This window comes from Manis javanica, chromosome 2, assembly GCF_040802235.1.
Source record: "Manis javanica isolate MJ-LG chromosome 2, MJ_LKY, whole genome shotgun sequence".
Lineage (NCBI taxonomy): Eukaryota > Metazoa > Chordata > Mammalia > Pholidota > Manidae > Manis > Manis javanica.
The window spans coordinates 178,937,725-179,226,082 of NC_133157.1; the positions used below are offsets into that span (position 1 = coordinate 178,937,725).

At 41.7% G+C, this 288,358-nt stretch overlaps 2 protein-coding genes, 2 long non-coding RNA genes and 1 pseudogene across 10 annotated transcripts in view; 2 read left to right on the forward strand and 3 right to left on the reverse strand.

Moving 5' to 3' along the window:
* The first annotated feature begins 16,804 nt into the window (after window positions 1–16,804).
* On the forward strand, window positions 16,805–29,967 carry LOC140847959 (uncharacterized). The gene is made up of 3 exons (XR_012128317.1): window positions 16,805–18,461; window positions 20,350–20,512; window positions 29,812–29,967. It is a non-coding gene; the product is annotated as an uncharacterized lncRNA (long non-coding RNA).
* Window positions 29,968–117,583: 87,616 nt separating this feature from the next.
* On the reverse strand, window positions 117,584–220,311 carry CDH17 (cadherin 17). 5 transcript variants are annotated; one of them, XM_017648912.3, is made up of 18 exons: window positions 216,786–220,311; window positions 176,425–176,495; window positions 171,379–171,477; window positions 163,347–163,481; window positions 162,299–162,437; window positions 160,190–160,348; window positions 159,888–160,087; window positions 157,384–157,515; window positions 156,905–157,055; window positions 152,744–152,959; window positions 150,792–150,868; window positions 148,426–148,617; window positions 135,919–136,163; window positions 132,856–132,986; window positions 130,341–130,580; window positions 126,066–126,182; window positions 125,830–125,943; window positions 117,584–118,499 (listed from the first exon to the last, which is right to left on the reverse strand). In XM_017648912.3, the coding sequence occupies exons 2-18, from the start codon at window positions 176,467–176,469 to the stop codon at window positions 118,399–118,401; spliced, it is 2,493 nt and encodes an 830-aa protein (XP_017504401.2). In that variant the 5' UTR covers window positions 176,470–176,495; window positions 216,786–220,311; the 3' UTR covers window positions 117,584–118,398. The 5 variants fall into 5 exon arrangements, with proteins under 5 accessions (XP_017504401.2, XP_017504400.2, XP_036851402.1 ...); XM_017648911.3 differs by lacking the exon at window positions 216,786–220,311 and adding an exon at window positions 186,663–186,802; XM_036995507.2 differs by lacking the exon at window positions 216,786–220,311 and adding an exon at window positions 185,742–185,972.
* A 143-nt stretch (window positions 220,312–220,454) lies between these two features.
* GEM (GTP binding protein overexpressed in skeletal muscle) lies at window positions 220,455–231,992 on the reverse strand. 3 transcript variants are annotated; one of them, XM_017648910.3, is made up of 5 exons: window positions 231,839–231,992; window positions 230,173–230,512; window positions 223,925–224,001; window positions 222,943–223,147; window positions 220,455–221,839 (listed from the first exon to the last, which is right to left on the reverse strand). In XM_017648910.3, the coding sequence occupies exons 2-5, from the start codon at window positions 230,501–230,503 to the stop codon at window positions 221,562–221,564; spliced, it is 891 nt and encodes a 296-aa protein (XP_017504399.1). In that variant the 5' UTR covers window positions 230,504–230,512; window positions 231,839–231,992; the 3' UTR covers window positions 220,455–221,561. The 3 variants fall into 3 exon arrangements, with proteins under 3 accessions (XP_017504399.1, XP_017504398.1, XP_036851403.1); XM_017648909.3 differs by having other exon boundaries at window positions 231,683–231,975; XM_036995508.2 differs by lacking the exon at window positions 231,839–231,992 and adding an exon at window positions 230,739–231,275.
* On the forward strand, window positions 230,897–241,559 carry LOC108390174 (protein maelstrom homolog; annotated as a pseudogene).
* A 31,929-nt stretch (window positions 241,560–273,488) lies between these two features.
* The window catches only part of LOC140845383 (uncharacterized), a 19,845-nt gene continuing 4,975 nt past the window's right edge, over window positions 273,489–288,358 (reverse strand). The window contains exons 2-4 of the long non-coding RNA XR_012124187.1: window positions 275,215–275,268; window positions 274,428–274,564; window positions 273,489–273,590 (exon numbers count right to left, since the gene is read on the reverse strand). This is a non-coding gene — a long non-coding RNA (uncharacterized lncRNA). The remainder of the gene's footprint in view (window positions 273,591–274,427; window positions 274,565–275,214; window positions 275,269–288,358) is intronic.

The window sequence follows — 288,358 nt, forward strand, 5'->3', positions numbered from 1 at the left end:
CTACAATATGGATGAACTTTGAAGACATTGTGCTAAATTAAAGAAGCCAGGTACAAAAGGCCACATCGTGTATGGTTCTATTTATATGAAATGTCTGGAACAGAGAAATATATATAGAGAGAAAGTAGATTAATGGTTGACTGTGTCTAGGAAGAGGGTTAAAGGGAACTGAGGTGTGGCTGCTACTGGTATGGGGTTTTCTTTGGGTGGGGGTGGGGTATGAAAATGATGGTGTACAACACTGAATATACCAAAAAATATTGAATTGTACACTTTAAATGGGTAAATCATATGGTATAGGAATCATATCTTAATAAATGTGTTGCATTAAAAATAAAAGACCAGTCTTGTAGAAAGAATATAGGTAATGGATACTCTTTGGACGTGGAAAGCACAGAATTGAAAATTTAACTCCCCCACCACCTCTTCCTTCAAACCACCTGGTTCTATTTCCTTCCAGTCTGAAACACATAATGAAATATTTAGAAAATGAATTTTCATTTTGTTTATATGGTTGATTTCTTTCTTCTCATGACCTACCTTATGAATTTGATGTTTTTCTCCACACTACTGATATGAGAGGAAGTACAGGTTGATTCCTTTCTCTGAGCTCCCCTCTGTGAGCACTAGAAAACTCACCTATTCCGGGAAACCCTTCCAACCAACCCTTTGCTATATTGAAACAGCCTCCTGGAGACAGATTACATGATCCACTTTTGTGGTTTGAAACTGTGTCATAGTGAATTTGAGGATATTTATGTCTGCATATCAACTGCAGCCAGCCTGTTAAAGAGATTGTACTCATGCTTGTCTGCTTTATTTGCTATGTGGTCGCTCTTGCTTTCGACTGCTACTTTTTAAACCCTTTTGTAATTCAGCTCTTAGAGGAGGGCTTTATATTCACTATGATTATATTCTTGGAAACCTGCCTTGTATAAAAATCCATATTTTGAGTTGATTAATAAGAAGTAGGATTATTCTTCAGTCATAATCTGTAGAGCATGGAAAAGTGGGCAAATGATTGGTCTGGGAATGGCAAAGAAAGTACTTGAAATCGTCAGAGACTAACTCCATTTTCCTCCATTTAACCTGCTCACAAAAGGACAATAAGACAGCCACGTAATCTGGGTTGGAGAATACTTACAGAGTCACACCCATACAGTAGGGTCTCAAAAGGGATTCATGGCTGTAGAAGGGCTTCTCAAACAGGCATTTCAGTTTTACTTACATCTCTAAAAACTTAAAATAGAAATCTAAGTCATAATTCAAGGTTAACCTTTAAACCCTGTGCCTCAACTCTTCTCCAGCTCGCAGTAAATCCTGGGGGCCCTCACACTCCTCCCAGCTCATCCTGGCCCCCAGTGGCCCTCCTCTCTGGTGAGTCTGATCCAACCCCTCTCCCCTCCCTGCTCCCCATCCATGCAATTGGCCATGGAGGCAAAGGGGGAGGGCGATGGGAGCCCACCCAGGTGATTGTGTCCAGTTGGGTTTCAGTCACATTAAGCTTCTGGGATTTTTTATTTTACCTTAGAGTGTTTTTATTGGTGTATTTTTAAAAAATTAAGGTGTGTAAAAGAAATCTTTTAAAATTATGGGATTGTCCTTTAGCAAGTTATCTTCTCTGTGAACAATGGCTGTGTCCTCCTCAGGAATGTCACCCTACTCTGTCCCTCATCTGCAGGCGAATTCCGTCATCACTGCAACCACCTTTCCTCTGGGACATTCACTTGTATCTCTTTCCTTTCTGAGGAATGGGCCTGCCCCGCACACCCCACTTCCAGCTCCCCGACTGGGCGGCAGGCAGAGCAGACAGACTGTGGCAGTCAAGAGCACTTAGGGGGATGAGGGACAGCCGCTTCCCGGCTTTGTGGCAACCCCTCCAGGGCTTGAGCCTGTTGAGAGGTTATTGATTCTGGGAGCTGCATGCGGGCCTTTGCGTCCCACACATAGTAGGAGCTCTGCATTTGTAGCTCAGAGACTGGTGCCCTCTTTGTTGCAGTAACAGCCATCTTACAATGGCAGGGAGGGTAATGTAGGTGAACGCTGGCTATCATCACAAAAGTTGGGTACAAAGTTCATATTTGGTCACTTTGCTAGACAGTTCAAACTAAGTTCATTGGATCTGGCATGTCAGTACTAAATCGCCGTTCAAGTTCACCTTCATCCATGTCCTCAAAGAGGAAGTCATTCCCTGTTGTGGCCCACTTAAATTCCTTCAGTTACCAGAGAAGTTTACTTTCTGCAGGAAAAAAAAAAAAAGATTTCCTTCATCTCATGGTAAACTGAGCTTCAACTACCTTTGCGACCAAGAAATTGAGCTCCATGTTCAGGAGACAAGGCGGCTAAGCCTGGGAGGCTACTGCCAGATTCTGCCCCCTGCCTTCTTTATGATTAGATCGCTGTCTAAAATCCTGTAGGAGAGAAAGGGCACTTCCCACTGTCCACAGAAGATGCTGCTTTGCCTCATTAGCGCTCGTGGATGCCAAACTCAGAAACGCAGCCACCCATCCTGATGCTCTCAGGAAGTCCAGGGTAGGCAAGACAGTGGAGAGCAATTCAGCACAGCATGCGATTTAAAAATATGGTGCTCTCAAAAGTAAATATAGACACTGAAGGAAAAAGGCACTAGGTTTAAAGTGTGGTATAAAAATACATGTTATATAAGATTCTGACATTATGCTCAACCCTTTTCTCTCAGGATACCTTTTCCTGGTTCTTTTTGACTTAAAAGAAGGTATGTTTTAGGAAGGAGAAAGGTATGCCCTCAGAAGAGAGAAGAAATCTCAGCAGCAGACATGCAAGTGCTAGAGGCCTTCACAGGTGGGGTCCAGGTGGCTTCTTCATGAGTTAAGGGGCTCTTCTCTTGACAAATTTTTCTTCTAAACAATGGCTTTTGTTACAACTACAAAACAATTCCTTATATTCATCCAATCACTCAATGTTTATTAAATGCCTGCTATGTAGCAGAGACAGAATTTAATTCTCAAATAAGTTTAAAACATGTGACTAAAACTTTAGCTCTTGCACAACTTGCCAGATGTTATCTTATTTATGGATTGGACTGTATTTACTCTGAGAGGACAGGCTTTATACATAATGTTTGATCTTTTTCCTCCCTATCCCCCAGCCTCCCTGGTGGGACTAGAAAGAGGGAGAGAGGAAGAGGATGCCAGTTTGGAGCCAGACTGTGTATGAGGCTCAAGCATATCCTTTGCTCAGCATCATGTAAGTCCTTGGGCAGTCCCCAAACCCATTCCTTAGAGCAACTTGCTTGATTTCCTACTTCTTAGCCAACAAATATATCTGTTTCTATACCTCCTTCCTCACTGGTTTTAAAGCTCCTCCGTTCCCCAGTCTTGTTGACTGGATCCCCTTTCAGTTTCTCTAAAGTGGAATCATATCTTAAGGTGGAGATCAGATTCTTAAGTCAGCACATAGGCAAGAGTCCACATAGTGAAAATTACTCTATAGATTGCTTAAATCACCTATAACTCTAAGTCAAATGTGGTTTGGGGAATATAATCCTGTAAAATAATATATAGGTATGAGTATATCAAGCAATAATAATATAAAGAGGTAAGGCACAGATACTGCATAAGGTGTACACTATATAAGGTATACAGTAATATATTGCATGAAATTCTGAAGAGGGATTACATTAAGAAATTTAATTCAGTAGGATTTTTGGAACACTTGAGCAAATTATGAATAATCTGACTTCCTATTTGATATCACCATCCTAAGTTTTGTGGGTAAGTTTCCCAGTTACTCTGTAAGTTCTTCAGTTTCTTCTTCAAGGTTTCAGTAAAGCCATCACTATCCACTAGTTCGAACAATGTGTTTCACGATCTGTGTGTGGTTTGGAAACCCCTAAATCATCCATACCTGCTTTGGTAGGTTTCACTAAGAAGCTTCCCTGCCTGAAGGCAACTTCACTGAGCAATGGGCCACTGGATGTCTGCCTCCTGCGACACATAAGAGAAGTCCAAAATAGCAGTGGCTTCGGTAAGAAGTCTCTCTCCCCCTCTCTCTCGCCCTCTCTCACAAAAGAAACCCAGAAGTAGGTGGTGCAGGGCTGTTGTCATGGTCCATAGTCACCAAGGACCCAACTCCTCCCTTTCTGCCCTGCCACTTTAGTTCACAGCTTCCATCCTCAGGCTGCTGCAGCCCTAGCCACTGCATCCACATTCCAGGGAGCAGGCACAGAGAACGTGGTGTTTAGAAAAATTATCCAAAACTTAGAAATAAAGCAAAAGGACAACTGTGTGTCCTATCAATGTCATACTAGAACATTGTTAAGTATCCCCAAGGGTCATCTTACTTGGAGAAAGAAACACTCTTTAGTTACTGTTGGTTAGGGTTCAGACTCTCAAATGAGATGCTAATTTGTAAAAACTGGTAAGGTGCAAATGACTTTTTCTCAGGAGAGATGGTTTTATTACCTTGCAGAACATTTGCCCCTTTGGTATCTAACTTAGCACTCTAATTTCAGGATTTCTTTTTCCCTTACTGAGCCAGCTTTGTCATGGCTGGCTCTCCTCACTAATGAATCAACTACACTTTGGCATGCACTCAGATCATGTATGGAATTACATTTTAAACATTTAAGTGTTTCAACAGTAGGAAGGACAAAAGGGCCTTCTTCCAGCAGAGTCAGCAGTCTTAAATGTCCCACCTAAAATTTCTTCTTATATCTCATTGGCCAGGCTGTAGTCATGACGCCACATCTAGCTGAAAGGTTGGCTGGAGAATGTAACTTTCAGCTAAGTGCACTGGTACCTTGGTTAAAACCAGGGTTCCCTTACTAAGATAGGCAGAGACTGGATAGCAGAGAGAAACCAATAGTCTTTGCACACAGAAAATAGACACACTGATTATACCCTCTTTAACCTGTAATTTTGCCTCTCCCTCTGTCTTGCCTTCTTTCCAGTAGTGTAGAAGCATACCCAAATTTCTCCAGTACTTTAGCCTCTAGGCCCTGAATACTTCTCCAGCTATCCTGATAACATTCTCCTTTCCCCCCCATCAAACAAGCCCCTTCCTTCTTCACCCACTTTCATAGCTTTTGTTCTCTCACCTGACGGAGCCTGTTCTCACAGGCTGCTGCTGATCCTCTGAACACCAGACTCAAATCAACTGCATCTTGCCCAGAGCAAATATTTAATAAAGTGGTTACTGAATTATTCAGTTTGTTTGCTGCTTTCTTAGAAGAGTATTATTTTCTATTCTTCCTCATTGCAAAAATAACATTTTAGTTTCATGATGTGCTAAATGGGTTCTTTTGACCTGTTCATGAAAACCTAATTCCCAGACATCACTATGGTTCTGTGCAAAAATGCCTTCTGACTTCCAAAGAATTAGCCTAAGAGCACTTTTGGAAATGCCTAGGACTGTTTATTCAGTTGTTTCCTCCATTGAATAGAAAAAAAAATGGAATGTTGTTGCTCATAAAAGCACATTTCACTTACATAGTTTCCAAAACCCAGCAGAGCCAGTGAAATATGTTTACCTGGCTAACTCACAAAGGAAAACTATGCATTTTGAAAGCCCCAAGGAAAGAATACCAGTAAGATCCTTGATGAAGCATTTTTCTCTGTTCTTGAACCTCCCTCTGGATCCTTTCTCAAAACATGGATCTAGCTATTTTCAAGTTCAATTTTGTCCAAACCAGAGGTCATAGTGTCCCAGATGTGCTTGTCGTCCGTAAGCCTCTCCCTCTGTGCGCTTCATCCACGGTGTAGGGCTCCTCTCCAGGGATCTGGGGCTTGTGCCCTAGAACCCCGGGTGGCTAGGGATGGCTGTCAGGGTTAGTCACCCTGCCCCAATGTGGCAGACTCTCTTCTATTGCAAATGCTGCCTCATTTTTCCTCTCAGGCTTCTGAGAGAAACTAACCCACTAATGAGGAAGAATTTCTGTGAACATTACAGAATATTAAGGAGTGGTGATGAGCTTAAGGGAGAGCCAAGTCTTTTCTTTCACCCCACCCTCCCAGGTTTTGGGGAGCATATGTGATGGTAAGAATAAAAGCTTAGAACTTTGTTTAGTAAGTGACCCTCATCTGCCGTATCTGAAGGGCATCCCAGCAGGGAGAGGGTATAGCAGGCAGAAGTTGGTCAGTTTTTAATCAGCTTGCCTTTGTCTGACCCTGCCAAACTCTAAACCGACCTTGCAAATTTGGGACCAATGAGTGAAATCTGGCCCTGTATTTGACTGATACAATGTTTTATTGTTGTGTTTGGATTTAATTCTTAAAAAGCAGCATTTAAAAGGAAGGTTTCATATAAAAGTCCAGGCTTCTGGCTTCTTGATACTGTATTCCTGAGTTGCAGCAGTGAGTTGGAACAGAATAGCTGCTCTTACCTTTCAATGGAGTTTGCTCTCTGCATTTTGCCACAGTCCTCACTTCTTCCTATTCTACACCCAGCTGCTTCCCTCATTTATAGTACCTGCTGTCCTCCTGTAGGCATTTGAGTTTAGGATCCCTTCTGTAAGCAACCAGAGATGGGGAAGGAGGCAGCAGTATAAGGAAAGACTTCACAGAGGAAGAGAACAAAAGCTGGTCCTTGAAATTTTATTGGTAAAGTAGCAAGGTAAGGGCACTCCAGGTAGAACAGACAGGTAGAGAAAGGATCAAATAGAACCTTAAGAAAGGCCAGAGTAATCTTTTGGCATAACCTTGGATTTCCGCAGACTTCAGTTCCAGCCTAGGCTCTACTATATACTGTCCAAATGACCTTGTGAAAACTTAATTTTTCTGAGCCTCAACTTATTAATCAGTATAGTGGACAGAATAGTAGCTCTACCATAGGGTTGTAACAATGGAATAAGATCACATAGATTTTTATTGTAAAAAAATAGTTACTGAAGTATACTGTACATATGCAAAAGTGTACCTATCACAAATATGTAGTCAGTAGATTTCAACAAACTGAATATGTCCATGTAACCAGCACCCATATCAAGAGACAGAAGATTCCTGCACTCCAGGGGTCCCCTCATGCTCCTGCCCAGTCTCTGGCTGCCCTCCAGGGTCACCTCTATCCTGACTTCTAACACCATAGATTACTTGTATCAGCATTTGTACTTTACATAAATGGAATCATATAGTAGGTATGATTTTTGCCCAGCTACTTCTGTGCGACATCATACTGATGAGATGCCCCATGTTGTTGCATGTAGCTATAAAATAGGTCACTTGTTTTTGTGGCCATATAAGATTCCATTGTGCAGATACCCCACCACTTATTTATTCATTCTTAGTTAATGGACATTGTGGGGATTTTCTGGTTTTGCTCTTAAGAATAATATGGTTTATGAAAATTCTAGTACATGTATTTTGGTGTGCTTGTATTTCTGTTGAGGATATACTTAGGAGTGGAATTAGAGGTCACAGGCTATGTATATGTGAAGTTTTAGTAGTTATAGCCAAATAGTTTCAAAGTGGTTGGAAACAATTTATATATCAAACAATAGTCTACAAAAGTTCTGATTGCTCCAGATCCTCTCTAATACTTGGTATTTTCATTTTTGCCATTTTGATGGGTATATAGTGGTATCTCATAGCAATACTTTTCCTTCATGACCAAGGAAAGCAAGCACCTTCTGTTTATGAAGCTTCTGGATATTCTTCTCTGTGAAATGTCTGATAAAATCTTTTGTCCACTTTGTTATTGGCTCATTAGTATTTTTGTATTGATTTGTATGATTATGTATTTGGATGTAAGTGCTTGTTGGATATATGCACTGAAAATATCGTGTCCTACCCCACGATTGTTTTCTCACTATTAATGGTGTCGTTATGAACAGAGTTCTTACTTTTAACACAGTACAATTCTTCAGTTTTTTCCTTTATGGTGAGTGCCTTTTGTATCTTCTTAATGAAATCATTGCCCACTCTAAGGTCATAAAGGTACTTTATGTTATCTTCTCAAAGCTTTATTGTTTTACCTTTCACATTTACACCTGTGATTCATCTGAAGTTCATTTTTTCTATCATATGAGGTAGGTGTCAAGATACATTTTTTCCCATTAGATATCCAGTTGACCCAGCAACATTTATCAAAAAGATCATCCTTTCCCCTCTGAAAAGGGTGTTGCCCTGTCTGTCCCCTTTGTCATCAGTTAGGTTTCTGTTCATATACAAGTCTGTATTCTGCTTCATCAGTCTGTCTATTCTTGTGGAATTGCTTAATTGCTTTGTCTTGATTGCTATAGCTTTATAACAGGTCTTGGTATCTGGGGGTTTAAGTCTTCAGACTTGTTCGTCTGCTTTAAGATTGCCTTCACTCTTCTTCACCTTTGCATCGCTGTGTGAATTTGAGAGCCAGTATGTTGGTTTCCTATATCCCTGACGTACTAGAACTTCGTGCCCTTGAAATGTATCATATTGACATATGGGAGTCCAAAAGAACAGGGCTTCTGTGAGTTCCCAGATCAGATAATGTCCAGTGGTAACCACCCAGTGTCTTCCCACTTTTCTTTTTTTTTAATTTTCACTTTGGTATCATTAATGTATAATTACATGTGCAACATTATGGTTACTAGACTCCCCCCATTATCAAGTCCCCACCCCATGACTATCATATACCCCATTATAGTCACTGTCCATCAGCATAGTAAGATGCTATAGAATCAATGCTTGTCTTCCCTGTGCTATACTGCCTTCCCCATGTCCCCCCACATACATTATGCATGCTAATCATAATACCTCTTTTCCCTCTTATCCCTTCCTTCCCACCCATCCTCCCCAGTCCCTTTCCTTTTGGTAACTGTTAGTCCATTATTGGGTTCTGTGAGTCTAATGCTGTTTTGTTTCTTCAGTTTTTTTCTTTGTTCTTACACTCCACAGATGAGTGAAATCATTTGACACTTGTCTTTTTCTGCCTGGCTTATTTCACTGAGCATAATGCCCTCTAGCTCCATCCATGTTGTTGCAAATGGTAGGATTTGTTTTCTTCTTATGGCTGAATAATATTCCATTGTGTATATGCACCACCTCTTCTTTATCCATTCATCTACTGATGGACACTTAGGTTGCTTCCATTTCTTGGCTATTGTAAACAGTGCTGCAATAAACATAGGGGTGCATCTGTCTTTTTCAAACTGGGCTCCTGCATTCTTAGGGTAAATTCCTATGGAGATGATCGTGTGGTTTTTGTCCTTTTTGTTGATGTGGTGCATGATGTTGATGGATTTTCAAATGTTGTACCATCCTTGCATCCCTGGGATGAATCCCACTTGGTCATGGTGTATGGTCCTCTTGATGTATTTTTGAATTAGTTTGCTAATATTTTGTTGAGTACTTTTGCATCTATGTTCATCAGGGATATTGGTCTGTAATTTTCTTTTTTGTGGTGTCTTTGCCTGGTTTTTGTATTAGAGTGATGCTGGCTTCATAGAATGAGTTTGGGAGTACTTCCTGCTTTTCTTCTCTGGTTCTGCAGTACCCCAGTCTGCAGTCCTCAAAAGTCACTTAGGGACAACCCCTCCTGCTCACAATAATGGCAATGTTCATAACCAGTTTACACCTATACATGTTCCAAACGTTTCCGTTTCTTGGTGGGCACCGGAGCAATGCTGGGTGCCATGAAGGAGAAGACAATAGCGTCCTGCCCGGTTATTGCCACTTTGTTACCCAAGCTGTGAAATAACTCAGACTGTGCCTAGCGCCTCAAAAGTTTCTCTGTTTCTTCATCTCTGGGTGTAATCCTTTCTCATGAGCCCACCGACTCTCTCAAAACATACAGTTCAATTTCTGGCCTTAAACTCTGTTCAAGGAGTCAAAAAACCCTCTCTTCAACCCATGCCTCTTTCAGCCACAGTTACGCAGATAAAGCACCAGGCTATGAGAGAGCACAGAGACCCTGGGACCTGAGGATGGGGAGGTTTGCTTTATTCACAGTGTCTGAGTCCCAGCTTGCAAGTCAAAAATGCCCAACACCCACTGAAGGTGCACAAAACAATTCTTGGCTTATGAAATATATTTAACAAATAATCCCTGAAGAGCAACTTCTCTTACTGAGTCAGCCCTCCAACCATGGAATAGCATTTAGAGTTTGGTGTTTATGACAATCAGAGCCAACGATTTCTTTCCTTTTCTTGTTTTTTTCCCCTTCCTTTACCATCTATCCTTCTTTCTCCCCATCATTGTCCTCTCTTCTTTTTCTTTCTCCTGATTTTTTTTGACTAACTTCTGTTAATTATAATAGCTTAAATTAATTCTCTTGAGTTTTGCAGATGGAAAATAGTATAATCTGAAAATAATGATACATTCATCTCTTTCCCAATAACTCTTCATTTCTTTTTGTATTACACTGGCCTTCCCTTTCTGATTACACTTCCTTTCAATAGTGTCACATAAGAGGAGTGATATTGAATAGCTCTGTTTTATTCCTTATTTCAGAGGAAATGAAACTGGGTTCATTGAATGTGATCTCAGCTCATGGTTTGATGTATTTATTGACTATATATACTATATACTACACTTTCTATACTCTATTTGGTAAATATTCTTCTTCTTCTATTTCACCAAGACACTTTTTAAGCCAGCATTAAGTTTCGAACATAACCAAATGCCATTTTGACTTACATTTAACTGATCTCTTTTTGAATGTATTATATATAGCACAGCTTTTTAAAAATAAATATAGCCTTTAAATTATATAGTTGGATTTAATTAGCTAGTATTTTATTTAGGATTTTTATACCTTTATTCATACATAAATTGGAACAAATACATGTTTTTACGTGTTTAAAATATGCATTTATATGCTTATATAATTTTATATACATATATAATATACTATTCTAATGATATATACTAATATAATATTTTTTAATTTATATATTATATATGTTTGTATATATCGATAATTTTGGGGGGGTTGTCAGATCTTGGCTTTAGGGTAATGCTGGCCTCTCAAAATGGTTTGAGAAGTTTTTTAACCTCTTTCTACTTTCTGAGGTAACTCCCCTAACATAGAATTGGTAACATCTACCTGACTCTGAACTCTTTTTTTTTGCAGTAAAGTCTTTGAAAAAGTTTCTAATTTCTTATGTGATGGTGTGTTCAACTTTCAACATCGTGGGTAAATATTGACAATTGACATTTTCCCAGAAAATAGTCATTTCTATCAAAATTGTTACATTTATCTGTTCTCAAATTCCCCTCCTTTTAATGTTTTGTGTGTATTTTGCTTTCCTTTCTTTCACTAACTAGATTATTAGAGAGTTTTTTTGTCACTGCGTTGTTGCTATTTTTTCCAGCAAAAAGACAGGCTTTAAACCAATTTCTAGTTTCTCTGTTTTCTAATTCACTAACCTTGACCTCTTTTGGGTTTTCCTAGCTTAGGTTTCTGATTTCTAAGGTTGAATACTTAATTGATTTCAGTTTATTTTGTCTTGCTTAATAATGAAAACATCTAAGGCTATTTACTTGCCTCTGAGTATAGTTTTGATATTCCATAAATTTTGAGTTAAAGTGTCCATAAACTGTACCTTAGCTCTTTTTTTTTTTTGGTCCCCCAAAGTTAAGGTAGTTGTTTAGGGAAGTTGAGGGGTTTTTTTTTTTCTAAATATCCAATATTTTTTCTCCTAAGTTCGTGTTCTTTGTAGTTAGGGTGGCCTTTGTACCTCTTTTTTCTCTTTTAGCAGAAAGTCTTTGGATTTGACCTTGGGGAATAGACACTCATTGCCAAAGAATGGAAGCTATTTCTCCACCCTCACCCCACTGAGGGTAGAAAGGCTTTCCAGTGTTTTTCTAAAGTTTGACACTTTGTCATAGACAATCAAACCCTATTGTTAAAGAAAGGAGCATGATGAAACGTTTGACTTTGGGGGTAGTGATGGTGGATAAGAAAATAAAGCACTAAACTTTTTACAATACCCAAGATATGGAAGCAACCTAAGTGTCCATCAGTAGATGAATAGATAAAGAAGAGGTGGTACATACACACAATAGAATACTATTCAGCCATAAGAAAGAAACAAATCCTACCATTTGCAACAACGTGGATGGAGCTGGAGTACATTATGCTCAGTGAAATAAGCCAGACAGAGCATGACTGATTTCCCTCATTTGTGGAGTATAACAACGAAGCGAAACTGAAGGAACAAAATAGCAGCAGACTCAGAGACTCCAGGAAGGAACTAGTGGTTACCAAAGGGAAGGGTGGGTGGAGAGGGAGGGAGAAGGGGATTGAGGGGTATTATGTTTAGTACACATGGTGTGGGGGATCACGGGAAAAACAGTGTAGCCCAGAGAAGGCAAATAGTGAATCTGTGGCAAGTTAACTACACTGATGAACAGTGCCTGCATTGGGGTATGGGTGGGGACTTGATAATATGGGTAAATGTAGTAACCACATTGTTTTTTCATGTGAAACCTTCATAAGAGTGTATATCAATAATACCTTAATAAAATTTTAGAAAAAAGAAAAGAAAGCACTGAAGACAGCCCTCGGTACAGTCTACAGGCCCGAGAATAGAGGCTGGTCTTAAGAAGAGAGGATGACAGAACCCCATTTTCCAAAACATCTCCAGAGTGGTAGGGCCTTGCAGAAAAGCAGTGTGGGTGACTCCAAAGGCTATGCAATACCGACGTCCAGGTGAGGGCACTGAACTGCGTGTGTAAGAGATGGGTTTGCTCGCAGTGCTGCTTGTGAAAACACATGACTGTTGAGGCAGGAACTTGGGACACAGGGACCAGCAGTGTGGGACAGTGAGAGGAAGACCTAGGCTGACAGAAAAGCCTTGTGAAGCAAGGAGCAACTATATCAAAGGTGGCAGCAGCCTTAAAGAAACTAAGATCCTTCCCTGCTTGAGGATAAAAGCCTGCTAGTTTCCCTTTTTGAACTGCCCTAAAATGAATTCCTTGGATGATTGCAAGCGACCCAATGGTGGATAAGGTGAAGGCCATTACTTCCCACTAGTCTGGAAGGTGGGAACTCAAACTGGTGCTAATTAATTTGAGTAATAAATAAATAAAATGTGAAAATTACTTGCATCCTCTCTAGGTGGAGTCATTTATACATAACACAGTATTTTTAAATCTTATTATATAGTGGTGAAAGTACATGTCTTGCATTTCTATTTTTGGGACATATTCCTTGTGTTCTTTTTAGATTTTGTAGCTATTTTCATAAACTTACCATTTTCACTGATTTGTTCTTAATTACAGAGGTAATCCATGTTAATTATAGAAAAATTTAAAAGGTAAAAGCATAAAAAAGAAAACGAGTCATTTATAATATCATCTTTAATACCTCTAAATATTATTTGTGTACATTTATTTGATTGATCCCCAGTGGTAGACACTTTGGTTGTTTTCAACATTTTCTTCTTAAAATTAATATTGGGATTACCTGCACATTCTTGTGTATTTAGGATCAGTATTGAATCAAAGGTTATATTCATTTTTAGGCTTTTATTACTTATACCTAAATTGCTTTCCCAAAAGTTGTATCAATTAACAATCTCAACAGCAGCATTTGAGAATGCCTGTTTCTAGCACTCTTGCCAACATTAGGTATTGCTATTTCTTAATGTCATTACCGAAAGCAGGTCACCTTTAGCTCTCCTCTGGATGACTTACAACGGGCTCTTAATGGTCCTCAGCCATCTCTCTCCCCATTCCAATTCTCCATACTCCACCCCGAGTGAGTCTTCCAGCACATACATCTGATCATCCACTTCCTTCTTAAAATCCCTTAGTAACTTTCAGAGCCCACTGAATGAGACCTGAATGTCCTTATGGCTCATGAGGCTCTTCCTGTCCTCATTTCACCTATTCCTTTGGGGTCTTTTCTATCATCTTGTCATCTGCCTCTGCGCCCCAGACATACTGAACTCCGTTCTGTTTTTAGAAAACAGGGTGGCTATGTTCAGGCTTTGGTACCCTCTGAACAGGCCCCCATTCATCTTTTTTCTCACTTTCCGTCTCTGTCTCTTCCCCTCTCTCTGCCTTCCAGTCTCTGCCTATGCAGCCTGCTCAGGTTGGAGTTCTTTCCCCTCTTAGCCTAGCTAACTGCCCCTCTTCCGCCAGTGTGGACTGGGCTTTTTCAGATCTGAGATGCTCATACTGGTGTTTAGCATTAGACAACACCGCCCCCTAGAGGACCTCTGCGTGCTTTGAGCCAACCAGGCTGCTAACTCTAGGAATGTTCTGGGAACTTAACTCTGATGGAATAGTCGGGGCTCTTGATATCAGCCATATCTCAGTTATTTATTCAAATAATATTGCGTGTGCCTCATTCTTTCCACCCTCTTCTTCTGGAACTTCGGAGAAAAAAAAACCCGTCAGAACCTCTCACTGGAACCTAAGAGTCTTATTCTCCCCTTTGCATTTTCCATCTGTTTCTCTGTGCTGCACTCTAATAGTTTCTCTCGTGTCTTCCAGTTTGCCAACTCTCTCTTCAGCTACTATAACTTACTGTTAAACACTTTTACTGAGACATCAATTCTGTTTATTGCATTGTTTAATTACAGAGTCTTTATGTGGTAATTTTTCAGTTCTTACAGGTCCCTGCTAGAACTCCCAGAATGCACTTCGATTAGGGTTTTCTGCTCACTAGCCCTGCCGACAGCACCACACTTGAAGAACACATTTCCCAACATGCAATGTGACTCTGCCAGCCCCCACCCCCAATCTCACTTCTTTTCTAATTGTGTTCTGACAATCGGTGACCAAATGTAGAATGAGGTGGGACAAGGGGATAGGAAAGGATGCAAAGTGCTCTAGCTGCCCATTTTTCTGATTGGTCCAAACCTTGCGTTTCTCACCCAGGGTTAGGCAGATTCAGGGTAGTTTTCCTGAGGCAGGTATGCTCTGTTTCTGGCATCATGTCTTGGTGATATTGTAGACTAAATAATGGCCCTAACAAGATGTCATTGACCTAATCTCTGGAACCTGTGACTCTGTCACCATATAAGGGAAAAGGGACTTGCTGTATAACTTGAAATCTGGGACAGACTTGCAGGTGTGTCTCTGAGGCTCAAACATTGCCCACCTCTTCATGCTATTGCTTTGATTTCTCCCTTCTTATACTAAGTAGGTGGATTCAAGTTCACAGTCACAAAGTCTGATGTTCCCAAATGTAACTTTATTTTCTTGTATTGAACTTAGCTTAGTTCTCAAACAACCCCTTCTCAGGCTGTGGTAGAAAAGCTAATCTTGCCAATTCCAGGTAATTCCGTCATTTCTGGCTTAGACCATAAAGTGTCTCTGGGTTCAATACTCAGAAAACCTCTGCTTTCCTCTTTCCCTTCTTCTCTCCTGCCAGCAAGAATCCAAGCTCTGAGGAGTTTGTGTATCATCAGACATATGATGGTGTCAGGGAAGAGGCATTGGTCCTCCATGGGCTCTTCTCCCTGGGCACCAACAATGGATGTCACTTGTCCATTGTCTTGCTCCAAACAAGGGTGAGTTCCAGTCTGTGCTGTCCACCTCTTGGCTCTGCTCTGGAGTCTGCTCACCTTGCTCCTCGTCTTCCTCTTTGCCAGTCCAGGACTCTCCAGAGCCCCCTTCTACACTTTTAGTTGGTGTGTGGAAACTTCAGATTTCCTTTTCGCCCATGGGGGCTGAAGAAGACCTGGACTTGTGATTTCTTTTCTTCATGAGAAGAATGTATTCATGTATTACTTGTATACTTAAAAATTAGTTTAAAAAAATGAGTCATACCAAAGGGCTTTCTCTACTACATCCCCCAGTTAATGAATTTTTCTGTTAAAGGATTTGGAAATTAGCACTGATGTTCTTCTTATTGCCTATGCAAAAAAGAAGCAAGAAAACAACCAAAATATCTTGGCCCCAATTGTTAAAAATGCTTATTATTACACTCAGTACTGCAACTAATTGAATTGAAGAGATGGACTGTGGCAAGTGAAGTGTGACAATGACTAAAGTACTTAATTTGTTGGTTTCTTTCAATTTATGACTCTTTGTCATAGACAATTTGTCTTTGGTGCTCCTTCTCTTTTTCTGTTTATTTCTAGTCCTAAAGCATCTGGTCTGAATACTTAGGGGAGGCAGAAAAAATATAATTAGCCAAACATCCAGGAAGTAGATGACAAATCTTCATGACAGAAATGTAGCCACAGACCTTTATGCCTTTCTTCAATAAAGACCTCATTCACTCCTGCGGGATGGTGGAAATGCTCCACTCCCTGAAGACACTCCTGTATGCCTCCCTCTAGTGGTTGATCTGTTTAAAAACCCACTTGCACAGGGTTGCTGCTTCACCCTCTATTCCCCTTTCTGAGTCTGCATGCATGTATAAAATTCTACACTTACTGGCTTAAGAGTGTCCCTAGAGGATGTGTATGAGCATGGCTTAAGGTCAAGTTCAAAAGTAAATGCTCCTTGGACCATTAAGAAGAAGAATACCAAAAAAAAAGCTCAAGGCAACAACAGTGGCACCATCTAAATAACCACAAAACCCCAACAAGTATACACCATACCATCCTCCAGAAAAGGCAGGGTGGCTATGTTCAGGCTTTGGTACCCTCTGGACAGGCCTCATGACTGGATGAGACTGCTGAGTATCCATACTTGGGACAGACTGATTGTATGTTATGGGACATGATTGGTGGTGTCATTATGGGTTATAATAGAGAAAGGCCCTTGTAGACACAAGATGTGGACAGTTTCACATGTAAGGACATATGTGGAGCCTTAAGAGTGAAGTGTTTCTAAGTAATTCTGTTTAAACTACTCCTTGGATGCTTTTTGTCAAGTGGAGAATAAGGCTGGTCTGAAACAACAAAACACAAACCAAATGCCCTCAGCCTGACTGTGGCTGACAGTGATCTATAGCTGCAAATGAGACCCCTGTAGCTCAATAACCCATATTTTATTGCCCCATTTGCCGAGTAAAATACTGGTAAGGCACAGTTGTCTGGGCTCAGAGCTGAAACATGGCTCTCCCTTGCATGTAAGCTCAGGCAAGTTTCTTCATCTCTCTGTTCTGGTTTACTCACTTGTGCAGTGTGGTAGTGCCTAAGGTGTAAGGTGGTGGCTAGGATTAAATGCATTAGCGCTAGTAAGAGTTAAGGATGAGCTATGCACATGCAGGTTGAGGAACTAAAAACTTTTACTATTCATTTTTACCACACTAGCTCACTCATCCTTCACCCCCATAGGTCCCTAGGTTGTGTCTCACATTAGCTCACAAACAAATAACATCTGCCATGATCTCTTGGCCCTCCCATGGCCCTGCCCACAAAATTCGGTGACAGCATCTCATCACCACCTCCAAGGCCACCATCACACTGCACTGGACATCCCTTGGGATAACTGTTTGACTCACCATCACCCTCTCTTCTCTGGCCTCCATGGTCCTAGCTGACCTATGTCACCCTGGCCCTTCCCATGCTGGGTAATTTAGGTCTTATCCACTGGTCTGTGTTGTGCCATTTGTCCTCTGTGAATATGAAACCTGGAAGAAACAGGCTCAGACATTGTCTGTTACTGGATCTGAGGCATGCTAATAAGAATGTTCTAGAGAGAAGGTTTCATGAGTTTATGCAATGGCCATACCCCCAACCATACCAGAGTTGGAGGGCAGATGCTTACCCCATTCAGAGCACCTCCCATATCTACCCCTGGTTCTCAGTGAGGATTTGTGCCTCAAAGCACAAAGTTCTCTACCACTGCCTTTGAGTGGCAGGCTGCAAGCAGCCTGTCTGATGATTGCCCCCTGGGTGAAAATGTTTTACTTGGGGTGAAAGCTGGAGCAGGCAGAAGAGTTATTGTCTGGAGAAAACATTTGTAAAATGAGCATATCTCCTGTTTTCCATGGCGTCGGGCATTAAAAAAATGTCACAGATGGCTTCACTCAAGGATTACAGACAATGTGCAGAGACCTGAACATGTCTAGTCTATTTGCCTCTTCTCTGAAGTGCCACATTGTGGGACCAAACAGGGCTATAAGAAGAACAGTATAAAGAAAATAGTATAAAGTAAAGAACTCTGGCTTTGCAAGTCCAGAATACTCACATCCAAAAGCCTGTGCCCCAATATGTGTTCTTGTGAAACCTGACCCAGCCCCGCGGCTCTCCTCTGCGCCCTCTCTTCCTTTCCACGTCTGCCGCCGTGGTCTGTTCCCTCACAGGCTCCTGAGCAGGAGCAAGCGCTGATCTTGTCACTGCGCTGCTTCACAATAGCAGCGGCTCCCTTCCCAGGTGAGGGAGACGCTCGACAGCTTGGCATTCTAGGACTGAAGGTAGTGGGTCAGAACCCTCTGCTGCAGGGCAAACAAATTGGAAAAAGACAAAAACAAAACAAAACAAAAACAAAAGCCTGTGAAGACCAATGTAAGAAAACGAGAGGAGTGGGGCTGACTCATTGCAGGTTGCTAGGCAACCGCGCAGCGCTGAAAGGAACCTGCGCTGGGCAGATGATGCACGAAGCCAGTGAAAACGCCTGCGTTCTTTGAACTATGTCTTGGGTGGAAAGACTTATCAGGTTAGGGTGCTACTTGACGGAATTTTGTGAAGGCACTTGCCTCTGATACTTAATATGTTGAGAAATTTTTCCCTTTTGGTGGTGAAAAAAACCCCACAAACTATGGGTTTTATTGCAGAATGTGTGGGGGCAGTTGGTGGGTATAGAGTGGGAGAGATTTTCTAAGTAGCAAAAAGAAGAAAATGAAAGACATTATTCTGCTTTTCAGAACTAGTTGCCTTTACTTCATGATGGTTGCCTAGAGACATTGTTTACATGTGTTTACAAAGAAATAAATGCTGACCTCAGGCCTAGAAATCCAAACGAAAAACATGCCATTCTCAGCTCTGAGCTGCTAAGTGGTCTGTGAGGCCAAGAGACCATGTTTGCCTGAATTCTTCTATTTCCACACTATCCTTTTAATCTGCTGAAAGAGAAAAATATGTATATATATATATATATATATACACACATATATATACATATACACATATACATATATAAAATAAATATGTTTACACACACATACATACATATACATACACACAAACAAGAATTTGAAGCAGCTCAGTGTTATTCCTTACTAAGATGTCTTTTTAAAAAAATCACAATTAACAATTATTGCCAACTCATTCATTGACTCTTAGAAATGCTTGCAAACACTCCTGACACCTCTCATTTTTAATATAGAGAGAGCCTGGGAGACATAATGCAGGAAGGCTGATAATCCAGTTTCTGCTTGTCATCCCTCTTGGCTCAGCTCAGCTGCTCAGGCAGATGAAGGCCCAGGAGACAGGCAGCAACCAGCAAGGCTCCAGAGTCTGGCATCTGTGCATCAAATGACTCATAGGTCAAAACCAGATTTTTCAAGTGCTGCCCTGGCTGAAAAAGTTCCATTTTCCCTGTGCCTCACACTCTGTTCAAAAGAAATACACATTGATCAATTTCCTTGGCTTATTCTTTTTTCCCCTCTGGTTCTAGGAAGTTTCACTTTTTCCCTCTCATAAACCTGTAGCTAATTCAGCATTTGAAATGTGAGTTTCTAAAACAAACTCCCATGAATGCCACATAGCCATTTACGGCTTTGCTGTTCTCTCGAAATCTCCTTCTGCTTTTGTTAATATTAAAAACAAAAAAGACAGAGGGGGACAGGAGGAAGGGATTTTCCAATGTGTTTCCAAAACAGCCAGTTTTAGACAAGCACTAACAAGGCAAGATCTTCTAATATTGCAGTACCAGTTTTCCAGGCACCAGAAAACAACTCATGTTACAATAACTTTACAAAAGACTGCTGCCAACATGATCATTGCCTTTTCCTCCTAGAGAATTCTGAATATTCTAAGCACTCTTCAGAACTGTAAATTTTTTGTGTGTCTTTAGAGATTGTCAAATTTCAATCCTCATGAGATGCATTTCAAAATTTTCCAAAGGGGAGAAGTGCCACATGACTTTAAAAGTCAAGCTTATCATCACCAAGAAAGGCAAACTACATTAATGACATGCATGAAAGCTGCTGTGTATTATGTGCCTGGACTATTGTTTGCTCACCCACTTATTCATTCATTCATTCATTCATTCACTATATTTGTAATTAGCAATGAACATGTCAGATAGGACTCCCATCAAGGGCTCTTGGTTTTCACAGAGGTGGTGGTGGTGCTCTGTATAATAGAACTGAACTAGTGTGGGAGGGTAGAAGATTGCTGCAATGACTCGGCCAGCTTTTCTTTCCAAGCCTTGGGAAGTAAGCCCTGTCACTCCAGGAGATGGAATCTATTTTCCCTCCTTTTGATTTTGGTTGGCCCTGCAATCCAATCTGATCAGTAGAATGTGGCAGAGAGGACACCACAGGACTTCCTAGCATAGTCCTTCAGGTACTTTCTTGCAGCTTCTATTTTCACCCTCTTAGAAGCCAACCAGTGTGTAAAGAAATCCTGCTGGAGAAACCTTGTGGAGAAAAAGTGGGATCCAGGTTCTCTCATCCCAGCTGAGTGCCAGACATATGAATGAAGCCATCTTGGATCCTCCAGCTTGAGCCAAACTGGTCCAGCCAATGCCACTTGGAACAGAAGGTAAGCTGTCCCCACAAAGCCCAACTCCATTGCAGATTTGTGAGCAAATGAATGCTGGTAGTTTTAAGCCACTACATTTTGTTATGCAGCAACAGACAACTGAAACAGAGGGTCAAGAAGGCTTTCTGGAGGAAGTTCTACTTAAGGTTCTCCAGGTTGAGACTTAGATAGTAGGTAGAATTCAACTCCTCAGGAAGTGACTGGTGTTCCAAGTAAATAGAGCAGCATGTGAAGGCCCCATGGATGGAGAAGCATGTGCTGCTGAGAAATAGAAGCAACCTGGTATGGCCAGAATGTAGGGTGCCTAAGGGAGAGAGGTGAGCATGGAGGCTGGAGGGGTAGACAAGGGCCAGAAGATAACAAGCTTGTAAGTAAGAAAACAATATACATCACCCTTCCCTTCATCCTACATGGTGAGCTTAGCAAAAATGAAAGTCAGATCTTTGCCCAGAGGGGAAAATTCCATTCCATGGACCTTGCTAGCTATCACACAAAGACATATTGCTGATTAAAAGTAACATCTGATGAGAAAGAGAAGATTCATTGATTCAAGACTGTTGGAGTACAAGTTACATTAATTATGGGAAAAGGAACCCACAGTGCATGCCTGCTAAACATGAGTCAGTAACATGCACATAAAATGCCACATTCAGAGGTCCACACATACAGGCACCCTCAATCCAGAGGAGGCTTAGTGTCAGGCAAGCCTGTGTCATCTCAGAACTAAGTCACCTAATCTGAGCTTCATCTGTAATATTGGAATAATGAAACAACCCTCCATAAGATTATGGGGAGTCTTAACTGAGAAAATGTATGTAAAATACCTAATGCAATCTTTGATAGGTGCTCAAAAAGTGATAGAAAATTAAAAGAGAAAATATGGTATAGATACAGTACAGAGCAAGGCAAGACATATTCAGGTACACAGCAGAAGTGGAGTTCAATCATTTAAGACAACATAGAAGTGCCATTCTTTTGCTGTCTTTATTATATTTATTAGGAAATCTATTTCTGCCAATGGATGTGGACTATCCTGAAAAAAAATTACATTTAACTGTTGTTAGCAAAGCCTTCTGCTGAATCCTTTCCTATTCTCAGTAACATGCTAGGTAATCAATAAGACATCTTTTGAGTCTGTTCAATACAGTGAAGTTCAAATGTGCAATGAGGAATATAAATGAATGGTACTTGGTGCTTATTATGTGCCGGGCACTTTATATACATAAGGCCATTTGACTTCCCCAGCAGTCTCCAGTGAGAGGTACTAATTTTCTAATTTTGTTGATAAGGAAGGTAAGGGTCAGAGAAGCTAGTGACTTCCCTGACACTATGTCCCACAACCAGAAAGTGCTATACTCTGAACTCAAACCCAGGTGTGCCTGACTCCAAGGCCTGCACATGTCCAGGCCAAGCATCCTCTCTTTCAGCAGATCTGTGCTTAGATGTGCTGTCACTTCTGAAGGAAGTTATCTCACCTGAAAAGTTCCAGGATCTCACAAGAGTTCTGCAGAGTCTTTTTAAGCATCACTCTAAGTTGGTCGTTATGTTTTGAAAGCAACAAATATATCAAAGCAGATGAACCCAAAAGTGGATCATTTCTGGGAAGAAATAGCACAATGAGTCAATATAGTCAGCTTGGTGGAGAGAGTGCTGAAGAAAAAGCCATGATGGCATCTTCCAGCATTGACCACCATCTCATTGTCTGCTTATACTTAGATTTACTAACCTATTTAAAGCCTGTCCAATGGCCTGAGTCAGTAGAGACTACCTCCAAGGGCTGTTTTAGCTCCAAGATCCTACTGTCTCACAAATTCTGCCATGCCGGGTTGTCAGAACTGTTCTTCGGAAAGGTGGAAATGTCTAGTCTCAGAGCTGACTTGGCCAATCTTGGGCACAGGCTCATGCATATCTAAGATTGGAGACTCTCTAAGACTCTCTGAGAAGTCCAGGCTGAATGACTTCTTCCAAGGAAGAAAGGAAATAAACATAGATTAAAATTTGTTTTGTGCCAGGAAATAGGCTAAGAATTCCCCTTTACGTTATGAAACCTCAATCTGGCAGACCCGTCTGTCAAGGCTAAGTGTCACCTGAAACCACCCGCAGTAAAACGCCATCTTCATCGCGTGTTCCTGTTGTGGAACAGCAGTATTTTATGTGGGTGGCTATCCATTCCTCCGTGCATCAAAATACATGATTCGTCTGAGATGTGCTGTGCAGAGAAAAAACCGGGAGAATTATCAGAAAGAGCTGAGTGAACAACAGAATATTTCAGTGCTGTGGTGAGACAGGCCAACCCCAGAAAAGGAGGAAATAGCCAGCCACAGTAAATTGAGGGGTGTACGGGCTTTGCTGGGACACCGGAAAGGTGGGTGAGCCAGAAGGTCGGAAAAGACCTTACAAGAAGCAGCCAGGAGAGGTAACCAAGCAATAGACACGATGATCGCAGCTTTCCTGTCTGGAGCCTGAGAACTACGCTAATACCCGTCCACCTAACTGATGTGAATAGGAAATAATGGCACCCGTAGTTTCCTTTCTGAATGCCAGGGAGAAATACGAAATGACACTGTCTGCAATGCAGGGGTTAGCCTTACATAATTTAGTCCTAAACTTAATCCTGAAGTCAAGAAGCTAACAGGAAGCGAACAGATCAAGCCTCTGGGACCCGGAACCAGGGCTCTTGGACAGGAGAAGACAGTTGCCTGAAATAGTCAACAGATGGTGCTGGGGGGCTGCAGCCCCTTGGACGTCAGCCGCGAGCGGGACGTCTGCGCAGAGGGAGGGCTTCCTGCGGCGGCAGAATCGCTGCCGTCAGCTCCCCGCGAACCCGGACCTGCGCGCACGCCGCATCCGACCCTGTTGCGCGGTCGCGGAGATGCGACTGCGGCCCGAGTGAGGCGGGCCGGTGACGTCGCCGGGATGTGCGCGGATCCTGCGGAGGCTCTGCCCGGCTTCCACCCTCAGTCCCCGAGGCCGCCCGCCTTGAAAAACACCGGAAATCTGTCCCTTTTATTTTTTCAGTTTACTTCTATTCCTCTCATTTATAATTGATCTCTTCTATCCGGAATCGGCATTTCCTCTAACAAAGAAAATGGTTCTGTCCATAAGGGGAGAGAAAAATCAGCTAGAAATGTCCCCACTGTGCTGCCTGATGTAAGCGGAATGAACCGGGCACCATGGAGACCCAGCCTGAACTGGCGGCAGGACTGTAGCGCCCAGGGAAAGGAGGGGCAGCGGCTCTGCCCTGGTGAGGAGTCCCCGAGGCCCTGCCACAGGGCTCAGGCCCCTGAAGACAAGAACCAGCTCTGCCTCATTGGACTCATTTGACTCATTGCTGTGTCCACTCTACTTCTGGCAGAGCCCAGCACACAGTCGGTGCTCAACACTTAACTGTTCACTGAACGAATGAACAAATGAATGGCTTAACACCATTGTCGCCTTGGAAGCCAAATAGGAAGGCATTGAGCCAAACACATCTACATTTAAATCCGGGCTCTTAAATCTGGTCAGTGACAATATACTGGGCACTTTTGACCTCCTCTTGGCCATTAGTTCTTAACAATAATGTGCCTGTATTCATCACCATATTCTAGGTGTCTGAAAAACAATATGTGCTCAATAAATATTTTGTGTGAATGAGATTTGATGTCTCACTTTACTCATCTGTAAAAGAGGTATTTTAATATCTTTCTAATAGGATTAACTATTATGAAAATTAAATGAGATAATGTATTTAAAGTTCCTGGCACGTAAGGAGAGTTGGATAAATATATTGTGTCTCTTATTTTTCTTGGCAAACATCCCTACTGCCCTCTGTTATGGTACTCCAGGTGAACCTGGGGCCTAACACCATGGACCTCTCCAAGGACTTCGGAGTGGCTGTGTTTTGCCTGCCTTCCCCTATTCACCTTCTAAGCATCTCAGTGTGCACTCAGAACCATTCAAGTCGTGTCTTCATTGGAGAGGCCCCGATCAGAGATCGTTATCCATGTTAACCCAAGACTGGAGATCTGACTCTTAGCAACACACCTTGTAAGAAGGCACCTGGCTTGCTAAGAGCCACGCTTCCATCTCCTTTGCCCAGTGTGGGGCCCAGAAAGAGAACACTGCAGTATAAGCAAATCCCTCAGAAAGGAGCCACAGACCAAACTCCAGGTTTCAGAAGCTTTCCTGGTTTGAAAAATACTCCTGGGACTATTCTGGCACTGGTTTCCTTGGATTTTACTTTGGAAGAGATACCAGTGAGGATTTTCCACCTCAAGATTGGAGAACTATACACTCAAATTTGCAGGGCCTATGTAATTCTAGAAGCTTCATCGGAGTTCAGAAACTGCAGGATCATCTAAAAGCTTCCAAGAGGCCGACATCGGCAAATCTAGAGCTTTGTAAGATGAGCAAAGAATCTTCTTTACACCGTGCTTAAGGACAGCCTTGTCTGGAGGATTATTGAAAAGCCACTCGATTCTGTGTTTTGATAAGGTGATGAATCAGAGAAAACCCAACAGGAGCATCACTGCTTGAAGGTCATTTTTCTGTCTGGATGGGGATGGATTAGAAGCATCTTTCAAGAGGCAATGGCAGTTACACTGCATTTGTGTGGTGCTTTGACATTGCTCATCAATTCTAAACTTATATTACCTGCTTTGATCTTTAAAACAATTCTGTAAATTAGGTAGACCAGGCACTTTTAATCCCATAACCCAGAGGGAAAAACTGATATTTAGAAGGTCCAGTTGATTATCCAGACTTGTATTTAACTAGGGGCAGTCTTAAAATTTGTTTCCACCTACAACACTTTTTAATGGTTTGTCTAGTCTCCCAGGTCCCAGCTCAATTTGGACTAAATGGAAGAAGCTGTCAATCAGTACAGATGCCAGCCTCCACTAACAGAAATACATAGATTGTTGTAGTTCAAATCTTCCTTCTTAGGGAATGCCTCTTCCCAGCATTTCCATAAAAAGACTAAAAAATTCTTTCCTAAAGAAGTTAAGTTTGAATCTCTTTTCAGCTTCCAATAATTAATTTCAAATCTGTGACCTCTATTTCCCATGAATTTGTGTTCTGAAATATATATAAAGGAATGTCACTTTAGGAAAGTAATTTTCTCTAAAAAGTATATGAAAAGTTGTCTCCGATAATTTGAAAGAATTTGGCCCATGATTGACTCTTGTGATGGGTGAGGGACACTTCCTTCTCAAAATGTTTTTCTTTTTAATTTCATACATATTTACTTGCTTGTGAGCTCTGACATACATGTTATGAATTTAACTTTGACTTGTTTGACTGATTTATCAGCTGAGTAATTTGTGAAGTGCAGTTATAATCACACGCTTTTATTCAGAAGCAACACTTCTTCACTCTTGTTTCTGAAGAGATTTTTGAAGAAATGGGCAACAGGACAATCTCTTCTGTTGGGCTAAAGGAGCATGAGAGGTAGCAGTGTGTATTGGAAGGCTTACGCACTTTGGAATTGGATCTGATTTTGATGCCAAATTTCATCAGTTCATTCATTCATTTCATTCATCTGAAAAGTCATCCTATCCTATATATGCAAGCGTTGCTATCTAGGCATCGATGATGATGAATGAAATTCCTGACTCCTGCCCTTGTGGAACTTGCAGACTACAGGCTCTAGTCACTGTCTGTCCTTAGGCAAGTTACAGTACTTCCCTGAGCTCCATCTTAAACTGTAAGTTGTATGAAAATAGACCCTTAAATACTAAAATGAGTGAAGACATCTTCCCAGGACTGTGGTGAAAAATAATTTAAATAGCATAAAGCACCTGGTTCTAGGGCTGGGCTCCAGTAAACACTGGTGTTTGCCCTGTTGAATTAAATCAAGTTCAGCAGCAGAGGGCAGTCAAATATCTGGTGAGCTCTATAGTCTTAAGAAAATCCCTGCAGTGTGGCCGTTACCCTCAAAACTTTTACCCTGAAACTGCTTCTCAGACCTCCCGCGAACCTACAGTATAATGGGGCTCACATGTCATCCTCTTCCAGCCCTTGGCAAAGCACTTTAAGTCACCGTTTGCACCTCATCCTTGAGCCCCATCCTCCCCTGGCTTCCCTGGTCCTGTGTTCCTCCTACTTGCTGGCTCCTTTCTCTCCTCCCTCGGAGACCTTCTCAGTGCTCATGGCACCCACCTCTCCTTCAGAGACCGTGACCTTCCTTCTGTGTTCTAGTCCCACTTGTCCAACCTCTGAACTGGACTGCAGCTAAACAATTCCAGGACTGATTCTGCCATCTTCTCAAAAGGGCCTCCTACCCTTACCTTTCTATCCTATTCATGAAGTCACCTAAACTTGGCATTGTTTTGGACCTGACCCTGCCCTGGTCCTTCAATTCCCACATACGCACAATGATCAAATGTTGATTTGGTCAAGTCTCCTGAATCTGTTTTCTCCTCCTCTTTCCCCACCACCTTTGTGCAACTTCTCATACCTCTCAGTCAAGGTACAGCCCCAGCCTCCTAAATGCACCCCTGCTCTTTCTCCAGCCCAGTTATCGCTACTAGCCTCGACTCTGTTCCTAACACACACCTCTGATCACCTTGTTTCCCTTGCTCAAAGACCATTAATGACTCCCCAAAGCATACAAAGTAAAGTCCAACTTCCTCAGTCTGGCACCTCTGCGGCTCTTAACAACCTGACTTCAGCTGACATTTCTGTCTTACCTCTATGGGGACCAATAACTGCCTCCCCACACTCCTGCACTTTATGGTCCAGAGGGGAAGGTCAGACCAATCAGCCATCACAGGAATGCACATGCATAAGTTATGATAAGATCTACAATGGCAAAAGATCTTAAAACCTAGAGCCCTGTTTGACACATTCAAGGAGCTGACAAAAAGTTGGAGAGATGTGAACAGAGGGTATAGTGTGTGGGACGTGTGTGGGGACGAGGCAGGACATCCACTCAGGACTTTAGGGTGGCACTAGGGTCAATTTGGTCCTTTGTCCTAAGAGCAATGGAAAACCATTGATTGGATGGTTTTAATGTTAGGGGCAGGATCTGAGTTTCATTTTTAAGAGCTGATCCTGTGGCACGTGAATTCCTTAAGAAGGGAAATTCTGCCTTTAGCTTTGGTATCCCTCGAAGTGCCCAGAATTGGGTCTTCTAAGACAAGTGCTCCGTGAGGAGCTGTTAAATGAATACTTGGACAAAAGGAATGAAAGCAGCCATCCAGGAGGAAGGGGAGATGGGAGAAGGCAAGGAGGTAAGGGAGGGCCTGTTGACTCGACTGCAGAGAGCTGAAAGGCATTTGCCATTCAAGGTGTATGTATAAAATCATGAGAAACGTTCACACATATATTCTAAGTGTGGGCTGCCGTCTCAGAGCAGTTATCAGTTGGCAGAAACCAAAAGAGTCTAGCTTTGGATTTGCCTTCAGAAGCTGTTCATCGGTTGTACACCTCCAATCTCACTCTTTTACTATCAAACTGGGTACAAACTTTGTCTTTTTTTCTTTTTCATGTTTCTCCCCACACCTCCATGTTCTTTTAATATGCCTCTTTATATTGTTTATTTGGATTATGAACTCCTAGAAGTCAGAGACCAGACTTTTAACATAAAGTTTGATGGGAAAGGCAGCTGTTAAGGAGCCAGTGCCCTCTGGGGCTGCTCCCGTGTACTGGGCAGGGTTGGGGGGAATGAGGGTTGATGAGTTGAAAGGGGGACCGGTATCAGGGCAGGGGAGGGAGGCTTCTGCCTTTCTTCTTTCTCCTTTGTCTAGTACATAGGTTGTTGAGCTACTTGAAAAATAAATACTAATGGAGCTTATGGTGTGGTTCAAGAGTGGGCTCTGGCATCAGAATGCCTGGGTTTAAATTCAGACAGCATCACTTATTACCTGAGAGACCTGGGGAAAGTGACTTACCTCTCTGTGCCTTGGTTTTCTTGTCTGTAAAGTGGGCTGATAACACTACTCATCTCATACGGTTGCTTCAAGATGAAATGTGGAAGGCACTCAGGGGAGGCCTGGCCCTTGGGGAGCTCTCAGTATTTCTTAATTGTCTTTCCTAGGCCTTGCTGTTCATAAGCAAGAGGGTGCCTATATTACTGCTTCTTCCCATTAGAAGATCCTTTCTTGCAAAAGACTTGAAATTGCGATTATGAAGTTTGTGCACATTTTTTGTTTATTCTTCCATAGACTTTGTTTTGATGGTCCACAGAAATGTAATTAGCATCATGCAAATATTTTGGTTAGAACTAAAAGCTGCCTTCAATGTTTAGCACAAAGAACAAAACTAAGAGTCATCACGTTTTGGAAGCTGAATGTAAATCCCCAAACAAGGAAGAGATTTTGAATAAACAGTAATTATGTAGCAAAAACCTAAGTACCAGCTGCAGGAGTATTGACACAAACAGAGCCAGGAGGTGTGGGGAAGTGAAGGATGTAACCTGGGGAAATAATTTATCACCAAGGCAACTGAAATACCAGCTCCATGCAGATCATCTGTATAGGAAAGTTAAAAGAATGAAAATACATCCATGTCATTTTGGGGCATTTATTGCCACAATGTTTACTTTTCAAAAGTAGGTGTGACGTTAGCCAGCTGTGGTTTACTGGTATGATGTGTAGTGATGGTAAAACATATGTATATTTATTTGATTCTGTCAAAATTTCCAGTCATTTCCTGACCTGAGTATGGCAGCAATTTTCCATTTCCTCATTGCTTTTATTTAACAACAATTTTCAAAAAGATCTCAGCACTTTAAGTAAATGATGAGAGAACAAAGAAACTCAAAGGGAGAAAAAAGAACAAGGAAAAAAATAGGCAGATGGATAAGAGATGGGGAAACTGCAGAGTTGAGGGCCAGGGTAAAGATTAAGTAAAAATATTGCATATGTCTCTATAGTGAATTTTAGGTGAAATCTTTCCTTATTAAAATTCATCCAAGAAGGCATCCAGATGACCTCTGGCCAGAGACTGAGTCATCTTTGCATGACATCAACATGACCCACTTGTGCAAGTCCTTGGGGAAGAAAGCAGAACCTCCCTCCCAGATCCAAGACGACAGCCGGGAAGCTTTCCACCCATGTGCATTAGGATCTTGACATGAAAAGAGATGACAGAAACTTTCTCCCTATGTAGGTTATTCTGGTTATTTGTACTGTGAGAACTGAGAGGTTCATAATCTGCCCCTTTTTAACCACTGTTTATAGAAATATATTTGTTAAGAGTCCAACAGAGCTATAGACAGTGTAAAGAACAAAGAGGGTGTCCAATGGGGAAGAGTCATGAAAATCCCCCAAATGAGGAAATTGTAAGTAAACTTGTTGAATAACTTTTTCTTTAAGAACTGCTCCATGTATGCATCCCTGCTTTGGGACAACTCCAGAGGAAATGCACCTGCTCCCCAATTCATTCACCAAGAATTCAAACAGGAAGAGATTGATGATCCACACTGTCCCAATTAGTCCTCAAGGATTGCCTTTTTATTGTTGAACTTCAAAATTAATAAATGTTTATAGCAAACTAAGTAAATGAATGAATGGCTTCATTTCCTCTACAGCTTAAGTTACGGTGGAGTAGAATGGTAAAACACATGTGAAGTGTACAGCTAAAACACTGCATTTCTTCTGAGTTAAGCAGTGTGATAGGGTTTTATTTTCCCATCATTTTAAAGAAGGGCAAAAACAAGACTCAGAAATTTAAGAGATTTCCAGAAGTGTCAGAAATGTCTTAGCCCATTGCTCTGCATTGTAAATTACCCCAAGTTGAAATTTTGACTGAAATTGCCTGATTCACAAAGAAGCCCCTTGCCCACCAGGTGTAAGAGATGAAGAAGTGGGGAGAGGGAGACAAGGGGAGGCGGAGGAGGAGAAAGAATTGCATTACCCTTCTCTGTTTTAGCGCAGTGTTCCCTGCTGAAAGCCAGAACCTGGTAGCTCAGGTAGAAGGATGTGTGGAGCCAACCCTGTACCCTCGGGGAACTCAACAAATTAACTAGGGGGTGTTTGCATTGAGCTGTCATCATGCTCCACAGGAACCATTAGCACAGACCAGTCTGGGAGGAAAGGGGGTTTGATTTACTCCCTGTTTATAGCAGCAAAAGCAAGTTGAGTGAAACTAAGACAGACTTACAGTTTGTTTGTTGGGTTCTTGGCCAGCCAGGATCATGTGCCTGTCATATTCACTCCACTCTTAGTACTGAGATTGCACCAAAGTTTAGATAGTACAGGGTGTTTTTAATTTTTTCCCCAAAGTAATAAACTCTAGACATTAATAGTTCAGTGTATTTGGAAAGCAGATTTCCAATATAAGTACAAGAGAAACACCAAACAATTGGTATTTCAATGGAAAGAAAACTGTAATTAGCATCAGATAAAACTAACCATACCTACTACTTCAAACAAAAACCCCTTTTCTTTGGCATTCTGTATTCTCATTATAACACATCTCGGGGTGAGGGGAAAGGGTTTATTGTGACTCAGTTTCTGAATGGCTGTGGCTTCATCCTCTGCAGATTCTTATCTTTCACCAATTCTCTGAAATTCTCAGCCATTATCTATTGAAATATACTCTTTCCTTCATTTTCTGTATTTTTCTTTCTGCAACTCCTATCAGTTTTATGTGGGACATCTCATTTTGCCCTCCATGTTTCTTAATGTTTTTATATTTTTATGTCTTCATCTTCCTGGGCTGATTGACTTTGGGTGATTTCCTCAGATCAATCTCCCAGTTCATTAATTCTCTTTCTTTCTGTGACTTATTTATTATTCAAAGTTCAAATTCAGTTCAAATTATTTATTACTCAATGTGCCCATTGAGTTTATGTATTTTTTCCCACAGTTTAAAAATTTTGAAATAATGTTCATTTTTGAATAAAAATACAATCACAATCAGTTGCAAAAATAGTAGAGAGAGTTCACGTAGACCCAAGTTTGGCTTCCCCCACTGGTGACCTATTAAACAACTAGAGTGCATTATTGAAGCCAAGAAATTGATCAACACAATACCATCAACTAGACTACAGTCTTTGCCTGTACTTACATTTTAATATCTTTATGTGGAACTATGACATTTCATAACAAGTGTAGATTCATATAACCACCACAATTAACAGAGAATTGTTCTATCACCACAAAGAAACACCCTCACGTTACCTCTTTTTAAAGTCACACCCTTCTTCTGCCTTCTCTTAACTCTGGACAACCTCTGATCTGTTTCCCATCTCTACAGTTTTGTCATTTTAGGAATTTTATATAATTGGGACCATACAGTTTGCACTCTTTTGAGATTGGCTTTATACTGAGATCCACTCACTATAATGCCTTTAAGATGGATCCAAATTACCCTGTGTATCAATAGTTTCTAGAGAGTTCTTTATATAGTCCAGATAACAAGTCCCTTACTGTATATGTGATATGCAAATATTTTCACCTCTAATGAGTTTAAGCTTCTTATTGCCATATTTTTCCTTTCTAAAAGTTCTATTTGCCTGATTTTATTATTTTCAAGATCTGCCTGACCCTTTTTTTTAAAGACTCTTGTGCTTTTTCCTTAATACCTTCTTTTATATGTTTAATCCTTTAAATCTTCTTTTATCACTTCTATCTGAGAATTATAGTATTTAAAGTTCTAATTCTGCTGTCTACTGTTTACTGACTCTTTTTCATAGTATTGTTTCCTCACACATTTTACAGTTTTAGATTGTGAACTTGCCTTCATTGGACTTTAATCTTCGGAAATCCCTACAGAGACCATGTGAAAGAGGTGCTCTTTAAGAGAGGATTTGCATTTGTTTTGTAAGTTACTCCAGGAGCATCACCAGCTAAACACTACTTTTTATGCTATTATTTCAACTTAAAGTCTCCTAGATCTTGCCCATGACATAAATTTGAATGCCAGGTAGTCATGTGGCTGTAAATTCTCAGGGTATCTTATTTTTCTTAAACCTCTACCCAAAGCAAATGGATCTTTTAAAAATTATTTTTAAATTTTGCATTGCTTCATCCTGGCTTCATGTTGTGGTTTCAGGTCCAACTTCCTGTCTCTACGGTTTAAGTCTTTATCCCCTGTTCCTGTACAGGAATTAGTATCCAAGCCCCTTCTCTGCAGCAGATGAAGCTTTGGTTTCATAGTGACCTCACTGGTTTTCATTTCCCTCATTACTTTTGGTGACTGGTGATTTCTCTTTATTGTGAGCCCATCTCTTCATTTCAAAAATACGTTTCATTGAAAATAGTGTATTTATAAATACTTGTTATATTTTATCCAGTATTCTTTGCATTTAGCAGTGGAAGAGTTTTCAAACTATCTAGAAGAGTAGTTCCCCCATTAGCTGTTCATAACAAATTTTATAAAACCATGAACTGACTCCTTTAGTTAAACAGTGTCAGTATTTATGATGGGGATATAAAGCTCCGCATGACCTCAGAAATAAATAGGCTTAGACAGTGCATTAGGAGGTTCTAGCTCTCACAAAATATATCCCATCTGCAGAGAAGCCTCCCTTGAACAACTCCCAGCCCTAATCACTTTCTCCCCCTTGTTCCAGTTCAGGGTCTCAGATCACTCACACTTTCTTTTTTCTTTTTATTCTGAAGGTATATTTATTACAAGTCTCCTTGCTGCTCAAATGTAAGTTCACAACTTTAATCAGAGCAGAGGACAGAGAATAAATTACCCATCTAAGGAGTCACCAAGGTGATGATGATGTGGACACATGGACTGTGACATAGCTGGCCAGGGAGGCATGAATGGAATGTGATTTCAATAAAGAAGGAAATTTGGTAAAGTGTATTGTATCCTATTTGAAAGGAGAATACTAAAAACAAAGAGTGATTGTCTTTATAGACTCTAGAAAAAATGGCTGAAGGCAAGAATTTGGCAGCATTTCTGCAACTCTGGCTAAGGTTAAGGAGATCTAGTCTGGGTCATATAGTACAAGGATTGTTTACCACCCTTCCCATAGCCTGAATGAAAATGCCATGGGGATCATCCCTTTGATCTGACTTCACAGATCAATAGCAGGCAACCATCTGATAAGAGTGTGCTTGTCCAGATGTTCTGCATGGCAGACATGGGCATTTTAATCTCTGAGAAGAACTACCCCTCCTTGTAATTAGTGAGCAGGCGTTCTGGTTTATACATAAATTTCCTGCTAATTTTGTAAGTGGATCAGTCCCAAGCAGCCCCAGGGCAGCATCAAGTTTAATGTCTGTCAGGTTGAAGATCAGACTGAAGCTTGGTTAGGGCAACAAATTAGCCTCCAAGATCTGTGCTTCCTCAAAGCTCATCCCTGGGCTAGCAGTGTCAGATGACCTGGGAAGCTTTTAGAAATACAGATTCCTGGCCTCATCCCAGCCTTTTATAAGTCAAAAAGGGTATTAAGTGGGAGAAGGAGGAGGGAATCTGTTTTCAACAAGGTCTTCGGATGATTCATACCACAGCAGATTTAGGAAACACTGTCCAAGATCATTTTCTTTTTCATCCTTCCTTAACCAAAGTGTGCATCTCTTGTTTTCTTCCCTACTCCAAAATAATGACTCTGATTGGAGAAGACTTAATTGAGTTTAATGCAGTCTCCAGTGCTGTAGGTTTAATCATCCCATGGGTAAGTGGATTTTGAAATAAGAGCTTGTTAGTGCAAATAAATCTCTGCAGCATTAGGGCCTTCTCATTTTTTGGAGCAAGGAAGAAGGTCAGGTTCAGTTCTGATGCCCTTTCACCCCATCTGCTTCCTTCTTCCACATCTGGTGTCTCTTTCCTATTCACTCAGGCTACAGAAATGTATGTTTCAAGGCACTGTATGCAGCAATTGGAAGCCAGCCACCTCTGTGTAGAATTTCAGACGACCCTTGAAGATTCCCTAAGAGACACAGAGTTTCTCTTGCATCTCATGACTCTTCCAGCCACTGTCTATAAAGGAAGCATCTATTTCTTCTTTAGAAGATGGAGAAGGAACCAGATTCAGTATGTGGGTTTTGGTGTGCTGTGGTTCAGGACTCCTGTTATTGTGGTGGTGAGGTAAGTATTAATGGGACACAGGCAGATAAGTTTCAAGGCCCCAGTAAGACGCAGAAGGGACCTAGGGTCAAGGCTTCCCAGTAAACAAGAAGCCACACCCCAGACACTTGGAAAATTCAGCCTGAAAAACAACAGAGTTTTTCTTTTGAACCCAGCTAGGCCCTAGCAACAAGCCCCTGCCAATCATCTAAATTCCTCCATTTCTGTACTTACAAACTCTAGACACTGCAGCCCTAGCATCCTCTCTTGAAGCCCCTCCCAATTAGCAGGAATCTTCTTTTCTTTACACTCCTCATTAAAAGATTTGCTGGTTGCTCCATACTCCTGTCTGCTGGCTTCATTCCTCTTCACTGTCAAGACACGATCCTGGGAAGAATAACTCCTCCACCAGTAACAGTGGGGGATAGGAAACAGGGGATTTTGAAAATGTACCTTCTACTATTATTCAACTAGGAAAGAGAAGAATTAACAGTACGGAGGGACTAAGCAAGTAATCAAATATGGCTTTCATGCAAGAAACTGAGTTGATGCTCTTTTTACAATGGCTGCTTTGGAGAATATTTTCCTCCAAATTAACCTGCTTCCTGAAATTCACATATTGATAGGGTTTAATTCTACTTTGAAATAAATAAAGTGGAAAGACTTTAAGAGAAGCCTAAATTACTGACAATCCATAGGACCCAAGTGTATGCCATAAAATCTCTCTCAAGGGACTGGTGTTAGGATTAGAAAGTACAATTCTCATCATTAAAACTCATTGTCATTTAAATTTGAGGAAGGTAGCACCGCCCCCCTCCGCCCCCCAGGCTGTAAAGAGTCCAATTCCATTCATTCAATTCTTCAACTTCAGTTTCAATATTCAACAAATATGTGTTGGTTGCCCAGTTTGTGCAAAACATTTTTGAGGATGAAAACTGCAAATTTCACAGGAATTAGGACTGGCTTGTGATTGTATCTATTCAATGTCTTTTAGGGTGCAGTATAGAAACTTACATTGAGAGCTCACCTAGAGTCACATCACCTAGACTCACAGGTACTTGATTACCAAGACATATCTCATAGGACTTACAGTGGTGCTCTGTGCCTTGTGAAAGGATCAGTAATGAGTACTATCTCTCAATGCCTCTGTAAAGTTGTGGAGGTCACAAAGCAATGAGTTGTGAAAGCATTGTACAATTTCCTCACAGAGAAGCTCACACGACCTTTGAAAGAGGGTAATGTGCATCTTAGAGAGACTTTCACCTGCCAGGCAATATATGTATAGAAGGGCCACCTTGCATTAAGTTGGTGAAAGATTTCTCAAATGTACTCTATTGAACTGCCACCTTTCAAAGCAGGACAAATACCTTCCCATTAATGTATTCAGACAGGGCACCAATTATTTTCTATTTTCAAAAAAAATTCCGAGATTGAACAGCCCATTAAAGAGGATGTGGAAACGAGCTGTCAGTGAAGAGTTAATGCTAGCATTTCTCTGTGCCTCTTAACTCCAAAACTGTCATGAATAAGGAATTCATAATGATCCATCACTTGGCATGTTATTAGATATATTATAAACATGTACACCTATATATCTATATCTATTTGGAGATAGCCTCTGAACTCTAACCTATCCCAGTCTATCAGATGTATGAAAGAAGAGTAGCTACAAAGATTTTACAAATGCAAATGACTACATAACAACATATGTAAGAGTGATAGTCAAAATTGTAACAACCATGTGACTGGTGGGTCACATACTGGTGGTGCAGGCTGAGGTATAATCCTGGACTTTATGGACATCAAATGCTGAGATATACAGAGATTTAGCTGGGAAGATGAAATGTTCTGGGTATGTTAAAGTGGTCTCCTTGGAAAAAATGGGCTTTGAATTGGGTGGTGCATAATGAAAATATGTTTTGGCAAAGTGCTGAACAAAGGTTGTTTCAAACAAGAAGTGGGTGCAGAAGTCGATTAAGCGGTGGGCAACCACAGTATCAAACTAAGAAATTACTGAATATGAGGAATTGGAAAAATTGTCCTTATTGGATCTCCACTCAGGGAGAGAACTGCCTATGTTTAGATGGATTATTTTGATAAGATACATGGGGTGGTGGGGAGAAGATTAAGGGCCTTGTAAGTATGTTCACGTTCCAGTAACAATATTTAGCCTTTGAACTTTCTGGTTCACTGCAGGACCTTTATTTTGCTTATTTGCTTCTTGGGCACTGCCTCAAGTGATCCCCTCCTTCTTCCTTATCCCTACCCCAACCCCAGAGCTCAGTCACCCTAAATAAATGTTGAACAAATGTCTAGAGAATATTGGTGTGAATATGAGAACCTGTCCAGAGTGCCACATGTCTCCATCTGGCCAAGGTGGGGATGCTCAGGCCATATGTGAGGATAGGAGGCTTTTCTTGGTAGAGAGAACTGTTCATAATGAAGAGAAAGATACAGTGGATAGCATGGCCTGCTGAAGAAAGCATAATATTTGCATTCAGAATACCTGGGGTCCAGTCCCAGCTCTGTCACTAACTACCCATAATCATGAACAATTAAAAAACATGGATGGTTTTTATTCATCCTAACATCATTGGTGGTTATAACAGTGCTGCAGGGTCTGGAGACACGGAATAAATACGTGTCTATATGAGCATATGAATGAGTAAATGAATGACTTCTAAATTTCAATTTCTTTATTAGCAAGACACAGATAAATAAAATACCTACTTGCAGTAGAGTTCCTTCCTTCCTCCTTTCATTTCCTTCTTTCTTTCATTGAAGAAGAGAATACATATATAAGTGCTTTGGAAACCATAAAGAACCCCCTAAACTCCAGTAGTTTTATAGTTAGTCTAGTTATAATGGCAGGTCAAAGGTTATAAAGAGTCTGCCCATGTTAATGTTGAACGTTTACCTAAGTTGATAGGGATTCTTAGAGTTCTACAACCCCTGCTTTGGAATCAGAGTTAAGAGGATCCCTATGGGGAGCTCTGAATCTGTATATTGGAAAACCCTGCAGTTCAGGCTATCTCCTGTGAGTCTTTCTCCTTTACAATCACACAGAACACTTCAGTTCTAACACTTCTGGTCATCCAACGTATGGGAGTTTTCTTCACACCAAGCAATTCTCCAGGACTCCAGCCGAGTGTCCTACAATTTAACTGAATTCTGACACCATCTACCTGGACATAGCCTCAGATCCCACAGATTAAGCACCCAGTCCCACAGGATTGCCCCTACCCCACTTCAGATGCCCATCACTAGTCCAGATTGTCAACCAAGCTTCTGACAATCAGCTATAAATCAGAGGTTTCCTTGACCTCCTCCTCAGGTCCAATTAATTTTCCAAAGCAGCTCAAAGAACTCAGGGAAACACTTACATTTACCAGGTTATTAGAGGATATGACAAAGGACACAGATGGCAGCCAGATGAAGAGACACAAAGGGTGAGGTCTGGAGGGCCCTGAGCACAGGAGCCTCTGCCTGCCTGGAGCTGAAACTCACGCTGCTCCCAGTGCACAGTGTGCTCGCCACCCTGGAAGTCCTCCAAACCCCACACTATTGGAATTTTTATGGAGGTGTTACCACGTAGGCATGATAAATTATTAACTCCATTTTCAACACATCATTCTTCTCAGGAAGATGGGGGAGTGGGTGGGACTGGTAATTCCAAGCTTCTAATCAGGGCTTGGTCTTTCCCATGAGCAGCCCCATCCAGGAGCCATCAGGAATCCACCCAGAGTGGCTTCATCAGAACAAGACACTCCCATCACCTGGGGAACTGCAAGAGTCCAGGAGCTCTGTGTCAGGAGCCAGGGGCAAAGGCCAAATATTAGAACAAAAGATTTGCCTAGAGCTCTTAACCACTAAGGAAATTACAAGCATTTGAGGAGCCCTGTGCCAGTAATGGGGCAGAGACCTATATATATATTTATTTTCTATCATCTTACCATCTAAAACCATAACCAATATTTTACTAGTTGATTGCAAAATGAGGAAAACAAGGGTGCTGCAATGTGTTTTTAATAAAACTACTTACAGACAAATTTGATGACTATCCTTTTTTCCTAAGTTATGTTCTTCCTTATTTTGGTATCAAAATATTCTTTTAAAAAATGAAATAATCGCAGTGGTATTTTGTCCTAGCAAATAAGATGGAAATCGAGTATCAGTCCCTGAATATTTGTCTGAAATTTTATCTATCCAAAAAGCCCCCAAGTTCAGCAAATGCTACCCCAAGGTAGTTCTAGATAGACACACACAAATTGTGGGCCCCTTGCCCAGAGCCATTATCTGGTTCTTAAACCCACTCAAGTTTGGCAGTCATAGAAAGAGTTAGAATTCTATAGGTAAAAATAAACATGTGAAGCCTTTCTGGAATGCTGTTCTAATGAAATGGATACAAAATAACTTTCTGACTTTCTGTTGTGATTTGACATCTTATATTAACAAAGTAAATGACTATGAAGTCCACACATAAAATAGAAGCAGCAGTTAAAACATGATAGAAAAAATTATTTATGACAATTCCAGAGCTGGTTTAATTGACTGGGCCAAATGAGATGCCTGCTTTCTCTTGGCTGCTTTGGCATATCCCACCTATCTGCCTTTAAAGACTGGTTTTGACCAGATTAAGTTTGGGTAGGTTTTTACCAGATTGGTTTCAAATTACATTTTGATTTTGATATCTGAGTCAGTCTGTAAATCAAGATTGAAGTATAAAAAAGGCCAGTAAGAATGTACAGAATGGAGCTACCTTTTATTGTGCTTAACAGTTTCCAATTAAATTTTGCATGTGGGTAGAAGTTATAGAAGTATTTGTTTGCATTGTCCCCAAATCACTTGTCCTCAAATTGTCCTCAAATCATTTTCAGACCATTCTATTATTTTCAGCTCTGTGCTTCCTAATTCTCTTTTATGGTAGTTTGTCTCTCCACGTGGTTTGCAATCTTTGATTATGAGCTCATCTCTAGAAAAGTTTTTCTTTCCTCCTCAGAAGGTTCCGTGAACTCAGGAATGTGAACTGTCTCTACAGAGCAGTTTGACCTTTGTGTAAGATAAATTCTAGCCAAAATAAGCAGGCAAAGAGAGGCAACAAAGGGCCAGGTAGTTTATCTGAACACAATTCCCAGGTGAGGTTTCCCAGTCTACAGAAATGGAGGCTGGGGAAGTCGCGCCCAGCAGGGCAGGCAGCAAGTTGTTAAAGAAGGCAGGGGGAAGGAGAGCAAAGGTATACAGTGGTGCGAGGATTGGCTCGCCTAGGGTACGTGGGGGTCTCTTATTGGCTTTTAGCCAGGTACTGGACAGTTACCACTATTCTTCTAGCCTGGGGAGGGCTCTAGTTAGGAATGTTATCTGATCAGTCTCTGGAATGTTGTCAGACTGGAACCTGTTGGTCTCTTCACCTTGTTTGGTGAGGCCTGAGCTTGTCCAGCAGGCTCACCCCTTCCCCTGGTGCCTCCAGCCTTACACTTTGCATCTACTGAAACCATAGGGTTTCAATCAATGTTCCTCTACTACTTTTTATTTTAATTTCTCATTTTTGGGTTCTGGTGCCACACAGATATTGTAGATTTGGATTCTGATGTTCATGTATGCAGACCTGGATTTTCAATTTTCCTTGACTTTTGCCTACTTGAAACCCAGAAAGACAGCAAGCTCAAAGTTTACCTAGGCTGTCCTGTGATTTTTTTTTCCCTTGCTATTTTTATATGACTTTTGTCAACAATGAGCTACCATTTATTGAGTGCATATCCCTTGACAGGTCATTTGCAGACACCATTCTATGAGCTCCCTATCCACTGGATAAATATCAGTGGGCTCTTCCCATTTACTGCACCTCTCTTTGTCAATATTTGAAGGGCATGTTAACTTTAGGCCATTATAAGCATAAAAAAACAATTCACTGAGACTAGATGAAACTGCATTTTGGAATTAATATATGCAGCATAATAGCTTACTTATTTATAGATGCCCTACAGTGTGACTAAAATTTTCTACTAGGATTAGGGTAAACCCATAGTCCAGAGTCACTGGAATGGTGTGCCATACTGTTTGAGTTCAGAATGTCCCTCCATTCTCCTTCCTTCCTTCCCTCCTTCTTTCCTTCCCTCCTTCCTCTCTCTCTCTTTCTTTCCCTTTCTTTCTGTGCTAGTCTACCTCTGGCCCTGTTCCTGTATTCCGTGCTGCTTCACCTAGATCCACTTCAGATGGATTATTTTACATCAGAGATTAGCATTAGCATGTGTGTAATTTATAGAGGGTTTTTAACTTTTCTCACTGCAATTGTTCAACTTAGGCACTAGAGCACATTAAATGACTTGCCATTTTCCAAACTTACCGTTTCTCTCCTCAGTCTTTACCCTTTATATGTGGAATGCCTGTGCCTAGTATCCCACCTTAACCTTTCTATCTGACAATCTTGTAAATAAATGCCTTTCCAGACCTAGTTCAAATGCAGCCGCATAATGCCCACCCTTAGCCTCCCAGCTAATCCGTTCTTCCTCCCTGTTCCTAAAGCACCTTCTACATAATCACAGCTGGATTTGCAGCTTTATTTACTTCTCCCATTAAATGTAGGCCCCCTTGAAAGAAGAGAATGTTTATCATTTATGTATCTTAAGCAAGCTAGAATTCCTGGCACTTAGCAGGTGATCAAGAAATGATTGGGGAGTGAATGAATAAACATTAAAGGCCTTTATTTAATCAACTGTATGTCTATTCTCAAGTTATTTCCATGCTTTCCACTATTATACAAATTAATATAATGTAGGAAATACCAGGGTTGTATCTATTCTACCATGTCAATGCTAATGACTTTTGCAAAATGTCTGTGAATAACTTCTACAAAACTACCTCCTGAAATAATGGTGGAGAGAGTTTTAAACAATTTATCAATCTGGATAAAGGTCTCAATTTGGCTGTTTTAACAGTCTCATGATCATGCCTTGTACATAAACTCATAAGAACTCATGCGACCCCAGCCAACGGCAGGAGCAGCTGTACTCTGAGCCTCTCGGTTATACACATCATTCCTGGAAGCACTGGACCTCAGCTGCACTTCCAGCTTGTAAATACCTCATCACATTGAAAATGTTTAGTTCTAAGACCAAGCCACTGCACACAGCTCCCTGGCTTTCCAGTACACAGGGCACAGCTGAACAGTTGTCAAAACAGCAGAACAATTACTTGGAATTCTGTCATCCAGAGGCTGGGGGCATGCAGACAGACTCACAGAAATAGATGACTTGATTTTAATTTTTTCTTTACAAGTCCAGAAAATTGGGCACAGCAGCGAAGTTGGGTTCTATCTGGTTCACTCCAGCCAACCAGGGTTTTGTGGTTCTGTGTTGCTTTAAGTGGCTCTATTTCTTTTCCAAGACAATCTCATCTTGGAGATGGGCTTTCATCCTGATCAAATAAAGGGATAGATGCTAACTTGGCAGCACAATTCTTGCCTGCAAGAGCATGAATCAGGGCTCCATGTTTTCCTTACATTTATCTTGGTTTTGGATTATATTATTAATGCTGTATCTACACCTTAACCACTCATCCCTCCTTTTCATTTTGCTAATATGACAGTGAAATGTAGACAAGCCATGAGTTATGTTGTTAGTAGCATAGGCCATTCTCTGTTGTTTTCCGTCTCCTTTTACAGTTTGATCTTATCTTCCCAGTCATTAGGCAGAATTATAAACTGTTAGTTTGAAGGGGCTTACACAACTTTGCCCTCACTTGTCTTCCCACCCCTGATGGAATGCTTCCTGCAAGGGCCACAAACTACCAAGAAGGGCAACACAGCCTAGGAGATGTGCTGGTTTGGGGGGCAGGAGATCTAGAGTTGAGTCTTGACACTGTGATTCACTGTTCTATGTTCTTGACCTGTCTGAACCTAACTTATCTAATTTATGAAATAGAGCTCATACAGCATGGAATTCAGGCTGGAGGTAGGCTAAAATAGCACTGCCACCATGTCAGCAAGGATCAGGGTGTAGCTGGGACTCTGCTAAGGGCCATCATCCCTGAAGTGGCTTAGCAAAGAAGACAGGTCCCATTAGGGCATCCCAGCTTGTGCCTGAGGAGCACAGAAGACATCAAGGCTGAGATTTCCCATCAGGGGCAGAGAGATCCTTTCTTCAATGGCTACTTAGGAGGCAGGAGGCAATAGGTGCTGAGATGGTGGTTCAAATTTTAGACTTGACATTTACTATTTGTGTGACTGTAGGCAAGTTTTTTTTTAATGTTTTAAACTTCATTTTCTTCATCTGTGAATCGAAACAATAAAGTCTGTTTGTGGAGTTGCTGGGAAGCTTAAAGTAATAAAGTTTAAGCTTGACAAGCATTTAGTAAAAGGCTCAATATGTAGCAGATGCTTAACAACGGTAACTTAAAGCAAACAAGTAGCTGGAAGGCAGCATAGTTCAGGGAAACCTGTGCACACCTAGAAGAGTCCCTGTCCATAAGAGGAAGGATGAGATGGGGGCCACCTCTGCATTTGCAGTGAGTTTTGATAACCATGGCACGTAAGTGCAAGCTAAGGCTCTGCTTTTAAGGTGGCCATGTTGTTGAATAAATTAGGAAATGGCTATGAGGCTTCATTAGGGAATCTTGGGAGACCTCTGGCCCTCATCTTATGTGAGAGGCTGCCCAAGACTTTGCAAGGGAGTCTATCATCGCAGTTGGCCTGTCAGAGTCTTCTATTGTGCATTCCCACCAGCTCTCAGGGTGAGCTTCATATTTAAGCCTGCAGGGGGTGCTACTGCTTAATGTCGTTTACAAGAACTGATTCAGAGTTTGGGGGAACCAGGAGGCAGCTGACACTTCCCCTAGTTGCCCACAGCTTGTGTTGACTGAAAAATACTGCCCAAGCTCCTTAACACCAACTATAAAGCTCTCCATGACTTGGCCACTCACTTCTTCACACTAAGCTTTAACAGCGTTCCCATTTATACCTACTAACTTAACACCTCTGTATCTTTGCAGTTTCCAGACCTTCAGCCTGGAATGCTTTTCCTTCATTTCTTAATCTGGACAACTTAATCAACACTCTTCAAGGCTCAGCTGAGGAATCACCCTCTCAAGGATGCCTTCCCTGAGTCCATGGAATAAAAAATAGCAACCATTTATTGAGCGCTTAACTGAGTACCAGGCAAATGTAGTCCACATGCTATACTTGGTGTCACACAATACTTGAACAGCTTTAAGGAAACAGCCTCAAAAAGGTTGAGTGGCTTGTTCATCATCTACTTTAGTAGCAAAGATATGTTGGAGCCTGGATTTTAAACTACATTGGCCTAAACCCAAAACCGATGGTCTCTAATTACTATGATATGCTGCCTCCCTGCCATGTGCCTTCTTCTGTATTCCGCAAACCTCATTGCAATTTCTCTTTAATCAAATGAAATAAAAAATATTTCCTTCTATGTTAGCTTTCACCAAGAGAAGAAAATTTCTCCTGGACAAAAGTTCTCTGTATCCAGCTCTTAGCTTCATGCCTGATGCAGAGTGTTCATGCAGTAATTTAAATCTACATAAAATGAATCAAAATGTACAACATATTTTTACAGAGTGATGGAGAGATGTGGGTTGGGGGAAGCTTCTCATCTAGCAGGGAATAGGAAGTTATTAACAAGTAGTTAAAATTCAATGAAGGAATAAAAAGTCTTTAAGAGAAATAGTACTAGAAAACTGGATAAATGTATGGAAAAAAAACCCTTAACCTTTACCTCATACCATACAGAGCAGTTAATTCAGCATGGATCATTGATCACTCTGAACATAAAAGCTGAAAATACAAAGCTTCTAAAAGATTACCTTTATAATTGTGTTAGGCAAAGATTTCTCAGGACAAAAAAATACAAAAGAAATTATATTGGACTTAATAACAATTAGCCATTTCTTCTTATCAAAACATACCACTAAGAAAATAAAAAGATAAGCCACATACTGGGAGAAATATTCACAACACATATATGTGATAAAGGACTTGAATACAGATAATATGAATAATTCATATAATTCAATAATAAAAAGACAAGTAACCCAATAAGAAATAGGCATAATATTTGACCAGGTACTTTATAAAAGAAGATATATGAAAGGCTAGTAAGTACATGAGAGATGATCAAGTTTATTGAATGTATTAAAATTAAAACCACAATGACTACTTCACATTCATGAGAATGGTTAAAATGGAGAACAAAAACTGCTAAAACTAAATGTTGGGAAGAATGTGGAGAGAGGAACTGGAACTCATACTTTGCTGGTGCAGTCATTTTGGAAAATTATTTGTCAATTTTCTGTATATTTAAATACTATGCCAAGATGTAGAAATTCCACTCCTGCGTATTTACCCAAGATAAATAAAAACAAAACTCTATAAAACTACTTGTTTATAGAAGCTTTATTCATTACAGCCTCAAACTGAAAACAACCTAAATGACCAAACTGTGGCATATCCATTCAATGGAATACTACTCAGGCTATAGAAAGGCACAAACTACTGATAAATGCAACAACCTGAATGAATCTAAAAAAGAATGTGACTGAAAGAAGCCAGTCATGAAAGAGTACATTCTATATGATTCTACTTGTATGAGATTCTGGTATAGGCAAAACTAACCTACAGTGATAGATATCTGAATAATGGTTGCTATTGGTGACAGGTTTGGGCTGCGTAAGGGCACGAGGACACTTTCTGGAGTGATGAAACTGTTCTATATCTTGACTGAGCTGGTAGCTACACAGGTGTATTTTATTTGTCAAAACTCAGAACTGCACTCTTAAAATCTATTTTTAAAAAGAGAATTAGTTCAAAAGAAGCAATAGAACCACTATGCTTTGTTCAGACCATACTTGAAATACTGTGTTCAGTTTTGAATACACCTTAAAAATAAATCAAATTTTGTTTGGATCAGAGTTGCCAGGATGAAGAAGAGTCTGGACACCGTGACACAGTAAGACAGAGAAGGGAACAGGGAGCTGCAGGCTGGAGGGAAGACAAGGAAGGAGTGTTGTCCCATTCAGTCACTGGGAGGGCAGTGGGTGGCAGAATGCCTACATTTAGCCATTGAATTTCTAGAAGGCATAACCGGGACCACCGATTGAAAATTTCAAAGAGGAAGATTTTTCTAGACACCAGAAGATGAGGCTGTGGAGCAAAACAAAACTTGGACAGTCATCAGGAGGCTGCCAGCAGAGCCAGGGCAACAGGTGGGGAAGGCCTGGACCCACGTGCTGTGGGGATGGAAAGGACTTGAGGGAGAGCAAATTTGAGAAACAGGAGGAAGTGGAGTTGACAGGCGGTGTGTGTGTGTGTGTGTGTGTGTGTGTGTGTGCATGCGTGCGTGTGTGTGTGTGTGTGTGTATTTGGGATGTATAAGGGAGAATTAAGAATGACTTTTACATTTTGCCTGTGAAGAACCCGTTGATATTAGTATGTGTCATAGGATCTTATTAATCAGGAAATACTTTTAAAATGTTAGACCTTAAAATTGTACAATTGTGTCTAAGCAATTGAAATTGATTGTAAAGAAATGTGACTGAGTCCCAGAGCTATTGGAGACAGGAACCAGAAACCAGCCACCTGTCTAACCTTTCAAGGTAGCAAGATAAGCTATGGTCATTCAGTTCCCATCACACCATGCTATTTCAGTTTCCTGCACTTAGCCCCAGCTCATATTTTTCTGATTTATTTATTTTGTATTTTATATTGTCTATTTTTGTCTACTAGAATATAAGCTTTTTAAGAGCAAAGAAGCTGTGGTCTTGTTCACTGCTATGTGCCCCAGTTCCTAGAATACTGCCAGCCGCAAGACAGTGCTCAATCAGTCACTGGAGGTTGAATGGAAGCTTAAGTCGGAGCTTATTTGGTGATGGCTTACTGTTTGGTGGGTATGAAGAGGGACTGCAGAAACACATACCAGGATACATCAGCCATTCTCAGAAGCTGTGGTGAGCATTTCAGATGTGTGCTTCTTTAAGCCTTACACTTGTAACACTCTTGTGGACCATACACCTTGTGCCAGCGCAGGTCCCCTTAGCCTCAGTTCCTGCTACAGCTGCTGTTGCTCACACAGATTCCAGGCAGGGTTCCGTGCAGACTGCTGCAGCAAGCACACTTCTCCTCTCCTTCCTGGGGCTCCTCTGGTGCCAGCGTGTGATGCCCACAGGAACCTGCTGGGCATTCATGCAAGTGCGACTCAGAAACATGAGCACTTAACAGGAACACCCTCCATCGAAGGGGCACGGCAGTCAGTGGACAAATGTTTCCCCCTTTTTTAATGAGGACCAGAAGTTCTGAGAAGATGCCTTGTTTGAGGCACAGCAAAGTTCAGGCACAGCCAAGCACCAGCCACCCCGTAGCAGCACCAACTTGGTAAAGCGCCCTTAGGCTGGCCTTCCTCTCCCTGGTTCCTAGTTCCACTCTGCCATTCTTCACTTTGCCCGGGATCATTTCCCAAATAAACTACCTGCATGTCTGCCTTTTTCTCAAGCTTTGCTTGCTGGGCAGCCCAAGCTAAGACATGATCTAATTTTCATTACCTTGAATCTGAAAATGCTTCCTTGTTTTAGCAAAACTCCCTGCTTATAGGTCAGAAACTTCTGGCAACAAGAAGGTAAAATTCACATACATAAAATAAACCATTTTAAAGTGTACAATTCAGTGGCATTTAGTACATTCGCATGTTGTGTAACAATCACATCTATCTAGTTCCAAAATATTTTCATTTCCCTAAAAGGAAGGCTTGTACCCATTAAGCAGTCAATCCCCATCTGCCCCCGACAACACACACACACCTTCCCAGGCCCTGGCAGCCACTAATCTGCCTCGTGTATCTGTGGGGTTACCCATTCTGGATTTTTCATATAAAAGAATCAAACAGTAAGTGACAATGTGTGTGACTTCTCTCACTAAGCATGTTTTTGAGTCCAATTCATGTTGTAACATGTATCAAAACTCATTCCTTTGTAAGGCTGAATAACATTCATATATATCTCACATTTTGTTTATTCATCAGCTGATGGATATTTGGATTGTTTCCACCTTGTAGCTATTGTGAAGAGTGCCGCTCTGATCATTCATGTTCCATTATGTGTTTGGGTCCTTGAGTTCAGGTCTTTTGGGGGTATACATACATGTGGAATCGCTACCCATCCATCTTTATGTGTGCTCCTTTTACCAATGCTCCTGTTTGAGCGCTGGTGACTCTCTATGACAACCGGCTCGCAGAAAAAAAAATCAATAACCACTTTAAACTAGAGATCTGTGAAAAGATTTAATATGACCACATGAATACATATCGTTTGACCCAAGCTGGAGAAGTCGGCTTCTGGGGATGTGCAAGGGAACTGGCCTACGTGCTTCCCTTATCTCCCTTTTCTTCACTGAGGATCTCAGCCTTACCTGAATTTATTCAAATGGCTTGGATAAATTTTGCTGTGGGTGACAACAAATGCTGGACTTAGGTACATCTTTGAAACCATTTCAAAAATACATGCCCGCAGGGCCCCTGCACACTTACTTTCTTACTCCCTTGTGGGAAGCCTTTCAGCCAGGTGACTGGTCATTTATACTGGTTACTATGCAAGCATTATCAGGAACAAATCTTTAGGAATAGAAAAACTGAGAAAAACAGAAGGCACTTGATAGTAATCAAACTTAAGTTCAATGCTCTGAATTAAAATACACTACCTGTACTGTCACAGTCCAGGAAGGAGTTGAAAGCTTTCTGTTTTCCACCATGTGAATGCCCTGTACACTGAATCTGGAAGTGTCTTACCATGGCACTTTTAAGATAGAAAGTCGTGTTGACTTTGATCAGTACTAATTCTAAGAATTGGATGCTGTTTTAAACAACAAATGTTCTGGAGTTCTCTTTCGGGAAACTCTTCTGGTTTGGAAAGTTAATCAAGTGCCTGAATATATATGTTAGTGGGGGGAGAATCAGTGGTCAACACTGAGACAAGAAATATTTATTTAAGGTAATGTGCATAGGGCCATACAATGTATTAAAAAATAAATGGGGAATCAGATGTCGTTCTCACACCTTGATCTTTTAATTCAATTCAAGAGCTGTTACTTCTGACGCATGCAAAGTGTAAGAGTGCCTCTGCTAGAGAGAAAGGTTTCTCACTCCCTTGGCTGTGGTGTCCCAGCTGCTGCAAATGCTCACAGTCCGTCACTCCCGTCCCCTCTCCCCACCCTGAGCCATCTCAGACTAAAATTTTCCATGGTGGAGGTCACTGACAATGGAGCAATTCAACAGAGGCAGAATCGCTGAAGTATTTAAGTTTTTGTCCATAAATCTTGGTGGGAACCTTGCACAGGCCCTGCTTTAATTATTTTCTTTCAGAATCCCAAGGTCAATGGGAACAACTCCCTTTGGGAGCTGGCTTGCTATTTTGCTTTTTAACTCTCCTCTTAATCAGTCTGACAGTATTTTGACTTAACTGGTGATGGTTTTCCTAAGAAGGCAAAATTTACATCTTGGGGTTTCATGCATATTTTAATAATGTACACAGAGGGAAATCTGCAAAGAGGCATGCACAATTTTAGCATCCAGAATTTAGGGAAAAATAATTAGCAAATGGTCCTAGGAAAACTCCAAGTTTTAAATTCTATGGTTCCAAACAAAACTTCACATCTCATCTCCACGAAGATAGTGTTCCACAGTACCTAATAGCTTACAAATCTCCTCCATTTACCTGGCATCATGCAGCATAACCCTCTTTCAAGCCTTATGATTAGTGTTATGGCCCCCACTTTACAGATAAAAGACAGAATTAGGAAGTACAGAGCTTGGCATTCAGCCTCTAGCGTAGCTGAGACATCATCCTTGCTTAGCCATCCAAACCTAATATGCTACTGAAGGATTTCCCGGTCCTGTGGGAATAACAGCAGAGGGTCCTGTGAGGTGGAACTCCGCTTTCCTCGGTCACAAGGATGTTCCTGATACTCTTTTATCCAAATGTCCCTGTGTTACTTTGCTTTAACATTTTCCGAAAACAGCTCAAAATTTCTCTTACTTACACACGTATGTTTATGAAGGTGAAAACATAGTTGAGTTCTGTCTGGCTTGAGTAGTATGAAATATAACATCTTCAGGACCACCAAAATGCTTAGATTTGGAAGCTTAAGTATATTCCTCCTGTGATTGCAAGTCCAGATCTCCCTTTACTACTTCATGCCTGGTGACTCGCTCTTGATTTAAATGGAGATTTGATGGAGGTTCATCAAAAAATTAAAAATGGAACTACCTTATCTTATGAGGCAATCACCCCACTTCTGGGTACATATCCAAAGGAAATGAAATCAGGATCTTGAAGGGACGTCTGCACTTTATACTCATTGCAGCATTGTTCACAACAGCCAAGATATGAAAACAAATTAAATGTCCACGTGTGGATAAATGGATAAAGAAAGTAGGCATATATATATGTGTGTGTGTATATATATAAAATGGAATGTCAGTCAGCCCTTAAAATGAGTTTGGAGGAAATGATGCTAAATGAAATGAGCCAGATGCAGAAAGATAAGTACTGCATGATCTCACTTCTGTGAGATCTGGGAAATCGAAAAAAGTCAAACCCATGGAAACAGAAACTAGAACAGGGGCTGTGGGGATGTGGGAGGGGGAGATGCTGGTCAAGGGATACAAACTTTTAGCTGCAAGATGAATCATTTCTAGAGATCTCTGGTACAACAATGTGACTATAGTTAATAATATTGTATTGTATAATCAAAATTTGCTAGGAGTAGATCCTTAAGTATTATCACTACACACACACACACAAATGTGCTATGGCTGAGGGAATTCTGAATCAGTTTAGAAATGGAGCCTTGAATATATTTTTTAAAGTTCCTTCATATGATCCCATTGCCTGGGTTAATTTGGGAATCATTTCCTACTACCAATATGGCAAAACTGATAGCCTCAGACTCCAGAGCACAAAGTCAGCACAAAATGTTTACACGTATTAAAAATCTATCTCATTAAACAATAATTAATCAACCAATCAATTAAATTACAGGAAGGAGAACAATAGGACAGTATCTAGAAGGGATGAACCTCGGGCTAGGGTTGTGGCCAGGAGCTGGCTCAGGCCTGGAGGGATGTGAGGAGGACACAGCAGGAGGCAGGGAGTGACCCCAGAGAGTCAGATGTGTCCAGTAGTGCAGAACACAGATCACTGGGGCTCAGGCAGACCCCGCCTGGGAGTAGTTTTGACACATAGAGTTTTGCCCCTTTCTGTGCCTGTTTTGTACCAGGCGGACAAGGTAATAGCGCCTGCCTGCATGGGCTAGTTTGAGCATTGGCGTGGAGAGAAGAGGTGTGTGTGCTGCACTCAATGCTGTGCCAAACCTCTGCTAAGCAGCAAGTAAGCTGGAGCTGTGGCTGTTGGCACTTGATGGACAAGGGTCCTCGGGGTGTGGAAAGGAGAGTACAGTATTGGCAGAGGGACCCTCCCCGAACAGTGGGAATTAGTTTCTCACTGAGGACAGGGCCCAGCAAAGACTGGTGCCCGCACAAGGCACGTTTGGACTTTATCAGACTGCTGTCCTCGGCCCGCTCCCTGCTGGAGCTTGTGCTCGGGCTCATTGATCTCATGATGCTGAGACTGAAAATTTTGCAGGAATTTGTCTCTTTTTACTCTTACCTGCTTTTCTCACATTGCTTCTGTTAGGCTGGAGAAAGGAAAAACAAGGACATGCAAACAGAGCAGAGATGCCATAGGGGGAGAACAGACCAGACCCCAAAGTCCGTGCCGTATATGGAAAGGGGACAGCTCTCCCTGCATTCCATCCTGATGTGCCAACTAAGACCCGGATGTCAGCCTCCTCTCTCTTGGAAAGAAAAAAGTTTCTAGTTGTCTATTATGTCACCTTTAGCCAATCATACCTCTCAACACCCCTTAGGATAGTTTGCCCACTCCTCCCCCTCCTAATCCCTTATAAGCGCCCCACCTCCCTAACCGGGCATGACTTCTCTGGCCTCTGGCAATAAGGCCACAGAACCTCACCGGGAGTATTTAAATAAATTACCTGGCCCTTTGTTGCCTCTCTTTGCCTGCTTATTCCAGCTAGCATTTATCTTACAGCTTCTATTCTTCAGAAAAATTCCAAATAAATGGCAAAAATACATATTTGAGGTTTCACATGGTTAAAAAACCAAGATTCATACCTATGCTGACTATAGCACTAGCCCAATGTTGTGCTCAAATTTAAATCATTTTGGTGGCTGATTTAGAACTTGAGCTTATTCCCAGAATGTCTAGCCTTGGCCCAGTGTGTTGTTTATCACAGAGGCACAGACTGCCTCTGACACTGTGCTTAATAAAACAGAGCAAAGGATATGTGGGGTGGCGAGTAAGGCATGGCTCAGTGTTGGGGGAATGAGGGTTTTCAGAATGTCTTGGTGGTCCAGAGATCACAAGCCCCCTATTAAAGTGCTCCTTATTCTTTATTGTCTCAGACTTCCTTCCCATGCAGGGGATATGCTGGCCACACAGCCTGCGAGGAATGGATGTGTGATCTTTGCCACCATCTGATCTCGGAGGACAGACATTCAGATACCTGCAAACACCCAATATGCTGGGCATGCTTCCAGCAGCCAGTGACTTACCTTGAAGTGCAACCAGGTACTCTAGGGTCCAAGGAAAGGGAGCTTTGAAAGCCACTGACAAAGAACAGAGGTCTAAGGATGACCAAGGCATTTGCAGCCCATCTGGCTTCACTGGTCTCACCTCCTTCTGGATAGTGTACGTGGAGGCCCTTTCAGCAAAGCACCAGGCCTGTCATATCCAAGGAAATGTGACTCCTTTGTGCATTTCCTCTGTGTCTCATTTCAGAGAATTGGATTTACCCTTTGCAGCCCTCATATTTTTCCTTATGTTGTCTGTTCTAGAGGTATCATCCACTGTCAATTTCAGAATTTAGGAGACTCTACTGGGGCTTTTATAAGGGGAGTACATCTTAGCAAGAAGTGATGTGATAGTAATACAGTAATAGGGTCCAGTTGATTGAATTACCCACGGAAATCTCCCACTGGTATCAGGAAGGGATTTATTTGTACCAAACTCTGGGTCGGGCGAGTAACTATGAGTCCTGGACTGCATAACCTCACAGATTTCCTCAGTTTGGGATCATATCTCCTTGTTAACAGGAAAAGTGTGCCTGAGTGTCTGTTTCTTTCTCAACAGAGATTATATATCCAGCATCCCAGATGAAGAAATGCAGTTGTGCTATCTATAGATGATCTAAAGTGGCACATATCTTTTTTCTTTCATTTTTTATTAAGGTATTATTGATATACACTCTTACGAAGGTTTCACATGAAAAAACAATGTGGTTACTACATTTACCCATATTATCAAGTCCCCACCCATACCCCAATGCAGTCACTGTCCATCAGTGTAGTAAGATGAAGTGGCAAATAATCTTAAAATGTATGTGTCCTCTGCTTTCTAATAGCAGTTGCCTTTTTGGGAGGGGTTGGGAATGCTTGCCCTGTCAGAGTAAAGAGCATTCAGACTGAGAAAATCCCTAGAGCAAATGCACTAACATGAGGGTGAACTGAGCAAGTACGGAAAATAATAACAGGGTCAGTATGACTTCAGTAGAGTCGGTGAGGGGGAGAATGGAAGAGGTGAGGTCCTAGAGTTGGGAAGAGCAGGGAATGATTGCAGGGGGCAAGAAGAGGAGCAGAGAGATCAGTAAGGCAATGATAAAGGGGCCTGAGTTCCAGCAGTAGGAGTGGCGATGGAGAGGGGGTGGATTTGAGGAGGGTTTTAAGGTGCTGCTTACAGGACAAGCTATGCATTAGATGCTGGTGGCAGGGGAGGCAGTGGCAAGGAAGGGAAAGGGCTTTCAAAGAAAGAAGGATCAAAGATAACTCCCAAAGGCAAGTCTGGGAAGCAGGCCTTTTTGTGGGGAGGGGTGGGCCGTATGAAGTATGAATGACCATTAGGCACCTAAGTGGTGATGCCCTTCATATGTCCTGTGAAGCTGGATACTGAATGGTGGACTTCCTGGATGAGGTCAAGGGTGGTGATAAAGATTTGGGTACCATTGCTTCCAGATGGGCCTTAAAGCCCTGAGCATAGGTGGAATCACCCCGAGGGAGAACGTAGGGAAGGACGAGCGGAGCCCAGCGCTGCGGGGTGGAGAGGTGGAGGGCAGCAGCTGGGGGGGAGCAGCAGGCGAAGTCAGCTGAGAAGGAGAGGCCACGGACCGGAGGGAGCGGCCACTGAGCTGGGCACTGCCGGGGGTCGAGGAAGGCGGTGCCAGACAAACGGCCTTGGGACGGTGCCCTGTGCAGGTAGGTCACTGGTGATCTAGACAAAGGCCAGAGCAGCCCGTGGAGTTTTGCGGACAGAAAACCAGCTGCAGAGGACTGAGAAGACACGTTGGACAAGGAAGTTGAAACAGACTACAGACAACTCTTTCCATAAGTATTACATTATCTTGTTTAATTGTCATAATCTGAATGAGGCGCTGTTCTCACCCACTAAAGATGAGGAAGTGGTGACCTGCGACCCCAAGGTCACTGAGGGTGGGAGCTGGATCAAACGCCAAGTTTGAGCTCGAACCACTGCCGTCTTCTCCCCTCTCGCTGCACTCCATTCTCTAACCCCCAGCTGCCTGCGATAAGGATTAGCCTACTTTCGTCCTGGAGGAAGAAAGAACACAAGTGAAGGGAAATTCCTCCTTGGAACGCAGTAGCCGGGGGCCATCAGAAGGGGGCGCCCCTCCTCCTCCCCGGGCGTGATGTCCCCCAGGCCAGCACAGGTGTGGACCGCAGGGCTCCTCCGGCAGCAACCCCAGGTTCAGCCTGTGTCATCTCCTTATCTGGAACAAACTGCCCCAGGATCTAATGAACAGCTACATTCCAGAGGATCAGACTTTGCCTTGTGGAATACAGGCTTTGAAACAGCCCAGCAGGGAGAATGATGGAAACGCGAAGGGTTCTGGCATTATGCATAGTCTTGAAATACTAACATTAAACCTTACCAGTGCCACATTTTCCATCTAAGCTATCCCAAAAGGAAGGAAGGGGAGCCAGGGGAAGCAAGGTCCTCAGCATGGACAAGATCAGGGTGGTGCTGGGCACTTTCCCCTTACTCTACAGGGACTGCTCCACGTTTTTTCTCTGTAGAGACCGTCACATAGGAAAAATGAGGCCATTCATCTTTTGTAAAATGTGAGCTCAAGAACCACATCCGAGAAATCCCATCTCCTTGGACTGAGTTTTCTTAAATATAAAATGAGAAGCAAAGATTTGATATCTGGTTTTGGACATTTTTATTGCCTAAGCATGGGCTCCTTTTCAGAGACCAGAATTTCGTATGAAACTCCAAGAAGTTTGTCAGTATGAAGAGCATGTGCCACTCCCACCTAAATCAAGGGGCATCTTGGGATATATTTTTACAAGTACAGAATTGAGCATCATGCCTCCTGGAATGAAGGGCCATTCCCAGTGAGTGCGGCTTCACGTACAAGGCAAGCAGCCCCAGGCAGACACCTCCCCAGCACCTAGATGGCAGGGTCTGGGCACACCGAGTGGTAAGGCCCACAGCCAGGCTCAAGGGAGAGAGGCTCTTCTGCAAGGGGCAAGGTCTTCTTACGAGGGGCAGTAGCCTCCTTTGATGCAAAGTGGCACAGTTCCCTGTACCAGCTAGTGCTGTCCTTGGCAAGGTTGTTCCCCATCTGCCCTCCCCCAAAACCCTTCCTTCTAGTAGAGGCTGACCTGGAAGAGGAGTCCTACTTCACCTAAGCCTCTCAGCCTCTAACTGCAAAGCTCAGAGAAGAACCTCAGAGGGCCCAAAGCAATCTGAGGGCGAGGAACCGGAGCCCAAGGTCAGAACTTTGTTCTCCACATTTACCTCTGTAAATAAAGAGGGGCAGGGAGCCCCAGAGTAAGGAATTGAGGAAGGTGAAGGGAGAGAAAGTGAGTTCTGGTCTTACCTTTGCAGAGGGAAGGAATTGGAAGGACCTTCTTTAGAAAGTACAGGAGAACATCTGAGCAAGAGAGACGGCAGTCCTTGTCCTGCCTCTGTCTTCCCTGAGACCCACCTGGCCTTTTAGGAAAGGATCCCTCCACAGTGGTTCTGTCTGCTTGGCCTGGAGGAGGCTGGCAGGGCAGGCTTCCCAAGGAAGGTCCAGATTTTGTACCAGTTCACTTTGGGAAGGGCCCCGAGGAGCTGATGCCGCACAAGTACTGCTCCCTCCATCCAACCCACCACATGGCGTCACTAGCAGGCTCTCCTCTCTTTTGCAGTAGCAAAGGAGCTATACACTTGGAGAGAAAGAGGGAGTGTCTTACCACTCTGGAGTGAGTTTGAAGGAACTCTGGTTGAACCAAGGGTGGGGAAGCTCTGAGCCCACCTCATGCAGCCACTTGGGCTGTCGAATGCTTGGAGGCAGTCTGCTGGGGGCATGGTGGGCACAGCTGCCAGGAGCATAGACAGTGGAGTGCTGGGCCAAGGGCCTCGGAGCCAGGCTGCAGGAATGTGAGTCCCAGGGCAGCCCCTTAGACTTCGTGACCGTCCCTGGCCTCTATGGGCTTCTTCCCTCACTAGTAAGAGGAAGTAGAGTTACTTCATAAGGTGGGCTCTGAATGAGTTCGGGTGGGTCAGGTGCTCAGCAGGGGCCCTGGCATCAGTGAGCAGGCGCTGTGTGTTGTCTGTCATCATCTTGATGCTGCAAAGCAGGTGGGATGCTAACTAGATTGGATGTCTGCAGGGGGCGAAGGTCCCCCTCAAGCCACTACTCGGCTCTACCATGGTTCTTGCCTCCCATCTTGGCCCCCACCAGACCCCTGAAAGAACCCCTGGGAATCCCAGAGCTCTGCAGACATAGTTCGGAAAGAACAATACTGGCTGGTCATCAGTGGCCCTTTCAAGTTCAAGGGCTCAGGTGCGGTCATGAATCTTCCATAAGCTGTTTACTTTGAAAGGAAAGTGTGTTCTTCGGGTCCCTCATCAAAAAAGCCACGTTCAACACCAGGCCTACTCTGAGTAGTGTTTTCCAAGCGGCCCTATTAGTCCCCATCTGACTTGTCGTGAACACTGTTCCCATGCATGAGCTCCTGAGCAGACTGCCCCAGATCTTTCCTCCTAGTTCTGCTTTCTTCTGGTGGGAGTGCCGCTCCTCTCCCAGTTTGCAGCCACACTGGGTGGGATCGATTCAAACCTTGATTAATCTCCCACCAACAGACTCCTTCACATCTCGCCCAGCATCCCTCAAATGTCACCTTCCCAATGAGGCTATATAGTCTACCCTAAAGTGTCATCCTCTGCTCCCACCCCCAGAGGAAGGTAATAGCAAGGCCAAGCCCCCATGGGGGGTGGTGGTTTACTTCAAAGTGGTAGCTTTCCTGACCTTGAAAGAGTGTGGTGATCCTCTTTGCTGCCCTAAATATTAAAATGCCCCTCCAGCCTTAACATAAGCGGATTTAGAACCTCTATTTCAAAACCCACTTAATAGTAGAAAAGACACAAAAGAAACCATTCCTGAGGTTGGCATCTGCTTAGGGAGAAAGGTCATCTATTCCAGCGGCTCTCAGTGCTGCAGCTGCATGTGAACCACCTGGGGAGCTTTGAAAACCACTGATGCCAGGCCATAGTGCTGGGGTTGGGCCAGCCTGGGCACCAGGGTTTTTTAAACTCCCCAGGCAAGCAAACGGGCAGCCAGTACTGAGAACAACAGACCTGGAGTGAGGAGAAAAGTGCTGATGTGACTTTTAGCCATTATTTGTTCTGAGGTGAGCCAAGGCCTTTTTTAAAGAGCCCCAGGAGCTTCTAAAGTGAGCCAAGGGTCAGAGAATCATTGCTTTGACCAGTGGGTCTCAAAATGGGGTTCCCTAGACTAGCAGCCCTTGGGAACTTGTTAAAAATGTAAATTCTCCAGCCTCACCCCAGGTAGAATGGATCAGACTTTAATCTGTGGTATAATACAAGTTTAGCAGGCAAAACCTACACTTATTTGCAAATTGCAACCTTTTCTTGTCTATGCTTTTTTTATAAAAAGAAAAATGGAAGGACTTGATCAAGATTACCCTTTCCTACCTTTCCAGAACAGGGACACCACTTCTTTATTTTTTATTTTCAAAAAATGGAAAACTGCCACTGAGAAAAGTGATGATAAGTTATTTGTGACAGGTAAAGGAACATTTATTTAGCAGAACACAGATCCGCTGCCTGCCACAGACAAGCGAGGGCCTGGGGAAGAACACTATGGAGTCAGGGAAAGAGCACAGGGCAGTGAATTTCAGGCTTGTACCACTTTCCAAGTCTGGAATGTTTCATGTGCCAGGCCTGTCTAAACACTGGAACACATCTGGCGTTTTAAGTTTTTAGTGTTGAACTGATTTTCTTGAAGCTCAAGCCAGACTCTTCTGGTAACTAGGTAACCATCCCAAACCACGGGTAACAAGAGTTTCAGGCCAATGTGTAAAATCCCCGTTTTTGGTCTCTCTTTTGCATTACTACCTTTTGAGACACTACAGTAAAAGCTGGGTGAGAAATGTGAGGCAAGGAGAAGATACAGAGAGTAACCATGGAAAAAATCCAGATAACGCTATAAACTCAAAGCCAAGTTGACCCGGACCCCCCTCAGTGAGAGCCCAAAGCTCTGCACACGGCCGCCTGCCTCTTCCTGGGGCGTTATGTACCCTAAGCGGACAAATCACAAGAGCGGCTTCCAGGACATGACTGACTACATTGTGTTCAGATGCATCCGTAATCTCACATTTCACAAAATCACAATTAAAGCAAAAATGGTGTTTTTTAACCCCTTTAGGGGTCTGAACATCCTCCTCGAAGAGCTGTTCAAAGTCATTTTATAAAGCAAAGCCCCTTTAAAGGAATTTTGCGCAAGGAGCTTGTGTTTTGATGACAGAACGCACCCGCAAAATAATTCTTGAGCCCCTTTAATGTGTGGGGCTCTCTGATCATCAGGGAGAAGGCTGAGCCTAGAGGAGGAGGCACAGCAGAGACCCCTGAGCCCTCCTGTCGTCAGAGGCGCGGCTGTCTCTGATGCCGGCGTTCTTGTTCGCGGAGCCGAAGAATGAGCTTCACAAAGAGTCAAGGTAGGAGAGCAAGGTACAGGCTTTTATTTAGAAATAAAGTGAGAGAATAGAGCTCCTGGCTCATGCCAGGAGGGGACATGAGAACCTGTAGTGGTGAGTTGTCTAGGGGCTTTTATAGGCAGCTGAGGATTTTTCGAGAAGATGAAAAAAACTTAGGGGTGTGGACTTGTTAAGTGGTCCCTGAATATTTAGAATTAACTTAACACAAGCAACTTCCTCTGATGATTTCTCCCTGAGATACCAGCATCTTGGTCTGGGGGCATATGAAACAAGGCCACCTGCTCAGCCCCCAAGGTGGGCTGAGGCATTGTTTGCTAAAGAGTAAGTGAAGAATTTCTAACGTCTTAACTTCTTGGGTATTAAAATGCAATCTTATCTTTAAGGTGGAATCCTTCCTGCCTTTTACTGTGTTGTTTATGCCTGGGCTTACTTGCTAAATTAATTGCCTAGTTTGCAAAATCACTTCTCAGATCTGAAGGAGGAAAGACAGTACATAGGCCTGGCCTTTTAGCGTGCTAAAGTGAACCTTACATGATTATAAATGGTTAGCATAATAAAACATGGGCTACTCTTCTTCATCTGGGGAACATTAACTGATCTCACTGAAGAATGATTCTAGAGCTCAGTGTTTAACATAGTGTTTAACATAGAGTTTTAGCAGGAGGGTTTCCTTGCATGTAGTTACATTGCTCATGTAGTTATATCCCGCCCTGCCCCGTCCGGAGGCCCTCACCCTACTCTGACTACATCCACGGTCCCTGTCTCATCTCCGCAGAGAAACCTGCATCCCCTGGTGGTGGGGACGCGTGGGTCACCTGAGGAATTTGTTAGAATGCAGGTTCCTGGGCCCCTGCCTGAGGTTCTGGTTCAGGAAGCCAAGGGTAAAACCTGAGTGTCCACATTTACTGAAACTGGGAGCGTTGTCCTGAGGGAGCAGGCCCCAGCAGCATGGCCACAGGCAGGGCCAGAGGAAGCCTCTGCGGGGAGACCTGCTTGGGAGGATTTGACACAGGAATTTAGGGAAAGTGATGCCTGATGCCCGACTTTGTTCTTTGTTCAAGGATGAAATTCCACTGTTACCAAGGCCTTCAACAAGCTTTGTGAGCATATGTTAGGAAGAAGTAGTGCGGCGTGGCCGGAGGCGGTGTGCGTAAAAAGCAGACCAGAATTTGGGTATAAGTAGGGAGAGGCCCCACCAGGATGTGTTAGCAGCCCTACCCTGGAACCACCAGCCCCATCTCGTGGCATACAGGGTATCCTCCTGCCAAGGCAGAGCGGGGGCCTGATGCCCAGGGCAAGGGCGGCCCAGTGGTCCCAGCGGATGAGGGGACACATGGTGACTCCAGGGAAAGGTGGGGGTCAGAAAGAGATTCACTCTTTGAATCACCCTCCCCCATGACTTACTGGACAAGCTTGCCTCTTCCTCTTCCGGCAGGAGTGGATCCTTTCCCAGGTGGGGCCTCAATCCCTCAGGAAGGCTAGGTCACAGTCTGCAGGCAGGCCTGGACGTGTCTAAGCCCCGGCAATGGCCCAGCCTAGGCAGAAGTAGGATGCTCACCATAGGCTTTGTTTTGTTTTTAGGATACCCTTTAAAAAAAGATTGAGGCAGAATTCACATACTATAAATTTGGCTATTTTAAAGCATACTATCCAGTAGCATTCAGTACATTTAAAATACTGTGCCACCATCACACTAATTCCAAAACTTTTTTTTTCCTTTTAAATAGATTTTATATTTTTGAGCAGTTTTGGGTTCATAGCAAGATGGAGCAGAAAGTACAGAGATTTCCCATACGCTCCCTGCCCCCATACAAGCACAGCCTCCCCAACTATCAGCATCCCCCACCAGCGTGGCACATCTGTTTCAGTCTGTGAACCTACACTGACACATCATTATTACCCAGAGTCCATAGTTTGCCTCTTCATGTCGTGCATCCTATGAGTTTTAACAAATGTATAATGACAGGTATCCACCATTATAGTACCATACAGAATGCTTACTTAGACCACCATGCCATTAGAGTCACCTCAGTCTAAGGCGCCCTCATTTAATTAACAGCCATAACTCCTGACAAGCACTGATTTTCTTTACCGTCTCCATAGATTTGCCTTTACCAGAACGTCCTATAGTTGGGATCTTGCAGTATGTAGCCTTCTCAGACTGACTTCTTTCATTTAATAACATGCATTTAAGTTTCCTCCATATCGTTTTATGGCTTGATGGTTCATATCTTTTTAGTGCAGGATAATATTCTATGGTCTAGATGTACCACAGTTTATAGACTGATAGGCTGAATATACAAATGGCTAATGGCCAGACCATATATAAAAATAGAACTTTGACTCACAGCCTACAGTAACCTACCCAGGAAATCAACTTCTTTATCTACAAAAAACAACCCAGGAGGCCAGCCTCCTGTCAGACTTGAGGAAGCCAGAGTGCTATCTCCAATGACAACCCAGGAAGCAAAACAGTAACTTCTTTAACAATCTGCCCAAAGTAGCCAGGACTTAATTAATAACTGATGACTTCCTGTCCCTGCTTCTAATTTAGAACCAGGCAGGAAAAGCTAAATATGTCCTCTAATCAATTCTACTGGATGGGCCACTTCTAGTTAGCCTGCTTATAGCTTCCCTATGGCAGTATCTTCCAGTCAGAGCATAGTGAAGCCTTCTCCTTTTTCCAATATAAAATATTCCCACTCTTCTGCTTGCTTTAGCATCTCTGCCAAAATGCAAGTGATGGTGGCCAACTCCCTTGTTAGAGAGAGTTAGGAATAAACAGCCTTTGCTTTTCTCCTTTGGTTGGTCTTCTTTTATTTCTGTACCATTCCCTTACTGAAGGACATCTTGGTTGCTTCCATCTTCTGGCAAATATGAATAAAGCTATTATAAATATCCATGTACAGATTTCTGTGTGGACATAAATGTTTGATTCCTTTGGGTAAATGCCAAAGAGCATGATTGTGGGATTGTGTGGTAAGAGTATATTTAGTTTTGTAAGAAACCATCACACTGTCTTCCAAAGTGGCTGTACCATTTTGCATTCCCTTTAGTAATAAGTGAGAATTCCTGTTGCTCCACATCCTCACCAGCATTTGTTATTATCATTGTCTTAGATTTTAGTTATTCCAAGTGTGCAGTGGTATCTCACTGTTGTTTTCATTTGCATTTCCCTAATGATAAATGATGCTGCCATTTAGAGTTACTAAAGCCATTCTTCATAACCTATTTATGTGATTCATTAAAATCAGCTGGAGGAGCCTGCAGCATTTGAGTTTACCAATGATTAAGGAAGATGTTTTCCTAAAACTTTTGAAAACTGGGTTGCAGAAACTGGGAAATTCCAGAAGATTGTCACCCAGAATTCTATAGATCTCTCAGGAAATTGGAGTATAAAATCTCAAAAGACTGAGAAAATATCCCTCACATTTTTCTCCCAAAATATATCATGCATTCAAGCAACTTGGAAAGATTTCTCATTTCCACCATTTTCTCAGAAGTAAAAACACTTTACCCTGAGCATGCATTTGAGAACTGGAGCCTATTTTGAAGTAAAAATTTCCACTTCTTAACTCATGAACTGTGAACAGTGCAACTATTGATTAAGATATTTGAAGTTCTAAAAGGAAATTAATCAAGTTGACATCTTCCACTGAAAAAGAAATACAGAAATTAAAGTATGGAAGAAATGATAGAATATAGTGTAATCACATATGTGAGATGATATTGATATTTCTATCTGTGAGTCCAGGGATGTTTTAGGATATTTCAAAGTGGAGCCTATGTTACTCCACACAAAGTTTTTCAATCTGAAACTCAGAGTACTGTTGAGCTCTCTGAAATTATGAAATTATTTTTAAAGTTTTCTTGGGTATCTGTGTGTGCATTTTTCTGAGGATAGAGGCTATCTTAGGTCAGGTACCCTTAAAGCAGGGCTCTAAAACAAGGACTTAGGTGGTGAGGGAATTATCTCAGAGAAAAGGGATTGATGAAAGCAGATAGACCATGGGAAAGAACCAAGAAAGGATATGGCCTCGGCTAAAGTTCAGCTTTGAACCTGACCCCATGAGGCACTCTGCAGGAGGAGCTGCACCACAGAGTTGGCCGTAGTGTTGTTCCCCTGTGTCAGTCAGGGCTGGTGGGGGTAGTGGGAGCTTTGCCAAACCTTCTGAGTAGGGTGGCACTCTGGAGACAGGGACAGCCCACAGTCACAGCAGCTGGGGGCTTGGTGCACTGGTCTAGTAAAGGGGATCTGGGAGGTGCATCACTATAGGCACATCGATTCCACAAGAGTCTCTGCGTCTGGACTCCCACCCCCAAAAGATGAGGAAACCTGATATATTTTTTTAAATGCCATTTCTACAGGTGAAATGCTATGGGTATAAAGTTATTTATTGTAGCACTTTTAGTAATAGCAAAAAACCAGGAACAACCTAAATATCCAGCAACACAGGATTCATTAAGCTGATTATGGTATATGCATATGATAAAATACTGTGCAACTGTAAAAAATGAGGAAGCTCTCATGTATTATTTTATAAGCGTTCCTCAAGATATATTGTTAAATGGAATGATAGAGTGAAGAACAATGCATTTGGTTTGTTACTACTCAAATAAAAACAGGGTCAAAGCTTTTTGCTTGATTATGTACAGAACGTCTCCAAAAAGATTCATAAGGAATTGGTAACTCTGGTTGGTTCTAGGGAGAGGAACTGGGTGGCTGGAGGATGGGGTCCAAGAGAGGATAGTGGCACTCTCTTTTGCGATCCTTAGGCTAGTATTTGATTTTTCCATGCCTCCCTCAGAGATCCTAGAACAGTTTATTGCTTCAGTCTTAGCAGTGATACCTGTTTTGTTTGCTGAGGGTAATGATGACAGGTGTTTTGTTTATCTCAAAATTAGAGCTACTTTTCTCCTTGCCTCTTTGAGTATTGCCTTACCACCTAGATCACCATAAAGCAACCCCACAATAATAAGCAACTCTGTCTATTTTTGCTACGTCCTTTGTTTTTCTTTCAAGAACTTCTTATCTAATCTCTTGTCAGCCTATTTCAATTGATTAATTCATTCCCTAAGCCCATGTGACATATTTGGTGCTTAATTCTGACTTAATGTTTATTTTTCTTGTTCTTATAAACAAAATGATTATGGGAAGAAGTTTTAAGAACTTGCCAGGGATAGTCATGATGTGCTTAGCGTACTGAGAGCAAGGATATGTCCATCTACAGAGAAGACTTACTTAATAACACATTAGTAGCATATGGTCAGAAGCTATTTAAAGACAATGACTGTAATAGACTCAATAATAATAGCTCACATCTTCAGAGTACTTGTATGAGAAACACACTCACTGGTCCAAACTCAATAAGTGAACATGAAAACAAAGAGAACAGAGGAAGGAGGCTTTAATGACGGTCTTGCAAGATCTGGTGTCTGGTGGGCAGGCACACCTGGGGCAGTTGGTACGGTAATTTATTCCCTAGTGCATGAGTCCCTCCCCTGGTTCCTCATTGGCTGAGTTCTACAGGGTTCACATTCTTTCCTGGACATCACTTAAGCCAGTTATATCCGTATTAGGCCTTCTCTTACATTTGTCTTAATTTCATTGGTAGGTTTAAAACTTCTTTCTCTTCTCAAACAGGTATAGCCAGGTCCTTATGAATTCCCCTCCACCCCCACTCTCAGCCTGAGCAGCTTCCTGACATATTTTCCACCATGTGGCCCTTTGTTAATACCTTACTGTTAAAATGTTTAAACGTCCTGGTGGGAATAAATCACACTTAGGTTTTATGCTCTTTCTAACACTTGGTGCCAGATGATGTGCCAAGAGTTTTCCATATTTATCTTATTTAATCCTCCCAAAAACTTCATGGGGGAAGGGAGAGGGGCTATTATTACCCCCATTTTGAACAAAGAAATGGAAAGCAAAAAGATTAATATACCCAAGTTTGCATAGCTAGTAAGTGGAGAGCTGAAATTCACACCTGATCTGCCTGATCCCCAAGCCCTGGCCCTTTACCAGTCTTTATCACTGGCTCCCTGGTTAGTTAAGAAGAAGCCATTTTCTGTTCCCTTTTGGAGCTGGCTTCACAGCCTGCAGGGTGATCAGAGATCCAGAGACCACTTATGAGCTTGGTCCCAGTGCTTGCACTTACCAACTGCTTTCCTTCTCCAGCTGTTAGGAGATAGATGGTGACTTACCTGCCTGTTGGCTCCTAAGAACATGGTGACATCAATGTATGGATTCTGTCTACGATGACAAGCTATTGAAGAGCCAGTGCATAGAGACTGAAAATGGAAGCAATAATAATTATAATAATAATGAAGCAACCTACTGCCCAGTAAGATCCATCCCTCATGAGAAACAGCAAAGACAAATGATAACATTTACCCACAGGAGCTGCGTTAGTGTCAGCCTCATTGTAGCCACCATGAGATGGCTTGCCTCATTGCCTCCTGATGACAAGAAAACATTCCCAATAAGAAATACTTCCCTGTGCCCTTTCTCTGCAGGGATCTGACCTGAAAGCAGCAGGTTTCCTGCCTCAGCAGGGCAAGCAGAGTGGGGTCTCTTAAAGAGGCTGTCTCATGTGCAAAATGAGCTATTTCCGTCAACAAAAAGTAGATCACCCCAATTTAACCAGCCCATCCTCTCCACTGTATGGTACGAAGACAGCCAGGACATACCAGGGTAAAAAGGGCCAGGTGCTTATCTAACCCAGTGCAGGCTCCCCTGTTAGAGAAAACAAAGCAAAACAAAATAAACTCCTGGTGGAATCTGAGCAGCAAGGAGAAAGGAGAATTGAGCTGTTATTTAGGAAGGAAAAAAGCAAAGAGACTAACATTTGTTAACTAATTCCTTCTCTTGTGCCAAACCCTTTACAAAATGAAGAAGTCTGAATAGAGAGCAAACAGTAAGAAAGGGTAGTTTCCATTTTTGAAAGGTTGAAGATAAAAAAAATATTTTGACCAACATGAGAATATAATCTTTTAGTAATGGAGATGAAACAAATGTCTGCCTGTCACCTTTATTCATTTTACCCTCCATGCAAATTTATTATAAATTTCTAGTAATTTAAAAACACTGCTTTTAAACATTCTCAATCTCACATTCGTGGAACAATCTTACATATACTCTTCACGTTCCCCTTGACATCACTGACTTTGTCACAACTAATGTTTTGGAAAATACTGGAAAGCCGGGACTGGATCACTGACGGAAGAACCAAGCGGCACTTGGAGGTCTTGGAGTGTTGAGGTTTTATTTCACACCGGCGGGCCCAGAGGGGAGTAATCTCCCAAGGTCACCTGAGCCCCGAGCACAAGCAAGAGGAGCAGTTTATATTATTTTGATATGTGGCATCTTGGCATGTGCAGGGCAAAAAAGGAGCCTGGAAGAGGGGAGGAGAGAGAGCTGGGAGTGCTTTACCAACTGGAGGAAAAAAGCATTTGCTGACTTTGACAGCTGTGTTGAATATTTTCCTCGTCAGTGTCACTTATTGGGCTTCTATGTTCGCAAAGCACATGACTTTACTTCCAGCCAAGTGGCTTTGAGATGCAGTGCTTCTTCAGTTCATACACTCTGCTGCTAAGGAAGGTTTACCCTGAGCCCCAGATACCCATTTTCACAACAGTTAGTGCAGTTGGGTTTTCAGTCATTCCCTAAATGCATACTTGTGATATCTATAAAATAACCCCATTACTATTTCTCTTTAAAATCATCTTTTAAAGGCCTGTTTTCAGTGATATCTAGAACTTGCGGTTGTGAAGTATCCCTAGATTTATGACTAAATATGTATTAAAATTGCCTTCTTTGAAAATTCCATTGTGTAGAGCGACCTCTAACCACCCCAACTGCACTGAGTGAACGTTGCTTGAGAACAATCTGTCTTCCTCTCGCAGTACTTTATCAAAATAAAAAAAAAAAAAATAAGGGAAGAACGTGCTGGTGCCCCAGCCGGGCTGGGCAGGGCGCAGGGGCGGCCGGCGGCGGCCCGGGGCCCAGCCAGAGGCCGAGCCGGAGGAGCCCCCGGACTCTCCGCCGTCGGATCCACACCACCGCGTGCGCCGTCTCCCTCCACGCGGCCCTCTGACCGGCGGCCTCTTGGGACCCGTGGGCAGGAGGACGACTCCACCCGCCTGCCCTAGTCTCCCAAGGGGTCACCGCCCCTCCACCTGCGGCCGCCGTTTGGACCTCACAGCAGGATGGCAGCAGGTCCAGAGAGGCGCCGGTGGGGCGGGCTCAGGGGCTGCGGGACGCGCGCACGGCCTTTCCCCAGACCCGGGGAAGGTTTCCCCCACCGTGTGAATCCCGCCGGAGTCCCGCAGCCATCGTGGCAACTGCAGCAAGTTGCCCCCGAAACAAATGAAGCTGAGAGGCTATGAAGTGGCCTCTAGGAGGCCTGATACCCCTCATAATAGGGGAACTTTATAACGACAGAGGTGTAAAGTCATTCCTTATTTTTTCTGAAGGTTGGGTTTTCAGGGGGATAAAAGCTCACTTTTTGTGTAGGCATATAGGGTGCATTGTCTCATTTACCACTCACAGCAACCCTGCCAGATAAGTTTTATTATTCCCACTTTACATATTAGCAAACCAAAACTCAGAGAGGTTAAGTCACTTGCCCAATATACCACAGCTTACAAGTGCCAGGTCCAGCTTGCTGGGACTAGAACCCAGGTCTGACTCCAGAGCCCACGCCCCTTCCACCATGGAACCCCTGATCTTGTCACTGTTAATATCAGACAAGGGAAGACAAAAGATCCAGGGTGAATGGCTTTTTTCACCATGACTTCTGAAGGAATAAAGTGGCTCCTTAGGCACCACCACCACCACCACACACACACACAGGGGTGATGCATAAGCGCTGGCCCTGGGATCTAGGCAGAATGGGTTCAAATCTCTACTTCCATTGCTGTGGGGTTTGAGCTCCTCATTGCCGCTCTCACTGGAATTGAGGGAACATGGGTGAGGGCTTCCCCCAAAGATGGAAACCAGGCCTGAGGAAGGGGCGAGCATGACGGGCATGAGCCTCCACCTCCCTCCAGTAACACTGATGCAGGCCTTGTTCACCAATTTGCCCCCTTCCTCTCAGCCCCACTGCCATGCCCATTCTGTATATCATCATTCTCCTGACTTCTCAGTGGATGACTGCCATGATTCTTGCTGGTCTCCCTACCTGCAGAATTCCCTCCTGCTGCCCTGTCCCCTGCTCCATTTGTCATCTAGACTCCAGCTCCATCCGGGTCACTCCTGCTTAAAACCCTTTATTGGCTCTCCATTGCAATACATTTGGAAAACGGCAATAAAATCCAAGTCCCTTAGCCCACCTTGACCTCCCTTCTGTGGCTTACTCCCAAGTCATCTTCAAGCTGCATCACCAGCCCACTACCTTTTGCAAACACTGTTCTTCTGCAAAACTGCTGTTCTGCACACGAATTTTGCTGTTTCCTGCTGTCACCACTCTGTTTAAGCTGTTTTTTTCCATCTGAGATATATTTCCCCATCCTGCAATCTGCAATGTCTGCTGAAATTTTCCTCATCCTTCCAGGCCCAATGCAAATGACAGCCCCTGACAGCCCCTGCCTGAAAGCTTCCCTGACCCCAGCACAACTGGCTCTGCTCCTGTGTTTTTTCTAGCTTCCTTTACCTGATGCATGTCATTCTATCTATATTCAATAACTGTGAAGAGACTACTAAACATAATGTTGCAATAATGTGTATCCCTGTGTGATTTGTGGTCCCAGAAAGAAGCAGGTGTTACATGCAGATTAGGATCATTCAAAAGAGTTTAATAAAGGGACTATTCACTAAGGAATGGACAACGTGTAGGCAGAACAGGGAATAGGCAAAGAGGCAGGGTAGCCACCAGAACCTAGGAGGCCAGGGTCATGTGGAGAAAGCCAGCTGGACTTGGAACTGGAACCTTCGCTTGAGAAATGCAACCAGCCCTCCCCTGACAGGGCCTCAAGGGGGTATATAAGTCAGTCTCACCGCACCACACTTTTAAGGGTGACGACGATTTGTTTTGATCAGGTATGCTAAGACACACAGACACAAATGACTATCATGAAGGAAGAAGTTTTATACTCAGAGTTCCTTAGAAACAGGAGATATGACATACCCCAAGGGAGGGGTCACAAGGGGAAGCACCAGGGTCAGTCAGGAGGCAGAGGGGCTGAGGAAAATGTTAGCAAGGGTCATTATTCTGGTCTGCACTAGAAGGATCAGGTGAGGCAGGGTAAGCAGGCTTAGGATTGGCTAGTTGAATAATTTTAGCAGCTCTAGTTGTTTGTTTTGAGTATGGACTCTGGATTGATTAGTTTGCATTTGAAAGGCCCCAGATGTCAAAGCATCAGGATACAGAATATAAAAACATGAATAATAGAGCCTCCTTGCCCTTGTCTCCTGCCAGTGCTGCCCATTGGCTGGACCCTTCTAGAAGCTTGAGCATAAGCTGCCTGAGGAAGAGTGACAGGTCCGCATCCTTGGACGTGGCATTAGCTGAGAAAGCAAGGAGAGGACTTTGAGGGCAGATGGAAACTGTCCTGTCTGCCTTCTGGAAGGCAGGGACTGCAGCTTGTGCATTGCAGGCCTTCAATCACTATGTATGCATTTCTTCAATGCCAAGCACCTGCGCAGGCCAGCCACTGCTCTAGGTGTGGAGATAGTGCCTTGCTCTCTGGCTCTTATATATTATGTGGGAGACAGACAATAAAGAGGCAAACTGCAAACAGGACTTTGTAGACAGTAATAAGTAATAAAAATAAGACAGGAGAGTGATGAGGAGCCTGGCACCGCTGGCCCTTGGTGGCTCTCTATACCTGCAAGTGTCTTTCTCCACCTGTTTTTTGGAGGTAACAATACCTTCCTCATGTGTTGTTGTGAAGAGTGAATGAGATAATTAATGTACACTGAGTGCCTAGTAGGGTGCTTAACAATAGCGAATTTCAAAACTTCCTAATGGTACCTTTTTTAACTCAAAAAGGTACATTATTTTTAAGACTGTTTTATAAAATTCAGACATTATTGAAATATATATAATGAAGATTAATTCTTCCTCTCACCTTAAATTCTCCAGTTCCCCTTCCCAGAGCATCAACAGGAAGCCGGTAAGCATTAAAGGCTGTAAGAGTTTGTGAGTATGTGTGTGTAGATAGACAGACCAATTGATCAATCCTCTTTTTTTATACTCATAAAGGGTATGAACACTGTTCCGTACCTTTTTTTTTTCTCATAACAACTTAGAGACCACTTCCTATTGGCACATCCTTTTTAATGGCTACCTGGCCTCCCTTGGTGTGGGGAGATCCTAATTAACTAAGTGGCCTATTAACAATGGACATTTATCTACAGTCTTCGGTTAGAATAAACCATGCTGTGATATACATCTTCACACAGGTGTCATGCTGTCTGGTGAAAGCTGACACCCTGAAGCGCGTAACACGGAACCGGTCTGGAAGGAAGTTCTTGGTGACAATTGCACATGCCGTGGGCAGTATTGCAGACTTCGTTCCCTTCTGAGAGGGTGCCCCTCTCTCCAGAGTCTCCTCCATCAGAGGACAAGCCGCCAATTCTCTGTATGCCTAGTCCTTGGAATATGTGATACCAGGACAAAACTCATACTATCTTTTTCTTTCACTATAGATGTGTTGGGACACAGATTTGGAGCACCTGCCAGATCTGAGGTACCTTTTCTTCTGTGCCTGGAAAACACCGAGGAACAAAAAGCACTGGTTTTGCCTCTGTTATCCTCAGATTTGATTGTGAACTGTCTTGGGAATTTTCTCTACTTGAAGATGGCTAGATGGTCTTGGCTTGGCTTATCTTTAAGTGCCATTGTTAAGGGACTAAGTAAAAGACCCTGAGATGCCCCAAAAGGCACTGAGTCAGGAGGAAGAACAGAAATGCTCAGGCTACAAGGTGAGTATCTTAGGAGACAAGGCTGAAAATCTGAAATGGTAGTAAAAAGGACAGAGACCTGAGTGTCCTCTGAGGACTCTGGTTTGTGTCTCTGCTTAAGCACTGAAAAAAATGCCGATCTACATTTCCTCGCCTCCCTTGAAGCTAGATGTACCTTATAACTAAGTTTCAGACAAAGGTATATAATGAAAATACCACACGTAACTTCTGATGGGGTCCCAGTAGCTGGAACACGACGGAGGAACACAGCAGTATCTGCAGCACCAGATGAAGTCCCATACTGAGGAGGGAAGAGCAATGAGATGGGAGGAGCCTGGGTCCCTGGTGTCTTCACAAAGGAACATTGTCCTTCCAGCTTGGACTTGCACATCAAAGAAAAATAAACTTCCATTTTTATAAAGCCACTGTCGATCTGTGGTTTCTTTTATACTGGTTATACTTATATCTACATAATAGCAGATCTGCCTCAAGCAAAATTATGAAAGAGACAAATTGTGAGCTGTGTTTCCTTTCACTCCGCCCTCCTCAGCATGCTCTGCTTCTTGTATCCAGGACCTACATACTGTCCCCCAGCTCCTTGCTGGTTGGCCAGTCCCTGGTGCTTCCGACCTCCTTTACCCACAACCTGTCCAAATTTTCCTATTATGTGTCTTTCATTCAGTTACAGGGGCCTCCCTCCTCCCAGACAACTGGGACTGTAATGACTCTTTAATCTAAAAATACAAAATGTCAATAGCTAATTATAGCTTCAAGTATTACCTAAGATTGGGATAGGGAATCATACTACGGCTGTGAATCTGAGTTCTGCTATTTCCCAAGTGTGTGAGCAAGAAGCCTTTGTGGTCTCAGCCTCCTCATTGGTAAAATGGCGGTAATACCACCACTTTATAGAATTGTTATAAGAATAAAATAAGATAAAACATAGTTTTAAAGCATAATTCCTGGAAGAGAGTGAGTGCCAAATTACTCATGAGTCTTCCAGAAACGTGTATTTTCATCCAAGCGAGATGGTCATTGATCCTGCCATAAAGAGCTCTGAAGAAAGGATTTCCACAGCGTCCCTTAGCATACTTGCTTAATTGTCCACCCCATTTGGAAATCTTTCCTTAGTCTGCCAAGCCCTCTCACACTGCCACTTAAGCCTTGTTAATCATCTGTGGAGGAAGACACATGGTAGGCTTCCTCCTTGAAATTCTTTGATCTCTTCCTTTCCAGGTTAAAAAGCTTTGAGTTCCTTATTATTACATCATAAAACCCATCATTTATTTCTGGGATAATTGAGTAATTTTGTCACTCTTCTTATGAGACAAAGTGAGATTTTGATGCTGTTCAGCTGACACAGCAATTTGTAAAGGAAAGCAAAATACTACTTTATCATAAGCTGGACTTATGTTCAGAACTCTAAGCTAGTGATTCTCAAAGTGGGGTCCCTGGACCAGCAGCACCATCTGGGAACTTACTGGAAATGCAGACTCTAAGGTCCAGTTCCAGACCTACTGAATCAGTCTGACTGGGACTGAGCAGTCTGTTTTAAAAGCCCTTCCAGTGATTCTGATGCTTGTTAAAATTGGAGAACCACTGCTTTATACAAAATGATAGTGTAAAGGATTGGAGAAAGTGGCTGAGACTTGAATCATGAAGGGGAGTCCTCAGTTTCCTCCTAAATTCAAACCCAAATCTCGGGAAGAGTCCCCTTTACATGGCCCCTATGGGCAAGGGGGAACTAGAGATTGCTAGGCCCTTCCTAACGTGGCTCAGGCCTCGGCTCCCTCACCACGGAGAAAAAGGAAGGTGAGCACTCCGCCAAGTCAGGCTGCTGCTTCAGCAGCGCTCCGAGGAAGAGAGAGCCACTACCTCCCAGTACCCTGTCCCAGCGGACGTGACCTCGTCAGTGTTCCAGAATCTGAACAACCAGATCAGCAACTCCCAGAAATCCAGAGGAGGGAGTGAGCGAGAAGTCCTCCCCTGCGGGGACACAAAGGAGTAAAAACTCCTACTCTGTTCCAGGGAACTACAGCTCCACCGGCTTCTCCCTCTCTCAACTCACTGTGGGAAATAAATCCCCTTTGTTGTTTTTAATTAAATTATTTATTTTGGGTAGGGTGAACTCAAGTACCCTAAATTGTTGGGGATGGGGGGATTTATGATGTGTACTGGAAATTATTAAGCAATAGATGTAAAATTTTTCCCATATCAAAAGCTTGGGCATATTTCCAAGAGCAGAACTTTCCATAGCAAAATATCATCTGTTTTCAAATTACTCTAGAGGTCAAAGGAAATTGGTGTGGAAGGCAGTTCAGGCACACCAACAAAGGACCTAAACTGGTCCCACAGGTCAGGGCTGGCCTCCCACCCAGGCTGTCACCAGGTGGTGTTGGCCCGTGTGTGTCTGTGAGTGGTCGGGAAAGTAGGTTTTAGGAAAAAGCACTAGTAGGAACACTCATTATGGTTTTTGTCTTATTTTTCATCAGTTTGAAGTTGCAATTCTGCTTTTGCCCAGATCTGGTTATTTTTTACCAATCAGTAATATTCAAAGGTAGAGATATTTAATTCTGAATAGATAGGCTCCTAAATCTCTGTGCCCTGGATGCCAGCAAAGAAAATGTATTTTAAGCACATGAGGACAAAAGTCATAAATGTAATTTTTAAAAGCCTATGAATTTTATTATGATCCTGCCTTTTTTTTTTGCAAAATTATGCCTTTTAAAATTCTGTTCACATCAGTCACAGGCCATCCACAGCCGGTCACTGGTTTCCATAGCGCTGGTGGCGAGGGAGCTGCAGGGTAATTATTTATCCTGTTTTGTCACAGGAAGTGCTCGTTCCAACACCACATTCTCTCAAACTCTACTGTAGCCTCAGTGTTCGAAAATAAATAAACTTGAGGGACTTTTGCATCAATCCGCTCTCTTCTAAATGGTGCCCTATCTTCCTGCTTGATTTTACATCTGCTCATTTGTGATGATTCTATTAAGGAAACAGAAGCACAGATGATGTGTGGGGGTTTGAATCCGATGTCCGTATTTTTTTTTTATTAAGGTATCATTGATATACATTCTTATGAAGGTTTCACAAGAAAAACAATGTGGTTATTAAATATTCACTGTTATTACCGTTTTGTTTTTGAAAATGATTCAAAAGCTCCAACCCACAGGTGAGTGAGCATCCTGGTGGGTATTGAGCCACTGTGGGGCAAAGGCCAGAGAGCGGGAGGTTACAGCTAATAGACACTGAGGACCTGAACACTATGCATTAGGCAGTGGTATTTGCACAACTTTATAACGGGCTCTGCAGGAACCACCTGAATAATACTGTGCCATCCCTGCAATTGAGAATTTGCACCAGGTCTGCAAACTGAGAAAAAGCTTGCATTCATGAAACTGCTGTGCAGGGACGCAGCACAAAGCAATGGGAGCCTGAGCCTGAGGGAGGGGGTTTTTCCCAGCACAGAGAGGAGGCCTGACCAGGCTGGGGACTAGCTCTCTATTCTCTCTCCCTTGATTTTGTTTGGAGTCCCTAAGTATCTGGGTTGATGGTGTCCCTGACTGCCATTGAATGGACCTGATAAGTCATCAAGTCCAGACCTAGCATTTTGCAGAGGAACAAACAAGCCCAGAGAGGAGGTGAATCTGCTGGTAGAGTGGATTCAGCTCATTGTTAGCTCAAAAGGAGCTTGTATTTCAGATTACTCCCTGACTGCTGTTCTTCACACACCAGGCCTCTAGACGATGGTCCATGTCATTCCCAAACTGTTTTCCCTCCAAAAGTGAAAAGCTGCCCCTGCCAAGGTACACGATCAGAGGCAGAACAAAAATTCTGAGCTCCTGCTTGGTGATGAAATGGGGACCCACACCTTTTTTCAGGCATTTCTCTTGGCAATTTAAGAAACCTGAACAAGACAAGGGGGATGTTCTGGAGCCATTTAAAATAGTTTCCAAGCAAAAGGAATGATCTTCTAAGCAACAGAGTAGGTATTCAAAGTCCTGGTGGCTGAGTGCCACCCTCCTCTAGACCCCAGGGACACTGAGGTCAGGCAGGCCCTGGCCTCAACAGCAAAGCCAGCGTGGGTGGCAGGAAAGCACACTGGGTGATGAAAATCTAGTCATGTAAAATGTAATCATAATGCGATATGAGAAGATTATAATGGAAAACACCCCATCAACATGATTTCTCCTCAGTGCTATTTTCAGGACTGCCCAGGTCACCACTCAAGAACAAGGTGAGCTCTGGAATGCTGCCCAGATCAGGGAGGAAGGTGAGACCAAAGTGATGGGATGCCACGTGGGCAGGTTTGGGGTGAGTCTTGAAGTATTGATCAGCCTGTCGGCTCTCCGCCCCGCATTGACTTCCGGCCCTTGGACGGCTGTGTCTCTAGGTCAGAACTGAGTCCATCAGAAGCTGGCCGCTGTCACCTGTGTCTGCCTTTCCTCCAGAGCAGTGGGTGCAGCCTGGACTAGAGCCAGAGGCTAGAAACAGCATCAGGGGTTGAAGAGAAAAGCCATGAACTGACCAGGCAAAAATGAACCCATCTGACAGCAAAAGCAGTTGCCCAAAACAAGAAGTGTGGAGCAGTTAAAGCAGAGCCTTGCCTGGGAATGCAGAAATCCAAGCATGTCAACATTAAGGAGAAGCACAGCAGGGCCAGCTCAGGTGTTCCCTCACTTAATCATCCCAACAACTCTGCCGCATGGACACCACTCCAATCTCATTTTATAGGTGCAGAAAATGAGGCTTAGAGAGATACAGTGATTTGCCCAGTCATACATCTGGAAGGAACTGGAGACAGGATTTAAATCTTTAGTAGTTCAGCTTTAGAGCCAGGAATTATGCTAATGATAGGGATAAAATACTCACTACTTTAACTACTTAGTTACCACTAATAAACTTGTGATTACAGACTGAGCTAAGAGGTTTGAAGAGAAGAAAGGCAGCTTGTAACTAAGATCCCTACACTGCAGGATTAGGTAAGGCTTTCCTGATGAAGGAAAACTTGAATTAAATATTGAATTATCTAGATAAAAAGCTGGAGGGAAGAGAAGAGCATTCCAGACAGAGGGAAAAACATGTGCAAAGGTCCTGTAGCAAAAGAGAGAATTCCTAATTTGAGGAAAGCCAACATAGTAAGAGCTGACTGGTCTTGGGGACAACATGAGGCAGTGACAGAACCTCTTAGAGGTTTGTGGAGATTCAGACTTGGTAACTGCCTTCACATCTAGGATTCAGGGTAGAGAAGTGCTCTGGCATGAGGGCCCCAGGCTTCCTGTGGGAGTTTAATGTGACTATGTGTATCAGCATCTAACGCTCTGCTTGCCCATGCACTGATACACGTTAGCTTTATTCCCCAGCTCTTCTCTTCTGCTACCTTCCTGATTCTGTGACTTAGACAGAAGTGAGCCACAATGCCCAGTTTGCAAAACGAACTGGGATGTGGTGGCCCCGGTTCCTACGTACTTGTTTGTAAAGAGGCCTCCCTCCCCTACCCCTCCCCGTCTAGAATGACTCACCGTAATGGAGAGGCAGGCAGCTGAAGTGCATTTGGCCAAGGCCAGTAGCACATTGTGCTGCAGAGTTTGTTGGCTTTCCCTACCCTGGGCTTTCAAAAGCAATTCAAATTAGAGATGAACCAGGTGCCAGGGTCCATTGATCTGTGTCTGTTAAAATTGAGGTGGATGTCAGCCATGTCCCCATTTGGCACTACCCTTCCCACTTGCCAGGAAGGTGCTGGAGAATGCCTACCAGACGTGAGTTGGAAAGCTGGCTGTCTGGCTTGCATTCACTTTGTTTATCTGGGTCTCTGCATCCACCACAAAATTGCCATGCTCAAAGTGTTCGACTTTGGCATTTTAACTTGTTTTTTATTTCTGTGTGAGGAAAAGATTATTAAATTAACAATCAGAAGGCAACTGGCTATTCAAGAACATCATGTAAGCATTACAGGATTCAGTACTTGACCCTTAGGAAGAAATGAAACATTTAGAGAACGGTGACAATTCTGCTTGGGAACTGCAGTGAAAAGAAGGGCATTAGTAGCATTTCTGGAGGGTCCTTCCAAAGCTCTCCACAATATGACTGGCTTTGCAGCTCTCAGGGCTGTTTCAGCAGAGCTGTCACTTCACCTGTATGGAATCCTGAATTGGGAACAGTACAGAAAATAACACTTACTGATGACCTACCATGAACCCGGCTTGTTCGGGGTCCTGGGATCCCAGAAGGAGGGGTTCCCGTTGTAATGGAGGCAGTTGTTAACCATCAGTCACCTCAGGGACACCTTCAAAGACCCTTACAGAGGTTTGCACCAAACATTATGAGAGCAGAGCAAAAACTAGTCATGTTTGCCTCAGGAGGCCAGAGAAAGCCTCAGAAGGCTCTCTGATCCTTCCACCCCTCCTCACGAGGACTCCGGAGAAGCCTTCCACTTCAGAGAGAACTTGTGTACAACGCTTTATGGTTTGGGTCCCCTTTCTCTACCTCCATAGCTGTCATCTCCACTTTGTGTCCTCACCAGAGGCTTCCGATCAGGCTCCTGGCTTAGTGGTAAGAGTTAACATTTATTGAATTCTTACCAGGAGTCAACCACTGCCCTAAATAAGTCCCATCGCATTCAGTCTTAGAATAATCCCCACCAGGCAGTCTTTACTTCCACCTCCACTTACGGATGAGAAATGAAAGACTTGGAGGTATTAAGTAGACTGCCCGAGGTCCCACAGTCAGAGGCCGGGGGCTGTAGATGGGCACTCCGATGGCAGAGGCCTTGCCCTGCATGGGGAGCCAGAGAATTCTGGCCAACCAGCTCTGGTCCACTGCTTGTTGTAGTAAATACAGTTTCATTGGAGCACAGCTTTGTCCATTTGTTTACTATTGTCCATGGCTGTTCATGTACTGAAAAAGCAGAGTTGAGTGGTGTGACAGAGACACTATGGTCCACAAAGCCTAAATATTTACTATCTGACTCTTTTCAGAAATAGTTTGCCAACCCCTATTCTTAATCACCACACTGAATAACCTCCCTTCCAATGAAATCAAAGCCTTTCAGAGGGTACAGACTGCCTTATTCATCCCTGCTATCCCCTCAGCTTCCAACCTGGGAGATCCCATTATTGATGGTTACACTTCAATGGACCCTAAAATGTTTACTTATTAAGTGGATTTAATCTACATTTAAACAATCCTAAATCTCCTTCTAAAATGTAAAAATTCAGGCAAAAATCGTATTTGCTGCAACCTTCATTAGGTGAGACAAATCCCAGAGGCCAAGACTGATGGCTCTAACAGCATAACAAGGACACCCCTAAATTCAAGTGAAAGCTACAGCTGCAACGATCTCTTTTTAAAATGTGTTATTTTGTGAGTAACTCTGCAGTAGGTTGCCCTGTAAAAAAAAAAAGACAATTTATCTTTCAGCCCTTTGAGAACTGGAAAGTACACATAAGCAATACCTCAAGGAGACAAGAATAAATAAAAGCCTACACTACAAAGTTCCCTGGCGTCTCAAAGGCAGCCCAGGAAGGAGAGGCCCACGGATGAGGGATGAAGTAGGTGTCCATTTCCAGAAGCCAGTGGGCACTCAGTCAGACCTGGAAAGGAATGCCCACCTTTGGGTGGTGCCTCTGAACCACATGTGATCACACAGCCCAGCTCCATTCAATACTTCCCATGAGGTTTGCCCAGTTCGGGGTTGTGAGGGCTGCAGCGGTATGGGAGGAAGAACACTGGACTGGTCTGAGAGTTCTGGGGTCAAGTCCTAGCTGTTCTGTCCCCTGTTGATTTCCTGGCTGTGTCACTTGGCCCAGAACCTAACACTGAGTTAGTCAATAAATGTTCACCGGGCAGAGTGAAATGAACACAAACACGGCAGCCAGATAGTTCTGTATTTAAATCCCAGCTCTGCCTTTACTTCCAATGTTTTATGAAAGTGACTTCTAATATTTGGTTTAAAACTCTTTGAAGGCAGGGACTGCATCTTATTCATCCTTGTATTCCCAGTATCTAAGAAACAATAGATTCTCAACATTGAATGAATGAATCTCTTTAAACTTCGAAGTTACTGTGAATATTAAATGAGAAAATGAATGTCCCGCCTCAGCATTTAGCAAGTGCTCAGTGACTATTTACAGTGATGGTGATGGGAATAACTGAAGTGATGTAAAATCACCTCTTTAAAATAATCAATTTCCTTGACTATAAAATGGAATAATAGCAATTGCTCTTCAGAATCACATGTGTGTAAGAAATTAAGAATAGAATGAATGAAAAAGAATGTTCTTTCTCCCACAGTTGTACCTATCTCTCTTATAGTACTAGTTATACCACATGATAATTACCTGCTTCCAATTGCTTTCTCACCTAGCACAGTAACAGGAAAAGAGTAGATGTCTAAAAGTGATTGCTAGGTTAATAGTTTTGTAATACATAAAAAGTAGCATAATCATGGAAAATGGTGCTGTATAAATATAACTTTCAATTTTGAATATAGTGAACATTCCAGTAAGGCAATAAAGAATCTTTATAAATATAAAGCAAGTGGCTTAGAGATTATGTATTTTATGCCAATACATAACTTTATTACTGTTGTCCCATACTTGACAATTTCTGGGGGTTTTCCCATGTACAGAGCCAGCATTTCAGATCAGTGTGCCTTCCAAATACTGGTTCATATATTTCCTGAAATGGAAAATAAAATTTTGGGGTTCTGTCCAGGGTTCTTCCATCTTCAATACCATTTGAACCATTCAGTTAATTTGGTTAATTTCATAAATTAGTGCAATGATCTTCCAGGTTGTAAGTGTAGCTTCCCTCGCAGAAGCTACTTAGCACCTCAAGACAGTTAAGACATTACATTAGACCAGATCAAAGTTGTTAATCTTTTTTTCCTATGTGACATGAAACAATACGCAATTCCTGTTGTGTGTTCTGAAGCTTCATCTTTTCCACCCACAGCTGGAAGCACTTCCAAATATAAGTGAGTTAGACTAAGAGCCTGGAGACCACTCCAATTTTTAAGTTAGCTATTGGCAATATTAGCATCTACTAGTTACAACTTAATAGTAATGAATTACCTATCCTGCACCTGATTGCAGTGTACCCATGATGTGTCATGACTCTTGACATAACCAGTGTGTAAGACTCTTCAAGAAATGTTGAGGTTAATGAATAGAATAGATAGGCACCAGGAATCCTCAGCCTGCTGCCAGTCCATTTCACCTTATGGGTGATATTAATTTCCCCTAGTGAACTTGTTTGTTTTAACCCAGAGTGTAGTTTAAATTAATGATTTAAAAAAATCCATCCACCTTGCATTTTTTATGCAATCCAACCACACTAGTGATTTAGTTTGCACACTTTTTGATGTGTTCTTAGAATTATCAGACAAGATATTATAACAAGTAGAGTGGAGTCACAAATTTAACTTACTCTGTAACTTGAGTTTGCACAAAAACCTAGTAATTCTTAAATCACATCAGTTAGTTACTGTTTTTTTTGTGGGTTTTTTTTTGTTTTTATTGTTTTCATTGATATACAATCACATGATCAACATTGTGGTTACTAGATTCCCCCCATTATCAAGTCCCCACCACATACCCCATTACAGTCACTGTCCATCAGCATAGTAAGATGTTATAGAATCACTACTTTTCTTCTCTGTGCTATACTTTCTTCCCCGTGCCCCCCCCCTACATTATGTGTGCTTATTATAATGCCCCTTAATCCCCTTATCCATCCCTTCCCACCCATCCTCCCCAGTCCCTTTCCCTTTGGTAACTGTTAGTCCATTCTTGGGTTCTGTGAGTCTGTTGCTGTTTTGTTCCTCCAGTTTTTGCTTTGTTGTTATACTCCACAGGAGTGAAATCATTTGGTACTTATCTTTTGCTGCCTGGCTTATTTCACTGAGCATAGTACCCTCTAGCTCCATCCATGTTGTTGCAAATAGTAGGATTTATTTTCTTCTTATGTCTGAATAATATTCCATTGTGTATATGTACCACATCTTCTTTATCCATTCATCTACTGATGGACACTTAGGTTGCTTCCATTTCTTGGCTATCATAAATAGTGCTGCAATAAACATAGGGGTGCATATGTCTTTTTCAAACTGGGTTGCTGCATTCTTAAGGTAAATTCCTAGAAGTGGAATTCCTGGGTCAAATGGTATTTCTATTTTGAGTTTTTTGAGGAACCTCCATACTGCTTTCCACAATGGTTGAACCAATTTACATTCCCACAAGCAGTGTAGGAGGGTTCCCCTTTCTCTGCACCCTCACCAGCATTTTTTGTTGTTTGTCTTTTGGATGTTGGCCATCCTACCTGGTGTGAGGTGATATCTCAATGTAGTTTTGATTTGCGTCTCCCTGATGATTACCAATGTGGAGCAACTTTTCAAGTGCCTGTTGGCCATCTGAATTTCTTCTTTGGAGAAGTGTCCGTTCAGATCCTCTGCCCATTTTTTAATCAGTTTATTTGCTTTTTGGTTGTTGAAATGCATGAGTTCTTTATATATTTTGGATGTCAACCCCTTATCTGATATGCCATTTATGAATATATTCTCCCATACTGTAGGATGCCTTTTTGTTCTGCTGATGGTGTACTTTGCTGTACAGAAGCTTTTCAGCATGATGTAATCCCATTCGTTCATTTTAGCTTTTGTTTCCCTTACCCAAGGAGATGCATTCAGGAAAAAGTTGCTCATGTTTATATTCAGGATATTTTTGCTCATGTTGTCTTCTAAGAGTTTTATAGTTTCATGATTTACATTCAGGTCTTTGATCCATTTTGAGTTTACTTTTGTGTATGGGGTTAGACAATAATCCAGTTTCATTCTCTTGCATGTAGCTGTCCTGTTTTGCCAACACCAGTTGCTGAAGAGGCTGTCATTTCCCCACTGTATATCCATGGCTCCTTTTTCATATATTAATTGACCATATATGTTTGGGTTAATGTCTGGAGTCTCTATTCTGTTCCACTGGTCTGTGGCTCTGTTCTTGTGCCAGTACCAAATTGTCTTGATTACTGTGACTTTGTAGTAGAGCTTGAAGTTGGGAAGTGAGATGCCCCCTACTTTATTCTTCTTTCTCAGGATTGCTTTGGCTATTTGGGGTCTTTTGTGGTTCCACATGAATTTTGGAACTATTTGCTCTAGTTGTTGAAGAATGCCATTGGTATTTTCATAGGGATTGCATTGAATCTGTAGATTGCTTTAGCAGGATGGCCATTTTGATTATATTAATTCTTCCTATCCATGAGCATGGGATGTATTTCTATTTATTGGTATCTTCTTTAATTTCTCTCATGAGTGTCTTACAGTTTTCAGAGTATAGGTCTTTCACTTCCTTGGTTAGGTTTATTCCTAGGTATTTTATTCTTTTTGATGCAATTGTGAATAGAACCCCCTCACTTCTTGCAGGCACTAAAGACCTCTCTGAGACCTGGCTGTGATCCACACTAGAACTTTCCTTGGGCATCTGCTCAAGGTTGAAATTCTAGGTAGTATTCTCTGAAGAGCTATCTTGACCTGACGATAGTCACTAGTCTCTCAGGTACCTCTGCATTTTGTCTATGCCCCAGCAGAACCACAAAATATGACTGTATGCTTCTAGGTTGATGTGGATGCTCCCCACATTAGGGAAGACCCATACAGGTGGGCTCTTTCCAGAATCCCTTGCAACAAGTATTCCCTGTCTTAGGCACTCCTTTCATTGTATCCTTCTTAGTACACTGGAGCTCAGAGAGAGGAAATCCAGGACACATGTTTCCCTCAGTTTCCAACTTCTTCCTACAATCCCCGGGCCTGAATTGGACAAGGCTTCTTTGTGTCATACCCTCCTTGCTCTCCAATGCCATCTCAGCCTTACTAGTGGAAAGAGCAATTCCCTCCATTCTAAAGCAAGTATATCTGCCAAGTGCTTGAGGTTGGACTTTTCTTTTATGTGCTGAAAGAATGCATACATTTGCAGATATGGAAAATTATTTTGCAAGAAAATAACATAGCATATAAGACAACAATCTTGGTGCATATTCGTACTTTGCAGCAGAAGCTAACTGTGACATTCCTTTGTTTAATCTCCATCACCCTTCTTGGAGATGGGTAGTGGACTGGAGGGGTAGACTGTAAGTGGGGTCCAGAGACCAGCAGCATCTACAACACCTGAGAAATGCAAAATTTCAGGTCCCACCCCAGACCAACTGAACCAGAATCTTTGAAGATAGGGCCCAGGAATCTGTGTTTTAAAAATTCTTCCAGCATATTTTCATGCCTTCTAAAGTTTGAGAAACTGGATTTGGGTATATGGCTTGTACTGTGCTGAAAAATGCAAATAAGAACAATGCAATAATCATTCATATTAGGAAAGGCTGGCAACTCTCATAACAGCATGACATCACTGCTCACAGTTACCCCATGATGGTAGATTGTCACTCCATTCAAATGCAAAGGAGTAACACACCAGACCCAGGATCTCAGGACCCAGCCCCTTGGTTCTGCCACTCTGACTTCAACAAGTCATGGCACCTCTCCAAATCTCGTTTCCTCACCTGGAAGATGAGTATTTAGGACAGATCACCTCTGAGGTTACTTCTGACCCTATCAGTGATTCTGATCACTAATTATAGTCTTACTAAACAATGTGACAGCTCTCTAAACGTGACTGTTCCTTTTTAGTGCCTATTACAAAACCATGAGGCTAACATTTTCTGACTGACTTCCATTCTGGTTGCAGCTTCTTGACAATACAGGAGAGCGTGAGAGTTTGTTTGACAAGGCAGAAGTATCAGGACTGCGCAATCCACCACTGCCCAGGGATGACTTGCCTGAGGGCTGACCCTGGCTGCAGCTGTAGCACTTACAAGTCAAGCTCAGAACACCAACATTTTCAAGCCTGTCAGTCCAGTGAGTGCCATAAAAATCTAAAAAGCTCTGTCCTGTACTCATCTGCTCACACTCATTGTTCCTTCATGACTGGTGTTTGGGAAATAACTGTTTTGAATTAAGTGGTCAATCTACATTCCAGTGAGGGAAAACACCTCTTTCCTCACTGGCTGACATAATTAAATGGATAATTTCCTTATTATCAGTGGGAGTCGGGACTTGTTCATTTTCACTGAGATCATAGGTAAAGCCTCATTTGAATTTTCTGCCTCAGATATTCTCATGGTCTTCTCATGGAAAACTCTGGATCCTTTGGGATGAGGAGCACTGCTGTGCTGTTTGTTAAGTGACTAGTCCACTCATAAATGTACCACTTGCTGATAATTGATCCCAAATGGCAAATGCCATAAATAAAGGATCTTTCTCTCCCTTCTGTATAATGGTCTCCCTTAGGACAAAAGCTGATTGAGGAAAAGTGGGTTGAGATAATCCAGAGGATTTCTGTTATTCCAAAAGGAGATTATGCTTCCATGATTATTCATTTGCCCTCTACTCTTCTATTTCTGTCCTTCAGAAGCATGTCTGGGGGAGAAACAACCGGTTGTGGGGTATCAGTCCTTACCCAGTGCTTACGGAGCACGCCGCTGTGTCTCAGGCCGGTGTGGTGCTTTTCAGCAAACCTAGTGGGAAATTGCTGGGCCTGCACAGGAACTGGACCCTGGTAAGTAGGTCTTGAAGAAGAGGTCCAGCTCCCCAGGAGCTAATTTGACATCCAGGTGCTGCGGTTTGGTTTGGGGCAACCAGGGGCAGCAGAGGATGGGGTGTCTAGCAGACAGCTAGAAGGTGGAGGACCCCACCAAGAGAGGGGCAGCAGGGCAAGATCAGAAATAGTGGCAATGACAAAGAGAGAGGCCAAATATGACACCGCCAAAATACAGGCAACAGTCAGGGAGAGTCACTGAAATATTCAACAGGAAATTTTAGAGTCCAGAACAAGACCCCTCAAAATCAGAGAAACCAGAATGCTAGATAAAAATGCCGAGAGAGGCTAAGACCTGTCAGCTGAGGGAGGCTAGAGCTAACTAGCTGACTCCTGCTCCCAGGACAGGCAGCGTGCTCTCACGAGAAGTCTCCGGGAAACCTAGCTGTCAGAGCATGCCCAGTCCCTCACCAGGCTTCTGCCTCTGAAGTTTATCTGTTTCTCTCCGATGGTAGGCTCTGTCCCACTGCCAGCTCATTTGTTTCACCACAGTAAGTCTAAGGACTTAGTGACACAAAGCTCTTTAGCAGATCTGAAATGGAGGTACCCACGATAGGAGGCTGCTCCATGCCAGCCAGCCCCAGGCAGAGGGGCAGGTAACAACATGGAATTTGTCTTTGGGGTCAAGATAAAGGGAGAGGCATCCAGGGAAGCTGTAGCTTTGCTGTTTGGGAGGCACTCTCCAGAAAGAAGGGGGAATTGGTAACAGCACACACTAAATGGCCTGGGAGATAAGCTCACAACATACCTCACCTGCATAGGCATGTTACCACACTGGTGGGTGGTGGGTTCTGAAGCTGTCATGGGGCATGGCCTCAGGCAACACAGCTATTCCGGGTGTCCTTAGAGGGGAGATGGTAATTCATGTGCCCAAATCACAAGCAATGCTCTTTTCTCCCACCCACTTCCCTCAATAGCCTAAGAATATTGTGGTAAGCAAGGGAACGTGTTTTTACACACTAAATAAGAAAACAAGAAAGAAAACCAAGAAAAACACCATCTCTGAATTTTACTGCCAGGAATCTCCTTACAAATGACAAACAATTATTTCAGTGACAAGATAAAGTCTGTTCAAGGAGACAGCACTGGGAAGCGCAGGAGGCTCTAAGTGACCCTCCACCTCCTGCTCACGTCCCTCCCATGCCTAATGATGTCACACAGCTGACGGATGGTCAACAAGGCCTAAGTATCCAGCCAGACCAGCCACAGCAAGGGAGAGCAAAGCAGACAGCTCTGACTGTTGGCAGGAAAGTCTACATAAATGTTTACTTAATGTTTTTGTTGAGCTTGTCAATGATATTTAGGATCTAGGCGCAGAACCTCAGAGCTACTGACCAATTAAGATAACACAGTACGAAAAAAGGCACTGGTCTCAGGTGGAAAGAAACCAAACCAATTCTTTGACACACTATTAAGAAAACAACTACTGAAATCTTTTTTAGTCCAAGTGTTTCAATGTCAGCTGTAGTATGAAGTTACCAAAACATATGGCACCGCCAAATTTACCTTGTTTTACTTAAGTACAACAAATAGAAGAAAAACAAAAACAAAAGTCAGAAATACAAAATACCCACCCAGTGGACCATGATGCTGTTATGTGACTGACAGTAGTGTTTTTACAGATGTGGGAAAAGACTTACTGGACTATTATTAAATGCAAAATGCAAATCCCAAAATAGTTTGAACTGTATGAACCCTTGGTAGGGAGAGACAGAAAGATTAAGAAGGATATGAACTTGTGTATTAATTAGGCAGGTGGGATTGTGTTTCTTGTTTTCCTCCTTCTTCTTGCTTCAAATTTTTGTAAAATGATCACATATCCTTCTGTTAAGTTAAAAAAAATAATCATCTTTCAAATAGTCACAGCATCAGGGAAAAGGCCTCTGTGGCAGAATTTTCCAGAGTCATGACATGGTTCAAGATGGCTCCACAGACCCAAGTCTCTACTATTAGCAGGCATTTAGACAGGAAAAAATTATTTCTTGAATAGCAGGAATATTTCTTGTAATAAGCCAGAAAACTCAAGGATTCCTGAGAGGCATTCGAGGAGAAAGCCTTTGGGTTTTGAGAGAACATGGATGTGAAGGATGCTCTCTGAGAAATGTCAGCAAGATGACACAAGAGGACACCTGATGCCACCACCCCTTCCTGTCTCCTGTCACTCTCTGAAACCAAGAGCCACTGGGCTCCTAGGATGTGCCCTCTGTGAGTGTCTTCATCTTTTTGCTCTGTTGCTGATTCGCTGTGGCAACTCACTCTCATTGTTCTTGACTTTTTTTACAAGACCAGGACACCAGATGTGGAGCTAGAAGGGGCCACAAAATGCCTGTAGGGACAGCAAAAGGGCCTTGGGTGGATTGAGCCTCCTCTAGGTGCAGGTCAGGCCCTGGGTCCACCTCCTCTCCTTACACATGTCACTGGGTTTTATCCCTCTGTGATCCATGTGGAGCAGGTGGCTTTCAATCCCCATTCTATACTCAAAGAACCCAGAAATTGAATTTTTAAATTGTAATGCATTAAAAAATATCTTGTAAACTGCTAAATGGAAAATCCTAGAAGTATCTCAGAGACACGATGAGTATCTACCTCACAGGGATGTTGGGAGGATTAACTATTTCACGTAAAGCATTTAGCAAAGCACCCAAAATATAAGTCATATAATAAATGCTAGCTGCTGCTAAAAATGATTAAAGAAGAACATTTAGGTGTTACAAACAAGTTTTAACACGGCACTAAATGGGCAGTCTCTGTTCCCAAGGGTGCACAGAACTGCAAAGTGGGGTGGGAAGCAGGAAGCTTTTATAAGATTAAAGAAGGAGGACCAAGGAAATAAATACAGAGCCTGGAGTTGGCTTGGCATTCAGGATTGGCTGACTGGATATACGGAGTTTCTGGTAGAGACTGGAGCATTTGCAGGTACATGAAAGCTAGCTAAGTTTCAGTGTCCTGATGTGGTACTGCAGGCCAGAGTGGCTCCATCTTTGGTCTAGAAATTTATTTCAACACTGCTAATAATTCCTAACTCAATTTCTCCTTTTTTTAAACATAAAATAAATTTGCTTATATTCCAAATTCTGTTTATTTTGAATAGTTAAAATACTAGTTTGATTCATTCTTGTCCTCTGGAGACAGAGAGAAAGAATTCTCAATCGTGAAAGAGATAGTGATGAAGCATCTCTATCATGCTTAATTTGGTTCCCCACGCACAGATTCCTTTGTGTAGCAAACTGGTTACCCTACTTGGTTTCATTCCAGGCTCAGAAGTCTGGGGAGTCCTTGCAATGCTACCTGGCTTTGCTGATCTTAAAATGGGTCTTTTGTAAGCTACGAACCAATGAGCATCAATCATAATGCTTGCTTGTATTCCTTTAAATTTCCCTTAGTGTCTTTATTCCTTTTGAGATCCTTTGTATCCCACTGGATTCTGGATGGGTTAGCTGAGGGGAGTTTGCTCCAGAAAAATAGTGTGGCAGATAAACTGCTATTTCCCAACTGCTGAATGATAAAAGAATGAAACTTCTAGAGAAAACCACAGGAAGCTATAAAAAAAAAAAGCTGAGCAATTACCAGCGGGGGCAATGCGTTCCAAAGATGACTCCAAATGGCAGCTTAGGCAAGAGATGGATAAGTTTTTTGTTTGCCAAGGTCTCTTAGGAGAAATGTCTCTCCCCATTCACAATTCTTGTGGTTCAGCCACACATGACCGGGGCCTGTCAGAGGCCTCCATGCCTCCTGTCACAGTTACTGTTGCTTAAGCTGGATAAATTAGATCCTTACACTGAACTTTTTCTGGAACTACTAACAAAAGGCTCCTTTCTTTTTTTCATTAGGATCATTAACTGTGAGAATTATGTAAGTCTAAAGCTGCTGATGCCTCTTTTTGCCTTTATGAGGAGAGGTGGGGGGAAGCTACCTGAGAACGAAGTCAACATGGATCTGAGAAATGGAAAACTAGGTTCCAAGAGCATCTATGAGCCCCTGGGTCCTGCCCTGCCAGAATCAAGCCATGTCCCAGTCTTCCCAGTTATATGAGCCCCTTAAAGTAAATCTGAGTTGGTTTCTGTTGCTTGACAGCTGAAAGAAATCCATCTACTACACAGCATATTGAGCAATATTTATTGATACCCTTCTTTGTGTCAGGCATTGTGCTGTGTTCTGTTTTCACTTTCAATCTAGTTTGAGGCAAATGAAACAGAAAGTCTTCAACAGTAGTGAGCACGTTCCTAAGGGCCCATGGAACCAGAATATTACTTGACCCAGTCCTTTGATATACAATGAATCTTGAAATACCAAGAATGTACTTCTCATCAGCACCGTCATATTATTCAGTAGAACCAAAAAAGAAAAGCAACAACTGAATCATTGCTGTTTGCAATACAGAGCTTCTACATCAGTCTGCCACAGGATGGTACTTTGAAGAATTCGTAGTTCACGCTGCTTCATTACCTAGGATATGCAGTTCTCCATAAAGCCATCTGTATTTATTTCCTAGGGCTGCCATAACAAATTAGCACACACTGGGAGACTTAAGACAAGAGAATGTGATCTCTCACAGTTCTGGAGGCCAGAAGTCTGAAATCAAGGTGTTGGGATGTCCCGACCTGCAGGACTATCAACGGGGGTCGACGACCTGGAGGAGAGAATTGAAAAATAAAAAAGAATGGGGCAAGGGACACAAAGAACCACCAGCAAGACAGGATGTCTGATCAAGCTGGCACAGTTTATTGTTTACGGGCTCAATTTATACAAGTAGCAAGTAAGGGGTGGGTCAGGAGATAATTGGACCTTAGGTGGCGCGGCAGGGAGGTGTAGAGGGGTGATTGGGTCTTGGTTGGCGCTGGCAGGAATGGAGGACCCGGAAGAGAAGCGGGGAGTTCGCCATTTTGGGGGCGGGGGAGGTGTTTCTTGCTTAACAAAGGACAGAAAAGGCACATGCTGTGAGGTAGCCTAACCACTAACTCTAACTTAGAAATGCAAATGTTGCTAGGTAAATTAACCCCTAGCTCTAACCTAGAAGTTCACTAAATGTGCTTCTTAGTAATAGGGGAAAACTTGTTTCTAACGCGTGGATGGGTTCATAGTTGCTGACTTTACAGGAAAGATTTCTAGCTGATTTTACAGGAAAGATTTTTACTCAAAACGTTGCTGTTGTCTTAAGGCTTTTGTGACCGAATCTGCTTAAAGGCCCACAGATTTGCTCCCAACATTGGGAGGGCCATGCTTCCTCTGAAGGCTATAGGGAAGAATCCTCCCTTGTCTCATTCTAGCTTCTGGTAGCTCCCAGAAATCTTTAGTGTTCCTTGGCTTGTACCTGTATCATTCTAGTCTCTGCCTCCATCTTCACATGGCCACTTTCCCCCAGGTTTTAGTGTCTGTGTTTTCACATGGACTTCTTATAAACATACCCAGCATTGGACTTGGGGCGTTTATTTTCAATGAGCCTATTTCTAAACAAGTCACATTCTGTTCCAGGTGGACATGAAGCTGGGTGGACACTCTTCAACCCAGTATACCATCCTACAAAAGATCTCAGGGGAAACAAATTTTCAGATATATTAATGGCACAAGAAAAATCCCTTCTAGTAAGATTATCTCTCTGCATGTCACAGAAATTAAAGTTAAACTTCTAATAGAAATTCTATGTTTTAGAGAGAACAACTCTTAGTGGTTGCCATAGGGGAGGACGATGGGAAGGTGAGTGAAATAGGTGAAGGGGATAAAGAGGTACAAAATCCCAATTATGATATAAATTAGCCATGGGGATGAAAGTACAGCATAAGGAATATCGTCGATAATATTGCAATATCATCATATGTTGACAGTAATAACATGTATTGGGATGAGCATTTAATTATGTAAGTAACTGTCAAATCACTATGTTATACACCTGAAACCAACATAATATTGTATATCAACTATACTTCTTGAAATAAAAAATAACTCTTACAAACAGGGCAAGCAGAACATAGGAAACATAAATTCCATTATATCTGCATTTATATTTAATCAAACTAACTTCTGCCCAACCAACATATAATTCTATTTACAGATTGTGGGAGAGAAAGCATCATCTTAAGAGAGATATTAATTCCACATAGTTACTCATCAGGGAAATGCAAATTGAAACTCCAATGAGATACCTCTACACATAGAACAAAGTGGCTAAAATAAAAAAATCCTGACAAACCCAAGTGCTAACAAGGATGCAGAGCAACCAGAACTCTCAGTCACTACTGGGGAATTATATAATGCTACAACTATTTTGAGAAACTGCTTAGCAGTACACACTAAAGTTAAACATTTGTCTACCCTCTGACCAAGCACTTCTACCCTGTGTGTATATATATATACTCCAAAGAGGTGCCGACAAAATTCAACATCCATTCATGATAAAAACTCTCAACAAAATGAGTATAGGGGGGCAAGTACCTCAACATAATAAAGGCCATATATGACAAACCCACAGCCAACATCATACTTAAAAGCAAGAAGTTGAAAACTTTTTGTTTAAGATCAGGAACAAGACAAAGATGTCCACCCTCCCCACTTTTATTCAACATAGTTCTGGAGGTCCTACCATGGCAATCAGACAATACAAAGAAATAAAAGGCATCCAGATTGGCAAGGAAGAAGTCAAACTGTCCCTGTTTGCAGATGACATGATATTGTACATAAAAAACCCTAAAGAATCCACTCCAAAACTATTATATCTAATATCTGAATTCAGCAAAGTTGCGGGATACAAAATTAATACACAGAAATCTGTTGCATTCCTGTACAGTAACGATGAACTAGCAGAAAGAGAAATCACATAAACAATTCCATTTGCAACTGCATCAAAAAGAAGAAAATACCTAGGAATAAACTTAACCAAGGAAGTAAAAGACCTATACCCTGAAAACTACAAGACACACATGAGAGAAATTAAAGAAGATACCAATAAATGGAAACACATCCTGTGCTCATGAATAGGAAGAATTAATATCATCAAAACAGCCATCCTGCCTAAAGCTATCTACAGATTCAATGCAATCCCTATCAAAATACTAACATAAGTCATGAAACCATAAAACTCTTAGAAGAAAACATAGGCAAAAATCTCTTGAATATAAATATGAGCAACTTTTTCCTGAATGCATCTCCTTGAGCAAGGGAAACAAACGCAAAAATGAAAGAATGGGATTACATCATGCTAAAAAGCTTCTGTACAGCAAAGGACACCATCAGCAGAACAAAAAGGCTTCCTACAGTATGGGAGAATATATTCATAAATGACATATCTGATAAGGGGTTGACATCCAAAATATATAAAGAACTCACATACTTCAGCAACCAAAAAGCAAATAACCTGATTAAAAAATGAGCAGAGGATCTGAACAGACACTTCTCTAAAAAAGAAATTCAGATGACCAACAGGCAATTGAAAAGATGCTCCACATCACTAGTCATCACGGAAATGCAAATTAAAACCACAGTGAAATATCACCTCACACCAGTTAGGATGGGCAACATCCAAAAGACAAACAACAAAAAATGCTGGCAAGGATATGGAGGAAGGGGAACCCTCCTACACTGCTTGTGGGAATGTAAATTGGTTCAACCATTGTGGAAAGCAGTACGGAGGTTCCCCAAAAAGCTCAAAATAGACATACCATTTGACCCAGGAATTCCACTTCTAGGAATTTACCCTAAGAATGCAGGAACCCACTTTGAAAAAGATATGTGCACACCTATGTTTATCGCAGCACTATTTCACAGCCAAGGAATGGAAGCAACCTAAATGTCCATCAGTAGATGAATGGATAAAGAAGATGTGGTACATATATACAATAGAATATCATTCAGTCATAAGAAGAGAACAAATCTTACCATTTGCAACAACATGGATGGAGCTAGAGGGTATTATGCTCAGTGAAATAAGCCAGGAGGAGAAAGACAAGTATCAAATGATTTCACTCATCTGTGGAGCATAGGAACAAAGCAAAAACTGAAGGAACAAAACAGCAGCAGAATCACAGAACCCAAGAATGGACTAACAGTTACCAAAGGGAAAGGGACTGGGGAGGATGGGTGGGAAGGGAGGGATAAGGGGAAAAAGGGGCATTATGATTAGCACACATAACGTAGGGCAGGGGGCATGGGGAAGGCAGTATAACACAGAGAAGACAAGTAGTGACTCTATAGCATCTTACTACACTGATGGACAGTGACTGTAATGGGGTATGTGGTGGGGACTTGATAATGGGGGCAATCTAGTAACCACAATGTTGCTCACGTGATTGTATATTAATGATACCAAAATAAAAATAATAATAATTTAAAAAACAGTGAATGTGTATATCGCAAAAAGACTTCCAGAAGACTGCTCATGTACAGCTTTATTCACTGTGCCTAAAACTAGAAATGACTCAAATGTTTAATATAGCACATAAATTGTGATTTATTCAGGTAATGGAACATTGTATACTAGCAGGGAAAAAAAAGTAGAGACAGAAAAATATGGATGAAACTTAAAAACATTTATATTGTGTAAAAAAGAAAATACCAGACATAAAATAGTATACATACTATATGTTTCCATTTACATGAAGTTCAAAAACAGGCAAAATTAATCTATAGTAATACAAATCAGGATATTAACTGGGAAGTGATACAACATAAAAGAACTTTCTGGAGTGGTGAAAATTGTCTATATCTTAATCTGGGTGATAGATACGTGGGTGTATATGCACATAAAAATTCATCAACCTGTGTACTCAAGATTTGCATATTTTTATATACACAAGTAATATCTCAGAAACAGTAATAGGAACAGTAAAGTACATAGCTCCTGCCCTCTTAATGTTTCCTAATGGATAGGGGAGATTAACAAATAAGGACTCAAACATATCATTAAAATTATTATCTATGTTCTGATAGAATAGAATAGTGTGCTTTGAGAAAGAGTTACAGAAGAACACAATTTGAATTGGGGAGTTTTCCCTAAATAACTCCATATGCTACTGTTTCTGTGTCAGATCTCTCCTGCAATCTCAGATGATATCAGTTATTTGGAGGCATACTAGGTAGTTGTTGAAATCCAACTCACTGCTGCTTGTTTATTGGATCACAGGGACTCTATATCTAAAATATCATTCCTAACAGTGAGTCAGCATTTCATTCTAGAAGTTTAAGAAACTTGCAAACAAAAATCTTATACCAGTCATCACTGGCCCATCACCTTTCCTCAAGCACAGGTTAAATAAGACAGAAAGGTCACTTGAGTGAGGTCTGTGATGTGGACCTTTGGAGGAAATGGGATGAAATGATTTTCATTATTCTCTTGTTAAACCTGCTCATCTATACTAGAAAAAAAGGATTTTTCCACTGAATTAATAATGGAGCAATACCTGAAGACTTAACTACTTCCAAATGTCCATATTGGAGGGGATGAAATGGTCACCAACTTACCTGACAGAAAGTTATTGATTATTAATTACATTAAGTGTTTAGGTAAATAGATGAAAGCATTACAGAATCAAAATTAAAAAGGATAACAGCTTATAAAAGGAATACAGAAAAAGAAACTAAAAAATTAGGACTTGAGGACATATCCCTGTAAAGAGTTTAGTTAGAAGAAAAAGAAACTTAAGATATCAGATAGCAAGTCCCAGCAGATAGGAAATGTTTTGGAAAATCCTGAAGGCATGAGAGCGGAAGTCTGTCTAAAAGAAAGGACCAAATCCAAAAATGCTGGTCTGATTACTAATGTCTGGAAGGGAAGCACTGTTGAACCTCAGTCAAAAGTCTACTATCTGATAGCTTTGACATCTCATACTCTCAGCAGTTCTAAGGTGCCCTCTGCCCCTTTGGATTTGGTAAGTAAATCCTGTGAATTAATTGATATAATATAGTAGATATTTGGTATTAGTCTTACAAATGGGTGGTGTGTTTTTAAAATTTTGCAGAATCCCATATATTTTTGAGAATATTGAAAAGATTGTAAAATTGGGGTATAAAATACATAATTATATTAGATTGATATTATAAATAATTATCACATAATAATTATATATTATTACAATATATTAAATTACATTAGCATAATGGTATATTAATATAAATTATTCTATGCAATATAATAGTACTATTGTTATAAATAATTATATATAATATAATAAAATACAATTATATATACATACAATTAGATAGTAACAACTGTTCATTAACTACATCTAAGTGGGCACCCCAAGGGGAAGCTAATAAATCTGTGACAGGGGCTTTTGGGATCAAGAAAGATTTGGTCTACATGCTTTTGCCTATACTACCCTGCTTTTTCTTCCTACAGGTATGAGAACTTGCTCTTGACCATGAAGTTAGATTAAGGAAGAGAATTCTTGCCTGCACATCCAATACAATTTGCTAGTATCATACAAGTCAGAACACTGATGAGGATGTGGTATCACCAAGTAGATCAGCTTCAAAGGCCAGAAGGACCTGCTCACAGGAGAACCATTGGAAGCAACATATCTTACTGGAATTTCTACTGGTTACTTCGTTGGTATGTTTTGCTACATTTCAAAAGGAAATAACAAATTTCTCAACACTTCGGTCTCTGTCACCTGATATTCCTGCACTCACTGGAATAACATCCACTCACTTAGAAAGAAACATTCAGTTAATAAGATTGGTGGCACCTCCATTTCTTTCTATTTATCACATGGAAAATTAGTATATTTTCCTTGTAGTAGATACAGATGGCAGAAGTAAACCACTATAAAATTATCATCTTCTTTCAAACATCTCCTTAAATTTGAAGTGAGACCTAAATACAATCCAAGACTATGCAGGGAAGATTTCCTGAAGATGAATTTTGATTTGTGTCTTGAAGAAAGGGTGAAAAAATAGTAGGCAAAGAGAAAGCAAAGACAGGTGGAGAGAACAGTACAGCAGAAGCAAAGACACCAAGGAAAAGAGAGAAGGAATGGAGCGTGCGTGGAGAGTAGGACCCTCATCCGGGACTTATTATGCGATGCTGTTTTCCTTTATCCTCAATTGGGGAACACGAGGAACGTGTCTTCTTAAGAGTAGGCATTTGAGCTAGACGGCCTTGTAAAAAAATAACCCATTCTATGCTCTGGAATATTCTAAAGTAGAAACCCATATTCCAAGGATAGACTGCGAAAACCGTACCTTTGTTGTTTTTAGAAGCAACCACCCTCTTTCTCTGAGTAATAAGCCTAATGCTCAGACTTTTGACTCAAGGACCATAGGCAAATGAAAACTCTATCAGATTAGTATTTTCAAAATAGTATCTCTATTGCACTCGCAGTTTTCCTCAGTATAAGTCTGCCCAAAAGGTTACTGAGGGTTCAGTTACAGGAGCGAGTCAGCACATAAAGAGGAGTCGGGGCCTTGGGGTGGTGTTGGACGCAGAGAGCGCGGGGCTGCTGAGCAAGCTCTTGTAGCTATAGAATGACCTCTGAGGACTCTTGCCAGGCCTTCTGCTCCTCACACAAGACGCCCACTGAGCTGCCTTGTGGACACCTGTGACCAATGCTGGTCCTAAGGACAGTAATGTTCAGCTGTGATTTGAAGGGTTTTCTTGTACCCACTGCTTAAAAGTCTTGTCCCCACAGTTCTGCTTGATTCCAGAAACTGCCATTTTTTGGAACGACCATATGATCACACAGCTGTATCTTGAGGCAGGATAAAGAGAGTTGGATGGGAGAAGGAAAAAGGTGAACAATAATGCTAATGGGTACCATTTGTTAAGTACTGACTATTGTGATACTGTGATATAATAAGAAGTATTTATTTGGTCTTTGTTCCCATTCCTGGAACAGGGTTCCTGAAACCCTTGAAATGTCCTAAGTGATAAATGCTGTAAAAGCTAAAGAAGCATCTTTTGTTATTCATAACAAGCTCCTTTCAATCAAGTCTGGGTTTATGTTAGTGAAGTGAGTATTGCAAAGTCTCTAAGGATGGGGGCTGGTTGCCAGGGAAACAAGCTTTGTAGTAGAGGGCTGGAACTTTCAGTGCCACACCTTGCCACTTCCTGGTAGGGGAGAAGGCTGGAGATGGAGTTCAATCACCAGTAACCAATGATTTTATCAATCATGCCTCTTTAATGAAGCCTCCATAAAAATCCCTAGAGTGCAGATTCAGAGGGCTTCCAGGCTGCTGAACACCTAGAGCTGCTGGGAGGATGCTGGTCCCTGAGAGGGTGCGGAAGTCCCACATCCCTTCCCTCAAATCTGACCCTGTGTATCTCCTCCACCTGGCTGTCCTGAGTTGTATCTTTATACAATAAACCAATAATCTAGTCAGTAGCTGTTTGCCTGAGCTAGAGCCACTCTAGCAAATTATCACTCCCAAGGAGGGGGTGATGAGAACCTCTGATTCACAGCCCATGGGTCAGAGGCACAGGTGAGAACCTGGACTTGAGGTTCACCTCTGAAGTGGGGAGGGGACAGTCTTGTGATACTGAGCCCTTGACCTGTGACATCTAATGCTTTCCAGGTAGAAAGAGTGGGAATTCAGGTTAAATTTGTAGGACACCCAGTCAGTGTCGACTGAGAGTTGGAAAATGACTGGGTTGGGGGGGAAAATCCACCCCCCACACACACACTTGGAATACAGAATTACTCAGTGAGTAGTGAGGAAAAGGAAAAATTCTTTTCATCACTTTATTTCCTGTGAAAGAGTAAAGAAAACGTCCTTTCAATGGAGTCGGGGCGCCCTGCAGGGGGCGCTCTCACGCACGTATCCCTCACTGCAGTCTGCATAACAAGCAGGAAGAAGGAACACAGTTCCTACCCTCACAAGGGAGGACGCTTGCCACGCAGGAATTTCATCTGCTTTTCAGTGAAAACAAGGAAGACCTCTCCTTGCCCCAGCAACAGACCTGCAGGCTGACCACGCCTGCTGCCAATGGGAAACCACCACAACCTCTAACTCTTGTTCTTCTCCAGTGAACTTTTGTTCAAAACAGCCCTCCTCAAATTTCCTCCTCAACCCTAATAAAAACTGGCCGTCCCTTTATCTCTTCAGACTGCCTATGCTTTGCCTTGTTTGCTTGCCCAAAATGCAATTCCTCTGCTACTCTCCAATAAATTCATTCTGCTAATAAAATAAGTGATTTATTTTTAAGGTCGATGTTCCTTTAGACCTCACAAACTCCTGATGGAGTCTTGGCAGAGGAAACTCTAGGTTACCTCCCCAGCACCCATTTGTCCCTTTTTTCCAGTGGAATCACATTTTGTTCTTCCCCAGTGCAGACTCAGGAAAACCAAAAGCGTCCCACTCCGGTGACGGGTGTTATTCATCCCCAGGTAATTTCATCCCTTTCCCAGGGTTTGGTTCAGGAATGGCCACACGTACCTCTCTCCTGGAAAGTAAACTGAGAGGAGACCGCTTCTGGAGAATTTCTTAGAAAAAACTCCTTATGACATGAGACTCAGATGGGCTGCAGCCATATAGCTAACAGTGTGGGCAGAGCCAGCCTGAGGTTGGCAGAGCCGGGAGAGGCAAAGACCAGCTTCCTTGATGGCATAATTGAGCACTGGACCAAATGGCCCTGAAGCCTGAATTCTTCTGAAGTCCTGTTATGTAAGATAATCAATGTCCTTACTGCTTAAGTCAGCTTGAGTTGGATTGTTTTGCTATTTGCAGCCAAAAGCGTCCTTACTGATACAGAGTTAGTGTTTTTCTCACTTGAAAATTGAGACTCTGACAACTAAGTAACTCATTCAAGAATTGGAGAGCAGAGTTAAGCAAGGTCCCTCTGACCCTAATTCAAAGCTCTAGCCTGCTGAGAATGGGCCATTCATGACAGGGAAATGATGAAAACAACCATCCATAGAAACAGTGTCATGGAAACAATGATCCAGACCCTTGTGAAGGGAGCTGGTGTCATTCTTCTAGTAATGTTCCTCATCAGGTGGGGGAGGGATCTGAGGCAAGGCCTGCTAAAAACGCAGGCAGGCACAGCATCCAGCCTTTGGATGGGGGGCAGAGAGCGCACATGGAAGAAGACCCTGGAGGTCCCTTTAGAAACACTAAGGCATCTCAACCAATTTCACCATATTCAAGATAACATTTTTAGAGTTCTTCCATAACCAAGGTGCTTTTCTGATACATGATTTTAGTTGATCGTTCTTTAAGCAATCTTATTGAGACATGCACTCACTTCCACTTTACAGATGAGAAAACTGAGGCTCTGTGAAGTTATAGGACTTGCTCAAAGTCTCCCAGCTAAGTGGTAGAGATGGGGCTTGATCCAAAGTTGGTCTGATTCTAAATTTATGCTCTTCCCATGTCACTGTGTTTGTCGATATCACTCTCCTTCTTGCGGGATGACATGCTTGAGGTCACATACTTTAAAAAACAAATTGGCAACATTGGGGAATGGTAGTTTGCCTGGTTGATGGAGTGACTGAGTGATGTAGAGGGAGTCTGTACTCTCAGCCTGCTAGTGGGGGAAAAATGAACCAACTGCCTTGAGAGTTCCTAAGCAAAGCTCAGCCCTGGAGCCAGGAATCCTCATTGTCTGGAAACAGCAGAAGCCCTTCAGGACAGGCTGGAAAGCCTCAAGCAAGGAGCCACATAGCCAGTCCTCCCGCAGGATTAGAATCTGCAGTGCCTCACCTTAACTGAAAAGCTCTGTGACCTCCACTAGTATCTTTAGGCTTGAAGACTTCCCAGTATCTCTTCTAGTACCTGGCAAAGGAGCTACATGAGAAAAACTGTGTCATTAATCAGTGGAGAAATTCAAGTTGTAGGTCTCCTAATGTAATTTGCTGAGGTTTCTCTTTGTTTATAAAGACAATTATACATTGGGTTTCCTCAAGCAAGCACACACCCACCCAGAACCATCCTGCTGTCCTCACCAGCAGCCTTGTGCACTGGGGGATTTCGTGCAGGACCCCTCCCTGACCATGTCATGGGGTGGTCTACTTGTGATGTTAATTTTTCAAAACTTTTATTGAGCACTGATTGCATACCAGACACTAAACAAATCTTTAATTCAGACACTCCTTGACAGCAGGTAGTATTCCCACTGAATAGATGAAGAGAACTCAGGTAGGTCCTGGCTGGCTTGCTCAAGACCCACAGCTGGAAGGTGGTAGAGAAGACATTGCTCTGGGAGCCTGCTTCCATTGCAGCTACATGCACTAACTTTGTGACCATCCCTTAGTGACCAGGGTGGCAAAAGCAGAATCCATGGCGGCTCTGGTTTATCAGCAATCGGCTGTGCATACACATTATGCTAGGACTTGGTGGGATCAGGATTGTCAAAGACCTGGTCTTCAACGAGCTTCCAGTATAGTTCAGACAGCTGTTGTGGAAGAGACAACTGGCTGAAATCCAATATTCATTCTCCCATTCTTCTGTAGAAACAGAATTTTAAAGTGGATGCATGATTACCAAGCTGAATACTGTCTTTCCCAGCCTCCCTTGCATAAGGGGTGGCCCTTTAGCAAAGTTCTGGCCAGTGGGATGTAAGAGAAGTGACCTGTGCAACTTCTCTTTTGTGCCTTTACAAAGAAGTGATGTCTTTCCCCTCTTTTTCTTCCTGCTGCTTGGCATGCAGACATGATGGCAGGAGTAGTATGTGCCATCTAGAACCATGAGGTGGAAACCACATATGAAGGATGACAGAGCAGCAACACAGGAGGGGCCAGGCGCTGATGATTATTGGACTGCCATAGCAGCCCTGGATGACCTCCTGGCCTTTTACCTGGGAAAGAAGTCAACCTGTCATTTAAATCACTATTATTTAGGTCTCTTTGTTAAAAAGGTCAACTTTACATCCCAAGGAATAGAGATATGTACACAAATACCTGTAAATCAATGTGTAATAACTTGGTAGCCCCTGTCTGTGTAACGGCAGCACCCAAGCAAGTTGCCCCTCATTTACTGCTGGCAGTCCGTGGAAAGCCACTTTGTCAATGTGCACACATGCTCTGCTTTTCCTTTTCTGCTCCTTGTCATCCGCATTGCCTTCAGTGTAGCAAGACCTGCCCCAGTCACAGCCCATCAGGAGGAGGCCATCACCCAGGCTGAAGTATTACCTCATCCACTTCCAAACTCTCCAGGCTTCTGGGTGAAAAGACGCGCAGACGGTGTCTGCAAAATAGCCAGAAGCAACTCTGGCCACGGTATGTCTCCTGAGGCATCCTGGCAACTTGGCCCAGAGCCCCTCCAGATGATGGTGTCAGTTTTGTGCTCTCCCTTTTCACTGTAGGACACGTAGGACACACTCAGCCCAAAGGGCCAGCCCTAGAGGAACAGGTACCACATCATCCCTTCCAACCACCTCCTCCTCCTCCACCTCCTCTCCCTGCCAGCAAGGCATCTCCTTCTCCACTCCACAACCAAAAGTTCACATGCAGGTAAATAAAGGCAAAGAGACCCCAAGATGCATTGAGGTTGTGTGTGTGAGGAACACTGAGAGTAGGCAGCCGAAGTTATGTATATATATATATCTATACAAAGCACACTGGTGTGTGGGTGTGTGTATGTGTGTCTGTATGTTGGGGTTGGGGTGTCCTGTGTTAGCAGGAGCAACCATGGGAGGCTTCATGGAAGAAGCAATATCTCCATATCCAACTCAGTTACAGAGAGCTCGGAGATACTGCCAATTTTCCATTCCCTCCAAATTCTTAACATTTATCCAGATGACAGGGCTGATAGAAAAGTTGGTATGTAAACTGAAGAGTCCATACTTCCTTATTCCAATTATTTTGGTTCATTGATCAAGAATTCAGAAACAAAAGTGCCCAGAGGGACTATGAAGGAAATGTCGGTGAGTGAAGTGGGAAGCTAGTGGATGCTTGGATCCTGCCGACTACTGCCATGTAGGAATAGGCACCCAGACTAGATTAAATCAGATTTATTAAAGAAAATGACTAGGACATCTAAATTTTTAATGTGAAATATCCCAAGTTTTAAATGTTGACCATTAACTCAAATTTTAAAAAATTACTAAGTGGTTTTAGAATCACCAAATTAAATTCAGTTTTGGGCCACATTCAGCTTGCACCCCAACATTTGGGACCATGTTTGTACTCAGTGTTTGCTAAATACTTGCTTTGACCAGGGCATCATATTAGCTCCAGGTTGTATGTGTGAGGAGAGGTATAAAAACAGGGTCACTGCCCTCAAGGAGTTTATGATTTGAGGACAGATACAATGTAGACACATGCAATTGCAGGAGGAGGAAGTCACATCTTATTTGGTGAATCAGAGATGGCTACCTGGAGGAAGCACCTCTTCTCGGAAGAGGAGCCAGAAGAAGGAGAAGAATTTCAGGAAGAGGGAGGTGAGTCAACTGCACCAAATGCTACCCAGAGATTCAGGAAGACAAAACCAGGGAAAAGTTATTGACTTTGAAAAATAGGAGGTCATAGGTGGCCAAGGAGAGAATATTTTTAGAGGGTGATAAGACCGAGGCAATGACAAAGCCAAGACTACAGGTGACAGAGAGCTACTGCTGCAGGAAGGACACAGAAGGCTATAGAGGGACTAGCGGCACCAGAGGGGATGGGCAGTAGTGAGACTGCAGGAAAGGGGACAGAGGGGAGGAGAGATGGAAGACGCTCAGAGAGAAGCGGGGACGAAGGGGAGGATGGAGCTCGGGGAAGGGAGCAGGGAATCTCGGTCAGAGGCAGAAAGCCTCTGTGAAGGGAAAGAATCATGTCTCTGAGGACATCACAAATCATGAGACAGTCCCCAAAGGCCCCATTCCTAAAAACCATCAGAACAGAAGGCTGTGCTGGAAAGTTGTAAAGAAGGAAAGAAACTTATAATTATTTCCATGGAAGTTCAATTAAAGAATAAATCTTTTTGATTGCAGGAAACATCCTTGAGAAAATAAGAACTCAGTAAAAAGTCTTAAAGAGAGTTGGAGGCAACACAAATAAAGATGAATTAAATTCAGCTTGGCTAATGATGAAATCAAAACTGGGGTTAGCATTCAGTATATCTTGGGGAATGGAAAACATGTTCTTCGAGTCCTTATTAATAGAGTGGGGTTATCTGTGGGGCAGAAAGATAGCCAATGACTCTAGTTATGAAACAGAAAAACAAAAGGATTAGACCAGTGTGGATTATTTTAGAAAGCATTGGGAAAGTGTCCATTGCTGGGTCACCTCCTTTACATTTCCTAACTGCCCCTGCCATGCTGAGAACTCAGCCTTTGTTCCTCTCCTAAATTTGACTTTAGTTCCACTGACACCAGCTCCAGATCTGGCTTGTGGGGCTGCTTCTTTTAATGGCTTCCTAGAAAACGCCTCTAACGTCCTCACTTTGGCTTGCTACTTACTATCCCGCTAACTTGGTTTTCAATGCTTTAAAGATTCAATGCATTTACTTGTGCTACTTTCTCCACACATGACCTCCACTAGATTTCTATTGGTGATGTCATGGGCAGGAGATGACCTAGAAGTAACAGCTACCGTGATTATGGCACACACCTACCGTGTGCCAGGCAGGGCTTCGCACACACGTTATCACATTCAGTCCTGACAGGAACCCTCTACCTCATCTCCACTGCTTACTGCTATGGAGCCTCAGGAAAGGTTCTTACTCTTTCTTCAATTTCTTCATCTTAAAATGAAACAATAATAGAGTCTATTTTATGGGGTTGTGAAGACATAAATAGGTTGAATATATTTAATGTGCTTAAAATAGTGTTCTGTATGCAGTAAGCTCTCAGATGTTTATTATTAATGTCATTGGTATTAGTATCATTATTAAGAAGAGGCAATTATCTTACTTGGAAACTGAGGCACAGCTTGTTTATTTCCTCCTGTGTCAGCACAGCCAGCAGTCAGTGGTGGAGCTGGGTGATGCCAGAGCCCTTTTTTTATGCAAGAAACCAGAACAGTGAGTTAGCAGAGCTCCATGCTTCCAGAAGGATAGGTAAGGCACCATGGCGCATGGACTCCAGTCTCACTGCCTCTCCTTTCCTAAAACTGGCAGGTGACTGGGTTTTGTTCCATTTGCTTACATGTCCAGCTGGTTTGCATGGTTTTGCCTGGGCATTAGCTATCTTGCGAAATTCTGTGAGCTCCCCTTTTTTTCCAACCAGATAGAGCACAAGCCATTTATGGGCAAGAATCTTCCCTGAACCTCAACTACAGAAATCTGCTAAACAGGGAGTTTTTCTGCAGATGCAGAGCCCTGGGGGTTTGTCTTGTAAAAAGAACACAGGTTCTGAGATTTGCAAAGTTCCAAGCCTTGAGGGATTTCACACTTTATGCCCATACAGCATAGGCTTCAGGGAAGCCCTCCACAGATTTTCATAGTTCTTTTCCTGTGTTACTACCTCTGGAACTCTGTCCCACACATTCAGCCCCTTCAGCCTCCCCAAATTCCTATCTCCATCTCTCAGTTCAGCAAGTCGGCCGTGCTCTCTGTGGCTCCCTACTCGCTGTGGCACCGACCCATAGTTGCCTTTGGGTGGAAGGTTGGGCATTCACAGGATTCTTGGGGCCCACCTGGTCTCTTCCCCTCTCTCAAGGGTCACGGTCATGTGCTACCGGATGTCCAATGTATGAAAACAAGTGTTCCATCTATTTTGTTCAGTTTTCTAGCTGTCTGAAGTTAAGTCCTGACCTCCTTACTCCATCTTCACAGACAGGTGGTCTCTCCAGAAGATTTTTGATATGGAGCCATGTTTGGGAACCACTGACATGAACAACTTTGGCATAATTCTTATCTATATTTTACGAACATTATGATGCAATTAATGAAATCACCTTCCCATGTCCAGTTTAATTATCCATTTCTGATAACAGTTCTAATACATAACATACTGTACAAGGCAGTCTGCTAAGGATTTCATTATCATTTCATTTAATCTGTACACATGCTATTATTACACCCTTTCACCAAAAGAAAAATGCAATGGTCTAAGATATTAAATAGCTTTTCCCTGGATCATACTGTGAGTTTGCCCTGTGTCATACTGCTAGAATACATGGCATTCTAACACCAGACCCTATACTCTTGGCCACTATATTATAATGTATTCCAGGGTGCCCATCGGATGGCACACAGATTATATAACTGTCATCTATCTACATTTAAATCTTGAAAACTGTATTTGCATAGAGATATATTAGTGGAAAATGCTCATTTTGAGTGAAGATAACAAAAGTCAAGAGATGCTAGCAAAAATAGTGTGTGTCCAAGTACCTGACATTTTGAAATGACCATACTGAAATCAAATTATTTAAAAATTATCCCACTAATCCTATACACTAACAATAAACTAATAGAAAGAGAAAAATCAGGAAGATAATTCCATTCACAATAGCATCTAAAGAATAAAATACCTAGGAATAAACTTAACCAAGGAAGTGAAAGACCTATACCCTGAAAACTATAAGACACTCTTAAGAGAAATTAAAGAGGTCAATAACAAATGGAAACTCATCCCATGCTCGTGCTAGGAAGAATTAATATTGTCAAAATGGCCATCCTGCCCAAAACAATATACAGATTCGATGCAATCCCTATCAAATTACCAACAGCATTCTTCAATGAACAGGAACAAATAGTTCAAAAATTCATATGGAACCACCAAAGACCCCGAATAGCCAAAGCAATCCTGAGAAAGAAGAATAAAGTGGGGGGGATCTCACTCCCCACCTTCAAGCTCTACTACAAAGCCACAGTAATCAAGACAATTTGGTACTGGCACAAGAACAGAGCCACAGACCAGTGGAACAGAATAGAGACTCCAAACATTAACCCAAACATATATGGTCAACTAATATTTGATAAAGGGGCCATGGACATACAATGGGGAAATGACAGTCTCTTCAACAGATGGTGCTGGCAAAACTGGACAGCTACATGTAAGAGAATGAAACTGGATCACTGTCTAACCCCATACACAAAAGTAAATTTGAAATGGATCAAAGACCTGAATGTAAATCATGAAACCATAAAACTATGTTGGAAAAAAACATAGGCAAAAATCTCTTGGACATAAACATGAGCGACTTCTTCATGAACCTATCTCCCTGGGCAAGGGAAACAAAAGCAAAAATGAACAAGTGGGACTATATCAAGCTGAAAAGCTTCTGTACAGCAAAGGACACCATCAATAGAACAAAAAGGTATCCTACAGTATGGGAGAACATATTCATAAATGACAGATCCAATAAAGGGTTGACATCCAAAGTATATAAAGAGCTCACATACCTCAACAAACAAGAAACAAATAATCCAATTAAAAAATGGATTATGGAGCTGAACAGACAGTTCTCCAAAGAAGAAATTCAGATGGCCAACAGACACATGAAAAGATGCTCCACATCGCTAGTCATCAGAGAAATGCAAATTAAAACCACAATGAGATATCACCTCACACCAGTAAGGATGGCTACCATCCAAAAGACAAACAACAACAAATGTTGGCGAGGTTGTGGAGAAAGGGGAACCCTCCTACACTGCTTGTGGGAATGTAAATTGGTTCAACCATTGTGGAAAGCAGTATGGAGGTTCCTCAAAATGCTCAAAATAGAAACACCGTTTGACCCAGGAATTCCACTTATAGGAATTTACCCCAAGAATGCAGGAACCCAGTTTGAAAAAGATATGTGCACACCTATGTTTATCACTGCACTATTTCACAGCCAAGGAATGGAAGCAACCTAAGTGTCCATCAGTAGATGAATGGATAAAGAAGATGTGGTACATATACACAATGGAATATCATTCAGCCATAAGAAGAAAACAAATCCTACCATTTGCAACAACACAGATGGAGCTAGTGGGTATTATGCTCAGTGAAATAAGCCAGGCAGAGAAAGACAAGTACCAAACGATTTCACTCATATGTGGAGTATAAGAACAAAGGAAAACTGAAGGAACAAAACAGCAGCAGAATCACAGAACCCAAGAATGGACTAACGGTTACCAAAGGGAAAGGGACTGGGGAGGACAGGTGGGAAGGGAGGGATAAGGGCGGGAAAAAGAAAAGGGGGCATTACGATTAACATGTATAGTGTGGGGGGGGGGTTACAGGGAGGGCTGTGCAACACAGAGAAGACAATTAGTGATTTTACAGCATCTTACTATGTTGATGGACAGTGACTGTGAAGGGGTATGTGGGGGGTACTTGGTGAAGGGGGGAACCTAGTAAACATAATGTCCTTCATGTAATTGTAGATTAATGATACCAAAAAAAAATTATCCCACTAAAATTTTACAGTTAAAAAAAATCACTCTGCAATACTTTGGAGTTTTCATCCTTACCTTATTTCAAAATTTCATCTCATCAACTCCTACCCAGAAGTTAAGATCAAAGTGGCCTAGGGTAGAGGAGGATCAGGATTGAGAGGTCCACTAGTCTGTTGGCCACATCACTTGGTGACTTAAAAAAATAAACAATAAAATTTTCATTTTGATGAAGCAATAGACACTGGGGTCAAAACAGTTGCACCAAAACATTTCCTAAATAATAATAACCATACACAAATGGCTGTCAATCAATCCTGTTTAAATGTTTTTCCCAGGTATCTTTTTTTTTTTAAAGAGTAACTGATTTTAAAACAAATCCTATTTAAAAAGACCACAATTTCTGAAATATATGTTTTGGCTCTTACTTACCCATTTTGTCTTTTTAGTCAAAAAGTTTGGAATTTTCTAAACAGACCTTGAAGTAATAGGCAAAGCCATGAATTACAAGACTGAAGAGTCAATTGAATGTAAGAAGACATGCATCATCTCAGCTCAGTTATTTAGGAGGTTTTCTGTGTCCATCCTTAAGTCCATAGGGCCACCACTCTGCTGTTAGGTGGGAAAATGGTTATTATATGATCTCCAGCAGTAATATGGCTGTACTTCTTGAAATAAATGAAAGCAATCTCTGTCTAGTAATACATATTCCTAACACAGTAAATGATTGCAAGAATGTGCTTGGGTGCGGTGCACATGGTTGCAGGCAGGCCTCAGGTCCACACTGGCTATTGGCCAGAAACATCAGTTTTTTTGTCACATGAGTATCTCCTTAAGGCAGCTCACAATGTGGCAGCCAGCTTCCTCCAGAACAAGCAAATTAGGCAGCACAGTCAGACCAAGGGAGAAGTCACAGTCTTTTTACTATCTAATATCAGAAGTGATATCTATCTGACTTCTGCAAGATTCCATGTACTAGGACTGTGTCACTAAATCCAGCCTACATGCATTGTAGGAGATTATATACACAAGGGCATGAATGCCAGCAGTTAGAGGCAATCTTAAAGGCTGCCTACTGAATTTGTCTCATATGCAGTTTGAAACTATTACCATCTAGATTACCACTTTGTTGCTGAATCAACTTGGTGCTCACCAGTCTGTTTCTGAGGCACTTTACTTTTGACCTTGTCTTTTGTTTTTATTTTGTTATCATTAATCTACAATTATATGAACAACATTATGTTTACTAGGCTCCCCCCTTCACCAAGTCCCCCCTACAAACCCCATTACAGTGACTGTCCATCAGTGTAGTAAGATGCTGTAGAATCACTACTTGTCTTCTCTGTGTTGCACAGCTCTCCCCATGCCCCCCCACATTATACATGCTAATCGTGCCCCCTTTCTTTTTCCCCACCCTTATCCCTCCCTTCCCACCCATCTTCCCCAGTCCCTTTCCCTTTGGTAACTGTTAGTCCATTCGTGGGTTCTGTGATTCTGCTGCTGTTTTGTTCCTTCAGTTTTCCTTTGTGCTTCTTTTTACAATTTTCTTTAATTTATCTACACTTTTGTCTGCAAGTTTTTGTCTCACTTTTTTTGGCCACTGTTTTTACTCTCTTTCATAGGGCCACCTTACTCTGTGAAACTTGAGGAATTTTCACCTCATTCTCATCATCAGAGGTCATTTATCCTTGTGTTTATCTATCAGTGAAATAAATGACTTAAGCATCCTGACTTTAACCACCTAATTGGCAGAACTGTTTGAATCAGTGGACCAAGGTTTCTGTTTTCACACTGTGGGCTCTGGAGACAGACACACTAGAGATTTCTTTTGTCTCCACTTCCCATGTATTTAATCTGAAATCACCCGCATAAGCCGGGGCGGTAGGGACAGACCGTGCCACTTGTTGCTTTCCATTTTGCTTTTGGGGCATATGATGTAGCTTAAAAAGCTGGTAATGCTTGTCCTGAATTTGCTCATCTGAAAGTGATTTAAGTTGAGTAATTTAATGATTGAAACATTTCAGAGCTTTTTCCAGGGCACCAAAACTCTTAACATGGTTTGTGAATTCTGCATCACTCTTTGGCTGTTCCCAGTGGCTGGGGAGCCCTTACCAAATCTTTCTGTAACTCCGTAGATCTGGTCTCAAAAAAACTTTTCATACCTTTCATTTTCTTAAAATGTTTTCCAGTTGATCTTAAGATCAGACTCTGACTGTAGTGAAAAATCAAAGACAAGAATAGTCCTCGGAGGGTAAATGTTACTGTAGACATTTTCTTAATAATCACTTGGTAGAAAAGTCCTTGAACCTGGAGTTTGAGAACATCCAGAATTCCTTCTGAAGACCTGACAGGTTTTTTTTGAGTGAGAAGACTAATGGAAAGGAAACTGCATAAACAGAGTACTGGTTGTCACTGTTATTTTCTGCCTGCTTCTTAGAAATAAAAAATAACAAATAGTAATGTATAGATAGTGACTATTGCATGACTCTGAGGAAGATGATCCTTAGCTAAATTCAGTGTTCTAATTCAGGGGGCAACTATCGCGTCAGCCTTTGGCTAGGGCTCTCGTAGAGAGAGCAGGCTTCACCACTCGCTATTAGGGTGAACACTTGCTCACTCTCGGTAAACGGTCTCTTCTCTACTTTTCTCTCCTTTCCTCACTCTGAGGGAATTTTTCCATGATTCATGTATATTCTAAACATGATTTTATAAAAAGGCTATGAGCATTACTAATGTTAAGCTGCATTAAAGAGCTGGACGTATGTCAAGAAGAAAACTATTCAGGGCAGGGCTCCAGAAAACACATACGCAAATGACTTCAATCCTACCTCCGTTGCATGGTGTTGTCCTTGGATGAAATGTGGCGATTAATAGTCCCTTGAAATTCTGAAATAGCTAGAAGCTTCTTCAAGGGTTGAGGTTTGTGGCAAAGAGCTTTGCTTAGATTTTTAAGTTGTTCCATTGTAGCAGAAAGTTATTTTGGGTTCATTCTTTGTATTCTTGTCCAATAATGTCTAATCTAGGGTGAGGAGAGGCTTCCCAAATTAAGTCACAGATCAGCTGAGGCTAAAATGAGAGTTCTGCTCTTTAATAGCCTTTAACAAGAAGGACACAGATTTTGGCTTATATGGTTAATAGGTAACAACCTTGGTCTCAGGTGAACTGAGGCAACTTGCTCTGCTAAAAAGAGCAGAGAATTGAACTTCTAGAAGATTTTGGAACTGTTCAGTTTAATTCAGCACTAACCAAGAAGATGTTTTATTGAAAATCTGTGCTAGCAGCATAGTTACTATGGTAATAAGACATGGTCCCCGGTCTTCAAGGAGCTCAGAGAGTGTGTTTTGTGGGGGTGGGGTGGGTGGATGTGAACACATGAATAAAAAGGAAGAACAAAATTTGATACTCTGTAGAGACACTGTCTTCTAGACAAATAAGGTAAATAAATGTCTATTGCACATCAATCAGGCAGAACATGTACAAAATGGTTGCAAGTCTTTACCTTCAAAATGTATGGTATGGAAGTCCATAAAATTCAAAGTTGTGCAAGTGCATAATTCAATGTGAATCAAATAATATGCTCTGTTGTATCTCTGACTGGAGGTAAAAAACAAGAACTGACTGAGGACACTAAAATTGATGAAATCTATCTCTATTTCTAAAATTCTTGAAGGGATTTGAAAAAGGCAATCTGAAGTACTTTCTGGGCACTGGGAGTTGCTTTGTCCATTATGTGTGGTAAAGTGAGAATAGCATCCATAGTGGTTTCCCCAAAACAACCTCATTCCTAGACTAGGAAGCCATCTCAGAGTTCAGTCTCCTTATCTCAGTGGTGTGTTTGGTCCCCCAAAGGAGCTCACCAAAACACTCTAGGGAGAGAAGGTTGGACAACTGGCTGTCATGGCCTTAGCCCATGTTCCATTAAGTAGAAGGAAAGCCCATGGGGTAAAGAAAGCTAAATTTCAGATACTGAAAATGAAGGTGCTTCAAACCTGCAGGGAAAAAACTAATTTTTTGTCTTCCCACAGGCTGGCATTTCTTGCCCAGTGGGTTTCTCCTCCCTGGCCATCCATCCCTAAGACTCTGAATCTGCCTATCCTGTTCAATGCTTGTTTCCTTAACAGTTTCTGCACATGTCAATCTCTCCATTCTTTGACCTGTTTAGCAGCTATTCTCTGTGTTATTGTTATACATCTTGGTTCCATAATTAGAGTCTAAGCTAAGCCATTCATCCATTCAACTATGGAGCATCTAATACACATCAGGCACTCTGTTCAGTGCTGAGACACAACAGTGAACAAAGATTTCTGCCCCTAAGGATGCAAACTAATAAAGGACATAATTACACACTATGGAAAGTGCTAGGAAGGAAATTAACAGGTACGAGGATGGAAAATAACAAGCAGGGCATCTCAGAGGAGCAACCTTTTACACTGAGACCTAAAGCAAAATAAAAGGCCAGTTGCACGAAAGGGGCTCGGGGTGGGAGGCACATATAAAGGAACAGAAGTGCAAGGAGCTTGGCTTCCTCAAGGACATGGCAGGTGGTCAGTGTGAGTAAGCAGAATGAGCAAGGGGGAGGAGGCAGGATATAAGGTCAGAGGGGGGCAGGAGCCAGATCCGGCAGGCCTGAGAAGGTCCCTAGTGGTATATACTTCATTCACTCAACACTAAGTGCTCAGCCAGGACTTTCTTTTATAGTCCCTTCATGCCCAGCACAGACCTTTGTTCAGAACAAACTTTCAGCAAATATTCAACAGCTCAAACAACAGAGAAGCCCCAGTCTTGTAATAACACTTCCAGATCCTCCCACCCATCATGCTTCTCCAAGGAAATGGAGAAGTCCAGAGGATGAGGAGCACATCTCATCACTAATTCACTTCTTTTTTTTCACCTTTATTGAGATATAATAAACAAATGGTAAGCTATTTTAAGTATATAATGTGATGATTTGATGTATATACATATATTTTATGAAAGGATTCCCCCCATCTAGTTAATGACCACATCCATCACTGCAGAGACCAGCTCTGCAAACCAGCTGAACCTGAGAGGAGTGGGTGGGAGATTGAGAAACACAGAGATAGTTACAAGAAAGACACAGAAACCCAAGCTAGGATCAGGAGGTTCACTGACCACTGGTGGCAGACAAGTGACACAGTTTTATTTCTGAGCACAGCTTATATGCACAGGGTCACAATGATGTCACTTTCGGGCTTATATCATATCCGGTGTTGTCACTTCCGGATCTGGTGATCTCATTTCCGGAAGTGATCTCACATCTGGCCCTCTACACATCATCTTACATATTTACCATTTTTTAGGGGATGGGTAACATTTAAGCTCTAATTTCTTTAAAAATTTCATTTATATAATGCAGTGTTATCAAACTATCTCCTTCTGAGAAGTGGTCCAACAGTGTGGTTACAGTCTGAGGCTTGGGAGCTGTGCTGCTGGAGATTCTTATCTCAGCTCTGTTTCCACTAGCTGTGCAGGGCAGGGTACGTCAGTTCGGCTCCTGGGCCTCAGATTCCTTTCCTGTAAAGGGGGGGACCTAACAAGAGTGTTTTCTCATAGGGTTTCTGTGAGGATTAAAAGGGCTAATGCATGAATAGCCCTGAACACAGCACCTGATACATGGTGAACAGTTAATAAGTGATTAGCTATAGTTATATTAGCATTAGCATTATCAACTGTGGCCCTTAAAATGCCCAAAATTTCCCAATTCCACTGTTCCTTTTTCTGTTTGAAGAAACCCTAAGGTCCAGCTGGATACAACTTCCTCCATTCTGGGTTCCCAGATGATCACAGCAGCATTTGCGTCTCCACTTTGGTGATACTCGATACTTACCACATTGCATGACAGTTACTTAGGTGTGTGCACCTTAAGCAATTGTGAAGTCCATGAGAACAGACACAGTGCCCCTGTGTAATAATTCAAGACTCACAGTTTTCACATGTAACATCTCTGAAACTTGCTAGGATGCATCTTACTAATAATGGCACAGCGAAGCTAATAGACAGTACTCTTTTCTATCTTTGTGTCACACAAAATAACGATGCATTTTACAAGAGATGGCAGCTTAGATCGGAGGAAATATGGTAGCTCTGGGCGTGGGCTGTAGAGTATGACTGCTGAGTCATTTATTATGTATGTGACCTTGAGCAAGTTGACATCCTTAACCTTTCTCTATCATGGTTCTGATCTCACAATAGATGTAATAATTGTACTGCCCTCATACAGCTGTAGTGATTCCATGACTTATTATATTGTAAGGCATTTAGAATAGTGCCTGGGACATTATAACCATTGTAGAATTACTAGCTACTGTTATTTGTGTTCCTACTGACCAGCTCAGTATCTGGCCATAGTGAAACTCAATAAATAGCTGACAAATAAGAGCAAAAGAGCAAAGTAAGTCTGAGAGCAGGGGAGGGCAGGCTCAGACCTTCCTTCAAGAGGCCCCGACTTCAGGAGCTAGCTGAGGGCTGCCTCAGCATTCAGGATCACACCCTCAGTCTGCCATGAGCACAGGGGGCTTCCAAAGCCAGGTGATTTCTGCCCAACAATCTTGGCACTGGGGTTCGGCATTCCCTGCCTAGATATTCTCAGAGCTGTGCATGGCCTGACACTCTTCCTACCAATCCTCTTCCCTTCCTTCTCCTCCTTAACAGTCCAACATCCCTCATGTTCTGGGGCTCCCAGCCTTCTCTCGTCCGTCCCCTTTACTCCTCCCATGCCTCACCTCTCCTATATCTCTTCCTTGTCTCATTTTGTCTCTGTGTCTGCTTCATGGAAGGCCCTCCTGCAGAACACACTAGTACCTATCTACTAAGTGGGCCCAGCAACACTTCCTCGTCTCCTGCCTGGCCAAGCATGGTGCCACCAGAGGGGAAGCAGCTGAGCTGAGAGGATGCAGAACAGCCCTGGAAGAATTCAAACCCCGTAGGAGCCTTACCCCAGTGCCAATGTTTGGCACCCACTGTGCCAGGATTTGTTTACTGAGGGAAATCCCTTTCCCTCTAGCCCCGGGAAGGCAGTCTGAGATGCCACTGCAAAATGCAAAATGCAGCAGGGGATCTAAGCCACGGCCTCTACCCCTCTGCCCCACAGTGGACTTGGGCACTTCCAGAATCTTTCTTGGTTGTGTCTGCCGCCAGCCAAGGCCATGCCCAACTTTGTGCCTGAGCAAAGCTGCAAGAAATTCTGCTTTTGGGATCTTCTCTTGGCCAAGACAAAACTAGGCAAAGAGGCCTAGTTTTATATTCTGCTACCAAAAATATATTGTTTTCTCCCAGTCCTGCACTTAATTTAAGAGAGTCACTAAAAATGCTGGGTAAACACTCATGCTATTTTTATTCCTGCCTCCCTTGTGCACACCCTCCTCCTTTTCCAAATGTAGCTTTTCAAATCTGGGACTTAAATATTAAACCAACTGTTGCAATGGGAAAAATGAAATGCTTTTTCTAAATCAGATGACCCCTTGTTTCTGTAGCTTTCCCCTTCCTCACTTGCCCTCCCTGTCTCACTGCCCTCTGAGGAACCTTGGACAAGGATCACAGGAAAAGAGGGGCTTTGGTTCCTGTCCAGAGAAGCCAATGACCATTGGATACAAATACCTCATGGAAGCTTCAAGTATGACTTGTGCTTTAGCCATTGACATTATTAGACCTGGATTTCAGGGCAGCCCTTGCCCTTTAGAATTTTCTACCATCTCAGGAGGCTACCTTCCTTGTCTTCAGGGCCCAGATGGCTTACAAATGAGTAGCACATAGTGCATACTCAAGAAATCAGTTTGAAATGTCAAATGGACCCTGTACCAAGCTAGGACGGTAGTCCCCCCTCATCTGTAGTTTAGCTTTCTAAGGTTTCAGTTACCCTTAGTCAACCATAGTCCAGAAGCAGATGATCCTCTTGACATATTGTCAGGTCAGCAGCAGCCCAATGCTACAGCGCAATGCCTACCTTCCTCTCATCTCATTCACCTCCCTTCCTCTCATCATGTAGGCATTTTACCATCTCACATTATCACAAGAAGGGTGAGTACAGTACAAGAAGATATTTTGAGAGAGAGATCACATTCGTGTAACTTTAATTACAGAATATTGTTACAATTATTTTATTATTAGTTATGTTGTTAATCTCTTACTGTGCTGAATTTATAAGTTAAACTTTACCATAGGTATGTATGTATAGGAAAAAACAGTATATGTAGGGCTCGATACTATCTGAGGTTTCAGGCATTCCCTGGTGGGTCTTGAAACATTCCCCTTGCGGGTAAGGGGGGACCACTGTATGTAAAAATGGAAAACCAATTAAATGGTAAGTAATTGTTTGTGTTTTTTAAAATATTCTTTGTTTTTGTACTATCAAAATATTTCTTTAAATAGCTAATTATCCAAGCACAAGCATAAAGAGGGTCACTTTACACAAACATGCAATTTTAGAGTAATTTTGGAGAGATGCCTCTGTGATGAAAAGTGTAACATTGCTGCTCGTTGCTCAGCTCTGGCCTACAAAGGGGGCTGCTGCTCTGCTGCAGGAAAAACCAGCTTCCTTCTTCTCAACTTCATGGCAGGAGCTTGCAGGTTCTGACATGGTAGCAGAGTGCTGGGTCTGGACCCACAGGCTGCTCCTCAATGGAGTTGAAGGATCTTTGTGGGCAGAGAATGGCTCTCCTGACAGCAGCCCCTCCTGCCTTCCTGAGCTTTGGCCACAGTTGTGGAACAGCCCTCACTCATGATTGCATCTGGGACAGGGTCTGGGCAGGACTGCTTAGGGTTAAGGTGCCCAGAAAGTTGACAGGATTAGGGAGCTGATATTCTGAAGAAGGATGCTGATTTAGACCCTAAAAAGAATCATGTTCCCACACTAGCCTGGTACTAACTTGGCCCTCTTGGGGTTATCTGGAATGAGGGTCTCAGGTGTCATTGCACATTAGACTCACTGGAGGAGATTTTAGAAATAGATTTAGAAAATACTAAAGGGTCCCCTGCCCAGAGATGCTGGTTAAGCTGGGGACAGGGCCCTGGAATGAATATTTTTGAATAACTCCTCCAGGTGGTTCTAACATGCATCCATTGAGAACCCCTGGAGCAGACAGCTGACATCCAACGCCTGACCACACCTTTTGGGACTCAGCCAGAATGAGACAAGCTTTTGTGAGAAGTTTAGGAACAATGCCAGTTTGTGTGGTGTTTGGGAAACACATGTGCATTGAGTGTATATTATATGGATATATTCACATGTGTATAAAATAAGCATGAAAGTGTATACAATATACATGACAAACATGAATGCAGGCAAAATAAAAAATAAAATTAACCTTGAGATAGTCTCCTCATGAGAGAGCTTCCAGGTTTGAACATTATTTTCTTTTTTTCTCTGTTACTATTTCAAAACATTGTTATTATGGACAAATATGTGATTCCATTTATATGAGGTATCTACAGTAGTCAAATTCATACAGACAGAAAGTTAGTGGCTTTCAGGGGCTGGGGGAGGAAGGAAATGAGGAGTTATTTTTTAATGGGTCGAGTTTCATTTAGGAAGATGAAAAAGTTCTGTAGATGAATTGTGGTGATGTCTGCACAACAATGTGAATGTGCTTAATGCAAATGAACTGTATGTTTAAAAATGGTAAAAATAATTTTTTTAAGTTGAATTGTAAGGTATTGTATATTTTCAGGAAACTTTTAAAGTTCCAAGTTTAACAAGCTCCCATAATGCAGACAGCATTGTACAGAACCTGGGAAGCGAATTGTTTCCTTCTTGCATTAGATGCTTTTCTGAGGCAACCTCAGCTTCCTGCCTGTGGTTTATCTAGACCATGGGCCAACACCCTGAGATCTCACTCCTTATTTACTGCTCCTCAGACACCCCTGAAACTTTCTACATAGCTGCTCACACAAGTTGTCACCTACACATCCCACCCTAGCCCCTGAGACCCACCCAGTCTCACTGCCATTTCTTAACCACCAGGCATTTTAGGGGCTTTGTCGCTCACAGGCCGCATTCACCATTACAGCCGCCCTAAGGATGTTTCAGTGGCTGTCAGGGTTTGTATGTAGGGAAAAGGAGAGTGGTGAAGTGGGAGTTTAAAGTATTCCTGGGTACTCTTAAAGGAACACAAAGAATGAATTAGTTCCAATTTTTCAAATGCATGGCGTTTAGACGACAGTAGTATAAGTGGCCAAAATCAGCCAGTTATTTCATTTATTCATTCTTCAAAAAATTATGGAGGAGTCACTATGAGTCAAGACTTGTTGTGGTATTGAAAAGATTCTTAGAAGTCCCAGACTAGTTGTGGAGATCAAATGGGCTCTAATTGTAGAGCGTAAGCAAGGTCCAAATATCCCCTCTTTGGTTGCAAGGGGCAGAAGGCCATACAGCTTTAGGTAAAAAGGAACGTACTGGCTCATGGGAGAGAGAAGTCCAGGGTAAAGTTGCCTTCAGACACAGCTGAATCCAGGTACTCAATATGTTCAAAATTTTCTCCTCTCATCCCTTGACTCTCTGTGTTCCTCATCCTGGGGCAGGCTCACCTCTCGTGGGGATCAAAATGCTCTAAGTTTACTTCCAACTAATTTAGCAAATTCTACTTAAAGTGAGCTATATTCTAAGAGTTTCAACTAAAATTCTGGAAGTGAGTCTCACTGCGATAAAGTGCCCATCTCTAGAGCCAGGTGGACAGAGGAGAACAGAGGGCCGGCTCTCCCCAAGCTGTATAAACTAGGTGGGGGTGGGGGAGACATCTCCAGGGGGAATGGGACTTCCCCTACCAGAAGAAGGAATGCATCCTGGCCAAAAAATTTTCCTCCCCAGTGTGGGAGTGTAAATGAAATAGTGGCCTGGTCTCCTGTAGGAAATCAGAGAAGGCTTCCCAAAGGCAACAGTACTTAAACTGATCTTGAAGACTTTCAGAATGCATACGATCTGGCTGCGGAAAGAGGGGAAGGTTAAGAGGGAGGGCCCATCTGGGGGAAAAACAGCACAGAAAGTAAAAATACTGATTGATGATTTTAGATGAGAAGGTTCTGTGTGAGCAGCCTATTATTAGGTGATACAAGCTGGTCCAGAGAGGGCAACACCAAACTGAGGCAAGGGAGACCCCCAAATCCACCTCCCCAGACCCACTTTGGGACTGCCTCAGTCTTTCAGTTACGATAATAATCAGGGCAAGCATTGCAGACCCTTCCTTATGGGCCAATTCTACGTGGGAGGAAATTTTGATAAGCAGTAGGTGACCATTGTCCTCTAGTCCTTCCCTTAATGAATACAGAGAACCAGGAAGCAGAGCCAGAGAGATCCGAGAAACAAAACCACAGCCAACGTTTATTCTTGGATTTTTGTCCCCACTTCTTTCATGCTTCCTTATTTTCCTCTACCATTAAATATACAATAACCAAAACTTTATTACTATACACACAAAGAAAACATGCGCAGCATGCAAGCACGGTAGGGAGTGAGTAAGCCCTGTCAGTGGCTGGCTTCCACACCAAGGATCATGAAGTGGGCTTCTGTGTGGTCTGTGTGGGGCTTGTGCCATTCCCAAGTGGAAAAAACTCAAAAGAAGCCCTGCATAAGCCACACTGAGCTCAAGAAGGTTAACAACACTGAAGAGTTTCTGTTCAAGATAAGGGACACGTCTCCTCTTTAATTTTTTCCTGAGGCTTTGCTTTGTTCTTTTCTCCAACAGATGTTTTAAAATTAGTGAAATGCCAAAGGAGATGTGAAGAAGGGGACACAGGATGGACCAGAAAAAGCATAAGTGGAATCCAGAAAGTTCTGTGGTGGGTGACTGATAAATCTCCGTGGTGAAGAAAATTGAACAGACTATTTCATCAGCCCATCTTTCCCTGAGGGGGAAAAACACATACATTTTTGGTTTTGGATAAATAGCTATGGCTTTTGCAGAAGGGAAGAGTGTCATGGGAAAGTGGAAAACATCTGTCATGTCTATAGCACATGAAATATCAAAGAGTAATAAAATATTAAAGGGCAAGAGGGTATATCTGTAAAAAATTACAGTGCACATGTTGGATAAAAAGTAAAGTTATGGGACTGAATGGTTGTTACTGAAATAGCACTTGGTACATAAACTCAAACATTCCTTTTTAAATTCAGTTTCTCAGAGGTTTCACTTCATATGCCTGAGCACTTTCAACATTATCTTTGCCTTTATTCTTCTTTATCCGGATAAACACCACTGCTAAAATTATACCTGAAAGAGAAAACTCAGGGTCAAATAGATGGAATCTTACAATGTACTGCCACATTCATTTATAAAGTAGCACCCTGGTTGGATAAAATGACTTATGTATCTTCCTTTGTGTTTCTCCTTGTGAATAAGGAATTCCAGGCATTATCACTTCTCTTATTGTCAGTAAGTATGTATCAAGTCCCATGTCATACCTAAGCTGGTGGCTATTGCTGGCTCTTCTCCAGGAATATAGGACATAATGCCTGCACTGCTCTGAAGGCTAAATGTGTAAGCATCTGATGTACCACATGTACCTCCCATTATGTCAAAGAGGAAGCTAGAGCATCCCTTAGGTTCCCAGTTCATGATTTCTCTGCAGAAATGAGTAAAAACAGTCTTTTATCCCTAGTAGTTACTGAACTTTGGACATAATAAATGTTGATTCCAGTCCTTCACCCCTTCCCTAGAAGAAACAGTCCAATCAGAACAAGCAGAAAGCTGTTCTCTGACCTGTCCATCAATTTAAAGCCTACTTTCAGTGTGTCTACACCAATGACACATTTTCTTTGGCACCTTCCTCATGGCTCCAGCTTGACTAGACTACCTAACCTTCCTGGTTTCTCCCATCTAGGAACTCCTAAAAAATTACATTGTGCAATTTAGCACTAAATGTGCACTGTAAGTCAGAGACTGATATGGAAAAGGGAATTGCTTTAAGGAAATTAATCTGGCAGACATTTGCATGAGGAATCATGACAGAAATTATTTTATACTCAAGAGACCCATCAAAAATCTTGCAATAATCCCAATCCTATTTTGAAAAAATTAAAGATATGAACTTATAAAGTCCTATGACTTCTAGCTCTAGATATCCCTAAATTCATTCAATCCTCAACTTGAAGCCAAATTATGGGATTAAATTGTCATGTTAGAAAAATGCCATTTGATGCATAAACTCAAAAATCCTTTCCAGATGGGAGGGCAACTAGAATAAAAAAAGGCTTAGCGGTAGAGAGAAGCATGGTAAGTGAGTGGGACCTCAAAAGACTAGCTCTACTTAGCACTAGACCACAGTTTTCAGTAAGAAAAACTGATCAGTGTGCTCTTGTTAGGATGGGTAGTGGCCATGTCACAAAGGACCTTCCATGTCATAATAATGAGGATTTCAGACAGAATGGTATAAGGAAATGAAATCCCTTTTAGAGCTGTAAATCAGAGACTGCTATGAGAGACTGGGTTATGGCAGAAAAGACCAGATGCCAGGAGAACAATTAAGAATTCTTAGAATAATCCAGCCCTACTTTTAGAAGAGAAAAGAGGAGGATCCAAGATGGTGGCATGAGTACAGCAGTGGAAATCTCCTCCCAAAACCATATATATTTTTGAAAATACAACAAATGCAAACTATTCCTAAAAGAAAGATCATAAGATACAGGACAACAGCCAGGCTATATCTATATCTGCGAGAACCCAGAGCCTCACGAAGGTAGTAAGATACAAACCACTGCCTGGGTCGTGCCCCTCACCACAGCTCCCGGCAGGAGGAGAGGAGTTGGAGCGGGGAGGGAGAGGGAGCCCAGGACTGCTAAATACCCAGCCTTAGCCATCTGCACCAGGAGCACAGACACACAGCACGTGGTGTGCTGGATACTAAGGAAACGGAACAGTAAATCCTGTGAGTGGGTCGACACAGCTGGCGCCCCTGGGACAAAGAAAAGAGAGTGCGCTTTGAAACTCTTAAAGGGACAGGGACCCCACAGCTGGATGGAAGCATCCTGGGACACAGAGCCCAGAAGCTGGGAATCCCGGGGAACTCCGAGCGCCCTAACCCCCTGTGCCACAGCACAACTCAGAGGCCCCTCGATGGCAATAAACAGCCTCCCGCCCGTTCCCCCTCTGACATGGCTCTGCCATAGCAGAGCAGCAGCCTCAGAGAGGCAACGCCCACAGCAACCATGCACAGAGCTTCCTTCACAGTGGCTGGGCAAGAATCAGAGACCCTGTCTGTGCATAGCTGCCCAGCACAAGCTGCTAGAGGTCACCATTCTCCCAGGAGAGGAAGGCCACAAACTAGCAATAAGGGATGTTCTCCCAGCTGACACACGTGCCAGCTCCCCACAACTACCTCTATCACCATGAAAAGGCAGAAGAATTTGATCCACACCAAAATCACATAGGCAACCTTTGAGAAGGAGCTTGGAGAGATAGATCTAACCAATCTTGCTGAAAAAGAATTCAAAATAAAGGTCATAACCATGCTGATGGAGCTGGAAAGAAAAATACCAGAGCTAACAGACAAAGTAGGGAGGGAGACTACAGAAATAAAACAATCTCCGGAAGGATTTAAAAGCAGAATGGATGAGATGCAAAAGGCCATTAATGGAATGGAAGCCAGAGAACAGGAATGCATAGAAGCTGACGCAGAGAGAGATAAAGGATCTCCAGGAGTGAAACAATATTAAGAGAATGGTGTGACCAACCCAAAAGGAACAATATCCGTATTATAGGGGTACCAGAAGAAAAAGAGAAAAAAAGGGATAGAAAGTGTATTTGAAGAAATAATTGCTGAAAACTTCCCCAAACTGAGGGAGGAAATAATCGTTCAGACTACGGAAGTACACAGAACTCCCAACAGAAGGGACCAAGGAGGACAACACGAAGACACATTATAATTAAAATGGCAAAGATCAAGGACAAGGACAGAGTTTTAAAGGCAGCTAGAGAGAGGAAAAAGGTCACCTACAAAGGAAAACCCATCAGGCTATCATCAGACTTCTTCTCAACAGAAACCTTACAGGCCAGAAGAGAATGGCATGATATATTTAATGCAATGAAACAGAAGGACCTTGAATCAAGAATACTGTATCCAGCATGATTATCATTTAAATATGAAGGAGGGATTAAACAACACCCAGACAAGCAAAAGTTGAGATATTCCATGTAAACAACAGGGAGAAAAAAGCAGGTGTTGCAGTACTAGTATCAGACAAAACAGACTTCAAAACAAAGAAAGTAACAAGAGATAAAGAAGGATATTAAATAATGATAAGGGGGTCAATCCAACAAGAGGATATAACCATTATAAATATATATGCACCCAACACAGGAGCACCAGCATATGTGAAACAAATACTAACAGAACTAAAGGAGGAAATAGAATGCAATGCATTCATTTTAGGAGACTTCAACACACCACTCACTCCAAAGGATAGATCCACCAGACAGAAAATAAGTAAGGACACAGAGGCACTGAACAACACACTAGAACAGGTGGACCTAATAGACATCTATAGAAATCTACATCCAAAAGCAACAGGATACACATTCTTCTCAAGCACATGGAACATTCTTCAGAATAGACCACATACTAGGCCACAAAAAGAGCCTCAGTAAATTCCGAAAGATTGAAATCCTACCAACCAACTTTTCAGACGACAAAGGAATTAAACTAGAACTAAATTGTACAAAGAAAGGAAAAGGCTCACAAACACATGGAGGCTTAACAACATGCTCCTAAATAATCAATGGATCAAAGACCAAATTAAAATAGAGATTAAGCAATATATGGAAACAAATGACAACAACACAAAGCCCCAACTTCTGTGGGACGCAGAGAAAGCAGTCTTAAGAGGAAAGTATATAGCAATCCAGGCATATTTAAAGAAGTAAGAACAATCCCAAATGAATAGTCTAATGTCACAATTATCAAAATTGGAAAAAGAAGAAGAAATGAGGCCTAAAGTCAGCAGAAGGAGGGACATAATAAAGATAAGAGAAGAAATAAATAAAATTGAGAATAAAACAATAGAAAAAATCAATGAAACCAAAAGCTGGTTCTTCAAGAAAATAAACAAAATAGATAAGCCTCTAGCCAGACATATTAAGAGAAAAAGAGAATCAACATACATCAACAGAATCAGAAATGAGAAAGGAAACATCATAATGGACCCCACAGAACTACAAAGAATTATTAGAGAATACTATGAAAACCTATATGCTAAGAAGCTGGAAAACCTAGAAGAAATGGACAACTTCCTAGAAAAATACAACCTTCCAAGATTGACAAAGGAAGAAACAGAAAATCTACACAAACCAATTACCAGCAATGAAATTGAGCAGTAATAAAAAAACTACCCAAGAACAAAATCCCTGGGCCAAATGGATTTACCTTGGAGTTTTAGCAGACATACAGGAAGACATAATACCTATTCTCCTTAAAGTTTTCCAAAAAATAGAAGAGGAGGGAATACTCCCAAACTCATTCTATGAAGCCAACATCACCCTAATACCAAAACCAGGCAAAGACCCCACCAAAAAAGAAAACTACAGACTAATATCCCTGATGAATGCAGATGCAAAAATACTCAACAAAATATTAGCAAACTGAATTCAAAAATACATCAAAAGGATCATACACCATGACCAAGTGGGATTCATCCCAGCAATGCAAGGATGGTACAACATTCGAAAAACCACCAACATCATCCACCACATCAACAAAAAGAAGGACAAAAACCATATGATCATCTCCATAGATGCTGAAAAAACACTCGACAAAATTCAACATCCATTCATGATAAAAACCCTCAACACAATGGGCATAGAGGGCAAGTACCTCAACATAATAAAGGCCATATATGATAAACCCACAGCCAACATCATACTGAACAGCAAGAAGCTGAAAGCTTTTCCTCTGATATCGGGAACAAGACAGGGATGCCCACTCTCCCCACTGTTATTCAACATAGTACTGGAGGTCCTAGCCATGGCAATTAGACAAAACAAAGAAATACAAGGAATCCAGATTGGTAAAGAAGAAGTTAAACTGTCACTATTTGCAGATGACATGAAATTGTACATAAAAAATCCTAAAGACTCCACTCCAAAACTACTAGAACTGACATCGGAATACAGCCAAGTTGCAGGATACAAAATTAACACACAGAAATGTGTGGCTTTCCTACACATTAACAATGAAATAATAGAAAGAGAAATCAGGAAAACAATTCCATTCACAATTGCATCAAAAAGAATAAAATACTTAGGAATAAACCTAACCAAAAAAGTGAAAGACCTATACCCTGAAAACTAGAAGACACTCTTAAGAGAAATTAAAGAGGACACTAACAAATGAAAACTCATCCCATGCTCTTGGCTAGGAAGAACTAATATTGTAAAAATTGCCATCCTGCCCAAAGCAATATACAGATTTGATGCAATCCCAATCAAATTACCAACAACATTCTTCAACGAACTGGAACAAATAGTTCAAAAATTCATATGGAACCACTAAAGACCCCGAATAGCCAAAGCAATCCTGAGAAGAAAGAATAAAGTGTGGGGGAATCTCACTCCCCAACTTCAAGCTCTATTACAAAGTCACAGTAATCAAGACAATTTGGTACTGGCACAAGAATAGAGCCACAGACCAATGGAACAGAATAGAGCCTCCAAACATTAATCCAAACATATATGGTCAACTAATATTTGATAAAGGGGCCTTGGACATACAATGGGGAAATGACAGTCTCTTCAACAGATGGTGCTGGCAAAACTGGACAGCTACATGTAAGAGAATGAAACTGGATCACTGTCTAACCCCATACACAAAAGTAAATTCAAAATGGATCAAAGACTTGACCATAAGTCATGAAACCATAAAACTCTTAGAAAAAAACATAGGCAAAAATCTCTTAGACATAAACATGAGTGACTTCTTCATGAACATATCTCCCTGGACAAGGGAAACAAAAGCAAAAATGAACAAGTGGGACTATATCAAGCTGAAAAGCTTCTGTACAGCAAGGATACCATCAATAGAACAAAAAGGTATCCTACAGTATGGGAGAATATATTCATAAATGACAGATCCAATAAAGGGTTGACATCCAAAATATATAAAGAGTTCACACACCTCAACAAACAAGATGCAAATAATCCAATTAAAAAATGGGCAGAGGAGCTGAACAGACAGTTCTCCAAAGAAGAAATTCAGATGGCTAACAGGCACATGAAAAGTTGTTCAACATTGCTACTCATCAGAGTGCAAATTAAAACCACAATGAGATATCACCTCACACCAGTAAGGATTGCCACCATCCAAAACACAAACAACAACAAATGTTGGTGAGGTTGTGGAGAAAGGGGAACCCTCCTACACTGCTGGTGGAAATGTAAATTAGTTCAACCATTGTGGCAAGCAGTATGGAAGTTCCTCAAAAAGCTCAAAATAGAAATGCCATTTGACCCAGGAATTCCACTTCTAGGAATTTATCCTAAGAATGCAGCAGCCCAGTTTGAAAAAGACAGATGCAGCCCTATGTTTATTGCTGCACTATTTACAATAGCCAAGAAATGGAAGCAACCTAAATGTCCATCAGTAGATGAATGGATAAAGAAGATATGGTACATGTACACAATGGAATATCATTCAGTCATAAGAAGAAAACAGATCCTACCATTTGTAACAACATGGATGGAGCTAGAGGATATTATGCTCAGTGAAATAAGCCAGGCAGAGAAAGACAAGTACCACTCATCTGTGGAGTATAAGAACAAAGAAAAACTGAAGGAACAAAACAGCAGCAGAATCACAGAACCCAAGAATGGACTAACAATTACCAAAGGGAAAGGGACTGGGAAGGATGGGTGGGTAGGGAGGGATAAGGATGGGGAAAAAGAAATGGGATATTACGATTAGCATGTATAATGTGGGGTGTGGGCACGGGGAGGGCTGTGCAACACAGAGAAGACAAGTAGTGCAGCATCTTACTATGCTGATGGACAGTGACTGTGATGGGGTTTGTGGGGGGACTTCATGAAGGGGGGAACCTAGTAAACGTAATGTTCTTCATGTAATTGTAGATGAATGATAACAAAATTTTTTTAAATTATATATAAATAAATAGATAAATAAATAAAAGAGAAAAGATGTGAAGTGGTATAAACATCTTCACTCAAGTGGATATGAATTGATGAAGTATATACTTTTAATAAGTAATTTACAAAGACGACAACAGCTGAAAGAGGGCAATTACTATGCAAGGCACTGAGATTTTCACAAAAGAGAAGGCAGCTAGACATGTGGACTCTGTCTAGACAGGCCAGGGGCCAAGGCAGAGTGAGTCCTGTTATGCAGTGAAATTATTCTGGAGTAATAAAGAATCAGGATTGCAGTCACGGAAATACACAAAGGGAAGTTCTGCAACATTTCAGGTATGTCAGCATCTGGTTCTTGCCTAGGCTGCCCTTTGAGCAGCCACCAGACCAGCACATGACGAGAGACCTTGAAGGGAGCTCATGTTTCTGAGGCCCAGGACAGGAACTCTTCAATCTGACAAATCATACTCACCAATGACTAATAAAGTGGTCAGGAGTATACCAACCGCCATGCCCACAGTGGGCATCCCAGGCATGTGACCTGCTGGCCGGAAACAACCTTCTTCCCCACATGTGCAGAAAGTAACTGAAAAGCAAAATGATACTCAGTAGGATACATTTTCAAGCCAACAGTTGCAGATTAACATATCAAAGACAAGACTTCTCTCCCAACACCCATGGTCACTGACAGCATTTCGAGGGGCTTACCAGGTAAAGAGACAGTCCCTTCCAAGGGTGGGCGGCCACCATCACTGATGCGGATTGGAATGTGGTGAACTCCCTCCTCGAAGTTTGTGTGCTTGGTAGAGAGTCTGGCATGAGTTCCTGTCAGAATAAGGAAAAATATTCGGGACATGGAAACACAACTTCAGACCGCTGGGTCAGCAGGTATAAAGCTCATCTTTGCATTGTATACTGCGGGTAACTAGGAAACGGCTACATACGAGTACGACTGAACTACTCAAAGTATCCTCACTCCACATGTACCTCCCGTTATGTCAAGAGGACGCTAGAGATCCCTTAGGTTCTCAGCTTATGATTTCTCTGCAGAAATGAATAAAAAAAAAAAAACAGTCTACTATCCCTAGTAGTTACGTTCTAGAAAATTTCTGCAAACAGTGAATTAGAAAGAGAAAATATATTTGAAGAAATAATTGCTCATTTTCCCCCCAAATTTGATGAAAACTCTAAATCTTCACATCCAAGATCAGTAAATCTCAGGAAAGAAGAAAAATGAATAGAACTACACCAAGGCATATGATCATCAAATGTTTAAAACTAAAAATAAAAAAATCTCAAAAGCATCCAGAGAAAGAAGACACATCACAATCAGGGGAACAAAAACAATGCAATCCAGAATGCAGGGGAGAAATACCTTTACAATACTGAAAGAAAAAGTATCAATAATGTAAAAGTATTCCAGTCAAATATTCTCCGGTCACTATGGAATTAAGTTAGAAATCAGTAACCAGAAAGATGTGGGGAATCCCAATATATTTGGAAACCAAATAACACACTTCTAAATAACCCATGGATCACAGCAGAAACCTAAGGTGAAATTAGAAAGTATTTGGACTGAACAAAAGTGGAAAACAAAATACATCAAACTTTGTGTACTATAGTTAACATGACACTAAGAAACAAATCTATAGCACCAAATTCCTATGTTAAGAACGAAAAAGTTCTCAAATTTATTGCCTCAGCTTCCACCTTCATAAAAATAGAACAGGAAAAACAAATTAAATATAACATAGGAAAAACAAGGAAATAATAAAGTTCTGAGCAATGAAATAGAAAACAAAAAAATAGAGAAAAATCAATGAGACCAAAAGCTGGTTCTTTGAAATATCAGTAAAATTAATAACCTCTAGCCAGTTTGACCAGGAAAAAAAAAAAGACATAATTCTCCAATATCAGAATGAGGTGGTATCACTACATATTTTGCAGATATTAAGAGAGTAATAGAATAATATTACAAATAACTTTGTGCCAATAAATTAGACTAATCAAGTGGAATAGACAATTCATTCAAAAGACACAAACAAGCTCATGGAAGATGAACTCTATACCTTGCATAGCCCTATATCTACTAAAGAAATTGAATTTGTACTTAAAACTTCCTACAAAGAAAACCCAGACACAGATGGCTTCACTGATGAATTCTATCAAACTTTAAGAAGAAATAAACAATTTTATGCAAACCCTTCTGGGTAACTGAAGAGGGAGAACACTTCCTAACTCATTCTATGAAGACAGTATTACTCTGATTCCAAAACTAGACAAAGACACTAAAAGAAGTTAAAAGCTAACACTACTACAATAAAAAATTAGAGACTAATATCCCTCTTGAATGATGGAAAAATCCTTTAAATTTTAGCAAATCAAATCAAACAATGTATACAAATGCTAATATTTCACCAGCAAGTAGGCTTTATCCCAGGAAGAGAAGGCTGGTTTAAGATCAAAAGTTGGAGGATATAATTCACCAATTAACAGACAAAGAAACAAACAAATCAACCACACAATCGTGTCAAAAAATGAAGAAAGTACTTGAAAATTTTAGCATCCATTCCTAGTTTTAAATTTAAAAACTCAAGTTTTGCAGAAACAAGTCCTCAATCTGATAAATGGCATATACAAAACACCTACAGCTAACTATATACTTAATGGTGAAAGACTGAATGTTTTCTCCTTAAGATCAGGAAGAAGCCAAGTTATTTCTGCTCTCATTATCTTATTCAACATTATAGTGAAGGTTTTAGCCAGTAATAAAGCAAGATAAAGAAATAAAAGGAATCCAAATTGGACAGGAGATGAAGCTGTTATTATTCACAGATGATTGTCTATGTAGAAAATCTATGGAATTTTTTTAAAAAAGGAAGAACTGATAAATGAGGTCAGCAATGTTATAGGCTACATGCTGAGGATGTGTAAGATCAATACACAATCAATTATGTTCCTGTATCTTGAATTACTGAAAAATTTTTTATTTTGAGTACCATTTAAAATAGCATCAAAAATATGAAATGCTTAGTGGTAATTTTTCAGGAACTATGCACTGAAAATTGAAACACCTTGCTCAGAGAAACTAAGGAAGACTTAAAAATATGGAGATGTTCATGGGTTGGAAGATTCAATTTTGTTAAGATGTCAGTTCTTTCCCAAATTTAGCTATAGATTCAACCCAATCCCAGTCATAATCTCCATAGGCTTTTTTGGTAGAAAAAGATTTGCTAAACTCTAATATTTATATAGAAATGCAAAAGACCTAGAATAGATTAAGTAATCCTGAAAAAGAACAAAGTTGGAAAAAATTATACTACTTGATTTCAAATCTTAAACAAAACAGTATAGTATTAGTACAAAGATAGAGATCAATGAAACAGAAAAGAAAGTCCAGAAATAGATCCATCTGTATGTTGTCACTTGATTTTTGACAAAGCTGCTAAGATAATTCAATAAAAAAGGATATTTCCAATACATAGTGTTAGAACAATTAGAGAACCATATTAAAAACAATGGACCTTGACCTTTACCTTGTACCATGTACAAAAATTAACTTGAAATGGATCACAGAGCTAAATGCAAATGCTAAAACTATAAAACCTTTGGGGGAGAAAAAAATTAAAGAATTTTATGGCCTTGGGTTTGGCAAAAATTCATGAACATCACACAAAAAAAGTCACAAATTATATAAGAAAAAAAATCAATAAATTGGACATCATCAAAATTTTTAAATTTGTTCTTCAAAGACACTGTTACAAAATGGAAATGTAAACCATGGCCTAGGAGAAAATATTTGTAAACATACGTCTGATAAAGAACTTGTATCTAGACTATATAAAGAATACTTATGACTCAACAAAGAAGCCAAACAGCTAAATGTTTTAAATGGGCACAATACTTGACCACTCACTCACCAGTGAAACATCTGGGTGGCAAATAAGCACATGAAAAGATACTCAACACCATTAGTCAGTAGGGAGAGATGAATTAAAACCATAATGAACTACTACTATGCTCCCACTAGGATGGTTAAAATTAGAAAGACTGAGCAAGTTTTGGGGAAAATGTTAAGGAACTAGAATTTTCACACATGGTGGGAATGTGAAATGTTACAAGCTATCTGGAAAGCATTCGACATTTTCTTAAAAAGTTAACTATAGAGCTACCATCTAACCCAGCCATTCTACTTCTAGATATTTAACCAAGAAAAATGAAAGCATCTGATCCTATAAAACTTTGTCCACAAATGTTTATAGCAGCCTTATTTGTAATAGCAGAAACTGGAAGTAACCTACGTGACCATCAGTTAACTGAGTGGATGATAAACCACATGTGATGTAGCCATATAATAGAATACTACTCTGCAGTAAAAAGGAATGAAGTACTGAGACATGTGACAATGTGGATAAATCCCAAAACGAGTGCCCTAGCCAGACCAAAACAGTACATACTGTATTACATTGAAAATTCAAACTAATCTACAGCTATAGAAAGCAGGTCAGTGGTTACCTGAGGATGGGGAATGGGCAGGGTGGAAAACGGGACTGAAATAGAGCATGAAAAACTTTTGGAGGTGTTGGAAATGTTCTTATCATGATTGTGCTGATGGCTTCAAGGTACACACATGTCAATTTTTATAAAATTGTAAACTTTATGTGCAATTTATTATATTTCAATAAAGCTGTTCTTAAAAATCATGAACTCTGTTTCTCAGCTGTCATTAATTTTGTAAATGCTCCTCAGTTGTCCAACTATCCACCTACACTAAGGGGATGCTGTGTGTTAATCTTTCCTCCCTCCAAAGCCCAGGGCTTCTCCGCTCTAGACAGCTTCCCTGGGCAGGTTTCCAAAGCATGAATTTCTCTCCTGGGGCATGGAAGAAAGAAGCTCTACGTTGAGTACGGCAAACACACAAAAGCAAATAAAAACTAATTTCATCATCCATCTGTTCTCCTCCATATACTTTTGAAAACTCACCATTGATTTTGGTCACTTCCCAGTCATTTTGTAAGCTTTCACTGCCAAGGGAAAATGTAAAATGTAGACCTCGAAATGACACTTGATCATCATCAGTGGCCTCGAAAATGAGACTTCCGGGTGCTTGGAGTGGGTAACAGAGGAACAAGCCTGTGTACTCTTTGACTAGTCGAGGGGGGTTGTCATTCACATCCGTGAGAGTCAGGTGGAAATCTGCTATGGAGCTCAAGGAGGATCCACCTAAGAAATTGAGCCATTGAAACATGCTATCAGCTCTCTCATTTTCCTCTAAATGAGAAAAGATATTTTCTTATCTTAAAAAAAAATTAATAGTTCAAGTGGTTGAGTATATGGAGGTACTAGAAATGTAACAAGCTTTTAAGAATCAGACCCTGCTTTATTTCCTGGTTAAAAAGTCTTAATGATCATAATAATCATAACTAAGATTTATGTGCTAATATTTTATTTACATTACTGCAACTCTGATGTACATTCACAGATGAGAAGACTGAGACTCAGAGAAGCTGTGTAACTTGCCAAAGGTCACACAGCAACAGAGAGCCTTCCAACCCAGGAGGTCCAACTTTAGAGTCCACATCCTCTATTGCTCAACACTGACTTAAGCATTTTATTAAGCTTTATTTCTCCAACTATATGCCTTCACAACTGCCTTTGTGAGGATCCCACATGTAGTGCTCTTAGAAAACAGTGAAGGGCTGCACAAACATTATTTACTATGATGTAATGGTGAAAAATTAAGACTCCATAGCCTGTACAGTTGGTAACTGTGTGATTGTGGGCAAACTACCTCTCAGGGCCTCAATTTCCTCATCCATAAAATATGGTCAGTAATAGTACCTTTCCCACAGTGTTGTATGAGGAGTAAGTTATTACACTGAGTGCTTAAAATGGTGCTATCAGTGCAATGCAAACACTGACTATTCTCATTCTCCCTGACATCAATCACAGATATTGTTTTACACTTTCAGATTCCAACTTGCTTCAATTCCAGTAAACCCTGTTTTCTAGCTCTTCTTTTCAACTATCTTCTATGGCCCTGACTACACTCAACCAAAGGAGGAAAAGCCATTGCGCTCTTGACTTCATTTTGTCCACTGCATCATTTCAGGGCCAACAACTGCAAAAACTGGAGCAGGGTTTTGAACCCTGGTTTTGGTTCATGAAACTTCTAAAATGCGAGAGGCCTTGAGGACACATCCACAGTGAAGGGTTGATCTCCACAGTCTGTTGTGGTGGAATGCACAGCATAATGGCTCGGCCAGAAACTTCCAGCTGATTAGTCAGGAGCTTTTAAATCAAGAGTTAAATATATACAATGTGATAGTGGAATGTGTTCAACCAGAAGCAAGGCAGAAAGCCAACCCCTGACCCTCCTCAGCAAGGCCCGTCCCTCACACACAGCCATTCTAAACACGTCTGCATTTCTACCCTCTTTGGTTTAACTTGACTGCAGTATTTTTGTTTTTCTTAATCTTTTCACATGATGGATCCATTTTAATGATTCCCACCTACTGGAATGTTCCCCATTCCAGCTGCCAACCCTGGACCTCACATTTTGAAAGTTTATTTTTCTGTCTAAAACTGTATTTATTTAGTCCTAATTTGTTCAATTCTCATTTTCTGGTAAACCAAGCAGATATATTTACTATCTAATTAGAAGTTCAGCTCAGCATAATGTCAACAGAATTCCTACTCTAAATTGGAAAATTCCATTTAAATGCAAAGAAATTCAATGTTTTAATCACCAGCCTTATTCCTAAGAGTTTATGTTTATTTTTATTTTTATTTAAAATTCCCTGGAGCCCCACATTCAGGGCCAGTGGGCAATATGTATCACCACAACCAAATTAAATGGAGTGCAGATTATATAAGGATACCTCAACATCCTTGGCTTATCCATATAGAAAATGTTTCCTATCAAAAGTTCACCCAATTTCATCAAAACACAGCTATCCAGGCCTACCCAAATGTACTGCATTAGCATCTCCAGGACTGAGCTCCTACTGTCTGTATTGAACAAGCTCCCCAGGTGATGTTGGCACAAATGAAAGCTGAGAACACTAACCTTTTCTGTTTCACAAAAGCTGAAACCTGAGTCCCTGCTGAAGGAGCAAGTAATGGTCTAAGTAGCAAGGCAGCGGTTTGACCCCACTGCCAGGAGAAACCCACACCACTTTGGAGAAGGTAGGGGCTGGCGGGTACTAGTTCAGCAGGGACACAGGAAGCTTCCAGAAGCTGTAGCCATTACAGAGTGAGCAGCATCCCTGAAGCCGAGCCAGCCTCCTTGCCGGCCTGAAGGAGCCCTGCTCCGGGCAAAGGTGGTTCTCATCCTGAGCAGAACCAGAGAGGCTGAGCACTTCCCCTGACACTTGGACCTTTGCCATACTTCCACTGTAAGATATTCTGACAATTTCCCATCTGCCCCACCTTCCCCTCATTTCTATTGATACATCCCCTAAGAATCTGTTCCGGGTTTGGGGGGGTTTCTGCTCACCTACTTCGGTTGCCACCACTTGTACCCGATACAGACTTTCAGCTTCTCTGTCCAGCGGAGCCACGGTAAAGATCTCACCAGTGACGGGGTCAATTTTAAGCCAGCTTCTCTTGTTGCCTCTCAGTGAGTAACTTCACAAAGTGAAAAGAGCAAAAGAAAGCCCAGATTACTCTGCATGACAGATGATTTATGCATCATTATGCTATTATATCAGCACTATGCCTTGCAAATTATTTATAACATATTTACAGGACTATTATCTAATATCAGTGCTTTACTTGCATACCATCTATCTTCAAAAGGAGAATTTGTCCATCATTACAAAGTGGTAGTTCTACTTGTTTTGTTAGAAATGGTATAGTCACAAATTCTGAGGGGAAAAAAGTAAAACTTTCTTGGCAATCAAAGAATTCCAATTAAAGCAACCTGGAAGAAACTTTTAAAACTGATTAGTAAACCACCCCCTCCAAGAAAACTTAAAGACCCAGGAGTAGAGACTGTGTGAATGGGTGGATACTCAAAGGCTGCTGGTGGCACAGTAATCCCCTCATTTAGCATCTGTTGAATGCTTAGCAAAACTCAAACAGTAGACCAAAAGACGACAATTCTAATAAAATGCGGTAAAACAATGAAAGGGGTCCTGTGGAATCCCAGAGGAACTCTTGGAATCAGAGAAGTCTGTCTGAAGGAGTTGATGTTAACAAGGCAAGAAAAAAGGAGGATGCTTGCAGCAGAAGGGGTTGCATGAGCTAACCCAGAGAGGTCAAGGAATAACTTAGTGGGTATGGGGGACTCAAACATTCATCAGTGGTGGAATAAAAATGGGAGAAGAGGATGGATGGCAAAAGATGATGCCAAGGAGATTAGAAAGAGCCAGAACATGTGAAGAGCTTTGGGTAGGCATGTAATGGTAAGCAGGAAAGTGGCCTAGCCATATTTGTGTTTTCAGCAGAAATCATTGGTGGGTGTGTGAGAGATGAATTTGAGAGAAAAAGGCTAGAAGCACAGGAAAACCAATTGGTATAGCCCTTTGGGAAGAAGTGCACAGCCATAAGGATGTCCATGTTTTTAAACCAAAGAATCCCACCTCTGCAAATTTTCCTGAAATAGAAAACAATTTAATAGTACTTCAAAAAGTTGTATGTATACCTATATTGAAAACATTTTATACAATAAAAAATATGAGAAACAACCCACATGTTCCAGAATAAGAGAATGACTAAAAAGTTATAATGTGTTAATTTACCAAATTAGTTTTTTCCCAATGTTAGTATATTGATATGCCAAGCACTGTTAGGCTGTATTATAGGTGATGAACAAGAAACCCTATGTATTGGGGATTTCATCCTGAGCGAGCTGGAAACCCTTTGGAGGGTTTTAGAGGAGTCGTGTGATCTGATTTACTTTTTTAAAAGACCACTCTGATTGCAGCAAATAGACTCCAGGTGGAGTGGACAAATGGCAGGATGGATCCAGAAGAGAGAAGATGGTGGCCTGGACCATGCCGGAAGTGGTGAGAAGCAGTTACATTCTGGGTGCATTTAATGAAAGAATCTATTATTTGCTGGTGGACTGGATTGGGGTCCGTTGGGTGCTGATGGATTCTAAGTTTGTGGAGCAGACAGAAAAAAAAGAATTCACTTGCTCAGGCCAAAGTTTTGGAGTGATCCGTGATTCTCAGTTTATGGGCATCAGAACCAGTGATCAGTCCTCATTCTTGAGATGCTTTCCTCATCTGTCTCCCAGGGCTTCTCTCACAGAACACTCAGCTTCTCAATCTTCTCATCTTCCTGATCTCAGCTTAATGGTACATATATTTTTTCCTTGATCCATCTGAGAAGTTTTCTCATTGTCTTTGTTTTCTCAACTCATAAACTCAGATTTTTATTCATTTGCTTTTGACCAATGATTTTTATATCATTCTCATGAAGGAAGGAGAAGCATTTGTTAAACAATAAGTGGTTGTCAAACTATAAAATTCTGTGCCCCATCATAACTTGTGACTCTGACAGTATAGCCCCACTGGTTTTTCCTCTCTTACGTTTGTTTTTACAAAACTAGAGAAGGGGGTAAAGAGTATAACAGTAGGTAGGAACTTTAATCCTTGACAATCAGAAACAGCTCTCAGAACTCATTCCAGGTGCCTACATGACAGCTCACTGGGAGGAGACACCCCTCAGATGTTTAGAGAAACCAAAGGAATTACTGTTTATAACCATATGCATTGGATTAAGTCGTGCTGAAATATGTCATGCCATAGATGGTAGAGCTAATGTTATACAATAGAAGCAAGAGATATGGGTTCTAGTCCTATCTATATGCTTAGTAATTATATGATCTTAAAGAGGATATGGATACTGATACAGATACAGAAATATACACATACATATAAATCTCGGGCAAGTTAATTATCATCAAAATATTTTAAGGCAAATCTGTGTGGGTCCTATTGCACTGAAAAAATAAAAAAGGTTGAGAATTGCTAAAAAGGAAAGATTTACACATTTTGTTTAACCACCCCAGCCTTAGCACTAGCCTCTCCAGGGGTAGACTCTGGAATGAGGCTGTGCCCCAGACCTGGAGATCTGAGGAACCTGTGCACTCTACATCTAGAAGATGCCCTTAGACCTGGCAGGTCGCTGGGTCTGTCCAGTTGGGCTTTTGCCTCATTCCCTCTGTCTAGAACTCCAGCCCGCTTTAGGGCCTAGGCTGGACCTGTCCTCCAAATCCTGGCCCCCAGGACTGGTTCAGACACAGCGCCTGGCTTTGTGTACAGGGGCACAGTCTCTGGGCCACATCTCCCGAACTCACCAGCTCTCAGTGGGGACCCGCAGTGGCCAGACTAGGATAGACCTGACGTGCTTCCCACTTACCTGAGTCTGGATTTTCATTGATGCCCTCGGGTACTGACACCTACTGGAAGCAAGACAAGTTCACCATGTACATGGGGAAAGGGCTTCAGGTTACCGGCTGCACTCTTAAGGGAGAACCCTGGAGTCTGACCAGCTTCTCTGCCCCTTCTCTTCCCCACAGCCAGGCCTGCCCAGTACTGCTCTCCTCTACCTTATGTCAAGACCTTCCGGATCTTTGGCAGTCACGTTGCCCACTTTAGTGCCTATAGCCACATCTTCACTGACTTGTGCTTGGAATACATGTTGGGTAAATTGGGGTGCTTCATTCACATCTGTTATAGTAAGTGTGAACGTGGCAAAAGAGCTGGCATTGTACTTTACACCAGGCACCAGTGGCTCAGGATTTTCCGCATGGAGCACAATGTTGTGAAGAGCTGCTTTTTCAAAATCAAGAGGCTGTATAGAGGAAAAAAAGAAGAAAATTAATTTGGGGATGATTAGCTTCCTTAAAACATTCATTCCCCATACTCTTTTTAAAAAAACTCAGTTCCAGAGTACGAGTTCCCAATTTGATGTCAGCAAAAACCTATTTCTCTAAATGTAACAGAGATGTGAAATGAAAATTCTTTGCTGCAGGGCTTATCAGAGCCTTTAGTATACTAATATGCATTATAGCTCTCCTAGAAGGAGAAATCAATGCAGCATTCTTCAAATTTAGTTAGCCCTGAGATACTTCATTCATTCCCTAGAAACATATTGATTCTCTCAAGCGTTCTCAGAAGACAGCTTGGGAAATGCTTTTACAGAGATTTCCACATTATGGAGAATGATTTCCCAGGGACCTCAATACTCAAACCCCAAAATAAAAGACTTTAAACTCATGAAGGACAGGAGAGATTAGCAGAGACAATCGAAGATAGATGATCTGCACTTGCTCCAGGCCATGCTGGACAGGAGCAGAAATGAAAAATTAAGAAACAAATTTTGGTTTAGTAAGAGTAAGAACTTAACAGTTAGGGCTACTCAAGATAGAAGGAATTGCTTCAAAACATAATAAACTCCCAACTCTAGAAGTTTTCAAGAATAGGCTTAAACAATATGTGACAGGCTTGCAGAGAAAGCCCTGAAAAATCATTTAAGCAATTTGTTTTAGGTAACTTTTAAGGTCACTCTCAAGGCAGAGCCCATGAGTCCATGGAGGAGAAAAATCCTAATCCTAGAGACCTGCTGAAAAGTAAAACAGCCCCTAAAGTCTGGCTTCTTAAGTTGGATTAAAGCACTTCCAGGGGTCTGCCAGCCCTCGAAACCAAAATCTAAATATTATATATGTGTGCATATATATATATAATTTATAATATTATAAATATTTCATATATTTATTTTTGGGAAAATATTTTTCTAGGGAGAGGATAGTAGCTTTCATCAGCATCTCAGTGCTACCCAGGACCTTGAAAAGGTGAAGGCAGCAAAGCCAAGCCCACAAGGGACATTACGATTATGGAAACTCTTCCAGGCCTGGAGGACCCAGGACCTATTGGCAAGCTGTCAGTCCTTTAACTTGATATCAATGTCTTATCAGCTAAACATAAATAGTAACAACCATTTGGGAAGAGAGGAATTCATGGCGGTTGGACACATGATTGTATTAGCTCAGCCTGCTCTTCCCTAACAGCTGAAAAAATTCTCTCCCTCATCAGAAGTTGGCTCAATGCTGTCCTCTCCAGACAGCTTCGCTATCCCCATCCTCCATCCCCAAACGGACAAGCTCCATGTCTTCTGTAATCTCCTAGTACCCGACCCAGGCTCTACCTGCTTATCTATTTGAGATCCTTACTGGCCATAAGATCTCTAAGCGGAGGAACTCTGCTATATTCACCTTTACTTCTTATTTCTTATTTCCCTGCAGCATATCAGTCAGGAAATATAAACATGAGAAGGCCTGGATCCTTCTAGAGCCTTAAGGGCTCCAGTAGAAAAGAGGTTCTGTAGAAAATCCCCACTGTCCAGAACCCCCTCTCCTCCATGCACACACAAACACACACAACATTACAATGCAACTTCTAGTTCAATAAAAAAGCACGATAGAAACATTGCTCGTATGGAAGAGAAAGAGCTATGTGTGAAGATTCAAGGTCATTTGAAGTAGAAAATAAGAAGCAATTGATTGGTTATAATATATGGGATGTAAAATTTGTAAGCCAGCTAACAGGTTGCTCCTAGAGATAAACACCCACTGTCCACAGGGCATGGCCCCACGATGACCTGACCACTACCATGTGGTCTGACGGGGCTCCTCATCTGAGGTGGCGCTGCTGCACGCTGGAGCTTCTCACTTCCAGGACCCACTCCTCATCTCAGGGGGTGACAGCAGGAGTGTCAAATGGGGAAAGCCTCACAGGTGCGCAGAAAGGCAGCAGCCCCTGAGCCAGGCTGCCGCGTGGACAAAGGACGCACTCTGTTCCTTCCTGGCTCAGCTAAGCCCAGGCCCAGGAGAGCAGCACAACTGTTTGTGTGCTCAGGCAGAGTAATCCATCCTCGCCAACAAACAGGTCCTAAGTGCCTGCCCTGGCGTTCCCATCCCCTCACTGTAGCCCCAGAGGTGAGAGGTCAGGAAACGAGAGAGTATGTCTGCAAACAGGAAGCAGCCTGTGTTGGCAGAAGAAAACGTGCGAGGTCGAGAATACAAAGGAGTGGCAGAGAAGACTATGAACATCAAGCTAAGGAGCTGGAAATTCATCCTTGAGGAGCAGAGGGAGGTGTTAAGCACAAGACTAACAAGGTTGGGTTTGTTTTAAAAAGATAACCCTGGGAGCAGCCATGTGAGGAATGGACTTATGGTGATCCAGTTAGGAGAGGGTGTCAATGCTCCTGAAACACTTTGAATGGGAGAACAAATGAGGAAAAGAGCAGCCTGCTTAATTTTTACACCAGGAAAATCACTGAACCAAATCTTCCAGAGAAAAATTAGCAATAAAAGATACTAAATGAGCAAATGATAATCAACAGAGCTTAACCAAAGACAAGCCCTGTCGAACCATGTGTGTTGTCTTTAATGACACAGGGACGTTGTGCCCTGCAAAGCCAAGTCAAGAGACCCATCCCAGCCTCTCCGGAAGGCCTCGGGTCCTATCTGGCAAGACAGATTCATCAGATAAGCTGAAAAGCATGCTCAGTGCCCTATTTGATTCCTCTTTTGCACACAACTGCTTGAAAGGCCAAACCCAGTGATTTAGATTCAGCCTGGAGGCAGAGATAAAAGTACTGAGGGAGAGAAGATGAGAATGGGAATATTTAACATTTTCACCTGTGATCAGTGATGAGAAAAGAGTGTGCGCATTAGTTTTCCAGATGACACTTGAGCTGGTTAAAAATAGGTCCCGTGCTGAGAATTCAAAGGACCAGCTACAATGGAGAGGGGGTGACATTTGGTTTTTAAAAAACTAAAGCTAAACAAAATCCTGGATTTTAAGAAAGGGGGTTCCAAGAGAGTTACCGGTGAGCCAGGCAGCGCTCAGAGAAATAGCCCCCCTGCTCCTGTGACACCTGCTTGGCCCTGAGTATCATGACCTACCCCACAACAGGCCAGAGTTTTGGATAGCAGTAAATATTGAGTAGGACAGCATTTCTAAAACTTATTTAATCCTAAGTATCACTTGGGGCATGTGAAATAATAGAAAATAGATAATGGTCTTTTCCCCCAGTTACTGGCACAGAGCTCCTAAAACCCTTGTAATTTCCTGAGTGATAATAGCACTAAGAGCATCTTCTGTTCTAGTATTTGGTCTTTGATCTTGTTCCTGAAACTGGGCTCCTAAATCCCTTGTAAGTTCCTGGATGGGGGGAGTGCTTTTTTGTCCTAATGAAGCAAGTCTGGGTGGGCACCTGGACTGCTTCAGGACGGGGCTGCTCACCGTTCCTGCAAGCTTGGAACTCTCAGTCCCACCCCCACGTCCTTGTAAAAGGAGAGAGAAGCTGGAGACTAGGTTACTGATCAATTCTGTGTATGTGATGAAGCCTCCATAAAAATCCCACAAGCATGAGGTTCAGGGAGTTTCCAGGTGGGTGAACACATTCATGTGCTGGGAGAGGGTGCACCCCAACTCCACGGACAGAAGCTCCTGCCCTCAGGACCCTCCCAGACCTCGCCCTATGTATCTTTTCATCTGACTGTCCACCTGTACCCTTTATCATATCTTTTTTTTTAATTTTTTAATTTTATTTTATTTTGTTATCATTAATCTATAATTACATGAAGAACATTATGTTTACTAGGCTCTCCCCTACCACAAGTCCCCCCCACAAACCCCATTACAGTCACTGTCCATCAGCATAGTAAGATGTTGTAGAATCACTACTTGTCTTCTCTGTGTTGCAAAGCCCTCCCCTTTCCCACATCCCCCACATTATACATGCTAATCATAATACCCCCTTTCTTCTTCCTCACCCTTAGCCCTCCCTACCCTCCCAATCTCCCCAGTCTCTTTCCCTTTGGTAACTGTTAGTCCATTCTTGGGTTCTGTGATTCTGCTGCTGTTTTGTTCCTTCAGTTTTTCTTTTGTTCTTATACTCCACAGATGAGTGAAATCATTTGGTATTTGTCTTTCTCCACTTGGCTTATTTCACTAAGCATAATACCCTCTAGCTCCATCCATGTTGTTGCAAATGGTAGGATTTGTTTTCTTCTTATGGCTGAATGATATTCCATTGTGTATATGTACCACATCTTCTTTATCCATTCATCTACTGATGGACACTTAGGTTGCTTCCATTTCTTGGCTATTGTAAATAGTGCCACGATAAACATAGGGGTGCATCTGTCTTTTTCAAACTGGAGTGCTGCGTCCTTAGGGTAAATTCCTAGAAGTGCAATTCCTGGGTAAAATGGTAAGTCCATTTTGAGCATTTTGAAGAACCTCCATATTGCTTTCCACAATGGTTGAACTAATTTACATTCCCACCAGCAGTGTAGGAGGGTTCCCCTTTCTCCACAACCTCACCAACATTTGTTGTTGTTTGTCTTTTGGATGGTAGCCATCCTTACTGGTGTGAGGTGATATCTCATTGTGGTTTTAATTTGCATCTTTTCATGTGTCTGTTGGCCATCTGAATTTCTTCTTTGGAGAACTGTCTGTTCAGTTCCTCTGCCCATTTTTTAATTGGATTATTTTCTTTTTGTTTGTTGAGGTGCGTAAGCTCATTATATATTTTGGATGTCAAGCCTTTATCGGATCTGTCATTTACGAATATATTCTCCCTACTGTAGGGTATCTTTTTGTTCTATTGATGGTGTCCTTTGCTGTATAGAAGCTTTTCAGCTTGATATAGTCCCACTTGTTCATTTTTGCTTTTGTTTTCCTTGCCCAGGGAGATATATTCATGAAGAAGTCACTCATGTTTATGTCCAAGAGATTTTTGCCTATGTTTTTTTCTAAGAGTTTTATGGTTTCATGACTTACATTCAGGTCTTTGATCCATTTCGTATTTACTTTTGTATATGGGGTTAGACAGTGATCCAGTTTCATTCTCTTACATGTAGCTGTCCAGTTCTGCCAGCACCATCTGTTGAAGAGACTATCATTTCCCCATTGTATGTCCATGGCTCCTTTATCGAATATTAATTGACCATATATGTTTGGGTTAATGTCTGGAGTCTCTAATCTGTTCCACTGGTCTGTGGCTCTGTTCTTGTGCCAGTACCAAATTGTCTTGATTACTATGGCTTTGTAGTAGAGCTTGAAGTTGGGGAGTGAGATCTCCGCCACTTTATTCTTCTTTCTCAGGATTGCTTTGGCTATTCGGGGTCTTTGGTGTTTCCATATGAATTAGTTCGTTGAAGAATGTTGTTGATAATTTGATAGGGATTGCATCAAATCTGTATATTGCTTTGGGCAGGATGGCAATTTTTACAATATTAATTCTTCCTAGCCAGGAGCATGGGATGAGTTTCCATTTGTTAGTGTCCTCTTTAATTTCTCTTAAGAGTGTCTTGTAGTTTTCAGGGTATAGGTCTTTCACTTCATTGGTTAGGTTTATTCCTAGGTATTTTATTCTTTTTGATGCTGTTGTGAATGGAATTGTTTTCCTGATTTCTCTTTCATTTAGTTCATTGTTAGTGTATAGGAAAGCCACAGATTTCTGTGTGTTAATTTTGTATCCTGCAACTTGGCTATATTCCGATGTCAGTTCTAGTAGTTTTGGAGTGGAGTCTTTAGGGTTTTTTATGTACAATATCATGTCATCTGCAAATAGTGACAGTTTAACTTCTTCTTTACCAATCTGGATTCCTTGTATTTCTTTGTCTTGTCTAATTGCTGTGACTAGGACCTCCAGTGCTATGTTAAATAACAGTGGAGAGAGTGGGCATCCCTGTCTTGTTCCCGATCTCAAAGGAAAAGCTTTCAGCTTCTCGCTGTTCAGTATGATGTTGGCTGTGGGTTTATCATATATGGCCTTTATTATGTTGAGGTACTTGCCCTCTATACCCATTGTGTTGAGGGTTTTTTATCATGAATGGATGTTGAATTTTGTCGAGTGCTTTTTCAGCATCTATGGAGATGATCATGTGATTTTTGTCTTTCTTTTTGTTTATGTGGTGGATGATGTTGATGGATTTTCGAATGTTGTACCATCCTTGCATCCCTGGGATGAATCCCACTTGGTCGTGGTGTATGATCCTTTTGATGTATTTTTGAATTTGGTTTGCTAATATTTTGTAGAGTATTTTTGCATCTGCGTTCATCGGGGATATTGGTCTGTAGTTTTCTTTTTTGGTGGTGTCTTTGCCTGGTTTTGGTATTAGGGTGATGTTGGCTTCATAGAATGAGTTTGGGAGTATTCCCTCCTCTTCTATTTTTTGGAAAACTTTAAGGAGTGGGCATTATATCTTCTCTGTATGTCTGATAAAATTCCGAGGTAAATCCATCTTTCCCGGGTGTTTTTTTCTTGTGTAGTTTTTTGATTACTGCTTCAATTTCTTTGCTGGTAATTGGTTTGTTTAGAGTTTGTGTTTCTTCCTTGGTCAGTTATGGAAGGTTGTATTTTTCTGGGAAGTTGTCCATTTCTTCTAGGTTTTCCAGCTTCTTAGCATATAGGTTTTCATAGTAGTCTCTAATAATTCTTTGTATTTCTGTTGGGTCCGTTGTGATGTTTCCTTTCTCGTTTCTGATTCTGTTGATGTGTGTTGATTCTCTTTTTCTCTTAGTAAGTCTGGCTAGAGGCTTATCTATTTTGTTTATTTTCTCAAAGAACCAGCTCTTGGTTTCATTGATTTTTTCTATTGTTTTATTCTTCTCAATTTTGTTTATTTCTTCTCTGATCTTTATTATGTCCCTCCTTCTGCTGACTTTAGGCCTCATTTCTTCTTCTTTTTCCAATTTTGATAATTATGACATTAGACTATTCATTTGGGTTTGTTCTTCCTTCTTTAAATATGCCTGGATTTCTATATACTTTCCTCTTAAGACTGCTTTTGCTGCATCCCACAGAAGTTGGGGCTTTGTGTTGTTGTTGTCATTTATTTCCATATATTGCTGGATCTCCATTTTAATTTGGTCTTTGATCCATTGACTATTTAGAAGCGTGTTGTTAAGCCTCCATGTGTTTGTGAGCCTTTTTGCTTTCTTGGTACAATTTATTTCTAGTTTTATACCTTTGTGGTCTGAAAAGTTGGTTGGTAGGATTTCAATCTTTCGGAATTTACTGAGGCTCTTTTTGTGGCCTAGTATGTGGTCTATTCTGGAGAATGTTCCATGTGCAGTTGAGAAGAATGTGTATCCTGTTGCTTTTGGGTGTAGAGTTCTATAGATGTCTATTAGGTCCATCTGTTCTAGTGTGTTGTTCAGTGCCCCTGTGTCCTTACTTATTTTCTGTCTGGTGGATCTATCCTTTGGAGTGAATGGTGTGTTGAAGTCTCCTAAAATGAATGCATTGCAGTCTATTTCCTCCTTTAGTTCTGTTAGTATTTGTTTCACATATGTTGGTGCTCCTGTGTTGGGTGCATATATATTTATAATGGTTATATCCTCGTGTTGGATTGAGCCCTTTATCATTATGTAATGTCCTTCTTTATCTCTTGTTACTTTCTTTGTTTTGAAGTCTATTTTGTCTGATACTAGTACTGCAACACCTGCTTTTCTCTCCCTATTGTTTGCATGAACTATCTTTTTCCATCCCTTGACTTTTAGTCTGTGCATGTCTTTGGGTTTGAGGTGAGTCTCTTTGTAAGCAGCATATAGATGGGTCTTGTTTTTTTATCCATTCAGTGACTCTGTGTCTTTTGATTGGTGCATTCATTCCATTTACATTTAGGGTGATTATCGATAGGTATGTACTTACTGTCATTTCAGGCTCTATATTCGTGGTTACCAAAGGTTCCTGATTACTTTCCTTACTATCTAAGAGTCTAACTTAACTCACTTAGTATGCTGTTACAAACACAATCTAAAGGTTCTTTTCTATTTCTCCTCCTTTTTCTGCCTCCTTCATTCTTTATATATTAGGTATCAAATTCTGTACTTTTTGTCTATCCCTTGATTGACTTTGGGGATAGTCAATTTAATTTTGCATTTGCCTCGCAATCAGCTGCTCCACCCTCCCTACCATGATTTTACTACCTCTGGTGACAGCTATCCAACCCTAGGAGCACTTCCATCTATAGCAGTCTCTGCAAAATCGATTGCAGTGATGGTTTGTGGGAAATAAACTCTCTCAGCTTTTGCTTATCTAGAAATTGTTTAATCCCTCCTTCAAATTTAAATGATAATCTTGCTGGATAAAGTAATCTTGGTTCCAGGCCCTCCTGCTCCATGGCATTTAATACATCATGCCACTCCCTTCTGGCCTGTAAGGTTTCTGCTGAGAAGTCTATGTTAGTCTGATGGGCTTTCCTTTGTATGTGATCTTATTTCTGCCTCTGGCTGCTTTTAACAGTCTGTCCTTATCCTTTATCCTTCCCATTTTAATTACTATGTGTCTTGCTGTTGTCTTCCTTGGGTCCCTTGTGTTGGGGGATCTGTGGATCTCCAGGGCCTGACAGACTATGTCCTTCCAAAGATTGGGGAAGTTTTCAGCAACTACCTCCTCAAAGACACTTTCTATCCCTTTCTCTCTCTTCTTCTTCTTCTGGTATCCCTATAATGTGAATATTGTTCCGCTTGGATTGGTCACACAGTTCTCTCAATATTCTTTCATTTTTAGAGATCCTTTTTTTTTCTCTCTGTGCCTCAGCTTCTTTGTATTCCTCTTCTCTAGTTTCTATTTCATTTAGAAACTGTATCCAACCTGCTTTTAATACCCTCCATCGTGTTCTTTAGCGATTGGATCTCTGACCTGAATTCATTCCTGAGTTCTTGAATGTCTTTCCGTACCTCCATTAGGATGTTGATGATTTTTATTTTGAACTCCCTTTCAGGAAGAGTCACGAGGTCCATATCATTTAAATCTTTCTCAGGAGTTGTACTAACAATTTTACTCTGGAAAGGTTGCTTTGGCATTTCATGTTTGTACATGGCACCCTCTAGTGTACAGAAGCTCTATTCTGGAGCTGCTGAGCCCCTGAAGCAATGTCGAGGGTCACAGGGGAGTGGTGCTGGTGCCTGGGGGAAGGAAGGAGCTGTTCCCCACCTCCTGGCTGCTGTGCCTGTCTCCACTGCCTGAGCCAGTGGGCCAGTCACACAGGTATAAGTTTTTGTCCCAGAGCAGCCGGATAGGGATCCCTGCTTTCCACAAGTAGCCAGAATCCCAGTGTCCCCAGGAACTCCACCTGTCCCAGCTTTCCAACCCCATAATCAGAAGAGTCTCATGAAAGCACCATGAAATGTAGGTTTGTGCTCCCAGCGCAGATCTCCGGAGCTAGGTATTCAGCAGTCCCAAGCCTTCCACTCCCTCCCTGCTCTGTTTTTCTTCCTCCCGCCCATGAGCTGGGGTGGGGGAGGGGCTCGGGTCCCACGGAGCCACAGCTCTGGTACATTACTCCATTCGCTGAGGTCTGCTCTTTTCTCCAGGTGTGTGCAGTCTGATGCCATCCTCTTTCCTGTTGCTTTCTCAGGATTAGTTGCGCCAATTAAATTTTCTAATTGTATCCAGTTTTAGGAGGAAGCCTCTGTCTCTCCTCTCACCTCGCCATCTTTAATCCAATCCCCCTTTATCATATCTTTTACTGCTTAATAAACTAGTAAATGTAAGTGTTGCTCTGAGTTCTGTGAGCTGTTCTAGCAAATGGCCAAACCCAAGGAGGGGAGACCTGGGAACCTCTGACTTACAGGCAACTGGTCAGAGGTACAGGTCACAAGCTAGGTTTTTGAAGTGGGGCAGCCTTGTGGACCTGAGTCTCGGCCTGAGGGATCTCCAGTGTCTCCAGGTAGATGGGTCAGAAATGAGTCAAATTGTAGGCCATTAGGATGGCGTCAGAGAATTGTTTGGTGTATGGAGAACCCACACATCTAGTGTCAGAAGTGAAGTGTGGTTGCACTGTGAGAGGAAAGGAGAAAAAAAGGAGTGATTTTTCCCCTTTGCGGGGCACTTGTTAAAATGACTGATTTGCAGCCTCCCCTGCAGACATTGAGTCAGCCATGCCTGGGACACCCCATTTGACTCTTGGGTTAGGCAAGTTTGGCCCCCTCGGCAAGACGGGAAATATCTGTCTGCAGGCAGAATCTGCCCTAGTTCTAATTAATCAGAATTAAGATAATGCCAGAAATTTATTAAGTTTACTATCTGCTGGGTGCAGTATAAGTTACATATGTATTTTCACTTCTAATCCTCCAACATCCTTATTGAGAAGGACCTAGCATTTCACCCATTTTTACAGATCAGAAAATTGATCTGAGAGGTTGCATCATGTGGTCAGGGTCATGGCAACAGCAGGCCTCGACAGAAATCATTTCCTGAGAAGAGCCAGAGATCTGCGTCAAGTTTCCAGCTCTGCTGCCACTGGGGACCTGACTGTGTCTTGCAGCAGGCTGGAAGTCATCTGCACAAAGGGGCTTTTCTCTGCCTCCCTCAAGTTGCTGTGAGAAGCACAGGAAAGTGAATGCAGAAGTGCTTCATACAGGGAAGCAGGCTACAGCTATAGAGTACGGGCTCCTCGCTGAACTTTCCCTGCAGCTAGCACATTTGTAATTCAGATGAATAGTAGCTGATAGAATTGTGACTGAGAAATTTAATTTCTGGATATGATACCAAAAGCACGGTCAACAAAAGCAAAAATATACCAGTGGGACTACATCAAACTAAAAAGCTTCTGCACAGCAAAGAAAATTATCAGCAATGTAAAAAGGCAACCTATGGAATGGGAGAAAATATTGGCAAACCATGTATCTGTAATGGGTTTTATGTGCAAAATACACAAGAAATAACTACAACTTGGTAGCAAAAAAACCCCAAATAACCTGATTTAAAAATGAGCAAAGGACTTGAACAGACACTTCATTTGAATAGACCACCCACTGCAAACTCTGAAAACTGCCCTTGCCTCTATCGTTTCCTTCTGGGGTTCTTTTTCTCCACGTAGACAACCATGAAGTTGCAAAGGCTCCAGTTCCAAGTGTCAGACTGATACAGAATGCCGATGGTTTGAGTCGGTCTCCACACAAACCCCTCCTAGAACCCAGTGAGGCCTGTTGTCAGAGCAGGAGTACGTGATGGCAGTGGAATCGGAACTCTTAACAGCCTGCCTCAGGACTTCTTCAGCACAGCACTTTTCTCCCTGCGTTTCTGTCCATTGTCTGTGAAATTATTCTATTTTGTCTTCATTTTTACCCTCTACTTCAGCTTTCCTTTATTCTGGTTCAAAACTTTCCTCCAGAGCCTTATTTTGTAGCCTCAGCAAACTGTACTATAAACCTTCAGCATTCAACCACATTTGCAGAGTCTCTATCGCTGTAACTCTGATCCCCTTTTAGTTCTAAACATACCGGATGACACTGAGTGCTGCTTCCTATTGAGCCACCTGGTAAACCATGTACATACTCAAAAGCATAGATAGGCAGTCACAAAGAAAAGTTCAGGATCAGGTGTACGTGATGAGGGATGGGTGTAGATTGAGGGAAGAATGGGAAGATCCTGTACAAAGAAGCAGGTACTATGGTAATTAAGACATTGACTCTAGACTGCCCAGTCCTTATAAGAGAGACAAAGCAAGGCTTAGTGGGCTTGGCAATTCCATAACAGATGAAAGTAAGGGGCGGGGAGAGGAAGGGATGAAAGGATACCTGGTTATTAAATCTTAAAAGAAGAGCTACCAATTTCCACTCATTATCAAAAAGGGTCTACAGCCTAAAGGACTCACAGGGCTCATCCAGTCTCCTACCCCACATTTGCAAAGAGGGAAGTAAAGCCCTGAGTACTCCAACTTAGAAAATAAAAATATAGAATATTTAAATTTGAATTTCAGATGAACACCAATTTTTAGTATTAAATATGTCTCAAATATTGCATAGGATATACTTGTACAAAAAATTATTTATCCTATATTTTATGTATTTTATATGGCAATCCTACCTCCCTTCATAAAGGTTACGTGGTCTGTTATGACAGACCCAGAACTAGAATCTGGACTTTTTGTCTTTCAGGGGGACAAGAATGCCTGACAGTGCTCCAGGAGCCCCTCACCATACCTGAGTGGTCATCACTAATAAACCACTTCTGTTTGTAAGTCTTTGTACTGTCATAAGTAAATTAATCTATGAAAAAGACAGATTCCATTAAAGGGGCTATTTACCTTTTTAACCATGACATATCCAGCGTTGGTTTGGGGATCTGTTTCAATCCCCAGGCATCCCTCACTGTCTCCCTCTGTAATACGGTACAGGATTTTAGAGCTTCCAGTATTTGGCTCATCAGCATCAGTGGCCTGGATGGTTAAGATGACAGACCCGACAGCCGTGTCTTCAGAGAGAGTCAAGTTTCCATACTAAGAAGAAAACAGAGAGAGGAAATATGAGAATGTCCCTTGTCATCAAGCATAATTGCCAAAGGGCAAACTTGTCTCTTTGGTTTCCCGATGGACACAAGTCATAGTCTGCATCAATACTTAGCAAGAACGTTTTTCCCACTGATGAATACGTTGCAGTTGACTTTGACATCAGCTATATTCATAGACCAATATCCATTGTACCAGGAAACACAATGTCTCAAAGAGCTACTAGTAGGATTTCAAAACAAATTCCCCTTTCCACATTCAATATGTTTAATAAGGATAATTATTATATTAGTGATAATATTAAAAAATTACTATGTATTGAGTACCTATAATGTGTCAGTACTTTACATACATTATTTGGATCAAACAGCCTGGATATGAATCCTAGGCTTGCCACTAATGAGAGGGGTGACCTGGCTTCTCTAAGTCTCCATTTCATCATCTAGCTAACTGAAATAATAATAATAGAACCTGCTTCCTGTCTGCTGTGGGGATCAAGAGAAATACTGCACTTAAAGCCCCTTAATTCCTGTCACATAGTAAGTAGAGTGGACCCTTGAATAACATGGGTTGGAACTGCACAGGTTTACTCATCCATGGTTTTTTAAAAAAATATATATTAGAAAATGTTTTAGAGATTTGTGACAATTTGAAAAAACATTTTCTTTTATCTAGCTTACTTTATTGTAAGACTATCATAAATAATACACATAACATGCAAAATAGGTGTTAATTGACTATTTATGTTATCAGTAAGGCTTCCAGTCATCTATTATCCATCTATAATCCAGTAAGCTATTAGTGGTTAAGTTATGGGAAAAGTCAAAAGTTATACTTGGAATTTTTACTGTACAGGGGGTTGATGCCTCTAAGTCCCACATTGTTCAAGGGTCAGCTGTACTTAATGAAGATAAGTGACAAAACACCTTATTAAGTGGCTGTATTATCAACTCCACTTGACAGAAGGGCAGAGAATTGGAGATATAAAATCCATGCAAGACCACACAGCTAATGAGTCACAGAATTAGGATTCAAACCCAGGTTTGTCCAGAGCCAAAGCCTCTGCTCCTAATCGCTGACCTAGGTCATCTCCCACTCTGCCACTGAAAATCCCCCGGCTCATCTCTCTGGGCATCGTGACCTTCAAAATGGCCAGAGGCAGGGACAGGAGAGGACATGACAATGAAAGAAACCAACTCACTCTCTCGATAGCCCAGTTTGCATTTCAAAGCTCTGAGACTCCTCAATCTAAAAGCCAAGGTAGGTGAAATGCAAGGAAATCACAACACAAGGAAAAGATCATGAAGGCTGAGAAGAAGTGGGCTCTCTATCTCTTGTTGCTCAGTCTCTGTGTCTGTTACACAAGATACGTTCAGTCTCTTACTGCCCAAAACCCTCTCATAAATCAATTCCCTTTCTTTGTCAAAGCCTCGTTCCTATTTTGATATATTATCATCATCATAGGGCTCTGGGCTGCCTCATAGCTGACTTCAAACATGACATAACAATCTAGTCAAATGGGCTTCTCTCTGTTCCAGAACACATAGAGACATCCTTTTAAGGGGAGCAGTGATAAAACCACCCCAAATGTAAAGCCATCAAAATAAGTAAACACTTTTTTATGTTCTCAACTAATCTTTTTTCTCCTGCTCTTTCTGTGCAATTCTCCTACTTCTTGCAAATGCCTTGAGCACATTTTTTTAAATTTAAAACAAAGATTGGTTTTTTTCTTCTCCTTTTCTCTTACTTTTATGCGAAATGAGTTTAAATTGCCAATATTCCAAATATTAAATTTTTGACTAAAAAATGCTTAAGACCTAACAGTAATCTGTTTATTGTCACAAAATATATAATGACAAATTGCAAGTAGCCATTCAACTCCTTTTCATTTGACAAAGACTGTGGTTGTAGCTTTTAAGCAGTCCTTGGAATAAATGAGCCACTGGCAGAAGTTTATAAACAGATGTTCTCAGATACTATAACAGTGAATGTTATTGTTCCCTGAAGATTTCGCTGAAGATGGTGTCTGGGTTTGTTAGCTGTGCATTAACTAAGGCTACCTGTTGCATCTGGCATTTTTTCTAACTACTCTCTGTGTCTTTCTTTGATAAGCAGGGGTCAAGCAATATGAACAAAGGAAAATACAGTGAGTGACAATTACTCACATCTGATTTTTCAAAGATCGGTATCTGATCATTGATATCGATAACGTTGATTTGCACGTGACAGCGGGTCGTGAAATCTGAAAATTAAAGTCACATAACAAAAATTTTTACTGAAAATCATGCATTAAAATCAGAAATCTGCAGGAGAAACACTGGCAAGGAGAATGACAGCCATAGCTTCAATTTTGCTACCAACAGGCAGTTTTTGTTGCGACATGACTTTGGGCTCCCCGCCCGCACCCACAACCAGGTCACTGAGGGGGGCTGCAGACAGCCTGAGAGAAGTTCCCCCAGGCTTCCCATTGCCCTCCACCTGCCCCCTCCTGGGGTAGGCTAGATCCTGAGCAAGACAGTTCCAATTCTGTGAGGCAGCCTCTCTTTTCTAACTAGTGAAACCTATGTAGCCTTCAAAGCCCAGTGCAAAACCATCCTCTCAGAAAGCTTGCCCTCTCAGCACCCCAGCTGGCTGTCTTTCCTTCTCTGAACACTTCCAACACTTACCACCCTACATCTCCTCTGCCCCTAATGGTGGGAAGGTTTGGGGTGCCTGCTCCTTCCCCTCCAAGTAAGGGAGGAAGTGGTATGATCAGTCCCCACCTGATACTTCGATACTCTGAATCATGCCTCAATCAAGGCCAACATTCAGTAGCTGTTTGCTGGAAGAATGGATGGCTAATTGTGTGCAATTGTTAATTCATCATGGACAGTGATGATTTATTATACTCACTTCTGTTGAACATCTTAACATAATGCTAGACAAATACTAGGCCCTTAATATTTGCTAAATGACTATGTTTCAAACATTCTGCATTGGGAGCCTGTTAGACCCCAGTTCTTTTCAGTATATCAACATTTGTGTAAAGGGAAAAAAATGTGAAGCATAGTGTGAAATGATACTTTTTTACTCTCCATATCTGCATAGTCTGTGTCTCCTAGCATAACAGTTACTGAACTATTTGGTGATCTAAGATATAGTGGTAATTAGCCCAAAGAAAGATTCTCAACCTAGGAGTGTACATGCCCTTAAAATAAGCCTCTTTCTGGGCACAAGTATTTTTGTGTATCTGTGCACAGATGTCTAAAAATGTGTACATTTGTCTGAGAATGCAGTTTTCATCAGGTTCTCGAAGGGTCTTGGGACCCCACAAAGATTAAGAACCACTTGCTTTGAAATTATATAAGGAGTAGGGAAGAATGTCTCCTGATATAGTCAAATGGCCAACGAGAAGCTGATAGAAGACAGCACTTCCCAAAAGATGCATTTCTTACCCACCTTCACACAGTAGAATCCTTTGAGTCCAAAAGGGAAAATTGGGAAATGCATTTAGTTTTCTTGTTCGTGATCACAGAAGCCGTGAGAACATGCCTTGTCAACCTCCAATAACAAGAATCTTAATTCAAGATGGCACTAACGCTGTGCTCTGAAATCCATCACTTTGCACCATGGACCTGCTTCCCAGTGGAAGTAAAGGTGGAGCAAGGCAGACATGCTAGGGCAGGTCTATTCCTGGGGACCAGGGGCTCCTTTGACAGCCAACTTTGGACTCCCCCATGATCTTGCCAAACCTTCCTGTGACTGCTCAGGGGTCTGTGGTACTCCCACTAGCCTTCCTTCCCTCTCTCCTTCACTCAGGGTCAGGCTTGTGTTGTGATCTGATAGCTCTCACAGACTTCTGGGGACCTCTCACCATTTTTTGCTCACAGGCACTTCCCCTAATAAAATTCTTACACATTTAATCCCCTCTTGCATCTGCTTCTCAGAGGACTGGGACCAACACAATAACATTGCCTGAGCTGTAACTCTGGCCTTTTCCATGTTGGACCAGCTGCTCCTTGCTGCGTATGTTTTACACAGGAAGCAAGAACTCTTAAATGGCATTAGCGTGGACTAACTGATCATAGCTAGAAGGAAAACAAGTATTTCCCCTCTTGATGGAAAATGTGATACTAACCTTTGTCAGACACGTTCACAACCAAGTGGTATTTTGGAGTGTCTTGCTTCCTCAAGGAATGCTTAGCTAATTGGAATATTCCCGAGTAGGTTTGGACCAGGAAGAGTCCTTCTTCAGGAAATCTTGGGGTTTGCTCTGCAATTTTGTATACTAAAATACTGTTGACAGAGTTTTCTTCATCCATGTCATGGGCTGTAAGAGTCCCAATATTGCTTCCTATGGAGAAGGAAAAAAGAAAACCCATCCATCACAGGCTCAGTGTTTCTGGAAGATAGAGGTCTGAGATCAAGGTGTCAGGAGGGCTGGTTTCTCTGAGCCCTTTCTCCTTGGTTTGTAGATAACTGTTTTGTGTCTTCACATGGTCATTCCTCTGTACATGTCTGTGTCTAGATTGTCTCTTCTTAGGACACCAGTCTTATTAGATTAAGACCCAGACTAATGACCTCATTTTAACTTAATTACCTCTTTAGAAACCTTATCTCTAAATTACAGTTCCCCTTTGAGGTTCTGGGGCTTAGAACTTCACTGTATGTATTTGAGGGTACACAATTCAGCTTGTAACAATGTCTTACAAAAATTCAGGTCCACCCAGAACTTCAAATGTGACTATTTGCAGATTTAAAAATGGTCTTGAGGTGAAATCAGCCTAGATTTAGAGTGGACCCTAAATCCAGTGATTGGTGTTCTCACAAGAAGAGAAGACACAGAGACACACACAGAGAAAGAGGCAGTGTGAAGAAGGAGGCAGAGACTGGCAGCCAGGGAATGCCATAAGCTACCAGAAGCCAAAGAGGCAGGGAAGAATTCTACCCTAGCTGGCATCTTGATTGTAGACTTCTAGCCTCCAGAATGGTGGGAGAATAAATGTGTGTCGCTGTCAGCCACCAAGCTCATGGTACTTTGCTGCTCTCAAATACTGACGCACAGGCAACCGGTGTAACTGAACAAGGGCAAGACAACGACAGGCTGCTTCCAAACAACTTCATGGAGCCATTGCAGACACTGACTCCACCCCAAAGATAAGGTGAGGCAAAGATCAGGCGCACATGCTCTCTGCCTTGCTGCAGTTTACAGCCTCATGTATTTTATTCCTGTGCATGTTTCAGTCCAGGAAGTTACAGAAGTCAGAGGCTATGATTCAGTGCTCCCCCCTGCTCTAGATGACTTCTGATAGGTTCTAGATCATCTTGCTTTGTGAAATAAGAATTATGGTTTCTCTACATGCAGCAAGAATTCCACCTTAGGGCTAAAACTTCACTATATACCTTTTGTCGACTTAGGTTTCACCCTCTCCCCCATATCCACTTACTTGTATGGAAATTTGGAGGTCTTTTGTGGGGAGGCAGGGAAGCACATGTGTTATATCTGAAGTGGAGCTGGACACATGCAGAAATGTCTCGTGGGCTGGGGAGGGGTACATGATGAGTGATAGAGTAGAAGAGAATGTGTATCTAGTGTAGAAGCAGCTGCTATATCTGAAGCCATCCCAACAAAGTCACTTTTGCCCTTTATTAGAGCAGTCATGCATCTTCCCTTACAAAAAAAAGTATCTCTGAAGACAAGTAATGACTCTATAGCATCTTACTATGCTGATGGACAGTGACTGTAATGGGGTATGTGGTACAGACTTGATAATAGGGGGAATCTAGTAACCACAATGTTGCTCAAGTGAAACCTGAGCATAAGATTGTATATCAATGATACCTTAATAAAAAAAATGTATCTCTGCATTGGAATAGAAGAGTACCCTACTAAATTCTGGGTCCCTTGGTGTCTGAGAAGCGCTGCTTTGGATCTTCCCCTCGGCAAGTGAGCATCGCACACACTACACCGCTCTTCTCTTACACCGCAGGAAACCTCCAACCATCAGAGGCACTGTGAGGACCACCGACATCAGTGATCAGAGGAATGCCAGTAGAGGGCATTGCTCAGGGGGAGCAGAGAACTTTGTGGGTGAGCCAGAAGTGAAAGGAGTGCCATGTCTCTGAGCGATAAAAACTAAGAACAAGTGACATCCCAAATTGGGGCATCTCTTGGGGCACTTGGAATATGTTAGGGAGGTGGGGCTTTTATGAGGCACTAAATTTCTCGTATGAACACCTAGGACTTGGTAGCAAGTGGGATTTCAGAATTAATGTTGGCACGCTAAGACTTGGGGACATGAGTCCCACAAGATTCTGATGATAGAAGATATCAAAGAGGAGAATATAAACATACTGAAGAATAATTTAGTGTTTTATTGACCAAGACAGTAAGTGCTCAAAGAGCAGGGGCATTGTTTTATACCTCTTTTAGGCTACGTATATAGAAGAGACTCCCTCTCTATTGATTTAGAAGAATTCCTGGTCCATTAAATCCACCATTCAAGACTTCGTGAATTATTGTTACAAAATAAATTCTCCTCTTTACAGAGGCAAATAGTACACCTAGCCCCTGAACAACTTACTCCACCACCACCCACTCCTTCACCTGTCTCAGCAAACTAGCGTTGTCCTCTTCCCAAATGAGGTAGGCAACTTTTAAAAGGGCTCTAAGATGGCTGTCAACAATCCTGCCTCCCTCCCAAAGTTGATGCCTTTGTGTAACTCCCTCCTGCTGAGCCTAGTGATTCCCTTCTAATGAATAAAATATGGAAAAAGTGATGTATGGTACTTCCAAGGTTATAAAAACACTGACTTCCATCTTGCTCTCCATTTCCATCTCTCTTTCTCTCTCAGCTCTCCCCCTGAATCAAAGGCATCCAGTTAAGAAACACCCAGATTCCTGACTCACAGAAACTGTGAAATAACAAATGTTTGTTGTTTTAAGCTGCTGAATTTTGGCGCAATTTGTTACACTGCAATAGATAACTAAGACACTAAGTGTCAGGCCCTACACAGACTGGAGGTATCATCCAGAGGGGTGTTCAAAGGTCTTTCACCTTCATCCAGCATCACAGACTTCCCCAGATTTCCAAAAAGGGTGGTGCCACAAGTGTTTCTTGGCTACTGTCACACATTCCATTGTTAAAAAACTGTCACTGTTAGAAGGTTCTTCCTTATAATTGACCAAAATCCTTCAAACCATCATATAACACTTCCTGTTGTAGCAAGAATTAGAGTAAATAAAATAAAGGGGACCTAAGCAGAACACACTGGTAATAGTCAGCTTACATATGACTCCTGACAGCAAAAAGAAAAATAATTAGCTCACACAAGCAAGCTGCGAGAGCAGGACTCATCAAGCCTCCAGGACGTGGGTCAAAGGTGTGCGGTGAGAAGGGTAGAGAGATCTAAGGAAATGAAATGTCCCACAAGGCGTGCGAGGACCTGCCTAGGGGGTGAGCAAAGCCCTAGGGAGGGAATCATAAGAGGTTGCTGACCTTGGAAGCCTCTGGAACTTACTTACATGAAACAATGGCCAAAAACATTACAAGAAAGCCAGCCTGCTCAGTCAATGGGCTCAACACCAAGGGGTAATTGATAAGATTTGTTCCACATCCAGGGAAATCCTTAAACTCCCAGAAATCATAGTGTTCTCATAGTAGTTGTCTGTACAAAACTTAAGTTATCCGTAAGACACAATACAAGAAACAAAGCAAGTCAAGAACCAAAGGACAAAAACTGATAGGATCTGAACTTCATCTACCAGCCTCCTGAACTACTATCAACTTCCTAGAGAGGGAAGATCCAGGGTCAGAAGTCAACTTCCATTTATAGTGCTTACAGCAGGGTATCTGAACCTGGGGGTAAATGTTTAAGTCATTTAGCAAATTTGATGAGATTTTATCTGTTACTGAGTTTGTCAGAGAGCAAATAAGAATCTACAGGAAAACCTTGCCTGAGATAAACATATGTATACAGGATACTGGTTGTGGTGCTGGTGGTAGTGGTAACGATGGTAGTAGTACTATAATGGAGGTCACAGTAATAGCCATGGTAACAATTGTGGTAGTTATAAAAGTTCCAGTTTAAGAATACTACCCAGATGTTGTTTGAGCCAAAATACTGTACCTGTATTAGTCCCAAGATGCATTCAAACTATACTGGGCCAGACATGGACAACTGATCCCCAATGAGATTTACCTGCCCGTCTTTTACCCAACAGACAAGAGGAGAAAAGGATTACAGAGTTAACATGGGGAGAACAGTTACACAGCTTTGAACAGCTCTTGTTTCTTACCTATTCTTTCATTCTCCTGGACCTCAAATATAGTCAAAGAAGATGGACATGTAGGTGGATTATCATTAATGTCTTTAACTTTCACATGAATCTGTAGTGGCAATGCAAGTGGTTTTCCATGCTCATCCTTTGCAACCGCATAAAAAATATACTACAACAGGAAATCAGAGTTAAGACATGATCCCTTTATCACCTCCTTTAAAAGGCAAAGAAAACATCTGTGTCATTAACCCCCTCTTTTTCAGTTTACTTAGAACTGGGAAGCAGGAGAAAATGAAATGGGTCAGATCTGTGGGGATAGTATCATGCCTTTGAGAATAACATACCAGGGTTCAGAACACAGTCTGAGGCTTTTTTGGGTTGTTGGGGTTTTTTTTTCATTTGCTTGGTTTTTAAAGTAAAATCGATTCTGCTTTCAGCTGCCCATGGGTGCAGGGCTTTATTTTGTTGCCTGTGAAACAGCTCCCAGTTTTACTCACTGAATCCTTTTCTTCTCGGTCCAAGGGCTGAGTCACATAAATATCTCCTTCCTGGTTGATTGAAAATGGGAATCTGGGCAGCTTCTCCTTTTCAACTAAGGAATATTGTGCATCTCGCTCATTCCACCGCACCTACAGGGCCCAAAGTAAATTGTGAGGGAAAATACATCTGGACAGAAAGAACTGGAAAATAAATAATTTTCGGGTTCTCAATTTGAAATTTCTGACAACCCTGTTTGTGTGTCTATGGGGTTTTTTTTGTAATTATTGAATTACATTTTCATTTTCAACCTAAAATAAGCCTTTTTTTCTCTTTCCTAACAAGTTATATTGCTCAGAAAAAAGCCGAGTATTTTTCTTCTCCAAAGCAATTCTTTGTGAACCCTCAGAAGAGTTTGTGCATTGTTATTTTCGAAGTCTAACTGTGAAGGCTTCATATCCATGAAACACTAATTTAAGAAACAAAATGTACTTTACAGAATTAGGTGAGGATTAAGCCATGATTTATGACCAGCTTCTAAAACTCACCAATGAAGATGATAAGAGTGATAGGAGACACTTTAAGCTCTTCTCCATTTTGTTATTTAAGACATCTGATACATAAAGTACATTCCTCCCTTAAATAGTTTTATAGACTTCAGAGACCAGAATAATTGCCAACTCCTGGCATTATATTTTATCAACTTGGCAAAAACAAATAAATAAATTCAACAGTAAGACCAGTGAACTTGCTACAGAGAGGCTGGCCTCTCTGATGTTCTAATAGTAATGTCACACTTACAGAGGGTTTACCACATGCCTGGCACAATTCTAAACACTTCCATGTATTATCTCTAAATCCACAAGCAACCCTATGAGGCAGAGACTATTATTATCCTCATTTTATAAATGAGGAAACTAGGGCACAAAAACTCAGCTATTTGAAATTTCCACACTAAACTATTCTCTCAGACCAGGTATCAAATACCTTGCAAAGGGTGTCAAGGAACCACCATTGTCCCTTGCTGGGTATTTAAGGACCACCCTCTGTTGAAACCAAAGACCATGTTGTTGGTTCTAAGCAAGCTTCCCTTGTGCCCTAAAAATTCAGTCTGAGTTCTTCTGCCTTAAGCTGCCCTCTCCAGTCTTCTTCTTGGGCTTCAAAACACCCAAAGCACTTTCCCCAGTACTGGCTGTTGGGTGTGATGTCCCTGAATTTCTTTTCTTTGACAGCCCCAGGAGCAAACAAGCACATTTGTTCTGGTTAGCATTATAATCTTTGTGGGGATGACCTAAATAATAAATTTATTTAGACTTCAGGAATGATTTTCAGTAAAATCTGAAATTCTCACAGTAGTGATTCATGACACACTTTCTTAGCTGGTAAGGCAGAATGCCCCTTGCTTTCATTTCTTTTTCACCAGGAGGTCAAGTTGATTAATTCTACATTCAATAAATGAAAATCCTTTCAGGCCAGACAATAGATATGATGGGCTGGGCCTTTCCAGGGTCCCTTAACCTCAACAGTGACATTTTCTTTTAAATCTTAGGTGAACTACACACTGGGAGTTTACATAACATTAATACTTTTTATCCACCTTCAAAAACACTACCTTTCAGTTAATCTCCACAACAACCCAGAGGGTGTTACTATCCCCATTTTATTGATGAGAAGTTGGGATTAAGAACAGTTAAATGACCTATTCACTGTCAATCATTTAAGCAATAGCGCAAGGACGTGATTTTGGTTATCTGCTTCCAAACCCAGAGCTCTCTCACTAGCCCACAGATTTCATGTCAAGGAGCCTCCTGATTGATCTTCCAGAAAAGATCAGATCTGGGTGGCACCCAGATTGTATATCCAAGAGCTCTAAGGTAGGAGGGAGCCCAGGGTGAGAGCATCAGCCATGGAGGTGAGAAGCAGGGAGCATTTACAAGGAAAGAAGTGGCACACACAAGACGTGCCACTGGCGGAGGGTAATGTCCTAAGGTAAAGATTGCCCACTCACTTCTTACTCTCATCCAGTCCTATGTCTCTCCCTCAACCTATGATGGGAGAATCTATTGGATAGAAATATTTCCCATTTCCCACAAGACTGAGAGGCAGCCTTTCAGAAATATTTGACACCCCAAATTAAAATCATGTACCAGTACCATGGCCTGTGCACTATGCACAGCCCACTCTCATGCAGCGACAGTGAATAACAAACATCAGTGGCATTTACTTGGAAGGTGAAAGTGAGTGAAGTTCTCTTTTGAAGTTCAAATGTGTGTGTGTGTGTGTGTGTGTGTGTGTGTGTGTGTGTGTGTGTGTGTATCTCCAAATCCAAGTTGGCAAAGTCCAGAGTTTACCCATGATCGTAAACTCCAGAGAATTGGAGCCAGAGACTTTGTCTTTTTAGTTTGTTTTATAGTTGTGCTATGCAAAAATGTACCTAATAAATGTATCAGTGAAGACCATGAGGGTGAGTCCCCACAAAGTGAGGCCATTGCATAGAAGGCTCTAGGCATTTCTTGGGCACTACCTGAGTGACTTTGATGGGGTGAGGATCAGTCGAGTTTTCTACAATCTCCAGAGGTTCTGGTGCTTTCCAAATATTCTCCTTCACTGTAATATCCACCGACGTGCTGACACTGAAGGAATTCTCATTCTGGCCTCCCATGTCCTTCACGGAGACCACCAGATTGTAGGAAGGATTCTTAATGGGATCCAATTCCAGAGATCCTATGGCAGGGAGGGGAGAAGAGAAAAGGAAAAAGCTCTGAAGGCGAGGCATATCTAGGCTCCTTTTTCTGACTCAGACAATCCCATGAGGGCATCACTTACCTTCTCGGGTAAGTGAAATTGCCCCTGTTTTGTTGTTGATCTGAAAGTACATGACATTGTTGACCTTGGGAAGCTGGATGACAATCTGGTAAAAAAGCTGACCGTTTGGAGTAGATGGATCATCCAAATCTGTAGCATTGACGTACATGAAGGGCTTTCCTGTTTGACCAAACATACCCAGAAGAAAAAAAATGGGTATTAATTGAAACTCAAACTAACCACAGTCACTTTTACTTTCTAAGAAGTGAAGATAGAATGAGGAAGGGTACCATAAGTCATATCAGTGAAGAAATAAGTCTTTATTCTGCTCCTTTTCTCTACAATCCTTTGCTCTAAATCTCTACAAGTCTATTTTCAGGGCCAGTGCAGTCAAAACTCATGAATGTATAAGATCCTTTCAAAGCACAGGATAATTCAATGGATTTCAGCGTAAAGGAATACCAAAAATAGGCATTGTTACAATTTCAGATTCCACATTGCATCTGGCCTTTAAGAACCCCACTTGCTGAGTTTTGGTAACATCAAAGAGCATCCAAAATTATCTGAAAATGCTATTACAATACTTTTCTCTTTTCCAACTACATTGTCTGTTGAAGGCAAGTCTTTCTTCATATGTTTCAGCCAAAACAACATATGGCAACAGATGAATACAGAAACAGAGAATCCAATTGTTTTCGATTAATCCAGACATTAAAGAGATCTGCAGAGATTAAAACAATGTCATTCTTCTTAATAATTCTTTTTGTCTTTGAAAATATAGCTACTTTGAAAATATATTTAAAATATAGGATATTTTAAATAACATATACTATTAAATACTTATAAATATTTTAAAAATATTTATTAAAATATTTAAATATTTTTAATTTTTCCATTTTAATTTATAATATTGACAGATTTAACAAGTGTTGTACTGGAGCCAGCTCATGGCAGTCAATTGTTGAATTTTCAGAAATTCTGTGAGCCAATTATAACACCTTTGGTAGCTTAAAATAGGCTATGGTGGGAGTATTTAGACCATGGAAACCGGCAAATGCTACAAAACAGGGATTTTCACCCCAGAGAGTCAGCTATTAAATATTTATCATCATACTACTAGATATAGCCCACATATCTAGAAGTTCTTTGGAATGATTAATAATTTTTAAGAGAATACAGGAGCCCTGAGACAAAAAAGTTTGAGAATCTCTGATCGAGAAGATCCTACCAGTGAAGGGGAAAAAGGTAAGACCTGAAAGATCCCTACCTAACAGTTTGTGAGTCTTTGGTGTGCAATCTCAGGAACAGAGACAGTGAAATTGCTCCACATAATAAAGTGGAAGGAATATTTTTCCTAGGTTATTGGAAGTGGGCACTGAAGAATGAGAGAGACAGAAAATTAAGTAACTGAGTCGATGAAAATATCCAAGAGTCTTTCCGAGAACTCAGAAGTCTAGTATTCATGTTTATTTTGCGCACTGGTAAAATGGGATTGCCCCTTCAGCTCTCCAAATCTTCAATAGAGCCTGCGGCACACACCTACGCCTTGAGGAAGGGCTTTTGTGGACATGAAAGGTAAAAGCATAGTGAAGGGATGAACCATAGCTGGGAACTCGAAGGGAAGGAAAGTAACTTGAAGCCGGCAGTGACTGTGCAATTCCTGGGAGAATGTGGGAGAGTCAGCTCACCTTCTCAGAGCATTCTAGAGATCTAAGGTGTTCTAAATCTCATCTTAGCAAAGTGGTTCTCACTGCGGGGTGATTTTGCCCTCCACCCCAGTGACATTTGACAACGTCTGAAGACATCTCTGCTGTCACAACTGAGGAGGTGGGTGTTGCTACAAGCATCCAGTGAGCAGGTGTCAGGTCGGGAATGGAGCTACACATCCTATACTACACAAGACAGCCTCTGACAATGAGAGAATTACTGGGCCCAAGATGGCAATAGTGCCACAGTTGCAAAACTATGTCCTAGAGCAATGGGCATAATAAAACAACTCTCAGAGGGTTACTGTGAAATTTAACAAGAGAGTAAGTGTCTAATGAGTGAGAGCTGTAGCTGTTGGTCACCCAAATCTGCCCCGTCTTCCAGACAACCTTCCAAAAGTATCTCCAGGCTCCTGCCTATTACCTGGGCGAGAGTTCTGCCTTACTGAGCCTTCATACTTCGGCTGAAGAAACACGGGTCTATTGTCATTGATGTCCTTCACTTCTATGATGATGGGGACTGGGCCCTCCACTGTAGCTCCATGAGCATCCAGAGCTGCAACCTCATGTCAGAAAGAAAGGGAAACCACCTTGGTGAGTCGGGACCATATATCACACAACCAAAACTCACCCAGAGACAATTAGAGCTCAAAGAACTAATAACCTGGTGACTATAAGGAAGAAAGACACCAATAAAAGACCAAATTGTGAGCTGCTAAAATAGGGGTCCCATCAGTTAAACCTGGCTAATATTGACAGTGTTTTTCCAGCAGTAGAATACGCTAGATACTGGACAGGTTTCTTTCCTAAACAGTTGGAGTCAGTGAAATAAGAACATTTTGAGCTGTGAGACTATGAAAGTGCCATGAACTCTTACAGAGGCATTTTAGCAGTCAACCTACTGAACCAACAGAAGAAATTACCAGACAGCAACCTTTGGCTCGCTCTTTTTTTTTTTCATAATTAGCTCTTTACTGTTCCTGAATATTGAGACCAACCATGAAATTAAAGGGGAAAGACAGAAGGGTCTCTTTAGTTAGCCTCTGGCCATACTTATGTTTCCAGCAAGGCCCAAGGAAACTCACCCCAGTGCTGATGCTGCCTTCTTTGTGGGTCCAAAGCCCACACAACAGCCACAGGCAGATCCCGGGGAAATATCAGAGAAGTGTTGGCTTATGTTTGAAAGAGGTGCCTGAGCATGGCCATACCTGGACAAGTAATGCCATCAGAGGGTCTTGGCAATGTGAGTTGGATTACTTTGGTTAAAAAAAAAAGCCTAAGGAAGAGGGTACCTTTGCTATATATCTCTGTAATTGGTAAAAATGGACAAATGAGGTTTGCAAAGCATGCCATTAATGACAGGAAAGCTTTAACAGGATTCTGTGCAAGAGATGAGAGTGTCAGAAATACTTCCAGGACAAAGGGTGCTCAAAGAGATTGGAGTTAGGTCCCTTTGTCTGGTCTCAATTCACCTGGAGTTGGTGAACAGCTCTTGTTTCCCTGTCCAGGGCTCTGTTGCGATACAGAAGTCCGTCTGGTTGTATCTGAAATATGTCATCTGTCTCTCCAGTTAGTTTGAAATTCACAGCAGGAGGATTGGCCTTAAACTGGGAAGAAAGAAAGATTAAGTTATAAGGAGAAACAATGTCATAGAATTTGTAGAGTCACCAGTTTTAGGTAACATGTTCATTTGTACAATCACTAATAAGTTCTGAGCTTTTAAAGTGATATATTCTTAGAGTGTGCTTGAATATTAACTATTTAACATTCAAAATACATTTCCCTCAAGAAACAATGTATATATGTAATTCACTTATTGACAAAACCCAATTAATACTTTAAATTGTAGCTGAAGTTAGATGGGATTTTTCTGAGGATATCTGAAAGCTTTAACATTATAGCTTCTAAGAAACACTTAAAAAGGTAGCTTTATTGCTAAAATTAAAAAAAAGATGTCATTTAGTGCTTCTAAAAATTGTGGCAAAGATTATGAGACATTTTAATATTAAGGAAAACAATATTAAAGTGCCTTTAACTTGATAAGATTCTATGACCATCTCTTAATTACTTTTTTAGAAATAAAGAGAATATCAACAATTATTCATGGGGTAGCTAGAGCACTTGTAAGACCACAGAATATAAAATTCATATGAAATAAAGCAGACATAAATGTTTAACTTCATTAATAATTTTCATATATTTTATGTATTTTTGTTAACCAATTTAAAATCAATAACAGCCAAAATTATAAAAGATGTAGAGAAACACATAATTTTTGAGAGAAATGTAAATTAATACAATCCTTTTGGAAATAACTTGAGGTATAAAATGTTTATAACCTTTGAATTGAATATTACTAATTAGAATTATCCTAAGGAAATATTTTTAAAACAGTAAACTACATGTTTGCAGTATAATTAGACTTATCTATAGTATTGTCAGAGTTGAAAATTCCTACAGGGTAAAAATGGAAAGATGATGAAATTATTACAGCACGTGAACTTGATAGAATTTTAATAATTAAAATGTTCATGCTACTAATTATGAAGCAGCTTAAGAAACAATCATATGATGTGAAGTTATAAAAGAATGTACAAGTAAATCTAGACTATGATTGTAACAATACCAAATGTATTCATATCAGTGGTCAAGAAAAGGAATTAAAAAAAAACAGTTGGTGTGTTAAGTAGGTAGGACTATGGGTGAAGTTTTTGTGTTTGCTTGTTAATATTATGTTGTTTATATAATAAATAAAAGTGTTACTATTTTATGTTTTAAGTAAAAGATCTGGACATCAGTGGGAAAGGTAGAGTAAGAATCTGCAAAAAACTTTCCCTCTGTAAAAGCAATGAGAAACTAGCAAGAAAAAAAAATCAACTTTCTCAGAACCTTGTAAATTAACCGAATGCTTGCAAAATCCAAGGAATGTTTATTTAAGAAAATTACTGACTCTTAGAATCAAGTTATGTGGTTATTTTGACATGCCCTAATTCCATCATTCTTTTTCCTGATATTCAATAGCCTTGAAAAGCACCAGCCCCATAACTACAGTACTATACAGGAGGCAGAAGGGGTTTGGAGTTACCCAAAAGCCCTGTGTGTGGATATGTGTTATTATCTGACCTATCTGGAAGTTCCCTGAAAAAACCTACTGTCAGGGCTTGTCATTATTACCTTACTCAGAGCTCACTCACTACAAACAATTTTTTACCTGGGGATTTGTCAAAAATAATCATCAGCAATTGTTTAACATTTCAGCTGCCTGAGGTAGTGATAATAGTTGATGCAAACAAAAAGCTGACCAAAAAGCTTAAAAGGGTTTTTGGGGGATGAGATGTCATTAGTGTCATTGAAAATCTCCAATAAATTCCCAAGACTCCAGAAGGCCACATTCATGAATAGGGCTGTGCACATGCCCAGGAAAAACCCGAGAAGGCCCTAATCACTCACCTCTGGCTGACCCTGAAACTCTACATAAGCAGGAAGTGAAGGCAAGGCAGAGTTGTAAACTGCTGCCATATCTTTGAAGGTGTGCCCAAAACATATGCAGACCCTTAGCAAAGGCTGGAAGCATTATTGGTTTGAGGCTTTTAAGGAAATCTCTGTTCAATCATTAGCTGAATACTAAGCTAACCAAGTAGAGATTTCAATGGCCACATAAGACAAAGAATACAGACTTTACAGAATTACTTCAAGAAAGTAATTAAAAAAAATTAACTCTAACAACAAACCTGGAAAGAGGAGGGCATAAAATATCTTGAGTTGCCACATTGTATCATTTTAAATGTTCAGTTTCCAACAAATGACTCAGAGACAGACAAATGAAAAGAAAGTAAGACCCATATATAGGAAAAGAAGCAGCCAATAGAAACTGCACATGAGGAAGCCCAGATGTTAGACTTACTAGATAGAAACTTAAAATTATCTATTTTAAATAAGTTCAAAACTAAAGGAAACAATCTCTAAAGAAAACAATGAGAACAATGTCTCACCAAATAGAGAACATCAATGAAGACACAAAAATTTTTAAAAAACAAAAATTCTGGAGCTGACAAGCATAATAAATGAAATGAAAAATTAATTAGAAAGGGTTCAAAAGTTCAACAGTAAATCTGACTAGCAGAAGAAAGAATCAGTGAACTTGGTAACAGGTAATTGAGATTATCTACCTTAAAGAAATAATATTTTCAGATTGGAAACATAGTAAGACTATCTCTATTCACAATGACATGATATATGGAAAATCTAATTTACGGAAAACCCCAAGGAATCTATAAAGAATTTACTAGAGCTAATAAAGTCTAGTCCAGTAAGGTTGCAGGATAAAAGATCAGTATATAAAAAGCAATTATATTTCCAACACTAGCAAAGAAAAATCTGAAAATGTTATTAAGAAAATAGTTCTATTTACTAGGGATCAAAAAGAATAATATACTTCAGTATAAATTTAACCAAAGAAATAAAATATTTGTAAACTGGAAACTACAAAACATTGTTGAAATAAATTAAATAAATAAATAAGTGGAAAATCCTCTTATGTTCAAGGACTGAAAACTTAATAATGTTAAGATAGTAATACTCCCCAAGTTAAGATACTGATTCAATACAATGCCTATCAAAATTACAGTTGTCTTGTTTGTAGACAAGACAAGCTGATTCTAAAATTCATATGGAAATGCAAGAGACCCAGAATGCCAAAACTATCTCAAAAAAGAGCAAAGTTAGAGGACTTAACACTTTTACTTCAAAGGTACAGTGTTCAAGAGAGCATGGTACTGGCATAAGGATAGATGTACAGATCAATGGAATCCAATCAGGAATCCAGAAATAAACTTTTACATTTATGGTCAATTAATTTTTGATGAAGGTGCTAAGATAGTTCAATGGGGAAAGAATGGTACTTTTAAGGAACAGTGCTAGAACAGCAGGATATCCACATGCCAAAGAATGTACTTGGACCTCTACCTCACACCTTATACAAAAAATTAACTAAGAATAAATCAAAGACCTAAATGTAAAAGCTAAACTATAAAACTGAGAAGAAAACACAGGCAAAAATCTTCAACTCTGGATGAGGCAATAATTTCTTAGAGACAGCATCAAAAACACAAATAAAAGAAAAAATAATAAATTACACTTCATCAAAATTAAAGACTTTTGTGCTTCAAATGACACTATCAAGAAAGTGAAAAGATGATCTATAGAATGTGAGAAAATATTTGCATATGTCTGTTTGCAGAATATATGAAGAGCCCTTAGAACAGTAAAACAGACAACTCAATTAAAAAATAGACAAAGCTAGTAACCACAGTGTTGCTCATGTGGTTGTATACTAATGATACCATAATAAAAAAATAGGCAAAGTATTTAAATAGACATTCTACAAAGAAGGTACACGAAAAACCAATAAGAACATGAGGAGATATCATTAGTCATTAGGGAAATTCAAACCCAAACCACAAAGAAATACCACTTCACCCCCATTAGGATAGCTCTAATTAAAAACACAGAAAATAACAAGGGTTGGCAAGGATGTGGAGAAACTGGAACTATTATACAGTGCTGGTGGGGACATAAAATGTTTCAGCTGCTATGGAGTATAGTTTTATAGCTCCTCAAAAAGTTAAGCATTGCATTAATTATGATCCAGCAATTCTATTCCTAGGTATATATCCAAGAGAACTGAAAATATGTCCTAACAAAAAGTTGTGCATAAATGTCCGTAATAGCATTATTCATAATTGCCATAAACGTCCATTAATTGATAAGTAGATATTCAAAATGTGGTACAGCCACACAATGGAATATTATTTAGCCACAAAAAGGAATAAAGCAGTAATACAGGCTACAGTGTAGATGAACCTTAAAAACATTACGCTAAATTAAGGAAATCACATACAAAAGGCCACATGGTGTATAATACGTTTATATGAAATGTCTGCATAGGGAAATCTATAGAGACTGAAAGTAGATTAGCATTGAAAGTAGGGCCAAGGAGGAAAGGAGAATGGGGAGTGACTGCTACTAGGTACAGGGTTTCTCTGAGGGTGATGGAACTGCTCTGGAATTAGACGGTGGTGATGGTTGCACATTTTTGTGATATATTAAAAACCACTGAATTGCACATTTTTAAAGTGTAGATTTTATTGTATATGAGCTATAATTCAATTCAAAGAAAAGAGGAAAAAATGACCTCTCTTAGATTTGTACCATACTCTCTCTTATGATGTAGAAGCCCTGAGCTAGGGCTAAATTGAAAATCCTCAATGAAAGAAATTTGCTGCTGTTTAATTTTGGGGTTTTTTTTTTTTTAGGGTATGTTCATAACCTGAGGATCGATCTCAGGGAGCAAGGAGTTTGCTTTGTGCCTCCCTAACTCCAAGCAATAATGCTTCAAGCAGCACTAGTTGAGGTGCTCCTCCCCATCCTGTAATAAAGAGCTCAACATCTTACTCGGGTTGGTTTTGCTGCCTCATCTTCATGTACAAAGATGGAGAGAGCATGGTAAGTTCAACCAGAAGTTAGGAGACCTGTTTTCTAGTCTCAGCTCTGCAGTAACTTATTTAAGACTCAGTTTCCCTATCTGTAAAACAAGCGTTAGTACCAAAAGTCTCTTAAGAGCTTTTCCAGAGTAAACATTCTGAGATTCCAGGAAGGAAATCCCCAACATTTCCTACTCCTCCTTCCAACACAAACACACCCATAAACAAACATACAGACATGACAATTGAGCTATCATTTCCTACCCAAAAGAGATAAGCTTTGTAGTGTGGCTAATGGAAAAAGAACAGAAACAGAAGTGGAGCAACCCGAAGAATGATTTTTACTGGCTGGGATCCTCAGAGACTGTGGAACGATCCTATCAAGCAGTTCCTGGGTCTGTGATGTTTCTAAGTAGGAGATTGCCTCTGTATAGAGTCCTGATTGCGTTCAGTGGAATACGGACCTGTGCTCACAGACCACCTACTCTATTTTGCTCCTGAGTCTCCTCAGAGGTCACAGAAGTAACTGCAGACTCTCTAGCCCACAAATGTGTTTTGTTTAGCTTATATGATGACTTTTTAAAACCTAATCAATATTCTCAAGTCATGAAAGCTCATAAAATTATAAACATTTCTGACTTTTTAAAAAAATCATAAAATCTAGTAACACTGTACCCAAATTTTAACTTGTGAAAATTTTCTGCACTCTGTCCAGCACTGAACAGAGCCTGTTGGCGGCTGATGTCCCCGGTTTGCCCCAGCCTTCACTACCCCTTCGTGTCCATATGCCAAAGCCCACTATCAGGAGCCTTGTCATTTCACGTGTGTATTGTTGAGATTTTTTCCTACATTTGTTTTTTGCTACAGATGGGCTTTTATGTTATACTCCAACACTGGCTTAGCACCCATAGGAGGAAAACTCCCCAGTCCATATCTCCAGACAACCACTCCCGGACATCTCCACCTACCTACTCCACAGATAATCTTAAACTCAAGAAGCCTGAAATTTATGCACTAATTTTTCCATAAACCTCTTTTCTCTCTCTCTTTCTCCCTCTCTCTCTCTCTCTCTCTCTCTCTCTCTCTCTCTGTGTCTCTCTCTCTCTGACACCACTAACCACCCACAGTCAAGCAAGCCAGAGATCTTTCAGCTCCTGCCCTCATTCAGTAACTATTTCCAGCAGGTATGACTTCCTCTGTCTCCCACCCTAAACCACTGGCCATCTTCCACTTTCTTTCTAAATGCACACCGCCATGCTTTTTTCCCATGCTGTGCTCAGGGCCTGCTTTTGGTTTGGGAGCATCTGTTCAGCTTTAAATATTCAGTTTAGGGGTCAATGACACCTTTCTTTTCACCCACTACCATCCCCACTTAAAGTCAATCACCCTTTCTTCACCTGCTCCTTGTCCCCTCTGCATCCCTCCAGCCTCCAGCCAGACCCTGCATGAGCCTGCCTACTTGTTAACTTCCTTCTTCCGCCCTCCGAGCCCACTGGGAGCAGGGATGGGTCTTCTCATATCCCCAGTACACAGCAGAGCACCTGTACACAGTAGGTACTTGACTCATAGTTAATAAAAGAAAATGAATGTGGGCTTAGCACCCATAGGAGGAAGTTCTTAGCCCACAAAGTTCTTACACACTTGTAAAATACACAAATGAAAGGAATAAAAAATGTAAGAGAGAACCTACAAGGAAGTGTTCCCTGGCTAGGCACTGGAAGGAAGTAAATGGGATAATTTCTTATATGAGCCCTTGCCACAGACTCCTAACCTGCATCCTCTCTCCCCCACCTCCAGTGTATAGCCAGTGACCTTTCCTGAATGGAAACTAGATTCAGGCCCATTGCTTAGGGAGAAAACCCAAGAGCCTTAGGATTCAGGGCCCTTCCTATCTCTGCAGCCTCCTCTCCCACCTTTTCCTCCAGAGTGTCTGCTGCCCAGCCACACCGGCCTTCTGCCAGTCCTCGTGCACACCCCGCCCTCTCCCAGCACAGCACAGGTGCCTTTGCTGGAAGGCTCTTCTCTCCCTTCCTCACCAAGTGAATTCCTATCAGCCTCTGGCTCTCAAAGTATTTGCTACTCCCTCAGCTGACTTCCCTGTCTGGAGAGGTCAAGACCTCTGTAACACCCCACACGGCAGGGAGGATGGAACTACATGTGCACTCTGCCAGTTCATACTCTGGGGCCCCTTGGCACTCACTGGTACCAAATAAGAGACAGGGAGATAAGGCAGCTTTCAGTCTCTCTTTGGTGGATGGGAATGTCTGACAAAACAAATGCTCAGCAGTTAATGGAAGGCATCCCTCTTAGAGTGGTGGTTTAACAACCCCAGGGCATGCAGTGAGGCTCACGGGCACCCCCGGAGGTTCATTAAAGCAACCTCAACCATTCCAGGGTCAAGTGGGCTTTTCCTGGGGCGTTTCTGGTAAAGGCAGCACCACATTTTTCTCCCCCTCTATTACATTTCCATGGTTATTTCACCGCCCTCTTAGAGCTGATGTCTTTCAGCCCCACCCGCACACTTCCCCTCAGTCTGACACCTTTCTCAGTCATCTAAGTAAATAGGATGACCGCCTCCCAGACAGCCTTGACCCGCTCATGGGCAAGGGCCCAGGGAATGGGCTCAGAGGGGTAGCAAGGAAAAGCAGGCCCTTCCAGCACTTCTCCAGAGACCCTTGTCTTCACGTGCTGCAAGAGGCAAGCTCACTGAGCACACAGATGGCCAGATGATCATCCCACTCCAGAGACCCGTTCCCTTCCTGCCCTGGGGCAGAAGCAGAGCCCACCCGGTGGATGGGAGCAGCCACCCCAGACACAGCTAAGGAAGTACAAGTGAGGATGTACAAGACCTTCCAATACTGAGGTAACCATGTCTTTGTTTAACTTAGCTTCTGAAATCATTCTTGATAATGAGATCTGCCACGCCTCTATTTCATTTCCTGTCATACATCAGATAAAGGAGTAAAAGTCCACTGGGAGAGCCAGTGAGATCCCTATGAGAATGATCAAGAGCAGCTAGTACCTGGAATATGATTTGACTCGATTCTTGGCCTTCAAAAATAGAAAATGTCATGGGCTTCAGGGGTCCACTAAACCTCCCTTCTTGGCCATATCCAGTTGTCTGTCAAAAAAAAACAAAAACAGAAAATTAGCAGCACCATCTATTATGAATGTACATATGTCACTTGCTGATTTTATTATGGCTTCCAGAACTGTAATATATATAACTTAAGAGTCTAACCTGGCTCAAATCAATGTGAAATTTAACCAAAACAGGCAGCAAGGGGTCTAATATATGTTGTGGCTCTACTGTGTCAAGACAGCTTGCAAAACCTTTCATGGCTTTTCACATTTAACCGTTCTAGCAATCACCACATGGGAAGAATATTAACACTCCCATGTTACAAATGAGGCTCAAAGAGGTAGCCACTTGCCTGGAGTAAAATCTGTAAGAGGTTGACACAGCACACACACAGGGATCTAACTGAACAAAAGCCCATGATCTTCCCACAATGCCACTCTGCCTTCTAAATTCTACATGGTTTTACACCAGCTTCTTGAAATCTCCACAACGCTCCTATTTCTTTATAAGGGAATTCATGGCAGCTTCCCAAAACTTTAGAGTTCACAGTCACCTCAAGGACAATTGAATTTATAAGGGGAAAAAATATTCAGTACAATACTTGCTTGGCACATAGTTACATGTAAATTTTAGTCAAATTTGAACTGTAACTTTAAGGAGAGCTTAATATTTTACTATTTGACTAGCAATCTATACTCATGTAGAAAAAAATAAAAACATGAAATATTTACTTCAAGAAGCAGCCCTACAGTGTTTCTAAAATCCAGGATCCTACACTTGGTAGGTAGGCAGCCTCAGAGGACACCCACATCTAGGCTGGAATAGAAGTGGCAGCTGGGACAGCAAGAAGAGCTTGCATTTGGTAATTTGGATGTGCTGAGCTCTGTCCTAAGCACAGTTAGTCCAGACAACAACTATATGGGGTAAATTATTAAAGGTTAGCTCTGTTTTACAAGTGATGGGAATGAGACACAGAGGTGAAGCATGGCAATTTCCCCAGGTAGTGGCAGGAAGCAGGATTCAAACCTGCAACTCCACAGCCAGTCCTCTTGCCCACTACACCCCACTCCCCACCAGGGAGAGGAAAATCAACCAAGAGAACCTGGAGGGAAAACAGGCAGCTTCATGGATGTTTAGGAGGGTATGACACCCACCGTTCCCAGCCCAGAGGATGGGAGCACTCAGCCGCAGCATCTTCCATCCCTGTCTCCCACCTCGACTGCACCTCTAAAGGGAAACATGAGGCAGAGCAGAGCAGGTGGCATGCAGGAGGGTGAGCAGCCCTAAGCCCATACCAGAGGGGCACCCTCTGGAAGGAGGGAGTTAGAATCCATACCCAGTAGTGGTCCCCCTGCTTCCTGAGTCTCCTACTTGTGGTAGAAATCAGGGGTGAGATGGTTCAAATCAGAAGTATGATATGGTTTTGGAGCTGGACAGATAAAACCAAAAAAAATAAGAAGTGGAGGGAAGAGAATTGATTTTCTACTTCTTTAGGAAGAACAGGAACACTCTTGCCATAGAAATATTGAGAATAACCCAAAAACAGTGATAGAGAAAGGTCATATGCTGTTTCCCTCAAGTCATTAAATCTTGATTAAATTGAAACATGTTGTCTGGCAATAAATAAATAAATAAATAAATAAATAAATAAATAAATAAAGAATGAATGAATGAATGAATGAATGAATGAATGAATGAAATAATAACAAGCGAAAACACAGAGGGTTTTGGAATCTGGTCTCCTCTCCCTCAGAGTTGTGGCAGGCCCTTGTATAGTGGTAACCAGCTATCACCAACATCTCCCCCTTGGGAAGCCAAGTGGTCTCTTTCCCAGACTCCCTTGCAGCTAGGAGGGTGGCCAAATGACCAAGTTCTGGTTCATGAAACAAAAGTTGAAGTCTGCTGGGGGCTTTCTGGTCAAGTTTTCCAGTGGAAAAGGACCGAGGTGACTGGCATTGCTTTCCCCTTCCCAGTCATTCTTGCTCTAGCAACAGACCTTGCATCTATAGCCAAGGCAGCCACCATGAAATCATGACGGGACAAATCAGCTCAAAGGGTAGCAGAGCAAAGAGAAAGCACCCAAGTCTCTGAAGATACCACAGACAAGCTAATCCTGCCCTGGGCTTCCCACTTCAGACTCCTTGCTATCCCAGGAAAATAAACCCATTTACTGCAGACACTCTAAAGTTGAATTTGTATTGCTTGTAGCTAGAAGCATTCTTAACTGACACAATAATTTTACAGATTTCTAGCTCATCAATTCCTTTCAAGGTTTTTCTTCCTCTGGGGGCTCTTCCTCCCAGTCCTTCCCTACACCTTCTCTGGCTCCATTAGCTCCTCTAGAAGGTGGCCAAAGAACTAGGTGCAGGTGTCCAGGTTGGTTGGACAAGATGAGAGCAGAGCTTTCTGTGCAGCTTCTGCCAAACAGCCAAGGAGATTCGTCAACTTTCTGCTCACATCAGCAAGTGCATGAGCAACATCTTTCAGTGCATGAGCAACAGCATGCAGAGAAAAACTACATTAGTCAGGCAAACGTCACAAACAAGCCCATGTTCTTCCTACATGGGCAGCTGGCTCACCCATCAGGAAAGAAGGTGCTGTCTCTGTTGCAAGGTTCGAAGTTAGGTTCTTATATCAGGGTGACAGGTCTTCCTGACCATTGGCAGCAGAGCTATTTGGGCCATAAAGATTGCAAAATGCATGTGCACCTTCTGAGTCAGCAAGCTATGCCACTGGAACTGAAAGAATGGTGCAATGGAAACTTGTGAAAAGATGAGAGAGTTCATGCAGGAGCTGGAGGAGTAACAGCTACCATCTTGCAGAAAGAGAAGAAAGGAAGGGAAGGGAATGGAACCTGTGTTTTTAAGGGTTCCCTGTGTGGTGGTGATGAGAATAGATCCTCCACATACATGATTTCTTCTGTTCCTCAACAAATTCAGGGAAATATCCCCAGAGAACTTCCACAGCAGAGACACAGATAACTGGCGCTGCAGTGGGATGAGCCAGCTTCATTGGTACACCAAGCCCCAATTCTGAAGCATGTTTCTACCCTGTCTTCCAGGCCAACAAAAGGTGTGTGCAGTTCCCAGATCTGCCTGTCTCGAAGTCGCCCTCGGTGTCCTTTCCAGCAAGAGTTCTCTGCATTGATTATATGGTATTTATGCCAAACTCTTCTTCCTTCAGGAAGCAGCATAGTCTCCAGCAAAACTCTGAAATAGCTGGCTTCTCCCTGACTTCCCTTCCCCGCTCCTCAGGACCCCTTCCCAACCCCCGGGGCTGCTCACTTCCTCTCTCTTCAGCACCCTTGCATTATATTCATGAGGCGTTTCTAACAACCATCTTATAAAAACTAGTTCTAAGAAGAGGAGAGCCACTCGCAGTGTGGAATAAACAACTGGCAATCAATTAAAATTGCTACCTCTCCTGAATAAAGCCTTATGCTGAAGGAAAGAAGCTCCAACTAAACTTCTAGTCCTTGAGGAGAGAGAGGGTTTGGGAGTAGGAGTGGAGACAGGAGAGAGAAGTAGCTCCTTCTCAATGCCCCTGAAATCCCACCACACAGTAACACCATCCCTCCTTCACCCAGAGCCAGACGTGTGGGGGGCTGTCACCTGGGAAAGGCTTTTGCTGCCAGCAGTGGATTGGGCAGCATTTCTCACTCCAGGCAGAAAGCCCACCATGTGAGAGTAGAGAAATCCCATCGGTGAGAGAGCAGGGGAAGCCCACTGGTGTGGGCTCTCAGACCAGATGAGCCCGCCTATATCAAATTATCATGATAGAATCTTCTTTCTCTCTTAGATCTCATTGTTTTGTAATGTAAGTCCATAATTACTTATTTAATTTCTACCCTGTTCCGGACACTGTGTTTTTTGCTGAGGCTGCAAAGATGATTAAAGCGTAGTCCTCTTCATGGAGGTCAAAGTCCATATACGAGTAGACACTGAATATTTAAAATAATAATAGCTAATATTTATCCAGTGTTTAGATTGTGCCAGTCACTGATCCAAGGGCTTTATAAATGCATTATCTCATTTAACTGCCACACATTCCATAAGGCAAGTACTCTTAATTAAACCCATTTCACAAAGCAGAAAAGGGAGCTTCAGAGCTTGCGTAACTTGCCCAAGTTCCTATCACTGGTAAGTGGCAGGGCCAAGTGTGAACCTACATCTGACTTCACCACCACCCTGTGATAATATATAGACAGAAAAGGACACTTGAGAGGGCAGGAAGAGGGGCAAAGGCAAGCGGAGATACTGAACCCAGACCCTGGGTAGTCCTAGTGACAAGCTCTGAGCCCTCCCGTCTGTGACTATGCACACGGTTCATTAAGTTTGAACTGCATCTTCCCGCCAGGAGGAAGACTCCATAGTTACAAGATTGGCTCTATTTCACTCTATAAATATTTTGAACTATGTAAATCTGTCTCTTCCAGTTCTATCCAGTCCAACCTCTAGAAGCCTATCAGTCAACAGGATGAGCTCAACAAGTGGCTAAAGACAAATTTGACCAAAAACCTCCAAACCACGTATGGGAAGAAAAGTACAGAGCAGAAAAGGGTTGAAAATAGAGAAAAATGCTTTTCTTAATGCTTCAGTGGTAATTTTTCATGGTCAAACTAAGAAAAAAGAAAAAGTTAAGATTAAGGGACATAGACTAATACATGTATCACTATACTTTTCTTTCCAGATTCCCTGAGTTATGTGTGAATGTCTAAACCTGAGTGGCTAGATTCACTTTGACCTCGCCCATTAAGTAGTATTGGCTTTTAAGAGCTGAGGAGAAAGTGCCTCCCTGGTTGAAGGACAGATGTATGACTTGTAGCCATTGCATCAAAAATATCACACTGGGGAAAACTACGTCCTTTGTATGCAACTACTTAATTTTGATAGACTTTTTGATAACCATCCATTGTTTTCCTGGTATGGGGTAAAAGGATGGAGGACACATTCTAGTAAATAAATAAAGAACATCCTCTTCTCTTACCAAATAAAGTATAAGGACACATAAGCAGTGCAGCTGGGTTTGCATCACTGTCGTTTTCTTTATTCAAACTCCTGTGAATAACCAGAGATAAAAGTGATTAGTTACCAGTCTGTTAAAACCATGTCTTTCTAGGCAGAAAGGCTCACTGGCCAGTCATAAACCTGGTGGAATGGGACCCTAAAGGCCAGGCTCCTCTCTGTGGGACGGTCCAGTCTTCCAGAAGCTTCGTGGTACCTCATTCATAGCAATACACAGTCGACATCCCCAAACAGGCTCATGGTAATTCTGTTTCTTTAACTGCTTCATTTTATTATAATCTTCTTCATTTAAGGGCCTTAAATGGAGGGCTTATTGTATAATTTTCACTCCTATTACATGGATGGGAAAGATATGTTTTGACAAATGTCAGGATAAACAGATACTACAATTTTCATGGTTCTGACTCAAAGCGGCAAATATATGAGATTCTTCAAGGAGAAGGAACCCAAGAATATTCACGATCTTCCAATCAAAGATCTCCCAGCTGCCACTTTGGTCTTCTGAACATTGTTGTTAACTATGCAAAACACCTGTGGGACAAACATCCTTCTTATTCCAAAAGCAACCAAATAAGAATCGAAACTCTGCCCTAATCTCTTCTGTTCTGTGTCATTTTTCCTTTCTTCCTTGCGGCTTCACATTCCTCAGAAATTATAACTTTTGCCCTCACACGTGTTGTGACCAGCTGATTTTAAGATCTGAGATAAATTTTCCATATGGCCTGTACATATATTGATATAATAATTACAACAGGGCTGTTGCCTATCATAATATTGGACTGCTAAAACAAAATGAAAAATGACGAATACCTTCATTTCACTAAAATTTCCATCACTTTATTATCTTAGGGATTATGAATGATCTTGGTTTAGTTCATCTTTTTCTTTATTTCCTTAAGTTTTTCTACATTGAACTTATATCACTAATATAATCAGCATGGGAAAAGGTTATTAAAATCCTAACCACTCTAAAAATTTAGACCCTGACATTTTTTAATTCCTTACATTTGGATCTTACACTTGAAGTTTAAGAAGGTTGAAGTATTATCACATTTTATCTAACTCATTTTTTAATTTTTAATTTTAATTTTATTTTTATTTTTAGCAAAATGACCATTCTTGTTTCATGTATGAAAAAGCTGAAGTTCAAAGTTAAGCAATTTGCCTGAAGGTACATAGCTAGGAAGTGACACTGCCATGCTTCCAACCAGATCTGTCAGATTCCAAAGTCCAAAAGCCCTTTCAGCTCTTCCACTATGACCTGTATAGTGGGATAGCTGCAGAGACATAGGTTCAGGCGTAGATAGAGATGTAGATGCAGCTACATCTCTATAGACATATATCTATAGTATCTCATAGAGATGTAGATGTAGCTATACGAACAATGTGCTTACTGCTTTTACATGCTATACAAATTAATTGTCCCCAGGTTCTATAGCTATTTTAAGGAAGATCTGAGACTAAAACTCTTCAGGGCAGTTAGATTCATAAATTCTATGATGGTTAGAAATTAGCTTTTGCAACAGAATTAAATTGGTGAATCCAAACATTATTTTAGAATTGGCTCCTTATCTTAAACACAAACAAGACATTTTTCTGCTGCTTATGAAGCTTGGAAATATAAAGAAAAAAATAACAGCCCCAAGTTCTAAGATACTGAAATATGAACTACAGATGAATGGATGAATGAATGATTAGTTTGAAGTCTAACTCATTTTTTCATTTTTAATTTTAATTTTACTTTTATTTTTAGTTTTAATTTTTAATTTTTAATTTTACTTTTATTATTATTATTTGCAAAATGACCATGATCCACTATCCCCCATATATGCTTCAGAGAAGTAAAAATATAGACAATAATGACACATGTGGGGATCTTTCCCCTCAAGCTCCTCAGCACTCAGGATCTTTCAAAGGCTGGTCCTAACTCTTACAGCCTTATCTCCCACTCCCTCCCACGCCCAGCAACAGTGCTCCACAGAATGGACTTTGCACCCGAGCCTTCCTGTCTGCCTGCTTGGGCACCTGGTGTTTTCCCCACCCAGCACAAGGTCCAGCCTGGAGCAAATGGACAATTGATTCAGATGATCCATCCTCACCTCTCCTTCTATGTGTCATATCTTGCTACCTAAACCTAACTAATTCATTTATTTTAGAAGCATTGAATTATTCTAAAACACTTCTATCAGGTGCCAGATACTGTGCTAAGAACTGGGATACAAAATAAGGGGTACAACAGAGTCTGCCTTTATAAGAGCTAGAACCACAATCCTACTTCCTCCATGAAATTTTCCCTGATTTCCAGTCTGTAAGCCTTCCTCTCAAAGCCTCTCCAGAATGTACTTTATTTTTTATCATTTATTTACAAGTCTGTGTTATTGTCTTTACTAGAAAACAAAATCCTGAAAGGCAGAGGCCTTATTTAAAAATTGGGTTCTTTTTTAACTTCTCAGGGCTCTTCATACTACACCTTGCATATATTAGGTCCTCATCGAATGTTTGTTAAATTCTAAAACATTTGTGATTGTCTTACACTGATACCCTATGAACTTGTTCAATCTGTAAGTTTTCTGAATAAACATAAATGCTAAATTAATTTGAGATTTAAAGATTTATTTCAATGCAAAGTAATATTTTTATTGTTGATGAAATGAGTTGTTTCTCTTTTAAATACACTAACAGATTTCTGCTCAATAAATACATTAAGAATTGGTTGAAATGCATCATCTCTCTTTGAACTGATTTTTTTTAGCACTTTTAATATTACAAAACACACATAAATTGAATGTAAGGAAGGCAAATAAAAATAAAATAAATGCTTAATTTAGTGAGATGCTGGGACAGGCCACCATCTGGGGTGTACTGGAATCTAAAAAGTTAAAGTAGCAATGCATGTATCCTCTATTTCGTTGTTTACATTTAGTCTCATCCTTCACAGAAGGATTTCCAGAGGAAAATAGAAGTAATTGCTTTCCACTCCCATGCCTGGGGTTCTATGATTTATTTGCAGACAAATCTACTCCATGACGCAGTTCCTAGCACGGCCCCCAGACTGGACTGGTTGGTTTGGATCCTGACTCTTCGGCTGACTTGTATCTGCTCGTGTAAAGCCTGGATCATAGTAGTATCTGCCTTACAGTGTTTGTCAAAAATGCATTCTGCCACTTACGTTTGTTTAGTCGGAATTTTAAACACTGGCTTACATGACGTCAGCTTTCATGATTCCCAGCTTCTAGTGGCCCTAATAACGAGGATACTCAAGAAGCAGGCCCCACAGACGCATCCTCAAGCCAAAGAAGTGGCAAGGCAAAGCCTTGGTCTGAGTGATTCAAGGTGCACTACACTGCTGCTAGGCGTATGCCGGAAGACAACTTCAGCCTCTCAAACAAGTGTTGCCTATATTTCCCTTTGCATGGACACAATTCCACTTATGAATCTCACATCCTGGATCATAATATTGCTGAAGGGAAACCACAGTTTATACTAGAAATTGCCTAAAACCACCAAGCTATACACACTTGATATATTTCCTCACAAACACTATATGGTAAAGGATTGGAGTAGATTTCTAGGTAACTCAGTGACATTTTATCTAAACTACCTGAAATACTTGATCCAACCATCTGCTTGGAATTTTTACTATTTGTTGGGGTTTCCCTCAGGTACAAAGACTAAATTCAAACAGTTTCTATAGCAGCTATCTGAGAGACCAAGCACATCCTTAGCAACACAGGTCAAAGGTTTGGGGGGGGGAAGGGAGTTTTGAAAAGCCACCACCACTTGCTTTAACCATGGACCACTTACAAATATGCAATCCAGGCTGCTGGCCTTGCTGCTTAGGCCTGATGACTCACTTCACCACAGCCCACAAAATACAAATCCCTCCACATCCTGAATCTACCTTCAGCCAGGATAACAATACAAAGGCAGCTAACATTTACCGAAAAGAATTTGCCATACACATCCGAAGACTTCTATATGAATTATTTTACTGATTTCTCATAAGAACCCATTAAGACTATTAAAATTTACCTCTTAAAGATCAAAAATCAAAAGGTGAAGGTCAAAGTTAAGAGACTTGCCCAAGATCACATGGCCTGGCTGATTCTCCACTTACACACTGATCATATATTATTCTCCCCCTGAAAGCACAAATACCATCACAACAAGACAGCTCGTATCACTAAACCTGTTACATATCTTTCCAAAAGTTCAAACAAGTATTTTTTTTTAAGCCATTGCTTCTTTTCCTTTTCAGATGCCGGCATGACTCCACAAGCTCAGAGGAACAGCAGTCCACAGCTCTTTCTGTGCAGTCCTGCCTCTCCTCGTTTCCCCTTTGCCTTCACCTCAGCAGTCTCCCAGGTTTTAATCGAGCCTCTTGTTAAGGGTTGAATTGTGTCCTCCTCCAAATTCATATATTGGAGTCCTAACTCCCACGTACCTCAGAATGCAGTCTTATTTAGAAATAGGGTCTTTACAGAGCTAATGAAGTTAAAGCGAAGTCATTGGTGGAGGTGGTGGAGCCTACTCCATAATAACTGGTATGCTTATAAAAAGGGGAAAATTTGGACACATAAACACACACAGAGAGAGAAGCTAATATGAAGAGCAGAGGGGGAAGTTGGCCACCTACAAGTCAAGGGGAGAGCCCGAGAAAGGTCCTCATTGCCCTCAGAAGACCCAGCCCTGCTGACATCTTGATTTTGGACTTCCAGCCTCCAGAACTGTGAGACAATAAATGTCTCTTGTTTAAGCCACTCTGTCTGTGGCACCTTGCTTTGGCAGTCCTAGCAAACTAATACACCAAGGATCTGTGGCTTTGACTGAGAAAAGTGATGCCATTCTGGGACAGAAGTGGCCTCAAATGGGGCTTTTTTCAGTCATTATACATATGGTGCCCACAGCATCCCAGGGGGGTCCACTCGAAGTTTTATTGATTCTCCTGCTGGGCTTAAATGCCTCCAAGAGGCATTTTTAAACACTTTGTCATTTCCCCACTTATCTGAGTAAGGCCATGGAATTTCTATGTCCCAAACCTCCAAGAAACTCAACACACAAACATTTATTTTTTTTCCCTTTCCCAAAACTAAGTGATAGGCAAACCTTAAATAGAGTCAGTCATCTCTCATCCTTTTTGTTTAAAACAAAAAAAGCACTAAGGGCTCTGAATTAAAATAATTCACCCTGCTCTAAGGTTGAATCATGCATTTCCAAAGAACAAAGATGGTGCAGAAGGAGAGGATTATACAATTTGTTTTCAAATATCACACGTTATGTGGGTGGGAAAGGATGTGACTGGAATTCATAACACCACTAGAACCAAACAGGGACAAATATCCTGTGTGCCATTTATTTCCCCTCTGCATTGTATATTGCTAAGAGCAATATAAATTATAAAGCAAGGCCAGATATGAATAAAGATCAGATTAAAAGCTCGCCCACACCATTGTTCACCCAGTAACATTCAAATCAATCATGCCCATATTTTGGTCTCATTCACAAATCTCTGGCACCAATTACATCACTCGGAGTTTAGAAAAATCACAGGAGGAACTGACCAATTTGTACTCTTGACAAATTAGAAGCCCAATTAAAGTGCCCATTAATAAACTAGAAATAAACAGGCAGGCATAAAATCAGAGGTGCCGGCTCATCCTTCAGACTGATTAGGATGAAGGAAAGGAGAGATGGATGGCCCCACACACCTACACACACAAACATAAGCGCTTTGTTCTCTTACTAATCTCTGCAGTGTTGATATGCCAGTCTTGCAGTACACGAATCTGGATTTACACGTATGCAAAACTGGGGGTGATTAATTGTTTTATCAGTAGGTTCACGGCTAGGTAAATAGGTTCATGGGAGAATAGATGGCTTCCCTAGAGGACTGAAAAGGTTTTAAATTTATATGATTGATCTAAATATAAATTAGCTGAATGATTATTCATATTAGAGAAAATAATAATGAGTTCAATGGAGTATTTTGAGAAGTGTGCTTATGCTTATTCCTGCCTGGCTTTCATCCCACCCAACCCTCCCCCAGAGTAAGCAAGGGCAGGGGCCACAGGCCTGAGGAGCCCTCTGCTCAGGTCGCACAGGGTGCCCCAGCACCGAGTGGAATGGTGGTCAAAGGAGGTCCAAGGGAAAGGAGGCTCCCACATGGACACAGATGGCTCTTCTGCCCCGGTGCTTCCCTGATAAGCTCAGCAGGTTGGTAGTAAGGACATCAGTGTCGAACTCTGAGGTGTGCAGGTTTACCTCAGAATCCCTAAAGGGGATGTGGAGGAAGTACTTTCTTTCCTCCAAGTGTACCAGAACATCACAAGAGTCTTCCCTGGCCTAAAGAGGAGGAGAGGAATCATTATTTCTCATAAAAGCTACCTTAAAGATTTTTGACAAAGTGTTACTTTGTATCTTACACAACAGTCTTTGCATATTATAAAGTATGTAGATGAACATTTGTCAAGAGAATAAAATTACACATTCTGGCCTTAGAAATACACTTATAAGGCAAGTGTGGCTTAGATCCCATCCCACAGACTTTAGACACTGAGATTCAAAGAAAAAAAAAAAACCACGTGTTGTAATACTAGCTAAGGTGACCCTGAGGCAAGGATTCGAGTGACAAAAACGTGCAGTCATGCTCAAGTACGGCAAGTTTACTTTCTGATTCTGGTAATTAAATCATAATTGGTAGCTGGGATGGTCAAGGGAGTAAGGAAAAAATGAATTTAATTTTTTCTTAATAAAGAATACCGTGCCACTGTGAAATCTCACTCGTGAATTAGTTTCTCATAATTGAAACTTTTAAGAATTAGTATTTTGCAAGCATTTACTAAGTTAAGCATTTTGAACGTCTTATGCCATTTAAATATCACAACAGCCCTATAAAGCAGGTCCTGCTATCATCCTACAATGAAGGAAACTAAGCTCAGAGACGTTGAGGAAGCGATGTCAATCTGACTGCAGAGACCAAGCACAGAACCCACAGAACCCTCCATCTGAAGACGTGTTCATCTTTAGTTCAAACATTCTTTAAGAGCACAAATCCACCATGTTGATTTCTTTTTGTCTCTTACTCAAGAATATAAGTTCTAATGTTTTAAAATAATTACAATATGGTAATAAATTATTGATGCAGAATATCATGGGTAAGAGAATTCAATGTCAGTCTCAGAATATTTTAAGAGAAACTAAGTTTTCTTTGTGCCATATACATGATAACCAAGTATAGTTTAGTCTGTTATAATCTGCTTAAGTGAAAAATCAACTTCTTTTTAAAACCTCACCCACTGGGTGAATGTCTACTTTTATTAAGTTAACATTTCTTGTACCTAAGTAAACATTCCTATTTGTCCTCACAGGTAACAAGTAGGTAGTTAGATACTCCCCCGACAAACTTCAGCACCTCTTTCCTTTGTTTAATCAATGAGTAAGTAGGCTATAAAAAAACCAGGCCCATTCTAAATCGGACACCGGGGATTCCTGAATGACTGCGATTTTATGCCAACAATTAAATCCGTGTATTTCTATCTGTGTAAACTAACACCCATAAAAGCAATTACTTGCGGGCCTTTGGAGAAAAGAACCTAATGATGCTCAGCCTGCCTCCTCAGAGTCATCTCTCCTGACATGGAAAGAGGGTGGGGGCACACTCCCCTTCCAGAGATCCTTTGACAATGGAACAGGAAGCTGAGTTGCTGTCAGGATATATTGTACCTTTTGTAAAAGACAGGAGGAGGTACTATTTTTCACCTTGAGCAGTGATGATTTCTTTCCAGAGATCACCTCAGCACACACCCACACCTCACCAGAAGACTTATATATGAAATCTCAGAGAGGCTTGTAAACACCTCTTATTAAAAAACAAAAACAAAGGAAAGCTCCTTGTTTTACCACTTTCTTACATTACTGGATCCTTCTTCCTTAGCACAGAATCTGCTGCTCTCTTGCACAGTGAAAGAAGTAATTGTTGAAGCATTACTGTTGTTTTTTTTTCCTAGAGAATGAAGCAACTTTTCTAGTAGACCCAGGTCACCTACTCGAACTTCAACGTGGAAAGAAGCTAACATTCATTGAACTCTACTACAAGCCAAGCCGCATAAGTCAGTTCTTTACATGCTTATCTAATACACTCTCACAACTACTTGGTTAGGCAAATGTCTCCATTTTATAGAAGAGAAAAGCAAGGTTCGGGGAGTTGAAGCAATCTTCACAGTGCTGGTAAATGATGAAACAGACCTAACCCGTCCGCCCAACCCTGAAGATCATGAATCATATGCCCTGTAATCCACGATAAACCTTCACTCAGTAAAAGATTCATTTTACTTCCTGAATGTCAAATCCATTTTATGTCTTATCATTTAAACATGTTTTGTCTTTCAAATGATTCCTTACTTGTTATCTAAGTTTTCAAAGAAAAATTGGAATAAGAAAATATCAGGCAATGCATTGCCCTTCCAGTCTTCTGCTTGGCATCCCCATCACAGTGGGCACCTGTCCCCAGAAAGTAACCCGTAATAAAGAAAAAACCAAGACAAAGCCAAGACTGGACCGTTGAAGACAAAATAAGCTGTTCATGACTTGCCATCTCAAAACAATTGCTTGTCAGCAGACTGTACACCCACCAGTGAGGCCGAAGGAAGCAGGAGAAGCGGCCAGGCACGCACCCTGAGGCTCTGGTTCCCTCTGTAAGGAAAGGTCTGTCTCTGCTTTCAGTTCTTCGGCCAATGCTTTCAGGAAAGGGCTTCTTTCTCCTATGCATTTCCTCTCCCTCACTGTATCCCAGACAGTCCTAAGGACCCCAAACTGAGTATCATTCTCTTAAGAAATGAATAGAATACTCAGTTTCTGAAAACTACATCTGAGAGAGAACACTTTGTGAGAATGAGATTTCAACTCTGATTTTTAGAATACAAGAATCCCAGAACATCTTAAGGCTAGTTACTTTCATATTTTAACCACAAGGATGGACATAACACTCATTTAAACATCCAAAAATTCAATCTTTCCTTTAATTCCACTACCAAGCTTAATTTAACCAAAGCCATGTCATTAAATGAATTTATAAAATACAGACTAATGAAAGGAACCTGCACAAGAAATTATGCTCCATAAGCAAAACTCGTCACACCAGGAATAAACTTCCCTCACCAGCAGTGCTACATAGCACCCCTCAAGGAACAAATTCATTCAGCATCTTCTTAAGTACCCACCATCTACTTTGTCATTCTTGAAGAACTATGTTATCAACATGTTAAGACTTGAAACTCTTACCTTTCTGTAAATAAATAACAAATTGGTTGTAAAAAGTTGTTTTCTTCCAGTCTGCAGTTGAGACTCTTGCTGGGACTTGAGTATCTCCCAGGAGGACACTCTCTCTGCACAGCTCTGCTTTCCCAGCCTCTCTCTTCACCTTCAGTCAAACATTAACCATCTCCAGTTTTATTGATTTATGGAGGCCAGATGTCATAAAAATTATTATTACATTCACTCCAGGAAAGAAATGGGTTTGTACCAAAGGGGATTAATTCACACCTAATACATCTCAAAACAGGTTTCTGAATTTTTGAATGCAGATAAGTAAATTAGAAGACCAGAAGTTAAAGTGAAAAAACTTAGTGTCTTCAACTATTTCTAGAGTACGATATGAGCTCCATGACATCAAAGACAGTTTCCTTCATATTTTGCATGCCCAACCCCACAACATTTAGCACCATGTATGCACAGAAGACTCAGTTGATAAACATTTGTGTAGGTTGTATTTCAAACAGAGTGCAGGGCACCATGTAGGAGCAACAATGCGGTTCATTGACAAACCAGCCACAGACACAGGAAATGACTCAGAAGGCACAACCAAAGGCACAAATCTGGCTATGCCTGCTTCTGAAATTCAAGGATCCTGTTCAAAGTATGCATGAAACAACCAGCAGCAGCCTCCCCCAAAACACAAACCAAGTTCTTTTTTTCCCACAATCCTGAGAATGGATTTACCTAAGAGCAAGTTACCTTTTTCACTCAAAATGGGGTTTCCCACTAACCAATACAAGTGAATGCCCCCAGATTTCTTAAGTCAAGGCCTCTTTTAGACTGATTTCTGATTCCCACCCCTCAGTCACTCTAGGAATCCACACTGAAGATGAGAGGCAGTGTCATTTTTGAGTCAAATGTGTCACACTTTACCCTGTGTCTGCTCACCTTCCAATATTCCTTTCTGGGCTTCTTCTGGGCTGTTTTCCATTTGTCTCTAGGTGTGTGGCTAGCACAGTGAAAGCACCTGAGCACAGCACACTAGACAGTGGCTTCCTCTTCCCACATCTCTCAAGAAGCCTTCACGATTGCACTAAGATTCATTTACTTTAGGGATCCTGAAAGTAAAACCATCTAGTCACATGCCAGTGGTTAGCATACCTGGTGGACCAGGAGGTCCAGGAAGGATCCTTCTTCCTCTGTCTCACAACCAACATAATCATGTTTAGGGAAATGAGGTCAGTGAGGCTAAACAATTCTTAACACCTCTCCTAACTCAAATTCTTAACACCTCTGCCCTCCCATTTCCTGAATAAATTGAACTTGTTCTACAAAGCCAAATAGCTTCCACTTGTATGTTTCACTTCCTGGAATCAATGACAAGAATCTCATGACATTGTTCTGAAAGGAATTTGCTTCTTCTTTGGCAACGTTTTAGTAATGTATGTAAAAAAGTATTTGAGGGGGGGGGGGATTACAATGAGCATGTATAGTGGCGGGGGCACGGGGAGGGCCATACAACACAGAGAAGACAAGTACTGATTTTACAGCATCTTACTACACTGACGAACAGTGACTATGAAGGGGTATGTGGGGGGGACTTGGTGAAGCGGGGAGCCTAGTAAACATAATGTTCTTCATGTAATTGTAGATTAAAGATACCAAAAAAAAGTATTTAGAAATCTTTAAAAGTTTTTTTTTTAAGATAGTATGCACATATCACTTTTGGTTGTTATTGTTTGACAGAAATATTATACAACTATGTTCCTGGCATATTGACATATCAGTTTAAAAAAGTTTTCTCATTTAATCTTTACAACATGTTTGTGAAGTATATTCCACCTTATAGCTAAAAAACAAAAGCACAAAGATGTTTTACCTCTTGCCCAAATCACACAGCCTGGGATTACAGAATCCGTACTCCAACCTTGGTCTTTCTGACTCAAAACCTAAATCATTCATAAGTATAGAATCTGCTGGATTATTTTCCTTCTGGCTTCATGTGAGTGATAAAAATCCCATAGAAAGAAATCTCTCTGTATAAGGCCATTCCCAATGGGAGATAACCAAACTGGTAAATTGGGTTTCACTGTGCATTTTATGCTACTTCTAGCCTGTAAACTTCCAAGTCAAAATCAAACTGCTTCAACTCTAAAACAGCTAAAGTCACCTGTCAGAGAATGATAAAGGCTTTTCCTGTGCTCTCTAGGATAACGGGTACATGTGGTTCTGAGTGCTGTTTCATCATTTATATATTAATTATACATTTATAATTTATACAGTAATTCCAGATTAAATCCAAAGATTAAGAGCATGCATGTCTGTCTGCCCTGTGTTTCAGAGTGAACATCACTGCATTTTAGGAATACATTTTCTTGCAAAAATTTGACATTGCTAGCTCAATAGTTTAATACTGACTCAGGAATAATAGAAATAATAAGGAAATTTAATTGATATAGATTACTGATTCTTTTCATGGGAGCAAAGGAGGTATAAATAATTTATATGATGAAAACAAATGGAACAGTTGAAAAGATCTGGGCAAATACTTCTGACTGACAGCTTCATGGTGTTGAAAACATTTTAGCACTTTTGTCTATAATAATGTTTTAACCATTTTTCCAACATTAGCCATAGAATATATGTAAGTAATATTTAATTTATGAATAATTTATATAGACCCCCATACAAAATCTTTATAGAAATTTGGAATTATTCTTAAAATTCAAGATATGTTACATTTCTAGTATTTTTTTAACTCAGTAAATGAAATCTATGAATATTGTTTTTCCATTGTTCATGCACTTCTATTTTAACAGGTACTTCATTATGTTTTACATATTTGCATATCTTGCTCTGTTAACTTAAAGATGGGAGAAACATACTCCATCAGCACTCAGAAAATGCTTTTTAGAGCTGAGCTTTTTTCATTTATTTAATTAAATAATTCTGAGTAGTCAGGATTACATCCAGGCTCAAACAAGGCTGACAGGAGCCCAGACAAGTGAATGATTTTTGCACCCCCTCAAGCCAATGTTTTACATCTTTTGTTCCATGTTTATTTAGTAGAATTAACCAAAGCTAATTTTCTGCTAGTGGACATTTTAGGCAGAAGCAGAATTTTCCCTAAGTCCTTTCACTGGCCAGGACAGTTCCATTTTCTGATAAATTTAAGCAATATAGCTCCCACTTTCATGTAGCTCTTAGACTTGTCTCTGTGCTTGAATTTGGGTTTTTGTGTTATTGTTGTTTTGGGGGAGGAGAGTTTAGACAATTTTCCAAACCAGGAGTTATTAAATGATTTAAGACTTAGATAACAAAATAAATAACTAATTCCAAGTAAGAAACACTGAATTACATACACAATGCTGCTGCAAAATCTTAGCTGACAGCAACCTGTGTTCATTCTAAAAAATATTCAGAAAAGATAGTTTGAAGCTTAATAAAAGTTTGGGGTTTTTTTCCCCACTATTGATTTTCACAAAAGTGGACCCAGTTGGCAGTTATTTATTCCAGGCAAATTTTAACTCCACCCACAGATGGCTGCTCCAGGCAACTGCTCAACAGGTAAAGTCCTTAATCTGGTTCTAGTTACCCATGTCATGAAACTGCTGGAGAATCTATGAATGAAATGGTAAGTGAATATCCACATCACCAGCCATACACTGGACAAATGCCTTCTAGAGCTTTCTAAACCTGACAGTTTATTAAAACTGGACCTTACACCATGAGATTCTGGTTCAGTAGGTCTGGGAGCCATCCCAGGAATTAACATTTTTACAGCAGTCTGGATTTCCAATGCAGGAGATTACATGAACCCTTCTGTGAGAAACACAAGCTTAGGGATTCTACGCTTTATCTGCCAGTAAATGTTCTTAAGGAAGGCCTGTACCTGAGATTAAATTTCTTCCTCCATTTCCCCAGGATCTGGCTCACACAATGACACAGTTGGTTTGATGATGTACATGCAGACTGGATCTGGCAGACATACACATCGTCATCTTCCCACAGTCTACTAAACTTTTTATTTGACCTCATATTTTCTTTGAATTCCAAGAAACTACAATCATCTTGTTGGTTCATCTCTGTCTCTGTCTCTGTCCCTCATAGCAGATTTCATCAACATGAATCTCTGCTCACATCCAGCTCATTGCTCCGACCATTGCCTCTGGCTCCCGCCTCCTATCCCACTGAAACCGCACTAAGGGGACCAACAACCTCCTTTGGTAATCAGAGACACGCTCCAGTCTGCACCTTACCAGCCCTCTCACAACCTCTGACACTATTGATAGCTTTCCCTAAACCGCCCCTCACTCTTGGTTTCCTCGCCAGTACTCACTCTCTCCTGGCTTTCCTTCTGCCTCTCGAGCCAGTCCCGTGCACTCCCAGTTGTGAGCTCATCAGACTCCTTGGGTCAAGCCCAGGTTATCTTGCCTTGTCACTCTAGGAATTTGGATCTACTCCCTTCTACATGTCAAAGTCTTTCTCCAGCCCAGATCTCACCCTTGCTCTAGGCTTCAGTCTTTTATATCCAACCATCTATTGCTACAGCTCCATCTACATGTCCCGGATGCACAACAAACTCAACATATACAAAATTGACCTCACTGTTTTAATTCCTCCCAAATGATCCTCCTGGGACACCATCCTTTCAGGCTAACCCTGGCAGTCAAGGCTTACCAGACAGTATGCTGAAATTGATTAGTAATTCCTGTCGAGGATTCAAATAGGCTGGTAATGGGTATGCCTGGAACTCTCCAACAATGCCTAAGAGGACCCTGTGATGTGGACAGTAGGGACCCAGTAAATATCAGGTTCCCTTCTCTGTTTGTGGGTCTCTCACTAAAACACCAAAATGTTGAGATTACCTCTGAAATTTTTTGTCATTAAAAAGTATTTGCTGGGAACAAACAGTTTTTTTCAACAAATGATGATGAAACTAAATATCCATAAGCAAAAGAATAAAGTTGAACTCCTACATCATACCATTCAGAAAAATTAACTCAAAATGGATCAAAGACCTAAATATAAGAACTAAAACTATAAAACTCTTCGACGAAAACAGTGGTAAATCTTCATGACCTTGCACTTGGGAGTGGTTTCTTAGATAAGACACCAAAAGCACAAGCAAAAATAGAAAAAAAAAATTAGATTTCATCAAAATTAAGGATTTTTGTGCCTTAAAAAACACTATTAATAAAATAAAAGGAATCCATAGCATGGGAGAAAACACTGCAAGTCACATATCTGAGAAGGGAATTTTATCTAGAATATATAAAACCTCTTACAATTCAATAATAAAAACAAACCCAACCAAAAATGGACAAAAGATCTGAATAGACATCTTTTTAAAGAAAGTATACAAATAGCCAACAAGCCCCATGGAGAAAGGCTCAACATCACTGAGCAAAAGCAAAATGCAAATCAAAACCATAATAAGATACTACTTCACACCCATTATGGTGATTATATTAAAAACAGATAATAACAAGTATTGGAGAGGATGTAAAGCTATCAGAACCTTCATACACTTCTGGTGGGAATCTAAAATGATATAGCCACTTTGGAAAATAATCTGGGAAGTCTCTAAAGACTTAAAGATAGAATTACTATTTGACCAGGCAGTTTCACTCCTAAGTATATATCCAAGAGAAATGAAAACATATGTCCATCCAAAATTTGTACATGAATGTTCATGGCAGCATTTCTCATCATAGCCAAGTAGGATCAAGCCAAATGTACATCAATTGCTAACTGGATAAGTAAAAGGTGGTTCATCCATACAACAGAATATTATTCAGCCATAAAAAGACACATGCTACAACATGGATAAACATTAAATTCCATTATACTAAGGAAAAGAAGCAAGACAAAAAATGCCAAGTAGTGTATAATCCTACCCATATGAAATGCCCGGAATAGTCAAGTTCATTGAGACAGAAAGACTACTGGTTACCTGGGGTCAGGGAGGGGGCGATGGGGTTGATGGGTTACAGCTAGAGTATATGAGATTTCTTTTTGTGGTTTTGAAAGTGTTCTAAAATTTATTGCACTGATGGTTGTGCAACTCTGAACATACTAAAAACTAATGAATTCTGTATGTTAAATGGCTGAACTGTATGCCATATACATTTTATTTCAATAAAGCTGTTACCAAGAAAAAGAAGACGTTTTCCCTGAAATCCCACCTTATACAAATTTTCAAGACATAGGCTACACCATTTTCAGTACCTCAGTCCAATCACTGGAATCGATCATTTGTGTTCTACTATCATAGATGTTTTGGGGTATTTTTTAATCATTTTATTTTCATTTGAATATATCTCCTTTACTTAATTTACTTATTATTTGGTCTCCGCTTTTATGTTTTACTTTTTTTAATGTGGTGACTAAGAACACTTCAAAACTTGAATATTATTTTTGACCTGAGCACAGAAGGAAAGAGAAAATGACACTGTGACCACACGCCCTTCAGTCTTTCTCCTGTGGTTTCAGCTCAGGCAGTTCAACATAAGATAAACCCTTTCACCTCACTAACTGCCGAAAAGGGAACACTATTTTCTTTCTATGTGACTAACCCTAGAAATTCGCGAGACAAAGAGAACATTTTCCTCCCTTTGGTCTTCCGACTCAAGATAACATTAAGCCTAGTCTCAGTAATACCCCAGGAGAATTTCTGGAAACGCCCTATTATCTAAAGCCTGGAATTTTCCAGTTTGCTATATGAAAAAACACAGGAACTGAAATCTCACATCTGCCATCCAATTAATTCCACAGCCTGAGCCAGTCCTCAGGAGCAGTCCGCAGAGCAGAGGGAGGAGGAAGGAAGGAAGGTCTACTGGGGAGAGATTCTCCCGGCTTATCAATGAGCGCCCAGGCAACGCCCATACCCCTTACAGCAAAGCCTGGAGGAGGCGCCGCAGGGCACCCTGCGAGGGCTGCAGTCCCACCCACCTGCGTTAACTGGCCCTGCGTTAAACTCACAGAGGCTGGTCTCTAAAGGGACTTTTTTTTTTTTTTACTTCCAGACCTTCTCAATTCCACTTCCTAAGCACGAGAAACAAAAAGATTTGCCTAAAACCAGGATTGTATCCAGGTAGATTTTTAAGACATACGGCCATACCTTCTCTAAATTACCACTTTATACCAAAGAAAACCAGGGACGGTTAACACACGGCTTGACTAAAAGTCAGCCAAAACCCACTACTTTTCTTTATCCCCCGAAAGAATCATCTGAATATAAGTAATAAATATTTAGTACAGGGTTCTCAATGCTGGCTACACAGAATCATGGGGATTCCGATTTGATGGGTCTTTGGTGAAACTCAGCAGCAACTGTTTCTAAACTTCTCCTTGATGCCAATGTAACAGCTGAGTTTGAGAACCACCAGATAGATCTCAAGGAACTTTTCTAACTTCTCTCTCCATAATCTCTCATTTAATCGCTATACCAACTCTGTGAAATACTTATTACTTTACAAATAAGGGACAAAGAAGGTAAAGATAGATTCCCTTGAGTGTGAAACCAGGTATGAATAAAAGAAAAATTCAAACAGATTAAAAGCTTCCCTCAGGTGAGCTCCAGTAGTAGCCCACTGAACCCATCTTGGGTGACTCTCTACTTGCCCGCAAGAACAGAAATCAGACAGGGGCAGTTTGAGTCCACTGAGGAGATTGATCAGTTCACAGATCCACAGCCAGAATACCAGTACTCCTACTGCAATAATATTCCCACCCCGTGTCCCTCCCACTTCACCTGTTCTGTGAACTACTTCACTGGGAATCCTGCTACAATCGAGAAATCTGCCCAGCTATCATTTCCATTAACTAATAACACCAACCACTTTATCCCATAGTACATTTTCTAACCAAATCTCCTTTCCAGCTGTTACCCTCCTAGATTTCCCCCTGACCTCCTGTCATGGAGCAATAGCATCACCTGGCTGACTCCTACTCAACCACTGTCTCTCAGGGGGTCTGGAGAAAAGTCACCTCCCACAGCTAATAAGGAAGTGGTTAGCTTTATCATAGCTCAGCTCAGACAAGCTAGGACTAACAACCAGTATTGTTCAAGGACTCATTTGTAATGCTAGGTGCACCCTGACCTCAGGAGTAACTGAATTACCCCTGACTCAGCGTGCTGGCTGTAACGTACCATCCTCCAGGTGACTGACCATTCTCTCCATCGCTGGAGTGTCGCGTATCGCCTAATACAACACTGACTTGCTGACCTTTGTTCTGAAATTGGTCTGTGGGGACCTTGGACATTGAATGTTAATTTTCTTCCATCTTTGGAACACAGGGTCCTTCAGTTCTTTTCTTTTTGGTCATAAATCAAAGGAATGTAGGGAGAATAACCAGGGAAGCAGTCCCAAGGTTCTCAGTGTCAGTAACACATTTCCTGAGCCTGAGACAGGCAATGGGAACTTATTTCTCCCCATCTTTCTTCAGCTCCCTAATAAATTAAGCTACTATTCTTTAAGGCAGAATATCTAAGACCATACATTTTGGAGACTGGCCAGTCAGGGTCTGACTCCAAATTCCAGCTCTATTCTTTGGCTTCTTTATCACCAATGTGGATTTGGAAATCTTAGACTAGACTATTAATACTACACCCCCTACTTTGTTTATGCTCATAATAGCAATGGTCCAATCAAAGGTTAAAAAACTAAGTTGCGTTTGTAAGGAGCTCTGAACTCTAAAACTGGTACCAATATATTTAAGTATATATTGAAGGTGGAAAGAGGAGAGCCTAACATTTTCCATTTATAACCTTTCTAAAGAAATTTTTACCACTACCTGCCTTAGAAACATCTGCCTCCCAACCATGATCAAACCAGAAACCAAAGCAGTTAGCCTCATCTAGCACAAGCCTAAGGACCCAGGAGGCTGGTTACCCTAACTCGTAGTATTACAAAGGCTGCTCTGTATAGAAAACTATAATCAAAACATGGTTTCATTAAGCACACCAAACTAAATACCAAAGAAGCCACAGGAAGTTAAGTTCAAATCCTTGCATAACTTTCTATTTAAAAAGCTAAAATACAGCAAACATCCATAAGAAAGCTTGACATGAGCCATTAGACAGCAGAGAGAACAGGGTTCCGACATACCATCTCTCACCAAATGCCTTCAGGAAAACTGCTGGGACCTCTGATTTCTAATGGTAGCTGATTAGACAGTTGGCTGACTATAGCCCTGTAGAGATGGCTACATATTTCATGGAGCCTACAACTCTCCACAGCAGGAACCTTGCATAATTTTCAAATGGAGCCTATCTAATCACTACAGAAGTTATTTTGCCACCTGAAGTGTTCATCTATGGGTGTCTTGCTTGAGGGTTTCAGCCCCGGGCAGCTTCACTATGGACTCAGTGAGAATGAATAATGACAACGGAACATCCTTAGGGAAAAAGAGTTTATATCCAACTTTATTCTCAGGGTGGTAGGTCGAGCACTAGAGTCACATCTGTATCCAGCAGTCTGCTGGTCCGTTATCCATCTCCATCTCTGCCTCCTCCCAGAGCACTGGGCTGAGCTCTTTACATAGTGACTCAGTCAATAACAGCTTATTGCCAATGGGTGTGGAAGCAGTAGCCTAGCAGTGGGCCAGTTACATCATCAAGTAGTTTAGGGCCAGGTGAAGTTCCTGGACATAGGAACTTAAAACGGATTTAGGGATGAGCCCCAATTCTTGCTTAACTACTTATTCTGATGGTCTGTAATTAGTGAATGTCTTTTCTGTACTAGGCACTGGGCAGAATGTTTGGCTTATGCTATATCTAATGTGCACAAGTCTGAAAGATAGGCCACAACCTTGGAGCTCATTTTACAACTGAGGAAATTAAAGCTCAGAGAAGCCAAATACCTTTCTCAAAGGTACATAGATAGTAGGTTACAGAGCCAGGATTTGAACTAGGATATGCCAACTCAAGACCTTTGCCTGGGTGTACCACTCCTGATTTATAGGGATGTTCTAGTCACAGCTTCTGCCTTGCACACCATGACCACAACCTCTGTCTCATCATTTAGCCTTGTAGAAGTGGCTTTACTGCCACCAACCAGAAAAGGCCTTAATATATAACAATCTGTTTTACAGTAGTCTAAAAGAAGCACTGGAGAATTTATGCCCAAACTAAAATAGTTGCTTTGGGCAAATTCTCTAATGTTCCAGGCAATGTTAAACCAGCCCTATTTATTCATACACCCCTATATTCCCTCCAGGACATATTTATATAAATTCATCCAGACTTCTCTGTCTAATTGCAGTGCACTTCATTTCAGAAGCCTCCTGGGCTCACTAAGATTTTCCTGCGATTGAGGAAGGCAATGGGTAATAGCTGCCCTTAGCATTTTCCATGGTAAATCATGTCCACCATGCGGTGTGGGAATGAATTCTAGTGTCATAAAGAAAAGTTTCTCTTAAAGATGCTTTCAGTAAATAAATGAAGTGAAAATGATAGAATTCAAATTTTACCATATTTCAAACACTGAAATAATGAGTCAAGGCAAAGATCATCAATGCCTGCTATATCACATAGACAAACTGGTCACTCTATGCCAGCTGGTAGAAGCATGTGATATTTATGCAGGATTAAAGTAAAAAAATTGGACCTGAATCATATCAACCCCTGATTTTAAAGTATAGATCTACAGTGTAAGATGTCTGCATATCAATTGCATAGAAGATGCAGAAACATTCTCTATAAGGACATCTTTTAGGTCCACCATTGATAAAAGAAAGAATGTAACATTGAAAGGTAACTTAGTAAAACCTTTTCTATGGAGTTAACTTTTCTAAGTTAATGAGTCCATCTAGAATAATCTTTCTGCTGGTGACTAATTTGATTCTAGGATAGATACAAAAGTCCCACAAGAGTACCTGTGGTCTATAATCAGATCCCAAATGCTTCCACCAGGCTGTGTGTGTGTGTGTGTGTGTGTGTGTGTGTGATGTGAATCTTCTCATTTTAACATTTTGTAATAGAAGATTTCAAACTCGGAGAGAATAATGTAATGGACCCCAAATATCATCACCTAGCTTCAACAATTATCTGTGCTTCTCTTGAACCACACTACCGCCTGCCCCAAGCTTCCAGATTGGCTTCTTAGGAAAAAAATTATGGTCTTCTCTGGAAGCAACTGCACTAGAGGCAGAATGGTCCTCCCTCGTGTGTAATACAGGTCAGGCTGTCAATTCATATGATCACTCCAGCTTGGCTCTGCCTGGCCGATGCCCAAAGTGCAGAAGTTGTTCTACGCGTGGACAGGTCTGGGTTTCAGATGCTTTTTCCAATTCTTTTTGTGCTGAAATCTGAAGAGGAACCTTACAAGTTATTTTTAATATCACCTGTTTGTGGCAGAAAATTTGGGGAAACTCTTGAGCTCTTAATTGCAGAAGTTGGTGAGTTTGACCCTTAACTGCAGAAGTTCGCAAGTTTTGACACAACCACAGAAATTCATAAGTTGAGAAAACAGTGTCTATAGCTGCCTCCTTTAATCAACAGCTCAGAATAACCATCTTCCAGGCTCTAAGCACACAACTGAGTCTTGGCCTGGCTGCTGCTACCCACTTTTAGTAAAAAATATGCATGAATTTGGGAGATTCATTTCTCAAACCACACCCCAGGATAAGTTTCAAGTATATCAGAGACATATATTTTTTTAAGGAACCATACAAGTGCTGGAAGAAAACATGGGTGAATTCCTCTACAGGCAGGAAGTGGAAAAACTTTCCTAACTCAGACTTCAGAAAAAACAATGAAAAGACTGATAATTTAATAATATTAATGTGTTAACATTTTGCATGGAAATGAACACCAAGAGCAAAGTAAAAAGAAATGATAAACTAGGAAAAAACATATGCAACACATCACAGAGAAAGGGTTGATATATGTAATGTGTAAGACCCTCTAAAAATAGAAACAAAAAGACCAAAACAAGTAAACAAATGGACAGGCAATATGAACAACAGTTCTAGGAAAGAAATAAAAATGGCTCTAAAACATATGGAAAAAACCACTATACCTCACAAAAAAAAATTAGAAAAATGTAAATTAAAAACTATGTATTGCCTTTCAGATAAACAAAAACCCAAAATGCATGTCCTGTTGGAGAGGCTGCAGAGAAACAGTTACTGTCATACATCACTAGTGGGATGCAAAATGATACACCCCATGGATGGGAATTTGGCAATATTAGCAAAATTACACTTACCCTTTGTCTTAGAAATCTCATGCCTAAAAATATATCCCATGTATATACTGGGAAAAATACACAAATATGTGTGTACAAGGTTATTCATTGCAGTACTAGTTATCACCAAAACAAAAACCGAAAAGCTGGAACCAACTAAAATGTTCACCAATAAGGTTCTGTTTGCATTAAATGTGGTACACCACTCAATGAACAGTTTGCCACTGTTAAAAGGAATGGGGATGATTTCTATATACTATTACAGAGCAATCTCTTGGATTCTATACTGTTAGGTGAAAAGAGCAAAAGAAAAAGTATATATAGTATGTTACCATTTATCTAATATCTAAGAAGGAGAAGATACACATGTATGTATTTGTATATACATATAATTATGTACATATTATAAACACACATAAGCATGCATTTGCTTATACAATTCTTCCTCCACTATGATGAACTTATATCTCAATAAACACATGGTTAAGTTGAAAATAACGAAAGTCAAAAATGCACTTAATACACCTAACCTACTGAATATCAAGCTTACCTAGCCTCCCTTCAACATGCTGAGAATGCTTACATTAGCCTGCTTCTGGGCAAAATCATCAAGCACAAAGCATATTTTATAATAAAGGCTTGAACATTTCCTGTAATGTATTCAATAATGTACTGAAAGTAAAAACCAGAATGGTTGTAAGAGTAGAGTACAGGACGGTTGTCAGTGTGTCACTGTTCACCCCCAGGATCACGGGCTGACTGGGAGCTGTCTCAGCTGCCCAGCATCATGAGAGAGCATTATACCACATATCGCTAAACTGAGAAAAAGATCCAAATTCAAAATTCAAAGTATAATTTCTACTGAATGCATATTGTTTTTGCACCATCATAAAGTCAAAAAATCGTTAACTTGAGCCATCATAAGTTGGGGAACATCTGTAGTTTAGAAAAAAGAAGAAAAAAGCACATCTGTTTAATAATCACCATAGGGGAGGAAAGAGGCTAAAGTGGAAAGAACAAGAACAGAAACTAGAACTTCTCGCTTATAATTTATTGTATAGATTTAACACTGGAACCATGTAAATTCTTTACATAACTACAGACCAATATCAAATCAAAAAGAAAAGAAAGTAATCCCTAAGAATTGATAGCAAATGAAACAAACTTTGCTGTGTATTGAGTTGGCAGCCCAGCCACTGAGATAAATTAATCCATCATTTTTAAAAATCATTGGCCCGTGTATCCCTAGTAGGATAGATCCTAAGGACAAAAATAACTAAAAAATCCTAAACTGCTTTCATAAATCATACTGTTAGCAATAATATTAATATCATTATTCTGAAACACAGTAAAGCAAAGTTATTATGTTAATATTATTTGGAATCAAGATTCTAGTCAGAAGAGAAAAAAATGCACAAATACAAAAATCAAAGAAGCTAAGTAATAAACCCTGCAATACCAAAATCAAATTCAGACTATTAGCAGGAATTCATGAAATATTTTCTCTTAAATATTTTTTATCATTCTGCTTACTGAAACAGTACAGAAGAAAGGACCAACTTGTAAGCAATGGGCAGATCTAAAGCCAGCTGTGATTTTAGATATCATTTTTCACAAGAGGAACTAAGTTTCCTTGGAGAAATTGCTGATTCTAGGTCTGGAGCAGGAAATGTACAAAATGTGCCCAGGACATTTGTCATACTGGACAGTGAGGAAGTCACCAAAAACTACTAGGGTTGTATCAAAGGATTCAGAAGCCAAGGAAGAGGCTCTCCTAGGCAAAAGATGGAAAATTTTGAGAACCAGTAAGAATAAGAAAGTGCAGTTAACTGAAACATAGCAAATATATAAAAGGCCATGAAGTCATGATCATACTCTACAACAAAAACTCACTGATCTCCTGTGGAGGATGCTAGGGAACCAACTTCCTATTCTGAAAACATGTAAATACAGGGCAAAAATCAAGGATTTACCTGCCCATACTATACAAACTGTCTCAGGGCAACCAAGTTTTTAAGAAGTTTTCTTATAGAAGTCTTCCGGTTAATAAATGAAGAAATGATAGAATTAAAATATTACCACTTTGCAACCCCTACTGAAATAGATCAAGACGAAGATGGAGAACCATGACAAATGGACAGCTGGTCACCCAGGGAAGTATGCAATACCACTTAGGAAGAATTCTCAATGAAAAATTATACCTGAATCAGATCAAACCTCCAATTCTAGAGTGCAGGTCTAACAACTAGTTTATAGAAATTGCCAGTCACAGGAGCAAGTTACAGATGAAATGACACCTCAGGGTTGCAAAATACAGGACCAATGATGCTGTTTCTCCCATAGACAAATTGAAAAGGAAAAAAAGGAGGGAGAAGCCTATAGATTAAAGGAAATTTGAAAGAAATTTTGGACCTTATTTGGACCTGATCGAAACAAAGCAATTCTAGAAAGAGATAAAGAGAGGAAGGAAGGAAGGAAGGAAGGGAGGGAGGGAGGGAGGGAGGGAGGGAGGGAGGGAGGGAGGGAGGAAACTGTACAATTAGGGAAACTCCAATGTTGTCCATTTTATGTGTGATAACCCCAAGGTTTCTTGGGGTCACACAGCAGGTAGGATTTTGTTCTCTAGCCTAGGGAAGTCTGTTTGCAAAGCTTTTCTCCACTGTCTGGGTTTATGTGGCTTTGGCTTTTAAAGAGTCCTCATCATTTAGGGATACATATGGAAAGAGCTACGGATGAAGGGGTCTGCTGTCTTGGCTTTGCTTCATGAGAATCCCATTGGGCTCCAGGGGTGGGTAGTGTGGTACGAGGGGAGCAGAGGTGAGACCAGTCTGGGCATGAGCCGATAATTGCCAAAGCTGGGTGAAGGTACATGGGAGCTCATTACGTTCTTCTCTCTACTTTTGTTTATGTGTGAGGTTTCCTATTAGAAAATGCTAAAATTAGAAAATTCAAGTCCCTTACACACACACACACACACACACACGCACGCACGCACGCACGCACGCACACATTCAGACTTCCCCTACTTTCTTGTTTTGGTTTTTGAGCAGGGGATCTGTGTCAATAATAGATGAGTGGTGTTTTTGTTTAAACAGTCAGGATATTTCATTCATTAAAGACAGTAATAAACACACTCTGACTGGAAAGCTGCCTGCAACGACACTGTTTCAGCCATAACACCGTGTGCTGAATCCTCTTATTTCACATTCGAGATCTGGCCTTTCAAAAAATTTAAATGAAGATTTTGAATTAGAAGGCAAATTTGGAGGTCAAAGTACTAAAATATTAGTATTGAAACATAAGAACGATTCTCATTTTTTAGTATGTAGACAATGTCAAGCCTCTCACCTGAGCTAGGATTCATGACCTGGTGGGAGCAGAGTGCATCAGAAACAGGGTGTGCAGGAACAATGAAACAGGAGCCAGCCAGGCAGACAGGGGGAGTGAAGAGGGAAGGGGCAGACTGTCCACCTGAGCCTAAGCCTCAGGAGTTCGCAGGCAGTGCGGGGGTGTCTTTAGCCCTTCACAGCATGATTTGGAGTTCTGTAACCCCAAAGATCAGGGGATTCTGAGCTGAACACAGGGTTTCAAGCAATTATCCTGCCATTCATAAATTATCATTCCAGACCATGTACTAAGCTTTTTATATTAATTTATTCATTGAATCTTCACAACCCTCCTGTCCCCCATGACTTAGGCATTATTATCACAATTTTAAAGATAAAGATAAAAGGGGTTCAGAGAAGACAAATAGTTTTCTTGGGGTCACACAGCAGGTAGGATTTTGTTCTCTAGCCTAGGGAAGTCTGTTTGCAAACCTTTTCTCCACTGTCTGGGTATGGCAGGCCGTGGAATAGTGGCTAGTGTCACTGCACTGGTCATGCAAAAGGCATTTCCTGCATGAAAATCCTAATGGCAAAGGCACCATCTGGGAAAGGATGAATAGCTCATCACAGAAGGCAAGAGAGTTCAGAAGACAACTCATGTCTCTATCATTTCCCAAGGTAGCAAATCCAGGACCAAAGCATTCAGAAAGCCTGGTGGGGGCTGGTGGGCAATGAGTAAGGAAGACATGTATTTCACGGCTCCCTTTTCCCATCACCTTACATCACTTTTAAATAGATCATTAATGATATTTTTATAGACAAATGCAGCCCCTTTTCCCCTGTGGCAAATAATGCAATAAGAGCTCATTTATTTAGCATCCTACTGATTAGAAAGTGGTGTTACAACACAATAAGAATTGATGACTGTACAGATGACTCAAAGGCAGTGAGATATCCTAAAGGGGTTTATGACTCACCAAAATGCAATTTACATTCCTGAGAGGCAGCACATTAAACACACCTGATTGAATTAAATGTATCTGACAACTACTCAGCTGCATGTGGTTATGTGAAATCTGTATAACCAGAATATTTGATTACCGTGAACAACACATTCTCTGACCATTCTGGTGTTTCTGCCATTAGATCTAGATAAATACGACTTCCACCATATACATTTACTCTATCACATGAAGATTTTGGAGGAGATAAACTTAAAGCTCAACTGGAAAATGATCTGGTGACAGCCTTTTCAAAACACATCATTTCTAGGGAGAAATTAAACAACTTGGGAGCCTGCAGTGATTGCCTGGCACACTTGGGGAGGCCTCCCAAATCTATTATCATGTTTAAGAAATAGCATTTGTAAAGTCCTATATATGCCCAATAATTGGTAAGGGCTCCCAAGTGGCAGCTGTTGTTATTATTGTCATGTATAATCATTAACATCATGATCCTTGCCTTGTATCTTCTTAACATAGAACTATGTTGGTGAAAACTGACTTGTGTTGTTTTTCATTCTGTCTTCAGAAGAGGAGTGGGTGTGTGTCTTCAGTCTTAGTCTGAGTTAAGATTCATTCGAACATAGTGCAGTCGAATAATCCCCATGCTATTCTGTATTTTATGCTTTTAATTATCTGAAATAATCAAATTAATGAAGAGCAGCACAAGACAAAAAGAAGACAAAAAGACTATTCCTGAAAGGCAAAATCTTCATAGAAAAAGTACTTCTTTAATGAGACAAACAATCCACTGATACAGAAAATGGGCATTATTTATCTAAAATGCCATTTTAAAAACCTCTGAAATAAATACTTTGTATCCCTATTTCACAGATGAAGAAATTCTTTTTGGTTAAGTGACTTGCCCCAGCATCCATCAGCTAATAGATAAAAGAATCTAAATTTGAACGTAGGTCCTTGAATTCCTTATCACTTGTGATTTCTCTTTATGCTGCCCCAGAGGTAAAAGGATACAAAGCCAGAAAAAAATGCTTATAACAAAAAAACCTGTGATGATAAATATGTAATATTACGTGTTCCATGATTTCATCTCTGGTCAGGGGAACTGTGAGGAACAATAATTATGCAGACATACATCCAAGCCTGTAGACCACAAACCATACGTCCTCCTCTAAAGAGATGCTTTTGGTAGCAAAACATGCTCATATATCCTGATCCCTTACACCCTGTTAGCAATCACCACTTGTTGCAGATTCTTCCTGAGGCCCTGAAAAGGCCCTCACCCAGGCCATATGCCTGGTCTCTTATCTCTGCCAACCCCAAACTTAGACTAACGGCTGCTCATAGTTTGTGCAGAGCTATTCCAAGCAGCCACGAAGGCAGCCAGCCAGTAGCAACATTACTCTTTGATCTCTACCTGCCTCTTCCAGCATTCTGAGGGACCCACTCAGGGCTCCCCTTAGGAATCCATGCCTTTAGCCCATGCTCAGAACCACCCTTGTTTGGCTGGGTGTTCTGACAATGGAAACACTGAATTGGAGATACATAAGAAGGGGACTATAATGGAATCACTTGTGGTATTTGCTTTTAAAATTTTGTGCAAGTATCTCTTCTAGGGAAGCAGCCTCTTTCTTCTCTCTGTACCCAAAGATAACCCTATTCCTGCTTTAATCCAAGGTCTGATCTCCAGTAGGTCCAGGGGACTGGGGAATGGGTGAGAGGCTGAGTGCTTGACTGAGCCACAGCCATGTTGGATGGAGACATGACAAGTCAAAATCCATGTGAATGAATAGGCATGTCCAGGGCAAGCCAGATCTGCCGTGGCCATCTTCTGGTAACAGTGACACAGAAGAACCTGCCTTACCCTCTGCAGTGCCTCTTGCTACAAACAGTGAGCCAGTGCGTACTTATCAAAGCTCTGAAAATCATGGCTAATATGAAAAGTGATGCAAGAGCAATCAGTATAAGCCAAAGCAGCCATAAGCAAGGAGTAAATTATAGTTGATGATAGGTAATCCTGGACAGCCCAATGCAAAGATAATGACCAGAAACCAGGAAAGTGGTTGCCTTAATTTGAAAAAATATTACTAGCAATAAGGCAATAACCTGGATAGGATTCCTATAAAGAGGATCCTATATTGGAAAGAAAATAATAATATATTAACTCCTTCATATCTTAAAAGGACACTCTAGACATGTACATCTGTCTTTACCCCATGTTTCTAGATAAGAAAACAGGCCCAGAGAAGTTAGGCAAACTTGTACAAAGTCACACAACTAGTAAAGTGGTACCACCAGGACAGGATTTGAAACCAGAAAGGTTGACTCCCAAATATAAAAACGTAACCACTCTACTACACTGCATTATCATTTGGTAATTTGTTTATGCTTGTAAGACATTAGGGCTGTGGAGATTTATCATTTTTTATTCCCCCATCTTATTTTGTGTAATCATATCACATACATTGGTCTATAACAGAGACCATAATAAAATGTATATTTCTAAATATTTTATAATTTGGACTTTTTTCCCACCAGATAAGATCTTTTCACGGCTGTCCTCTAGAATTTGCCAGAATATGACTTGTACTGAGCTGGCCAAGCTTTAACCCAAATTGGTCATTTAAAATATGAGATCCCAGGGTTCATTCCACACTGCCATGAGGCTCCTTTCTGCTCACACTAAGTTTTCACTTCTTTCTAAAACCTTAGAATGAGCTCTGATTGATTTCTACCTTTCAGTGCGTAAGATGAAAGGACTCCGAAGTGAGATTTGGGTTTTCTGATCTTTGTTTTTAGGAAAGGATTTTTTTTTACTTAGGATCTTCCTAAAAATCATACCATGGAGATAACCTAACTTGGCATCTGCAGGTAAGTGAGAAATCGGTCTCTCCAGGTAAATAGAAATTTTAAAGTTTTTTAAATGTCATTTTAATGCCTTAATCAGTCATCATGGCTTCATGGGCTACGCTTGACCTAGCTCTTCATTTAGCTGCTGCTCCATCGTAACTTCTCGAAGCCTCAGTTCTTTCAAATACAAAATGGAGCCAATAATCCCCACATCTTAGAATGTGAGCTATAACTGAAGGAGTGAAGATAAAGACCTAGCACAAGCCTGGCACAAGGAAGGATGTAGTGACAGGTAAAATCCTCATTCTTCCCTGGTCTGAGCTCTATCACTCATCAGTTAGGTGACTCTGGATATGCCTAATTCTTCCAGGACTCTTTCCTTGTGTATGTATCTAGCTACCAAAGGGTTCTGCTGACTCTGACTCTCTGTGATTCCAAGATGTCCTCTATCTTGTCCTCTCTGACTCAATGTGCTGTCTGACCCCCACCCCACCGCTGGCAGCCACCCGGACCCTGCTCAGGCTCCTGCCAGGTTTTTGCATCCTCACTCGCATCTATTCTCTCCAGGACATCTGAAATGAGCTAAATGTGCCAATTAGGCACTACTCAAGCACTTGCAACAAGTTTGAGGCCACCCCCATGAAAATGAGTGTTTGAGCTGAAGAAAACTCAACTTGGAAAAGAAAGAACATATGCAAGTCTGCCAGAGAATTTTCTTAATGCCTGTAGTAATCTAGAGCTGGCAGAGCTGAGGGCTCCCCAGGCCATGGAAATGTCTCTTTTGCCCACTCTTCCAGTGCCAGCTCCACTGTAACTGTGCCACCACTGCTCTCCATCCATTGTCACCACATTTCATTTGGAAACTGGACCAAAGAAAAAAGAAAACTGAGGCTGAGATTAGTAAACTATTGGTGCTGAATGAACAAAACAGCAATTACATGCTACCCACCATTTATCAAACATTTACGTTATGTCTAAGTACAACCATTAAGACATTTAATCCCCACAACTCCTATGTGGTAAATAGATATTTGTGTGAAGTAGAAATTTGTTATCCTCATTTTACAAATGGGAAATCAAGGCAGAGAGGTGAAGTGGTCTGACTTCAGAGCCCATGTCGCTTACCACCACACCATTATGGTAATTGTAACAGCGATTATAGCTTACCTTTAGTGAATACTTCCAGTAAACTAGACAGGTTACAAATGTAATATGAGAGGGAGTTGCTCATTAAAAAAAAAAACAGCTTAAGACATCCATATTGTAAGGAAGGAGCAAACTGCATCTCAGAGGCACAGGGTGCTTTTGTTGATTCCAGTGGTTTTCAACCATGGCTGCATGTTAGAGCCACCTGGAAAGCTTTGAAAAAATACCGATATCAAAACCTCTCCCAGTAAATTTTAAAAGCATTACAAGCTATTCGTATGCCCAGCTGGATGAGAACTACTGGTTTACTTTAATCAGCACATATTTGGTGTGAATGTGATTAGAAAGGAAAAAAAGAAATGTCCACAAAGAAAAATAAACATTCTGTAAAATAAAGTTACAAGAATTTGGAGTCTTCTTCAAATAGGAGGAAGAACTGGGGGCCCTAGAACAGGAAGATGAGACTATTTTGGAAGAGATCTAGACAGTCCTGGAGGACAGACTGAAGATTCAACAGGACAACAGGCAAGACCCTGAGGGGAAAGATGGTGTAGCAGGTTATAAAACATGGATACAATACTTCAGCTTCACTCCTCCCTGTACTCACACCCTTTGCAATATGACTTGGCAGCTCTTCTCACCCAAAAAATAGAGTCCTTTTCCCCTCCTGAATCTGGGTTAATCTTGTGACTAGCTTTTACCAAAAATGCAACAGAAGTGACAGAGTGCCAGTTCCAAGCCGAGATCCCAGAGACCTTGCCCACTTCCACCACTTGCCATGTGAACAAGCCTGAGTTAATGTCTACAAGAAGGGAGGCCCCATGAAACAGAGTCTCAGTGTTCTGGTCCAGGCCCCAACATGTCGGCCAAGATCAGCAAAGTGGATAGCCGAATTGAAGACCCATGTGAGAGTCCAGCTGAAATCAGAAGGACCACATAGCTGGCCTTCAGTTGCCAATGCACAAAAGTCACGACCACTAAGCTTTGGGGTGATGTGCTATGTGGCAATAGCTAACTGATACAGATGACTAGTGAGAGGCCCATGGAATGGCTGAGAAATATTAGACGGGTAATACCTGATACTCAGTTTTAGGTTGTTGACTGATCTGTGCTATAAGCCCTCTTGAACCAACCCAGCTAGGCCTCAATCTTCAGGAAACACAGCTACCTTAGTTAATGATATTTTTCCTAGTAAATCAAGGGGGTGGGGGTGGTGAATAACAGGAGGGCAGTCATAGCAGAAGAGATGCAGAGATGGCTTAAAAATTCTGCAGAGGTAGGAAATCAAAGTGAAAGATCACCAGAAGGAAAACAAATTCTCCCCAAGAATTCAGAGCGCTGTGAAGAAGCTGTGGTGGGACAAGCCACAGCATATGAAATGGGTGTCATTAAGTCTTTCAGGGTTAGCAAAGGAAAGGGTGAGTTTATTAAGCCAGGAATCTCAGGAACATGCCTGCAGACCCTTGGGTCTGCTGGGATTATTCCATTTGATTCTCACATCAGCCCTAATGGGGAGATATTTATTACCCTCATATTATAAGGGTAAGAATCAGCAGGTTAAATAACCTCTCCAAAATGACTCAGTAGGGAAGAGATGGAAATGTGTCCATCTGACTCAAGCTCTCTGAGTAAACCTAATTAGTTGGTAAGAGTTCTGAACACTTATTTCTGAAACTCCAAACTCCCAGGCCTCCTGGGACATGGCATTCCACTGTACGGCCTTCTGTGACGTCTGAATAACGTGACTCAAAATCCCCAGATCCAGCTCCTCCTCTCCCATTCAAATGCCATCCCACCAGCTGCCTAGCACTTTTCACACTAATGAACAATTCCGTTGGCTACCAGTTCCTGTGTTCCAGTACAGCCCCCAAACAAGTCAGCCAAGATCAGCAAAGTGGATAGCCAATTGAAGATCCATATGAGAGCCCAGCTGAAATCAGAAGAACCTGTCCACCCTGTTTTCAACAAGATTCAGTGCCTCAGGGTTCCTGTGACCACCCTACCATCCTCCACAGGGTAGGACTGGGCCCTCAGATCAGGAGCTGGGACCACCTGGGATCACATTAGCACCTCCTACTTGCTTCAATGATCAAATTCTGTCCCAAGAAGTGGCCTTTCTCCCCAGCCTGAACTTGGATGCAAAGCTCAGAACAAGCTTCATATATTCCAGCATATTTGCTGACCCTCTGTATTGTACAGGGGGGAGAAACCAAGACATGACATGTTCAAGCCGGATGTCACAGGGAATGTCAGGAACCCAGAAGAGCCCAGTCGATGGCTTGTGTCCCTACCCCTCCCTCTCGGCTAACACAGGGTCAAAATCATCCATGTATGCTGGGAATTTCCCCCTTAAAACATTATGCTTTCTTGAGAAAACAAAACAAAACAAAACTGTGCCATCTGATTTCTCTTTCAAATTCCAAAAGAACAGGCTTGATTTTACCTCCTCAGGTCTCCACGGGGTGGGACAGAGGACATTTACGCTCATTATTCTCCCATCTGTTCAGTTGGCACATCTCAGAGATACACTCTCCAGTCTGGAAAGATCCTGAGCTGAATTCCCTCCAGCCCTGGCAGAAAATTTAATCCTTACAGCATGAGCAGAGCCTTGCTTTAGGAGATCAGGCAGGTCAGATAAAAATTAATTGAATGTGAAACACCTTCTCCTCATGCTAATTGCAGACCCAGTTAGGTATTTCACATTTGTAAGAAGCTTTTATCATAATTAATCATGAATTTTATGGGAGGGTGGCTGTGGAGACAGCTCGGTCTGGGCCCCCGGGGTTTCAGGGCATGCCCGGAGTCTCTCCTATGGTGACTCACAGATGACTGCCTCCCGCCCATCTCCTCAGAGGCTGTGACCTTCGTCCATTAGCATCTGTTACCCAAGGGTGACTTCACCAGCCGTCAGAGCCACCTCTCCTGGGGCCTACACTCGCAGATTCATCTCCAGGCTGCCCTGCTTACTTCGCCAGTAGCGGCTCCCCTAGCTGCTAGCTACCTTAAAAAGGTCCCTTTGGAGCCTCTGAACATCCCCCACACTTCCTGTTGCTAACAAATGAATCTAAGGTTATCTTGACTCTTCCTAAGATAATTAAAATCCAGGGGCTGGAGTGTTGGCAACTGATGGGCAATTAGGACCCAGTTACTAGCCACTCACCAAGGAAACATCTGTGCTTTACTCACAGCTGTGAACTCTACCTTACATAGAACTCTACAAGTCTGGAAAATCACACTCTGGGATTGCGGGGAGAGCAGACAGCTGGACACAGTGGGGGGATCCAGCAGGTCTTGGGTTTGAATCCTGCCCGGTGGCCCTCTAGCCCATCGATTTCTCTAAGCTAAGGGTTCTCATCTGCAGAATGAGACACTACTTCTTGCCTCAAGCAGCAGTTGTAGATGAGATTAAGTACCTAAAAGCCAAGCACAGGTGGGAACACTGGTTAGCCCATTGTGGGGTCAGCTGGGCACCGTGCCCCAGAGAACTGAGGGTGGGGCTTCAGGCCCAGCTCCTTCGGTGGGTGTTGCAGATGGGGGTGCACCCCACCATCTCCCAGCCTTCCCACAAGGGCATGAGGCTAAAGAGAAGCCCCAAGACGGGGGAACTGCCGTGCCAGAATGGAATTTGTTCCCAGAGCCTCAAGGTGCCAGGTCAGGGAGCACCACATGCAGGCTTTAGGAAGAAGAAAGGCCTTTGGGGGCCTGGGAGTGGACGAGGGAGCCAAGGATGCAGGGATAGAGGGAAAAGGAGGGCCTTACGCCTCAGAAGCAGCTTCCCCAGCTAGTCCACATAATCCCTTCTGGAAAATGACAGGGTGCTCTTACCTTTCAGCTGACTCCTATTAGGGTCTCTGGGCCTGTGGGACCCGGGATGTCTCTGGGGCCTTGGAAGCCTGTCATATTTTCCCATGAAGGCCCCAGCCTCAGGGCCTTCCACCCTGAAGCAGGCCCTGACCAAAACCTAGTCACAACCAGGTCCCTGGAGGCCTCTGATTCTCTCCCTTTTCTCCAGTGGGAGCCCAGAAGGGCCCCTGCTGAAGGCACAACCTTCCACTCTCCAGGAGAGAACAGAGTCCATCATCCTCCTAGTTATCTCTCTTGGTGATTCCAGAAGGCAGTGCAGCATGGTGGCCCCAGACAGACCTGGGAGCAAATGCCACTGACCAGCTGTGTGGCACTGTGCAAGGCACTCAATCTCTCTGAGCCCCAATTTCCCCCTGTGTAAAGTTACAATAATACTTGTACCTAATAAGACTGCTGTGAGATGTCCATGAGGTAATGCATGTAGCAGGATACAAAGTAAATGCTTGGAAAATGCTAGATGTTATTTCATGGGTGGGGAAGTCTGGGAGGAGGGAACAGTCACAGACAGCAAACTACAAAGAAGGGAGCACAGGACTGAGAATCCGAAAATCTGGATTCAAATCCCATTCTGCTGCTTAGCAACGATAAGCATGTGTCCTTAGGTCACTTGACCCATCACACAGTGGGAAGGACAGCACATGCTCAGTGCAGTGGTGATAAGGCATGAGAAAGCAGTGTCCAAGGCATTATTTCATAGACTCAGAATGTTAGAGCAGCAAGAGACCTTGGAAATCATCTCACAAGGGCATGTGTCATGCTTTATTTAATGTCACATCCCTCTGGCACAGAGCCTGATGCCTAATCAAAGCTCAGTAAATGTTTATTTTTGAATTAATAGATTTAACCCAACCCTCTTCAGTTTATGGAGGAAAAAATCCTGCAGCATAGAGGTGACCAGACATTCATGGATGAGCTGGGGGAGGTCCCAGGTGTCTAGTTTCCTGGCTCCAGATTCACATTCTAGAAAACACCATTCTCAGTACCAGGAGCATTCCCACTGCCATTCTCATGGGTCCCAGCTGACTGCTCTCAGCACACAGGTCCTTCACCCACAAAGCTGGCTCTCCGGGAGGCAAGGCTAGCCAGCGCCTTACAAGGCTCCCAGCAAAGCCCATTGCTCCCTATGGAATCGCACCTTCAGAACCCAGATCATCCTGCCGATGAGTTTTGGAATTAAAAAACAGTCATTTCCCCCCGACCCAGAGCTGACCGGGCTGCTGCAGCCCTGTTGAATACCTATTCATTTCTTGTCACCAGGATGTGTGAAATGATAGAAATACAGATGCTTGAATGGAATTTGGAGAAGAAAGAAGAGGAGATGCTGGCAACAGAAAATCAAACGGCACCTGTTCTGAAAGTCACAGAAAATTCCCAAAGCAGTGACAATTCACAACAATGACCTGGAGAAGACATGCCATTCCCATGAACACAGCCCCCTGCCCAGCCCCCGCCTCATTCCGCTCCCAGTCACTTCCAGCCAGCCATCTGTCAGACAGCAGGAGTTAGAAACCAGGCACCTCACCAAGGTCATGCCAATACCTGCCAGGCCACAATAGCCAGACTCTCTCCTCTGTTTATAGGGACTTCCAAAGCACAGCTGTATGGCGTGAGTCACGGAGAATTTAATCAGGATATGAAAATGGAACCATGTTGGTTGTGGCTGCTTTAGAAGAAGTATGTTGTCTATTTTTGGAAGGGGAGACCAGCTGTGGCATTTCAAAAGACTGAGCTCTTTTTACCCCCAGGAGCTTTATCAGATCTTTTCCCAAGGTCAAGTCTGGTGCTCATCTTAGTATAGTATGGTCAGGAGACCTGCTGTATCAGACTCTCCCCAGGAGCTTGTTCTGGACTCCACACTGGCACTGAATCAGAACCTCTGGGGACAGGACCCCGGGTTCTTCAAAATCCCCCGAGGGGACTGAAGTTTGATTACTGGTCTGCAATCCCTATACCCCAAGTGATGGTGCTAGATCACTATGTGCCAGAGGAAGGGGAATGGAGGCATTGATGCTGTGAGGTAAGACACAGAAATGATTCAGTGTCAGTGGGGTTGGAGTCCCAGGGCTTCTGAGGGGCTATCCCAGGCTTCACTGTGCCACCCCGCAGGCAGGGGGACTTCAGGGTGGGCTTGGTTTCATGAAGGACTGTATAGGTGGGAAGCTAAGAGATTTGGGGGTCACCTGAAAGCCCCATGCCAAGCATGACATCAGAGGAGAAGAGCACTCTGGGGGCATCTCGGGGACCCACCCAGAGTGTCAGCACTCAGTGCACAGTGGGACCAGCACCAGTGGGGATCCCGGTATCAGAAAGAACAATAGTGATGGAAGTAACTGTGCCCTAAAGATCAGCTGTTTGGGCCTTAAGTAAATCCCATGGTGTCATCAATAATCCAAAGGAGTGGAGGTCTCCCAAAAAGACCAGCCCTGCTGAGGAAGGGCTGGGATAAGATTTAATTTTGTTTTAAAAAATACAGAAATGTGTCATTTCTCACATTTAGGTGTCACAGGGAAATTTGTACCTATCTCATAGATAACATACACACCCCCAAAAAATCCATGAACTACATTTCTGCTTGGCTTATGTGAGGTCATCATTAAACCTGTGCGTTTACGAAAGAGGATTACCTGAATCTGACTCCAAGCTTCCCCACATGAACTCGGGAAGTCTAGGCTCCCTTCAGCTCAGTGCTTGGATATACGTGATGTGTGCCTTTGCCCTTTATGTAAGATGGGTCTAATTTACACACTGAAGAAGAATCAACCAGGATTGGACTTGCTATTGTACAAGTATAGATTCCTTTTATTAGCATATGACAGCATTTCCCCAAATATATTCTGTTGAACAATCTTGTAAGATGTGCCTAAGGGTATCTTGGACAAATAGGTATGGGAAACATTGCAAACTCTATTCCTACATCCCCAGAGACTGAGGCTAATTACCTCTGCTACTATAGATTCTGCTGTTTACATGCAGAATACAGGTTGTTTAGAAACCTCAGAATTGAATAAAGACTTTTTGCAATTTTTAGCCTGTTTTTGGCCACTGAGGGGAACTCCTTTGGCAGGGAGTTTGGTCCACCCTTTGGCCAGGGCATTCAGGCTAGATTACTCACCAGAACGGTACTTAAACTATCCAAGGGGACTACTTCAAACTAAAAAAACTTCTGTATTGCAAAAGAAACCACCAACAAAATGAAAAGGCAACCTACTATATTGGAGAATCTATTCACAAATGATATATCCGATAAAGGGGGCTAGTATCTAAAATACATAAAGAGCTCATACAACTCAACACCAAAAAAAAAAATAACCCAATTAAAAAATGGGCAGAGGACCTAAATAGACATTTTTCCAAAGAAGAGATACTGATGGCCAACAGACACATGAAAAGATGCTCCACATCTCTAAGCATCAGGGAAATGCAAATCAAAACACAATGAGGTATCACCTCACTCTAGTCAGAATGGCCACTATACAAAAGATAAGAAATAACAAATGTTGGCGAGGATATGGAGAAAAGGGACCCTCCTACACTGTTGGTGGGAATGTCAATTGGTGCTGTCACTGTGGAAAACAGTATGGAGGTTTCTCAAAAAATGAAAAATAGAAATATATATGACCCAGCAATTCCACTTCTGGGAATGTATCTGAATAAACAAAATCATAGATTTGAAAAGATACATGCACCCTTATATTTACTGCAGCATTATTTACAGTAGCCAAAATAGAAAAGCAACCAAAGCATCTGTCGATAAATGAGTGCAAAAAGATGTGGTACATATATACAATGGAATCTTTTTCAAGCATAAAAAAGAAAGAAATTTTGCCATTTGCAACAATATGGATGGACCTAGAGAGTATAGTAAAATATCCTTTAAGTGAAATAAGCCAGGCAGAGAAAGACAAATACCATATGATTTCACCTATATGTGGAATCTAAAACAAAACAACAAATGAAGAAAACAGAAACAGACTCACAGTCACTGAGAAGTGACTGGCGGTTACCATGGGAGAGGGATTGGAGTGGGTGGGTGAATGGGTGAAGGGGATAAAGAGGTACAAAATCTCAATCACAACATAAATTAGTCATGGAGATGAAAGTATAGATAGACAGTATAGCAAAAATATCAACAATAATACTATAATATCTTTCTGTGTTGACAGTAACTACACTAGTCAGAGTAAGCATTTAATAATGTAGGTAACTGTTGAATAACTATGCTGTATACTTGAAACCAATATAATAGTGAATATCAAGTATACTTCAATTAAATAAATAAATAACTGCCCAAGGGGAAGGTAACAGTTTAGAACAGAGTAGGACAGTCTCTTGTTAGGTAGCCCCTCCCTCCTTCTAGACATCCTCCTAGGACTAACCTCTGAAGGCTCTGGGTTTTTGTTTGAACAAAGAAAACAATGAAACATAGCTAAAAATTTTTGAGCTTTCATCATCAGCCAGGGACCTTGCTTTGTATGTATTTCCCCGTTTTTTTTCCCTGTAAAAACCTGTAAAGTAGATCAATTCTTAATTCATTTACTCATTTTCTTCATTCAGATGAAGAAACTGAGCCTGAGGAAGATGAAGTTACTTGCCCGTTACCCACCTGGGCACACATGGAGCCGGGACTCAAATGCTGCTGGACTCCAGAACCACCCCCTCTCCCAGCCATCTCCCCATCTTTGCATCCCCCTCTCCCAGGGCTGCACAGTCCACATCTGCCTTCAGTCACAAAAGAGGGGGATTCTTTGTGTCCTCTTCTTTCCTGTACTCACAACTATAACCAGAAGCATCTGTGAAACCCTACTGTCCCATTTATCAGCTGGGTGCTGTGCTGTTCTGCATACAAACAGGGGAATGGACAAGATCACTATCAACCTGATTTTTTATGAGTCAAATGTTATCTTCAATAGCTGAAATAGCACTTCTCATTGCCTAGCCTGTACAGAGACTCTCAAAGGCACAATAAAGGAAATCAAGTTAAGAGTTCCCTTCTTTGGCTGCCTGAAGAGATAATATTGGCATTTTCCCATCTGCTAATGTTTTTTTAACTGGCTTTAAATATTCCAAGAGACAATGATCAAGGCAGGTCCAATACATCAGCAAAGTAGGTGAGTGTCATGGTGGGATCCAAGCTGTGAGCTGGATAGGCACTGAGAGACCCACCCACACCAGAAAATCTCACCCACATGCCGGTCAGCCTCATGCCTGTCATTCTCCCTCAAGCATTGTTGGAACCATTGATGTGCAAACAAGCCCTAATACCACCTCATCTGTGCATAGCACCTTTTAATCTTATACAAATTTGAAAACTCTTTAGAGATTACAAATCACATTTATTTCATTCTGTCACTTAAAAAACCCTGTGAGGTTGGTATCACTTTTCCTATCTTACATGTGAAGATTTTAAAGCTCACTAGTAATTAGCAAAGCCAGGACTAGTATCTAAAGCTTTGAACTCTAAGACCAGTGTTCTCTGGATGCAAGATATTTGTGCCTATCAACATGTCTTACACAATTCCTTCACCTGCCAGACAGAAGCCTGAGCCTAGGACAGGTAAGTTTTGACATGTGTACTGAGAAGAGCCAAGTCTGGTTTGAACTGATCAGCTGGGCATTGGCCGAGAACCCAGACACAAACCCTAACACAAGCAGGTGCCCTGGGTCCTGCTTCTCTTTCTGTCTGCATTCTGCCTTGACCTCCCCACGTGGCCCCTCAAGGTATGCTGGGCTGTACACTTTTCCAAGACTGGTGGGGAGCCCTTCTCTATTTCAGTTTCTCTTGCAGGCCATCCATCGACTTAACAAATGTTTAACAAGGTCATAACAATCAGTTGCTACCATCCTTATGGACAATAACCTTGACTGAGACTCAGCTAACTCAGACATGGCATCCCCCAGCGCTAAGTGAAGGGCCAACTGGGGTGTACTGCTCAGGCCCCCGGCCGGCCTCCTTGAGTCACATAATCAAGACAGCTGGAGGCTCTGGTTTCACTTTTTTTCCACCTCAGCTCAGACCTACTTTTGCCCAGTCATCCCTCAAATAAGCCAAGCTCCTCACACTGCTGGTCCCAAATACTGAAACACATGATGGCAGGCCACCAGCTCCATCTTATAATCAAATAGATGAATCACAAGGCAATTTCCTTTGGATTTGTTTAATAGGATTTCCATCCCTACCTCATTGCCTTGTCCAGCCTGATGTTATAAAGAAAAGAAATGACTGCTTTCAAGTATACCTGATTGCACTTTTTAATCACCTAACAGCTGACTGCTTGAGTTGCACCCTTGCGGCTCTGTGCCTGGCCTGTCTACCACACACTTGCTCTTCCTTGGGGTCTGTGTGAGGTACTCTTTGCCAACAGTCACATAAGGGCTGTAATTCCCTCATCAGACATTTATTTTAAAACATCTGCCATCTGTACTACATTTGATCCCTGCCTTTAAAGGAGGCTGGTGTAAACGTAAGTGTGTGTGTGTGTGTGTGTGTGTGTGTGTGAGAGAGACTCCCAACATCTTTCAAGAAAGTGCCCTCCAAAACTGTTTCCGATTACCCACAAGGCAGCCAGATTTCTCCAAGTCAAACAACTGCCTTAGGGCCTCCAGGAGGACTTCTCAGTCCTACATTTCAATTTTTCTAAAAGCCTCACAAGGGGGTAGCTTCTCTACTCCCTTGATTCAAAGGGTTAAAAACAAGCACAACAGACAAAGGCACATTTTTGTTTGACTTACTTGAGCACAATCCCAGCAAACTTAAATTACAACCTGTCTTCAGTCTCAGAAAGGGTCTGCACCTCTTAACTACTCAGGTTCCTTGGCAGATGCTGAAGTAAGACCACGGGCAGCAGCCCCGTTTTTGGAATAACCAAGGAAGTGCAGCAGGATGAGAGCCCGTTCGCTATTTGCGCTGTAGTGCTCTGCCTACTTCTCCTTTACCTGTGAGGCCTCTCGTCCCCACCTCTACCCACTTCCTGACACACACCCCTGGACACACACACACATGCACGCACACGTTCACATGCACACACACAGCAGCACTCCTTGGCTAAAAAGCTCAGGTCTGTGGTTTGCGTGCATTTTTCCCTAGCCATATTCTGAGAAAAGCAAGTATCCGGTGTTTACTGCCGTATTCCCTCAGGAGTTACTTGACAATTCGTGGTGGTTTAGGGTCTCTTGTTCTGCGGCTATTTTCCAGGCAGTCCCAAGTCCACACCCTCATTCCAGAGTGATCCTGTAACCAGGGCCTGCCCTAACCCTTGGGCCTGACCGGCTGTGCTGCCCTTTTCCCTCTGTCATGTGCACTGCTCTCAGGCTGTGGGAGGCAGCAGGCCTCATTGCACTCCTTGTCCAAAACCTTGACCACTTCCAGTTCTGTGCACTTGGTAGACCCAACCCACACGCCAATGGACTTTCTGAGTGGATGTCTCCCGACGAATGACTTCCTTCCTCTGCCTGCAGCTGTTACTCAGGACTCTAGGCGAGGTACTGGCCCTTCCTCACTGGTCTCCTGGAGGGGGTCCCATGCCTTCTGGCTTCAGTCAGGTCAGTTCTCTCTGGACAGTGTCCAGAAGCAGCACCACTGATCCATCACATCCCTGTTTGGAAATATTCAAACACCTGCACTGCCTCCTGAACCAAGTCATACTGAGCCTGGAAACATGCGTTCTACGACTGCACCCCATCTGGTCTTCGGGTTTACTCACAGCCCATCTCTTGGATAGACAATAAATAAAGCACTTTAATCCTCATGATAATGCTTTGAGATGGCTTATATCCTTATTTTTCAGATGAAGAAATTGAGGCTTATAGAAGCTAAGTAAGTTGCCCTAAATAACTCAAAGTACTCTATTTCCTAGAGTGGCTGACATTTGCCATTAAATTTGTGGCTTAAAACAACGTGTTCTCTTGCAGTTCTGGCAGCTAAAGACCTACAGTCACGACGCTGGCAGCACCACACTCCCTTGGAAGGCTTCGGGGAGAGTCCTTTCTCCCTCCTCCAGCTTCTTGTGCTCCCAGGCATTCCTTGGCTTGCAGCTGATCGGACCACCAAGCAAGGAATTCTTTCCCCTACCCAAGCTCCAGCTGCCTTACTTCACATTGTCTCTGAGGGCCCTTTCCGTCTCCTACCTCATATTCTGGGTTTTTGTGCAGTTGTCTTCATTCACCACCATGTCCACTTCCCACCAGTATATCCAACTCTACCATAAGCTTCTGAAAGGCAAACTGCCCTGGCCCAGCGCATAGTCTGCACAGCACCTTGTCCAAGCAGGAGTGCCCTAAAGTTAGCCGAGTGGATTCACAGCTATCTGCTTCTTTCCCTGTACTGAATAGTTCAAGTATTAGTGAGCAAAAAGGTAGGATGCTTAAAAGCCAACTTTTCTCCAGTGTTCCCACTTCCCCAAAATGGAATTTTTAGAAATAGTTTAATTTACTCTTCCACATTAAATCCAATCATTCTAACAGTAATTTTTTCCTCCATTTGAATTTTATCTAATGGCAGCAAATCCAGTCCCTTCCAGGTATAATCTTCCAAGTTTTTTCATTTTATTCACATCTGCAATGTCACCTCCTTTGGCTCTTTGGAACAAATTTACTGTCCTCAGAGTTCTGAGGACAAAGACAATGTCTTAGTATTCTATTTCTTGTACCCGATGGTGCCTGGATGCCCAGTAATGTCTGAAAAATCTATGAGGGAATGAAGGCATGAATGCCACATTAGAATAGAAGTAGTCAGTTCTTCTGGGATGATAACTTTTTCAGCCTCACATCATCCTCACAACCCTGTGAAGAGGATTTATTCCCATATCACAGTGGGAAAGCTGAAGCTCACAAGGGAGTTCCTCCTGCTCACACATCTAGTAGGTGATGAAACCAGACTGAAACCCAGGTCTGACTCCAAAGCTGTGTCTTTTAACCAAAAAGCCACTGACAGGTAAATGTAGTAACTACATTATTTTTTCATGTGAAACCTTCATAAGAGTGTATATCAATCATACCTTAACAAAAAATTGAAAAAAAAAAGCCACTGATTGGAATGCAACCTGCATTGTCCTGCCTGGCTGAGCTGAGAGAGTCCTAGTACAAGCCTGAGCAGGTCCCTAAGTTGGCCATTTGGCTGGGTTTTGGATACTAGAAGATGCAAACAACTCAGTCCCATCTTGACTCCATCCTAGCCTGGACACTCAGCATCTGAATAACCTGGGACAACTTAGTTATCACCCTGAATTTGTTTGAGTAAAATGGCCCAACAATAGGGCCACTGGGAAGATCTATTCAAGAAGAAACAATATAAAGTCCCCAAAATACACAAGGCACTGCACTGAAGGGAGAAGAGGGATAGAAAGGAAAAGCAGTGGTTTTTAATGGGTTTCTATTCCAATTGGGTGAGACAAATATGGAAAATTATTCTAATTTATGCAAAATGGAAGACATGTGACAATGAAACTGACATCCCTGAGCTCTTTCAGTATGGCAGTTTAAAAGGTGGTTGTCTCACACAGTAGGTATTATTAGCAACCCCATTTTGCAGATGAGAAAACCAACTGTTAGAAAGGTTTAACCTTTACTCCAAAGACACACGGATGTGAAATGGCACAGCCAAGATTCACCCCAGGCCTATGTAATCCTCCCTGTACTGTTTCTTTGAGTAATTCAAAGATGCAAAGTATGTAGAGATGGAAACCTTTGCTTTCCACTTTAAAAGAGAGGGTGAATGGGCCAAGAGACTCAGCAGAGACACCTCGTAAAACTGTGCTGCTTTGATAATATTGAGGTCCCATGATTGCCACCATTAGCATGTATCTGATTACAAATTTAGAAAGATAAGAAGGGGAAAGGGGGTATAAATAGGGACCAGAGGAGATGTGAAAGGGGAACCATGCCATTCAGAAAGTTCCGTTCCAGCAAAAGGGTTGCACACCACCACTGAATAGATGCTAGTGATTAATGTCAAACCATATTAATGTCAGAGAGGAGAATTTGGTTAAAGCCTTGCCTGACTAGATCTCAGGCTGCAAATCTCCAATTTCCTTTTTCCCCCCTTAATCCTCCATAATTTCCTCTAATGCTTTAGTCAAGCTTAGGACCATGAGCCTTCAGGGAGCAAAGCAAGGTCCATCTGTGCAGTCAGGAATTTGCCAAAGTAAAAGATCAATCTGGCTTTACTGTAACTTAGCATTTAGTTGACCCCAAATACTTCCAACTGTATTAGCCAAAAATAACTTTGCATTATTGTGAATCATTGTTCCAAAGGAGAGATGTTGGGGACATTGTTTAAAACAAATAATGACTGGGCTACTGATAATCAAAAGAAGAAACAAAATAATAGGTATGTTTCCTTAGAATGTGCTTGCTCTCAAAAAGTTATGTCAAAATAATCATATTGTTTTAAAAGGAAAAACATTTAAGACCTTTTTCCCAAAGGTTTTATTTCTTTTATAAAAGACATAGGTAAAAACTTGCATATTCTGAAAAAGATAGAAAATGGTAATAAAATGGACATTTTTCTTACTAAGAAATATGTTCATAAATATGCTTTATCAAATGTTAAAATGGTTATTACTTTGCAAAATAATAATAAATAGAGCAGAGCTGTGGCATACAAGGGTCAACCCAAAGACTGGAAATATTTATGCTTTGTGTTTTATAAAAATTCAGACCTTTGATTATACTTAAAAATTTGGCATTTTGCACTCTAGGTTATCAATAATTCAGATCTAAAAATGTTTTTATGATGTCCCTATGATTTTAAAAATAATGAAACATAAAAGGTGTTTTGACTAACTAGAATTTGATTAAAATAATTTTCCCCTAAATGAAAAATTTTAAGACACAGAAATAAAGACATAATTGTTGAACCATAAGTGGTACAGGTTATCAGCTCCCAATTCTACAAATTTCTAGATCCCTAATTATGGGCATTGAACCAAAGTTATTTGGTCAGCTTTAGTTTTCAGCAAGGGCCATCATTTCTTTTCACAGCTTGATGGAGCAATAGTCATGATCGTTATTCATGATCATGACCAGTTCTACAATCCTAGCTCCATGAATACACAAGGTGTAAAGCGAGTCATTCTCCCTCCTTTGGATAAATTCTTTGATGATTTTCCTGTATTTGTTTATGACCCACTGGCCTTAAATTCATGTATCAGAACACTGGGCAAAATTTTAATAGTGAAAAATTCTTGTTCTAGTCATTCTTTTGTAGGCTTCAATTCTCTACTATCCAAGGGAGAAAGGAAACACATGTGAACACCAAACACAGCCTCTCATGAGTCTTGGGTGTTCAAGTAGCAAGGTCAGGCTGTTCCTGTAAAGAAACTCTGACTCTTTGCAAAGATGTTTCATTTCCCACACATTATGTCGCCCACGAGGCTAGCACGCTAATTTCCAGCTGCAAAAAAGGAAGCCACATCTAACAATCCTTAAGGATCCAATCTAATATAGATTATTGGTCCCACTGGCCTTCAGTGATGTCTATCAGGGGGACATCTGGATGACTCTGGATGCCTAGAGCACAGAGAGATCATGGCAGGATTTGGACTTGAGCTTGAAGGCCATATTCTTGTTGTTTTTGGCCACGATCTTGCCCCAGAAGCGCCTGGCTTTCCTAGGGATGCTCTCTCTCCTTTTCTGGTAGGCGAGCCGCCGCTCATTCTTCTCTTTGCTGTCCCGCCGAAGGCGGACCTGCCGCACGATGCCCTCGAACAATTCCCTCACATTGTGCTGGACAGCCGCAGAGGTCTCAATGAACTTGCAGTCAAACACCACAGCACACGCTCTCCCTTCTGTTGAGAAGAGAAGAAAGTGAGAGGGGCTGCAGAGAATGACCCTGCACAGCACACAGCTGGAGGACTCCTAATTTTAAACTCTCCCCCAGGTAACTCTAAGTCAGTCATATTTTTGATGGATATAGAAGGCCACTGTGACACATTTCTCCCCAAGGTATAAATAGAGGCAGACAGTCTGACAGGAAGATTCCCAGAAGCAGAAGAGATGGGCTCTAGATCTGACCCATCATAAATTCAAATAAAAATGTATGAAGGCCCAACTTCATCAAATATGGTAATATTAATTATAACAGTAAAAAACCACAGTCTTAATTTATTGCACTTACTAAATGCCACGAACTATGTTAAATACCTCTTAAACATTTTTTAATGTTCACAACAATCTCAAAAACTACATTATTACTTTCAGATAGATGAAGAAATGGGTAGGGGCTGGGGAGTCTTTAAAAAACATGAGAGAGTTCACACAGCATGTAAATTGCAGATGTGAATTCAGGCCTGTTTCATTCTCAAGCTCAAATTCTTAATTCTTCCTCCTGACTCAAGTTTCCTGCACTGAAAATAAGAAACCTACCATTTGGCTTTCCTCTCTTAATAAAAAGCTATAAAACTTTGATGATATATTTTGCAAAAATTTTGAAGATTTCACAAATGTACAATACAGTTACAGCAAACTATACAAACAAGCCTTTCTGGAATAGTCTCAAATTTAAGGGTTCAGAGTTCCTGTCCTTCTTGCATAAAGATGCTACTTTTACTTCCCTGAACTCTTGAGATCTACCTGGAAACTGGAAAGGACAAGGAGAAACGGTTGGGGACCACCAGTAAATCCTTGAGCATGATATTTTCCCTAAAGGAATTTCAGGGAAAGCCTTGGGTATGAAGAAATTGGAATGTGCAGGTAGACCAGATGGACAAGGGGACAAGGAGGGTAGAGATAACCTACTGGGAATGTATGGGTCAGAGTATACATAAAACTACATGTAGCATGTTAATGAGTCCCCTGGCTCCAGCTTCATGAAAGAAGAAGGGAAGAGCACCTGTCTGAAGGAAAATGCAGGGGACCCAGAGGATGTTTCCATGGTAGCCACTCCTCTTACCTGACACAGACACTTCTCGGCACCGCACCAGGTCACTTTTGTTGCCAACCAAAATGATAGGAATGTCCTCTGTCTGCCGGGCCCTGCGGAGCTGGATTCGCAGCTCAGACGCCTTCTCGAAGCTGGCCCGGTCTGTGATGGAGTATACAATGAGGTAGGCATCCCCAACTTGCATGCAGTGGTCCTGGAGCCATTCATTCTCCCCCTAATGAGACAAGAACTTCCATGAGCTCAGGTTAGCCTGATAAATGAGGCAGCAGTTGGCAAAGAAACAATATGTACATCCTGAAACACCCTTGCTCATTTGAGAAAGGAAGGAAACTTATTCCAACTCTTCAGAATACACTGGTCGCCCATGCGGATGTCTGGTGGCTGTGAAGACTGCCAACCCAGAGAGCACTTATGCCAAAAAGATTTTTACTGTCCAATTCTTCTACAGCTTGAGTTGATAACTTACATGACCACTCTGCCAAACAATATTTCCAATTCCTATCGAAACTATCAAAAATGAGTCTTTTCCAACTTCCAAAAATCTCTGCCTTTCCCAAGTGATGAAATTAAGGATCCTTTTGTGAGAATAGGAAGGTTCTCAGAGAACAGAAGGTCTAGTGTAGACACTCAGAAGCCTAAAATCTTTAAAAAGCAAGTGTTGAGGATGAGTACTGAGAATGTCAATTTCATATAATGTGGTTTTATGTAGTTTAAAATGATCATCCACACTTTTTGGTACTTTCTCTAAAACAAATATACTTTCTTTGTATTTTTTTAATAGAACTAAAGGCAAATCACTGCAACTTGCTATTCAGAGTGCATTTGTGAATGATTTGTTCTTTGGAACAGTCTCATAATTCAAAGCTTTTAATAAAAAAAATGGGCCCACCTCATCTGGAACACCAAAAAGGGGCCAGGTCAGTCTTGCATCAAACGGCCTATCGGAAAGCAAGCCTTAAAGAAATTTACAAGAGCTACAGGCTCTGCATACCTTATTTTCCCACATGTCCAGAAGTATAATTGTTGCATTTTCACCATCAACAATCAATGTTCGCTCATATGTATCCTCTAGAAAAGAAAGAGTAGTGACATTGAAGTCAGGGAAAGAGGCAACACTTTTATATAAAAGGGTCATGTAGAAAGTGAACTTACCAAATATACAATGAATTATGTAAATATACAGATATTCACAAAGGCACATTACTCGTTTTTTTAATCACCTTCAATACCATTCTACATATATTCCTCCAGTACTTACCAAGCAGAACTACATCTTCTAAATGTGTTATCGCTAAGCCACTTGAGATGAAAGGCATTTGTTTTTATCCTTCCTGGGCCTTTTATATAGGAAAACCATTTATGAGGATAAACTCACATTAGAGCTTTTGACTCAGATTCAGTGGTTGATGCCCTAAGAAAACACTAACTGCCCAGTGGAACTGTAAGCCCTGTTCATAAGCCTTACATGGGAATCCACTAAGTCTTTCAGTGGGGTGATTACTGAATATTCACTGGCAATTTCAGATCTGAGCTCAGAGACATTTCTCCTCTTTTGAGATGTCCAAAAAAAACCTGAGTGTCCCTGTTTGGGCTCAAGTTTTCTTCCTTAAAAAATACAGTTCCCTAGGAATAAACGGGCTTGCTTTTCCATCTGAGGTATAGCAGAAGTGTAGCCTCCAGCTCTACTAGGTAATGGAAACTTTCCTCCCTGCACTTGGGCCCAGACTGAGTGTAGGTGAAGGGTGAATGCAGTACACTGGGCCAGAGCAGCACTAGTCCAGAAAAATTGGGACCGGGTGTGTGCGGGGGGTAGGAAGGTGGCGGGGCGGGGGCATTGACTGAGCTAACTGGGATTTTTCCAAGAGGCATTCCCATCAACCCCATAAATTGAGTCCATCCCCACTCTATTTTCACAGTGAAGTTTCCAGTTTTGAATTTCATCACTTGAAAAATACGATTTTCTTAGAGATTTTTTTATTGTTTGTCTTCCTGTTCCTTTTACCTGGAATCTGTTCCCTCAAACATCCAAAAGGCTTGTTCACTTACCTCCTTCTGGGAGAGGCATTCTTTGACCATCTATTTACAATAATAACACCTCTCCCTACCAATATTCCTTATTCCGTTCCCTATTTTTTGTTTCTTCATTGTGCTTACCACCATCTAACATGCAATCCATTTAACCTACTTATTATTTTCTGTCCCTCTTCCTCCCCTCCCTGAACGTTAAGGCACAGATTTGCATCTGTGCTGTTTATTGCTATGCCCCCAGTACTCCAGAGAGGACCCAGTGTGCTAGAGGGATGCAGTAAATATTTATCAAATGAATGAATGGATGGTAAACACGGCGTTGAGGCTGTGAGCACAAGCAAACCTGAATTAGAATCTGGGTGCCCTATCTTCTTACCTATGTGGCTCTGGACCACTTAAACTCCTGGGCCTCAGTTTCTTCATCTGCGAAATGGGATTGGTACCAGTTTCCATGCCTTAGGGCAGTGTGACAGTTACATATATTAAGTCTGGGCACAAAGCAGGAATGCAGTAAACGTCAGTGGTTACCATCACTTCTGAGTGGGGAGCAGCCTCTTGCCATGCTCAGCATTTCCTACCACAAGTTAAATCCTAGCTTAAGAATGTTACATTGGGAGAAACAGGACATTTCCTGTTTTAGAATAGGCTTATAAAAAGCGATGGTCCTGGTTTAATGTTTCTTCATCTAGGAATTGATATCAGGAGAGGGAAAGGAAGGACAACGTGGACAAATGAGAAGCCAGTTAACAGAGTGTCCCCTCCCCCTGTAGGCATCATTATTCTCAGGCAATTGTTTCCACTGGGGGATTAAACACTGTTCTGCCCATTGTGTGTACTGTCCACACTCTGCAGCGTGAATGGGATCACAGCAAGATGCACTATTTGGCTTACTGGAGAGCAGGGCCTCGTGACCTCACAGAGGCAAATGTATGCAACCAAATAGGAATCACTGGGCCCCCCATCCCCTTGCAGAGCAGCACAGTAGAGGGTGGGGGAACGAGGCCGACTGACCTTTCCTACCTCAGAGCTTTCATCTTTTCTTTAAAATCCTTCCCTGTGCTCAGAAAACTAAGAAACACACTTTCTCTGCCCTCAGCCCACCACTTACCACCCAAAAGCAGGTACAGGGGACTCTGGACTCCCCAGATGTTCAAATAGGAGCTTACTGCATTCCAACAGCTGAAGGGAAAAGCCGACTCTTAACTTTCCCTTGGTTTGAGAAAGATCAGAACAAGTCTAGGGAAAAACTGGACTAAGGATTACAGCTATGAAAGCAGAGCCAAACTGCTTGCTTTCTGGAAGGTTCCTGACAGGATCATTCCGTCAGGACTTGCCTTTGCCTGAAAAATCACTGTGTTGGAAACCCAGGAGCCTAAAACAATCCTCTACGCCCTGCTTTTGGGCTCGTGCCCCACACCTGGTCTATATATGCCCTCTGGCTAGGCGCCGCAAGGATCCGTCAGACACACAGAGCGCCCCGCCTGAGGGCCTCTGCTCACCGGGAGAGGGCCTGCCTGCAACCAAAGCTCTAGCTTCTCCTCCTCCCTTAGTCACTTACCTTTTAGACTTTTCAAGTGCTCATAAGATGAGAGGGGAAATAAAGTAATACAAAACTCTGGAAGAGTCCTTTGAAATTTGTCCCTGGTTAACATGTGTGGAGAAGGGGTTGAGGCCTACTGGCCTGTATGGCTTTTCAGTAACCTGGGTCTGGGGCAGTCCTCATTTCTCCAGCACTTTTGGGGAAAGCTATGGGTGTGTACTTACACTCTATAGCAAGAGAAATCATCCACATGAGATGGGGTGCAGTTTCTAGGATGGAAGGTTGTAGTCAGAAGCCATTTTCCTTGGACTGGTGTACCTCCATTTCTCTTTCCTCACTTGACCCCCATTGTGCGTGGAGGGCCCTGTGCCCACTGCTGGCTCAAACACGGGGTATGGAACCTTACAGGAGCTCTCCCACATGCTGGAACCAGCTCCTGGAGCCCCTCAAAACTTTTGAGGCTCCAGCATCCCTCTCCCATAAAGCTCGCCAGTGCTTTCAGCTTTCACAGCCCAAGGGAAGTCAGTCCTCTGCTCTAGAGGCTCAGGCCTCCTCTGCCCGCCTCACAAGGCCCCAGGCAGGAGTGCCCAAAGTCGATGGGGACTACAAGCAATGGAAGTGCCAGTTTTTAAGACAGGCCCACGGAAAGGAGATGGGAGATTCAAAATCGCCACCAACTAGTGTTCATTCCATACTTACTATGAGCCAGGTACTATGCTACGTGCTTTATCTCCCTTAATCCTCTTAATACCCTATGAGGCAGGCATTGTCCCTCTTTCCATAATGAGGCAGCCTGAGCAGATGACCCAAGAGTGCCCAGGTGGGTCAGTGTCAAAGCTGCGGTCCAAGCCCAGTGGCCTGCAAGTCCAGCGCTCTCTCCCGTCCTTCCTGTGTGCGGGCAGGATGCCTTCTCACCCATCTCAGGGCTGCCAAGTCCTAGCCGGCCTAGGGTCCTGGTCAGAGACCACCTCTGCCGTGAACCTGTGCTCTGATTTCCACAGCCAGAAGTAATCTTTTCTCCTCTATACTCCCACAGCACTGTCCTTGTACCTCTTCCAAGACACTTACCACATCCTATCCTGATTCACAGATGGTATATATCTAATCTCTGTTGCATACACTGGAAGCATCTATAGGGAAGAAGCCCCATGACTCTTCATATGTCCCCAGAGCTTCATCAAGTTCCACACTATATGTTCAGTAACTGTTTAGGAATGAATGAATGAATGAATGGCATTACATGTGTACAGAGAGTCATAAGATTATTGCAATGTAACAGTAATAACATCCATCTTTATTAGGAGAAATAATGATGAGAGTATTATGTAGGGGTTTTTTTTATGGTTAATGCTAAAAAAAGAACAATGTGGGGGCATGCCTCGGAAAGCCCTCCTCTTGGGGAACACAAAGCCAACCAGGGATTCCAACAGAGCCTACAGATAAGAGATGTAATCTTAGACAGTAAAAAATTAAGTTACTCAAATAGGACATGTTAATAAGATGGATCACCTGAGAAGCTTCGTGTTGTCAAAGACTCTGAGGAGAAAGAAAGAATCCCCTCCCCCTGCCCCACTATTCAACAGAGATTTCCCAAATACAGAAGCCTGCCATCCCAAATTCCAGACACAAGTGGGCTTCACACCCTATGCCTATGGGGATGCCACCCTCAGGAGAGAGACCACCCCACTAATCAACAAACATGTTTGAAAGTCTGCTACCTACTGACTTTTTCAATTCCTCCCTCTTAAAAAAAACAACAAAAACTCTTGGTTGATCTCTTCCTTATATTCATCTCCAAAATCCTGTATTGTTACTTCTTAAGGTATTATTTTACACTGCTCTGAATTATAGCCACTTAGCTCTTTCCTACAAGGGCATGGTGTTATATTACTCATCATCGAGGACCACAGAGCCTCGCACAGAGCCAGACATGAGCTCATACCCAGAGCAAAGCACCACGCAGCTTAACAACGTTTGGATGCTAAATCCAGCGGCTGTAGGCACAGTGAACAGACACAAGGTTTGGGTCCAAACTATAACTGGGTTTGAATTCTGGCCATACCATGGACTAGCTCTCTCTCTCTGGGAGTCCTTTGACTTCATAACTCTACATTTCTTCACCTGTAAAATAGGGATATTAATACCAAATTGTTTCAGTTTTTGAAAGTATCAGCAAAAAAAAAAAACCTATGGGAAGTACTCAGCACAGTGCCGGGCATATAGCAGGTTCCCCATCAATACAGAATGAGAACACCACTAAACTAAGATTACAAAACCCCAGGTTCTAAGCCCAGCTACCCCACTGTGTGATTCTAGATAAGCCACTTGGCAACCCTGAGAGTTCACTTACTCACACGAGTACAGGACTTTTATGAGGACCAAAGTAAAGAGTAGCAAATGTAAAGTACTCAGTAAAGTGCCTCTCCCGTTGCAACTGTGCATTCTAGATGTAAGTTCCTCCCTCCCTTTCTCCTACAGCAAGATATCCACCAGCCTTTACAAAGTAACAGGAAACCAATTGTAAAATACTATTTCCCCCTTGACTCTATCTTCCCCTAGACATTTGTTTAGCTATAGTCCTGCAGATTCCAGAAGCAAGATGAGATATCAATGTTTTATCGATGAGTCATCATTTATAGTCCCATTCAGGAGCTGCTCATGAAGCGGTGAACTCCCTAACACTGGAGACAGCCAGGAAGAATAAACATTTGGCTGAAATGGGCTGACAGCAATGAGCAAGGAGTAGGATTCCTATGCATCGAGTAGAAGGCAGAACTGAGTCATCACTAAGACATCTTCCAATTCTAGAAGTCTGGGATTCAGCTGTGAGTAGCAACCAAGAATACAGATAGACTGTGCCACTTGGGCAAGCACTAGAAGGTTCTCCCTACATTTCCGCAGCTGCTAACAGGGACGAGAAGCTACCCTGGTCATGTAAGGTGGAAGATGCAAGCTGTGGCCAAAAGACACTCTGTGAAAACCACTGACTTTTAGGATCCTATTATTATTGCTTCCCAGAATATAGTGCTATATGCCTTACATGTATTTGAAGACTTATATGCACTTTTTAGATTATCTCACCTCCAATCAGTTTTGGAAACAGGCAAGACAAATAAATATTTTAAATGAGATAGTACAGGGAAGATTGTCTTGAAAACTGTTAGGACCATACAAACAAATGTATCATCATTGTTATACTTCAATTTTTTAAAAATACCATACTATTTTAAATACAGATTTTAAACTACTTTATACTCTCGAAAGACCCTGATATTGGTGGAAACAAACTGATGAATCCATCTAGTTTTCAAAATGATTTGGTTTTAGGTATAACCACAGAAAAAGGCTGTGTCTACACTGAGCTCTTGAAAGGTTTAGGTCAGAGGTGGGATCCTGACTTTCTGGCTCTGTCCTCTTTAGTCAGTCTCCCCCAGTCCCTTTAGAACTGGAATCTAAGAAATTTCCCTGCTGATGCAGATTCTATCTACGAGCATTTTCATCTTCTTGTCCCGATGGCCAGTGCCAGGGCCCTTCTGAGGACTCAGCTCCCCAGCCAGTGCCAAAAATGCATAATCACAGCTCCCAGCTCTGCGGATAAATGACCTACCCGCCCACTCTGTCTGCCTGGACCACTGCTGATGAACAAAAGCCACTGGGGCTGGGCCACCTACCTCCCAGCACCTCGCAGTCGCTGTCCATGCTGTCATGCACACCCGCAAAGATGTTGGCCAGAGTGGACTTGCCCACCCCCTGCTCCCCTATGAGCACCACCCGGTAGTAGGTGTTCCCGGACTCGGAGGAGATGACGGAGTCTGTGGAGTCAGAGGACCAGCTCCGGCGGCAGTGGTCCTCATTGGTGGCAGAGTGATGGCCACGCTGGCTGTACCGGGAGGGCTCTTTCTGGACCATCAGATGCCTGCCGTCGGCCGGGATGCTCCAGCGCTGCTGCTGTGGCTGCGTGCCCACAGTGCCCTGGCGCATGGTGACATTGTTCAGAGTCATGGTCAGGGCCTGGAGAGCAAGGTGGCCAAGGTGTGCGCATTAGTAAGCATGAGCAAGAGTTCATTGGTCTCAAACACAGTCGTCTTCAGGGATATTTTATCAGATGGGGCAAACCTTAACATAAGGAACCCCAATGAAACAGCTCCCAAACCAACAGGCTTTCAACGGGACACACCCACACACACTATTAACCAACTCCTCAGACAGACTGTTAATCTGCAAAAAGAAAAAGTACCCTTAACATCGCCCACTGCCCTTGGGATTCCTCCTTGGGACCCCCCGTCAGAGCTATGACAGAGGAAACCAGAAAGAACCAACAGCCTCCAGGGATGAAAAGCAACACATTAATGGAGCTGGGGACCAGCTGGCCAGGTTAGCTGCTCTTATCTAAACATGGCTCTTAATTGCACCAGCATCCAGCAGCTTTTGGGCCTTGGTGGGAAACATACGGCAATGACATCACTCCTCCTTGCAGGACTGGACAAGTACTTATTGGAACTACCATGTTTAGTAAAGTTGCCCTGATGCTCTCCAGATGCCTGAACAAGCTATTATTTGGTGGGGGAGGGGAATTTCTGTTGGAGGTTTATGCCTCAGCTCTGCTCTCTTGCCAACAGATAGCACGTTTAAAACATCCCAGCCCCAGGCCTTGTGGTTCTAGCAAGAAAATGACCTGCCTACCCTCAGACCTATCAAATTTGCAGAGAAAATGCTTCACTCTTATTAAACCACGTCCATTCTGAGAGTTCTTTAATTCAACTCTGATTTCCAACTTTCTGAAGCAAATCAGAAGGCCAAAAACTCTGCCAAATGGCAGTCAAAAACTTGGCTACAACTTTCCCTGGTAAGACCCTCCCCTTGCCCGGAGGTCTGTCGTCCCAGGCTACTTGAGATAAGTGGAAGCGTTCTCATCTTAATCAGCAAGATCCACTTGTGAGAGTGAGAAATGCACAGACTCTCCACTTCCCACTCACCCCAACACGTCGGCCACTAACCACCATGACTGGCCGGTTTTTTAATCTTAAAAGCAGCGCTTCAGTTGGCCGACTTGCAGTCAAACAACGAAAGCTTAAGTATCACCAAGGGCTGGCTGCCCTCTGACCACACAGTCAGTAGGAGGTGACTCTGCTACTGAATTGAAATAAGGAAACCTCTGACGACAAATGAAATACTTTGCACCTTTAACTCTGCCGCCGACCAGAAAGCCACAGCGCAGACAGCACGTTCAGGGATCTTCCTTCAACTTAGAAACTAGTTCTGCGGGCTGGGAACGCCCACTCCTTCCCCAGCCTCTCCCCGGCGTCCGGTGGCCCCTTTCTGCGCCGCCCGGCTTACTTGGCTCGGCCGGGTGGGCGTCCGCGGGGCGGTGCTTCCGTGCACCGTGCGCGCTGCTATCCCGGGGCCGCCGAGCACGAGGGATCTCGCGCTGTGCCCGCCGTCCGAGCCCGCCGCCCGCAGCCGCCGCGGCCCCACGCTTTATAAAGAGCGTCGCCCGCCCGCGCCGAGCTTTTCCGTGACGTCAGCGCCCCTCCGGGAGGGGCGGCTCTGCAGTAAACTCCTAGTTGCAGCCGCCGGGCTAAATCAGTTACTCGCAGTCATGTGACCCCTCTCTCTCTCTTTTTAAAAAATAACAATTCAATCCCGGCTCCTTTATTCTGTTTTGCTTTATTTTTACCAGGTGAGCACAGAAAGATGGAAAAATACACTAAATGCCACTAATCGCGCTTCCCAGCAAAGCACTTGCAAGCTCTCGGGATAAAAGATGGAGCAAGGGGAGGTTTGAATGGCAAAGCCCTGCTTTGCCAAAAGACAAAAAAAATAAGAAACAAAGAAAGAAAGAAAGAAAAACAGGGATCAGCTAGGCGCAAGCGGGGACTTCAGCCTCTAGAGTGAGTGGGTCTGCGGCTACCTTGAGTGGTCAGGGCTTGTTTAGCATCTTCTGCAAGGGAAACAGTCTCTTCCTGCCTCCTGGCACCTTGTCTGGAATGGAGAGGCAGAGGGGTCCCACACTGCTTTGTTCCCCTTCTCTGGCACGGACCCACAGAGAAGGGGCCAGAGAGAGGTGAGCAAAGGGAACAAGATCTTGAAAAGGGCAGTTCTGAAAAATAACTTACTTAGGGATCCAAGTAGACTATGCTAAATACTCCCAGCCCTCCTGCCCTGGGCCCAGGATGCTAAGGCCTCTCAATCAGGGGATTTAATCCACGTCCCCATCAGCAGCATCTCTGTACCAGGCTTCCTGGTACTGCTGAGCCTGGGCATGGTGCCAGTGCCTCCCAGCCATGGGGAGGAGCCCTGAACCAAGCAAAGGGAACCCAAGAACCCCCATCCCCTACCCAGAGACTCTCCTGAATAAAGGGTACAGGATAATGATAAAAACAACTACTACTATCATTTACTAAGTACCCCAGAGTACCTATACTCAATAGGTAGGTACTGTTAGGCCTGTTCTGTACCTCAATCCTTACTATAATTCACTATAATTCTGCGAGGGAGATATACTGCTACCTCCATTCTATGTAGGAGAGAAATGATACTTGGCCAGAGAGCTTGCCCAAGGTCACACACAGTTTGTGTAAGTGGAAGAGTCAGGACTCAACCTTGTTTTCCTAACTCTTTGCAGGGCACCACCAGCCGAAGGGTTTCAGTGACCTCTTTCTGGGGACATGGTCATTTCCCAGACACTGTTTAGAGATGACACTGGCCTTTCCAAAGCATCCATCCACTCTTCCAGCCAGCTTCTTCTCTGGGTTGGCTCACGGGTTGCGGAGGCAGCCAAAGCACCAGCACTTATTCCAGCGGCTGGACTGCTGTGATTAAAAACCCTTCTTGGTGACCCTGCAGGCAGTTATCTGCTTTGGGGATTATCCAAGTGAGCAGCTGCTGGGACCTGGAGGTCCCAAGTTGGCAAAGGTGGGATCTGTAGAACAATGCAAACTTAGAGCTCCTTTAGTTCTAGGTGCCCTGGCTCCAATCTTCTGCTTATTTTATACACGAGGAAGCTGAGACCTGGAGGGATGACTGCCACTCAGTTAGTAGATGACAGACCTGGAACAAGAACCTGGGCATCACACTTTCCTGGATGGTGCCCTTCGCTTCCATCAATTTTTCCTTCTGTGCTTAGCCAAGAGGGGTTGTCTGCAGAAGTGGGGAAAGGAGTAAGAGTCGGGGATGAAGCAGGGGGAGAGAGAGAGAAAGAGAGAAGGAAAATTATCCAAGCGTATATCACTGACTCCATGCTAAAACACATGTAAAATAATTTGTTGGTTATTTCATAATCACCCATGCTTTTTCCATGTTGAGCTTCCTATTCTATCAACTGGTCTCAAGAAAAACATTTTGTGGCTAAAAACTAAGAATAAATCAGAGTTTACAAGCATATCATATAGCCTCTCAATTCTACTTCTGCCCATTAATAAGAACCTAAAATTCTTCACATTAATAAGAACCTAATTCTCTGCCTAGGTAATATCTACTATGAACTGCTTTTCATTGATATATTTGAAGCACACCAAAGAAAACAAATTCTAAAGATTGCAAAATGGGTTCAGGTCACTATTGATTGGGTAAGTACAGCAATGTTGTGTTTGAATTAAATAATTTAATTTAAGATTTCTTCTTAAATTTTCTTTTACACAAGAAGCCAGATGAGAAAACAACTACTTAGGAAAAGTTTCAACTGAATGACAGTTACCATTTAGACAAAAAGCACAGTTACAGCTCACAGAAAGTGCATTTGAGAGCCAAATCTTATCCAGCATTGTCCCAGCTGCCTCATCCAGGATTCAGCTCCATGGGACCATCTGAGGGTATGGAAATGGAGAAAGAAGGTGGAAACAGGCATTTGGGCAAGTGGCAAGTTCTGAAGAGGAAAAAATTGGCAGAATATTGTAGTTTCTTGCTCTCTGAATTATTCTCTCTATTCCTTCTGCTAGCATTTGAAGGCTTCCTCAGATTCCAGCTCACAAAGTATAGCCGGGAGACAGGACTCAAGCCAACAAGCCTGCCCTCACATTACTGAACAGTGTGCATGCCTTACCGCAGTGAGTCCTCTTATCACTGCAGCTAGCCAAGTTTATAGCTGAAGATGCTGAGGAACGAGGGGAAATCACTTGTCCAAGGTCATAGATCTGCAGGCAGCAGAGCTGTGCTCTCCAGGGCCACAGTCTGAAGCTGCTCTACTTAGAGTCCGGGATACACTTCAGCACCATTCCCACGCTAGCCCCATCTCAGCCCACTCCCTTCCCAGCTATCCTAGCAAGAGGAGTTTTTATCTGATTGGCCAGAGGCCACGACCTCCACTGGCTACAGGTAACTCACAGGCAGGGATTCTCCACTTGCAGGCATGAACCATGCTCTTTTCTTTTCTCCAGGTCCCTGGGTGAGAAAGTCAACTTGGGGTTCCTCTGGGCCCTGACTACCTCTCTGTCTTTGCAATCGACACTCTTTCTTGCAGTGAATAGACCTGAGCAACCCATTCCCATGATTTCAAAAAGGGATGAAAGAGGAGGGAGAGAGGTAGGGAAGGAGTAGAACCTTTGACCAGAGCTGTGGGTTAGGCTATCAGGGACCCTTCAACCAGTAATATAATATTACTTTTAAACTCATCCCTTAAAAACTGTAGGAGGGGCGAGATGATGAGGAGGCCCAAGATCTGTACATCCTTTGGTCTGTAAGATGACCCTAAAAGCAACAGAATCACCCACTCCATCTTTAACATACCATACTCCCTCATCTGTCCCCAAGACACTGCGACCAAGGGTGTGCTTACTCAGGCCACCAAGTCAGTGCTACTCAGTGGCAAAGGTGACACCATCCCTTTGCTTTTCCACCATCAAAAGGTGGATTATAGACTGGGCGCTGAGTGGGTGATAAAATTAATGGTTTTTTTTTCATTGCTTTTTAAATGTTTTGCCTTCTGATGCCTTTAGGCAGGTTCCAGTTCCCCACCATTCTCATTGCTCCCTATGTTTTCTACTCCAGCCAGCCTCATTCATTCAGATCATCTACTTGTCCCCAAGGGCATTTGACTTTGTAACCCCTGAAAGGGTTAAAAGAAAAAGCAAGGCATCGGAAATGCAAATTCAATCCCAGGCCTTTCCTCCTCTCAGCCTCCCTGACTGCTGTGGATGTCACCAAACCCCAGAGGCCTTGCTGCTGTTGTTCTGAGAATGAAAGAGCTACTGAGTGTGGCAGTGCTCTGCCAGCCACGGAGCACTGTGTTAATTCAAGTGTGACTGTGATTATGACCCAGGAATGAAGGACTGGAGCTAGGCTACCCGCCCCCTTTTTACTGCCTGTTAAGGCTCAAGTTCAATTAATCCAGCAGAATTCAGGACACATGAGACAGAGGAAGGAATGGTGGAAAATGTACTCATATGGATGTTACTAAGAAAAAATAACTAGCAAGGAGAGTGGTATGTTTCAGTTCTCTGTAAATGAACAAGGAGCTGGGGTCAACTACCCAACCTACATAATAGGTCTCCAGCAGCCCCAGAAGCACCCAGGAGGAACTGGGTGGGAGGCAATGTGCAAAGCGTGAGCATAAAAAGAACTGCCTACCTCCTCTGGGAAGTCTAAAGAAGGAAAGAATTACTATATGGAAAATCATTGCTTTACAAAAGGAGAAAAAAGGCTCCAATTGCAAAATCAAGAGAGTCCTGATTAAGAGAAAATAAAGACCAAAGAAGAAAGGATGGCTAAGAATAACCTCCCTACATCCAGAGGCCCCCGTGACCCAGATGGACCCTCCCTCCAGCTGCATGCCCCTTTGGGCTGGCCCAGCTTCTCATCAGGCTCCTGCTGAGAAGATTTAATTTTCCATTGAAAAAAATCTTAGCTGTCACCCTTCCTCCACTCTCTCAGCATAACCTGCTGTAGGCCTTTACTGCTCCAATGGCAGAACTTGCTGGAGCCTCTCCTCAGATTCTGCAGGGTAAGTGCAGATGTGCAGAAGGCCATGGGAAGCCTCCTGAAGAAGGCAGCTGTTCTCTGCCCAGGTTCCCCCATTCATTCAATCACTAAGCAACAAATACTGAGCATCCACCTTATGCCAGGCCCTGTTTTAATGGCTGGGGATAAGGTCTTCACACTCATGGAATTTGTGTTCTGGTGGGAGAAATAATAAATAAACAAACAGTGGTAGATGGAGGGCCCTAGGCATCAGAGGATGAAGTGATCTAAGCCAGGCAAGGTAAGTTCACCCCCTTTGCAAAGGATTAGGCTAAACATGGGCATGTGATCCTGATCTGGCCAATATGATGTAAAGGGAAGAATATTTGGAAATTCATGGGAAATAATTTCCTCACTAATAAAAAGAAGGCCATCTTTGCCATCCTGCCCTTCCTTCGCCGTAGGAGTACAGGTATGCGGAGAGCTCTATGCTGAAGCTGGAGCCGCCACCTTGAGACTACCAGGCAGCACATGGATGATGAAAAGCAAGAGCCTGGGGCTTTAATGACATCACTGACATGCCAAAGAATCCTAGTCACCCGCCTCCAGACATTTTATCAGGGAATAAGCCACCATTAGTTAAGTTTTCTATTAATGACAGCCAAACAAACTTACAGACAGGTGAGTTTAATTCCTTAGGGAAAGTAGTAGAAAAACTGAATTTGGCAGAGCATATCATGTTCTCCAATCCAGCAAAATCAACTATAAAGCTGATATTTTGATCTCCATCTACCTGCCTATATATCTCAGTCAGTTTAGAGCTTGGACAACAGATTAGTGTTTATCACTCCCTCAAACCCCAACTTAATCAAAAGTGGAAGTCGTATCTGATTTATTTACCACTACACAGCCTGTGTCTAGCACAGTGCCTGGCTTATAGTTGGCATTTAATAATTATATTGCATGAATGAATAAAGATGAGATTATTTCCAGCTAGAGGAACTGAGAAAGACCCTCGGTAGTATATTGTAGTGATATTTAAAATCAGCCTTTACATATAGTAAAACTCATAACATTCTTGAGAATAATATCAACTAACATTTATTGAGATCTTTGCATATTCCAGGCACTGTGAGCAAGGTACTATCATAATGCCATTTCACAGATGACAAAATTGAAACATAGTTTAATCAACTTGCTTAAGGTCCCACAGCTAAAAAGTGGTGAAGTTAATTAAGATTTGAATCCCATCTTCTGATTCCAGATAACATGGACTTCATCCAATAGGCCACTGGGAGCCATCAGTTCAACAATTCATCTCAACAGATTGACAGACCTCTTACATGCCAGTCTCCAGGAAAAGAGTACATAAAAGACAGTCCCTGTACACAGTGGTTGAGAAGAAAAACTGAGGAGTTAATAATATTAATAGCTGCCCTTTACTGAGCTGAATATTTTGCTAAGTGATTTGCATGTATCATCTTATTTAATATACTTAACAACCCTATGTGGTCATTGTTAATAATCTGTCCCCATTTCACAAATTAGGAAACTGCAGCATAGAGATATTAATTAAGTTGCCCAGAATCACCCAGCCCAGTGATGGAACTGTTATTTGTAGCCAAGCAACTTGACTTCAAGTCAGAGCCAGGAATCTAAATTCATCACTGCAAAACAACAGGACAGCTGCTGCGCGGCAGCAGGAGGCAGGTGACGAGCTACGCCTCAGTGGGTCAGAGAACACTTCACAGAGAAAACTTCAGTCTGAGTTTTTGAAGAATGGAAGCACGGAGAGAAACCGGATGGTGTGTGTGTGTGTGTGTGTGTGTGTGTGTGTGTGTGTGTGTGTTCACACAAGTGTTCTGTGAAAATGCACACACCACCACTTGAGCAGGAGCCAGGAAATACGAAGCATCCCAGTTAAAAAAAAAAAAAAAAGCAAATGCAAAGCCTCAGAACTATGGGCATTTGGGGAGTCACAGGTAATTTAGGGTGACTCAACAGCAAGAAAAACGTGGGAGGAATGAGAGATAAGATGGGTCAGGGTCCTCTGCAAATTCTGAGCTATGGCAAGTATATGAGGGCAGAGTGCTCTGTTTAGTCTTCTCCCAGGAACACAAAGTGCCAGCAGGAGCTCAGGCAATGGAAGGTGGGGAGAAACCTCTCAAGGTACAGGAGCAAACAAGGAGCAGCCAGTGCGGTCACCTGGAGGGCTGGTGAGATGCGGGTGCCATGACACCGAGGTGCACATCTGCCCTTTCCCATACAAGGGCTAAGAGGCTCCCACAGTTTTTATGAGGGAACAGCTCCATAAAATGGAGCAAAGACGCTCATGAGCCCTCCTGGCTGAGCTCCCAGAGGTAGCAGGGAGACCTGGAATCCACCAGGACCCCCCAGACCACCCAGGAGGGATAGGCCTCCACAGCGCCACCAGCTGGAGCAGGGAGAGGCTTCCTGCCCAAACACCCACCCTCCATTCCAGGGTGCATTTCTTTTCCCCACGCCCTTCTTCACTCCTCCCAACTCCTTTGTCCTTGGTCTACGTTATTTTTCTGAGCATCCAATATACAGCAAGTACGGTCTGTGCTCAACCAGAGAGTCTCATCTATACCCAACGCAAACCTCATGGCTGGTTGGGAACTGATGTTTCCAACCATTAAAACTTACATGAAAACTGTAAATCTTCCTTTGACAAGTGAAATGAGTAGAGGCCTCCAAGAAATTATGAAATCATCTCCCCTGGGGAATTCAGCAGGAGCAATGCATGACCCAGTGGCAAATGCACTTGCCATTTTTCTTTCAAAATTAAAGCACAATCTGAGGTAGAGCAAAGCAAGCTCCTTGCAAGTGAGACATCGACTTCTTAGGTATTGGCCCAGGTGCTAGGCTCCCAGATACACAAATGAAAGCCACACAATCACTGCCCTCAAAAAAATCACAATCATTGAATCCAAATTTAGTACTGAAGTGTCTGTTCAAGTCAAGTGTTTGTTCAGGAAGGCCAAGGCCTGTCAGTATGGATAGGCAGGAACACAGTGAGGCTTCAGATGGGAAAAGGGGGAAGGTACATGGGGCCCCCCATTCCTACTACACCAAGATAGCCTCTGCCCTCCAAGAACATCGACATATGAAAGAGTAATGAGAAGAGAAAATAACAGAAGTCTCCTCAAATAGAAATTAGTATTTGGTGTTTAAAAATCTAAGTCCATTAGTTCCACCCCCCTTTATCATGTCAGATTCTCCTGGTATATTTGTTAGTCCCTTCTAGGTTGCAAAAAAATGACATATACTTAATTGGGAGCTTATTGTAAGAAGGTAAGAAACCATCCTGCTAGCTGCCCCGCTGGGCGTCAGGGAGAACCCAGGCTAACACAGGCGACCAGACCTGCGCTATGTCCTCACGGGCACTCGTCACTGAAGAAACTGGACACTACCTCAAGCCATCTTACTTTTTAAAATGGTGACATATATTACAAAAACATACATATCTTGAGGCCCTAAGAAACTTCTTCGTGTGATCAGAGCCAGGAAATGAAAAGGTAGCAGAAGCCAAGACCCCGCATTGCCTCCCTCCCTCTCTCCCCATGGCCTCTCCATGTCTGCTGCTTGCTGCACATCTGTTTCTTTATTTTCTCCATACACCAGCTTTGTCTGCTCACCCCACAGGTCCATGTCCCTTAGCCCCAGCCACAGCAGACACACCGTCTCTCAGTCCCAACTCCAAAGCCCCAGGAAAGAGCATCTGATTGGCTTAGCTTGGATGAAAATGCCACCATCAGTCCAATCATCTGAGGCCTGGAGGGTGGGGCCTTGTAGCACAATCATGACTGCCACAGAGGAGCCTTAAGAGTGTGAAAGAAGGACATTCTCACATGAAAGGGGTGCTATGAACTGAACAGCACCAGAAAAGGTGTCTACTAATCTTTGGCTATCTTGTCATCTCTCCCTTCCCTTGCTCCCTTCCTCTGTGACTGAGCACACTGTTCATAGTGACCTAGGTATGGATAGTTTCCACCACATTCACTAGGTTTCTCCCTTCTCTTATTCTGTGCCCCATGGCATCTGTTTACCCACAGCTACTACTGTTTTGTGCCTTCTACACACTGCCTGTCTCCATGTCTCAGGTTCTGTCCCACTTTAGTGTCAGCATCTCTCTACCTAAATGGATTTCACTCTCCCCAGAAGTAGACTTGATTGGACCTCAACTGACCTGTAGCTCTCTCTGGGTTAGCCATGAATCTATCAGTTCATCAATCCTGGTCCCATCAGCTGCGGCCAGGGTAGAGACATCACAGGGCTACAGAATAGAAATATGATGTGTCTGTCTCTTTTAAAACTCCCATTGGTTCTCAGTGATATATTCTTTTCTCTTATTTCATGTTTCTGTGTTACATTTCTCCATAATTCATGGTAAGAATTGAGTCACTGTAACATCTAATATTAATTAGCTTGTATTTCTCAGTGCAGGGCAGGAGAGAGAATATACTGCTTGTCTCTACTTGTTTAAATAAGCAATTAACAGAGGACTTTGCAAGAAAAATCGCAGTCCTACCAAGATCGTAAGGCCTTAGTCACCAAGAAGCTTCTCACTGTGGAGGATCTCACAGTGGAGATCTACCAGCAAAAATTTCTCAAGGAGCCCTCTAAGACCTGGGTTCAGAGCCTCCTAGATGTGGCCATGTGGGATTATTCTAGCAACACAAGGTGCAAGTGGCATGAAGAAAATGACATTCTTTTCTGTGCTTTAAGCTGTTTACAAGAAAATCGCATACTGCATCAGTAACTCCCTGGCCACTCTCTTTGGAATCCAGCTCATGGAGGCTCTCGTTCCACTCCAGGATTATGAGGCCAGCAATAGTATGACACCCAAAATGGTTGTACTGCATGTGGGGCGTTACCAGAAACTAAGGGTTGAGAGTCCAGGATTCTCTAATTTCCACTCTCCTAATCCAGAACAAAGAGCAGACACACCCACTGGTGACTACCCATCAGGGGTGAAAATTTCTAGCCAAAGCAGCAATGTTCGGGGAAGAGGAATCACCCACTTACTAAGAGCATCTCCAGTCCCTCCAGCAATATCCACTGATTCTCCAACTGTGAGACTCTGCTCTCACCTTACAGGTCCCCAAACGATGGATATAAATCTTTCTCTTCCTTATCTTAATGATGGTGCTTTTCAATTTCTAGAAAAATAACAGGCCCAACTTCCCTTAAAAGAAGTTGGAGAAGATATTTGCATTTTTGCTTTTTTCTTGAGGGCTTGTTCTACTTCCTGACTGTCTGATGGAAATGCGATTAAAGTTTTGAGTTCTGTAAGAACAACAAAAAAAAAGTCACCAAGAAGCACGGGTAAAGCACTGTCTGCTTCTGTTTTTTGCAGAAAAAAGCTATAGGCTCAGAAGTTTTCCTCAAAAAGTACCATGACTTTCAAGCACTTAGATGATAGAATATCTATCCTGTTTCCAAATACTCTCTAGACATAAAATGAGCTTCTTAGGAATCTCTATGAGCACTTTGCATGTCAAACAGTAACTATTTTAGCATTTCACATATATTTTATAAAATTACTATTGTGCTTTTCAATGTACTATGTAACAGTACCATTAGTTGGTGTTTTAATAAAGCCAATTCTCCTCAAATTCCTACTTATTCTCCTCAAATATGTACTTCTGAGGACCTTAAAGTAAAATAAGGTAGACAATTGATAGATAAAAGGAAAAAACTCCTCACCCATTACAAAATCATTAAGACTGCCACATAACTTCTTGGTGACTAAGGCCTTACGATCTTGGTGGTAGGACTGCGATTTTTCTTGCAAAGTCCTCTGTAAATTGCTTATTTAAACAAGTAGAGACAAGCAGTATACTCTCTTTCCTGCCCTGCACTGAGAAATACAAGCTAATTAATATTAGATGTTACAGTGACTCAATTCTTACCATAAATTATGGAGGAATGTAACACAGAAACATGAAATAAGAAGAAAGAATATATCACTGAGAACCAATGGAAGTTTTAAAAGAGACAGACGCATCATATTATACAAAAGATCCAAGTATTTTGATCTCCTAGCTACAAGCCCCACTTCCAATTCATTTAAGACCTCAAGCAGTATCTCTAGTCACAGTTGAGCACATCCCTGTACCAAAGAAGCAGATCCTCTGCCATCAGGAAGTTCTCTTCCTCATGACCAGAGACAGACTCCCCCTGGGGTCAACTACATGGGGCTTCTCGTTAGGGAGAACTACCTTAGGGGATGGTGACTTTTAGCAGATTGATAACCACTGAAAGGCAATTTCTCCTACATGCTACTATTGACAGATTCCCTTGGGGGGCTCATTTGCATCCCTGAACTATAAAATCCTATTTTAAATAGTAGTAGAGCACAAAAGCATGATCCAACCTCATACACTCTTTGTATAAGGAGGAATACTAGTCTGAATCACTCTCATGCTCAGGCCCAGAGGAAGGACTCTAGAACACTAGGACACTCAGGCAGATTGCGAGAAGTAACATGTCCAAGAACTATAGCCTTGCTTCTTGCAAATCCAGTTTAAAGAGTCCCACCCTGTCGCAATTCCCTCCTTCCCTCCTGGGGCATAAAAAAGCTTTTCCAAGTAGGAGTCCAACATAAACCTTACAGAAATTTCTCTTGAGACACTGGATCTAAAATCCTTATTGGCAAAATCCAAAGGTAGTACATGATATCCAGAAAATCTGAACTAAAAAGACAAAAAGAAAAAATAGAACATATAAATGTGAGAAATGCAATCAGTTGAATTACCACAAACCTAAAAATAAAATTCCTAGGTAAATTTTTTAGAATGAAAAAGCCACGGAAATACACTCATTAGACAGTGAGCCCCTTATTAGCCGCTATTTATTATAGTGTTCATGGGCCATCCCAAAGCTTAGTGTCTTAAAACAATGGTAATTTATTAGCTCATAATACTATGGGTCTTCAGTTCGGGCTAGACTCAGATGGGTGGCTCTTTTCCTGGTTTCATTTGGGCTGCCGCATGTCAAAACTATCAGCTGGCAATTCAGCAGGACTGGATGGTCCGAAACGGCCTCACCCGTATGATGAGGAGTTAGTGCTGGCTCTCAGCTGTGCTTCTCTCTTTCTCCATGTGGCCTCTCATTACCAAGGAGGCTGGCCTTGGCTTCTTCCCATAGCAGTGGGACTGCAGAAAGCAAGACCTAGAAGCTGCAAGATCTGGAACTCCCACAGCTGAGAATTCCCACAAATGTCTACCTTGCCACATTCTGTTGGAGAAAGCAAGTCACAAGATCAGCTCACATTCAAGACGTGAAAAACAGACTTCACCTATTGATGGGAGGAGAGGTAAAGTAACAGAGCTGAGAGAATAAGATGCAGGGATGGAAGGAATTTGTAGCCTTTTATTTCGGTTTACATAAGCAGGACACATCTTAAGGTGCTCTATCCTCCCTTGCACCTAGTATAAGGGTTGGCATATGTAGAAGATATTTCCAGTCTGTTATTACTCAGACTCCAACTTGGTCTTTGTAACCACAGCACCGACTAATGTAGCAGAAAGAAACAGGACATGCAGACAGTGCATAAAACAGAACCTGGGCAGTGTGGTCCTTGCACCCTATCCTCAGTGTGTAACCAGCCCCATTTCTTTCCCGTTGCCTCTTGCTATGTGTTTCAAATTGATATGATAATCCATATGATTTGAGCATATTAATTCTGTTCCATGAGCCTTTTTCAGTTCTGAGAGAGCTTGCTTGGTTTTGTTCTTGGAGGCAACCCTTGCACAACATAATAAAATCTGACAGAAGATAAAAGGGATGGAGGAAGAGAAGATTATAAGGGAAAACCCTAAGATCCCTGAACTGCACCCAAGGGCTCACTATGCCAGAAGGCACTTTCTACCCTTAGGTCAACCCCCACTAGTTCCCTCTTTGAACAGATGTACCTCCATCTAGTCAGCTACAAACAGAAATTCCGGAAGTAAGTTGACTCTTCCATCTCTCTCCTTCCTCACATCCGATCAACCAAAAGGTCCTGTTACTATTACTTCAACATAGTTCTCGATTCCAAGCACGTCTCTCCAAGTCCTCCATGATGACTCTCATCCAAACCATCAACCTCTTACCTAAATTTCAGCAACTGCCTCCTAATGGGTTTCTCTGTGAATTCACAGACCAAAGAGTTGTTTAAAACACAAATCACATCTTGACCTTCCCCTATTCAAAGCCCTTGCTCTGGTATAAGGACCACAATCTTTTTAAAGTTCCATGTGTCCCTGTGAGACACGGTCTCAGTCCTCCATGCTCTTGTTGCCCCTTTCTCTGGGCTATCTGAGTACTCTCATCTCCTTCATTGCCAGGACATGCCAAGTTCTTTCCTTGCTCAATTCCTGGGCTTACAACACTCTTTTTCCATCTCTTACAAGTCAATTCTTACTCATCCTTCAGATCTTGGCTCAAGCATCACTTGGTCAGGGAAGCCCTCAACCCCCAAGGCTACTGTAGGTCCCCTGATGTTTATTCTTGGACCTTTCTGGACTTTTCCTTTCTAGGGATTACCACAAGTTCAACAAATATTTATTAAAGGCTTGTTGAGTGTTCTAGGCACTATAGATGCAGCAATAACAAAACAAAATCTCTGCTCCCACACAGTTTACATTCTACATTATTAACTGCGGTGGTTATTTGGTTAATGCCCACCTCGCCCTACAGTCAATAAGCTCCATGTGGGCAGGCACCACACCGTTCACTCACCATCATACCTCGGTGCCTTGCACTGGGCCAGACCCAGAGAATGTACTTAGGAAATATTTGCTGAAGTAATAAATGCACCCTTAGTGCCAACAATCCTGATAGCACAGGTCACGTCTTACCACAAAAATCTTGTTTGTGCCCCAGATTCACACTTTCTCTAGAGCCCATGGGCTATGGCAATTTTAAATGTTGCTTCAACAGTGCTGATCCTTTGAACAGTAGCTTTCATTCATGTAATAGCTTATAAAACACTTTTTAAATATTATCTTTATGACAGCCAGGTGAAGAAAGCAAAAGCAATATTCCCAGCACCATTTTTCAGATGTTAAAACTAAGACTCAGAGACCTCCAGGAAGTCACACATTAGTAGTGACAAGACCAGGGCTGAACAATCTCAGCCTTCTGATTTGTTTGTTTGTTTGTTTTTTTAAAAAAACTATTCTAAGCTCCTTCCCTTTCCTAAAGCTAAAATCTTTTTCAGCTGGTAGGTTATGATAATAGAGGGAATCTAAGCCTTTGAGAATTTTACAGATCCTCATTTGGTTTTTTTAGGGAGATGAGGGAGAGACACTTTATTGACAAGTTAGCATCCAGATAAGCACAAAAGTCAGAAGAGAAGATAAATGTGGAGAGGTCTGTCAGCAATGAGCTCAGTCTGGCCAGCAGAGGAGACCTGGAGTCACTCCATAGACCCAGGCTCCTGTGCTGCTTCTATGGAGTGCCAGCTGGTGAAACCTGCGCGTAGCATGAAATAAATAGTAAATCTTCCTTCCACCTTGATCAAGGAAAAGGCTAGGGCATTCCCATCTAACTTTCAACAAATGTGGATTATTAGCCAACAAGGAAGCCCTTAAAATCAACCACCCATGGAAACATTCAAAGAAATCAAGAGATTAATCTATCCACTAACATTTCTAATACAAGATGGCAGACTAAACAGGCCTTTACCTCCTCTCCTTCCTGGCATTGACATGACAGTAAAGAGGCAGCAAGGGGAATAGATCACACAAAAGAAGCTTGCAGCAGGTCCAAAGTCTGGTAGGCCTCTGGGAAGAAAGAGAGCAGATGAGACTGTCTGGGCAGAGATAACAGAGAGAAGGCAGCAAGCACCCAGCAGGTACAGCAGAGAAGGCTGTAGCTAAGGGCAGAGCGCTTGTGGGCAGCTCCAAGTTCAAGGTCAGGCGGAACACAGTGGGAATGGGAAGCAGAGCAGACATGAGCACGGTGATCGGAGGGGCTGTTATGGGAGCAGCTGGTGAGTTAGGGGCACCCCCACCTTCACGTTTTGGGACCTGTCAGTTGGAGGATTACTCCCTGGAGAAAAACAAGACACACTGCAGTGTGAACGATCTTTTTATGGAGGGCCATGTTTGCTCGTTCAGTGCTGGAACCTGCAATGGCTCCTGTGGTCTTCCTTGACTGCATCCATTCCCCTACGTTTAGAACTCCAAGATTGCTTTGGGAAATCACTCCTCTTGCCTTGTCGACAGTCTGGTCAGTCAAGAAACTAGACCTAATGAACAACTGGGACTATATCAAACTAAAAAGCTTCTGTATAGCAAAAGATACCATCAGTAGAACAAAAAGACATCCTACAGTGTGGGAGAATATATTCATAAATGACAGATCTGATAAAGGGTTGACATCCAAAATATATAAAGAGCTCATACACCTCAACAAACAAAAAACAAATAATCCAATTAAAAAATGGGCAGAGGAGCTGAACAGACACTTTTCCAAAGAAGAAATTCAGTTGGCCAACAGGCACATGAAAGACGCTCCACATCACTAATCATCAGAGAAATGCAAATTAAAACCACAATGAGATATCACCTCATACCAGTTAGGATGGCCAACATCCAAAAGACAAACAACAACAAATGTTGGCAAGGATGTGGAGAAAGGGGAGCCCTCCTACACTGCTGGTGGGAATGTAAATTAGTTCAACCATTGTGAAAAGCAGTACGGAGGTTCCTCAAAAAGCTCAAAATAGAAATACCATTTGACCCAGGAATTCCATTTCTAGGAATTTACCCTAAGAATGCAGCAGCCCAGTTTGAAAAAGACAGATGCACCCTTATGTTTATTGCAGCACTATTTACAATAGCCAAGGAATGGAAGCAACTTAAGTGATGGACACTTAAGTGTCCATCAGTAGATGAATGGTTAAAGAAAACGTGGTACATATACACAATGGAATATTATTCAGCCAGAAGAAGAAAACAAATCCTACCATTTTCAACAACATGGATGGAGCTAGAGGGTATTATGCTCAGTGAAATAAGCCAGGCGGAGAAAGACAAGTACCAAATGATTTCACTCATATGTGGAGCGTAAGAACAAAGAAAAAAATGAAGAAACAAAACAGCAGCAGACTCACAGAACCCAAGAATGGATTAACAGTTACCAAAGGGAAAGGGACTGGGAAGGATGGGTAGGAAGGGAGGGATAAGGAGGAAAATGGGGCATTATGATTAGCACACATAATGTATTGGGTGGGGGGGAACACAGGATAGGCAGTATATACAGAGATGACAAGTAATGACTATGGCATCTTACTACACTAATGGACAGTGACTGTAATGGGGTATGTGGGAGGGACTTGATAAAAGGGGAGTTTAGTAACCATAATGTTGTTCAAGTAATTGTACATTAACGATATCAAAATAAAAAAAGAAGAAGAAAAAAGAAAGAAACTAGACCAAAGTGCCTTCCTCTCTTGGCTGAAGTGTGGGCACCTGACCCAAATGAAGCCAGCAGATCATCTCATCTCTCTGACAGACGGACACAAGGATAAATATGGTTTGAGTGCCTTCTTCCAGCCTAAAGAAACTGTGGGTTCCTTAGCCTTGGTTGTTGCCTAGTGGTAAGCCCCCAGAGATGTTCTGCTTCCTGCAGGTCTCCTGTCCTGCTGTGATCCCGGTTCTTCCACTTTACCCTAGGCTTTATACACAACCCCGTATCTTTTGCTGCAAGCTTCCTTCACATCCAAAGAACCATAACTAACATATAAACCCAGAGTCAAGCCCTTCTCAGTTAGCATTTGCCTCCTTGCCCATCTACCCTATAAAAAGATTGCCAGTTCCCCTGCCCCAAAACACACACACACACACACACACACACACACACACACACACACACACACACATACACACACACACACACACTCATTCCAGGCTGGCAAGGCATCCTTCCACTCAAAGGAGCTGCAAAACCTACACAACAGTGGAAAACCAATGACACAAAAGAGAAGGAGCTAGGTCATCAAATATTGGGCCTCAAAGGAAATAGCTAATTAGATGGCAAGAAGACAACCTAAAATTAATTTTAATCTGTACACTTAGAGCGAATTAAGATGGCAATGCCTAGAAAACATGGAGCATGTTTCTGTAAAAAAGGAACCAGTCAAAAACAAGATAACTAAGTATTTTTAAGTTATTAGAAAGACCACAGAAAAAAGTCACAGAGATTTCCTAGAATACAGAGCAAACATCAAAGAAATGGAAAATATGAGCAAAATGTTAAGAAACATGTAGAAGACTTACACAGGAAGCATCCTCGTATGAGTTTCAGAAAGAGAAAATAGTGAAAATACAGGAGAGGAAAATAGGACATAAGAAGAAGAAAATTTTTCAGAGCTGAAGAAAGACATGGCTTCGGATTACAAGGGCTCAGCAAACACTGAGCAGAGAAAAAGAAACAAAGACTGCATCCCTGTGAATTTCTAAATGCCAAGGACAAAGGGAAGATCCTCTTGTCCTGAAATCAAAAAATAAAAGATTAACTAAAAAGCAATACGATTTTTAGGTTGATGTTACATGCATCAGCCACAATAGACACTAGAAAATAGTTCTTTGAGTTCTAAGTGAAAAATTATTTTCAACCTAATATGCTGTTGTACATAGCCAAATTCTCAGTGAAGTGTGAGGTAAAAATGACATTGTCTCCCATACAAGAACTCAAAAAAAATGCCATCCCAATCTTTTAGGAGAACAAATGCTTTAAAAGTAATCAGCAATTCAAAAGAGAAAAGAAAAGGAATCCAAGGAAAAAGGAAAGCAGGGGACCCAGTAAGCAGGGGACCTAACCCAGTAGCTCAAAAAAAAAAACCCAGGGTAACAGTTGTGCGCAGCTTAGGAAGTAACCAGTCAGAATTAAAACGAGGAATCGAGAGCTCTAAGAGTGTCTCCGAGAAGGAATGACATCCCATTGACAGTCTGACTAAGCGGCTGGGTGGTCTTGGTGATGACAGGAAGGTATGTGCTTCTTTTGTCCACAGGAAAAAAGACAAACAGAATCTCTAGTAAGGGAGAAAGTATGAAGACAAAAAAAATCACAGCCCAAATCTGAAGCTAACTAAAATGCAGGATAATTGTGAGCCCTTGTGTAAGTGCAGACAGCCCACGTGATCTTGATGTTCGGAATAGTCTCCTTCATGACGTTCAGTTTTTGTGACCTATGACTACACTTCCTTCCAATGGCCCATCAATGTTCTACACAAAATAATACAGACATGAATCACAACTTTGTAAACCTCCTACTGGTGCCTTATTGTAAAACCCACAAAAGTATAGATAGCTTAATGAGTCACTCTGAAGAGAGCAGAACCATCACTCAGCTCAAGGAATAAACCTTTGTCACCCAGCCCAGAAACTCCCATTTTCACCATCCCGATCTCAACCCTCTGGGTGATTATAAGCAGTAATATTCTTAGCTACTTAATCACTTTATTACCCAAATACGCATCTCTAAACATTTTAATATTGGTGATTCTTAAAATTAAAACTTTTAAAACTTTACGGGTTCCCCCTCCATTCCTTCCTTTTTCTTGCACCTTATCTGCTGAAGAACATGGAATCTGGACTTTGCTGAATGCATACTCATGCTACAGTTCAACATGTGGGGCTCCCCTGTGATCCTGCAAATGGGCATCGGTACCCATCAGTCTCAGCTTCTAGCCTTTTAGCCAGACTGGACGGTGACATGTTCTTTTTCTCCTTCCTCCCTCCCTCCCTCCCTCCCTTCCTTCCCTCCTTCCCTCCTTCCCTCCTTCCCTCCTTCCCTCCTTCCTTCCTTCCTTCCTTCCTTCCTTCCTTCCTTCCTTCCTTCCTTCCTTCCTTCCTTCCTTCCTTCCTTCCTTCCTTCCTTCCCTCCTTCATTCCTTCCTTCCTTCCTTCCCTCTTTTTGATAACAGCTTTATTGAGATGAAATTCACATCCCATCCAACTCATCCATTTAAAATGTACAGTTCAGTGGGTTTCTTTTAGTGTATTTAGAGTCCTGCAACCATTATATAGTCAGTTTTAGAACAATTTTCATCATCTCGAAGAGAAACTCCACACCCTCCAGCCACAACCCTCCAAACCACCAGCTCTCCTAACCAGCCTTAGGCAACTACTGATACACTCTGCTACCAATAAACCAACTACTCATCTACTGCCTGTTCTGGACATTTCATATAAATTCATATCAATGGAGTTAATCAATATGTGGTCCTTCGTGACTGTCTTCTTAGCACCGTGTTTCCAAGGTGGTGATGTAGTCTTTCATCAGGAGGCACAAAATGTCCAGCTTTCACTTTTTTTGATATTAAGGGATATTGAGGAGCCATGCCTAGAGCTATTAATTCATCAGGGATTGCAAAATGGTGATCTGATGTTGCCATTTCTGTCACATTTATCAGCTTGTATACTTACATAAAAAGCTGCTTTCTCTCTTCTACAGTATGGTTCCCAGTACCACAATTCAAATGGAAAAGGCAGAAAAAAATGTTTCTTTCCCATTCTTTACAAAGTTTCAAGATAATATTCCTTTATCACTCTCCAAAGGTGATCAATTTCATTTAAATATACACATTTGTAAATTATGAAGTCATGGATTACTATATACTCAGTAAGTTTTGATTAATTTCAACTATCATTCTTTTTCAAACTCAAATTTACTTTTTGGCCAGTGGAGGCATCTTCAGGTTGGCTCCTGAGAGCTTTGGACATGACTCTGCATGTGTACGACAGTGTCAGAATAACAGTGTGAGCACTATGCCACCAATACTGGAACAGTTCAAAGCTTTCGCTTATGCCCTCCCACTCTGGCCCTGTTTTTTTCTTTTCTTAATAATTGCACTACATCTATCTTGTCTGTGCATGCAGTCATTTAATTCTATACATTCCCCCTTACCCTTCATTTAGTCTTAGCTATAAAAGTAGCCTATGTTTTAATTAAAAGAAAAAAAAAGTTTCCAAAAACCTGGTCTGAAAAAAATAATGTAAGATAACTAACACTTAAACAATTGATCATATGTTAAAATGATGCTGTGGATGTACTGAGTTAAATAAAACACATTACAATTAAAAAAAAGAAAAGTAGCATATGTTTATTCATGCTGCTCACCACTTGTCTTTATATCTATGCCAGTCCAGTTGGTCATTGTGGTGGTCCCTGTCTCTAGGAATTCCTCAGAAAGAGCTCATATTCCCTGATTTTTTGCATGTTAACAACAGTTTTTACCCTTGATTTTTGCCGCTCTTGACTGTAAAATTCAAGATAGTTTCTGGATATAAAATTTTTAAATCAACAAAAAATTATTAGAGAACACTATGAAAATCTATATGCTAACAAGCTGGGAAACCTAGAAGAAATGGACAAGTTCCTAGAAAAATACAACCTGCCAAGACTGACCAAAGAAGAAACAGAAAATCTAAACAGACCAATTACCAGCAACAAAATTGAAGCAGTAATCAAAAACTCCCCAAGACCAAAACCCTCGGGCCAGATGGATTTACCACGGAATTTTATCAGACATACAGAGAAGACATAATGCCCATTCTCCTTAAAGTTTTCCAAAAAATAGAAGAGGAAGCAATACTCCCAAACTCATTCTAGGAAGTCAGCATCACCCTAATACCAAGACCAGGCAAAGACCCCAGGAAAAAAGAAAATTACAGACCATTATCCCTGATGAACATAGATATAAAAATACTCAACAAAATATTAGCAAACTGAATTCAAAAATACATCAAGAGGATCATACACCATGACCAAGTGGGATTCATATCAGGGATGCAAGGATGGTACAACATTAGAAAATCCATCAACATCATCCACCACATAAATAAAAAGGACAAAAACCACATGATTGTCTCCATAGATACTGAAAAAGCATTCGACAAAATTCAACATCCATTCATGATAAAAACTCTCAAAAAAATGGGTATAGAGGGCAGGTACCTCAACATAATAAAGGCCATATATGATAAACCCACAGCCAACATCATACTGAACAGCGAGAAGCTAAAAGCTTTTCCTCTGAGATCAGGTACAAGACAGGGATGCCCACTCTCCCCACTGTTATTCAACATAGTATTGGAGGTCCTAGCCACGGCAATTAGACAAAACAAAGAAATACAAGGAATCCAGATTGGTAAAGAAGAAGTCAAACTGTCACTATTTGCAGATGACATGATATTGTACATAAAAAAACCCTAACAACTCCACTCCAAAATTACTAGAACAAATACCTGAATTCAGCAAAGTTGCAGGATACAAAATTAATACACAGAAATCTGTGGCTTTCCTATACACTAACAATGAACTAACAGAAAGAGAAATGAGGAAAACAATTCCATTCACAACAGCATCAAAAAAATAAAATACCTAGGAGTAAACCTAACTAAGGAAGTGAAAGACCTATACCCTGAAAACTACAAGACACTCTTAAGAGAAATTAAAGAGGACACTAACAAATGGAAACTCATCCCATGCTCTTGGCTAGGAAGAATTAATATTGTCAAAATGGCCATCCTGCCCAAAGCAACCTACAGATTCAATGCAATCCCTATTAAATTACCAGCAGCATTCTTCAACGAACTGGAACAAATAGTTCAAAAATTCATATGGAACCACCAAAGACCCCGAATAGCCAAAGCAATCCTGAAAAAGAAGAATAAAGTAGGGGGATCTCACCCCCCAACTTTAAGCTCCACTACAAAGCCACAGTAATCAAGATAATTTGGTACTGGCACAAGAACAGACTAACAGACTAGAGACTCCAGACATTAACCCAAACATATATGGTGAATTAATATATGATAAAGGAGCCATGGACATACAATGGGGAAATGACAGCCTCTTCAATAGTTGGTGTTGGCAAAACTGGACAGCTACATGTAAGAGAATGAAACTGGATCATTGTCTAACCCATACACAAAGTAAATTTGAAATGGATCAAAGATCTGAATGTAAGTCATGAAACCATAAAACTCTTAGAAAAAAACATGGACATAAACATGAGAGACTTTTTCATGAACATATTTCCCCGGACAAGGGAAACAAAAGCAAAAATGAACAAGTGGGACTATATCAAGCTGAAAAGCTTCTGTACAGCAAAGAACACCACCAATAGAACAAAAAGGCATCCTACAGTATGGGAGAATATATTCATAAATGACAGATCTGATAATGGGTTGACATCCAAAATATATCAAGAGCTCACACACCTCAACAACCAAAAGGAAATAATCCAATTAAAAAATGGGTAGAGGAGCTGAACAGACAGTTCTCCAAAGAAGAAATTCAGATGGCCAACAGACACATGAAAAGATGCTCCACATCACTGGTCATCAGAGAAATGCAAATTAAAACCACAATGAGATATCACCTCACACCAGTAAGGATGGCTACCATCCAAAAGACAAACAACAACAAATGTTGGCGAGGTTGTGGAGAAAGGGGAACCTTCCTACACTGCTGGTGGGAATGTAAATTAGTTCAACCATTGTGGAAAGCAGTATGGAGATTCCTCAAAAAGCTCAAAATAGAAATACCATTTGACCCAGGAATTCCACTTCTAGGAATTTACCCTAAGAATGCAGCAGCCCAGTTTGAAAAAGACATATGCACCCCTATGTTTATCGCAGCGCTATTTACAATAGCCAAGGAATGGAAGCAACCTGAGTGTCCAACAGTAGATGAATGGATAAAGAAGATGTGGTACATATACACAATGGAGTATTATTCAGCCATAAGAAGAAAACAAATTCTACCATTTGCAACAACATGGATGGAGCTAGAGGGTATTATGCTTAGTAAAATAAGCCAGGCGGAGAAAGGCAAGTACCAAATGATTTCACTCATATGTGGAGTATAAGAACAAAGAAAAAACTGAAGGAACAAAATAGCAGCAGAATCACAAAACCCAAGAAGGGACTAACAGTTACAAAGGGAAAGAGACTGTTCTTGAGTTACAGTTCTTACTGTTCGTTCTTTTCTCTTGCTTTGCTTTTCTTCTTCTGGGCCTCTTATTATCCATAAATGGGACCTTCTTTGCCTACTTATAATATTTGTCATTTTTTCTTAAATCCTTTTTTATTTCTTTCTTCAGTCTTTTAATATAAACATCTTCCTCCTTTTTACCTTCCATTTCTCTAAAAGCATTTTACATTATATTTATTCAGTCTTGTGCCCCTTCCAGTACTAACCATTTCTGAAATAATTTTATTTATAATCATTTCCTAAATTCTGTCACCTCACTTCCAAATTTTCTAATTCTCATTTATGTTGTTATTTCATGTCTTGCATCATTTTAGCTCATTTTGAAATGGAAAGGCACAATTTTGACCTGTAGATAGGTCTTCCTGACATGCACCCATTATTTGTAGGAATATCATTCTGCCACTTATTCTTTTTTCTTTTAATAACTTTGAATGGGATTTAACCCAATCCTTTTCTAGTCTTCGTTCTTTTGTGAAATTAGTTTTCCTGAACTTTCAGAAGGAAAATTTGGCATAGCTTTTCTAACTACACAGAGATTTCACTTTCATGCACCTTGTTTTTATTGATGCTGGTGATGGTGGGTTTTTTTTGTTTGTTTGTTTCTTTCTTTGGAAAGTGGAGATTATTCAAAATATGATGCCTTGCTTTCTCAGATTGTCCCTACTTGTCCTTATATCTACATCACTCTGGCCATTTTGGTTATCCCTGTCTATAGGAACTCCTTAGAAAGAGCTCATATTCCCTGACTTCTTGCATATTGATACAATTTTTCTGTTTTCTTCCATTTTCTCCTGGACCTCCTCCTTCCTCTCTCTATTCCCCATCCTACTCATCTTTGATTCCACTCCCAGCAGTTGCCATTAAGTTTAGGCCTTGCATGGTCCAGTTCCTACCATGAGCCCCTTGCATTCACTCAGTGGTAGAGAGGGTAAAATTCCACATTTGGTTCTGTTCTCCCATTGGTTTTTCATGCTTTTCAGTGAGTATCTACTGGGTTTCTCTTGGTCTTGGGCCTTTAAGATGGCACACTGCTTCCCTTGGCTTTACTCTGCATAGACACCGATACAGTACAGGTCTTGAGGTTAGGAGTGGTTTGTCCTCACCTGCTTTTGTTCTGTGGGTCCTGGATACCTTAACACCTAGAGGGCTGTAAATGTCCATAAGTTGTTTATTTTGCTGTCTACCTGTTCTGCTTACTTTTACATGGGGATGCAGAGAGAATGAAAACCAATTTCACAGCCACTGCCTTTGCTACTACCATCCTCCCCAAGGTCCTGGGTTTAGAATCAAATGGACCCAATGGTTTCACTCCACTTATAGAACATCGTGTAAGTGATGCCAGAGAGGTAACAGCAGATTGAACGAGACGGAGGGGAGGAATGAGGAGGTATGGAGGGAAATAAATTGAACACTAATTTCCTCATCTTACTTAATGGGGGAACTAAGAGATTCTTTCTAAAGGTGATGGATAAAAGGACAACAAAACCTTGATTACCCAGAGGACCCACCAAAGTGCTGCTAGAAAAAAAAAAAAAATTCAGTAAAGTGGTTAATTGCAAAATTAACGTAGAAATCAGTAGCTTTGCAACATAATCAACATCTCCTGAGTGCTTAGTATGTGGCAGGCACTTTTCTAAGTACTTTTAAAAAATAATTGCTTGATCCTCTAAACAATTCCCTTAGGTAGGTCCTATTAATATTCTCATTCTGTGGAGAAGGATTCTGAGGCACACAGACAGACTCTGTAATTTGACCCAGTTCACAAAGCTAAAGGTACAGTCCTTGAAAGTTAGGGACCAGCACACAGATCATGCCATAGATAACGTTGGGAACATTCGCTAACCATTTGGAAGAAAACAAAGCTGGACCCTTTTTATCTCCTACACAGGTAGAGCAAAGATTGAAAAATGCCTTCAATAGTTACAGAAAACAGTTCAGTGGTTGTCTGGGCCACGGATGGGAGGCCAAGGAGCATACGAAGCTTTTTAGAGATGTTGGAAAGGTCCAAGGCCTTGACTGGGGTGGTTGTCATATTTGTCATCAGACTGTACATGTAAAATGAATGCATTTTACTGTTGGTGGGAATGCAAATGAATATAACCAGTGTGGAAAACAGTATAGATGTGCCTCAAAAAATTAAAAATAGAAGCACCACATGATCCAGCAATCCTACCTCTGGGTATATGTCTGAAGGAAATGAAATCACTATTTCATAGAGATATCTGCACCCCCATGTTCACTGCAGCATTAATCACAATAGCCCAGGTAAAGAAACCGCCTAAGAGTCCATCAGTGGATGAATGAATAAAATGGATAAAGAAAATGTGATACACACACACACACACACACACACACACACACACACACACACACACACACAGAAGAATATATTCAGCCTAAAAGAGAAAAGAAGGAAATCCTGCTACTTGTGACACCATGGATAAAGCTTAAGGGCATTATACTAAGTGAAAAAAAATCAGACAGAGAAAGATTTATAACTATATGATCTCCAAACTCATAGAAACAGAGAATAGACAGGCAGTTTCCAGGGGGTGAGGAAGAGGAGAAATGAAGAGATGTTAGTCAAAGGGAATAAACTTCCAGTTACAAGAGGAGTAGTTCTGAGGATCTCACAAGGCACTTGCATACTCATTATTTATAATTAACCATCCTTATAAGTTTTCTCCATTCTATTTGTTTCCTTCTACAGTAGAACTGAATATTCTCAAATAATAAAGCAAATACATTATATAGGTGGAAGACTCATTTTTTCATCTTGTACCCTTCAAGACTATTTGGGGGAAAAAAGAGTTTTTTTACTTTACTAACTAAAATACTAATAATTGAAAATGAAAATGAAGCCTTCTATACCTATATCTATAAATGATCATAAATATCCATTCTTAATAGCTGTAAATTGAAGTATTAATTTATTTTAACACTTTATTATATGGTTTCTTTGTATTCTAAGATTTCATAGCTAAGAGTTACATTGTATAAATCGCAGAGTAAATCATGAGAGCAGAATGCAGCAGCTAAGACCTCAGGCTGGGAGGCCAGATGAATGTGGGTTTAAATCCTGACTAGTTACTGGACTTAGGCAAGTTATTGGAGCTCCATTCCCAGTTTTCCCATCTGTAAAGTAGAAACAATAAGACTACCACTTCCTAGGCCATTGTGAGAAGGAAATTAAATAAAGCATGTAAAATGCTTAGCATATGTGGGTAAAATTATTGTATTTCCAGAATATCTTGCCTGGCTTTAGTACATCTGCATATCAACAGGCATTCAGAGGTGGAAAGAAGCATGGTTTTAGTGCATTTGCATCATTCCTCAGGGGTGGAAAGAAGTTCATCTCTGCATCAATGGGTAATTACCTGAGCAAGGAGGGCTTATCTGTACCTGAGCGGTGAGGGGAGGGCTCGTTTTGCTTCTGTTGGAGCAGGAAAGAGAGAAGGGCCCGGACTGCAGTTTGTAAGCAATAAACGGATTTTAAACTTTATTTCTCCCTTTGACTGATTTCGGTTTTAGAGGTATTTTGCCCTGGGATTTCCTCTCCCCAGAATACAGCACATCACCTGGAATATAGTAAGTTATCTGCTCTTATCCTCAGTACACTTAGCATGAGACCACAACTTACATTTCCTGTTAGAGCAAAGGGCCTAGCATTCACTCTCAGTAAAATCTTAGTGAAATGAATCAGCTAAAGCTTCTTGAGAGAAGAAAAAGTGGGGAGGCAGGGAGACCAAGTAAAAACAGTCAGTATGTTTAAAGGGAAGCAATTAAGGAAAATAGTCCCAGTTAACATGAGCCATCCACTAAAACTTGCAAGTTAGCTCCAGATTTCCTGACAATTAGTCCCTTATAAAAAATGTTATTTGTTCCTAGGAAGATTCTGAGATTTTATTTAATTACCTTGATTTTGGTCCCAATATTCTTCTGACATTCTCTACTCCTTGAGGCTTTGGCCGGGCAAGTCAAAGCACAGCCCTCGAGAATTTTTGTTCTTCCCCCAAGGAAACCCTGCAGTAGAGTCTCCTTGTTAATTATTCTAAGTTTTTAAAGACGAGATTGTTGAAGGGATAATTTTGCTTGGCTTTGTAAACAGCCCTAAGACAGTGGACAAAGAGCCTGGCCAGTATCAGGAGCCAGTTCAAGAAGGAATCAGCCCTAGGCCTGGGGAAACTTCCAGAAGTAAGCAACCTTTATGAGTACACCTGTAGCCAGATGTCTATGAACCCAGAAGAGAGCACAGAAGGCTTGAATTCCAGGGGCTATGAATTCTGATTCTAACTCAGGCACTTAGATGTCTGCACACCTTCAGTGAATCTTCATTCATTCATTCAATATCTGTTGCTCACCAACCATGCTAAGTCCTGGAAATGCAAAGATAAATAAAAAAAACAGTTATCTCTAGATCATATATAGATATTAAAGATACAGATGGCAGCTTTCTCCAATGTGTGATAAGGCAGTGGTACCAAAGATCTTTTAGCTTTGCAACTTTAACATGATTAAATGACAATCAAAAGGAAAGGAAGGGATTCTCTTTTCAGATCCCTTTCAAGCCTTTTGGTTCTGTCAAGGAGAAAGTTTCTCTTTGGTGGTAACCTTAAACAAGTGTCTAAAAGTTGCTAACTTCTTTTTTTAATGAATGAAGACTAGGCCTCCAACACAGAATTTTTTCCAGGCAACAATAGCTAAGAATTTTAAATGTTTTATTCTTTATTGTGCTTGTTGTCATGGGTACCTAATATTTATGACTGGTAATATAGGCTCCTAACTTACACATAAGTAATTAAAGTTTTGTTTTAAAATATAATAAGTGGATTTAAATTAAAAATGGCAAGTAGATTTAAAGCAAGTAATAGTGAAGTTATAGGAGAGGGTAAGGAAATGAAGTAATTGGAGTTTGGAAGACAAACTGGCATTAAGAATTCTAGCATCTGTTTATCTTCCCTACAGAATCCTTATAAGGATTAAATGTGAAAAGAAATTTTAATGAGCCTTGAGAAGACACTCAAAACCACTCAATCTAAGCTACTGAGAAACATTCAAATATAAACCTAACCCACATGCTAACAACTGTATGAATTAGAAATAAAGATGAGAGCAAAATGTTTCCCCACTATTCTACTTCACACTGTTTGTATTATGCTCTTCCTCTGACTTAGGATACGTCTTCATAACAGCTGAGCCTTCATCTCAGACAAATCTGTGTTCCATTCTAGTATGAACAGAACTCTACCCAAACTATTTCATTTTGAGGCCCTTAAAGATAAGTACTTTTAGGATTAAGTTGTTTACTCAGAGGCCACAGCTCAAATTTAGTCACTTGCATCACAGAGGACTGCTGGCCCCTATGTGTCTGTGATGACGGTTCATTCTGTGTGTTGATTTGACTGGGCCATGGAGTACCCAGACATTATTCTGGGCATTTCTGTGAGGGTATTGTTGGATGAGATTAACATTTAGATTAGTGGACTAGTAGATTAGATTACCATTTTAATCAGTAGAGTAAAACAGACTGTCCTCCATAGTGTGAGTGGGCCTTATCCAATCAGTTGAAGGCCTAAATAGAAAAAAAGACCAACACTGCCAACACACACCCCTGGTAATAGCGAATGCTCCAGCCAGCTGACCTAGATTTCACCCAAAAATCAGCTCTTCCTCCTGGATGGTCTTCAGACTGGAACACTGGCTCTCTGTGGCTCTCCGTGGGTCTCCGGCCTGCCAGCCACCTTGCAGGCTGGAGTTGCCAGCCTCCATAACTGCATGAACCAATTAATTAATTAAAAAAATTATATATATAGCCATGGGTATTGGGTGTTTGGCATCTCATGGGCTGCTTGTGGGATTGTAACTTAGTCATTGTTTCTGCAGAGCCATTTGAAAATATATCTCGAAGACCTTAAAAATGTTTATATCCTTTGGCCCAATACACACTTGTAGGCATTTATCCCAAGGAAACAGAAAGATACAAAAAGAGTTATGTATAAGAGTATCTGTTAGTATGTTATTTCTAATGGCATAAAATCGGAAATAACTTAAATGCCCAATAATAAGGAATGATTAAACAAACTACAGTTCCTTAATACAATGAAAGAGGCTGCAGACATTTCTTCAACTTCTCCATCTTCTCTCAGGGGCTCCAATTACATGTATATTACAGACCACTTGAGTTATGCCATTACTCACGGAAACTCAGTTCTCTTTCTTTGTGTTTTCTAAAGGCATTAATGCCCTGGCATTTCTAGTCTGTCCAGCACATGGGAAAAGTGGACCTTGGCAGTCAAAACAAGTCCTCAAGCAAGAGATGCAGCATTGGCATTTGGAAATAGGACAGGCATGAATGGAAATGGTGAGGGCCAAGGGTATACAGGCAGGGCACTGACAGCTGCTCTTGTCTCAACCCTGCCTTTCCATATTCCAGGTCCCACCATAGCTTGTGAACCAACCTCACAATCAATTGAGATTCCAAGTTTATGTCCACACCCAGGGAAAGAGTCATGGCCCTGGCAGGTTCAGGGGTAGGAAGTAATGCATTCATAAACCAGGAAAAAAGAAAGAGAAGATATATTCCTAGGGGAAAGTTGTACCATGGGAAAGGCTGTACAAACAACCCTCCCAGTTGGACGGCCAGCCACCAAGGGCTTCTTCAGCATTGTCACTGTCCATCTTCATACCGGTCAGAGAAGCCTGGCAGGTTATCACCATACACTGGGCAGGCAAGGAGAGCTGAGCCTGACTGCGCCTGCAAACTAGGGTGGGGAAGGCTGAAAGCAGGAGTTAGCTGGGCAAGCATAGGCCGCTGACAGGGAAAAGGGAACCAGGCAGGTTGCTATCTGCAGGAACAGTTCAGGCAAACGAGCAGTCCAGACAAAGCAAAGCACTTTGAACCCCACCTCTGTGCCAGGCACTGGGGAGATGGGGCTGTGTCAGTGTTTGCTGCTGAAGGCCAGATTTGTCTAAGAACATAAAATGAGCCAGCAGGAAGTGGGAAAATCAGAGCCACCACTGGTTAACAAACCATGAGGCAACCAAGTACGGCAAGACTGGTTGTGGGCTATTGGTGGCCTGGTGGCCAAGTGCCCAGAGTATGCTGTCAGTGACTGGAGTGGGGCTACATAGTTCATTCCTATGCAATACTGAAGAAACCTTCCTGGGAGCCAACCATGTTTCTAGCAGTTCTTCCTCATAATGCTCGTGTTTTCAGTTTGCAGAAAGTTCATCAGCTATTTATAATTTACTCCTTCAGCTTGATCTCTCACTTCACCCTCATACAAATTCTCCATGCTGGGTGAACACACACAAAAAAAGCTTCCATTTCCTGCCTCCAAAGCTTGACATGCGAAGTTTTACCCCTTATCCCGTGCCTTCCTTTATTCTACCTGTCAGTCTCCCATGGGAAGACTTCCTGCCCCACCCCCACGACACACACATACACACCACCGTCAAGAACTATGAAGGATCTGAGATTTCGCTCCACTTGCAAGCTAAGAACTGAGTTAACCAGAGTCTCATGAATGCTGGCAGAAGACAGAGACTCCTGGTCAGAGACCTATGGCACAGCAAGAAGCCTGAAAATCAACACATTCCGAGTGGGTTCCCCAAGCTCTGGTTCCCACAGGGTAACTTGAAGAGAGCCAGTGAACACTTGCTCACACTGTGGATTGCACTATAGGAGAGGAACTCAATATTTAGGGAACCTGAATCTTTTATAATGAGCAGTGAGGATGTGTATTCCTTGTTCTGAAAGGAGACATCATTGCTATCTTCCAAGACTCTTCATTGTACAAATATCTCTGAAAAGATAATACAAAACAAAGAGCAGCCAGCGTCCACTCATAAGAAATGCAGAAACACAAGAGGCACATGGAGAACTGTCTCCCAACAGCCACTAGAAGATGAAAATAAGACTGGAGCTAGACTCAGTTCTGTTCAAATGCCAGATTGCCCTCTTATGAGTTGTATGACTTTGGATATGTCTCAGTTCCTCTGAGCTAGTTTTGTCATGTGTAAAATAGATATAGTAGAATCTACCAAAGTTGTTATAGACTGAATTAATAGTATCTGTATGACACTTAGTATCAGAGTGCTTGTACCTTGTAAGAGCTCACTAAGTGGCCACCATCATCATTATTATAAGTTCCCAGCTGTCCAAACTCCCTAAGTCTTCAAAGCCTGACATGGTTGACCCTCCTGTGGGAAGCCTCCCTCCTCTCACCATCCCACCTTCCTGCTTTCCACCAGTCGCACAAAGCTCAGCCTTCCTTCTAAAGTCACCAGCCTCTCCTCAGTTAAGTGTGTCCCAGCTGGGGATGACTCTTGCTCTGTTGTTTAAGTCTTGTCATTTGCGTAGACGTATACATCTTGTCTTCCTGACTGGATTATTCCATCCTAGAGGGCAGGGATTCTGTCTTCTACCTCTCAGTATCCCCACAACATGCAGCTGGTACATTATACCCCACACACACTCCAGAAAACATTGACAGGAAGATCATCCAGCCCAAGTCAACTGAAAAATGCCAAATTCTTGGGCAATTAAGTCCCTTTCTACTACAGATACACAGAAGGAATGTATCTGAAAAAACCAGGACAGGGGCCCTTCTCAGCAGCACAGAAGGTCAGCCTGGCCTGTTGCCTGAGAGCTGCCAGCCCAGCTCAAGCACAACAGCCCCCATCACCTCCGGGCCCTGGAGCCAGACCCTCCCCATGACTCTTCTCCAGCACTTCTAGGAGGCACCTGTCAGGAACCCCAGGAGGAGCTGTTCCCTTGGCAAAGGGAGAGAAAGCCTGGCCACGGGGAGGAGTTTGTTTGAAAAGAACTAGTTGATTTAAAGTAAAAAAAAAATGTTATCCCTGTAAAGCTAACTTCCAGCCAGTCTCTGGAATGAAAAATAAACCCCCTCTGATTAAATGCCATGTCCCTGGGTGGCAGAACATATGCCCCTCTAACCCAGCTGTAAACTGGCAAATCAGAGTTGTCTTCTGTGGGCATTTTAGTATTTGTAACCACTCGACAGCTGATTAAATCTGGATGGGTGTGTTCTTCTCTGGTCAGTGAAGAACAAACAGGCCTTCCCGGCCATGCCCGCCCCCATCACCCCAACTCTCCCCACCTGCGGGGCCTCAGAGCTGCCACACTCGGGCTTGAGCAGCCATCACCCCATCCTCCAACAGCAGCCACCACACCTAGACACTTCTGAGAAGAGACAGCTCACTGCTAAATCCAGACAAATCTTCCCATCACCCTTTCTTTTAAGTCAAAGTACTGAAAACTAGTGGTAATAGGTGCTGCAAACCATGCTGGGGGTGGCCCCTGCCTACGGTTTGCACGCAAAGTGCTGCAGAGTTGGGGTACTGACCCTGCTCCTCCGCTCCCTGAGGTTCAGCAGCAGGAAGCCCTGGAGCACCCACCCTGCGCTGCAGCAGGAGTGTGGGTGGGAGTGGGGAGCAGGATGCCTCTCCCCACGCCCCCAAATGGGAAAGACCTGTACGAGGTCTCTTTGCTCCTCTGTGAACACCAGGCTGTCCTAGTGTGTGTGTTTGGTGGGGCAGGAGGTGTGCAGAAGCAAAACACCCAAATCAGGAGAGACTGCCTGGTGGCCTTTCCCACGAGGAGGCCACAACTCCACAGTGGAAGCTAAGGAAGAGGTGGGTGCTATGAGGGTGGGAGCCTGGGGCCTACTTCACGCAGATAATGGATGCTCTTCATCATGGATCTGGGCACCCTTGAGTCAGACCTGGGGTCCAATTCTGCCTGTACCACTTACTGGCTGAAGGACCCGAGTCGGGCCACTTACCTCCTTTGAATGTCCTCACCTGCAATGGGGAAAGCATGTTAATAATGCCTCACAGGGTATGGAGAGGGCCCAGGGCATGATGAGTGCTCGGTACGGAGTGTGGCCCAGGTCAAGGGCTCAGTAACAGAGAGTGAGCTTTAAATAGCCCTCTGCTGACTCCATCACCAAGTGACTACCAAGTAGGCTTCCAGGCAGAATCCCCTTCCCAGAGACTACATGAGAGGAATCATTTCTGCTCATCGCCTGGGGCAGGCGGCAGGCAGCAGGCAGCAGGATGGTGGTTCACTGGAAATCACAACTTAGTCAAGAACGGATCCTGCCTGTCATGCTCTCCATTCTGATAAAACCCTGCCCTTGCTGCCATTCCACACTGGGCACCACCACCTCCATCCCAGGAGTGTGGAACCTAGAATCTGGAGTGTTCCCAGTTTTCTTTTGGCCTCTCTCCATTTTTGAAAAAGCTTTTCAGTGAACGCTGCAATGTATTTTAACCAAAATTTATTATCTCTGAATTTCTCAAACTGGGATCCACATGGACTGGCTGACATGGAAGCTACAGGCTATACCAAGTTCATCTCCCCAAAGCATCAATTTTACTGGACAGTACAAATTTAGTACATTTTTACACTAAAAGAAACACAAACTTGTCATGAAAGAGACACGAAGGGAATGGGATGCTGATGCGAGCCAAGTCGGGGCTGAGGCCAACTCAGAGTTAGGGAGGCAGATGCACAGCTGGTCCCACACAGCCATACTCCTGCCCCAAGCGGCAGCTGGTTCTGGATACCGTCACAGCTGCCCTTGGAGAGAAAGCACGGGCGTGTGACCCAGTGCCGGCTGGAGGGTCTTGGGGGAAAGGCTGCTAGGGGAACAAGGGCCAAGGGGCTTCAAAGGAGAATGCTTCTTCCCAAATAAAAAGAGATCCATGGGAGGAAATGCCCTCTTCCCCATCCAGGCAGCCTTCACACCTGATGCCTAAGGCAGCAGCAGCCATCCTCTGGCCTAAAAGAGACAGGCGCACAAACCAGCCAATGTCCAAGGACCCCCAAGAACACCGATGGAGAAGACCAGGCCATCGCTAATCCCACCCAGCTCCAAAGTAACCAGCCCTGGAACCACCAACTCCGGACTTCTTGCTCTATGAGACACTGAATGCCCTTATCGTGTAAGCCAATTTTTGTTGGGTCTTCCAACATTTTCAGGCTGAAAGACCCGATATGAAAGTGGCAAATTTAGATCCATTCTCCATGTTTCAAAGTTTAGGAGCCGTTCCTGGATCTAAGAGACAGAAAAGCAACACACAAGGGTTGCTTTAATGTTAATGGTCACTCTCATTATTGAGCTCTTGTATGTTGAGCTCTTCCAAATGTCAGACCCTGCATTTCACCTTATTTAATTCTCCTAACCCCAGGAGACCATTGGTGTTGCTATTATCCTCAGCAGTTCACAGGTAGGAAAACTGAAGCCCAGAGAGGTAATGTAACTTGCTCAAGATCACTCAGCCAGTTCACGGGTTTGCACTCTCCCAGTGTAATACCCGAGCCTCTGCTTCAATGACTTTTCTACACTGTCACTTGACATCTCAGAGAATTACAAGCGCCCTGGAAGTCAAAGCAGCTCCATAAACACAAAAGCAGGAAGAGTTCTGTTAAACGTTTCCCAGGCACTTACTTTCTGAAACACTCCTAAACCCCTCTGCGTTAAGGGAGGTTTCAGTGCCCCACAAACCTGCTCAAATCCTCTGGCTTCCACTGCTCCTGTGTCAAGCCATCGGAAATTCACCAGGTGTTGTCCAGTGCCAATGGAGTCCCCTGAAATCATATGCAAAGTGTTGTGTGGCCTAAGGACATTTTTCCTGGGAGAAAGTGAACAGTTTCAAAGGGATGTGTTATCCAGAAAGGATAAGAATCAGCCTCCTCACCCCCATGTTCATGCAGCATTATTCACAATATAACCAAGATATAAAGACAACTTAAATGTTCCTTGACAGAAAATTGGATAAAGAAATGTATATATACTATGTATAATGGAATATTTTTCAGCCACATAAAGGAAGGAACTCCTGCCATTTGCTGCAACATGGATGAACCCGGAGCATTATGCTAAGTGAAATAAGCCACTCAAGAAAGAAATACTGTATATTTTCACTTACCTGTGCAATCTAAAATAAATAAGTAAATAAGTAAATTGACTTCATTGAGAAACAGAATAGAACAGTGGCTGCCAGGGGCTGGGGGCAGAAGAAATGGGATGAAGTAAATCAAATGGCACAAACTTTCAGTTATAAGAAGACTAGGTTCTGATGATCTAATGTGCAGCATGGTGACTATAATTAATAATACAGTACTGTATACTTCAAAGTCGCTGACAGTAGATCTTAAGCATTCTCACTACAAAAAAAAAGTTAATTATGTGTTAATAATTAATTTGATCTTGGTAATTATTCCACAATGCATATTACATCACCATATTGTACACTTTAAAAACATGCAACTCTATATGTCAATTATTCCTCAATAAAGTCAAAAATTAAATCAAATTTTAAAATAATCAGTGTCCTAAAGACATGCCCAATGTAGCCAGTCCCTACCAAATTTTTTAGCATTCCCAGGGAACTTAGATGCCATTGAGACCAAATCGCTTGTACTGAGAAAGGAAACAAGGCCAAGAAGTAAGCCAGCTTAGCAAGAGTCACCTGGCCTGGCAGGGGCAAGGCTGGGGCTGGGCCCCAGAGCTCAGGGCACTGGCTGTACACACAGTCTGTGGCACCAGGAGCCTGGCAGCCTGGGATGCCACCACCAGAGTTTCCCCTTCTCAATGAAGAAGCCTGATTCCACCTATTAGCAACAGGTGTTTCTGCCATGTGCTCTGAAGCACACCATGCTTCCCCTTGCGTGCTGCACAGTCCTGCCCATGAAACAGACCCTCTTGTCAGAACAGTTAGGGTAAAGAACAGTTTTATTTGTTGGCCGCTGTCTCCCAGGATCTAGCTCACGGTGGGCTCAATAAATACTATTTGAAAAAATGAATGAATCAGTGACTGAATACAATAACCACCTCCTTACAGAACGACCTTTATAAGGCTGCATGAGGCATGGTATGACCAGCTATTTCCCTCCTCCAGCTAGCTGAGTCAAGGCTCACAGAGGAAAAAGGACCGATGATGGTTTGATAAGGAGGAGAGAGAACAAATCCAAAATAGCATTCGAGGAGGATGGTGGAGGCAAGAAGCCCAGTAGAGGTATAAAAATCCAGAGCACCTGACTGAGATGGAGAGGTGCAAGTTCAGTGAGATGGAGGGGTGTGAGACCCTCACACAAACTGTGTGGCCACGATTGCCAGGACTCACCCAGGCCCAGCCTCCCCATGTACCAGCAGGTGTTTTCCTGCTGGGAACTTTGCAGTTATTGCCCACATCCTTCTTCTTCACAAAACACAAGTTGTAAGCCATTAATTTTCCTTCAGCATGCAGGGAGCATGCCAAGGACTTCCTGTAGCTTATGAGTCATGGTCTGTGAGCACAGAACATCTCCTGAGGGAAGCAAGGGATGCAGGGCCCCTGAGTCCTGAGGGAAGCTCTGCCCAAGGGTGCACTGACTGAGAGGCACCCAGTAAAGGCGCAGTTGGGGATGCTGGTATACTACTCGGGGTGACACAGAAACCTCTCTGTGTGACTAGGGCTGAAAGAACTCAGAGTAGGCAGGAAACCAGGCACAGAACGGGGTGGGCAGCCTGATGTTTGTTCTCAGGAGCCATGGCTTGCAGGGTTATTGAGGTAACCATATAAGAAAACTTACGTGATACTGTTCTGCAAGCTGTCAAGCACTGTTACTACTAGTCATTACAGTTAAACAAATATTCGACATCAGACCTACAAGAGGTATTATTCTCTGTCTCTCCTTTCTATTCCCTTTGAGTTCCACTTTCCAGGAAGGTTAATAAAGAGGAAGCACTCAGAATGTAGAATTGAATTTAACTGGAGTTGCTGCAGCAGACACAGTCTCTTTGCTAATCAGAAGCTTCAAAGGCCACTACAAGGGACAGGGGCAAAAAAGGTAACATTCATGACAGGGGCTGGTACCCACAGAGGCCTGCAAACCAAAGGCAGACATCACAGCCTGTTAATCTTGCACACAGTTTGCAAGTTTGCCTTAACATTTTGGAACATGCCTGCTTGTTATAATCCTACCTGAGTCAACCAACAAATATTTATTCAACACCTGCTGTGTACCAGAACTGTGGTGGACATGTGGTTTCCAGAAGCTATCCAGAATCTTTCCCCCACCCTTAAAACTGTAATGCTTTACCCACCTAACACCAGCATTGCACATTAATATTCTCATCACTCCTTTGACCCAGATGACAGGGTGGCAAAGACAGTTTGGGAATTTATTCCACTTCAAATGCTATTGTTTTCCCAATTTCCAATATATCTTTTTCTGCTCGTGGCTTTCTATATAAATCTATTCTTTTTTACTTCCTCCCCTCTTCTCACACAGCTAGGTACACACACCACACAAGGAGCTAAAATGCTGACAAGAGTTGCAGGACACTTCACTCCTGAGGGTCTATTTCCTCACCTGAAAAATCAGGGTGTTGAAGAAAACATGCTCTAAGACCCTTCCAGTTCCATGTTTCTGAGATCCTGAGGTTCTAAGCAGGCAAGTCTTCATCTTTCAAAAAGGAAAAGTAGCTCAAGGCAGGGAGAGACACCCAGGTCATGGGCAAAGTAGAGATCAGAGATGCTAAAACTGTTGAGCTGTTGAGTTGCTCTGCTCCATGGCCAGCACCTGAATTGCAAGAGACATTATGCACAGTTCAGCCATGTCCAGAGCAAAAGGAAAACCATTAGATCAGAGTGAAGGTAGAACCATTAAAGGATGAAAGGATTAAAATGCTTTAGGTAGCTGTTTTTCAATAGGTCTTTCCCAAGAGGGTTGACTCTGGCCTAAAACTGAGGGCAGGTGCCCTGGGGTAGCAGCAACCCAAGGGGGAGCAGGCAAGAAGGACAGCTTCATAGCTCTCCTGCGACTGGACACCAGCCAGGCAGCACTGATACCTAGACCCCTGGCACTCTCTTCAAAAGATGGGCTGTGGTAGCCCAGAACAATCAACCTCTAGGCCTTGGAGAACTGGATAGAAAATATCCCAGACTAGTCACAGCCTTCTCCATCCTCGCCTATTCTCAGAATGCCCCTCTGAGAAGAGGATAAAAGTGCAAATGGAGAGGGGAGAGAGTGACTGAGAATAGTAGCTGAAAGTAGCTGAGAAGGGAGAGAGCAGTTGATTTGCATTGCAAGGCAGAAACAATGAACCAAAGAGAGTCAGTTCTTCCTGGGGAAAGAAGCAGGAGGCACCCTGGCCAACACAAGCTAGAATTTGAGGGAGAGGCCTGAGGGACAGCAAAGACAAGAGCAGATGTCCAGAAGGAGGGGACAGCTGCTATACATGGTGCAACTTGGAAGAGAGGGGGACACCCAAAAGGAGTGTAGTTAGTGCTGTGTCATGCAGTGTGATGTGCCTCTTCCAGGAATTTCAATAAAGACTTAAAAACCTTTACGAAGTTTTCTTGAAGCTGGAAGTGTTTCTTTGAATGCTACCCTTTCCTAAGGCTATTGTAAAGGCACCCCAGTTGTATTCTGATGAGCGCTGGAAGAGCGCTTTACGCCTGAGATGACTGCACATCTGTTATCTGCTGGGTTCAGAGAGTGTGCCTCAGGGAAAGGGCCTTGGGTCTGAAACCAGAAAGTACTGGTTCCACTTACTAATAGCACAAAGGAATTGTTTGGCCTCTCCGCTTCCTCATTTTGAGAAAGGATGATAATTTCTAAATGGATATAGTACATCTACGGTGGTCCTCAACCAGGAGGCTTTAGATCACCCTGAGAACCTTTTTGTACATGTGTGTGCCCATAGAAAGGAACAAAGCACTGACACAGGCTACGACATGGAAGAATCTCAAAGACACCATGGTAAATGAAAGAGGCCAGACACAAAAGACCACATACTGGATGACTGTGTTTATATGCGAGGTCAGGAAAGGCAAATCTATAGAGACAAGGGAATAGAAGAGTGGTTACCTAGAGCAGGGGTTGGAAATGGGGAATGATGACAAACGGGGCCAAGGTTTCTTTTTGGGCTGATGGAAAAGATTTAAAATAAAATTGTGGTGGTGTTTGCACAACTAATGCTAATACTCATCAAACTATACACTTCAAATGGGTAGATTTTTATGGCATATGTCTTACATCTCAATAATGTTTTTTAAAAAGACACATGCCCCTTGTTATCCTCAATTTGATAATCATTGTGGGGGAAAGAGGAGAATGTCTATTCTGAAATTTCCTCCAAGTGGTTCAGATACATACCTTCCCTGCCTCTACAAGGCTTTGATCCTCAAAGTGAGGTCTGTGGGGCCGGCAGCACTGGCTGACCCCTGGGAGCTGGCTGGAAATTCAGAACCTAAGGTCCCACCATAGAACGGTGATTGTGGCTAGAAACAGGTAAGTGTTTTCCAGTGAGGGAAGCACTGCTCTAGAACCCCCTGCAAACAGTGAGAGCCATGCCCCTGCACATCTTCTGTCTCATCACACCTTCATCCTTTAAGATCCAACAGTTACCAGGAAAAGTCCTTTCTCTGAGAACATTCTTGCTTTTCAGAATCCAAGGAATGGGGAGAAATACCTTGTTGACTGCCTCAAAGCCTTGTCCAGATGTTCATGTAATGCTGTAACCAAGAGTGAAATACCAGGCCTCTGAAAAACACAACCTCTCACCTCCCTTCCTGGATGGACACGAGAGGATCCAAATGCCTATTTACTGTAGCTAAGAGGCCTTTCCACAATTTGTCATATTGGTAAGCTGCCCCCGCTAATGTTTCTTCAGTAATCCCACTTAGCCCAAATATCAGATGGTCGGCATCGCGCACTGGAAAACAACCTATATGTGAGCAACACTTGCATGTTTTGAGGTTACAAAGTGAATGATACAGCAGGGAGTTATTTCTAACTGCTCTGCTTCTGGCCTGGAAGACAAGCAGAAATTGCATTTTAGAAGGTGCTTAGGGACTGTTAGTTGCAGAGGCTAAAGGCTGTCCCTTCCCCAAAAGATACTGGCATTAAATCTCAGATACCTACATAATCTACATAATCCTTGCAATTTTTACTCTAAAAATGAGACATTATTTTGATTCTGTTAGAGATTTTGACCATCTCTAAACAACAAAACTGTTCAGAAAGCATTATGTTCTTTTAGCATGATCCCATCATGTTAAGAATGGCATTTAAAGAGTTCAGTCCTGCTCTGTCATTGAAGGTGGCAGTCAAGCCTAGTGCTCACTCCCACCTTCCTTTGGTCTCCTGGGCTTCTTCATTTTGATCACTTTCCCTGAACACTGCCTGCAAAAGAGGAGCAAGAGAAAGGAAAGGTTACTAAAGCTGGGTTAGTTGGGTTTCTATTCCTTTGGAGGCCTGGGGACAGTGATGGACACTGTCTCTGTTTTTCATGTACCCCTCCTCGAGTCAGACAAATCAAACTCACAAGGGCATTCAATATAAGACAGCAAATGTATCTGAACCAAGTTTTTAAAAAAATCAAACACTTCAGAAATTGACACAAAAGTACATTCATTCACTCTTTCCAGTTATGCAATGTATAAACATTTTCTAGACTCTGCAAAAATGTAACAAGCATTTTTCATGTATTGCCTTACTTATGGTTGATACGGGAGGAGAAAGAAGAATGGATGCATGACCTCTGGGGCTCTCAGGCCAAGGATGAGGAGACACGACTGGACAGAAGAAGAAAGGGAGGAGATGGTCTGGAGCTGGGACAGGCGAACCACAGCTGACCATCTGTGGACATCAGATGAGGCTGCTCCAAATACAGATGAGAGAGGATCTCAGTGATTTAAGTTCCTCATGACATCATGTGAAAAGGACACGGTGTACCTCTCATGGCCCGATTTTACTCCTCAACATTTGAAGAAATACACACTCCAACGATGACATCAGATGAGTGAGAGTTCTTGTAGCCTAGATTCCCTCACCAGCCCTAAGAGCCATTTCCAGCGGAGACTGACGATACTGCCATCTACATGTCATTATGAATAGTCATATTAAACCTACCAGAATCTATCCCAGAGATCTCAACAATTACCAAAAAGAAAAGAATAACCAGAGCAGCCTTGGATAATTTTTTTTTAATGTTTAACCATATACTATCAAAATACATTGTTTCCTAAAGAAGGTTTAGATGAGATGATGTGTCCCACTTCCCTGATGAAAGACAGCACCTTACAATCTATGGCTGTTTCATATTATATATCTAACTATTGGAACCTGTCACTGAAGAAAGACAACAGCTTGATAATTGATTTGCATACTGTCATTTGTCCAAAGTTCAGTGGGTTCAGTGGCACATAATACAGCAGAAAACATTGTGGAGAAACAGCTGTATGCTCCACACCAAAGCAAGAAAGGAGTGTACCAACTGGTGACTACACAGTTTGTATTGAAAGAGTATAACAAAGAGTTATGAAATCACCTAGTTGGGACTGGGTGTGGATTCTTACAACTTGGCACAAAAATAGAGTTCAGGTTCCAGGTAGTCAGAGCCAGACCCGCCTCTAGCAGTCGTCCCACAGACAGACCACAGCTGAGGGCCTGAGCAGCAGCACTGGGCAGTTGATAGAGCCTTCTGGCAGGACGTGAGTCTCCTGAGAAACCCAGAAGTGAAGTGAAGTGTTTAGCATGCTGTATTTTGGGGAGAGATATAAATTAAATGTCAGTATGTTGGAGTAAGTAAAGGAAACTTCCTGGGATAGGAAGGTACTGATTATGATTGGAGATCTGGAGAGAAAATAAATTGAATTTGGCAGCATGAAAAGAAATGATTATATGTGTCAAGATTAAAGAAAAATCTCTTCTGTTTGAAGTAGAGGCTTACATGGGAACCTGAACAGGACTTACTAACTTGGTAGGGGAGAAAGAGAACATTATGAACTTAGAGTGGAGAATGAACGGGGTGTGCACATTCGGACTTTCCACTTCTGGCCTCTAGAACTGTGAGAGAATACATTTATGTTGTTTTGATCCACAAAATGTGTGATAATTTGTTAGGACACCTATAAGAAGCTAACTCAGATACCTGGGAGTTTAGGGGGGAGTGGCTCATTCAAGGCTCCTGGGTCAAACTTGGTAACTAATTCTAGCTGATTTAGGTGAAAGGGGTCTCTGCAAGGCTATGCAAGGCTTTTATAGGGGACTTACTGAATCTGAAAGGGCTGGAGGCGCAAGCTCAGATGATGGGAAGGACCCCGGAAGGCCTCGAACTCAAGTGCTGTGGACAGTCGTTCCAGGCAGCAGCTGCTCCTGCCATTGGAAACAGGAAATGAACTCTAGCCATCTCTTCTGTGTGTGTGTCACCCACAATCCAAAACTCCAGAAAGGACAACTTGACTGGATAAGACTTGGACTGCCTGTGGGGCAGGGGTAGAGAAATCTCCCTTGGTCAGCTCCCCTGTCAGCAAGAAGAGAAGTAACGGATCCTACAAGTACTACATGCAAGGGAAGCCACCCCCACACACACCAGTTCAGTAGGGGTTTTGAAAGTTAAGAACCAGAAACAACAGAAGAAAGATCCACACCAGGCCACACATGCTCCAGTCTCCGGTGGCTTTGGGAAATGCTGATGAAGTGAAAACCTAAAGAACCAGCAGAAGTTCGCCGTGGGCGTGTGCAGAGCTGAATTATTTCTGATGCACATACGCCCAAGGAAAGCCGCAATATGTTGCTATCTCAGCTAACGGGCAGACACAGCCCTGAACGCTCCCCAGCTCCCTCTCCCATTCTTACATGTCTTACTTCACTCCTGATTACAAAGTGTGAAATCAACTCAAAGGGATTTAGGGAGGAGAAAGGGAGAATAAGGGGTTCAAACCAAATAATGCCATATATGACCCTTCCGGACTTCACTGTACCTAAGCCCTTGGGACTTTAGCTTGGGATCCCCCATATATCATGAGACTGAGAGCAAACAGTGCCATCACTGCAACTACTGAAGTGTGTATTACATTGCTTAGCAACCCGGCACTGTTTGTGCGACTAACTCCTTGTCTGGACACATGTGAGAACAACTTTCTCTGGAGAATGTAACTGAGTCACAAGTCTACTTTTATGAGGTCAGGAAAGAATAAAAACATTATTTACCTACATGGTTGCCCACAGCTCCTGAAATGAAGCAGAGCTCTAAGAACTTCAGGTGAGACGACTGAGAACTTCAGGTGAGACGACTGAGACCACAAGGAGGATGAGGGTGAACAGGGATGGCAAGCTTCAAGAACAGGCTGGAAGTAAGTTATATTAACATCATCCTTCTAAGGAGGCAGAGGAGATCCAGTCTAGGGGTCTCTATTGGCCCCGGCACTGGTGGCAAGGGCCGAGGAGGTCACTAGAGTCAGTAGGATTTATGTCAAGACATAATCAATCTCTTGCCATTGTTCTTATATTGGCCTTTATACCTAGAAGTTTCCAGGGAAGATGTCATGATCATGATTTATGGATAATATTAAAAGCAAATTTACTGACTATTTAGCTAAAACATACCCAACTATTTATATTTATCCTTCATGCTGCTGCTATAAATAAGTCTATAAGCAAGTGATTCACACTTAGACTGCTGGGATCTGCCATCACTTTGCTCCACAGGCTGCTCCATGGCATCTGGGCCTGGCTCTCCCCTGCCCTGACACCTTGTCCCACTGTCAAGAGGAGCACCATCAGTGAAAGGGGTCAAATGACTGTCCTGCCATTTGGTAGTAGTATGCCAGGAGCAACTCTCCAAGTCCCAGATTCCTTATCTGTAAACTGGGTGAAATAATAGTAATTCATAGGTTGTTCTGGAAAGTTAATGAGATAATATAAATAAAGCACTTATCACTTCATGAAACACACAGTGAATAGTAACTGTATCAGGTTGGAATCCTATACCACTTACCTGCTGTTGACTTTGTACAAACCACTTGACCTATCTGAGCTTCCATATTCTCCTCTGTAAAATAGTGATAACAATGTTTATCTTACAGAATTCTTGGGAATAGTAAATGAGATAACATGTATGGAAGAGCCTGGGACAGAATGGGTATTCAGCTAATAGTCACTGATCAGTGGGAATAACTTCTCTGTTTCTACCCACTGCTCCCTCCAGAGTGTGGTTTGTTGATTCATGCATAGTTGGGATTACCTGGCTCTTTCCTCCAAAAAGATAAATTTCTCTAAATTCCTAAGACTTTTAACAACTTAAGGAGAGATACCATTTCTTCTATAGCTTGGTTATCTGACACCTAGTAGATACAAAATAAAATAAAAAATAAAAAAACATTCCTCCTCTGCCCTGACCTCTTGCCCTGTACCACCTCCTGACATCTCCCTACTCCACCCCATACTGTTTCTTGAGATCTTGCTTATTGCTTGATGAGGTAGGGGGAAGCTTAGTAACAACAATACTGACAACAAAGATTAAATTCTGAAAATTATATATCATTTCCTTTCCTGTGATAAGGATTAAGAGAATATTTTTTTTAATCTTTTAAACTAAGTAACTATGTGAAGTTGGTGTGATTGGTGGGGGAGGGGATTCACCTATTTCAAAAAGTACACAGATTGATCCATTGGAACATGGGAAAAAATATTAGAACTTCAATTCAATTAGTACAATAGTAAATGCATGTAGTGTATAAGTAAATAAATTCTTTAAACATACCCAAAAACTGTGATGGAGTTATAACTTAGATAATCAAAAATATTTGCAGATCATTGACTTAAAGCATGTATTTAATGTCACAGTATGCCATTAATCTTATATCCAAATTTTATTATGACATTTTAACTTCATTACTTTGGATTGCAAGTACTTGGATGTGTGGAGTTAGATACACAAAACATACATATTCAGCTTTAAAAGGTCCAATACCGTCAGTATACTTACATGTAGAAAAGGGGAGGCACCAGGAGATTAAAATTTTTTAATCACCTCATGTACCCTGTTAGCATTTCTACAACTAACACCCCAAGTGCTAGCCCATGTAGAATACACAAACACTTGGTCCAAACTGAGTCATGGGGACCAGCTTTCTCCCACAGTAACACAAAGCTCCGTGTGGTCCTGGCTGGATGTCTGATTTGCCACTCTCTCTGCCTGCTGGCCTCACCTGGACTCTGACCTGAACATGGTCCATGGCTCGGGGTTCCTGAGGTTGTTTGTAATGATCTTTCCTGCTGGCCTCTGCTTGCCCATTCCTCAAAGAAGTGTTGAATTGTAACCAGAAGACCCAAGGCTGCCCTATGCCTGTGTTGGGCATAGGCCACTAATTCAAATTGCCTAAATAGTTATAGCAGCTACACGACGCCCTCTTCTTAGAGGAATATTTTTTGTTAAATATTAAATAGTTTTAAAACTTTCTCCACTTCATTATTGAGGTCCTGACTCCCATGGGCAGTACTTGCCCCAACATAAAAGCTGGCTTCTAGACACACTTATCATCTGGGAAATATTCCTTTTTTGTTAGCTGAATAACCATGGTTAATAAAATAGATCAATGAGTCAGCCCCAGTCTTAATTGTTTGGGCAAGTCATGACTGACTAAATCACTCCTCAGACTTGTGACCCCAGGGTTCAGTACCAACACGGAAGAATTGCTTTCTCTTCTTTGCTGATTTAGGGCCAAAGGCTTAGCCAGCTAGAATGTGAAGTGAACTAGTAACAGAAATAACATTTAAGATAATTTTTCAATACAAACAAGATTTTTTAATTTAAATGAAATTTCTGATTTTGTGTGATGGTTGAAATGCTTTTATTACTCCAACACCTCATGAAGGCTCTTAATCTCCACATCTTCCTCTACGCCATCTCTTATAGTTGGATTTCCACTTTTCTAGAACATTTCCCAGCTCCTCTGATACCTTAAATTCTGAACCATCTGACCCACGTCCAATTCTCCAAGGTCTAATTCACATCTACATCCTCCTGAAACTTTTTCTGATGTTTGCAGCCCACACTGATCCCCCCATTCTTCCTATATTTCTAATAGCCACACCCACAGCCCCAATTTATGCCACTTTCTGCTGTTGTCCAACAACACAGGGAAATCTTGAATGAGTTGAATTAAATTATGTGCACATTCACTTTTGCTGTACTGTAAAACTCAACTTCAACATCATACTAAGTGTTGAGGAAGCTACATTAGATCAGCCTATTTAGACCTTGAGGTTGCCCATTTCTGTGTTAATCAGAGGAGATGTGCTACCATGTCAAGGAAAACCTTGGCATCAAGGAATCACAATGTTCCTAGACACAAAACATGCTGGATTATTGGGTTATTAACCTAAGCCTTCCTATATATTAATAATAATCACTTCTTATTGAACTTTTTAAAGGGAAGTATGAAGGGTAATGTTATAAAATGTGTTGTATTTATTTCAGATTGAAATTTTAAAGAAATACAATGTTACAGATGTATTGGAAATCCTCTTTTTTTCCCAGTCCCACTGCTCTCCCTTCCTATTAATAGCCATTGGCAATTAATAACATGAATTTGTATGTATCCTGACCATGTTATTTATGTTCATTACACATATACACACACATACGATGGTGCTCTGTTATATTAGTTACCTCCAATGAACCACACTCCAGGAATTCACACCATTCAGTAGGTGCCTCCCTTGAATCTGAGCCAGTCTGTAAGGAGTGGAATTGACACTGGGGCAGTTGCATACCCCAGCGTTAGAATGCCTGGCTGCTTCCACTTGGTTGCCCTGACCTGCCATAAGACTAAAGTGAGAGACGATGTATAGAGACCACATGTACAGGCCACCAGAAGTAAGAAGTTCCAAAACTACAGGGAGAAAAAGAAAGAATCAGCTGTCCCAAGTCCCTGCTGAACTCAGCCTCCACTGACCTGCCTGCCACCAAATGACTAGTAAAACCAGCAGAACTGCCCAGGTGGATTGAGCCCAGACTGCAGATTTGTAAGCAAAAAAAGTGTTTGTTTGTTGATTTAAGCCACTAAGTTTTAGAGTGGTTCGTTTTGAAGCATAGATAAGCAGAATACGTGAGTTCATAAATAATATATGGTAATATTTTCTATAGATTTTCCTTACAATTTAACATGAATAGCATCAGTATAGACAAATTCTGTAATCTGCCTTTTCTTACTCAATATTATGTTTTTAGGTTTATTAATATTAAAACCATAGATCTAGTTCATTCATTTTAATTGCTGTACATTCCATTGTATAAGCAACAGAACTTGCTTTAAAAATTGGGTTATTTCCATTGCTTTTCTTTTGCAAACAAAGAAGTAATGGACATTCTTATGTATGTCTCCGTGTGTTTATATGAGAAAATTTCTACAGTTTAAATACCTTAATGCTACTGAAGATTTTCTATGCACCAGGCACTATATTACTAAAACAATTTTTTAGGTAGCTACTATTATCCCCATTTTACAAATGAGGCAGATGAGGCTCAGAGAAGTTAAGTAACTGGTTTAAGTTCACACAGCAAATAAGTTACAGAAGTAGGATTTAAATAGGTTTATCTGACTGCAGAGCCCACATCCTCAACAGTAACATTCTTTTGTAAACAAGTGTCCTATGGAGCGATGTCTCTTGATTTGGTTTCTTTCCACTAGAATTATAAATCCTTTCAGGGCTTATAATTATATTATTTATAAAAATAATAACAGCTACCACTTATTAAGTACTTTAGTATGTGCCAGGTGTTGTAAATATTTGAAATACTATTTAATTTCATTTAATCCTCACACAACCTGATAATTGAGGTACTATTCCAATCTTACAAATGAGGAAACTGAGGCACAATGACTTTAAATAGCTTGCCCAGATGCATACAGACAGACAATAGCCAAGAAAAAGACAAACACAAGTTTTGCAGGGTTTGAAGGTTATTCAAACTGGAGTAGGGAGGATCTCTTAAAGAAAAAGAATTCAAATATACAAATACATTTAGAATGAAAATATGAACAACGACTAATTACTTGAGTCTTAGATATATAAGAACCTTTCCTCTGAGATGGCTTTGAACAACACCCTTGAAATACCTCAAAAATGCTTCCTGATTACTACCCAGCTTCTCTTACCATCCAGAACAGGGCACCTCCCTTCACTGACAGGGGCCGTGCAAGGGAGGATCCCAGAGGCTGAAGCAATATTAGCTGATGGTAGGTCTGCCTCCGCGCAAAGGGAGGATTTAAACTGGGTCTGCCTTTCTGCAGATGCCAGTTCTCCAACTCGGATCTCAGATGCCAGTTTGGATTCACACAGTCCAGAGGGCTGGCACCAGTGCTCAGTACATATTAGTACACATTAGCTCTTGCATGCTGCCTGCCTCAGTCACGCTCCCTCACATTACACAGTTCATTTTCTTCACAGTATCTACAACTTCTTACATTTGTGTATTGATTGTTTGTCCCACTAGAACATAAACTCCATGAGATCAGGGACCTTGTCCATCTTTGTTCCTTCCACATTGTATCCTCAACATCTAGAATAGTGCCTAGGCCTCATTCACAGTATCAATGAACACTTGTTGAATAAATTAGTAAATAAATGTTAGCTGAAAGAATAAATTAAAATACTTTTGGATTAAGATTAGAGAACATACAGAAAAGGTTTATAATAGAGTTTGTAGTATTTGAAACAACCAGTTCATGTCATCTTAAAAGCAAATTTCTATTATGTACAAATCATGTTTTATATTAAGCTCATTTTCTTATCAAAATGTTCAGTATGAGTTCTACACAATAGTATAAAGGACAGATCAAAGTGTGGGCAAAGGGTCTGTTTGTGTTTATACAGAGGATCAAAGCCTAATTTGGCTACCCAGAAAATGAACTAAGACACAATATGAAGAAGAACTTCCAACATCAGCACTCTCTGGAAGAGTCATACCAGAAGATGATCATCAAAAAAGCCTCAACAAAGATCCAGGCGATGCTGCAGTTGTAGCTGCATTTATCCCAACAGTTCCTGGACTTGCCATTGGAATGAAGGAGATATCTAAGCTGGCCTGTGCATATAGTAAAACAATAAATTTGACTGGATCTATACTGTTGGAACTCAACCAAGAATTAGGAGAAGTGCAAGTTGTAGCGCTCTAAAATCTTACGACTACAGACTATCTACTGTTAAAAGAACATATGGGATGTGAACAGACCCCAGGAATGGGTTGTTTTAATTTGTCTGATTTCTCTCAGACTGTTCAAGTACAGTTCGACAATATCCATTATATCATAGACAATTTTCACAAATGCCTAGGGTGCCTAACTGGTTTTCTTGGCTTCACTGGAGATGGCTGGTAATTATAGATCTGCTTTGGTTATGTAACTGTATTCCTATTATGTTACTGAGTGTGCGCAATTTAATTAGTAGTTTAAAACCTATACATGCTTAAGTTACACTACAAGAAGATATGTCAAAGAAATAATCAATCTTCCCATGTTTTCTTCCGTCTGCTACCTCTATAGCTTTTCTTCTTCCTTCCTAATTACAACCCTTAAATAGAATTCATGCCTCATATTGAATTCACCGAGTATCATAACTCCTCCAAGTGGTAAAGATACCTCAAGACAAATGCTGGGCATAGAAGCCACAGGGCATAAATCTGCAAAGAAGTAAAAAGCTAACCTTTTCAAACAATATGGCTTCTCTCTCACTTACCAACTTTACATTTCCTTGTATGGCCCCGGAAGATGACTGGTTAGCCAGAGACGGGTAAGATTTCTCAAGGGAGGAACAACCTAAGACAGGCACAGTCGCGGGGGGGCCATCAGGTGAGAAATTGGGGATCAACAGAGGTGAGGCTTAGAACCTCACCCCCCTGTTTTGAGAGAAATCTTCTGCATCCATGGATGTTTTATTGCCCTTGTCTAGCTTGGATTAACACTTAGTCTACAGGCACACACCTGATCATCTACATTTGCTCTCTTACAGCACTAAACTATGTTTTCTACCTTTATCTTGCATCTACCTACCACTTCAGCATTTTATTTAAAAAAAAAAAATAATAATAATAATGGAGAAATGTGGGATTCACATATAAATCAAGTATAAAAAATCAAACGAATATTCATATTTGACCTGATTATTTATAGTTCATAATGTGTGATCAAAACTGAAAGTTTCTGTGATGACTGCCCTTGTACTGTTCACCATGTAAGAACTTATTCACTATGTAAGAACTTGTTTGTTATGCTTCAGAAGATTGGAGACTGACGAGAATTAGGCTTGGGGTGGATTAATGATTGTGCATTGAGCATTGACTCCCCTATACAGAATTTTATTGTTGTTAACAACCATTTGATCAATAAATATGAGAGATGCCCTCTCAAAAAAAAAAAGTTAGAGAAAACATATATTTAGGAGTAAATGAAACAAAAATAAATGGAATTTGGATGATCCGTGGAGATAAGGGCAAATATATATATAGCCGCATAAGAATTCAATACTTACATAGCGTGTATACTTTGCATTATAACCACACAATATATTTCATCCTATTATATGATTCTCCGAGAGGGACAGAATTACAGTCTTTTAATGAATGAAGAATCTGAAGTTCAGAGTGGACACTTACGTGGCCCAAGATGCCACAGTCAACAAGCACAGTCAGAACTAGTACACAATTCTCCCAACTTTCCATTCTATTTGTTTGTATTGGCATCCTAATTATAATCATTAAAAAAAAATTCACAGATGAAAAAAAAATGTTCAGTATTTCAAATCCCAGGGGCAAGGCAGTTTTTGAGCAAGAGTTATTATCCTTCCTCCATAATTATAAGGTTGCAACCTAAAATAACAATATTCAAGAATTATCTTTACTAAAATGGCAATCAACAAGTCACACCACATATACTTTGGGAATCAATAGACATCTAAAAGAACTAACAGTAGCACTTCCTTTTTCCAGTGGAGAAATGTAAATGTTGCTCCTTCAAGGATGATTGATCTTAACATGAGAAATCGTTGGGAAATCAAAAATAGGAGAAATGTTTGTTTCTCAACTATGAATCATATGACAGAACTTGTAACTCTGACTTTATATATTTTTACACTGGTCTACCTGAAAGGCTATTTCATTTTTTATCCTTATCTAACATCTAAGTGACATGATCAAAATTCAAAATAACAACTTCATTTTCTTAAATTACATAACTGTACATAATTTTTTGTGGGTAAATACAGACTATATATATTGTCAAAGATAAATATTTGATATTAAAATGTCTTCTGTTTTCTTCTATTAAGTATAGTAAAAAATATCCCCAAGATAACCATAATTAATGTTTCACTTAGGAATGGTTCACTTCCCTCTTGACTTTCCAACCATCCCAAACAAGTCTCTGTTTCTGTTTATTTTGGTTAACATGATTTCCAAATCTTCATTCAGTATTCTGGTGAGTTTCAAAAGTATATTTTCAGTATCAGTTTATTTACATTGCTGTCAAATATATGGGGCTAATGGTGTTGGGACAATTGACCAACCATCTGGAGAAAAATAAATTAGATATGTCAATCCTTACACCAAAATAAATTCCAGTGGAATCAGAGACTTAGAAAAAAAGAGAGAGAAAGAAGGAAACCAAAAAGTACAAGAAAAAATAGGAACTACTTCTTGTAGTAGTAACTCTGGTTATTCAACTGACTATCCTGCTGAGAACAAGGAAAATGCTTTTAAACCTACACCTGCCACAGCACCCAACTATTCTACTCCTAGGTATTTGCCCAAGAGAAATCAAAGTATACGTCCACACAAAGACTTTAACATAAATATTCATAGTAGTTTTATTTGTAAGAGCCAAAAACTGGAAACAATTCGAATACCTATCAATAGGTGATAGATAAACAAATTATGGGTACCTTTACACAAAGGAGTACTTACACAGTTTTAAAAAGGAGTGAACTAATGGTATATGCAACAACATGGATAGATCTTAAGGTAATTATGTTGAGTCAAAGAATCCAGACAAAAAAGAGTAAATATTTTCATGCTTTCATTTATATAAAACTCTAGAAAATGCAAACTAGTTTGCTGTAACAGAAAGTAGATCTTTGGTTGCCCAAAGATGGGAATTTGGGATGGGACTAGGGTAAGGAAGGAGGGATTACCAAGGGACAGGAGGAAACTTTTGGGGTGGTAGGTATGTTCATTATTTTGATTGTTTCATGGTTTCATGGTTATATGCATCTGTCAAAACTGATTAAATTATACTTTTTTACATATGGCAGTTTATTGTATATAGATTATACTCAGTAATTTTACCTCAGCAATATTTACAGCAATGACTTCAATAATTTACCTTGACAAATCTATTGGAACATATTAATCCACTTTTAATTAGTAAGATAACATGAATATACAATTTCATTCCCATATAGGTTGGCAAAAACCGCTTGGAGTAATTTTCCCCTAAGGATGGAGATATCTTATTGCTGAGCAATTCCACTTTTAGAGAAAGTCTTGTTCATGTGTACAAAGAGATAAGCACAAGAATAAATTTGGGGAATTGTTGATAAGAGCAAAAAATTGGTAACAACCTAAATGTTCATGATAGAAGAAAAAATGAATTGTAGTATGTTCATACAATTGAATACCATTAAGCAATTAAAATGAAAAACTAAAGTTACTTGTGTCCACATGGATAACTTTTTTTTTTAATATGTAGAGTAGAAAGGGTAGGTTGAGAGAATACTCACAGGACTGTAACACTTACATGAAGTTTTATAGCCTGCAAAACAATACTAGAAAGTGTTATGGATAAATACATGTAAATAAAAGTATGAAAATATGTATGGGGATGATAAGTACCAAAGTCAGGATATTAATTATTTCTGGGAATAGGGTGAGTTCCAAGTAAGATTCACTGTGTTTCTTAGGTTCCATTTCTTTCTCTTTTTTTTTAATTAAGGTATCATTGATATACAATCTTATGAAGGTTTCACATGAACAACATTGTGATTACGACATTCACCCATGTTATCAAGTCCCCCCCCCACACCCCATTGCAGTCACTGTTGTTTGGTTCTATTTCTTAGAAAAGATCTGAGAAAAGATCTAAAGCAAACCCTGAAAGTTGTTATGATCGTGTATAGCTGTGTGATATGTCCAGACTTACCATATACTTTTCTATATTTTAAAGTATTTCATAATTTAAAAAAGAAATAATTGTATACACAGAGGCTGAATACTAATTTTGTGACAGAAGTAGTGCTGGGGAAAAAGAACAGTGACTCAGGTGATCAAGTCATTAATGAATGAGGACATGTGAATGAATTACATGTAACCAGGAAGGGTGGGTGAGAGCAACAGAAAGGGCTCTCAGGCACCATCATTAAATGGCGGGTGTTTCACAGGGTCTGGGATGGAAGAAGGAGCAGGCAGCCTGTTATCTACATTAACTTTAAATTCCATTCTTTTTATTCATAGGGGAGATTTCTCCAGTCCGAGAACCATCAACAGTCTTTATACAGGTATAGGTTAGTTAATCTGCTCTGCTAGCTATGGGCCCAAATAAAATGATTTCTGTTGACCAAGATTTCTGCTCCTTGCCATGGGGTCGCTCAAATCATGGCAGTGGCTTAGAGCCCTGACATTACTGACGTTAAGTAAAGTAAGGAGAAAAGCAAAGCAGCAAGGAGAAAACTGGATTCTGTTCTGGCTACAAAGCTACAAAGTGATGTGCTCTAGGCAGACACCAAAATCCTCCTCAAGAGAGAATGAACCTGAGCCAATCTGATTAATCAGAGCACCTAGAGTTCCCAATAGAGGCAAGTGGACTCTCAGCAGAAGGGCTCATCTCCAGTTCAACACACCCTCCAGAATTCAAATCTGATATTGTCTCAAAACATCTTGCCAGCAATTATGTTTCCAGACTTCCATGGATTTTATCCACGTTATAAAGTGTACTCCACACATCAGTTAAATTTGCATTTTTTATTTACTGGTGGTAAAAGATACTAACACTGACCTGTACAGAAATCCTAGAATACGAAACAACCCCATCAGCACTTTAAGCAAAGTAGAAGTTTTAAGCTTTTTTGTGACATTCTATGAGTGTGTCCAGTTAGCAGACCTACAAAAAGCCAAAGAGACAATAGAATTACAGCATCTCAAGGTAAGGAGAAACTTACCTTACTGTCTAGAGAAAATTAATAAACCTTCATTCAAGATGTAAGGAAGCTCAAAACCATTAACATTGTTTTACTCAAGATTTGGGAAAGACTTAGGCACAACACTAAGGCTAAAGATTATGTCAGCTGAAAGGAACAAAACATTACAGCATGGTTCCATTTACTAAGATTTGGGGATGAAGATCTATGTGGACCATTTTTAGAAAATCTACATTTGAATAACTGCAAACTGGAATTTCTTGATGTAATTGGGAACATTTGACAGGGCTGAGCTGTTTGAAGATGTTTAAAGATTGACTGAAGCAGAAAAAAGAAAAGAAAAGGTGGTCAGGGGCAAGAAGGCAGGGAGGGGCACAGGGAGAAGAATCTGTCTTAGCCAAAAAAAGGCACCAGGCTTATTATTTAAAATTTAAGATTTCATGTAGGAAACAGAATCCAGGAATATACACAGACCTCTAGTGGTTTTCTGGGGTGATAAGATCTTCTTTTCAAATTTTTCTTAATACATTGGTATTACTATTAAAATAGACTAAATAGAAAATGAGTAACCAAAGAACAACATCAATGGCTCTGTGTAGCTTGACAAGCCGAAACCAAGTAAAATTCATGGAAAACAGCAAAAGATCAAGAAGCCAGCACAAATTTAAGTCAAACAGGTGAGGCTTTCCATTCATTTGTCAAGACTTACTACAAAGTTATCTTAATAGAATGTAGTATTTTTGTTAGGCTAACAAACCAATATAAAAGAATACAAAATGCAAAGCTTATCCATAAGACGATGGAGACTTAAAGTATGACAGAAGGAACATTACATTCCAGTACAGAGGGGATGAATTTGTTCAACAAGTATTATTAATTATGCAAGCAGAAAAAACACACACAGATTCCTATCTCACATCACTTGCAAAAAATAAATTCTAGGCGAATTAAAGACTAAATGTGAAACATAAAACTTTTAGAGGAAATTATAGAATCTCTTTATGACTTCAGGACAAGAAGGAATTTCTTCAGTAAATGAATAAGAAAAAAAAGAAAATCACAAACTTTAAAAGAAAATACAGATAAATTTGGCAACATTAAAATTTAGAATTCTATATATAAAGAAACACAGACTGCTGGAAGAAATACATCTGTAACTCATAACAACTGACAAAGGATTAATAACCAACCAAAATATTAAATTTTAATGTTAATATATTATTAAATATTTATGTTAAGTAATCAAATCAATCTAAATATTTAAAAATCTTATATATCAGTAAGAGAAAAACAAGTAAATGGAAGCATAAATGAACAGGCAATTTATAGAAGAGGAAATCCAAATACCCTATTAAACATATGAAAATATACCTTTCCAGATTGGTAATCAAGAAAATTAAAAATGAAAGAAGATTTCAGTTAATATCCATTAGGCTGTAAACTTCAAAGTCTGTGCTGTGGACTAAATGTTTATATCCCCAAAAATTCCTATGCTGAAATCCTAATTCCTGTACTAGGACTTGGGGCCTGTGGGAGGTGATTAGATCATAAGGGCAGAGCCCTCCTGAAAGGAATTAGTGCCCTTGTCAGAGACCCCAGAGAGTTCTACTGCTCACCACTGCATGGGGCTACAATGAGAAGTCAGTAAGTAGTCTACAAGCCCAAAGACGGCCCTAACCAGAAATCAACCATGCTGGCACCCTGATCTCAGGCTTCCAGCCTCCAGAAGTGTGAGATTTAAATTTCTGTTGTATGTGGTACTTTGTTATAGCAGCCTAAACAGACTAAGACAGTGTGTCAGTGCTAAGTGCTGGTAAGGATGTGGAGCAACAAAAGTTCTCCTACCTTGTTGGGGTACACCTACTCCACAGAGCAATTTGGAAACATCTAATAAAGATGAAGACACACAGCCAACCCACTTCTGATATGTATTAGTATTTTCAGGGCAGCAATATACGTAATTGCAAAATTCAAAACAACCTAAATGTTCACTAACCAGAGAATAGATAAATGAATTACACTTTATTATCCCCAGTGTTAAAATGAAAGAACTAGGAATACATATGTCAGCATGGTCAAATCCCTATAACATAATACTGAGTGAAAAAAAACAATTTGCAAACATACATATGTATATATATGCACATATTCAACATGTACACATGCACACATTTTGTTATTCTTACACACACATTTTCCATGAAATTTAAAAATAAGCACAGTTCTATAAAGTGTTTATATCAAATAAATATGAAGTAAAAGGTTATGAACATTTATAAAAATGTTAAAGTTCAAATTTTGACTCAAAGAGAAAAGAGGGAGACTAGGATTAGGGATAGATACAGAGCACACTTCAACTGCATCTGTGCTATTTTCTTTCTTTTAAAAAAAACTCTGTATCAAAGATGTGAGAGAGATGAGTGGTGGGTACAACTCATCCAAGAGATATTCCTATACGAGGATGTGCTGGGCATGACTGTGGGCAGGGCACACTGCAGTGAATGGGACATCCAAGTTTCCACCCACGGAAAGCTCAAATTCTATTGTGGACACAGACCACATAAACATTTAGTCAGTAAGTCCTATAAAAAAAATAAAGCAAAATAGGTAGTTTTGGGTTGGGGGTTGGGAAGGCCACTCTGAGAGCAGAGAGGTGAACTCCGAAGAGAGCCACTGATGATCAGCATTTCCTTCCACATAAAAAAACAACACATTTCCTAGGAACATAAAAAAGAAGACAAGAATATCTGGAGATACATCCCACATCCCTGAACAGATACTGTAAATATATCATTTTTTCCTCAGAACAAATTGACAAAATAATTTTAAGACTCATCCAGAAAATTAATTGATATAGAATAACCAGTGAAACATAGGGGAAAAAAAGGGTCCCACAGGGGAATTTGATCTACTAAATATTAATAAATCTTGTAAATCCATAGTAATTAAAA

Coding starts and splice junctions, on each gene's coding strand:
- CDH17 (XM_017648912.3), bottom strand. CDS start 176,469: ATGCAAACCCAGCTGCACTGCTTATGTGTCCTTATACTTTATTTG. Junction 152,960..156,904: donor CCAGGAGAATGAAAGAATAG/GTAAGAAACAAG, acceptor CCTTCTCCATAG/GAAGCAATATTGGGACTCTT. Junction 148,618..150,791: donor CGATCTTTGAAAAATCAGAT/GTGAGTAATTGT, acceptor TTTTCTTCTTAG/TATGGAAACTTGACTCTCTC.
- GEM (XM_036995508.2), bottom strand. Junction 224,002..230,172: donor CGACTGCGAGGTGCTGGGAG/GTAGGTGGCCCA, acceptor TTTCTTTTCTAG/AGGATACATATGAGCGAACA. Junction 221,840..222,942: donor CCGAGAAGTGTCTGTGTCAG/GTAAGAGGAGTG, acceptor TCTTCTCAACAG/AAGGGAGAGCGTGTGCTGTG.